The following is a 211907-nucleotide window of genomic DNA, read 5'->3' as shown; positions in this document are numbered from 1 at the left end:
GGAGCTAAAAATTCCAAGTTTTTTATTTTGGCTTGGTCTTTCCAATGACCAGTCCATATCCAGAAGCCACCCAGAGTTGTCTCCTTAGAACAAAAGACACTCCTATCACCAAGGAAATTACAAGGGTTTCAGGAGCCCGGTGCCAGGATCAAGGGTCACAGACCAAATATTAGAACAGGAGCAGCTCCTAGAGTTCTTATCATGTAGGAAAGTACCAGGATTTCAAGAGCTCTATGTCAGGAACTGGGGGCAGAGACCAATATATATTTTCTGTTATCTCATGCAAGTGATCAAATTCAGCTTTGCCAGTAATGGGACAAGCTGACAACACGTGCCTTCTGGTGCAATTCACTAGAATGAGATGGTATCATCTAAATAGCTTTTTTTTGCTCAAAAAATGTGTAACCCGATTGAATGAGGAGACATTTGACAAACTCAAATTGTAAAACATTTTATAAAACTGGCCTGGACCCTTCAAAAAAGCCAATGTTATAACAGACACACACACACACACACACAAAAAAAAAAAAAGTGGAGGAAATTTTTCCAGGTTAATGGAGGCTAAAGAGACATAAAAATTAAACGCTTCCTATACTGCTGGGTGAAAACTGAAAAGCTATAAAAAACATAATCAGGTCAATTGGATAAATTTAAACATGAAATGTTTTTAGGTATTATTGTATCAATCGTATATTTATTGAGTGTGACAATAACGTCATGATTGTGTAGAAAAGTATTCTTATTCTTAGGAGATATGTGCTAAAGATTTTAGCGGTAAATGGTTATCATAACAACTTTCAGATGCTTGAGGGGGAAAAGGTGTGTGTGTGTGGGGGGGGTGTATGTAGGGATAGTACACAGAGATAAAGCAACTCTGGCAAAATTAGCAAATCTAGATGAAGGAATATGGTTGCTTATTATACTATTCTTTCAACTTTTCTCATTATCTGAATTTCTTCAACATATAAAGCTGAGGAGAAAATGGAGGCAAAATAATATGTGTGGTACATAGTAGATGCTCAGTAAAATATAACTCATATTGGGAGATAACAGTTACCTAAGATCAAATGACTAAATCTTTGCAAAGCATCATTTATTATTCATTCAACAAACATATGATCAGCAGCACCTTGTATATGCAAGGTCTGTGCCAAGAGCTAGGGACAGAGGGAGGAGAAAGACACATTCTCTTCTTACTGGGAGCTCATAAGAAGAAGACATAGGAGCTGACAAATGCCAAAAAAGGGATAGTGAGACTTGGCAAAGGAGAGTGACTGATTGAATCAGGTTAAGACCAAGAACTTGGGGCCAGTTGTCCAAGTTCTGTTTGCAGTGGTACAGTAGCCAGCAGGTTGCACCTGAATTATTGGCTGCGCCAACAAAATCCCAGATACACCAGGTCACCTCAGAAGTACTGAGTTCCTGCTTCTAGAATGTCTGGACTGAAGCTGGGTGGACTCCTCTCTGGGACGCCAGAGCCAGAATTCCTGGAAATGCCCTGCCCATGCTCCAGTCACCCACCCTCCTTTGGTTTCTCCAGGTTTTACCCTGGTCCGTCTTGCTCAGGCCTTACCAGGGCTTCCCTCATCTGTGACCAAGGCTAATTGTCCTCATCCTTCAGATCCCTTCCTCAGAGGCCTTTCCAGAACATTCCCAAGGCTCCTGCTACACTCTGGGTTTCTTTTCCTCACAGCTCTCCTTCAATTGTAAATATTTTGTTGTTGCCAAATTATGTTCTCTATCCAAAGTCCGCATTAGACTGTAATTCCAGGAGGGCAGGGACTGCCTCATATTTACACTGGCCTCCCCAGCACCGGCAGGGTGCCCAGCATGCACAGGTACAAGATAATGTTGCTGAATGAATGAATTGGAGAGCCAAGGAAATCTCTGTGGATTCTCAGAGAAGGGACTGGGAAGGGAACACACTTTTTTTTTTTTTACTCTAATAAGTGGCTCTGTGCCAGGCAGTCTACATTCATCATCTTACCGATTCCTTAAAAATATTCTGAGATGGGCGTATCACTAGCCCCAGTTTACAAATGAGAAGCTAAGGATTTGAGCTGTTACATATCTTGTCAAAGGACTAATAACACCAGCAGTACCAGGATTCAAATCCTCAGTAGTTTCAAAACATGGGCTCTTCCTCTTCCAAGGAAAAGTGATTGACTGCCACCCTAACAGCACCCTTCACACCTGCACCTGTGTCTGGTGCTTGTCCACATACATTTTGGCTGCATCGCTGGCAATCGATCATAGAGGTCATGATGGTACCCACAACTACTGCGCGGACAGATCAAAAAGCCTTTGCACAAGCCCCATTCACAGGCATTATCTTTTTCAGTCCTATCATTGGTCTAACAGTTGGTGAATGCCAAGTAATTTCTGACATGTTTTTGTTGTTGGATCCTGGGTAAATTCTCCTGTGTCTTTCAAACTCATTTATAGTGTTTTGTTTTGTTTTTGCCATGTAGATATTTTAGCCAAATTTGTCAAATTTGTTAAACTTTTATGATTTGTTTTATAAATCACAGAACTAACTTACTCATGTAGTCCATTTATTTATTTTACTTTTTTTATTTTTATATTTAAGTGTTTGGCCCATTGGTGATGAGGTAGAAATTTCATTTTATTTTATTTTATTTTTGGAGGGGAAGTAGGCAATAGGTTTATCGAGGGGAAAAGGGGGAAGGGGATGGAGGGGAGAGGCAACTCCTGGGCCGACTCGAGGGCCTGTGGGAGCAAAGGGAACGGGGAGCATGGGCACAGGGACTCCTGGTCCTCCACACGGGCCCACAGGAGTCCCCTGTTTTATTATTTTTAAGTGACCTAGCTAGTTATATCAATCCCAATGACGGACACTTATTTCTGATTGGTCCCCAATCCCTCCACTGATATAATGAAAGCAACACTGGTAGTGGGGCTCAAGGAAAGACTGTTTACTTCGGAAAGAAATCAGAAATCCCTGACAAGAGTCCCAGATCTGCCCCTAACTCCCAGAATGGCCTTAGACAGACAGGTCCCTTCCCCACTGGGCACTTTGCTCTGAGTTTACAGCTCTACCCTGGGGGGCGAGAAGCAAAGTGACCTCTTGCACCTATAATTATCCTTCTAACAGAGTTCTGAAGAATTCTTGCGATAAAAAGAAATCTTTTTTTCACCTGAGCGACAAATATTAAAAAGATTGATATTACTCATTGTTGGCAAAGATGTAGGAAAATAAACTGTCCTAAGCTGTCTGTTGATGGGAGTATAAATTGATTCCACTTTTTGGAGGGCAGTTTGGTCACATCTATGTAAAGTGCGCACATTCTTGGGGCCAGCTATCCCACTTGGAGGAATTTAGAGAAGTGGAGATCGTTGTAAGGATATTCACTGAAATATTCATCATGGAAAAGAATTGGAAAGGACCCAAATGTCCATCAATTGAAAGAGGACACATAAACAAGGATACAAAGTAGCAGTTAGGGCTTTGAATTCTGGTTTCCCTACTTCCTAGCTATGTGACAATGGGCAAGTTATTTAACTTCTATGTATTTTTTCATCAGTAAAAATGGAATGATAATAGAAGCTACCTCACAGCCTTGTTGTGAGGATTAAGCAAGATAATATTGATCAGTTACTTACAACAGTACCTGACACACAGTAAGAAATTCCAAAGTATTAGCTATTAGAGCATATATACATTCAGGAGAAAAACTGTGTACGTTTATTGAGTGTCCTTTCAATGGAACATTGGGTGTTATCTTTGGGGGTTACATGATTCTGTAGGGGCCTGAATCTTTCACTGTCTTTCACTCAGCTATTTCACAATCCTGTAAACTATAGAAAAATGATAATAATGCAAATTATTGTTGCCCATAGAAATGCAAATTGAGTTTGTCCCATAAATGTACAATTTCAGAGATGATTCCAAGCATCAATTTACTGTGCTAAAGAGAATGATAAACTTTATGTGCATTAGAAAATTTATTCCTGCACATCTTGATTGTATGTATGTGTCTGTGTGTGTATGTTAGTCAGATTCTCCTTTGAACTGGTTTTAATATATTACTGGTTCCTTCTGCTAAAGACTAACTAGAACTTTAAGTAAGCAACAATCTTGCCAAAGGGTTTATGGGAGGGGCTAGAGCTTATGGAAGTTCTCACACTTTATGGAATGGGAATCTTGAGAACCCTCCAGGCTGGAACCCTTCAACCCAGAACTCTATAGGTCAGAACCCTACAGGAAGAACTCTATGTTTATAATAAAGCTCTATGATTCTAACTTTCTTCTCCTTTCTATAAATATCCCTACCATCTTGGCACACAGGCCCCGGTGTGCATATGGCTTGCCATGTCTTCACATACTGGGCTACAACCCTTTCTTTTTCTGGAATAAATCCTTTTTGGTGATAAAACACATAGTCGGTGTTATTTTTCAGTGGACAATTCATTAATTACTAAGTTAATAAAATCTTTGACAAGTGTTCATTTTATAGTTTCATGAGTAAGGATTTTACCTTTTAAAATTATAACAGTATTTCTAGTATGGTCTTATGTTCATTATCAAGATATGTGTCTTTGTACAGGGTGGGACAAACATTTACATTTTGTTCGTATTGTAGGAAAGAAGGAAGCTAGTGACTCTTGGACCAGGAGGAAATAATTAACATCTAAGACCAACTGTAATTGAATCATGAATCAGGGGTCCATCTCTGAGTCAACAGTAAAACAAAGAAAGAATGTAAGTATACAAGTCAGGAAATGACATTCCGCAGCTCATCACAAATGTCTCTAAGATCAAAGGGAGGAACATACTCATCACCAAACACAAGGAAATGGGAAATGTAGCTAGAGAACACAGCAAACAAGTTAGGGAATCTTCAAGGGAGAGCTAGAGACAGACCTATCACCCGATTACCCTTAGATAATGGCACTAGATTGTAACTCTGGAGTATCCGGTTAATGGAGAAACGGGGGAGAAGGGGTGGGGGGCTATTCGTATTAGGATAAAACCAGTTTGCTTTTTCCACTTCGGCGCACCTGCCTCTCTGGCTGGGGGCCTGTTTCTGCAGAATAGGGTATAAACGCTTCACTTTGCTACTGAAGTCCTGTGTCCCGGGGTTTTATTGTGAGCGTTTCTTACGGTATGGAAGATAATGCAATAATTAATAAATAATAATACAAGAGTAAACTTTGTCTTTCACATACTTGCAACTGTAAACGTACTTTTGCCCCACCCCGTATTTCTTAGAGAAAGCCTAGAAGGATGAATACAAAAATGTTTATGAAGGATCACTCAGTCAGGGGTAGGTAGATAATATTTTCAGTTGACTTGAATTCTTCTTCATACATTTCTATATCATCCAAATATTTGTTAGCTGAACATCTGTTTTATGACAAGTTAAGAAAAACAAACCTATTTTCCTTTTTAAAAGACAAAATAGAAAATTCTCCTGCTGGAACCAGTCATTTGGGATGGGAGCAGTGTTATGAGCGATCAGGTGTGAGCTGTTTCCTCCACCTGTAGGGCTTTGCGGTTGATTATTTACAGGAAAAGACAATTGGGAAGCCAGGAGGCCTGCTTAATTCTCAGCAGACCTGTTTTTCCTGACATAGGGCCCTCAGGCATAAAACAATCTGAAGTTGCAAAGCATCCAAGTCCTCTCGTGACAGTGCTGGGGGTGGCAAGTCTGAGAGCTGGACTCTGGCTCTTTCAGCCTTAGATCTTGGGCTGGTCAATTAATTCGCATTCAAGGCACAGCCCACAAAATAACAGTTCTGAAAAAGACACGCCTACACCAATCCTTTCTTCCTACTGACGGCTAAATGGCACCCACAGAGGCTACACCATAAATTAGGGGTCATTCTAGCACCAGAATCCTGACATCCAGAGTCCTGGCCCAATGTGCTCTTACCTCACCATATTGTGCAGATTATGAAGGGCCTCCAATGCCAAGCCAAAGATACTGGCCAAGAGAAACGGGCATGTTTGAACAGAACAAGTCAGGGTCGAGGTGGGGGGGGGGGGGCGGAGGGTTGTGGCTGGGCTGGAAAACAAGGCTACTTTTACAACCTCACTCCTAGCAGACCTTTGATGGGCTGCCTCTGCCAAGCTGCCCTCCACTTAATTGCATACGAGAGAAAAACTGGCTGTTCTTTTATTGTTTGAGGAAAAAGTATCAGGGGACTTTTGTTATGCAGAGAGATGGGAACCCTCCTTTAAATGGAGAATTTAGGACAGTAAGAGAGTGGAAAAGAAAGGCTGCTTTCCTGGTGGGTCTGGAGCGTTAGGACCTTAACTGGCTTTTCTTGAGGCTGGAGTTGGCTGGATCAAGGGGCCTCTCTGAGAGTCCCTGCCAGGAACCAAGGAGAGAGGTGGCCCCTCAGGACTAAACAGTAGATCCTGGCATCCCATCTTAAGTTCCTCATTATTATTCCCCATCCTTGAGTCCCCAAACCTCACAAGTTTTACCATTGTAATGAACTTACCATACTATTATTGACCTAATATTTTTCTGTAACCCTACTCACTTTTTAATAACTTAAATATATACTTTTTAAAGATTTTATTTATTTATTTTTAGAGAGAGAAGGTAGGGAGAAAGAGAGAAACATGAATGTGTAGTTGCCTTTTGGGCGCCCTCAACTGGGGACCTGGCCCGAAACCCAGGCATGTGCCCTGACTGGGAATTGAACTGGCAAACCTTTGGTTGCAGGCTGGTGCTCAGTCCATTGAACCACACCAGCCAGGGCTTAAATGCATTTTTATAGAGCATTTATATGGCTACCTCAACGGGAAACCAACATTGTTTCCATAAAAATCAATATAAGGAAAACAAAACAATGTCATTAAACTTAAGCTAGACACTGTTCCCTGCTCTTTGTTAGAAAGGAAGATGGGCACAGGTTAGAGAACTTTTCAAAGGCTATTAGAAACAACCCGAGGTTTTCTTTGATCGAATCAGAAGGAATGGAAGATAACTGAAAATAGAATACTATCTCACTCTGTGGTTCAGTTACTTTAATGCTTTTGTGTGAAACAGCTTAAAAGAGCTGCGCTCCACTGATACTAGCCAAATTTTGGGCCTTGCTCTCCCACCAGTTAGCTGAGTGACCTTGGAAAAGTTCCTCATCCTCTCTGAGCTTCTGAGTCCTCACGGAAAGAAAGGATTAAGTTGACAAAACCTACCCGCTAGGTTTCTCTGACAGGTAATAATGAGGATGCTAATGATGCTAATGTTGCTGGTAGAAATCAGGCTCTTCCAGAGGATTGGGAGGAAAGCATTCCAGGGACCCATGCACAGGAAACCGTGATGTGGCAAGTTTTATTTGAGTAGAAATCTGCCCCTGGGTTTCCAATTTCCCATCTCCCTCTGACCCGCCATGGCAGAAGTCCAACTGTGCCTTCAGCAAGGCCAAAGCCCAGAGTTTCTGCTTCATATTAAAGCTTAGTTCTATGGAGCCCACGCTGTCTGTGGTGAGCCCCAGTAGTTGCTAGATCCACCCACACAGTCTTGCGGTCCTGGGAGAGAGAGTGTGCAAATGAACGGGGCGAGTGCATCACCAGGTGGGGGGGAAGAGAGAAAGGAGAGCAAGCTTCTTTGTTCCTCAGGATTATATATCTCGGGCTTCGAAAAGACCAGCTTTTCAAAATTGCCAATCAATGTCCCAAGCTTTTGCAGGCTTTTGATAGGTCCAAACCCCCTAGAATGACAGACCTCTATGCTCAAGCACCTCCCCCCTTCCCTCCCCCTCCCCCTCCCAACCATCCAATAATGAAGGAGGGAAAGAAGGAGTATTAATCCCCTTGGCAGAGCAATGCTGTGATCTGGGGAGTAAAGCTGTAGCTTTCTGATGAAGAAAACTGGCTTATGCTCCCCAGTTTATTAAACTAAATGTCTATTTCCCTTTGCTCCCCCTTCTTATGAATAATTAGGTAACTGCCTATGGTAACACTATCAGGAAGGCTGTGGTAAAATCCCTTAAGCTGAACCTTCTGGTATTAGGTATTTTTTGGGGGAACTGAGAGGAGTCTGGCCCTTTGCTTGATCGAGTGAAGAGGAACAGAGAGAACAGCAGCAGACAGACCAGCAGAATTGCTACCTGGTCAACACATGTTAGCTTCCATCAGGATGGATTTGTGGAAAACAGAAGCATTCCCTAGATTCTCAGAAATATCAAAAGAGTGAAACTGAATAAAGCTATTGGACTTCCTGTTGACAATATTAGTTGAGTATTATAGAAAAGGGTGTTAAATAAAAGTTCAACTGGGTAAATTTAAAGTTGTACTTGACTTTATTCAGTGATTTATGAGTCGAACAGTATCCCATTTAGTAAATAGAAAGGAACTCCAAAGAGCTGCAGAAAAGGAAAGGTTTTTAAAGGCAGAAAGGGGGTGGGACAAGGAAGTCATAAATAAAAGAAAGGATTATTTCAGGCAAGGTTATTTCAGGGGTCTATCAGATGAATTGCCCCACTAGTGATGACCAGGAAATTCCAGACTGACCACTTAAAATTATATTCCTGGGGGAGACTGAAACTACAATTAGGTTAGGTATTAAGACTCAGTTTGGTGATGTGGACTTAGCACAGGTGACGCCATTTGGGCCTGTTGTCTCTTTTTCAACAAGGGTAACCTCTAAATGACAGACAATTTGAGGACTGGAAGAGATCAGTATATTAATTATTGTTCTTCATTTTACATACAAGAAAAATGAGACTCTATGATACTAGGTGACTGGTACAAAACTCATAGCCTTCATTCTTTTCAATATTTAAACAAATATTCTGAACATTCTTAGCCATACCTAAACTCTGGGTCTGAGCCGGGGGTGGGTAAACATACACTAAAAAAAAAAAAAAAAAAAAATGAGGATTTGCAAAACAGTATGGGCAATGTAAACTTATGTATGTAAAAGAAAAACCATCAAAGTTATGTCTTTATGCATGTGCTCCCTCATTTGCAAAGGCTTAGAAATAGATTTGGGGGCAGTATTAATAGCTGGGTGGAGTGGGTGGGGAAAAAGGGACTTTAGCTTTACCTGTATTGTTTGATGTAACAATAATAACAAACTTCTATATTATTTGGGTTATTAAAAAATTTTTAAGAGATGACTGTTATGGGTAAATTGTACCACTCCAAAATTCATATGTTGAATGAAGTCCTACTCCCAGTACCTCAGAATGTGACTGTATATGGAGGCAGGGTCTTTAAAGAGGTAATTCAGCTAAAATGAGGTCATTCGCATGGGCCCTACTCCAATATGACTGGTGTCCCTAGAGGAAGAGGAAATGTAGAAATGTAGGGCACACACCGAGAGGAGACCATGTGAAAACATCCATCTACAAGCCAAGGAGAGAGTCTTCGGAAGAAACCAAACCTGTGATACTTTGATCTCAGACTTCTAGACTACCGAATTATGAGAAAATAAGTTTCTGTTGTTTAAGCTACCCAGTCTGTGACATTTGTTATGGCAGCTCTTGAAGCCAAGCTGTATTGACTCCGTCTTTCCCTTGGACCCTTCAGCTGCGAAGAGAGGGGGGGTCTGCTGCATGGGCAACAGCAGACCCTCCATATCACCCTGCCCAGGCTCTGTAGCTTCAGCTTCACTGGAGAGGACACTCCAGCGTCATTGTAAGATGTCGATTCAACACAGGAGGAGACAGATACCGTGTCACTCCCGAGTCGGACTGCACAGCCATTCTCGGCGGTGCAGATAGACTCTTAAGAAGCTACACCATCGTCTCTCGAGACGGACGGCTGCCGACAACGACGATATATATATATATATATATATCAATGGCACTTGTTAAAGATAGTGAGGCAGACTTGATTCAGGACCAAAGTGACAGGTATAGAAACTGCAGCGGGATTTTACAATGGGGAAGAAAGATTGGGCACAACTCCAAACACAGCATGAGCAACTGGGAGTTTATAGAGTTTATAGCCAGGGAGCAGGAAGGGGTCAGAAGATGGAAAATTACTAAAAGGAAACATCAAGGCTAAGGGGGGGGGGGGCTCTTGCTAAATTGACCTAACAGGATTTTTGCTGAAGACAGACAGACATCACTTGAGAAATGGGAGAGGATGAAGAACCTGATTAGATATTGAGGGTGATCAGACATCAAGGGTCAGGGGTTTGGGTTAAACTGACTTAGGGTTCTTGTCAAAATAGTTTTTTCAAGGAAGTGCACAGATGTGCCTAGAAGAAGGTTTAAGAAGCTGACTGAAGTCTGCTCAAGCAAAGAATCGTTGTCCTAGCCCTGGCAAACGAATACAACGACCAAGGTAACGTTCCTGACTTCCAGGAGCTCCCAGCCTATGAGAGAAGCAGTGAATGGTATAGCCTCACACTGTGACTCCTGGAAAACCAGAAGTGTTGCAAAATGCAGACTCAGGGTACTGTGGAGCCCCTGGGTGGGAGACACTGTGACGTCTGGCAGGGTTCATAGAGGAAGTGGCTTTTGAGCTGGGCCTGGAGTGAGCAGCAGAGAAAATAAAGGGGTGAGCTGTTAGGGGTGGAGAGCGGGGGAGATGGGGACTGTTTCTGGAGAAGACACTTAAGCCTGGCAGTGAAGGTCTGTTTCGGGTGAGGGAAGCTACACCTGAGCAAGGTTCCAAAGGGGGGTGTGGGGGAGATGTAGCTAGAAGTGTTTTTTTGTCAGCTATTGCTGCCAGCTATGACCATCACGGAGGGAGCAACATTATCATCTTTGCTTTGTAGAGAGACAATCCTGACAGTCCATGAGGCCAGGGTTAAAAAGTGATGGCCTGAGTGCCTTTCAGATCCACAGAAATGTTTTTCCTTGACTCACCTTGTTATTTTTTTAAAATTAATTGAATGTTATAACATTCAATTATAAAATTAAATGATAATAAATTAAATATTAATTTTAAAAATTTGTTTAATAACTTATTAATAGAAGTAGAATTTGTATATTATTCATATTAACTTTATGTAATTAACAAAATAAATCAATATATAATTAATATACTTTATATGTAAATAAAATATTAATAAGTTGAAAAAGTCATTAAATTTAAAATTTTTTAAAAGGTTTTATTTATTTATTTTTAGAAAGAGGGGAAGGGAGGGAGAAAGAGAGGGAGAGAAGCATCGATGGATGTGTGAGAGAAACAACTGATTGCCTCTCGAACTCCCGCACTGGGGACCTGGCCCTCAACCCAGGCATGTGCTCTGATCCAGAATTGAACCAGCGATCTTTTGGTTTGCAGGCTGGCACTCAATCCACTGAGCCACAGCTGCCAGAGCCAGTTTTTTTCAAAAAACCTCTTAAGTGTTATGGGTTGACTTGAAATCCCCCCAACCCCCCAAGAAATGTTGAAGTCCTAACCCTTGGTACCTGTGAATTCAATCTTATTTGGAAATAGGGTCTTTGCAGAAGAAATTAGTATGTAAATTAAGATGAGGTCATACTGAGTAGGATAAACCCTTAATCCTATATCACTGATGCCCTGCCTTGGCTGGGTGGCTCAGTTGATTGGAGTGTTCGATCACAGTCAGGGTGCATGTGGGAGGCAACCAATAAATTAAATGTTTTGTCACATCGATGTTTCTCTCTCTCTCTCTCTATCTATCTCTCAAAAAAAATGAGCACAACCTTGGGTGAGGATTTAAAAAATTCTGTATCACCGATGTCCTTCTAAGAAGAGAAGGGTCACAGAGACACAGGGGAGAATGCCATGTGGCTGATGACAGAGGCAGAGACTGCAGTGATGAAGCTGTAAACCAAGGAATACGGATTAACATCCACTACCCGAAGCTAGAAGAGGCAAGGAAGGATCCTCCCCAAACTTAGAGGGCGCAGGGCTGCCCTGACACCTTGATTTCAGATTTCTAATTTCTAGAACCACAGGAGAATTTATTTCTGTTGTTTCGAGCTACCCGGTTTGTGACACTTTGTTACACAACAGCCGTTGGAAACTAATACAAGGAACCTATATGCCTTCCTACCAACAATTGGCTGGAGCCGAGCAATAGTGCCCCTTGGAGGTGAATCTCCAGCCAACATGGTATTGCTCATTCTGCCCAAGATGCAGACTCTGCAGCAATAAGTCCAGGGGAGAAAAGATGCGTAATCTCTACTGCAGTAGCGGGGGTGTGGGGAGTGGGGGGGTGGAGGTTGTGAAGAGCTTTGCTTTTAGAAAGTCATTCTTTACCTCATGGAAGGGGATAAAGTAACATTCATCATTTTATATTGTATTTTATATCATTACCGTAAGCACGGTTCTATGCTGAGGTTGTGCCATTTAATTCTTCTATAACAATATGTAAAATCCCCACTCTATAGACAAGAACACCGAGGCTCTTAAAGGTTATAGGACCTACATTACAAGAACTAATTTCTTCCTGGCCTCCTAGGTGCCAGGCACTGAGCTGAGCACCCTACGTATGAGCTCACTGAATCCTCACAACACCCTTTGAGGTAGGTACTGTTGTTACTCCCAATCCCCACCCCCACCCCCATTGAGATTAGGAAATTGAGGCACAAGAGGTCAAGTAACTTGCTCAAGTTAATCACTGCTAATCTGGATGACAAACACAGTAGTCTGTGCTTCTGTCTGGATGCAAAGTCCTTGCTCTAAGAGGAGGCACACGCTTGTTGGTTAAAGGATTCCTTTTCAGCTTTTCATTCACTCATTCACTGATGAATGCTGTTATGGTTTATGCATTTCTGAAGAAGGTAGCTGGGTGTAGCAGAGAGAGTACAGGCTCAAGTGCTCGGAGACTTGGGCTATGTGCTAGCCTGGGCTTCAGTGTCCTCACCTGTGAAATGTGGGGGCTCTACCGGACAATCTTGGAAGCCCCTTCCTGCGCTAAGAGTCTAGCATTCCATCATTCCCCTGCTTGAGGAGGAAGTTAACCAATTATTAATGCAACAGCTCAAAATGCTAACTCATATGCTAATGTCTCAGCAAATAACAGAGCCAGGATTTTGATCCAAGTCCATCTGACTCCAGAAGTGTCTCTACTTCCTCCCGGGTTGGGAAAAAAGAGAAACTAAAAAAGGAGACTGAGAAAATACTGCTGTGGAACCAGAGCTGCAGGAGCAACACGAGTGAGACCAATGACTGGAGGCCAGGCCTTCTGGCTGTGGAGGTGGCCAGGCGCGGGCCTGTTACACCCTCTTGTGGAGCATGTCTGAAGTGCTCTGTCTGCTCTTTTATTTTGATACCAGACTACAGGGAGGGATGGGGTGGGGGGTGGGGGGGACTGGGCAGTGTTGGGGGGGAGCAGGAACTGGTTTTCTCAATAGTTTTATAGTTTTGAAAACCATTGACCCCAGCTATTGTCAGTTCTCAGTGAAGCCCAGCTACCCAGTCTTCATTTATTGATGAAACACATTAATTTTTTCTTTGTTTTTACATGTTGTACCAGGTATAAAGCAGTGAACCCAACAGTAATGACAGCTCTTCCTCCTTAGCTCAGGGTGAGGGACGTCAGACATTAAACCTGTAAAACCCAGAATAAGTATAAAACAGGAAAGAATTCTCATTCTTTCACACTACCTTCATTCCTTAGCTTTCTCTTCAATATCTGGACAGGAAGAGGGTCTTTGGCAAGACCAAAGAATGAGTGATAAAGACTTTTAAGCATAATAATTTGTTAAAATTATGTCTATCCACGCTCAAAGGTTTCATTTGTCTTGCAGGTAGTGTGTTCTGGGGATTCTAAAATATTTAAATCCTCATCTGTACTGAGGCGCCCCTGAAGTGGAACAGTTTTGCCACCCCAAAATATGCCTTTTGGGGGATATTGATTATTTTAAGCTGGTTATTTTTAAGAAAGGAGACTCAGGAAAAACCTTTGACTTTTCCCTGATGGCCTAAAAGAATTTAGAAAGAGGACCTGCCCAAGGAGGGAATCCATCATCATAGAAAACTACAGTTTAATATGAATTAAGTGTGATAGACAGGGAGAAACCTAGTAAGGCCCCTTTAACAAAGTCCCCTGTGTGTCCCATCAATTACCAAACATTTGCTTTCATCTCCATGTGAATTGCCTTCCTCCCCCTTTGAAGTCCCAAACCACAATCCCTTTTCTCCTTAGCTCAAGATGGCATATAAGCCTCAACTGCCTAATTTGTCCTATATTCTAATGGAACCCCCCATAAGTACATAGGTCATTAAATTTGGTTATTTTACCCTGTGAAGCTGTCTCACATCAATTTGAGTATTAGACCACCCAGAAGAACCAGAAGGGGAAATTCTCCCCTTCCTCCCACCCCCCCTCCTCAGGCAAACCAGGAACAATGTTCAGAATCAACCAGGAAGGCTGCAGGGGCCTCCTCCAGGAGGTTGCTGACACCTGGCATGGAGGGCAGGGGGTGAAAATGAGGGGTGGGGGCTTCAGTGGAGAGGGAGGGTATACAGATTTCTAACCTTCACAACAATCCAATAAACTCAGGGCCACCAAACCTATTTTATAGATGAGGTGTCCATTGACCCTTCCTGTCTGCCAATATAAGAGCTTGAGAAGAAAAATAGGAACTAGGTACTAAGGGGCTCCAGTGAACAGGAGAGTGCTATGTGATTTTTTTTTTTTTTTGCGGGGAGAACATTGAAAGGAGGCTGAGGGGGAATGGAACCTCCCTGAACTTCCCTCGTGGACTCTGAGGCCCCTTCGTCTGAGAAACATTGGACTGGATTTGCTCTTCGAGATCATGTAACCTTTCCACATTACAGATCAGAAAAGTGAGACCCAGAGAGCAGAAGTGACCCAGCCAAGGTTACACAACTGATTTCAGCTGATTTAAGTCAAGCCCTCATTCTCAATTCAATGCATTATTTACTCCACTTCCATCCCTCTTCATCCTCAGTTAATCAGCAACCTTTTTACTTGGAAGCATTTATTAGAAATACCAGGCGACCAGAATGTCATCACCAATTTACACAGTGGCTAAAGTATCTATAGGCTGAGCCAAATCAATCAAGGTTTGAAGACACGGTAAGACTTTTTTTTTTTTTTTAACATTTACTAGCCTTCCTATTTTACTTAGATCATTGTTTTTAAATTAGCAGTTGCAACCTCAAAGCAGATGGCTCTGGGTTTGAGTCTGAACTCTGCCACTCTCTAGCTATGTGACCTTGAGCAAGCAAATTGACCTCTCAGGTCTCACATCTGTGAGATGGAATGAATAACATCCCCTACCTTGTAATGTAATTGTGAATACGAAGTGAAGTGCTGAACATGGCACTAGGTTATGTGCTAATAAGCTCAACAAATCCTTTCAGTGGGCAGAGAGAGAGAGAAGTACTCTATAAAAAGCTTTATCCTCTCTCCTCATGAAAGCATACTAGTCATGAGACCCCCTCATGAGTGTAGTATACTTCACAGTTTACATACCACATGCATACCTGTGGTCTCATCTGAATTCTTACCCTTTCTCTGTGAGGTTCCCAGGACAAGTACTGCCATCTCCATTTCACAGGGTATAAAGCTGAGGCTCAGAGAAGGCCCGGGGTCAGTCAGCTAATAAACAGCTCTCAGCGGCTGGCTGGCCCTCTGGAACTGAGCGTGTTTGGATGAAGAGGGAGTCCACTGTGGTAGGCTGGATTACTCTTCACCTCTGTTCACCTCCCCAGAGGAGAATTACGTACCCCAGCTCTGTCAGTGTGGGGCTGTAAGACTTGCTCTGGCCAATGAAATAGGAGTACAAGGGATGCATGTCATGTTAAAACAGAAGCTCAAAGATCCAGCATGTTGTTCACCATGTCTATTTTCCTTCTGCCACAAAACCTGGCAATTTTCCACAGAGAGAGAAAAAGTGCTCCTTCAGCCTGGGTCCTGGAGTAAAGATGATGCGGGATAGGGATGCAGTTGACCCACGATGGACATAGGGGTGAGCAAGAAGTAACCCTCTGTGGTTGTGAGCCACTGAGATTTTTGGATCATTTGTTATGCAGCAAAACCCAGCCTCTTCTAACTATCTATAAAGGCAATATCCTTTCCAGGAAAAGGGAGTTGTGATGTCAGACTCTGGGTAAATATTCGCTGGTCTCTGGTTGTGTGTGTGTGTGTGTGTGTGTGTGTTTGGGCATCACATTGGACACGGGACTGAATTCCAGCCAATCTTTCAAGCCAGCTAAGCCTGCATTTTTCCCCTCAGCTACTTCTCTCCCCAACTCTTTTTATTATTCTGCAGAAACCCTTCTGATCTCTGTTGAATTCCATGATAGCAAATAAAGGTACTTTTCTCTCTCTCTCCTTTTCCCGATTGATATGAAGAAACTGCTTCAGGAGCTATTGATTGGTCCTCAGAAATAATAATCACAGCTACTGTTTCCACAGGGCTTTGTTTACTATCAAGCACTCTGCTATGAGCTTTTCATGCTTTCCTCATTTTCTCTTCACAACTACCTGAGGAATTAGTACTGCCATTTCCTCGTTTTAGATGCAAGGAAATGAAGAATTAGAGAATTTACAGAACTTATCCAAAACCACACAATTACTAAGAAGCAAGGCTGGGACTCAAATCCAGTTATAATATTGGGTAATTTCTGACTTGGCAACTTGGGTCCTTCTTATATCTGTGGCCTGTATTATAGTTGTTTTCTCTGGTAGTTCTAAGCCTCACTCTTTGCTCACCATGGATGGAAGAGGGGAATCCCTTTTTCCTAGTTCTTGTTTCAATGAGGAAGTTCTTTTTTTTTTTTTTTCTGAGCACATTCTGGGTAGGGAAGGACTGATCTGTTGGGTAAATTTAAGAATACCTGGTCACGCTCAATGCAGCATGTCCTTCTTCTTAGTAAGAGGGAGCTGCCTCTGTGGCTCCATCTCCCACCCCCACCCCCACCCCCCAGGAGGGTGCCTGTCCTAGTCTTTGCAGCCTGGTTCTGGAATTCGCTATTAGCTACCATCTAAAAACCTCTTTCTCAACCTGGTTTATGTCAGCATTACAGGTGATCTTTTGGCCTCCCTTTGCTTCTTTTTGTGTTATTCCTCAACTTGTTCAGAACTCAGGTAAGGAAAATGGGATGCCAGTTACTGAGAGTCCCCAGAGAGCCCCAGATGGGCTTGTGAAGAAATTACACTGGTGGGAGAGCTTCATGGCCTACTGCTGGTTTCAGTCCTTGCTTTGGTGGCTTCAGAGTGTAACTTTAGCTTCCCTAGGCCTTTGAGCTCTAATGTCTGCCCACTCTTAAGCAAAGAAGGGTGGGGTGGCAGAAATGGCTAGTTGTTTTCTCAATATTTATTCTTTTCTTCCTCTATTAATAATAATGCTCCCCTGGATAAAGACTAAATTTCCCAGCCTCCCTTGCAGCTAGCTGTGATCACAACTCCTCCACTCCTCCACTAATTTTTCTTTCTTTCTTTTTAAAAGGTATGCTTAGTAATTTTAGAGAGGAGGGGTGAGAGAAGGGGTGAGAGAGATATCAATGAGAAAGAGAAACATTGATTGGTTGGCACCCACACATGCCCCAACCAGGGATTGAACTTGCAATCTACGTATATGTCCTGACTGGGAATCAAACCCCCAAGGTTTATGGGACGATACTCCAACCAACTGAGCCACACTGGCCAGGGCCACCCACTTCTTCTTCTTCTTCTTTCTGCTGGCTGGAATGGAACATAATGATGGTAGCTGGAGTATTTTCAACCATTAGATGGAAACTATATATTTGGTGGCAGTGCGAAAACAAAAAAATAGCTTAAAAACTGCCACCTTCAAGCTACCATGTCAGCTCTTGACTACCTATCCATACTTCTGTGTGAGAGCAATAAACTTCTAACTTGTGAGAGCCATTATCATTATCTTAGTTACAGCATCTGAACCCACATATCTTAACTAACTCAAGTAGGGACCCAAGAATTTGCTTTCCAGTTTGGGGGAGGGGTGTAGGGCTCTGGTAGAGGCCTAAGTGTGCACCTGATTGTATGAGGGAATCAGTGAATAGGGAAGAATAAAAGAATTAGGTGTTTGTTGATTGCTTAGACTCTTCCAGATATTGTGACTGAGTTTCCATTACACTTTCTCGGTTGATATAAACAACAGTTCTTTAGGGGTAGATCTATTATCCCATTATGTAGTTGAGGCGCAATAAACTAAGTGATTTGACTAAGGTCACATACCTAATAGAAAGGTATGCTGGAAATAGAGCTACGGTCTGTGTGCTCTCAAAACCATACTCTTTCCTCTATAGCAAACCACCCACTCATTATCCCCTCCCACCAAATATAATACTGTACAGCACAATAAACTCTTGTCCCTGTTGGGAGACAACCCTCCATGGGTCTCTTGTGTTTCTGCACATGTTGAGAGCAGAGGCTCTGACTGTCGCTTGTCCTAAACTATCTTTTCAATGATGTTTGTAGAACAAAAAGTCTTCAACGATAATTTCCCTCCAGAGCAAAGGACAGAAATGCTTACTCTTCACTATAAAAGATTTGGTTCCTCTAAGCACAGGATTCTTTTCCTGTAAAACACTGTGTGTTCAGATATCCAGGAACTGATGCCAATATGCTGATGCTTATGCTATATGCAGTGCTGTAAAAATGAAGTCCTTTCTCTGTGACGCAGGAAATCCCATGTCTTCTGCCTGTATCCTTGAAACTTCATTAGGCTAAGTTGTTAGCTTGCAAAACTAGGGTTAAGTTCTCAGTTCTTGATAGCATCTGCCATGTTAGTTACCATGGTGAGAGTCACCATGTTTACTACAGTGTGTCACATCACACATGCTTTTAATGTACATTATTTCAACTAAATGTACAAGGTCAACAAATCAATAGAGAAAATTTAAGTACTACCCTGTCCTCCTTTATTCTAAATAGGTGCATGCCTTAGTGACGAAAGAGTTGAATCTGCTATTTTTTTAGTGGATCTTAATTTTCATGTGGGTTTCATGACATGGTTATCTTGCCACGCTGAGTATGATTCTACAGTTCAAAGATGCGTATTTTTTTTCATGTAACATGGCCTCTAATATAACATGGCCTCTAAATCTAAACCACTTCTTCTAGTGGTCAAAGAGATGGCTATCAGATTAAACACCAAAGGGAAACTCAGAGAAAATAAATTAGTCTCCAGTGCCAAGCTCTCCTGAGAAATTTGCAAGTACACTTTTCAGCATATGTGAATTTTGTTGTTCCAGGTCAACTTTAGAAGGTAACACTCCCATTAGCTATGACTCCAGGGGATTACATTGGGGGAGTCAGTTAAGGTACATGGCTTTGGGGAGAGGTCATTTTAATGGTCACAAAGTTTCTTTTACAGTTGAAAATAGCATGCACGAAATATCCGGCCAAGATGGAGGCTTAGACAGACACGCTGCGTCTCCCTCCACAATTAAGAAGGAATACAACTACCTCAAAACTAGAGACAACCAGAAGTTCTAGAAAATCAAGCTGCATGGAAGTCCAGCAAACAAAGATATAAAGAAGAAATACTCATCCAGACAGGTAGGAGGGGCGGAGCCAGGGCAGAGAGGATTTGGTGCGGTGGCGGCAGCAGCGGCGGTGGCAGGTTGGTGGAAAACGCAGTCACACATTTTAAAAAGTGGAGAGGGACACCTGGGGAGCGTTCCCAGCTCCTCAGCAGACCACACGGCTCACAGTCCCAGCACTGGGGAAAATCAAACCTCATTGCCTCTGACTGTGCAAACCAGTGGGGGTTGGGGCGGAGGTAGAAACTGCCAGTCTCTCAGCAGAGTCCTCTTGTTTAAAGGGCCCCCACGGTCCTAGAACATCTGCAGACCCACTCACTCTGGGAACAAGGGCCAGAGCAACAGCTAGAGAGGTGCCAGTCCCATACTGAAATGGGAGAGGTGCCTGGAAAAAGGGCGAGTGATGAGCAGGCGGCATTGTTCGCTCTCAGACCCCCCCCCATAGCACCACAACGTAGTGAAATGGGTCGCCCTGTACTGACGAATACCTAAGGCTCCACCCCTTAAACGTAACAGGTGCGACAGCTCTACCTAAGACAGGCAAACAAACACAGGAACCTGTCAATATGAGGAGACAGAGGAATGGCTCAAAAGGGGGAACGTATCAAGGTTCCAGTGGGAGAACTAAGTGATGAGGAGATAGCCAGTTAACAGATAAGGAGATAGCCAACCTAACAGATGCAGAGTTCAAAACACTGGTGATAAAGATGCTCATGGGCTTGACAGATATGCTTAAGTATGGCAAATGCATAAGGGAAGAAGTGAAAGCTATGCTAAGTGAAACGAGGAAAAGTCACACAAAACCAATGGTGAAGGGAAGGCAACCAGGGTTCAAATCAATGATTTGGAACATAAGGAAGAAAAAAACAGTCAACCAGTACAGAATAAGGACACAAGAATTGAAAAAAAAAAAAAAAAAAAAAAAAAAACAAGGAGAGGCTTAGGAACCTCTGGGACAACTTTAAACATACCAACATCTGAATCATAGTGGTGCCAGAAGGAGAAGAGTAAGAGCAAGAAATTGAAAGCTTAAACGAAAAAATAATGAAGGGAAACTTCCCAAATTTGGCAAAGGAAATAGACATACAAGTCCAGGAAGCACAGAGAATCCCAAACAAGCTAGACCAAAGGAGGACCACACCAAGACACATCATCATTAAAATGCCAAAGGTGAAAGATAAAGAGAGAATCTTTAAAGAAGCAAGAGAGAAGCAGAGAGTTACCTACAAAGGGGTGCCTATAAGACTATCAGCTGATTTCTCAAAAGAAACTTTGCAGGCAAGAAGGGACTGGCAAGAAGTATTCAATGTGATGAAAAGCAAGGACTTAAAACCAAGATTACACTATCCAGCAATGCTATCATTTAGAATGGAAGGGCAGATGAAGTGCTTCCCAGACAAGGTGAAGCTAAAGAAGTTCATCATCACCAAGACCTTATTATATGAAATGTCAAAGGGACTTAAGAAAAAGAAGGTCAAAACTATAAACAGTAAAATGACAACAAATTCATAACTATCAACAACTTAATCTAAAAAATAAAAACAAAATACAACTACGCAAACCAGAATAGAAGCAAAATTATAGGTATGGGGTTGATTTGGAGGGTTATCAGCTGGGAGTGGGGAGGGGGAGAAATGGGGAAATGGTGCAGGAATTAAGAAGCATAATCGGTTGGTACAAAATAGACAGGGGCAAATTAAGAATAATATAGGAAAGGGTGAAGCCAAAGAACTTATATGCACAACCCATGGACATGAACTAAGGGGCATAGGATTGCTGAAGGGAAGCGGGGTATTGGCGGAGGGGAGCAAAGGGAAAAAAACTGGGACTACTGTAAAACATAATTAATAAAATATAATAAAAATGAAAAATAAATAGCATGCACATATCCTTACATTTATATATTACTTCTAAGGAATTTGAATCTAATCGTTTTTCATATCCAGAGATTAAAGAGTCCCATGCACTTGATTGTGACTTCTTGGTCAGTCTGCTAAATTTTGAAGTATATCAATAACCATTTATTTTTTTATTAAACCGGTGTTTTAAAATTATTTGTTTTTACTTAATTGAATTATGTATCACTGAAAGTCAATCAACTACATCTGATAATATTATAGTTTTTAAAAATTAGACAGCACATGCACATAATAATAAATTTCAGAATATAAACTGGTTCTGATATATTTTCAATATTATCACAAAAACTGGGAGAATGATATTTTAATATCTGATTTTAGATTGGTGGCAACTCCAAAAGCACTATACAAAAAGGGATAAGTATGTATATATATATGGGGGGGGGACCTACAATCCAAGATATGCCTCTGAACCAAAATTCTAAAACATATGAGAAAAAATTAACAAAATTAAGTCCATAAAACTGATAAGGAGATGAATTAACTTGGCTTAAATAAACATAATAGAGACATTTGAAAATGACTTAAATGTTTAGGCTCTGGAAAAAGAGAAAAAATAGAATAACATCTATTTTTACAGAAGAAATTACAAAAATATAAACAGGTAGAAAGGAAACAAGAACAGGTGGACATGACAAAGAATCGGTACCTGGAGTGATCTCATGCATCTCCCCTAGGAATGGGTGACCCCTCATACATTTGCTGCATCTTCCAGCTGACTTCCCGTTTGAACATCTCTTCGCTGTTCTCTAATCTAGGACCGGAAGTCAAGGTATATGTGAAGATACTGGGGGCAGTTTTACTCCCTCTCCATCTAGAGCCCTCCACCGTGCCATCCAAAGCCCCCTGCCATGGGGTCTCTCTCCATTTGTGCTTTCCTTAGGTATCAATGGGGCAGAGCAGACCAATAAGCTTACTGCCCAAATATGTATCAGGGCAGGGGGAGTTGCCCGTCTCTTCTTCTGCATGCACACCCAATGTTCATTAGTGATTCTCACGAAGGAACGAGGAAAAGATGGGCCTTTTTTTAGAACACTCATTTTCCCTAAGGCTGACTTCCGTCCCATCTCCTATTCTTTCTTTCCACTGTTTAGTGGACATGGTTTGTCTGTGGAGAGCGAGGTGGGAATGGTGAATAGGTTGGGAGAAGGGGTTGATGGAAGGGCTGGTAGAACAATAATGGTTCCCCCAATGCCCTGCTGGAATATAGCTGGTTCCAACCACTGGCAAGTCTTTGAATGCAGAATGTGGGCTCCTATGGACTTTTTTGTTCAGGTTTGGGCCTCGGCAGCAGTTTCAGGAAAACAGGAAAACAGGAAAAAATCCCTCTAAATGTCCAGTCACACAAGCACACAGCTAGTTCCTCCTCTTTTTAGTTAACCAATGTTGGCATACTATTTAGTTTTCTGCATCTTGTTTTTTTCACTTGAAGTATTTCTTAGAGATTGTTCCATATCAAGACAGACACATGTGCCTCATTCTCTTTAATTGCTGCACTGCATATATTCCACAATATATGTGTACTAAAATTTATTATAATAGTTCTCTAGTAATAGTTTGTCTCTAGGCTTTTCCTATTAAAAACAGTCCTGCAATGAATATTTTGAGTATACATGATTTATATAAACAGCTTTTTAAAAAACGTACCTAGAAACCCTGACAGATGCTTGGCATCCAATGGACAGTCCTTATTTATGATGAAATTGGTCACACACAGCCTCTCCTGACTTTAAAAGTTCTGTGACTTATGACAAGACTCGACAATTTCTACTCTAATTGCATTGCTTAGCATGTGACAGGTACTCTGTATTCACTACAGTGTTTCTCTTTAATGGTTCATCAAAGTGTAATGTCTCTGACATAAACTTAAGCAGCAATTAGGGATCTACATTTAAGCTGCTATGGTGCACATAAGGGATGAAGTATGGAGTGGTGCTAGGAATGGGAGCTCTGAAGTCACATATGCTTAAGTTCAAGTCCCAGTACTTCCAATTTTTACCTATATGACTTAGACTTGTATGACATTGTTTTCTCACTCATAAAATGGGGTAAAGACAGTACCAATTTCATGGTTGTGGGGATTAAATGAGAAACTAGGCATGATTCTTAGGACACTTCCTGGCACATAGTAAGTGCTCAATAAGCAATAGCTATGCATTAAGGTTTCAGTTTTGGTGACAACTGGATATACAGAAACTTTCAAGGCAGGCCAAGTTCATTGCTGTACAAGTAATGGCAATTGGTTCACAGCTTTCTCTTTTATTTATTTTAAAAATTTTATTTATTTTTAGAGAGAGGGGAAGGGAAGGAGAAAGAGAGGGAGAGAAACATCTATGTGTGGTTGCCTCGCATGTGCCCCCAACTGGGGACCTGGCCTGTGACCCAGGCATGTGCACTGACTGGGAATTGAACCAGTGAGCCTTTGGTTCACAGGCCAGCACTCAATCCACTGAGCCACACCAGCCAGGGCTCACAGCTTTCTCTTTTATTTGGCACAGGCAGATTTCTTGATTTTGGAGATGTCAAACTGTGACCACAAACGATTTATTAGAACTAAAGAGTACAGGAGTAAAAGCATAGACCAATAAGGGCTGGAAAGGATTTCAGTATTACCTTAGGTTAGATTATCTTGTAATAACTATTCCCATGTTAAATTCGTATTTGCCAAGCATTTTGCATATCTTATCTCACTTAATTTTACAAGGCCCCATGTGAGACAGATATCATCACCTTTATGTTGTAGAAAAGACTGAGGATCTGAGAAATCAATGACATGCCCAATGGCAACATGTCATTAGTTAGTTGCAAAACAGAGATATGCAGCCAGGTCCTTCTGAAAATAAGATCTGTAAATTGCCATACACTTCCAATGAAATCTCACTTACCCATGATAGAACCAGCTTATGAAAAATCTTGAATGCCAAGAGTGAGCTTGAACTCCATTTTGGACTGAGGCAGAGAGGTCTTATCCATTAGGCGCCCACAATACTTTTAGGGACCTACAAAAAAATGTTTTAACTTCTTTTGAAGTCAAGGGAAAAAAATGAACTTTTAAGTCAAAGAAAATGTTTTGCCGTATCTCATCGATACACCCATCTCTATACCAATGCATTTGTAAAATATGAATGACATATATTGATCCACAAGCACAAGGCCAAAGTGCCCAGGACCCACAAAAGTCTTAACAGGGTCTCGTGCTGGGTTGCGCCAAACTTTCTGAGAAGCTGAAAATAGCACACCAAATTGGAATATGGGAGGTGATGGGCAAATTGTGAAAAATGTAGTCACAATCTTTCTCCTCCTGTGTCAAAGGCACCCTCAAAAGGAAGTGAAAAGGGACAGAAGTGAAACGTTAACGGAGAAAGTGCCACTTCCTAGCTGCATGATCTTGGACAAATGACTTGATCCATCTGAGCCTGTCTCGCCATCGATAAAATGCAGATATGTACCTCGTGGGACTCTTGGACAGGGAACTAGTGTGCCCTGTTCACCGCTGCGTACAAGGGTGCGACAAATACATGTTGACGGAATGCAGTAATTGTGTGTTTAGCACAGTGGCTGGTGGGTGCTAAGCGTCCAGGGAGTGGCAGCTGCTGGCACTAAGAAGAGTAAAAGGTCCTCAGAGTGACAAGCCCAGTCTTGCTAGTCCCAAACGTACCTCACTCAGCAGCTTCTACGCGGACCTGCGCAGTAGTGCTTTTCCCCGCCCCCTCAAGCATGAGGGCCAGTGGGGCGGGCCTCCGCGGCGGCGCGTCCGGTCCAGAGCGGAGGGCTGGGGAAGGGGTGTGGTTTAGCAGGCCCGCCCCGCCACCCACTTCCGGGCTCCGCCAGCTGCGCGCGCATCCTCCTCCCCCTTCTTTTGTGGTCCGGCCCATTGCGAGGGTGACAGGAAACCCTGTGCAGGGAGCGTCGCCATCTTGGACCTGCCCGAGGAAGATCCTGAGGGAGCCGCGGGAGCTGTCGCCGCTACCCCCGCTACCGCCGCTACTGCCGCTAGCGCGTCTGCACCTCCTCGGCCAGCCCGCTACCTGCCGGGGCCTCGGCTGACCGCCCCCGCCCCTCTCCGGCTGCGCCCGCACTCCTCTTCCTCGTCCTGACGCCCTCCGTCCCGCCCGGAAAGCTGCCCAGCCACCAGCAGCCCCCCAGGTAACCCAGGCCTTCCGCAGGGTCCGTTCGGCCGAGGCCTCCTCTCCCGGCTCTCCGAGGGACTAGCGGGGAGACGACGGCGAGCAAGGGACCGCGGGCAGGCGGCGCCGCAGGGCAGGCCCTGTCAGGCCGCGGCGAGCCCGGGGTCGCGGTGGGCGCCGCGGGGTCGGGCCTGCCGGCACTCCCTTGCCCGGGCCAGGGTGTCCCCGCGCTGCGCCCGCCGAGCCCTCTGGTCCTCTCCGCCCGGCGGAGGGAGAGCTTCGAGGCGTGCAGGGAAGGGTGTGTTCGGGCTCGCCTTCCCCGCCACCGCGGCTGAACTGGGCCGACTGACTCCCGGCGGCTGCAGACCACCCCCGCGGTATTTAGCCGCGCGGGCCGCGCCGCCTTGCTGCCTGCGAGCCCCAGACGTGGCAGTCCCCGTCCCGTAGGCCACGTCTGGCCCCGAGTACAAAAGGCAGTCCGCCGGCATCTTGGACCAGCGCCGGTGTCCTTGTCGTTGTGGCTGCACCGCCTCTGGACTCGGGCTGGAGAGGGGAAGGGGTCGGGGGGGGGGTGGATCTCTGCTTGCGAGGTTCCGGTGTGGGGGAGTCCCTGCGAGGCCCGCGACATCCTATCAGGCCCCGAGCCCAGACAGCCTCCAGCAATGAAGACGACGACCAAAAGTTTTGGCATTTCTGGAGTTGAAAAGAAGGAACAGGCGTCGTTTCGATTATTTGCATTTTACTCTGTGCCAGGCACGGATTTACGCGTCTTCGCACAGGTTTGTCTTGCTTCACGTAGCTCTTGGTGACAAGACGAGTTACCCCCGTTTCCCGAGTGAGGAAACTGAGGCTGGAAGTTGTGATGTGGCCGGGCGAGGATGGCGCGCGCAGCCCGGGCTCTCCCTGCGCCCGGGTCGGGCCGGCTTACAGACCTGCCCGCGTAAGAGGTGGCCGCCGCCTCGTCCCTTTCTCCTTGCTTTTCCGTCAGAAGAAGCGGGTTGCCCCTTTATAACCCGAAGCCCGTCGCGTCAGCCACCGCACTGCCAAGCGTCACCCCCGCAACTCCGGAGGGCCGAGGGCAAGATTTCCGTTTTGTGTTTGCAGGAGAGACTGGGGTTCCCGGAGGCCAAGTGCTTTCCCGGTGGCTCCACAGCAAGTGTCAAGAGCGCAGATTTGAGCTCTTGCGAAGTGGATCGCTCATTTCACAACCGCCTCTTATTCCGATGTGGTTATTAAGGGCAAACTTAATGCGGCACTAATTTAGTTCTCACTCCTCCTTCCAAAACAACCTTGCCCTAGTCCTTCAGCTCCCATTCCCTCTTCCCCTTTCTGAAGTTCTTCCTCAGTATCCTGAGTGGGCGCTTGCTTACTTGGTCATGCCTTGAGGCATTTAATATGTAATGCATTTTTGCTTTGACTTCCTAGTTAAGTGACCATAAGCAAGTTACTGAACCTTTCAGACTCAGTGGTCTTATCTCTACTGGGGTTAATAGTACCTACATTTTTCAGTTGTCATGAGGCTTAAGTGGGATTAAAAACCCTTAGCACGTTGCTTGGCACATTGTGTCCCATTACCTGTAACAGTGCCAGGCATGTAGTGAGTGTGTAGTATTTATTGAATAAAGGAGAAGACCAGGGCTTTGGAGAGCTGTGGATTTAGACCTGGGCCTTAATCTTAGCTTCTCCTTTCGTGGTATGTATATGGTCGCAGATAGATCACTTCTCTGAGCTGGTTCCTTATCTGTAAAGTGAGTTTTTAGTATTAGAGATTACTTATCAAATAGCTGGCTATATATTAGGCACTCAGTAAATGGCAGCTATTTAAAAGATGTAAAACCTTAGATTCTAATAAGCTAAAATTCCTTGGAATTAGAGCTGCATTAAAAATTATTTTTGCTCTGTATTTTATGTTAAACTTTATAGCTGTTGTGTACTTCAATTATGCAACAGAATTTGGGGTGTTTTTACAACTGATTTTTATCACAGTATCAAATATCTTTGTATAATCCTAATAAGATATTGTGCTTGGATGAAACCCTTGGTTAAGACAAATAGAATATGTTAAAACAAGAGCAATTGAGAGGTGCTTCATACTTCATCAGTAGAACTTGAGACATTTTTATATGGTTAAATGCCAGGCATGGCTGGAGACAGCAATGTACCAATAGAGGTATCAAAGTTGTTCTACTTTACTTTTTAAATACTTTTATTCTAGACTATTTTAAACATACACAGTATAGGGTAGTTTGTTAAGCCTTCATACACTTGTCAGCCAGTGTCAACAATGATCAGCAATCGTGTTTCATCGAGGTGTACCTGTACCCTCTCCACCAAATTATTTTGATGCAAATCTCAGACATTCTGTCATCTCAGTAAAATTCTCACTATTACTAATCCTCTTTTTTAGAGCTAATCCTCTTTTAACTGGAGTAGTAAGGGCAAAGTTTTTATATTTGTTTTTCTTCTAAGTACTTCTGTGAACATAGGTACAGTATTGGAGTATTTTATTTCCTATTCATAGCATACCATGCTATTGACACATGAAGGAATTGTTTTTTTTCTTCCATTATTGATTTGTAGAAAGGTGTGTGACGTTAGCCTGTCAAAAGTGAAGTGTTGATTTTTATTGTTGTTTTTTAGGTGAGTTTTAGAAATGGCTGATTTTCAGAGGTTGAGCAAAGGAAATTGACACTCACTTTGATTAGATTATTAGGGTGGCCACGGAAGTTTCGTGTCTACTTGACTTAAAAATCAAGCAGCATTCTACTTTACTGGGCTAGAAGCAAATCAGAATGCTTCTGTTCTTGAAGTTTCTGAAGGCAGGGACAATGTTGTTTGGCTTTTTTTAAATCATTATTGTCAAACCTAGTGTAAGGCTTTATGCTTAGTAGATGCTTAACATATATTTTTATATTGGAATCACAACAGCAGTTTGTCTTGATTCTGGTGTTTTTATATCTTGCATGTAAAAAAAAAAAAATAACATGGTCAAAATTGAAATCACCTGAAATATTTAGCGGGTTGATTCCCCTCCTTCCCCCTGTATTGTCTTGAATCAGTTATGTAAAAATTGCACAGTAACATCATACGTTCTAAGAAGTAGAATAAAATAACTGTATAACAGTTGTGAAAGGATTAGTCAGAAAGGGAGCATAAGTTAAAGTAAGGAACCAAACTACAAAAAAAAAACAACCAAAAAAAAAAAAAAACTGGAAATACCCTTGCTTATTGGAGTATTTCTTTTTTTTTTTTTTAAGACTGATCATATGATTGACTTCATATAATGTTCCCCATATTATTAGTGAATGTGGAAGTAATGTTGGAAATACTATGAATGGGAGTTCTTTCGTTTTGGTTTATTTTTTGACTTGTTTTGTATCAGAATTGTATATAAATGCTTTAAGAATATTTAATAGTCCTTTATTTTTCCCACTTTGAATTTTAGTATAGCACATCCTTATTATACTGTCAGTGCAGGAATGGATAAAGAAGTTAATAAATTCTCTTTTCATTTTTCTGGTCTCGGTCCATATGTTTGTTTTTACAATTTGACATGTATCCTATGTTATGTGCTTATAGGATTGAAGTGTGTGTGTTTATGTTCAAAATGGGCTATGCTATCACATCCAACTCAGGCTGTTTTTCACTTAAAACCGTGGATATTATTTCCAGGTTAATAACATCTATCTTTAAATGGTTTTTAAACTAGGTGTATATTGTTTCATAGTACGCATGTATTGTACTTTAATTAGTCATTTCCCTGTTAAGAGTTTAGATTATTTCCAGTTCTGGGGTTTTTTTTGCTATAAAAATGCTGCATTTAATGCATTTGAACCTGTAACCTTGTGGGGTGAAACTTTTTTCTGTAGACTACTTTTTATTTTAAGTTTTTTTTTAAATTAAATCATTTTTATTGTTATTCTATTACAGTAGTCCCAATTTTTTCCCCTTTGCCCTCCTCTGCGCCTCCTCCCCATAGTCAGTTCCCACACTGTTGTCCATGTCCATGGCCATGGCCATGGGTCATTCATACATGTTCTTTGACTAGTCCCTTCCCCTTTTTTCTACCATTATCCCTCTCCCGCCTCCTCCCTCTCCTCTGGTCACTGTCAGTCTGTTCCACCTTTTCATGCCTGTGGTTCTATTTTGTTCGTTATTTTGTTCATTAGGTTCCTCTTTTGGGTGCGATCATATGATATTGTGTCCTGTAGACTACCTTTAAGTGGGTTTCTTGACCAAAGGGTGATTTGGATTTTTTTTTTAAGATTTTGAAATATATACTTGATTATGTCCAAAAAATCTTGTGGCAGTTCATACTCCCACAAGCAAATTGTATGAAAGTGCCTACCTTCACATCTCTAAACTGGTAATTTATATGTCTGGATAACTTTATTTGGAAAAACATCCATAATTTTGTTAAGTGGAAAAAAAAAGTATGTTGAAGTGTTTTGTGCAATAGCAAACTCCAGTTAAAAAATGTGTTTCTCACCTTAACTGTGGTATGTTTCATGTTAAAGAGATGAGGTTGCAAAATCCTGTTAAAGCACTGTTAAGCATAGTTAATATTTAAAACTGGCCACACAACAGTTATTAGTGATTATGCATTTAATAAACATTTCTCTTGACAGGAAGTTTTGAGCTGAATTTTACATGCACTGAGAGAGAAACTATTACCCTGATTTTTTAGTATAATCATCCTCCATCTTTCTCTAATTGAGTTTTTGCTTTTATTTTTATCAGTCCATATATTTATGTACCTTTCCTAAGCTATCTTAGAGAAAATTGGGTTCTTTGGAATTAGGCCTGGGTTCAAGTTCCAGCTCTGCCATTTACTAACTTTGTAATACTGGCCAAATGTGAATTTCTCTAAACTTCTATTTATTTAGTTTTTACATGGATATGATAATGATTTGGAAGAGTTGTAAGAATTATGTAAGGCAGTCAATACAGGGAAAAGTGCAGATCATCACATGGTTTGCCCTCAACAAATCTTATTTCTCTTCAGAAACTTCTTTTGTAAATAGATATAATATGAATTATTATTACTAGTATTATCATTTACTCATATCTGTAAGTCCTGATTACAGTGCATACTCTGAATGTAATTATTTAACACTGCTTATTCATAATATTAAATTAGAACCAGGTGAGTGAACTGAGAAAGATTTGTATCCCAGAGTAGCACTATAGGGTTTCATAGATGTGCTCACAGGCACATTTCATAACTGGAGGAGGGAGGATGGTGTAATGGTGAAGAGTGGGGTTCTTCACAGTCAGAACAGTCTTAAGTTTAATGTAGACTTGACCAGTTAGCTGTGTGACCTCAAGTTACTTGCCTGTTCAGTCTTTCCTCATCTGTAAAATGAGGGTAATAATCACTTTTATAATGGTAGTAGTAAGGAATTAAGTGAGATTGCATGCATGTAAAGTATTTAGCATATTCCTTGGCTTACATTAAGTGCCCAGTAAGTGCTAACCGTACAGTTGTGTTTGTTATTAGTTTTCATGTTGTTCATATATTTAATGATGCCTGTTGTCTGAATGTAGTGCTCTTTTTTCCTTAAAGAAATCGAAGGCATTAAAGGCGATCTTATGTACATATGAACTTGATTCAAATGCTTTTTATAAAACATGGAAGAAAGTGCATTTTAATCATACCAGTAGTTATGCACTAGTTACAGAATATTACCAAGATATTTTAATTAGTGGAGATTGTAGTGTTAAGAGGTCAGACTTATGTTTTCAGAGCATTTGATCTAGTTTAACATTTCTAATGCCTTTTTTCTTTTTTTAAGCAGAAACACCCCTTAAGTAATAGGGTAAAAACTTTTTTTCCTCTTCCAAAGCTAGTTGCTAAGTAAAAATATGTTTCTCATCTTATCATCTTAACAGTTGTATGTTTTGTGTTTAAGAAATGAGGTCGGGAAATCCTTGGTTAAAGCAATATTAAATAGTTAATATGCAATATATAGAAATGTACGCTTGAAACCTTTATGATCTTATCAACCAATGTCACCCAAATAAATCTAATAAAAGAAAAACAAAGAAAAGGTCACTTGACTATTGTTCTACTACAAATGCATAATTTTGAGTGAATGTTATCAATAACCTATAGGAGTATATTTAAACATAGCTTAGTATCTTACCTTAGAGTAAGAAAAGGAGGATCTGTTGTATTAGTAGCTACAGTGCTAGATATTTTCTGCTTTCCTTGTTACTGAAATTAGTACATTTGAGTAATTTTTTAAACTCTGCTGTTATGGTTTTTATTTGTAATTTTTAAGAAATATGAACTAGAAAATTGTGTGATTCAGTAGAGATAGGCATTGGTATTCTATCTGAAATGGTGATCATTCTCTTATTTGGAAATAGTTGATAGCAAGTAATGCTTGGTAATTTTTTAAAACATTTTCAAAATTATTCATCTTAGTAGATATTTAATTAATGAATTCTTGTTTGATAATTAGCAAGTACACAAATTAGTACAACTAGAACTGGGTTGTAATGTCATGATTAGCTTTTAGAGCATTTCAAGTAGAAATTGATATTGTTAGACTCCATAGTTTTAACATAAAATAGAAGGAAGCAAAGTCTGTACAGCTACAACTTTCAGTAAGAATGGGGAAAAGAAATAGGAAAATCAGAAGGAGAAGAACGTGAGAGAAATAGTAATTTAAAGGTTACTGAATTATTATTTTCCCCCAAGTTTGGGGGAAAAAAGAGCTATAAATTAACTAGAAGAAAAGAGTCTGGGAGGAGTACAAGTTAAGACATTATAACCTTTAAATATAATTTTTATTACAAGAGATTATTTTTTTCTTTGTGTTTGGGATCTGGTTCAGAGAGATCTTGTGAATAATTCAAACCGATTTTTCCTTCAGGACCATGTTCATTCTTAAACGTTTTGAGTCCCCAGTGTCTGGAAAAAGGGAATCAGGATGATGATCAAAATTGGAGTTAATCTTAACCAGAAAAATCCCTTTTCCTGAAAGAACTGGTTAAGTGAGGTTTCTTTGATGTTGAAGACTGATTATAAATGTGTTACAACAAGTCAAGCCGGAGTGGGTAACAGGGCATCCACTTTTGTTGAATGTAATTCATAGAGCTAAGAGAGGAGACTATATTGTGTGAAGTGACTGTCCAGTAATTTACAACTTCTCCTTCCTTAATAACAATAATTTACTTATTTTACATATATACTTTTTCTACAGGTTATATTTTATTATGTAGAAATTTTATTTGAAATGTTATATAAGAGGGTGTTAATTTCAGTAAATGAATTTCTCTAGTCATACCAAATATATTGCTTTTGTAATGTAATAGTTGTTCAGAATGGTAAAAAATTAATGAAAATCAAATTTTTAAAAATGATGGTTAAACCTTCATATATATATATATATATATATATATCTTTGCTTAAACTGAAAACTGATTTGAGGATAATTTTATTGGGAGTTATTTCCAGTATTGAAATTTACCTCTTCTCTAGCACCTAGCAGTGCCAAGGCATTCATTTGAATAAAGTGAAGATTTTTTTTTTAAGTTATTAAAAGTAGGAGAGAAATTAGAATTCTTCAGGATAAGTCAGTTGAGATTAAGAAATGGGCTGTGATCTTTTGAAGTACAGTATATTCTAATATGTAAACTTTCAAATTTTATAAACAAGTAGTATTTTATGCCATTATTTGATATATTAATCTTCAGATCCTACATTAGGTTGAACCATATGAAATTGCCAATGATTGACTTAAAAAAAAATCTACAAGGACAACAGTTTCATGTGGTTGTATCTAAATCTGTCCTTAATTTGGGTTGGAAATAATGTTTGCTCTTCCTTTGAATGCTACGCTAACCATTGATTTTGAGTAGAGTAAAAAAGTTTGTGTCTATAAGTTAGTGGTTAGTTTTTAAAAAACATTCTTTTGTAAAAGAATCAGAGAGTTCTGAACAAGTAGACCATCAGTAATTCACATGACCAGTTAATAGGGATGAGACCTTAAGGAGGGAGGAGGACTATTTATAATGATGCTTAAATCGAATTTTTAAAGATTTCCTAGAGTAACATTTGTTATTGGATATTTGCTAGTGTGAAATATTAGAATTGTTTTGATATAAATGTTTTATATTTTCATGAATAATACATGAGAATATTAAAGCAATGTTCATCCATAAAAATGTTTTTTTGATCAATTTAGGAAATGCAGTTTTACTCTGACTTCCTGTAACCAATATTTTGTTTATAATTAGTGTGCTTAATCCTATATATCTTTAAAGGATAGCAATTATCGGGTTGGGTATACTTTTCTACTGAAGTAACACAGTTTTCTTTGTTTTTAGTGCCACCATGGCAACTGCACCATACAACTACTCTTACATCTTTAAATATATTATTATTGGTAAGTTTATTTAACTTATACTTTTGTTCACCAAAGAAGGTTATAATATACAAAATACTTACATACTAATACTTAACATATCACTCCAGAAGTGGATGGTTTTCTCAGTGCAAAATTACAGCTCTTTTAAGAAGATTGATTTTTGCATAACCATGTATGCTTTTCGTGTGGCTCTGGATACTGGTGTAGTACAACGCTGGGTATCTTTGAAGTGACGTTGGTTGTTTGTGAGTGCTACCTGAAAGCGTGTTAATACTGGAATGAAAAATAATTTCTGAGTAGTGCTACTACATTCCAAAAATTTAATGAAAGCCCTCAGGTCCCCCTGGATTCCAAAAATTGATGAGAACATTGATTCAGAAAGTTTTAATGTTGAGCTTATGTGACTATATTGTCCTGCTTCCTTCTCCAAGGGTTAAATTACTGTAGTACAGAAGTGACACTGTTTTGTTACGACTTTCGTATAGTGTACATACTTCTCTTATGTGGAATTTATGCAAAAATATAATAAATATGAGATAAGATGGGATCTAGTGAATTGGGCTTTCAAAACTTATTTCTGCTTTTTATATTCTGCTGCCTAGTTGTCCTATGAGTCTTTTGCTTTTATGCATGATTAAGGGAGAGAACAATATAAAACTTTGAAACAGCTCAAAGTAAAAACACAATTACAGTTTCCCTTGTTAAAAAAACACTTTTAAGCTGGTGGCTATTAACATAATTTATAACTATATTCTACCACTGCTAAAAGTTGGGAATAGTGAATTTGTACATCATTGTGAAAACTGACTTGTAGGATTTTTTTCAACTCATTATAAATTAGCTTTTCTAAGTGTCCCAGAAATTTGTGATAATGTAAAGGGTATAGCAATCATTGTATATGAGTGTAAACTTGAGAATTGTAATTGCCACTTGAAATTTTTTTTTAAACAGGGGACATGGGAGTAGGAAAATCTTGCTTGCTTCATCAATTTACAGAAAAAAAATGTAAGTTTAATATGTAAGGTAAAACATTAGTAAATTATTGTTTTCTATCCTTTAAAGTGTCATGTTCAGTGTACTTTATGCTTTTAAACATAACCTTTTCCTTTATATGCACTTTTGTCTTTAGGGAGTGATTTTATTTTTAAATAGGTGCAGATAAAATGAAATATGCCAACATATATAGAGTGTTGATTTTTATATGCCATATATAATTTGATTCACTTCAACTTTTTGATGGTAAAACTTAATTTTTAAAAATGTATTCTGTAATGTCAAATTTAAATTTAAATCCTTTTATTCTCTGACTTTGCATCATAGAAATTATCTTATTAGGGGAAATTTTGTTGCATGTATCATTTGTTAACTAATAATAGGTTGGAAATACTTAAAGTGGAATTCTGTCTGTATTCATGACTTGATTAAGATTCAGAGTACAACTCTTTTGGGTGGTAGGGTAAGGGGCCATTTTATTTTATGTAACTGATAGGCTAAATATAGTTGAAAGTGTTTATATATAGTTGAAATTATTTGTCTTTTTTTTTTTTTTTTGCTTAATATAATATTTTATAAAGTATCTAGTGGTCTGTGTGTACTTGTACCAGAGAATAGAGGGTTTAGATTTCCAATGGCTTAATTATAAGTAAAGGACTAACAAGTTTGTCCTATTGGGTTAGACATATATAACTTGCTAAAATATAACTATAAATATATATTAAGTATGATTTCATTTGAGGTATTAATGATATTTTCCAGGATAAAAATTTGTTTGACTAATAACAGAGTTCTGAATCCACTGATTTTTTTTTGTTGTTGTTGTTACATGTGAGGATAGTAAGAAGGATAAATAATATAACTTTGATGGTAGGAAGAGTTTATCACAATCTTTATTTTTAATTAGCAGATTATTTTAGTTCAAGCGTCAGGAAACAAGAGTCTGTAGACCAAATTCAGTCACTGCCTGTTTTTGTAGTTTTATTGGAACACAAGTATGCCCATTTTATGCATCGCTTATGGCTGCTTTTGTGTTTCAGCAACAGAGTTGAATAGTTGTAACAGAGACCTTTTGGCCTTCAAATCTTAAAATATTTATTATTTGATTTTTTACAGAAGTTTGCTGACCCCTGTTCTAGTCCACTTTTGTGACTTATTATTCTGGGTTTTGCTGATTATTATTATTTTTTTTCATAGTGCTAGCCTTAGTCTGTCTGTTTATAGCCTGCAAGCATTACTGAGTCATTTGATTCATACAGTGGGTTTTCCCCCCACTGGTCTTAATATGAAGCTTTCTTGAAGTTGGAATGTTATATTAAATATTTTTTCCTCCCTAACAGTTATGGCTGATTGTCCTCACACAATTGGTGTTGAATTTGGTACAAGAATAATTGAAGTTAGTGGCCAAAAAATCAAACTGCAGATATGGGATACAGCAGGACAGGAGAGGTTTAGGGCTGTTACACGAAGCTACTACAGAGGAGCTGCGGGAGCGCTTATGGTGTATGATATCACTAGGTAAGAGATTAATAATTTTCAACCTTCATATGAGAAAAATCTTTAGGCAATGTGGTTTCTTTTTTATTGATTTAAGCATTCCTTAGTTGGTAATTGTGTGACTATAAATGTGCTTATTTTGGTTTTACGGTTTCTTCTCTAAATTGCTGTGTAAGATTTAACATAACATGTTGATTTCCTTTTCTGAAGAAAAACTCTAGGAGATGCTTGTGGAGCTGACAAAAGAATACTATTCTGAAAAGTAGCATCAGCTGACTTATTTGAGGTGAAATAATATTTTATACCAAACTTTGTTCTTTTCACTTCAGTAGAAAGCAAGGAAGTCTTGAGGAATTACTCTCTTCAGTCTCTAGTGTTAAAGTTTACACCTTTTCAAAATTAAGACCAAGCAAAGAATTAAGTAGTTTTGCTACTCCAACATGGTAGATTATACAAAGTTCTTATGCTTGCATCTGAACGTGTTTGAGTTTTTAATTAAATCCTTTTGTGTTCTAAAATGGGCTGAAGTAGTTTATAGTACTTCAGGCAGTGAGATTTGACTTCATTTCAACTTGGTTACTTCTGGAAACTCAAAGCACTTTATACAAAGTAACAAAACTGGACCAAAACTGACTTTGGAAAACATGGAAAATTATGCCACTTCATTAAACTCTGTTGTTTACTGTAAGTTAGAAAATGAACTGGATCATCTTTAATGTTAGTTCTGTGTCAATCTAAAGCATTGTGACTCTGACTTTCAGATGGTGGGGTAGGAATGAATGAGTGGGAGCAAGTGATAATTAGACTTTCAAGCATATTTCCCTTTGGGAAATGCTTTAAACTGTTTCCTAGATTTGGGTGTTTGCAGGGTTAAAACAGTGAAACAGCCTTAACACGTTAAGTGCTGAGCCTGTTTTGTCTTCCTTTCCGGAAAGTATAGTGTCAGTCTCCGGTGACTGACATGGCACTTAATGTGTTAATAATACTCTCTATATAGCCAGGCAGTGATCAATAGTTTTGTGGGAAGACTGTTGAAAAACCTGGCCATCTGCACAGGACATCTTTTTGAGTGGTGCATTCCCGAAGACTTCACATAATTAAAAACCCCATGAATTAATAAAATTTAAATATGGCAATGTGTGCTTGCAGTATATTAATATATAGAGTTAATGGTTTGTTTTGCTTTTTTGGTATTTGTCTTTTTCCAGATTTATTGAGATATAATTAACATGTAACATTGTGTAAGTTGAATTTATACAGTGTGATGATTTGATGTATGTTCTGCTTTTAAACATTTTTTAGCATAGTACTTCTGGTAAAATGTGTCTGTTCTAAGTTATAAAACATACTTCTTATACTTATCGCTGGAGCCCTCCCTGGTGTGGCTTAGTGGGTTGGGCATTGCCCTGCAAATTGAAAGGTTGACAGTTTGATTCCTGGTCAGGGCACATGCCTCGGTTGCGGGCTGGGGCCCCCGTTTGTGCTGTGCAAGAGGCAGGTGATCGGTGCTTCTCTCTCTCTCTTCCTCCCTCCCTTCCCCTCTCTCTAAAAATAAAACATTAAGAAAGAAAAAGTGTACTGCTGGGAAAAACCCAAATGTTCATCAACTCATGAATGGATGGATGTACAAATGTGGTATATGCATACAGTGAAGTAAAGTTCAACCATTAGGAGGAAAGAAACATTGATATATGCTCTACACAAAAGGCCACAGTTTAGGTGATTCCATTTATATGAAATATCCAGAGTAGGCCAATGGATAGAGACAAAGTGGATTGCCAGGGAATGGAGAGTGATTACTAATGTGTATGGGTTTCTTTTTTTGGTGATGAAAATACTTTAGAATTAGATAGCGATCATTGCACAGCTTTGTGAATATTCTTAAAACCACTATATTGTATATTTTAAAAGGTTGAACTTCTATAGGATGTTCATTATATCTCAATAAAACTGTTTACAGTCAAACCTCAGTTCTCGAATGTCTCCCATCTCAAACAATTTGGTTCTTGACGAAGTTTTTCATGGAAAAAAAAGTCTCGGTTGTCGAACAAAACTTTGATTTTTGACCTGACAACCCTTTCACACTGATGATTACCTGTATGATCAGTAATGGTATGATTCGGCTTTCAAACAATCTCTTCTCAAACAGCCTTCTGGAACAAATTAAGTTTGAGAACCAAAGTACCTTTAGGCTTTAGATAGCTGTTTTCTTGACTCACTGATACTTCATAGTGACAGTGATGTTGCAGCCATGTTACTGTTTTTTTTCCCCCATTTTTTCCTAGTAATCCTTGACATTTTGCAAACTTAAAAGTCCCTACTTAATAATACTTTTTATTCTTGGCATTAACATTTAATCATTAAGGGATACTTTTCCAAATTGACAGCATAGCTTATCATGGCAGTTTGTTTGACTCTATCAATTGTTTAATAATCTAACATCCATGACAGAGTTAGGGATATTTTAGCACTTTTTTTAAAAGCTCTTAATAGCACCACGCAATGAGTATTTGGATGATACTGTATTTATAGATTTGAAATTATGGTGGTAAATTTTAAATTAATGAAACAATTAGCAAAAGTTACGGTACATCTAAATAATACGGTTTTCATTATTTTGGTACCACTTAAAGGGATGTATGGATTTTCCCATTTACTAAGTGGTCCAATTTGCAATTCTTTCTTATTGGCAGCTTTGACATTTTTATATCCATCAAAATCAGTATAAATATATTTTGGGGCTGTATTTAAGGTTTTTTGCATGAAGTAAGATACATGTATGTAAAATAAGGTATGCTGATATTATAAATATTGAGCATTAATAAGGCTTGTGTTTTTTAAAAATGATTTAACTGTTTACTTAAACATTTTAAAACACTGGGAAAAGTTATTTTGATTTATGTGACTTTTTTACATTTAGGTGGTAATTTGTGTATGATGTGATACAGCACAGTAAAAAGAGAGTCTGAGTAAGGAGTTCTTTTCAGTTCCCACTAGGAAATAATTAAATGTTTGGAATACTAAATTTCACATAAGCACTGGCAACTGGGGATTATGGAATATACTATTCACAAGGCTAAACTTGAAACACTTTCAGGACCCATTGTGTATAAAGGTCCTAGGCCTGGCTCTGAAATCATTTAAATCTTTGTGGGCTTCTGTTTCCTCACCTGTTAAGTGAATAAGATGGATAAATGTTCTATGAATCTGTGTAAGTCAAAAACATTTTCAAACTTCAAAGTTTTTATTATTTTGACCCCTTTGATAATGTCTGATTAATATACTGTGTATAATATTATAAATTATTTGGATGTGTTTGCTCTTTCAGGTCCTTCTTGTCTAGTGCAAATGAGCCTATGAGTTTTTAAACTCTTGCTTGGAGAAAGTGGAAGAAATAGGGCAGTTTGAAACCCAAAATGATTTAGCTGTGATAACAAGTACAAAGTTAGGATAAGCTCACTCTGATATTTGGGGACTTTAATTTCCAGTCACCTGTATTCAATGCCCTTTAAAGCCAGTTTTTATGTTGTTATAAAATTAGCTTACTCTTTAAGGAAAGGTGGATTTAAATTCTTTAATAATTTTAAAAAATTTTCAATTAAAGTTGACATAGTATATTAGCTCCAGGTGTGCAACATAGTGATTAGACTTTCTATGTAATTTACAGAGTGATCAGCTCAGTACATCTAGTACCCACCTGAAACCATACCTTTATTACAATATAATTAACTATATTACCTGTGCTGTACTTTATATCCCTGTGACTTTTTATAGCTGACAATTTGTACATCTAACCCCTTCCCCTGGAAATGTGATTTTTATATCAGCATATCATATGTGGCATAACTGACTTGGTTTTTAATTTGAAAATTTAAAGATGAATACAAAAAAAAAAAAAAGAAATACATGTTTGCATTCCACAACTGTTATTCTTTAGGGTAAAATCTAGTCAAAGCAAAAATACTTTTTTAGGATCTGTTGATTAAAGTCTGTATTTTAAATATTTATTGAAGTTTATTTTTTTTCTGTTAAATGGCAATTTTACATGGCAGTCACAAATGTAAACTTTAATTTTTGCAGAAGAAGTACATATAACCACTTAAGCAGCTGGTTGACAGATGCAAGGAATCTCACCAATCCAAATACTGTAAGTTAAACATCTGTTATACAGAAAATTTAAGATCTAAGCTAACCCAAAAAAGGAAAGTCATTTGCTAGTGGGATTTTTGTATTTGGATACTAAGAATGAGGATCTTTATTTTATTATTGAATTAATTGAAGAAGACATTTTTTTCAGTGCTAATTACCCCAGGTGTCACAGTTTATAGTTAGTTTTTTTTTTCATGTTTGTGGTTAGAAAAAAAAATGAAAGTTATGAATGGGGTGGTGATCTCATGTCAAGTGGAGACTATGAAATATGAAACTATCACTTTAAAATGGATCTGCATTAGTTTCATAAAATATTACCATTGGCAAAAACTGGGAAAAGTGTATAAACTATCTCCCTGCATTATTTCTTACAACTGCATGTGAATCTGCAGTTCTCTCTTAAGATTTCAGTTAAAAATAGAGTTCTGCATGCTTTAAAAAATTAGCTTTTTAGCCAGACTGAGAAGACACTGAGATTTTTAAAGGCCAGCCACCATGCTACACTCTGCAGTATATGAAGATAAGTGGGGGTCCTTGGCCCACAGAAACTTACAGTCTAGCAGGGAGATTACCTGTGGGAATATAAATAGCTGTGCTGAAAAGTAGAGTGAAATATAAGTTAGAATAGAGTGACTAGGGTGCTGATGGGGTCCCAGAATGAGCAGTGCCATCTGGAGAAGCCAGCTTTATGGAGGAGGTAGGGTGTTTGAGCTGGGATTTCAAGGCTGAGTAAGATTTCAGTAGATGGTGTTGAGGGTATTCCAGGGACAAGGGAGGAAAGGCACTGAGCTGTGACTAACTCTGAGCTCCTGAAGAACAACGCCTATGTCTTACTTAATTTTGTACCCTAGCACCTAGCAGAGGCCTGGTTCAGTAATATGTAATCAGTGGTAACATTGGCTTTTATCAGGGAACAACAATTTAATCATATTGAGGGTCAGTTAACATGGTTTGCTTATTATGACCAGGACTGTGCCTAGGACTTTCATACCCATCATCACATTAAACCCATTCTAGGTGTATATATATATATATATATATATATATATATATATATATATATATATATTCACACACACACACACACACACACACACACACACACTAGGTATACACACACACACACACACACACACACCCATAGGTGAATGTTCATAGCAGCTTTATTTGTGACAGCCAAAAACTGGAAACAACCTAAATGGCACTGATAGGTGAATGGTTACATAATCTGGTACATCTATGCTATGGAATACTCAGCCATACAAAGGAATGAACTGTTGATGCATGCAGCGACTCAGATGGATCTCAGGGGCATTATAAGAATTGAAAAAGTCAGTCTCAAAAGATTATATTCTGTGTAACTCCATTTGTAAAAAGCATTCTGAAAAAGAAAATTGTGGATGGAGAACAGAGTCGTGGTTACCAGGGGTTGGCAATGAGGGTGTGGGGGTGTGAGTAGTGTGAGTTGACTATAAAGAGGGCAACACGAGGCAGTTCCTTTGCAGTGATGGAACATTTCTATATTCTGAATGTGATGATATAAATCTGTAGCTTCAATAAAATTGCATAGAACTACACACAAACACACGAGTGTGTGTAAAGCTGCTGAAATCTGAGTAAGGGCTATAGATTGTAGTTATAGTTTCCTGGTTTTGAGAGTATGCTGTAAATACGTAAGATGCTACTGTTGGGGAATCATAGTGAAGAGTATATAGGACCTCTCTACTCTTATAAACTTCGATGATTCTGTAGTTATTTCAGATAAACTGTTTGTAAAAACAAAAAGCCCTTACTGTAGAGGGTCCTCCGAGGAGTGTAATAAAAAACCAGCTATATCCTCCTGCCTTATTTATGCCTCTTGAAATCTTACCAGATCTTCCAAAAGAAAAAAATCTCTTCTTTAAGGTCCAGCTCAAACATTAACCTTTTCTGTAGTGTTGCCTTTGATTTCTTTGTGGAAATTACAGAAGTTCACCCTTACCTGCATAGGGTATGTTCCAAGACACCTCACTTGTTGCCTGAAGTAACAGATAGCACTGAACCTGATATTAAATACTGTTTTCTTCTTATACATACATACATACCTATGATAAAGTTTAATTTCTAAATTAGGCACAGTAGCCCTGGCTGGTGTGGCTCAGTGGATTGAGTGCTTGCCTGCAAACCAAAGGGTCACAGGTTCGATTCCCAGTCAGGGCACATGCCTGGGTTGCGGGCCAGGTCTCCAGGTCTCCATTTAGGGGTGTGTGAGAGGCAACCACACATTGATGTTTCTCTCCCTCTCTTTCTCCCTCCCTTCCCCTCTCTCTAAAAATAAATAAATATAATCTTTAAGAAAAAGTAAATAAATTAGGCACAGTAAGAGGCTAACAACATTAATAATAAAATAGAATAATTATAACTACACGGTAATAAGTTATGTGAATATGGTCTCTAAATAATTTTTATCATACTCTTATGATATTGGTGATCACAGGCAGCTGTAACTTTGGAAAGCAAAAAACTGTGGATAAGGGGACTCTTGTGTGTTTTGTTGGTGGTATATTTTATTCCTCTGTCTTATCAGTATGCCTTTCAGAATGATAGGAAGTACTGTGTAGAAATTCTTAAGGAATTGGGAGAAGAGGCAGTGTTTCTCTTCAGATTTCTTGTTTTGAGTATCTGTCTTATAATTGCCCTGTACTATGCTATTGCGATGTTAACAATCTTGGTATTTAGAAAAGAAATATTTCTCTTTGTTTTTTAAGTGTTATTATCTTAGTCTTCAAAAGACCAGTGGACTGTTTGTGAAAACTTCTTCCCTCCTCAGTGATCAGTTGTCCACACAGATTGAAGAATGCTCACTTCCGTTGTTCTGCTTACCTGTCCTTGCTCAGTGTTTACATTTCAGCTCAAAAGCTTATTGGATACCATTTTTTGGAATTGGGAGAGCCAAGGGTTGTACTTTCGCATTAAAAAAAAAGTTGATGGTAGAAATCCCTTTTAGTTGAAACCATTCATTCCTCAAGTATCCGTATCTAGATTAGCACATGTGTTTGGAAGGGGGAGGAAGGGTTTACCAGTTGGTGTTGGTGTCAAATAAACAGAGACAGTCTGTCTATAAATCTACCCCCCCCCCCCCAAAAAAAACCCTATTTCCCAAGGCTGCACACTTTTTTCTTAGAACTTTTCAGAGCTGCCTTTAATTTTGGCCTAACTAACTTCACTTGTATAAAAGGATTACAAAGTGGATGCCTTGGATTTGAACTCACTGCATATGTGTTTGCTACTGCCCCCCTACCCCCACCCTACCACACACAACATTTGTTACCAGTTGCTTCAAACTTAGTCCTGCCTGGGGATAGTGTCCTCCTCCTACAAACTCCCTACAATTCTTTTTGCCTAATTTGAACCTTAATTTCCTTACTGGTTGCCTGAAGCAATTGAATTAGTAGTTTTTAAACTTTTTGATGGTCTCAGAAACTTGAAAATCTGATGAAAGCCAAGAATTTTCTCTTCAGGGACTGTCCTTGTTTACAGCATTTTGTGTTTAACTTCAGTGCATTCACAGGTCCCCGGGAGCTTGTTCCTGGGCCCTTAATCATCTTCCTCAGATAAATCGTAGTCTGGCCTAGAGCAGGTGTGCCTCCTGGGCTGTTTTGTTTTTGACTGGCTTACAGAGATAGGAACTTTTTTACATTTTTAGAAGGTTGTTAAAGGAAAAAAGCATATACAAAAAGATCATAATATGGGGCTCGGGAACCTGAAATATATCTTCTCTGCCCTTTACAGAAAGTTTGTGAACCCCCTGGCCTAGAAGATTGCTGAGATCCCTCTTAATACTAATGGCTTCATGATTCTGTAGTCCTGGCTGGTGGAGAATTGCTAGTACTTGTTCTTCTTTTTAGATTAACATGTTTTTTTCTATTAAGATTTTTGGATTTTAGAATTTTTATGGTTGATTTAATGGTTGCTTTTGTTTTAAGATGTCTTTCTTTTGGTCACACATTAGGTAATAATTCTCATAGGAAATAAAGCAGATTTGGAGGCACAGAGAGATGTTACATATGAAGAAGCCAAACAGTTCGCTGAAGAAAATGGTAGGTTTATTTTAAGGCTTTTAATGGCTCTTAGGGAGATTAAATTCTCACACTTGGGAGAATTTCTAAGGATTTTGATCCTGCAGATTATTTGACAATTATTTTTTAATGCTAACTGCCCAGATTTCAAGGGTGGGGAAATAGCAACATGTATTTGAGCATTCATGGTAGAGGGTAGTACAGTTATTCCCTCCATCTCACACTTAATTCTTTCATAAAATATTGAAGGCTAATGGGAAACCTTTATCCAGATGTTGCTTAAGAGAATGTCCCTGTGAGGTTATTTGAAATGTCCTAATGTTAGTCTGAATTTTATTTTTAGGCTTATTGTTCCTTGAAGCAAGTGCAAAAACGTAAGTATGGCTAAAATGAAATCACTTTCAATTACATTCAAAATTTCTCAAAGTAGAATCATATATATAAAAGATGCCTAATATATTTATGTGTGTATGTACACACATACACACAGTTGGCCCTTGAACAATATGTGTGCGAACTACATGGGTCTAGTCATCCGAGGGTTTTTTTGAATTGATCTGCCTAGTTCAGTTGACCCACACAGTTGAAACCCACCTTGTTCGAGGGTCAACTCCATCTCTGGGGATTGGCATGTTTGGAGCAGATTTTTGACTGGGAGGAAGGTTGGTGCCTTTAATCAAGTGTTGTTCAAGGGTCATCTGTACATAAAATGTATAAATATGTAAATGCATAATGCTTATGGCTAAGGGAATGGTAAGGAACCCTTTGCTTCCTATTTGACATTTCACAATAATATTTTTGTTACTTAACCAAAAAGATTATACCTTGATAATGCCTGCTGGTAATCAGTGTTAATAAACGAAATCGTGTAAACATTGCAAAAATGTTGGACTTTCAACTGAGGTTGAGTTTGGCATCTTTGAATCAAGCTCAGTCAGCCTGTTTAATACTTCTGATCGTGGTAAGAAGCAGCATTAGTCAATGTTAAGAGTAATTAGAAGCATAATCAACATTTCTGATTGCTATCCCATGTCCATTATTGAATCCCAGGACTTCCATCTTAGTTCTTCATTTATTTAGGCAAAAATTCCTTGCATTCTAAGAAGCTAGCTCCCTTTCATTCAGCTGTACTGTTAGCTCTAAGAGAATTGAAATGTGAACACGGCTAAGCATACACATGTCACCATCACATGATAAAAAATTCATGCTTGGCTAATCAGACTCTACAAATCTTGGAATTGTGTTTGCATCTTTGGAGATTTCATTTCTGTTTTTAATACCCTCTATTATTATAGAAATGGCCTATCATAACTGTCATATATTAATATATGAACATTTTAATGATTTGAACACATAGTTACCCAAATAGGGTTTGTAGAAATAGCTCAGTGCTATGTTTATATGCTTTCCACAGAAAATATTTTCCCATGTTTTCTCTTAGCTCAGTCTTCTGGTAATCTCTTTATTAGATGACAGTGGCTAAGTTGAAGACATCATGGCAGTTGACTAAAGGTTAGCAAAAGGTCAGTGTATAATGTCTTACCTTTTGTAGAAAACTGTGGTTCTCGAATAAAGTTGTTATTGCCTCTTAGGGGAGAGAATGTAGAAGATGCTTTCCTTGAGGCTGCCAAGAAAATCTATCAGAACATTCAGGACGGAAGCCTGGATCTGAATGCTGCTGAGTCTGGTGTACAGCACAAACCTTCAGCCCCGCAGGGAGGCCGGCTAACCAGTGAACCCCAACCCCAGAGAGAAGGCTGTGGCTGCTAGTGACCTCTTTGTTGTGGCTCTCATTTGACCTTTCACCTCTGTCTGTTGGAAGCAGTACTTTTTACTGCCTCATTGTCTTCTGTACATCTTACTGGGTTTAATTCAAAAAGAAAAAAACAGCTCTGTTGTAAAAACAGTTTAACACAATACTAAACTGCTAAACAACTAGATGTAATCAGGTTATCAAAGGCAAGTAGAGTAATCTCTCCTGCATGGTAAATCTAGACTTTTTTTTCCCCTCCTTGATTGTCCTTGTGATAGGTATGTCACCAAAACATGATTTAAACTGAGCATTGATGCTGGACTTCATGATTTTACACACCCCCCACCCCCCTTTCTGGCAAGGCTTTGTCCCACTGTGCGGTTTAATTTGGTACCTCGCCTTTCTCCCCATCTTTAACTGTTCACGTGTGACTGTTGTAACCGAGTTTTATTGCTGTGAAATGGCTTCTGATGATAGAGAAGGGGTTCTGTAACTGCTCCTGTTTCGTTTTTGATGGATCAATTCCCTGTTGTGTGGGTGGCATTTTTCTTGAAGAAGTTTGCTTCTGTCTCAGCCTTGCACAGGGAAAATACCCATTTCTTTTCTCTTATGCTTAATTAATAGCTTTATCTTTTTTTGTACACCATTTTATCCTTTTCTCCTTAGCAGAAAGTAAATATGTATAAAATTTGAAGGAACTGAACTAACAATACATTCTGTGTATATTATTTTAATGAAGAAAATAAATTGATTACTGGCATTGGAACAGTATAAAATACCAGTTTGTACAGTATGACCTATATGTGACCATGTTACTCCCTTCCATTTCACACAAGGAAATAGACACAACTGCAGTTCACAAGTAATACTGGCTCCACCCTTTGGTGCTGGCAGTGTTTGGGGACATTATGCTGGAAAGAGCTAGCGTGAGTATTAACACTAGCAGATTCTGTTCCATCTTTGCACTGTGGCTTACCTGCTGATTTTCTTAACTGTTCTTGTGCAATCAACAATGTGCTAACCTGCTTTTCTCTTTTTGTAAACGTTTCGCATTACAGGCTGCATTTCTTGCCTTACTGTATAGAAAAAGAAAAAAGGCTGGGTTTATTATTGCACATTTTAAGCTTTTATACCTTTATCTTCTTGGAATGGTGAGATTCTGGACAGCCAGAACTACAGGTCTGCTGTTAAGGGATTTTAAATTGTGCATTTTTAACACTACAGTGAAATAATTTAAGATATCCCTTGTGTTCTTAGTGAGAGGCACTGTTTTTTGTCATGTTGGCATAAATTGTTTTGTAAAAGGGAAAGTGTATCTAACAGTGTTTCAATGTTTGTGCTGATACAAATTAAGTTATTACTTTGCACGAGATGGTTTGGCCACTGAAAGAATGCAGTATTGCAAGGGAAACAATCTTATTTCTTTAGACAACAAACTTATGTTTTACCCAGTTCTTTACTTCTGCTTCTGTTGATTTCTGAGTTTAAGGTTCAGGCTGGGAATTCAGAAGTTATTGAAGTGTAGGATGGGTAAACCTCCATATATTATATAAAATGCACTCAGCTCAACTGCTGTGTTTAAAATACACATTTTAAATCCCTCTTTACAGACACTAAAGTTAAAAAAAGATACACCTTTCTGGTTTATAAACAAGTGATAGTACCAGAGTATTGTATAGTCAATGTTAAATAAAAGCCAAAACTGGAATGTGCAGAAAATAGGATTTGGTTAATTTGTGGACTCATTTTTATTTTTGTCTTGAACTTTTTTATAAAGAAGATTCCTGGAGTAGATTGCTATATTCTGTTAAAGACTTACAGTGATCCATTTTGCTCACATTGTTGCATCACAAGGGACTCACCCAGGGACCATGACCTGCGGGTGTGTGTATATATTTACAAAGACAAAACAAACAAACCACCCATTGGGATATAAGGTAGCAGTCACAAACTAAAGACTACGGCTTGTTTAGGTGCAATACCCTGATTTCCAAAGTTAGTTACAGTGGGTCTTATTGTTTTTGTGACAGGATTTATTCAGACTGCTGTACTCTTCATTTGATGTAACAAAATGCTATTAATCTAAATATTTGTAAATAAAGTACCTGTATCTAGATTAAAATTGTTTGTATTATTTTCTGAACTATAATAGGATTTTATATTTTCTTCAGATAAAAAATTATTTAGCATAAGTTGTCAATTTTATTTGTCGATAGAGAAATGTGCATACATAGCATATAAATTCCCATCACTTGGTAACTGAGTTTTTATCCTTGTGTTTGGATCACACTTGCACTGTTTTCAGCCAGCCTTTGTCGCTGTGAGATCACATTTGTTGCCTGATGGTGTTCTCCCTTAACTGTACTTGGGGCCAGATTCTGTTATTTGCATGTGTAATTCCCTGTAATAAACTTGGGTGCTCAAAAATAGAGGAGCAAATTGTCATTGTAGCATTCATATGCCAGACACTGGGCAAGTGCACTTTGGAGAGAAGGTGAAATTCTTTTAAATTTTTAATCCATGAGAGCTTACTACTTGTGTGGTCACATGTTTCTCTGGGTTATTCATTGCCCTTGCACCTATGAGGAGAGGCCCTCCTGACTAGCAATTGGTGCTTAGTACTTTTTATGCATTAGACATTCCACAATGTTCAAGTATTTTCCATGGATAATAAAGTGTTTGATGCAGTAACCTTGATTTTTATTTTTTGTTGATGATGTTCACATAATACAAGTTAGAGGTAGTAGAGTTTCTTTGGAAAAAAGTCTTTTGGAATCAGGTAGCTGGCTTCATACACTAAGTCAGAAGACTTAAAAGTTTTAAGAACCTTCCCCCCCAAAATATCTATTGGTTTAAGTATGATTTTTGTGTGTGTGTGTGTGTGATTATATGGTTCAGTTCACTACCCTTAAACACAACACTTAATGATTACCTTCCATTCCTATTTATTTGGGAATATAAAGAGGGTTCCATGTGGGAGTTTAGAAAGGTGTTTTATCCTCACATTCAGCACATGGACAGAACAAGAAAATGTGTCCCTGAAGGATTTTGATAACTGAATAGGCCAGATTTTAAGCATTTTTGTAAGACTTGTGCAAATGAAACAATAATATAAGTACAAAATACACTACCAAATCAATTTTTGTTTTGGAATTAGATGCCTTCTAGAATTTACTACGTACTAGTAAATTATATGTCATTCTCATTGTCTTCCTTGTAACCATATCCCGTATCTTAACAGCCCAGTTGTAGCCAAAACAACTTTTTAGGAATATAAACCTCAGTAAATAGTAAGGGAATTCGTTGTCGTCGGCAGCCGTCCGTCTCGAGAGACGATGGTGTAGCTTCTTAAGAGTCTATCTGCACCGCCGAGAATGGCTGTGCAGTCCGACTCGGGAGTGACACGGTATCTGTCTCCTCCCGTGTTGAATCGACATCTTGCGATGACGCTGGAGTGTCCTCTCCAGTGAAGCTGAAGCTACAGAGCCTGGGCAGGGTGATATGGAGGGTCTGCTGTTGCCCATGCAGCAGACCCCCCCTCTCTTCGCAGCTGAAGGGCCCAAGGGAAAGACGGAGTCGATACAGCTTGGGTTCAGGTGCGCCGCAGGAGTTGCCGGTGTTGACTACAACGTCAAACCGCCTTAGGGACTCCGGCTCCGGATTTTCTGTCGGGGTTTACTCCCTTAGCCTTTCCCCTGAAGAGGTATGCCGCAAGGCAGCGGAGGTTTTTTGGAATCAGAGTTTTCCTTCTCTGATGTGCCCTGACTGGAAGATCGAACCAGCGATACTTAGCTCGCAGGCCGACGCTCAATCCACTGAGCCAAACCAGCCAGGGCGAAGTAAGGGAATTACTACACTGCTATTAGGTATTGTAGTTAACATGGCATACTATGCGTTATGGGTCAGAAGCTGCCTAAGGGCCTAGAAAAGAATCCTTGGGAATATATTAAAACCTAATCTATTGCATGTAATTTCATACGAGACCTGTCCCATGGGAATAATTCTATTGCCACACATTTGATTTTGACAGTAGTTGCTATTCGTGTTTTTAAGGAAATAATGTATTTACAGACCATGGAGTTGAGCCATTAATTACAGTAATGCAAAATTTTAAAAGTGAACATAATTTGAACTTAACCACTGGGTCAGGTTCTCTCAAGTACAAAATTATACTTTTCCACCAAAGAATAGTTTTGGTTGAGGAAAAGCACCTGAAATGTAATAGCTTTATAATAGATATTTCCAAAGATGAAATGGACAACATATTTCAACCACCAACCAAAAGATGGAAAATCATTTGAAAGATTGCCTTTTCTTAGAATTAAGGTAATATGATAGCTTTACTGTAGATCTGTGAAACGTAAAGTCAGACGATAGCCCCAAATTTATTTTACCTTTTATTTTCATATGAAAATAGATTTTAAGCAAAATCCAAAAATAACTTTTGACACTTATAAATGAAGAGGGACCTAGGTATCTTCTCTATAGAGTTCAATGGTTTATAGATTCAAATCTGCAATTACATTCATCATTGGTTTTATACAACACATTTCAAAGATAAAAGAAAAATGCTCAGCCATCTAAGACCCAGGTTTAAATGGTATACAACTATTCCCATATGTACAAGTGATTACAAAAACTCTGGCCTTAATGGTACAAGTGAGATAACCACAGTGGACTTCCAGCATCTGAATTTATTGGATCTTGATAAACCAAGTGGCATTCCAACTATGAAGTTGGTGAGGTAGTGGAGAAGGTCTTTCCTCGAATACATTTATGCAGGACTACTCATCTGGCTGAACCATTTATTTTTCCTATAGTGAGAAAGGATGAGTTCATCCAACAGTAAAAACAGGTCTTAAATTAACAGAACTAAATGGTAGCACGATGGCAATAGGTAAAATATATGTATAAGCAACTCTTTGGAAAAATGTTTTAAGATGAACCACTACAAAATTATCTGAGGAAAAAGTTAAAAGGTTACTTTTCTTAAGGCTATGATAAAACTAGAATTCAAAATCTTCCAACTGGAAGTGCTGGTTAAAACTTATTTGTAACGGGCGCCCCGTAAGCAAGAAGCTGGGAATGGCATCAGTGTCGGTAACTGTCTCGTGACTTTGATGGACCTTGTAGGACTTGTTGGAAGGAGCTCTGAAAAGAAGGGAAAAGTATTAGGTTCAGAAGCTAGCCCCCTAACTAATGTAGTATGGGCTTTTGTCTCTCGGAGTCTGACTCCAAAATAATGCTAACGACCTCAGCCCTGCCCATGGTGCCTCTAACCCTCCTTGGTTGGTCTCCTGAATTTAGAGCACCTGAACTCTTATGGCTGCCACCAGGAGCTGATTATTGAACCTGGCCCCCAACCCCCTAAGCACACCTCTCTCACTGGTGGGGGCGGTCTTATCTCCAAAGCCACCTGACACCCTCTTCCTTAAGCCATACCCTGAGGCCTGTGGTGGTTTGGGCTTGTGCCTGACTTGGGTCCTTCCATAGAGGGTTTTAAGGTAATCTTATGTAAATCTTGGCTCAGCTACTAATGAGCTTGTGCCAATTAAAGAGGCAACTGTCCTTGAATGTTCTTTGTGGCTCAACTATTCCATCTACTGCTCTGGTAAAGACAGATTAGCTCCTAAGTCCCGGTTTTATCTTTTGCTGTGACCTTGATACCATTTTTCATTTCATACAATTTCCTTATCTGTATAAAGGGATAATCCTACTTCCCAGGATGTAAGATTAAATGAGAAAATACATGTAAAGGGTTTAGTACATACACACAATAGGCACTCAAAAATGGTAGCTATTATCTGTCTCTGACAGTAGTACTACTACTATTTACCAATCCATGAGTATATTTCATGTTTCTCCTAAACGATTAACCATATCTAAGTCACTCAGAAAACCCTGTGAAATTCAGTGTTTTTTTTAATAGATTGGGTTAAGAGGTCTGTGTTCAAATTTGCTGAGGAGTAACAGTAGGTACAGTCAGTCATCTTTTCCCAGAATGCAGGGGGATGGACAGACTAGGACTCAAACTGGCCTCTCAGGTCTAAACTCTACGACCCAGCAGAGAAGAGGGGAATCAGTCATGGAGGACATTAACAGCAGAATTAGGGACGCCCCTGACAGGTCATCCAGTCTCCAGTTCTAGTCTGTTTCCTAAAACCTCAGTTTCTACATCTACCAACTGCTTGATTCCAGTTTTTCTAGGGACCATGAAAAAAACAAGTCTCTCCTAGGGCAAGTTTTCCAGAGATTTAAAGGTGGCATTTTACCCCTTCTGAATCTCCTCTAGATTATATACCCAAAAGCTTTCAGGTACCTTCCAAGTATAGATCAGACCCCTTGTGAAGGGCTTCCCTTTACCTGGCCAGGTCCAAGCTGACAGTCCTCTGTGATGGAAGAAGACTCCAGCTGAGACAGACTTGGGGACGATGCGGAATCTGCGGAGGTGCTGGTGACCAGCTCCCCTAACGCATCGACTTGTCTCCTCAAGCTGTGTAAAGTGCCCTCTGTCTGCTGCTTCCCCTTGATTAACACTTCTGCTTGCTTGGACATACAGCGTCGAAGTTGGGCCTGAAAGCGTGAGGGCAAAATTCAGGGTTTTATACAGGAGAAATGTACCAGAACTATTACTCAGTGGCTTCCTCATGTTTAACATTTGAAAGGTAAATCTCACTATCATAGTGGGAATGGCTGTTGAAAATGCTCTTGTCCCAAAACAAACAAATAAACAATACACCAACTCGAGAGGTGCACGCACACTGCTCTCAGGGAACATACCCTTGTACCATTCTGTGCTGTCAGTCTGTTCTCTCGCTGTAACGACGCTGAGGAATCCTACGTCCCCGACCTTCCCATTAAATTACTGCCTCCTTTCTCCCTTCCCTGCCCAGACTCAGGAGGTTGGTCTCCTGTCCTCGGTGTCTCTCCGTGTATTGACTCCTCAACCCGAAGCTACTTCCTGGCCTTCTCAGTGCTGCACCTTGGAGATGCTGCTCTCGAAGTCTCCAGCAGCACTAACAGAACATCCCGTGGTGAAGGGGCTGATCTCTCCCTGTGCTATGGAGAGCCTGAAATGTGCCAACTGAAGGACTGAACTTTTAACCTGACTTAAATATAACGAGTTTACATTTAAATAGACACATATGGCTGAAGGCTTTTGGAGGTCCAAGGCCTCCACTCATACGCAAACACTCCCTCTCAGCCCATGCGTGTGTATGTGCGCATGTATAGCTATACATGTACCTGTTCTCCAAAGAAGCATTCTGTCTCAACCGGTTCTACCTCACTCTCATTTTACAACTCTAAACCCCAGATCTCCACGTCAGCCCTGACCACTGAATCCCAGACTCCCATTTCCAGCTGTCTACAGACAGACAGGCTTCCCCGGATGAGTCTCAACACGCTCTGAGCCAACAACTTCGTATCTGACACCCGAGCGTCCTTCTCCAGTACCCCAATCTCTGCCCCAACCATGGGCCCGTGAGCTCCTTACTGTTTACCGTTCTCCCTTCCCCATCCCGAGTGCTTAGGGTCTGGCAGTTCTAGCGGAGGCACACGCAGCATCATGTGGGTTAGAGAGTGCTGGGCTCAGCGCCAGAGTTCACGGTTTCGAATACTGATCCTGCTGCTCACCGTGTGAGGCCACCTTCTCTGCGCTTCAACGGCAACCTATGCCACTGCTGTGGGTGCCGCGCGCAGCCCGTTCGACAGCAGTGCGCCCATGCCAGCCCTTCCCCCACGCCCCGCAGCACGCCAAGTGGCCCATGCTATATACGTATCCTGTGAAGGGCGACCTTGAGGCGGTCCTCGCGGTGACGCAGCTTCTCTCGCAGCGCCTCTCCCCGCCAGTGTTCATCCTTTTTCAGAGGGAAGGAAGACAGCAGTCACCGCACACCACTGTCAGTGCCCGACCGACCTTCCCCTCGCCCTCTCCTCCCCGCCCTCAAGTCTGTTTTTCAGCTAATCCAGGGGAGGTGGGAACCAAGTTATCCTACAACAGCGGTTCTCAATCTGTGGGTCGCGACCCCTTTGGGGGTCAAACGACCCTTTCACAGGGGTCACCTAAGACCATCGGAAAACACATATATAATTACATATTGTTTTTGTGATTAATAACTATGCTTTATGTTCAATGTGTAACAATGAAAATACATCCTGCATATCAGATATTTACAGTTCATAACAGTAGCAAAATTACAGTTATGAAGTAGCAACAAAAATAATTTTATGGTTGGGGGTCACCACAACATGAGGAACTGTGTTCAAGGGTTGCAGCATTAGGAAGGTTGAGAACCACTGCTCTACAATGTCCAGAGAATAGCAGGGTAAACCCTTACCATTATGAGACCCTGGGAGAAATTAGGTTTTTCTTCAAAAGCTGATGACCTCTCACTCAGGGCGAATGGGAAGTTCTCTTTCAAGCTTTCCAACCCTCTTCCTAGGTTTTCGTTCCTTTCTAAAACCGCTTCCAGATCTGGGGGAAGTTCTGGAAGAAACTGATTAAGGTTCTTCAGGCTGGTTCTGATTTCATCTTTCACCTCAGATTTCAGCGTCCTCATCGCTTCACTGATTTCCATCTGTCTCCTCTCCAAATCGGTCTGGTTTGCCATCTACAGAGTGAGAGCCAAAGACCACTGGTGAAGTTTGGGACTGACTTGGAAATAAACTGTTTAATGTGCCCTGTATTTAGAGATCTACGAATGCCTGAAGCTTGTGATTTTTCAACTCCTCAAGTATCTATAAGCTACCAAGTAAGCAATTTCACTGCCACTTGGAGTGGCGCAACCCCCACTTAGCAAAGCGTGGGCACAGAGCTCCTTGACCATGCAGCACCCTGCAGGAGGCGGTCTCTCTGAGGTGAGACAGAGCAGGATTTCAACCTCACTGCCAGCAAGCTTCACCAGAGGAGTTAGGGCAGGTTTGCTAACTTCTGAACCTGCTACCTTGTTTACACATTCAGATAACACCTTGCATTCCAGAATGTGAGAACCAGGGGAAAATGTATATGAAACATCTTAGTGGTACCCAATAAATGGCAACTAGGAGAAAAGGGGCAATTTGCTGAAACAAGTCGTAAGTGATCTAGGTTACAAGTGTTAATGTTGCAAGCGGCCTTAGAAATGATCTGGTCAAATGCTTTTGCTTTACAGGTGAAAAATCTGGTGGTTTGAGCAGTCTAGATCCCCAGGTGTTACAGGCTGTGTTTAACACTACCTGAGACTGCTCTGTGTGGCTCTCTACAGAAAAAGCTTAGTGAGGATAATATAGCCATACCCACTGCTAATTGCCATTCTAAGTTTGCAGAGGCTTGGGACCTTTAAAGAAAAAAAATTTTTTTCTTGAACCAAAGAGGGTGTCCCTAGGGGGTGGTTTGGAGACACAGATGAAACCACATGGCCACATGGGGTTGTCTGAAGGACAGACTGTGGCAGAGCACCTGAGTGGCCATGGCAGCCCAACAAGAGTTCTGGGAGGAGACTCCAGTCTAAGCGTGAACGACTCTGACACCCACAGCAGGACGGATGGTGAAGGTTCCCCTGGAGTCATGTTTTCTTGTCTGGCGTTTAGCTCTTACAGACTTTGTTTCTGACCTAAAATCTAACATTTCAATATACGTCTTTGGGCCATGATAAAATTTTATGCTAAAGAACATTTTTCTTTCAAAACTAACAAAAAGCTTGTTGAATTTAAGGGAATTTTAAAAGTATATTTTGAGCAAATACTTTTTTAAGACCAGAAAAACAAAATTGACTTAACAGACATTCTTATAGTCAGCTTTTCACAGTTTCCACAAAGAAATACTCCTCTTAAAGGGCCACTAGAGAAATGACCTCTGAGGCCCAGGGGAGCCCGCTCTGGCCGGGGCTGCCGGCGGGGCTGCCGGCGGAGCTCCTGGGCGCACCTGTTTCTTGAGCTCCGTGTACTCGTGCTGCATCTGGCTGAGCTCCTTCATTAGGCGCCTGGCCCGTTCGTGGTTGTCCTGGGCCACCTGTTCGATGGTTGCCATTTCCTTCTGCATGCAGCTGTTCTCCTGCTTTTGCTCCTAGCGCGGAAGGAGGAAAGTGACTCTGTGGTCCAGCATATGGAGCTGTCGTTGCTGGCTTAACACACTCACTAGCTCTGTAACTTCATTTCCCATCTGGGCCGCAGCCTCTCGAGCTGTAAAATGGGGCTAGTTCTACCCGCCTTCTTCAGCAGCTGTGGTCAAGCTGCGAGTACAGACTTGCTCAGTGTGTTAGTCCAAAGTCCGAATGCTAGATCTACAACATTACTTTTGATAGTAAGTTCCTCTCCCTTTCTGAGCCTCCATTAGTTACCTGCACTATGGGAACAATGATGCCCGTCATCATAGGGTCATTGCGAGGATTAAAATCTAGACATCTGCCCATTATCTTTACAATCATGTTGCCCTATCATTAGCTGTAAGGGTATCTGTCACCCTGTGGGAAACACACATGCTTTAAAGCTCCATTCACACCACAGGGCGTCATTCATTCCTCCAGACAGTGTTAGATAAACCTACCCCTGTGACAGTCCCTATTGCTGCCTGTCTGCCTCCCACCACCATAAACTGTTTGAATTCATCAGAATATTACCTCTCAAAATTTATTTCAGGAATAAAAGCACCCAAAGTTGGGCCTCCTGGTCTTAGGATAAAAACTAATTAACGCTAATGCTGACCGAAAAGGGTAGGCTGAGGAAACTGAGCACCGCCTGCAGCTGTGGGAATGTCTCAGAAGCCTTCCTTCCCCAGGCCCCTGCCCCCCTCCAGTGGAGGGGAGGCTGCGGCTTGCTAGCTGAGCGTGCTCGCTCCTTTGTGCTGACATTGTATGTTCACAGGGCTGTCTTTCCAGCCTAGACAGACAGGGCTCCTCTAGGCCTGCGGCCCAGATGCAGGCAAAATCTACCATCAGCTTCCAGAACACATTACGCATAAATACACCAAAAGCAACCACGGGGCTGACAGGTAATCTATGCTCTCTGCACTGACGCAGTGTTTCAGTTCAGACATTCGAATGCGTCATCTGCTCATCAGCGGCCAGGGCAGCAGGTACTCACCAGGAGGCTTTTCTCCAGCTGGCTCCGCTGGGTCTTCAGTGCTTCCCTCAGACTGAGAACCTGTTTCTCGGATTTCTTTCTTTCTGTCAGGAACTGGTTCCGCAAGAGGCTGAAGTCTGCCCTCATGGAATCTGCCTCCTTCTGGAGAGCCAGCAGCTCATTCGACTTCTCCATTAACTGCTGCTCCCGCTCTGAAAGCTGTTGCTCTGCAATGAGCATTTTTAGTGCTTCAGCCAGAGGTGCTGGGCTGGCGGCAGGCAGACGGCCTGCTGGCCCGCCACCCGCTCCTCCCCGCTCAGTGTTCGGAGTGCTCCCGGCTCCCCCAGTGGCCAGAATAAAGGCCCAGATAAGGGCGCCTCTTGACATAATTGGTCTCGGAGGGCCTGGCTCCAAAGCGATAGTTACAGCGTCCTTTTTGAGTCTTTGACTCAAAAACAGCACCAATCCTGGGGTCCAGGGAACATGGAACAAAGTGCTGGAGTGTTTTTTATACACCTTGATTTTACTAAAGGGAGGCACACCAGAACTTACATCTTCCTTCACAGGAGGGGGTGCAGTGCAAAGAACACAGGAATTGGGGTGGTGTGAGCCCTACTTTACAGTGGAGCCTATCTCCTGGTGTCCAGTGGGAATCATGTATGCAAATACCTAGTACATAGTGAGACTTAGTAAATAATGCTTATAAATAATATTGACAGCTAAAACTAATTTTTATGATCACCCTCTTTAGAGTAACACCCTATCCAGATTTCACTTTTTACACATCTGGCACTGTCATACTTTTTAAAAAGTTTTTTTTTTTTTGTTAAGTTTCATTTTCATAATGAAATGATTGGGTCTGATTCTACCGAGAATTCTCAGGGAAAAAGGAATAATAACCCTTTCAGATCCCCAAGTCCACTGAGTTTACTCAGAGGTGGGGAGAGCGGACAATATCAATAATTTATTAATGTTAGAATAATCATTTACCCTGGATTCCCATGTAAACTTCATTTACATATGGCTTAAGAGAGAAGAGACCCGAAGGCAAATACTTGTATTTTGGTATTTGTCAAATTTGACAGACATCTGTTACTGTCAAATTTGGACAGAAGTAGAACAGTTAATACTGTTCTTTTTCATGGTTGAGATGAAATGGGTCATTGTTCCCAAAGCTCATAAGTAATGTACTTCGTAGAGCACCTTTTGGCACTTCTTTGCTTTACTGTCCCACTTTCTGGGGATAGCATGCTCAATGTAGACAATATGGTAAAGCGGAAAGGCTTAACAGTCAGTCTCAAATACCAATAGATCAAAAGCCACCATCATAAAGACAAATTATTTCTTCCCCTCTCTTAGGGCAGGGCTTGGAGGATCCAATTTGGACATACTTCCTTTCGGGGCTATGTTTGGGGCCTGGGCTTCCTGCAGGCACTTTACAAGACACCAGAAGACGCCCCTCCCCCGCCAAATGTGAGGCTCCGGAACACATACGCTTTTGGGAGAGCGTCTCCTTCAGGGCCTCACTCCCCTGTTCCTCTTCCTGCAGCGTCCTGACACGCTCTTCTGCCACTGACAGCTGTGTGAGCACCTGGTCCAGTTTGCTTTGCTGGTCTGTTAATTCCTTTTCCAGCTGGTGCTGCTGCTCCTTCAGTGTCACTCTGCTGGCTTCTAATTTTTTTTCTTCACTTTCTCGCTCTTTCTGGAGTCTTTGAAACATCTTAATAAAGAACAACTTAGTCAGTCATCCAAGAACAAATAGTGTTCCAGACGAGGAAACCTGCATGGACACTAGATAGATTCCAGTTCAAAAGAGAGTAGGAAACAGCCCATGGTGACAGTGTGTTCCCTTTACAAAGGTGATCAAGCAGGGACCGTAAAAAAGATTTGGCCAGTATGTGAGACGGGGATTCAAGCAGAAAATGACATGTGGCCATCAAGATTCTTTAGAGCAGGGGTCCCCAACCTCCAGGCCAAAACTGGTCTGTGGCCTGTTAGGAACTGGGACGCACAGCAGGAAGTGAGCGAAGCTTCACCTGTATTTACAGCTGCTCCCCATCGCTCGCACTACGGCCTGAGCTCCACCTCCTATCAGATCAGCTGCATCATTAGATTCTCATAGGAGCGCGAACCCTACTGTGAACCGTGCATGGGAGGGATCCAGGTTGTACTCCCCTTATGAGAACCTGATACCTGCTGACCTGAGGGGGAGCTGAGGTGGTGATGCTAGCGCTGGGGAGTGGCTATGGATGCAGATTGTCATTAGCAGAGAGGTTTGACTGCACAGAGGCTGTTATAAATCAACTGCTTGCAGCCTCATATCAAAGCCCTCTAAGTGAGTGGCAAGTGACAATTCAGCTGCATATGGTGGCAGGATATAAAGCCACCCCCACAACCCCCAATCCGATCCATGGAAAAATTGTCTTCCATGAAACTAGCCCCTGGTGCCAAAAAGGATGGGGACCGCTGCTTTATAGGACCAATGTTCTAAGGCCTTAATACTAACACCAAGAGAGAGTTGGCTACAATATCCCCTGGTTACACAGGGCAGTTAAGGGAAGCTTGTCCCATGGGGGTACTTCTCAGCAGGTTTCTGCCAGGGGGAAGCAAAGCTCACAGAGTGACGAAGTGTTTCCTGTTAGGTAAAGTCACAAATGTGCAGTACCATTTCTTGTTGGGCTAGTTTGGCTTTGTTTTCTTCAGTCTCCTTCTGCAGCACTTGAAGCTGTTGCTGCTGCTTCTCCCCTTCTTTCTGGCAGTCTTCGAACCTCTCAGTCCACTCAGCGATGTCCTTCTGGAGCCTGGTCTGCTCACTGAGCAGTGCGTCCTTCAGCTTGGTGGTGTGGAGCAGGTCCTTTAGGTGAAAGAACACAGTGCAACCTCCTACAGCTGTCTTTACCAGAAGTGCTAGAGCCACTCCGGCATCTGCCAACTCTGACAAAATGAGACAAAACAGAAGTTCCCCTATCTTGTACTTTCTCAACAAATCTAGACAAAGGTATCCAGGACTCAGTTACTGACTTTCTTCTTTTTAGAACCTTAAAAGTAAGATGACAGAAGCTGTCATCATCTCAGCAGGAGATTCAGCTCTTCTGAGCTTCAGCTGCACTGTCACTGAGATGGGAATAGAAAGTACCCACCTCACAGGCTTTTCTGAACATTAAGAAAAACTGTCAGTAAGGTTAATTCTTATTGAAAATAAACCTAAGTCATGGTTTTGTTATCTTTTCAAATATACAGGTTAAAAAACTCAGAAAACAATACATCTTTCTTTAAATTAAGCATTTTTTATAAAAGTAACCATATTTCTAACAACACAAAAAACATTCATGAGAATCCAGGTAAGATTTTTAGGGACAGAATACTTTGATTTTACATTTTATACATCTTGGAAATACAGAATCCTAGAGGCAGAAGGAAGAGAATTTAGATGTCTAATCAAACCACTAATTTACATAGTGGAAACTGAGGCCCAGAACTTGCTTGAGGTTCTTTGAAACTCAAACTATAACCCCACTCTTCCCTGGCCAGGTGGCTCAGTTGGTTGGAGCATCATCCCGTACAGCAAAAAAAGAAAAAAAAAAAAAAAGCTGCAGGTTCGCTTCTCAGTCAGGGCACATACCTAGGTTGTGGGTTCAATCCCCTGTCAGAGACCATATGGGAGACAACCAATCAATGTTTCTCTCTCTCTGTTTCTCTCTGTCTTTCTTTCTCTCTCCCTTCCTCTCTCTCTAAAATCAATAACATATCCTTGGGTGAGGATTTAAAATACATATATATAAACAACACTATTTTCACAGGACAACACTGAATTACTTTTAAGTAGATCATCAGAGGTATAAGGGTCAAGAGTCTACTCTGCAGCTCAATGAGTGATCAAATCTAAGCCCAGTCTCTCCTCTGTGTCTCAGATAAGAGATGGTCCATCTGGTCCCTGAAGCCTCCACAGGGGCTGCGGAGGGGTTTCTGGTCTAGCTACCATCTCATTTATTTACTTTGAGTAAAATGTTGTTTGAATCAAGAGTTCTAGGGCTAAAGTAGATTAGAAAATCACTGCTCTATATCAAAATGTTTGTGTATAGTATGTTAGTGCTGTGTAAATGGCCCTATGGGACTTGCTGGTATAAAAAGGAACCAGCCTATTTGATTAATATTTCAACCAATTGTCTAACAGGTAAGACTACATGTTAGGCTTACCTGTCTTGTTAGGTTCAAATGGTCTTGAACATCAGCTAGTTCTTCCTGTAGTGAGTTCAGTGCCTCTTGCTTTTCTACAGAAACAACATTTACATGATATAGGAAATACATACGTATTCATTCTCCAGATTCCCATTAGTTCCCCCCAAAAGTAGGGGAAGTGAATTTAAATGTATTTCTGAAAATGTACAACTACGCCACACTATCTTTTTAAAGGCCAAATGAGAGAGGTACATGCACAACCCAGATCTGGGCTTGGAGCCTAGGATTCTTAAAGACTTCCATTTTCAAAACCTAACAAAAAATTTTTACAGATAATACCTAGTGTTGATGAGGTGCATGATTTATAACCAGGTACCTTTAACACTTCTGGTAGAAATGTAAATTTGGTACAACCTTTCAGGAAGACAATTTGGGAATAAATTTTATATCTATATGGTTTTGTCACCTACTGTGTGAACTTGAGCGAGTCATTTATCTTAAGCAAGTGCCAAGGAAACTAAAGTTCCCTTACTTATAAATGGATAAAATAAAAATGTTATAATGATTAAACGAGAAAATCTATATAAAGTACTTGCATCACGTCTAAGACATAGTAAATAATCAACAAGTATATTATCAGCTAGAATTACCTAGTAACTTCTCCTAAATAATCATAAATAATTATAAAGATTTGATAACAGATATATTATTTGCATTGTTATTCTTGTTTTTAAAACAATATAAACAAACACATATCCATAGGAAAAATTTGTAAGGATATTCACCAAATTGTTAATAGGAATTATTTTTGAGAGGTAAGGTCAATAGTAATTTTTATTTCATCTTCCTGCTGCTTTAAAATTATTCTTTAAGGAATAAAAATAAAACCTGTATATGAATAGGTTTGAGGTATTCATATACTCTGTATTTCACCCACTTACAGTATACAATTCAGTAGCTTTTACTATATTCACAGTTGTACGAACATCACCACAATCTAAATTTAGAACATTTCTGTCACTTCTAAAAGAAATCCCATGCCCACTAGCACGACTTATTTCTATAATAAGAAGATCAAACAATTAAAAAGAGGACGCCAACCGAGGGCAGCAGCTCCTGCCGGGCCGCCTCATACCTCGTAGCCGCAGCTGCACCGCTGCCACGTCTTTATGCAGGGAGAGCTTGTCTCGGTTTAATTGGTCTAGTTCCTGGTGCAGCTTTCTGACACCCAATTCCAGCTTTTCTAAGTTTGATTGCTCCATTTTGCTGTTTTCTTCAGCAGCTGCTAAAACCCTACCATCCAAGTAGAGAAGAGGCAGACTGTCAAATATAAAATGTTCAAGCACAGATAAGGGACAACTGAGGAACAGTGCTATGATTTCACAATGTAGTTATGGAGTCTGAGTGATTATAAATCTTAAAAAAATGTAAGGCTCTTCAATTCATTTTCAAAAGAAACCTTATTTTTGGCTTTCTAAATGGGAGATTTTTCAAAAAGGAACTCATTATATTGAAGTTTTATAAAAATCAGGAACAAAAACATAAAAACATGACTAGCAATAAGAATTCCAAAAATCTGAGGGATTAAAATGGATCTCTGATTTCTGATAAGTGTAAAAGCGAGAAACACAATTGTTTGTAAAACAGAATTTGTCCATAAACATACACGAGCATGCATTCTTTTATGTAACTGGAATCACACAGTGATGGACTTGTTTCTGTCTGGCTTTTTTCACCGAGAATAATTATTCTGAGATTCAGCCAGGTTGTTGAAGCAACGCAATCCCTTTGTATTGCTGAGTAAGTAGTCCATGGTATGGATATACTATAATTTGTTTCTCTGTTCGTCAGCTGATGGATATTTAGGTTGTTTCTAGTTTTTGGCTATTGCAGATAAAAGCTGCTATGAACATTAGTGTGTGGACTTTGTATGGAGATAGGCTTTCGTGTCTCATGAGTAAATACCTAGCAGTGGAAGTGCTAGATCTTCTGGTAGGTATGTGTTTGAATTTGTTTTGCTTTGTTTGAATTTTTAAGTAACTGCCCAACTATTTTCCAAAGTGGTTTTACTAATACTTTACATTCCCACCAGTCATATGGGGAAATTACTCACTAACATTTGGTTTGGTCAGTCTTCAGTTTTAGCCATTCTAATAGGTGTGTAATAATATCTCATATTGGTTTTAATTTGCATTTTCCTAATGGTCCATGATGCTGCGCATCTCTTTTAGGTGCTTATTTGCCACTCATGTATCTTCTGAAGTGAAGTGTCTGTTCAACTCTTTTGCCCATTGGAAAAATAAGATTGTTCATTTTCTTATTTGAGTTTTGAGCATTCCTTATATATACTCTGGGTACAAGTCCTTTATAAGATATGTGGTTGCAAAGATTTTTCTCCCATTCTCTTACATGTCTTCTCATTATCTTAAGTGTCTTTTGAGGAGCAGAAGTTCTAAATTTTAATGAAGTCCAGCCCTGGCTGGTGTGGCTCAGTGGATTGAGCACTGGACTGCGAACCAAAGGGTCACAGGTTTGATTCCCAGTCAGGGCACATGCCTGGGTTGTGGGCCAAGTCCCCAGAGGCAACCAATCAATGTATGTCTCACACACGGATGTTTCTCTCCCTTTCTTTCTCCCTCCCTTCCGCTCTCTCTAAAAATAAATAAATGAAATCTTAAAAAAAATTTTTTTGATGAAGTCCAATTTTATCAATTTATTCTTTTATGGGTCATGCTTTTGGTGTTAGATAAAAAATTTGCCTAACCCAAGGTCACAGAGGCTTTTTTCCTCAGAGTTTTATACCTAGGTTTTACATTTATGGCCCATTTTGAGTTAATTTTTATATATAGTGTGGGGTAGGGATTAAGGTTCTTGTTTTTTCTTTTTTGGTTTTGGATATGCAATTGTTTCATTTTTTGAATAGGCCAACTTTTCTCTGCTGAAGAAGATGTCTTTGCATCTCTGTCAAAATCAGCTGTCCGCATATTTGTGAGTTTACTTCTGGACTTTCTATTCTGTTCTACTGATGTATTTGTCTACCTTTATGCCAGTACTGTAGTGTTTTGCTTACCATGGCTATATTATAAGTCCTGAAACCCGGTAGTATTAGCCCTAAAATTTTGTTCTTTTTTAAAGCTGGTTTGGTGTCATAGCTAAAAAGTTTTAGATTTTATTCTAGGCCCTTAGCACTTCCATATGAATTCTAGAACCTGTTAATTTCTATGTAAAAAGCCTGTTGGGATTTTGATTGTGATTGTTTTGACTCTATAGATCAATTTGAGGAGAACTGAATTGTAACAATATTGTCTTCCTACCCACAAACAAGATATATTTCTCCATTTATCTCTACCTTCCAGCACACATCATTTTACTTAAAAACAGAAACAAAAACAGGTTGTTTAAGAAAATGCTTGGGGGAGAAACATAAAACAGAAATTCACTCAAAAATGCTACAGCAGAATTTTGTTGTGATACTGAATTTATGGACTGTTTTTTCCCTTCTTCTATTTTCCAATGTTTTTGTATAGTGTGTTTATAATGTTTTAGCTTTTAAGAAGTGATCTCCAAAGCTCTCACCGTTTGGTTTGTGCCACCTTCTTTTCCCAGCTGTCACATTCCTCTCTGAGATCCTGCTTTTCTTTGCACAAAGACTCCACACATGATTGTAGTGCTCGGCTCTCGGCGGTTATTCGCTCTATTTCCCGTCGATCCCTCTCGAGGAGCTGCTTCTGCCACTCTATTTCCCCTTTCTGTCGCAGGGCTGCCTGCTGCAAATTCTCTAACTCCAGTTTCTCCTAAGTCAGATAAAAGATAACTGAAACATGCTAAAAGCCAAAGAATGCAGTTTGGTTGGGTAAAAGGGCTTTGTTTATTACCTCTAGCACTTCAACATGAGTCTTCTCTAACTCAGACATTTTTTGGTCATGTTGTAACTTCAAGCCTTGTAGCTCATTGTTTTCAAGTTGCAACATGTCCAGAATATTCTTTAGTTCTAACGGAAACAAAACATGGTCCATGCTATTGAATGAACTTGGAAACATTTATAAAATGAAACAGAACATAATGCTTTTGACTGATACAAGAAACGATAATCAAAAAATATTTGTTGTGCTGAATTAATGGAGCTAAATAACTGTATTCTTAATGAAAAAATCCTTTAAAAATATTGCTACAGCATTAATTTTAACAAAACATTTTAACAGAAACAGTTAACAGAGATGTAGGTCTAAAAGCATTTATCCCACCCAAAGGAATTTTAATCAAAATAAGAAAGAAAAGCTTAAAAATATTTGTTAAGATTTACATAACAAATTTTTGTCCACTGAAACAGATTTTTTAAATAGTAAATCGCTTTTCTGATTATAAAAATATTTGCTAACTACAGAAAATCTGAAAAATAATATAAAAGGACAAAAACCCCATAATTACCCACCATCTACTACAATGGCATTTTGATGTGCTTCCAGAGTACATGGACACACACACACATATATTTTAAAATGAACTTGGACTAGACTGCATACAGTTTTTCATCTATTTTTTTCACTCTCACCAGCATTTTTTCATGTCATTCGATTTTTTAGAATACGGCTTTTAAATCAGTCATTTGTTTCCAAATTCTGTCATAAATTTTGTTTCAAGTAACCAACTCGGGAAGCTTAATTTGTGAGACAAGGAAATAAAAGCTTCTCTTTAAAAAAAAATAAAAAAAAATTCCTGTGATGTGCATCAATGTTGGCCTCTCTAGACAACCAGAAATGGGCTAAGGGTTTCAATAGATGTGGCCCTGGCTGGTGTAGCTCAGACGGTTGAGAGCCGGCCTGCCAAGTGAAAGGTTACTGGTTTGATTCCCAGTCAGGGCACGTGCCTGGGTTGCAGGCCGTGAAGGCACAGGAGAGGCAACTGATGGATGTTTCTCTCGCTTCCTTTCTCTAGAAATGAATAAATAAAATATTCCAGTGTGAATTTTACGCATCTTGCAGCACTGGGAGAGCGTTCCAATTTATACTTTGCTCCATAGCCTGTACGTAAGTGCTCTTCTTTCACCACTCCTTGGGTCGGCAATGAATATGATTATTTTGTTTTTAAATAAATGTTATCAATTTAAATGGCAGGAAATATCATATTTCTTTTATAATCTGCTTTTCTTTGCTTCTTAGTAGTAAGATTAAACTTTAAAATAAAAAAAAATTTATCTGACCATTTTTCTGTGACCTGGAATACAGACATTTCCAACCTGAGACTTCATATGACTATTTTCCTTTAAAACTTACCGGTTTTATGTTTAGACATCTGCCCTAAAACTACCTGAAGATTTTCTTCTTCTTTTTCAATTTCCTGCTTTATAAGAGTGAGCTGAGTTTTTTTTTCACTAATCTGGACATTCAGTTCTCCTTTTTGAAAACTCAGTTCTTCCAGAAGAGATTTTACTTCCTGTGCAAACATAAATAAATAAAAGTCACCCCCCCTTCACAAAATTATGAATGGGAATTACTTTAATATCGGTTCTACTATTAACTGTCTCATTTTATAGAAGAAATTCTAACTTGGAAACAAGCTCGCTTTTGCCTTTTATGTCAAGAACAGCATTGTATTTTACACTAACATATTTTTGTATAATAGAAATAAGAAAGGAACATACTATCTTCAAATAAAATGTATATGTAATATTTGCTATGCGCAAGACAATGTGTTGTAGAGAAAAAAGCTGATCCAGGTGTATCTCCTGCCCTCAAGGGGCTCGGTGCCTTGTGGGTAAGTAAGGCTGGGAACATAAACATCATCAGGAAAGGCTAGGATGCCCTAGGAAAGGTGCAGAGTGCTACTCGACTCTGAAGAGAGAGAAACTCCTTTCAGGTAAAGGAAAAGTATGGGAAGTCTTCTTAGTGGTATGAACCTGGACCAGGAAAAACGGGTAGGATCTGGACATTCTCAGAGAGGGAATCCCTGGAGAAGAAATTGTAACAGAAAGGCACAGAGGCAGAATACCTTGGGCATGTCCAGAAAACGTAATTGGGGCAGCTACACATAATGGCCACAGCATGGCTATTATAACACACGACCACACCTGATGTTACAGAGAAGTCAAGATGCAGGAATTTACTTATGCATTTGGGGTGGAACCAATGAAAATGTCTCAAAATAAACATATAGCACTATCCTAGGGCTCTTAAGAAAATCCACTAGAAAACATACCCTAATGTGATTGCACTTCTCAGCTACTTCAGTTTCTCCCAGTTGCAGCGCTTCCTGGAGGTCAGCTTTGGCCTGGATCATGCTTTCTTGGAGTAGATGCAACTCCTCCTTCTTATGCCCTGACTGCCGGTCTAAGATGGCCATCTCCTGCTGCTGAGCTGCCACCTGCACGAAAGAAAAGGGAAGCACACATAGCTTGACAAAGGCCACACAGACTTCAGTGCTGAGATGGAGACTATTTAGTCCACCTAATGGCTGTGGGGAGAAGTTAGGAGCTAGCCTGATTCTAATGATCCCAGCGGCAAGAGTCAGAAAGGCCAGGCTGGGGACACAGCCATGAAATGCCTAATAAAGACCTTGAGCTCACATATGTAACATCACTCAAATCATACCAAAAACAAAAAGAGGATAATAATGATCCCTCAGGTTATGGTTTTCATAAAACTTTCATATCTATACCTTATTCCACTTGATAACTACTTCGGCAACAGAAATTAGACAAGGGTTTTAAAAATTTATTCATTTTGTAAATTTAAAAATTACTTACAATTTTAAGAGTAACACATATTTATTTACAGAAAATGCAGACATGCAAAAGAGAAAATAGAAAATCTTCATAATCCTCCCTTCTCAGATGACCACTTTTGTACTTTGTTATACATTAAAAATACAAACATAAGTGTTCATAAACACATTTAACATAAATGATCTGAGTATATCCTGTTTTGAGACTCACTTCTTTTACTCAATAATATATATTTCATTGAGTTGGGATTAAAATTTGGGTTGGACTCTACTCTTAACCACTAGGATATATATTCATTTATGCTTTAAACTTTATTCTGTATTTTCCAGTGTTTTCAACAATCAGATATGTATCACTTTTATGCTCATCACATAAATATAGGTTTCAAAGCAACATCAACTGGTTTTCCAAGGCATCTGCTGCCATACCTGGCTTTTCAGCTTCTCCAGTTCTGCCCTCTTGGCCTGCAGGAGCGTCTCTGACTCTTTAAGGACCTGCAGGTGGTGATCCTCATTGCATTCTGCAGTCTCAATGTCTTTTTGCAGTTTCTGCAGCCTATGAAGCACACAGTAATACAGCAGATCCGAGTGGAGACTGAACCCCAACCCATCTTCCAACACAAGCCCCTCGAAGCCCTTCACAGGCCGCAATACTTACTCTTCAGTCAGTTTTTCCTTCTTCTTGTTTAAACACTGGAAGTCTGAGTCTTTTGTTGTAACAACTCGGTTTATTTCTTCCAAGATTTCTTCTTGCTCAATTTTGTGCTGCTCCAAATCCTTTGTGTCAGCCTGGATCAATCTAAAACATCGCTTTATTCTCCAGAGGGCCCTTAGACTTAATATGTTTTATTTATCATAAAGCAATTATTATCCTCTTGGAATTAAACTTTTCATTCACCTTACCGAACATATCAATAGCTGAGGGATCCCACCTACCTGAGCTGCTGGTTGGCTTTGACAAGGTTAATAGCAGTTTCCTGAGCTCTCCTTTCTAATTCCTCAGCATCTTTCTCAGTTTGCAATAAATTTCTCTTGGCATCGGTGAACTTTTCAACAGCATTTTTGGTCTACAAAAGAAACTGTCATTAAAAGCAATTCAGCTACAGTACTCTCTCACAGCTACTGGTAGGATAAATCGGTACAACTCCTGGAAAACCAGGCAATACCGAAATACTTTTAAAAATGTTCATGTGCTTTGATGCTCCAATTCTCAGAAAAGAATTCAGAAGAACTACCACCCAGAAATGCTCATTGTATATTGAAATAATATGAGGATAAATAACAGATTCAACAAGTGATAATGTATCCACACAGTGGAACACTGTGCAGTCTTTAAAACAGGATGACAGTGTGTAGAAACATGGAAAAATGTTAATGATATGATGTTGACTGAAAAAGATAAATTTTAAATGGTACAAGCACTACAGGAGCAAGCATGTAAAACTATGTCTGTGTCAACAAAGATAGAAAGGCTATGCAAAAACAAAAGTAATCATTTGAGGGTGGTGAGACTGGATAATCTTATTTAAGAAATAACCTGTAATATTATTACATGTTATTTTTTTCAATTAAAAATATCTAGCCAATTAAGTGGCAATGAAGTGACTTTACTAATATTCCCTCCGCATAGACAGTCTGGCTGTGCTCTGGCTATTATCATGTTAAGTAAAACTGCATTAATCTGAAGATGATTTAATTATGGCTGAGATACACAAATATTAATACTTTTGAAGTGTTTCAAAATATTCCTATACAAGATTTGGCAAAAGCAGTATTTTTTTTTTTAAATCAACTTGGTTTCTCTCTTGTTCTAAAATAAATGGCTTAAAACAATGTTGTCAAAGATCCAAAAATAGTTTGGTTTGTACAATACTGGGTTGAGCAGTGTGACTCACCGTCAGCCAAAAACCTCAAGTTTTGCAGTTGTACTAAATCAGGTATCCGTACGTTAAACTGGTCTATTAAACACCGCGTGAGCATGCAGCACGGACAGCAAGCTCCTGAAGAGCTACAGAAAGTTCACTGGACTTCTTTCCATTCCACATGGCCGGTTTCCGTCAGTTTCATCAGCAAAACGCTGGACGAAACTCACTACGCATTCCAGAATGCCACCTTTCCAAGTAGGGTTTTCTGTCTCCTTCTGTATCAGGTTTTAACGTGTCTGGCACATTCCTTACAAAATGTAGCACTTTCTCCCCTCCTTTTCCTCCTTAGCAAGCTGCTTCCCTGAGTCGTTTAGGGAGGATGAAGGGAAAGGAGCTTACTACTATCTATCTCTGCCTACAATTGGTATCATTAATTTTCTTTTACATACTAGTGATAAATTTTCCTCTAGTTCTGCTCATACCTATTTTCTCTCACTGTAATCTAACATGTGACAGAAGAAGGAACTGATCATCTGAAAAGAGATGAGGCTATTTTTCCATTCTTATAAAACCATCACTCAAAGAATTACTTTTACAGATCCTTCATTTTAGTTCTTGAGTAACAGATTTCTATTCTTTACATCAATCCGTGTTTAAGTAACAATAAAAATAGTAGTTCCTGAGGTTGCTCCATGTGGGCGTGGGGCTTTATCCTGGAATTCTCATAGAACTAAAAAAAGCTCTCTTGCTGTGACCCTGGGCCAGTTATCAGCCTTTCTGAGAAACATCTGTGAATTGCGCTTACAACCAGTTTCCAGGGTGGCCAGGAAGGTAAAATAAAGTGGCTTTTATAAAGCAGCCAATGTGTAGTAAAAGGTAGCTCCTTCTCCTCTCTGACTTCCTTCTGTGTCGTAGTCTCAAGAGTATTATCTCAGACCAAAAAATACTTGATTTTATATCCTTACCAACATAGAGAACAAAGTAAGACTAGGAGTCCTATAAGGTCCACTGTTGCTCTATAAGAATTTAAGATTGATCTATTTAATAAATACAGATATCAAAGCCCAAATAAAAAGACCCACATAAGATAAGGAAGTGGCTTGTGTTAGGAACTAATGACTTCAGGAGCTTTAAATATGTTACTTCATTTAATTAATTTAAACAGCCTAGGTATTCTTAGCCGGACCTTATGAGTGAGGAAAGCAAAGCCCAGCGGCTTAAGTGACTCGCCCAAGTTCTCACAGCTCCTTAACTAGCAGCGTCCAGCCGGAAACACAGCTGTTGGACTTGGACCACGATACTCTCAACACATTTTCTTTCTAATCCTTCACGCCGACGACAGAAAGCTGTCTCGCCCCAAACCACCACTGAACATACTTTCTCCTCCGTGCATGCAAGTTCACTCTCGGCTTCTGCCAGCAGTCGGTCAGCTTCCCGGAGCTCTGCTCGACGTTTCAGAAGGGTTTTCTCAATGCACTCAATTTCATCTACAATATCTTCATGGTGTTTGAACGATTTTTCCATTTCTAGTTCATTCATAAGACTCTCCACATTTCCATCAATGAAGTCTCTAAACAAATAAACATGTACATTAAGAGATTTTAAATATTAAGATATAGACATTTGTAGCCTAAACGATATTGACATTTCTATTCTTCTGTGGTATAAAAATAAAATAAGCCACGACTACAATAATGATCCACTACCTCAAAACTATCCTTCAAGACCCAGTTCACCCGCTGCCCCAGAGACTACCTCGTTTTGTTCTGCTAGACTAAAATTATGGTGACGCTTTCTGACAAATCAAAAAGCATGACACAGGGTTCAGGAACTCAAGCCTATCGTGTCAAAATTACTTGAAAACCAGACCATCTATGACAGAAAAACCTAAAAGTAAATTCATAAACATATTAACAGATTACCTTTAAATGAAGACATATAATGATTTTTACTGTTTCTTTTGAACATTTTTGTGTTACCAAATTCCCTAAAATGATCATATATATTACACCTTTATATCTGGGAAAAGAAGTGGTTATTCCACTGCCCTACCAGCCTCCTCAAACCCCCACCCCCACGCCACCTTGGCAGGTGTAGCTCAGTTGGCTGGAGCATGATCCCATAACCAAAAGGTTGTGGGTTCAATTCCCGGTCAGGGCACGTACAACACCCAGCCTGGGTGCGTACAATTCCCCATCTGGGTGCGTACGACCCCAGTCCAGGCGCACGTGAGAGACACACAATCGATGTTTCCTTCTCTTCCTTCTTTCCTTCCTCTCTTTGAAAGCAATGAAAAAAATGTCCTCGGGTGAGGATAAAAACAAAAAACCACCCTCCCACATATACCTACAAAAATAATCGATATAACCATCCCCTAAATCCTCAAACATCTAGTCCCAAGGCCCCTGCTTTTCCCTGAAAGGTCTACTGGAAGGCAGACACCATATTTAACTCACCTGCGTGTCCTCCACAGGTCTCCCCCAACCCTGGTGCTTGGGCCAGTCTGCCTTAAATGACAAAAACTGGGAAGTGTCATAGTTCATGGAGTACTGCAGAAGATGGGCTTCTACATGAGTGACCCACTGACCAGACATGCATTTGTCCACAGACCCTACACCATGTGCTACGGAACAGAGAGGGAGGCCCCACTACTGCCCTCCTGGGCTCCTTAAAACATGGTGTGAACAGCACCAACCCCAAGTTGTGAGAGCCTGAGATGAGAGAGACTTTGTGTAAGAGGGGATCCCTGCCTTGAAAGAGGCAGAGGAGTAAGGAAGCCATTTCAGGCAAAGGACAGTATGTGTAACAGAGGGGTGGCAGAAGAAAACGTAGTGCTTGGGGAAACCACAGCAAGTAAGAAGAGCAGGATAAAAAAGGCAGGCGGGGTGCAGATCTTGGGGGATGGGGTATATTCTGACAGAACCAAGAGTCACATAGGACAGCGGCACCGTGAGATTTGCAGCCAAGCTGATAGACAGGAGTTTAGACTAGATGCAGAAGGCCAGCGAGGAAGCTATTGCAATGACCTAAGCTGAGGCTATTAAAGGCCAGTAGAGTGGAGAGGAAAGAAGGGAACCGGTTTGAGAGCTCTTTGAGCAGAACCAGCAGAACTGGACTCGAGCCAGATGCCTGGGGGAGTGAGGGAAAGGGAGATGTTGGTGGCATGGTCTTAGGGTAACTGGGAGCAGGAACGGCTGTGCCATTCTCCACGAGGGACTACAGGAAGAGCTGATGTGGATTACTGGCTAAGAGAATTTAGGCTTACACTGTCCAATATAGATACAAATCAATTTACGTTAAAGTCTGTTCCTCAGTTCCATTAGCCACATTTCAGGTGCTCCACAGCCACATGTGGCTTGTGGCTAGTGCTTTGAACAGTTCAGATCTAGAACATTTTCAAGTTCACAGAAAGTTCTATTGGGCAACACTGATTTAGATGATCTAAATGAACAAATATTATATTCATCTGAATTATAAAAATGAAATGGCTAATAATTACTTTCGCTGTTGATGCTTCTGGATGGTTCTATGTAATTCTTCTACTTCATGCTCTAAGTCTTTCTTCTCTTGTAAAAGATCATCAATATTATGATGTAGTTCATCCATTTCTTTCTCAGACTGCTGCTTGGATACTCTCATCCACTGTTCCTGCTTCTTTGATTTTAAATGCTGCATTATGTCTTCTAATCTAGAAACTTCACTCTCCTGAACAAAGAAAAAAAATGCAATACTGAAACATCACATGACATTTTCCCTCCTTCCTGCCAAAAGCTGGAATTAACTACGGTTAAAGTGGCTCTGTTTGACCTGAAATTGGTGGCAGTTTTTAAGGCTTCAGTATTAAAAAAAAAAATTAAGTCAAGCCAATTTTTTCACACACCATAGATGAAATGGGTGGGTTAATAAAGCTTTTAACTTTTCCATCAGTCCAATTATGGTTGATAAATATTCAGCAAATAGCTCTTGTGGACAATTGCTGCCTCCAGAGTTCAGCACCTAGAAGAAGAGACGCACAAAGAGGTCTCTCCCTCCTCTGAGTACATGGAAGGGAAGCTTTGTTAGAAGGCTGGCCAGAGGAAGAGGGGTTTTGCCTGGGGTTTGAAGAATAATTGAAATGGGAAAAACCCAAGCTGAATAAATAACTGCGCAAGTACAGGGAGATACCACACTGTGCCAGAGTACCAACCAGTTTAAGAGATTCTCAAATGCTGAACCAACAGAAATGCTCTATTCAATGTGTACTGAAAAGCTGCAGGATAATGCGAATGACTGTCATTTTTAACCACCTAAATACGTACAGTCCCTCTGATGCTAGTCTGACTTATTAAAATGGAACTGGTGGCTGGCATCCAGGTGTCCTAGTTCTTTACCTTATCTGCTGAGAAGAAATGGGAAAAATAAAGAGCTCCATGTGTCTCGAGATAGAAGGAGGAGCTTGTAAATAACTATTTTTTTCTTTAGAACCAGAAAGTTATAAAGTTATCTAGTAATTTGGAAATGATAATTTCTCGGAATCTAAATTAAGAATATGAAATACAGTAAAAGTTTACACACAGTTAAGTCAATCATGGAGCCTACAAACAGGTGTTGTGCAGTCATACTATTTTAAAACATTTCTAAAACCATGGGAAATGCTTGTAACATTAAGTGGGAAAAAGATACAAAATTGTGTGTATAATAAAAACATAACTATGAAAAGACAGAAACAATAATCAAAGAATTTCACTACCCAGAGACAGTCTTCATCAAAGCCTCGCTGTGTGCTACACATACATGTGTGTACACACAAACACATACATGTTTATGCATATGTACATATGCATATGTACAAGTACAGGCACTAGTATACAGATATACTTATGCATACATATTAATATAGTACTCATCAATAGAAAAATATATATAAGCTTTCTAAAAATGGTTACTTTCTGGACTAAAAGCATTTTGTTATATAATGAGTTAAACCAGGTTTTTAGACTGGTCTGCTACCCTAACTCCTGTCTAGGACAGTATTTTAGTTAAGAGAGTGGTTGCTCAGTTCTAAACATTAGCCTTACACACATACTTTGGGGATATAATCCATGTATAAACAGGCTAACTCATTAAGTATATAACCACAACCAGTCTCCTGTGGAAGCCATGTGAAGAGGGTTTTGTCTTCCCACTTACTAAGCTATGGTGTTCCGGGACGTTGCAATGCAGCATGCCTACAGGGATGAGGGGGATGGAGAAGTTGGGGGGTGGAGGTCCACAAACGACGGCGACCCCAGCAGGAGGCGGGCCATAAACAACGGTGCCAGGGGTGAGAGGCTGGCTACTGTGGGGCAAAGGAGGAGGTGGTGCGTACAGGGCCATGCCCTGGGGCACAGGAGAACCATCGGGAAACACGGTGTACATCATGTATCCAGGAGGGGGCACAAATGGGCGGTCCTCTTGGTCATCCAGCTCGCTCTCTTCTGCGTTGTCTCCTTCACTGTCTGCATCTTGAAAGAAATACACAGAAGAATTTTATACCCGCCATGGCTTACTAGGTAAACAAATCTGGCAGAAAACAACAGCATTTAGGCCAGATACCAGAAATGTGAGAAAACTCTATATAAAAGGTTAAAAGCAGTTTTGAAAAGCAGATCAAAACAGGGATTCAAATAATTTTAAATAGCTGATACTTGAGTTCTTCTTATGCCTGTCTGTTGGGTTCTTTTCTTGTCTTCATTCATTGATTCAGCAATCATGTGGTGCCTGCTTCGTGCGACATTAAAAGACCGACAGTGGCGTGCTGTGGGGTCCCACGGCTCTCAGCATCACCCCCACACGCAGCACTCTTTAAGGTGCCAGTTTACTTATCTCCCCTACAGGCAGGAACTATGTTTGTCACTGATGACAGGGGACCTAGCACACAGTAGGCCCTCAATAAATAGGTTTTAATGAACAAATTCTCAGAAGGTGATATTCCCATTTTAAAGATCTACAGTTTCAGAGTAGCTCAATAATTTGCCTAGGATCACACAGTTATTTAGTGAAAGAGCTAGGATTTATCCCGGGTCTGACTGTTTCCCACAAAGCTTTAGAGGACAGCCCTCTAACACTTCATTTTAGTCAAGCAAATTAATGCCACGATTTAAGGACAGAAGCTGCCACACTCCAGCAGCACAGGCAAAGAAACGGCTCGGTCTGCCTGGGCAAGGCAGGGTGGAAGAAGGCTCATAAAAGGAGTTGTGACGAGGACGTGGATGACTATTGGGATAGGAAGAAAAAGGACATTCCAAACAGGGCTTAAAACATGGAGTTCTAAGGAGCATGACATGGTGTCTCTTAGGCAGCTGGCTATGGCTGACATGTGGGAACGTGATCGGAGGTGCGACGAAAGGACAAGGGGTCACTGGCCAAGGCCAAATCACACAGGGCATTGCAAAGTGAGCTAAGGAATTTGGACTGTGCCCTATGGATTTAAGGAACTGAACAGGTGAGAGAAATGCATCCACCTTATGTAACCCAACTTACCTTTCTTTGAAAACGATTTGTGTGACCCACTCCTGATGGGAGAATAAACCCAGTATCCCGAGGCAGGTGGCTTTCTCATGGGAGTTGAGGCTGTGCACTTTAGGCCAACACCAGAGTCCTTGGTGGCCTGGGAACTATGGCTGGAAACCTACAACAAATAACAGCAGAGCACACTATTACAAATGAGAAGGCTGATTTGGAGAAATGTCAAAGTCTAGAGCAAAACTGAGCAAAATGTCAAAGTCTAAAGCAAAGTGGAGAAAAAAACTTGTTTTCACAGATCATAATTCTCACAGACAGAAGTGAGACGTGATTATGTGGTCATGTAAAATGCGTGGGTGTCAGCCTGTTCCAGTACTAATCTTTCCTGGTGGTTTCTCTCTCTCTCTCTTTTCTTCTGCATTGTCCTTGCTGGCCCAGCAACTGAGGCAAAGGACGCCAGTGAACTTCCGAGGGAACCTGGGGATATGAGTCTCCTGCTGCCCTAGGAGTGTGGCATGGTGACACGGCTTTAAAGTGCTCCTCTCCCTCCCCTCCCCAGTCTTGGGTCTATCCTCCAGACGCTCACCTACACCGCTTCCCTCTCCAGCCCTGGTTGTGCCGAGGATGCTGGCTTCCTTTAGGTTTGTGGGAGAAGAACCTCAGGCTCTGCTCTTTGGGGCTCTGACCGAGTCCACACAGCCCTGGGATCCTAGCATGTCAGACTGCTTCTCCCTGGCTGTTGCTTATCAGCTGCATCTGGCAAGATGTCACCCAGTCCCTCTGCTTTGGATAGGTGCTCCTCCGGTCCTCCTCTCACTCCCCACACTCAGGCCTCAAGCCCTGACCATTCTTGTGAACATCCCTCAATGCCATCTCTTCTGCTCCCGCTCCACTGCTCTGGCTCTGGCTTCTTCTATCCTTCACCCAAATACGTTCAAACAGCCTCACACAGAGTTCAGCTGCCATAAGTCTAGCCTGCATACGCAGTGCAATTATTCTTCCTAAACTACAGTTCTGGTCATAATATTATATACAACCTTAGTGTCCCAAGGCCTACGTAATTAACTGCAAGGTTTTGAGGCCCTTTCAAAATAAGCATGACCCAAATCTACTTTTCCAGCTTCACCTTTCACTCCTCCCATCCAGCCCTCCAGCCCCATAGGCTACTGCCATGGCTAAACCAACTCTCTTGTCCCTTAAAAGATATGCCCTCCCTCCTAAAAGCCCATTCCTTGAGGGCTGCTAAGTGTTGACTTCATGATCCTGCTTATGAAGCCTTCCTTCCCGAACTCCCCCCAAAATAAATCCTCCTGTGCAACCAGAACACAGAGGTCAAGTCTGCTGCCACATGCAAGTCCCTGTTCTGTTAAGTACATTGTAATTATATGTAATGACATGCCTGCTCTGCCAGCCCATGAGCTCTTTGAGAGCAGGGGCTGGATCATTCATCATGGTACCCCACCACTGCCCAGCACCAGATTTCAGGAAGCATGGAACGGATGCTGGTGACAAAAAAGTGAAATGCAGGTGCCTCTTTTGCTGTCTGAGGGTCAGCACAATTCTATATCCCTTTTTCAACAGGCTTTCTGGGCTCAAGTCATCTTATCCCTTATAGTGGCCTCATTCAGGGACCCCAAAATATACCACCTAAGTATAAAAGGGCAATTGCCACATTCATTGGGAAAGTCCTATTTTCTTTTTTGGGGGGGTGGGGGGATGCAGGGGGTAAGCCCTATTTTCATCTCAAATCTTCACAACACTTAAGAACCTCAATGCATGGCTTAGCCCAGATATGTGTTCTCAACACCTGTTCACAAATTTGGGGAAGAAAACATTGTCACACTCCCTTCAAGAAAATTCAGTATATTCCCGCAGCACCACAGACTTCCTACCTTTGACGATGATGGTGGAGGCATAAAGTACCAATAGCCTCGTCTCTGGAAAGGATCTGCCATGCTGCTGATGTGATCATTCTGATAAGAAACTTCACGTCGAAGTTCAGCAATTTCTTCCAAAACGTTTTCAAAGCTTCCTTTGTTGTCTATAAAGGAAAGCTATAAAGTTGGCTACGAAATCATGTACTTCCTTTCTCTCTTGAAATACAAAGTGATCCCATGAGAGTCAATGACTTTTATCAATTCCTCAAAGCAAACTTTCAACCTGCCGTTTGGTAATGAGACTTTGCTAACACTTAAAGAAGTGTTCACTTATAAAGTGAGCCAGAGGGAGAAAAGAAACAGGTTTGTAAACATTATTTCTTCTGAAAATACAACTAATCTCTTGTCTCTTTGTAATCAAATCCCCTAATACTGTACTTACATAAAAGGTTTATTTCTTTGCTTTTATTAAGCTGTGTAAATCAAACATGGAACTGATCTGTAACAGTTAAATAAATTTGCTAAACGTCAAAAACGAACAAAATGTTTTGATTTTAGACCAACTACAATACCACTGCACAAATCAAAGCACAATGCTTTACCAGTGCCGGTGAGGTCTAGTAAATTCCGCAGCCTTGTGATCTCTGTCCTTTGTCTCTCCATGGTCTCATTCAGCTTCTCGATTTCCAGCACCTGTGAGTCTGCTCCTCCAGTTCCTTCATCTGCTTTCCCCATCTCAATGCGCAACTAGGGAGAAATCACATACACGGAGTTCCAAATGAATGTGCTCTCCCAGATGCACTTATCCTTGCTGCTTGATTGTAATTCTGTAAATTTTACTTATACTCTACTAATGAGGAAACGGCACTGCCCCGTATAATTAAACTGCACTGTCCCCGGCACACAGAAGAAAATGAAGCCCTGACTGACTAGTGATTGCACTCCAAAATTCTTTGAGATGTCACCGACAGTCATCCGTCGTTTAGGAACTGACAAGGACCCACTCAGGAGGAGGGCTCAGGGGCCAGCACTCACCTGCTCCTCTTTATCCCTGAGAAGATTCTGCAGGAGTTTGATCTCTGCTTCTGCTCGGGTCAGATCCCTGGCCGCCTGGGCTGCCTTCCTGCTGAACCTCTCCGCTTCCTGCAACTCCTGCCGGGACAGAGGTGTGAGAAAGGTTGTCTTCTTCTGTTTTTCCTTCCTCCCAGACTGATTCCTCTGCTTTTGTCACATTGCCTGCCTGGCTATCCCATGTACATGTGACACCAAGTCCCGCCTTGTCTCGTGCTGTTCCCATCACCTGGCAGCCTGCCCCACCCCTCTATGGGGCCAAGTGAGCAGGGTGCTGCATCAGGAGAAGCGAGGGCTAATTTTTTCTTCAGTGTTCTACAGTCTTCCGTGACTGGTGTCTCTCTGGACTCTCATCGTTAGAGTCTCTCCTATGATCTAGTGCATTAATCTCATTAGCATTTGCACCCTATAAAGACTGAAACAGACATGATCTCAGTCAGGAGTCATAACAACCCTATGAGGTAACATATTAGTCACCTGACTGCACAAGATGACAAGTTTGAGATTCAGAAGGATTGCATGGCAAGCCCTTAGGACCTCTGGGTGTATATTGGTAGCTCCCTTCCTAAGCAGATCCCTGCACTTGAAGGTAGGGACAGCATATTTCCTTTGATGGTTCCTTTCAGGACTCAAGAGTGCAGGACCCATGGCAGGGCAGTGGTGTGAGAAATAGTCTTCAGGTGTGAAGGGAGACAGACACCTTCACAGTGATTTATAAAACAGCCAAAGTCTATCAGAAGATCAGTAATACAAGTCGTTATGTTTTTGACAGCAGCAACACTGGTGGAAACTTGCTCTGTACACGTGGACTTACATCTGCTCGCTCCTGGTTAATTTTCGTAACCGTCCCATGAAGAGACTTCAGCTGGTCTTTGGCAATGATGAGCTCAGCTGTGGCCAGCTTATCAGAGGCAGCCACAGCTTTCTTTAGTTTCTTTAATTCTTTATCTAAACCAAGGCACTGTTCCTGAGATTTGGCATCTTCAAGCTTCTTCTAAAATAAAAGAAACATTAATTAAACATATAAGTCATCTGGTAGCAATGAATTAATACATAAGCTCTCATGAGGGCAGGGACTCTCTGTTCATGGCTACACGCTTCCATGCCTAGGACAATACCCGGTACACAGTGGGTGCTCCATAAATACTTGCTAGGTGAATGAATAAATAAAATCATCTCAAAGCTATATGATAAAACTTAGAATAAAACCAGTTTTCTTAGTCAAGAATCTTAGATCATAAATTCATTCATTCATTGGAAAAATATTTCTTGGCACCATGACCAAGTGATGGACTAGCCGCTTGGAATCACTGAGTTGGGCAGCAGGCATATGGTGGCAACCGAAACAGACCTGGCTGCTGCCCTCAAGGAGCTTAGGAGAGACAGATAGTACACAAATACACAGACAAATGTGTAACTAAAAGTGTGATTAGTGCTATCAAGGGGCAGAGTAGGTACTATCTGAGAGAACAGCAGGGGAGACTAAGGTTGGTCAGAAGGCATCAGTCAGGGAGAAGAGTGGAAGAACATGGCCCAGCAGAGGGAATGGCATGTCTTCCAGAAGGGAAGAGAGAACTTGGCGTTTGTGATGAACTGAAGGAAGGAGCATAGTGAGAAAAGGAGAGACTTAAACAAAGGCCATCATGCAGGGCCTCATAAGCTTAAGAATTTTGGTCTCTATACTAAAAACAACAAAAGCTTCTAGAGATGGGGGGAGATATGGATGGAAATGACAAGAGCCAACTCACATTTCTGAAAGAACATGTTGGCTGCCCTGAGGAGCAGGGTCATGAGTGGAAATGGGAGACCTGTCTGGTGGCCACAGCAGTTGCCCAGAAGAGATGATGGCTGGATGAGGGCGGTGGCACTGGAGAAGAACGAAGCACATATATTCCAGATATATCGTGGAGTTGGCCTCAGTAAGACTCGGGGACTGATGGGCTCTCAGTGAGGCACGAAGCACGCCATTCACTGAGGCTGGGAGACGGGAGAGGGCAGGTGTGGGAGTGAGATGGGAAACAACAGCGCACGGGAGAATGAGCTTACTAGAGAAAAGGGTCAGGCTTCCCGTTGGGGTCTGGTGACCAAGAGTTTATAGTGATACTTCCATGCCTGAAAGGGCGACTTTTTTCTCTCCAAGAATACTTAGCATGTCTGCAAGCCCAAAGAAAGCAAAGAGCCGCAGGTTTGTCAGAGAAGACCGAAGAAAAGGGCAAGAGATTTGAGGATATTTGCAGAAATGACTATCGCGGTGAACTATGGAATTTAAGTTGGACGAGGAGGAAAATAAAGACAGGAATGTTAACAAACAGAAAAGGTGGGGCTTATGTGCTGAAATTCTCAATAAGGTTGAAAAACTGTCAGCACGGAGGTGCTGGTAAGGTAAGAGGTTATGATCAGAGTGTGATGCTTCAGTTTGTGATTTAAAGGCAGTGGGTACATTTGGATAAGATCTGGGATCTGACAATGGGAGTAGATGGTTAGGCGGGATTGAGAAGTTCCCAAACAGGTCAGGGTGTTAGGAAGAAGGATGAATACTACTCGGCTGTAAAAGAAGAAAATTTTACCTTTTGCGACAGCACAGATGGACCTAGAGAACATTATGCTAAGTGAAATAAGCCAGTCAGAGAAAGACAAGTACCATGTGATGTCACTCATACGTGGAACCTAATGAACAAACTGAATTAACAAGGAAAACAGAGACAGACTCATAGCTAGAGAGCAGATGACAGCTATGGGGGGGGGGGTTAATGGGTGGAGGGATCAAGCAAAAAGGACTCATGGACGTGGACAACAGTGTGGTGATTGCAGGGGGAGGGGAGTATAAGGGGGATATATGGTAATGAAAAAATATGATTAAAAAAAGAAAAATAAAGAAAGACTAAGAGTTTAGACCTCAATTCCCACAGATGTGTCCTACTTGGCAAGGGGTTTTGAAGGAGGCAAACGCATTCCATCAACAGCATTTAAGTACCACCTGACCAGCTCTAAAGTCACTCCTTACTTTCCCAATTCTCTTGTTTGCATCTATGCTGGCACCCTTGTCTCAGGGCACTGATTCGATGACATGCGCCCCGGTTTCTCTTAGGTTAGGTTCACTGCTGGGCCAGCAATGCAGCCAGAGGTGACCGTGGACCACACCCCTTCTCAGCTGGCCTGATCGCTGGGGACAGGACCAGGCAGCAGGGACTCGTGGGTCTCTTTCTTCCTCTTCCCCACCTTTTTCTCTAACTCTTGGAGCTGGGCCAGAATTCTCTCTTTCTCTTCATCAGCTTCCTGAAGTTGGAGATCCGTAAGGCCTTGGATTTCCTCCATACTTTTTAGATTTTCTTGCAAATAGTGAATTTCATTCTCTAATTGCTGGATCCTTGCTTCATGTTGCCTCTTATCCAAATTAATCTGTGAAAAAATGAGAGCTTCAAAGCTGATTTTCAAGCAAAATAAAAACTTTTTGGAGAGTTATATTTCATTTTTTAAATGTGTGACAAAATTTTATATTCAGAGTTACTGGGGGTGGTTTTCTCTTGAATATTCTCCACGATCCATTTTAATGTTTGTCTCATTAAAAATTACACCAAAAAAATCCGATTCTGGCACCATGCTATACTTAGCAATGTGACATTCTTTACTTGCATATCAAGAAACAGACCTCCCTTGCTTCCAGGACAAGGAAAACACAGTGTAACAAAGAAGCCTGACTTTAAGGTCAATACCCATATTCGGGGTTGAATTTTTAGTCACACCCAGCCTGACATGTTATGAGTGAAAATAACAACATTTGTACTGTATTTATACAAGAAAGGGAGCATTGTAATTTGCAGAAAAATGTGAACATTTGCCCAACACTTCCCTCCAGCTGCCTCTTGCCCTTTCTTACTCTTGCTTCAAGGGCTCTCTCACAGGCCTGCCGGAACTCCTCTTGTCCACTCGCCAGTTTCTCTTGTTGCAGAGCCATTTCTTCATGGAGTTTTCTCTCTCTCACTTGTGCTTCCTCTCTTTCCCACTGGGAGCATGCGAGGATTTCACTGAACTGTTTCTGCAAATCAGCAAGACTTTTCCCTAAGACATCTGAAGGACTATGGATTCTGGTAAGGGAGAAAAAGATGGTTATAAACGTGACACTATATTTTGATGCTAGATGTCAGGTACAAGAATGCTGGTAACATCAGTGCAGGAATAAAAAGTCGTATGGAATGGGACTGGTGTCAACCCATAGCAACTTACTGAGCATCTCTGAGGTGCAAATGACTGTTTTATCAAATCACTCTTAGTCACTCTGAAAACACAGGCTAACAACGTTTGCTCAAAAAATAAATGCCCATTTCATATATTTAAATTAACTTTTGATGGTTGTTTTCTATTTAAAATGCATAATGTGTCCCTACTTCCTAACCATATATAATGAACTCTAGGGTTACTCTTAAAATCTTTGTTTTGAAAATTAAATAATACCAAAAATTCTAAGAGATTTAAAATGTAAAAAAAAAAAAAGATATCAGTGACTGACAATTTGAATTAAGCTTTCTGGTGTCTCAACCATGAAACTATGATAAAGGGAAACCTGACAAAAGAAATGAGTGATATTACAGTACTTGGAAAGGTGAGATTCATCACTGATCCTCACAGCTGGGCCCACTGTATACTTGGAGGTCCTGATTTTCCATTACCTCATTTCTCCTGCTCCTGATTTCAGATTTCTCTGTAGCTCATTCACACGAGCTGCTACTTCTTCTGGACGGATCAAGCCATCAGCCACATGGTTAAGGTGATTCTGGAAATCTTTAAGTTGCTGTTTCAACAGGTTATTATCATCCTATGAAGGGGAGTAAAATGAGGAGGTAAAGGTTAGCAAAACAGAAATAAAAATAGACCCACAGATACATATACAGTCTGTATTACTTGTCATATGACAGTTTTATTAAACATCCTTTACTAATTTTTTAAACCCTTTCCACTCAGGCTGACAATACCTGAATCTACTGCTGTTCAATCAAAATTCACAAAAGACACAACCAGGCATTATGATGTCTCCTGATGTGACGCCAAAAGAGGTTCCCATGTGCATGACCTCTGAATGTCTTCTTGCCAAAACCTAACTTGAATTTAAACAAGCCTCCATATGGGGACATAATCAATACTATGAGGATGCAAACAGCAAAACCTAGAATATGGACAACTCTACAGGGCAAAGACCTAGTTCTCCTTAACACAAAGCAAATTTACAAAAAGAGGAAATCTATAGACTACAAGAGACTTGAGAATCAAGTTAACCAAATGCAACGTGTGTACCTTCTTCGGATCCTGATTCCAACAAAACACTTAAAAATTTTATGAGATAATTTGAATACTGATGAAGTATTTGATGATAGATATTAGGGGATTATTATAATTTGGGGTGTAAATGGTATCCATGTTTATGCTTTTTCAAAGCCCTCATATTTTTGAGATACATGTAGTAGTATAGTATTTACAGATAAAATATATTTGGATTTACTTCAAAATAATTCCATGTTTGATAGGTGTGAGGGGCAGAATGTGGAGGGCATTATAAATGAAATGAGATTGGCCATGATTGTGAAGATCGGTGGTATATACATGAGGATTCATTTTATTAATAGTATTCTCTTTTTGTATATGCCTGAAAATGTCCATAATTCAAAGTTAAAAACACAAAAACAAAAACACTTTCCCATAGCACTGAGATCCATCTGTCAATCAACTGAAAAATAGAACACCTAATATTGAAGCTTCTCTAATAGCTTATAATTCTTTGAGAGATTATATCCCAGCATATTTTCACTACCAACAAACTAACAAATATATCTACACCTCAGAATTAAATTCAGACAATGGCCCTTTCAAGTAAAAAGAAACTGTTAATATTTCCCTAAATTGTAAAGAAAAATAATTCTATATCCTAAGTTACTAACTATATTCCCCTGAATAACTACCTGAGTAATTAATTTATTTCAAACTCAGTGTAACAGTATGAACTAAAATGGAGAATTTAGAATTGCAATGAAGGTGTTATGTGCCTGTCCTATCTAGAGTCCTCTTATCTGCAGAATGTCCTTGCCCAGTGGCCCTGAGGTGGCCATTTCTGTACTACTGTCTAATGCTGGCCGCAGGTAATCTGATCCAACGCCAGCCAATCCACTGAAAACAAGTTCTAACTCTCTCCAAAAACTGGGCCAAGAGTCAGTACAGCAAGTCTGCATAAGAGCTGGACCTATGAAGGCATGTCAGCTCAGGGCTGAGATCCATGTTGGACTAAACACAATGCCCAGAAAGACAGAGTAGGAGAAATAAGAGGGCTGTGAAGCCCCTGATAGGTTGACAGAACAGCTCTGGTTCCTGGCCAAGTTGTCTCCTTCCCTGAGGTAGTGTTAGTAGGTTTAGATTCACTGAAACTAAATGATTTCTGGCAAGACAAGTCAGGAGTTTAACTTGTACTCTGTAGTAGGTTAGTAGGCTAAATAACCAAAGGGCCAAGAATTCTGGAAAGCTGAGTTCAGTTTCTACTTCGGAGAAAGCCCCCAAAGAATATAGTTCAGTCCTGTTCTTTAAGAGATGTATATTACAGCATTTATGAGTGCAATAACGATGTATGAGATTTTCCTTAAAATATTCCAGAAAAAAAATGTGGACTAACTGAAACAGAATGGCAGAATGCTGAGGATTGTTAAAGCTGGTCAATAAAGATTATGACTATTCTATTTTTGTGATTATTTGAAATTTTCCTATAGTAAAAATAAAAATAACCCAATGAACACCCAACACACACAAAACTCACACAAAAATGGAAACATATACATCTTTTATATTTGCTTCAGAAGTTGAACTGAGAGCAGTAAAAATTAAATTCTAGGTTTTTAGATTTCTTTAAACTTTGAAGAAAAAATATTCAAGGCACTTCTGGGCAAGATGGAGGCGTAGGTAGACAAACTTCACCTCCTCATTCAACCAGATCTCAAAAACAAATAACAACCAGAACCATCAGAAAATCGAGCTGTATGGAAATCTGACAACCAAGGATTTAAAGAAGCCACATTCATCCAGATGGAGTCACGGGGCAGGGAGGTGATGTGGCTCAGACAAACAGCAGAGGCAGAACAGACAGTCCCACATTCACATGTGATAGATAAAAATCAGGAGGGATACCCTGGGAGCAAGTGATCCCAGTCCCAGGCCAGACTACACAGCCCAGGGTTCCAGCACCAGGAAGAGAAACCCCCATAAAGTCCCAGATTTTTGCTGCTTAAAGGGCTCACATGGTCTTAGAACATATGCAAACCCCAGGGCAGCAACTGGAAGGGTACAATCGCATACAGGAAGTGGGTGACATGATTGGAAATGGGGCGAGTGCTGCACAAACTGCCAGAAGCCAGGCAGCGGCACTGTCCCCTCTCTTAAGCCACAAACAGAGTCACAGAGTGGTGAAGTGGGTGGCACTGCCATGGCAATTACCCAAGGCTCTGCCCCACACAATTTACAGGTGGCTTTGCTACATAGGCCACGCTGCTAAGACATGGAGTAAAATCAGCTCTACATAATACACAGAAACAAACACAGGGAGGCTGCCAAATAGAGGAGGCAAAGAAGTATGGCCCAAATGAAAGAACAGAACAAAACCCCCAAAAAGAACTAAATGAAATGGAGACAGCCAAGCTATAATATGCAGAGTTCAAAACACTGGTGATAAGGATGCTCAGAGAACTTATAGAGCACGGCAAAAAAAAAAAATAAAATAATAATAATAAAGGAAGAAATGAAGGTTATTTAAAGTGAAATAAAGAAAAATATATAGGAAATCAACAGTGAAGGGCAGGAAGCTGGGATTCAAACCAACGATTTGGAACAAAAGGAAGAAATAAATATTCAACCAGAACAGAAAGAAGAAACAGGAATGCAAAAAAAAAAAAAAAAAAAGTGAAGAGAGTCTTAGGAACCTCTGGGACAACTTTAAACATGCCAACATTCGAATCATAGGAGTGCCATAAGAAGAAGAGGAAGAGCATGAAATTGAAAACTTAATGGAAGAAAACTTCCCTAATTTGGTGAAGGAAATAGACATGCAAGTCCAGGAAGCACAGAGAGTCCCAAGTAAGTTGGACCCAAAGAGGACCACACCAAGACACATCATAATTAAAATGCCAAAGGTTGAAGATAAAGAGAGAATCTTAAAAGCAGCAAGAGAAAAGCCGAGAGTTACCTACAAAGGGGCTCCTATAAGATTATGAGCTGATTTCTCAAAAGAAAAATTCTTTGCAGGCAAGAAGGGGCTGGCAAGAGGTATTCAAAGTGATGGGAAGCAAGGACCTACAACCTAGATTATTCTATCTGGCAAAGCTATCATTTAGAATGGAAGGGCAGATACAGTGCTTCCCAGACAAGGTAAAGCTAAAGGAGTTCATCATCACCATGCCATTATTACATGAAATGTTAAAGGGACTTATTTTAGAAAAAGAAGATCAAAACTATGAACAGTAAAATGACAACAAACTCACAACTATCAACAACTGAATCTAAAAAATAAAAACAAAATCCAACTAGGCAAACCAGAATAGGAATAGAATCATAGGTATGAAGATCATTTGAAGGGTTATCAGCTGGGAGGGGGGGAAATAGGAAATGGTGGAGGGATTAAGAAGCATAATTGGTTGGTACAAAATAGACAGGGGGACATTAAGAATAACACAGGAAAGGGAGACCCCAAAGAACTTACATGTACAACCCATGGACATGAACTAAGGGGTGTGGGGATTGCTGGAGGGAAAGGGGGCACTGGGAAGAAGGGGAAAAAGCGGTAAAATGGGGATACCTGTAACAGCATAATTAATAAAATATACTTAAAAATATTTAAGGCATTGGAGGAAGAGAGAGAATTTGGGTGAACTTAGTCTTATTTGTCACAAACTTCGCTGCTTGACTTTCTGGAGCTTTTCCCAAACCACAGCAACTCTGCCCCTTTACGTATGGGGAAGTGTAATAGCTGTCACCCCAGTCAGCCAAGCGGGCCCTGACCTCACAGATCTGGAAACTGAGTATTGATCCAGCTACTCGTTTGTTCAGACATCTGTCCTCTTTGAGAGAGTTTAATTATCTGGAAAATCCTGTCCCCCTGTTTCTCCTGCAGTTTGTTGGTCACAGTATTGTGACAATCGCTATAAAGATATTTGGCCAAAGAAAACTCCCCACCAATGTAAAATGACTGCATTTTTAATAGCATCCTTTCTGAGGGATTATAAAAACGGTTTAGAGTTAAGAAGTTCTACTGCAACCCACTGTAGTTAAGTTCCTGGCCAGACAGTTCAGTGGAAAAAGAAGGAACCAATCTGAAAACCTGAGCTCAGTCTGGTGACAAAGGTGCTGCCAGGAGAAAGGCAAGGTTGTGCTTTCGCCTGTGAGTTTACACAGAACTCTCTGTTTACAATTGATACTGTTCCCCTCTCTTTGCACCAACCTAACAACATTAATGATATGTGTGTGTGTGTGTGTGTGTGTGTGTGTATATATATTAATAATTTTAAAACAATGGGCTCACAAGGGAACAGAGGCTGTGGTACTGTCCCACTCAGAATGTTTTTTTTCCGCCTAATAATTCAAGTTGCTTATTACACGTTAGAGCAGGTGGTCAAGTTGCTGACTGAAGATGTCACTGTCTGTGAGTGTCCCATGTAAGAATATCTTCTGAACCAACAAGTCCCTACCTGCAGCTGTTCAAGTTGCATACGGAGCTCACTGTTTTCTTGGTCCTTTTCTTCTAAGAACTGGGCTTTTCCGAGGGCATTCTTGAGGGCTTCCTTTTCCTTCTCAAGTTCTGCTTGAAGGGCTAATTGTTCTAACTATTGCCACAGGAAGCAATAATATGAAACCATAAACACAAAAGAGCAATAATTAATGATCTCAAAAGGAAAAAAGAAATTTACAACATATGCTGTCCCTTGCTAGCTATGGTTTCTTAACAACTCAATTTTATGTCTGTACTCCCAAATTTAAAGGTTCATAGCAATTTTTTTCACTTGCCTCCTTAAACTATTAATACTTAAAGAAGAGTAAGTATCAAAATCAACTCAGTCCAGATAGATCAAATCAGAATCTCTGGGGGTGGTCCCCAGTATCTCCCTTCAAACGCTCTGTGGCTAATTTAACAATTACTGCTCTCCTTTCACTTAGACCAATATTTCTCAAATACCAGCATCAAAATCACTTGGTGTGCCTATTAAAAATGCGTAAGCCTAGACTCATCTCAGACTTGATGGACCAGAATATCTAGGGTGGGGCCCAGGAATATGCATTTACCAAGCTTCACAAGTGATTTCATATAACTAAAGTGTACCATTCTGAGACCTCTAGATATCACACTGTCAACAGGTGATCTGAAGACCAATCTTGGTACTCCTAATGCCAAGGAAGGGAGTGACCCCTTCAACACCAAGTGAATTTGTGAAAAGGCCAGGCTGTTTTGCACATATAAATATGTTTTATATATATAAAATATATCTTATATTAAGTATATATGTTGTATATTAAATGTATATTATATCTCATCGAGGGTATGTTTTATTGGTTTTTTAGAGAGGAAAGGAGCAAGAGAGGAGGAGGGAGGGAGAGAGAGAAACATCAATGTAAGAGAGAAACACTGATCTCCCATACACGCCCCAACCAGGGGTTGGACACACGACATAGGTATGTGCCTGACCGGGGATCAAACCCATGACCTTTTGGTGTATGGGACAATGCTCCAACCAACTGAGCCACGTAGCTAGGGCCAGGTAGTTGTATTGTTGTCAAGACTTATGAGAGATAAAAAAAAAAGACAATGGAAATACAAAGGACAGTGAATTTCAAGCTAAGGGCTGGCTTTAAAAAAAAGAAAAGGAACTGATTTGAAAGTACATACCATCTAGAAATTAGAAATCTTATTTACTATTATTTAAGAATATGTATTTACTGTTATTTTAGTTATTTTCCCCCAATCTCCTATTTTCTGCACTCTGGTCATATCATCTGCAGTTTTTTCCCCCCAAAGCTGTTATCAACTGTAGTTCTGTAAAATTTGGTAGTCTTAAAAAGTATAATCCTGGTAATTGGCAAGTGGTCTTTGACATGTGATAAGGAATAGAAAGTAATTACTATAATAAGCCAGACCTATTTTTATTTCCATTTCTAATCATCTGAATGCTATTCTATACAAATTCCTGGGATTCACACTACCTTATTTTATTTCACTTTCATCCATAAGAACATACTGACCCTCCCTCCTCATGTTCTAGCCCCTGAGGAAACAGAAACAGAAACAGACACATACACTTTGGGCATTGGCTATGCTGAGTCTGGCAGAAAAGATTGGCAATATAAACCTATGATCACCATACACATGATAAGATGCTTTGATTGAGCACAAGGTTATTGGAAAAGCAAAGCAGAGTCCTAAACCCAGACTTTTAGCAGGCAGATGGGGAAGGTCAGGGTGGACCTCCTGGAGGAACATGCAATCTCTTTGGCTAATAGCTAAACAAAACTGTATTTTTTTCTTTTTCTTTTATTTACCTTTTAGAGAGAGGAAGGTGTGGGGGACATCAACCCACTGTCCCACCCATCCATGCATTCACTGGTTAATTCTGGTATGTGCTCTGACCGGGGATCAAACCCGCAACCTTGGCTATCGGGACAACACTCTAACCAACTGAATTTTTAATTTGATAAAGAACATACTATAACTGGCCTTTGTCTGCCTCTCTGCTTGTGTCTTCCCTTCCCTCCTCCTCTCCTTGCTCCTGGGATACTGCAGGCATATGTACACTTTCAGCACTTCAATACACTCTGCTCTTTCTCCTCACCTCTCTGTCTACAATACTCACCCTTTTACCAGTTACCATTTTCACCCCACTCCCTGTGCATGGCCATTTCCTATTCATCCTTCAAGCCTTGGCTGAAACATCATTTCTGTAGGGTAGTCCTCCCTGAACATCCCGCCTCTAGCCACAGAACCTTATCCCTTTCTTTCTTCCACACCTGTTTCACCTACTGGACTCAGCTCCACAAGGACTGTGACCATGTCTGTGCTGTTTTCTGCAACACTCACATCTAGCCCTCAATGGATAATTAGTAAGTATTTACTGGATGAATAACTATTTCTCTAATTTACAGATATAATTTAAATGAGTGGATATTTCATCCGACCAAAATAAGAGGTAGCAAAATAAAATTTAACATCAACTTAAAGGAGGTCTCTTAAAGCTGTTTGAGAGACTAGAATTTACAGAATACCAACTACTAGATGCTTTCATGTCCATTATCTCCCTATCCTCATCATGAAGAGGCATTTGTCAGAAACTCAGAGCGATGAGTGATTTATAATTGTTTAAACAGGGGTAGTATTTGAACTCGGAATGTCTGACTCCAAAAATGTGCTCTTCCTATCACTCTACATACATTATATTAAAAAGTGTTTAATCTTACATTACATTAAAGACATATTAAGGCCACAAGTTACTTGGTTCCTAGATGGCTTTATGCTCTTACTTACCTGGCTGAGCCTTGTTAGTTTTTCCAAGTCTTCCTTGAGCTGGTTGGCTTCAGCATCCCGGACTTTCAGCTGAGCCTCCAGCTCAACCTCATAGGCACTGAGATCTCCCTGGGTCTGCTGCAGGGATGCATTCACTTCATGCTGCTCCTGGAGGGCACTTTCTAGCTCTGCGAGCTCCTGGAAGGGTTAAGGAAGGGTACGTTTAACTACAAAACCCTCACTGTGCTGCTGAAGCATCTGCAAATCGCTGTAAGAAACCTGAGCGCAATAAACCAAAAGCTGGCCAGCCTGGCACAGAAAGTGTTCATCAGCAGTGTCACGAAGCCACAGGCTGTGCATATCCAGGCTGGAAAGCAAAACCCTGACTAAATGTAATCAGAAAAATCAGTAAGCTCCCAATGTGTTTTTCAAAGTGTGATACTTTAAATGTGCCTGAACAGGTAAAAAGAGGAGAGTGGAATTTAAAACCTATTTTTCTATCAGATATTGGAATAAATGTTTTCACATTCATTATTTCATCGCATCTTCATAATTACTGCGTAAGAAAAGCTATAACTCCCATTTCACAGATGAGAAGAACGAACACCTAAGTAAATGGCATGTGGCTGTGTAGCTAAGAAAAGCTATAGTGAGAACATGAAGTGAGATCTCTGACTCTAAAGCCCACACTCTATAAAACCACAGTGGGTTCCCTTACCAAAAGAACAAAATGAGATGAGCACTCTCTAATAGTAAGGCTGACAGAACAACTTAAATGATTGCTAACAAGAACATAAGTACATACTGATTAGCATACCTCAGTTCTGAGTCATTTTAGTTCATCTATTTTTCATAACTAAACATTAAGGCCTGCATCTATTTATTTGGGACCTTAAAGAAGTAGATAAACTATTCTGGATTAAAGGGGGGGATTCTACAATGAGAGCTTCTATAGAAGAGTTTTTCAAGGGGTGGTCCCAAGGGCACGAGGCATCTGAATCATTTGGGTTGCAAGAAAAAACAAATCATTCATACCTTCCTCATATTTTCTGCATCTATGGCCACTATTTCCAGCTGGTCCCTCTCCTGCTCCACCTCGGTCAGTCTCTGCAGCAACGTCTCCTTCTCCCCCTGCAGCTTTCTGCACTCACTCTGAGCCTGGGTTGCCTGGCCTTTGATAGTCTGCAGGTATTCTTGCAGCCCATTGATGACACCTTCTAAATCTTTCTTCAGGGCTTCATTGGCTGCTATCTGGCCTAAGACGAAAAAAGGGAAAGTAATTTATATAAGAAAATGCTTTCAAGATACATGAGTAATACTGCTTTTAGTCTCCTTAGTTGTTAGCAGCTAAGAACGAAAGTCTAAGCTTTCAATTATTTCTTACTATCTTATTTTTATTTTTCAAGATATAATGATAATTTTGCCCCTGCTATTCATAGTAGAGGCGTAATAAGCAGGTATATGATAAAAATAGTATGTTTAGTGGACACTGCTTATAAAATACTTAATTCTTACTGTAAAAAACTTAAAGTAGTAATGTCCAAATAAAATGAAAAAATGTATGCAAAACTGAGTTCTTGCTGCTAGATACACAAAACAAAACCACTCAACACACAAAACTGGGAACATAAACATGAAACCTGAAGACAGAAAAAAAATCCAAACCGACCATATATTAGGCATCTACTATGTGCCAGGCACTTTATGAACCTTATCTTATTTCATCTTCCCAACAACTAATGATTGAAATGGAAATAATTTGTCCCGGGTCACACAGCTGATAATGGCAGAACAGGGACGGGGATCTTACACTGAGCGAAGGCTCTCACCATTCTATACTCACTTCTGCTCTTGTGACAATGTCACAACTTAAATCTGCATTGCAAAAATAGATTCTCAAGTTCTCTATACATTCTCCTTATAACTGGACACTGAATCCCTGATGGCGGTGGGCTCTTTGCTCCTGAAAGGATCTTATGCCTTAGAAGAGGGCAATCACATGCCAGAGTTAATCATGATCATGTAACTTGACTTCTTGCCTACCGACTGCAATGAACTGACTCACTAGGACATCAGCACAACAAAATTAAACTTAAAATTTTTAATTTTATCACACACTTTTGGGTATTGTGCTAATATTTCCCTACCAAATATGAGTACTAAGAGCTGAAGCATATTCCGTTATTATCCAGATTAATGCCCATCTGGATGTCATTTACTCTTAAATAAACTTAAATTCTCACCTTCAGTAAGCTGTTGTTCAAGGTCCTTAATCTCTTCAGTTTCTTTAGCAATTCTAGAAAGTATCTCATCCAAACGGCTTTCAAGTTGTTTGTACTGCTTGTTCATAATGCCAAGTTGTTGCTCTTTACCCCTTCTCTGAGCCTTCATATGGCACTGCATTGAAAAAAAAACCCTCTCTTAAAAATAATAATCCTTAACTTTTTAAAAGGAAAATTGGAAAATAAAATGTAATAATTGGCAGTATGTCAGGCCCTGTGTTGCTTTCACATGAGTAGTTTTCATTTAAACCTCAGGATGACTTGATGTGGGAACCATCTCCACTTTATAGATGAGCAAATTTAGGATAAAAGACGTTGAGTGATTTTTCTGAGGACACAGCTGGTAGGTAATGTAGCCAGGTTCCGAGTTCTTTGAACTGCATTAAAATATGTCTCTTTAAAAAGGTTTTCAAGGATTTCTGGTCAAGATGGCAGCATAGGCGAACATGGCTCACCTTTTTGCATAACCACATCAAAATAACAACTAAAATATAGAACAACTATTACTCAGAACTGTCCAAAATTGAGCTTAATGTACATTTGACAATAATGGAATTAAAAAATCACATCCATCCAGACCGGTAGTAGGGGCGCAGACATGGAATGGGCTGGTCCCTCACCTACATGTGGTAGATAAAAACTCAGGAGGGATATCTTGGGAGCAAGGAGTCCGAGACCCACACCAGGCCCCCCAGCCCAGGGTACCAGTGCCAGGAAGGTAAGTCCCCACAACTTCTGGCTGCAAAAACCAGCAGGGAAAACCGCTGGAGCCCCAAGTAGTTCACCTTAAAGAATCCACACATGGTCTCACCTACTGAGACTCACTCCCTCTGAGCTCCAGCACCAGGGTGGAAGCTTGATGGGCACCAGTGGCAAGCAGTGGGAGGTTGAGGTGTCTGGCATCAAGGTGAGCAGAAGCCATTGTCCCTTTTCTGGACCCTCTACCCACAGGGCTGGCAGGCTGGTGCGGTATCTGAGACTCCATCAACCTGGCTAACACTTTTTGACCTGCCTTGGATATCCCAAGACTCAGCTCCACCCAACTTATGGGAGCACCCAAGCTGCTCTTCTATATAAATGGCTGATCTCAGCTCCTGCTTCACAACTTCCTGAATCTTCTCAAATAAGCAACTGCTGGCCTCAGTGAGCCCAGGCCAAGCACTAGCAATAGCCAGCTTAGATTCACAGCTTGGCTTTGCCTGGGAATCTCCAAGCCTAGCACAAGTAGCAGCCATCTCAGATTGCTTTATAGCTCAGGCAGGATGGCCCTGGGCAAGACACAGGTGGGGGCTGACCTTGGCCTGCACCACCCAGAAAACCCCAGGCCAGCGCACCCAGTGGACAGCTACAGATGACACTGGAGCACCACCACCCTGCACAGCTGATCTTCCATGAAAGGTGGAAGGAGGTGATCAGTGGTCACAGTCAGTCCTTGCAGCTGACTGGCTTGGGTAAATCCCTCCCACTGATCTGCCAACAGCAACCAAGGCTCAATTACAAGCCTATATGAAGGGCGCACCTTGAGCACCCAGCTTGGGTGATAGGGAAGGCTGTGTCACTGGACCCTACAGGACACCTACTACATTAGGCCACACTACCAACACACAGAGTCAAAGCAGCTCTACTTAATACATAGAGACAAACACAGTAGGCTACCAAAATGAGGAGACAAAGAACACGGCCCAAACGAAAGAACATATCGAAACTCCAGAAAAAGAGCTAAACGAAATGGAGATAAACAATCTATCAGATGCAGAGTTCAAAATACTAGTTATAAGGATGCTCAAGAAACTTAGTGAGGACCTCAGCAGCATAAAAAAGACCCAGTCAGAAACAAAGGATACACTAATTGAAATAAACATCAATTTACAGGGAAACAACAATAGAGTGGGTGAAGCTGAGAATCAAATCAATGATTTGGAACATAAGGAAGCACAAAACAACCATTCAGAACACGAAGAAAAAAGAATTCAAAAAAAATAAGGACAGTGTAAGCAGCCTGTAGGGCAACTTCAAGAGGTCCAACATTCACATCATAGGGGTGCCAGAAGGAGAAGAGAAAGAGCAAGAAATTGGAAATCTATTTGAAAAAATTAATAAAAGAAAACTTCCCTAATTTGGTGAAAGGAATAGACATGCAAGTCCAGGAAGCACAGAGTCCCAAGCAATGGACACAAAGAGGCCCACTCCAAGACACATCATAATTCAAATGCCAAAGGTTAAAGAGACAATCTTAAAAGCAGCAACAGAAAGGAAGTGAGTTACCTACAGGGGAGTTTCCATAAGAGTGTCAGCTGATTTCTCAAAAGAAGCCGTGCAGGATATAAGGAATTGGCAAGAAATATTCAAAGTCATGAAAAGCAGGGACCTACAACCAAGATTGCTCTACTCGGCAAAGCTATCATTTAGTATCAAGGGCAGATAGAGTTTCCCAGACAAGAAAAAAACTAAAGGAGTTCATCATCACTAAACCATTATTATATGAAATGTTAAAGGAACTTATTTAAGAAAAAGATCAAAACTATGAATAATAAAATGGCAAAAATATCTACCAACAATTGAACCTAAAAAACTAAGCAAACAAGAACAGAGACAGAATCATGGTTGCCAGATGGGAAGGGGGTGTGGGGAAATGGGTGAAGAGGTGAGGGGATTAAGAAGCACAAACAGATAGTTACAGAATAGTTATGGGGATGTCAAGTACAGCATAGGGAATGGAATAGCCAAAGAACTCATACGCATGACCCATGGACATGAACAATGGTGGGGAGGTTGTCTGAGGGAGTGGCAGGTGCTGGGTGGAGAGGGGCAAAGAGGGGAAAATCAGGCCAACTATAATAGCATAATCAATAAAATATAATTTAAAAAAATTTAAAACTAAGTTTTTCAAAAAGTTAATTGATTTTGTCTACATATAGAAAAAGACTATATTCCAAGGATTATATCTTGGTGGAAGGATTACAGGAGATTTTTTTCTTTTTTGTATAAGTTTCTTATATTAAAAATATTATAATAAATGATACTTTTTTAATAAAAAACATCATATGTACTTTTAAAAAAGGTTTCTTATGGGATAATAGAGACATGAAATAAAAATGTACTTGAAATTCAAGTTCATTTTCAATTCCTTATACAACCAAACATTTAATTTCAATAAACTGGGAGCTCAGAGGGGCCTCAAACACCATGTAACCCAATGATTCTCAAGATGGAGGGCTGGCCCTGTAGAGGCACGCTCCTCTCTACTGCCTAAGTGACTGGTGGAAAACAGAGCTTCCACACAACCACACACCCTCTCACACCCTGACAGGCATGGATGGCCTCAGGGAGCTACAGGCAACTGAAGAGACTGGATTGTATTTCTCAGGTGTGCTGGGGAGGAAACTGACAACTAGGGAATAGTCTAACTCTTCCTTTTACACAAGAGAAAACTAAGTCTCAGATTCATTAAATGAGTTGCCCAGATCATTTGGAGACTGTTCATATGGGGACAAAATAATTCCCCAGAGAATCTCTGCCCTCTCACTCACACCCTCAGCAGCTCTAGTTTGCACCCTGACCCCCACCCCCACCCTCCATCAGAGGAACAGAACAATAAATCAATTATCAGGAGAAAGAACTACATTACAGTCCAAACAACAAACTCCAAGACCCAATTGTTACACAATAACATCTTTTTTTTCAATTTTAGAGGTCTGCTGCCTCCAAAGACAAGAACGAACAAATGAATGGCAGCTAAATCAGAAGGTTTTAAATTTACTCCTGGTAAATCTTGATGGGACTTTCAAAACACTTGTCTCTAGTTCCCAAAATATCCATCTGAAATCTTTCTGAAAAGGTAACTGCAGGCAATAGCTTAAATTCTAAGCAAATTTAAGGATTTTATGGCTCAAGAAAGAATTAAAAAACAAAAACAAAAAACTCCTGCATTCATATCTCTATCAATACATGTTTAAAATTCACCATTAAAATTTTCATTTAAATTTCTTTACATGCAGGACAAAAAATGGTTCACTATGCCCGTGATTTGCATTAAACACATGGGAGCAAAAGTAGATTCCACAATTTTCAGGACACTGGCGCTCACAAAAGAATTACTGTAAAAACAGGAACTTAACATCTCCTCCTCCTCCTCCTCCTCCTCCTCTTAAGCCCTTTGCAGAGAGAGAGAAAAAAAAAAAGATCCTACCTTAACTTAGAATTTGTTCTGTTAAAAATGAGCCGTTGAGAACAAGGAAATTGTGGGCGGAACGCTTTCTAATGTCTTCAAATTTATGTGCACTTTCCTCTCTGACAGCCACATTTTTGTAAGCGCCTCCAAACCTCGGCAACTTCCCAGCTCTTCAAACCACATTCCTGGCCGAGTGAGCGACAGGCGAGCCGGTCCAATCACGAGCAACCTCCGTCGGCCCCACAACACAGGAAGCTCCCGAGGGCCAATCACGCACCCCTTTTGCAAAAGATCACTACAGGCTAAATCTCAACAGGGAACAGTTGCCGCTTGCTTCTACAGGGCATGGCCATGCAGGGAAGAGCGATGTAAATCCTCCTTTATTATTTGCTTCTGTTACAGCTGTGCTCCTAGCTATGATCATTTTTATAACTAAAATGGGATCTGATTTTTAAATATCTTCTCCTTTTGAAACGTAGTTAAAATGTTTGTTTGTTGAGAACTTGACTTAGGCTCGGCTCTGAGCTAATTTTAAAAATAATTAATCTCTTTAGATCTTTAATTCCTTTGTGGGGAGAGGGTCATTGCAGCAGCATAAGCGTGGGCTCTACGTCTACCTAAAAGGGTGAGTGGGAAATCATTTAACCTTTTAAAATCGCATTCTCATCTTTTGCAAATTGAAAAAAAGTCACTAATTTCATAGGGAGATAAAAGTTCCCCTCACCAGTATGCAAACACCCAGGGCTATGCAAGCCATTGTTGACACAATATACTTCTTTCCATCATATCTTATCATATACTATTTTCTAATCTCTCAAGCTTTTACTTTTAAATTTTATTTGCAGTTCAGAAAGATACCTCATCTAATTACATTATAAAAGTTAACTGAATACAAGTCGATCTACAATCTGTTAAAAAATATGCAGGGGTCTCATTCTTGATTCTTTTCCTGTTGTTAAAATGTTCCTATTTGTAGCCTAAAACGGGGTGCCTAACAGTAGCCAATAGGGACTTTGTGCAAGTTAGATAAAGATGCTCCCTCCAGTGAACAAATTAAAAAGAGACGTTCCTATGGTGCTCAGACCAAGGCTGTAACATTATGAACTAACCTTTAGTAGTTTTTTGTTTTGTTTTTTTTAATCCTCATCCGAGGATATATATATCCATTGATTCCAGAGAGAGAGAGAGAGAGGAAAGGAGATAGCGAGCGAGAGGGGCTCGAACCTGCAACCTAAGCACGTGCTCCAAATGGGAATTGAACCCGCGACCTTTTGGTTTATGGGACAATGCTCCAACCAACTAACCCACACTGGCCAGGGCCTCTTTAGTAGTTTTCGCAATACCAAAAAGGAATCTTAAATCTGGTTTGTATGTTTCATTCCTACCAACACAGATGGAGTCTGGCTACCTTCAAAACTTGAATGCCATTCCTACTTCTCATTTAATCCTTCCAATATGGAATTCTTTGCATAAATACAGTGAGCATTAGACTGTGCCTGCCAGGAATATCACAGTCATTAGCTGAAAGCGAACATACAATCTAGGTTCTAACTAGACTCATAGATCACAGAACTGGAAGGGGCAGCAAAGGAGCTTCAGGTAGTGCCTAGAAGCTGGTTCCTTCCTACCTTCCTTGATGCTTGCATGCATAAACATAGGGCTGGCCCCTAGAGATACAGTTCCAGTCCTCAGGGGACTGCCTCACAAGGGGTGGCAGACTTCTGAACAAGTAAATGCAATAAAGATATTATTGACCATATTACACACATTACTTAAAATCTCAAATTTTTCATTTATCACAAATTATTTAAAATAAGATTACTCTCGGTTTCAATTTTAATAATAAGTCTTAGGTTTTGTTAGAAAAGACCTTAAATCTATGATGATAAGGTCACTCTTTGTCAAAATTAGCTGGTCTGCAAAAAAAATATCTACAATATTTTACTAAAATATTTAATGGAATAATTAAAAACTTGTCAAATACTTAAAGCAATATAATGCACTGTTCTTACCATGTTAAATTCTCTGATTTCTCTTGATCCAGAGAGCTTAAGTTCTTTTAAAAATCACCTTGTTATGCAAAGTACACCATTAAAATATGAAGAAGATATTTTCACTTGTGTTGTATAAATATTGGGTAAAATATAAGCCATTAGTAAGACTTCTCAGGGTACAGTCAGAAAGAGACAAGAACCTAGTTCCATCATCCAGCCACCTAACCACCTCGGGCCAAATTTTAGGAAGATATACTCTAGAGAAATGTTTCATTTTTAAGAGCAAAATGAAACAATATGAAACAACAAATAGCTTTAGTGAAATATTTGCATAAAGAATCAAAGAAGGGGTAGAAAAAGGACTCTAAACCCACTTCTGCTCTCCTATCCTACCACCTCGCTCTTAATAATGAAGAAAAAAAGGGGAAGACAGAGAAAGGGTAAGAGGTTTACAGAGCACCCTGAAGCAGGTTTCTCTTGATTTGAAATATAATGAAATTCAACCACTTAAGTATACTATGCATCCCTCATTCTACTGAAAGCTACTTTCTTCAAACACTAGATTGTTGTTTTAAACACATACACTCATATATATTATATATATTCACACATATGAATATATACAACACACATTATACACATACATATATAAATATGTAACTCAAATTTGTGCAATAAACTAAAAAGGAATTTCAAAAATGATTCTGAGGCTAAGAATGATAAAACGATATTCTAGTCCCCACAGAACAAGCCAAAATCTCTTCATTTACTTACATGTTTTGGGTCTTCAGAATCCAAGCTATCTAGGACTATTTGTAGGTCCTTGATCTCCTTCTGCTTTTCAGCAATGTCTTGCCTTTGCTTTTCCTTCTGCATTTCTAAATCCAGAGCTTCTTGGCGTAATTTATTTAGAAGTTGTATCTTACCACTCAACTGCTTGAAAAGAAGGTCTTTCTCTGCTTCTGAAACCTAACCCCCCACACCCCAACACACAATTAACGGGGGAATAGCAACACTGATTTACAAATTTAAAGAAAACGTTTACAATTTAAAGGTATGCTCTATGAGGTTTTTAGTAATAAAATGTAGGAGTTATGTAGGCATTTCATTCATATAATTTTATGCTTATTAGATGTAGAGAACCTTATTTTATAAAAGTTTAGGAAAGCTAATAATTTAATAGCAGGTAAAAATGAAGTTGTCACTCTAGTATAAGCAACTTGTAAGTTATTAATAACCATATTAATGGTAGCTGACTTTATATATAGCACTTACTTTATATTGTACTTACCCTTGTTATTAGCATGTCAAGCAAATTAATAGTGTAATAAAAAATTTAGATTTATATTTACTGATTTAGAATAACTACTTCTTCCAGGCACATTTTGTTTAAAAAGTCCATTATTTACATCAATCAATCTAGCTATATAAAATTTTGGCCAGTACTATTATGAAACATTCTTATTTAATTATTAAAATCATCTCCCACCTTCGAGCTACCTTTAAGAGTTATCAATCAGCTCTAGGGCCACATTTTACATAGAATCGGTCTGATTTCTCTCCACGCTCACCATCACCTTCCCACTCCAATGTATTATCATCTCGTCTGTACGAAAACAGCCTCCGAACAGATGCACAAATCTCCATTCTTTCCACCTCCCTCATTTCTCTCTCTTTCAGTAGCCAGAGTGCTCTTATAAAAATACAAATAAGGTTAGCCACTGTACTACCTGAAGTCCTTCAAAGGTTTCCCATTACATCAGAATAAAATTCAAACCCCTTAAAATGGCCTGTGAAGCCTGGCATGATCTTTAACCTTGTTTTCCACCATACTCTCGCTCACTGCAAAGGAATCTTTAGTTTGAAGGCCTTTGCACATATTGTCACCTTTGCCTGGAATACCTTTCTCTTAACTGCCTCACTGGCTCCCTCTCATCCTTTGGGTCTCAGTCTAAAAGCCACCTTCTCAGAGAGGTCTTCGGGTCCCCACATTTAAATTATATCCTTTTTATTGCCTCTTCTAATTTTCTATTTTTTTCTTACAACACTTAATATTGTTTAACTATACATTTGTTTTACTTTTTGCTTGTTTGTTTATTATCTATTTCCTGTCCATGAGGAAAAGAAACATCTGTTTTGTTCATTTACTCTGGGCCCAATAGGCGACTGCCATATAGTAAGCTTCCGAAAAAACTTGAATCAATTTCTAGTTACTATATAATCTGAAAGTAACAATATCTTTAAAAAGAATCTATAATTTGGATTTTACATTCTTGTTTTATCTACTATGGTATGAACGCAGTTATCCTCATAATTCTGAAATACTGATACTTAAAGTTGCATATAACCTTTTGCATACTTAAAAAGTAAAATGTCAAATACTCCCTTTTTTGAATTTTCTCCCTATGCTATTACATCATGGGTTTGAGCTACTTACTTCTTCATGACACACCTGGAAATTTCTGAAATTTGTACACCATATTTTATATCATTTACATTTCTGCTGCTTATTTGATAATGTTTATGTTGTAGTAGAGATGTCTTCTGACTCTTAATATAGATCCTAGGATCTCAGAAGTAGGGAGTGCTTAATTAAATTAGGAAATATATCAGAAACCAACTTCCCTGGGTAATGTAGGTGCTTTTCATAGTAAGAGTAGACCCAATACATCTTTTTACATAAATCGTAATTCATTTCTACACACTTTATAAAATGCTAATAGGATGCCATCATGATTGAAAGGAAAATGTAATTGGAAATGCTAAAGCCACATTTGATTCCAAAATTCATTATTCCATAATTAATTAAGCAGCATTGATTTAAAAAATTGTTTTACATGATTATGAAGGGAGAAAACATTTCATTTTTTGCATTTCCTCTTAGCATTGCTGCTTTGCTTTTACATACTTTTTTAAGCTGTATAGCGTCTTCCAGTTGTTTAATTTCTTGAGTAGCTCTTAAGATTTGTTGTTCTGCCTTTTCTATTTCATCATGTAGTTCTGAGAGCCGAGCTTGTGCTGCAAATTTAAAACCATGCACACACACACACACAAATTTTTAAATTTTAATTTCTACCAGATTTTTGCTTCACAATAACCTCTTCTCTCCAGTTAAATTATAGATTACAGGTTAAATTAAATTATAGATCACAGGAATAAAAAAGTAATTTCTTATGATGGTTTTCCTCTCAATCTCTAGAATAGTTTCATGATATACTATAGAACTATAATTTATCTTTTTATTGTATTTTTTCCACTACCATTTAGTCCCTTTTAATTGATCCTTCAATTTGTAAAATTCTTAACATAAAACGGGGTTTACTTGATAATCCCAACACTAAAGAACTCTTTTGAGAGAATAAGGATTTTATTGGTAAATATGTCACTAAGTTATGTAATTAGGCTCAAGCTATTTTTTAAAAAACCTGTGTTGAGGTAAATGCTTTTATAATGGGACTCAATATCAAGAAATTCACTAATAAACAGTCCTTTTCAACTAGAGCAATCTCAAACCAATTAGTTTCTACCTCAAATTTCTAATTTATTTTTCTCTCTCACTTCTTCCCTGCCTCCTATAAAATGATGAGCGCCTGAAGCGAGTCTGCCCAGATATCTGATTTACTTTTGCTTTCCCCCTCTGGAGCCTGGCATATAGTATACATGTAGACATGGACAGCTCAGCCAGTCAAGTTCTACTGGCCTTCCACGCTTTCCGTTCAGCTACTAACCGAGGGAAGATGAGCTGCTAATATGATTGGTGAGAGCCCCACCACGGGCCATGATTACTAGCAGGATGCACAAACTCAAGTCTGATTTCTCCTTCTTTCATATCCATGCAGCCAAGTGGGAAAGTGGATTCAAAATCTGTCATTGGTAGGGTCTCTAAGTGCCTTCTAGGATTGACTTCTTTGTGACTTACCAGGAGGCTGTAAGATCCCTTGAATTAGATGTTTTGGGGGTGGGGTGGGAGAGAAGGTTGAGGAGGTAGAGTGTGGGACAGGTTGGGAAGAGTCAAAGCCAGCCTCAGGCTCCAGCCTAAGGAGAGTGCACTGATCCAGCCTGTCCAAAGCACTGCTTTAGGTTTAAGCTACACGCATAGTAATAAAGCAGTACTTCACTGGCTTCAATTATTACTAATTATGCCTTTGAATGTATAGCTCCAATGGTGAGAAGGATCTGTTGGCAGGAGCAGATTTAAGCATTCTTGTAAGCCCTGGATATGTTGTCATTATATTACTGTCAAAAACTCCATTTTCTAACATAATAGAAATAACTAAAAAAAAACCCAAAAAACCCAAAAACCCGCCCAATGAATCACTACTTTTGTTTTAGACTTTTCATATAAACAATTTAATAAATGCCTTCAGCATGTTAAGTAAAAGAATTATAAAATACAATTTGCCTACATATTCAACATATTTATATCTTTAAAGAATTTAAAATAACTTCTTAAAACCTGCACTTATTTTTCCTTCTTTGTCTTCCAGTTGTGTGTCCAGTGGCGTAGAAGCTCTCAAGGTCTTCTGCCCATTTCTAGGATGGTCCCCTTCATCTGGCTCCATCTTCTTGATCTCTATTGGCTGGGCTTTATCGATAATGTAACTCTCTCTGGTAAACATATTTCTCTTGTATCTGGATCTGCCAATATATGGGCTTTCCTCTGGGGTTTTATCAATTTCAACATACTAAAAGCAAAATAAAATAACAGATGTATGGTTTAATAAGTAACTTATAAGCAGTCAAGTGACATTATTCATTTTATTAGTGAAGAACATATCACAGAACTGCCTAAATGTTACTCATACATGCTTAGAAGTCAGAAAATACATGTCATTCTTTTATTCTTATATCCCAGAAAAGAACTAGAACAAAAAATGGTCTCAAAATATTTCTCCTCCTATTCCTGAAGAATGAATTTGGATTTATTGATTAAAAAATTATCTACAGTTGTATGATTTTTAGCACTATTTAATCTTTCAAATCAGAAATTTAGGTATTTTACCTTGGTTTCCTGGCTAATATATAAGTAAAATATCAGTTTAATAAATTTTAATACTTGCATTTTTAACTAAATAATATGATATTGGTTACAATCACTGGATCTTAGACATTAAGTGGTTTCTCCTTTGCAGTAACATTAATGACATTTGTATAAATAATGGTTAACTAACACTGCACCCAGTGGTTACTGAACAAACACATACAGAGATGACTGGTCTATGAGTGCTGAAGCTGGCAGTGCACTTTTTCTGGAAGTTTAGATTTCAGGGAGATGATCAACCATATTCTTGAATGAGGTATCTAAGGCTTAGAAAGCTGCTTTGGGGTATGGATATGGCTGTAGTAAGAATCCTTCTGGGCTTCTTACCTCTTTTGGATACTGCTCTAACTTACAGAGCCAAATAATTCTCAGATTCAGCCAAAATACATTTACTCTTCCGATGCCCTCATAACAAGAAAGTGGAGTGGTTATAGATAAAATCCCTTGAAGGTCTCCACCACCTGCTCTCTCCTGTCCCACTAGAAGCTTGCTTTAACTGTGAATTATTAAAAAATTAAAATAACTCACCTCTGATGGATAATAATTTAGTGGCTCAAATTTAGCATCAATTTTATAAAAGGCCAATTCCTGTTCCAGCTCATACTGCTTCTGACATGCTCGCGTTAGTTCCATGGTCTTCTGTTTTAGCTATTGGCCCAATTTGATATGAGACAACATATAGCGTCAGTAAGTCAGTATAAAGGTACAATAGTATGAGGCAAGTTCTAATCGTAACTAATAATCAGATTGTTTTAAACCCCACAGCAAAGAGCACAACATTCAGAGTATCTTATCGTAATTCTAAAGAATGAAATACAAAATTACCGTAAGAGATCACATAAAAGACCTTTGAAGTTATACGCTATTTCAGGATACAATGAATGGAGATTAAAAAAAAACATTTAAATTTGCTTTATCCAACCATGAAAATAACTCTGTACCAATCAGTTTTAAGTAACTAGTCTACTAAGTACCTGCTTCCTGACTTCCCAATAATTAACAATAATTTATTTAACTTACTCTGTGATTTTAACAAATCATGGATGGAAATGATATTTAACATTAATTATAAAGGAATCGGGGAGGAATGAGAAGGATGAAAATACAAGTTTGGTTTTAACTGCTGTATTGTGGTTGCTGTAGTATTTTGGCTAATGGCATCTCCGTTTTAAATGTTCAGAATATTATTCTTAGTAATAGAGGATAAAGAATGTGAGTAAGATCAGTGGATCAGATCCAAATATGTAATATTAAATTTTTAATAAAGTAATTCTACTAAAATTACAACTTTTTATTTATTCTTAGAAATTTTTGGAGCTATAATAAAAGAAATAATCTAATCTAATTCTCTGAATTTACAAATTAAAAAAATTGAGTCCGAGATTAGTGAATTGACTTGTCAAAGTGACATATTAGATTAGTGGCAGAGGCGAAATATTTCATTAACTATCAGCACCAGCCCCCTTTCTATTATACCCACCCTTTGAGTTCATTTCAAAGGTCCACTAAGTGATTCCCCCCTTTTTTTGCCAGTGTCTGATAGTAGATTCTAGACAAAAAGTAAAACATGCAGAAAAACTCTATTAATATAAAAATGCAAGCTGAAGAGAATAAACATAAACAAACAAATATTTCATAAGACCCAGGAAATCAAAGTCATGCATGATTTAGCTTACAGTCACCTCCTGATTATCCATCAAAGGGAAGTAATGCTAACCTGGATAAGAGGTAATCTTGACTGAGTACCCACTGTGTGCCAGACACTACTAGGCATTTCACCTGTGCTATCTCACTGAATCTTCACAACTACCTATGAGACAACAAAAGATACAGACAGAGGTTAAATAACTTGCCCACTTGCACAGCTCACTGTGGAAGAGGCCAGGTTCAATTCCAAGTCTCCTGATTTCAAATCTAACACTGTTATACTACACTGCCTTCGATGTCCTGCTGCAGGGTGTCCAGCACATACCCACACTGATGCTCTTTCAGTGAATGTTCCTAAGTCGCCAAGTCTCAAGAACGCAACCCACAACCAACGTTGTCAGCTAATCTTGGGCTTCTCTCCCAAAGATCATTGGCAGTAGGGACAAAAGCAAATATGCCTGGAATTATAGAGAAGGCATGAACTGGTCTCTGCAGGCAAACAATAATAAATACCCCATGCATCTTAAAGCACGTGTGTGTCTTTTATAGCACTAGGTTTAGCATACGGTAAGCACTCAGTAAATGTCCTTTGAGGGCATGCATAAATGCGAGCAATCAAGAGTCAAAGGACCTGGGAAGTCGGCAAGTTACAGTATAGCTATGGATAATCAAGAGCTGACTGCAGTTAGCATATTTATCAATAGGAAAAATGATACAAATTCTTTCCCCCGACATTCAAATTCACTCTCCTATACACACAAACACTAAAAAAATTATACAAACATACACAAGCACATTTCTTGGGAAGGCAAGCCAGTTTCAAAACTTAAAATGTACATAAGCATATTAATACAACTTATCATGCAAACCATGAAAAACATAGTGTGCAATTCAGTCCTGAAGGAGCTACCTTGAAGGAAGAATAAAGAATCGGCAGAAAAAGATCTGCAAGAAACCAAGACAAGGGCTAAAAGGAGAAAGAAGCAAACAGAAACCATCACCTGTAGAACTCTAGAGAATGAGGCCGTATAATATAAGTTGCTCTTTACTGACAAATTACCTAGAAAAGTAATTATTATCAGTACTTGCATTGTTCTTATATGAACACATTTTATCATCATTCTATGAGTTATAGATCTACCACCTTCCATTACTTAGCTTTATTCATTTCAAATTATTTTCATATTCATTATGTCATTAAGTCCTCACAGCTCTGAGACTGGCAGGACAGGTAAATCATCCTCATTTGAAAAATGAAGAAACTAAAGAACAGAAGTTAAGTGACTTTCAAAAAGATAAAGAGCAATATTAATATCATGGATAATCGAAGTTAATATTTGTTGGTGGCAGGAGAGGGAGGACTACTATAATTTAATGGCCACCAGCAGTTCTACTTCGATGTTACTACCTTTCTTTTATAGGTTGACCTATTACATGAGGAATTATTTATGAAACTAGAAAGCATTATATAAGTGTAAATGGTATTATTACAAGATATTTTGCATAAGAGAATGGAAAATGTTTTTCCAATGCAGGCTCTCAGAATAAAACCCAGAATTCTTTTTTTAAAAAATAGAATAGTCCTTTAGAATAATAAAAGGACAGAACAAACTTAAAGAAAAACCTTAAAGAATACAAAATAGCTAATAAATACATATGCAATATACTCAACTCTCGAACAACTAAAGGAACGTGAAATTTAAGCAAGGAGATTCCATTTTCTTTCTATTTACAAGTTCAAGATAATGCAGTGATTTATACTAAGGAATTACTAGTGTGAGTGCATAAGATACATATATATTTATATATATAAGTAAAGATTTTCTCTGTAATCTTGTTTTTAATAACAACAAAGTGGAAGCAACCTAAATAGTCATCAGTAATAGGATCCAGATAATGGAACATAATATAAACTCTGAAAAGAATAAGAAAGATTTATGGGTGGTCTGTAGATATGTGTATGTGCGCACATAAGTGTGTATTCTTTATAAACTTGGGAAGTTGTCCATGACATACTGTTTTGTAAAAATTAAGATGCAGAATTTATATACATATATAGAGTACAATTTTTTAAATCACAAAAATATTCAAAGGTATATATTGTATTTAATTACATATACATTATGTAATTACATGCATATTATATAAGGATAGAAAACAAAAAGGAAATATATTAGGGTCCAGGCAATGGGGTAGGGAAAGAGACCTTCATTTTCTACTGTATACATCTGTGTTATCAGAATTTGTTACAGTGAACTTACTAACTTAGCATATACATGTGTTTTTAAATGGTTAAATATGAAAATAACATGACACAAAGAAGAACACAGTTTATCTTCTAACCAAAAATAGTTACAGAAAAAACAAAACAGCAAAAACCATCGACAATTTACAAAACATTTATCCACAGCACAAACATATCAACAACATTATAAACAAATAAGAGAGGAAACTAGACAACTATAATAATCCATAATTTGGGGATAGCGCAAAGTTATAAAATACAAGATTTTGCCAAGGTTTTCAATGGATGAATTCACATGCACCAGGGAGCCAGTATACAGAAATTATAAGTTCTTTTATCTTAATAAAGGATGGATTCTATATTACAAAAAAGACTGATAACTCAGGAAAAATGTTTGTTTTTTTAAAAAAGATTTTATTATTTATTTATTTTGAGAGAGAGAGGGAAAGGGAGGGAGAAAATACGGAGAGAAACATCAATGTATTGTTGCCTCTCGCCCGGCCCCAACTGGGGACCTGGCCCAGAACCCAGGCCTGTGCCCTGACTGGGAATCAAACCAGCAACCCTTTGGTTTGCAGGCCGGCGCTCAATCTGCTGAGCCACACCAGACAGGGAAGGAAAATGTTAAATGCTCACAAATATGAAGTGATACTACAGTAAGTACTGGGTGGGCATTTTTTTGTTTGTTTTTGTTTTTTGAATTTTAAATACAAATGTTAAGTGATGGCTTAAAGAGTTCACTGCTAAAATAAAACTGATTGTCACGTAAGTTTCCAATGATTAAATTGCTCATCAATCCACTTTATGATGGAATGGAGAGCAACAGAAGAATGTGTAATATAAAACCACTGACAGCCACCAAATTGTTAACATCATATATAACATGTCTTCAGAATACAGCTGACATATTTGAAAACTACTTTCAAATAAGAGGCATGTGAAGGAACCCACATACGCTCTGAATATTTGACTAACAGAGGTAGGGAAGCTGCCCTTTCATCATGTGCCCTGGTATAAATTACCTTTTTTCTCAGGCAAAGAAGAGCCCAGGAAGGAGGCAGTTACATATTTGGATTTTATGTAATTATTTCCCTCTCTACACAGAGGAGGGAACACTTTTTTCTTGCTAAAAGATTTAAGTGCTTAAGCAGAATTCTTGTCAACAAATAAGTGATTAAGCTAGAATGCCAATCTTGAAAGGGAAATGCAAAAAATATATATAACTGTATCTAAAATTTTATAGTTATATGAGGTATACTTCTCTAAGTTATGCATAGATCAGAAAATGAACTGTCAAAAGAAAAGTACCAACAGTTATTTTTTCCTTCAAGGACAGATAGTAGACTAATAATTTTACAGGATCGGATTCTCTGAGTAGAAAAGGCCTTTAAAGATCATTTAGTCCATCTCTCTAATGTTTTTATCTTTTCCCCTAACCCTGAGCATATCCCTGTTTCAGTGATAGCAAACATATTCCAGAGTAATCACATTTTATCTCAGGACAATTGTTAGAAATTTCTTCTTTATTACTAAATGAACATTGTTTTCTTATATTTTCTATTTGCTACTTCTTAATTTTACCTGTGGGACTTCAGTCAATAAGTCTAAGTCCCTCTTCTTTGAAACGGTCCTTTAACTATCTGAAGGCAATCATCATAGCTCGCTGGGTCTCTCATCTAGTCAGAACACCCCTGGTGGCTTTGGCCATTCCTCATAGGATATGGTCTCATGACCTTTCAACAGTTTCACAACTCTGCGCCAGGTACCTTCTGATCATACATTATCTAGTCTATTTAAATCTCTTTTAAAATATTATTTTTCTTTCAACCATAAAGCCAGACTGTATAAAATCTATATAGTACAGATATGTATAAATGGCAATTTGAAAGTCTGTAATTCCATTCCTCAGAATAACTACTGTCAAGAGTTTGGTACATTCTAACATTTTTCCCTACACATACTGACACTATTTTACATAGGATCATCCTTGATATACTCTTTTATAGCTTGCTTTTTTCACATAGCAGTATGTGTCAGACATCCTTCCATATCAGGACATACAGCTATACCTCATTTTAATATTTAACAAGATTATTCTACCACATAGATATCCACTGGTGGACAATTTAGTTATTCTCAATATTTTGCTAATATAAATAGTATTTTAGGGAATGTCCTTGTATATATACATATATATATGCATTTTATACATATATATACATATATACACACACACACATACATAATCTTGCTACCAATTCTCCAGAATACTATTGGAAATATAGATTATATATTATAACACTTATATAAAAATAAATAAATATAATAACATAAACACTAAATATAATATTTACAACATATACGACATATGGTATATCCATTTAAATTTGGATAATTTTGCCAAATTGCTTTCTAAAAGTTTTTACCAATGTACAGTCTCACTAACAATGCTATTAAAAAAACAATACACACATCTATGGGTAGTCTAACCAGCTCCTCATACTGTGGGGCCTCACCTCCCTCTTTTGTTCTAGGTACTGTACTTCACATAATGTAGCCCAAAACAGCATTTGTCTTTTGGGCAACAGTACGACATAGTGCCTAGTCAACTACAGCTTGTAAAATCTTTAGCACGTGGTTCCATTAAACCACATCTTCCCCATTCTATGGTCAGGAAGTTGTGTTTTTTGACCCAAGGACAAAGAATGCTCTATTTAAGAGAATATAGTTAAAACAATGTAACGTATAAACTTACCAATTCATTTTTTGTGTTTAGGTTACTCTCTAGATCCTCACAGCTCTGTTTTTGTAACATGGACTCCTCTTTTAATGACTTGTTCAATTTATCTTGATTTTTAATTTCTTCCAGGAACTTTGTTTGTTTACTCTTAAGATCTTCAATTTCCATTATCTTTTTTTCCAGGTCTCTTTCTAGTCTTTCTACTTCTTCTGCCAATACAAGTTTAATAGTTTATTGAACATTTCCCAGTTGAAGAAAGGTAAGAGTATTTCGTAACTAATAGCAAAAGAACTCTCAGAATAATATACATACAATTCTACTTTTAAAATTGTTTGCTATGAGTAACTTTTCGGGGAAAAAATAAAGACTGTTCTGAACTAGAAAGTGATGTATATTAACAGGTAAGAAGTCATTATTTGGATAACAATTTTAGAAGATAACATTTTTCTTTCAAATGTTGAATTCAATTAGTGTGTTGATAAATGAGGCTTCTTTCCAGGTTTTCTATAAAAACATGCAATATTTTATTTGATATTTGTAATCAAACATTAAAGGATGCTGAAAGCATGTTTCTAAAATACTATGCTATCTCAAAATCCTTCAGAGGCTTCCCACAATGATAAGGACAGGATCCAAAAGCCTCCATGAAGAATTGACAGGGCTTTCCATGATTTGGTCTCAAACTCCTTTTCCAGCGTCATTTTCAAGCACACCTCACCGCAGCCTTTCTGAAATGATTCCCGTTCTTCAGATTTGCGATGCCTCTTCTCACCTGCAGGCTTTTATTCACTTTCTGATTGGAACTGTCTTCCTCTATCTATTACTGGCCTGTTTTGCATCCTCCAGGTCTTAGTTTTAAGCATGTTTTGAAAAGTCCGCCCTGACTCTATTCTCTCCCCAGGTTCGATGCTTCTCAGGGATGCTCTTACACCACCTTGCACCATGGCTGCGGCCCTCGTCACATAGGGAATTGTCGAATGTGATTGAATAGCTTGGTTGTCTGCCTCCCCACTTAAGCTTTGTGAAAGCAGAAACTGCATCTACCCAGCTCACCACTGGATGCCAAGAGTTCAGCATATTGAAGGCTCCTAATTAATATTCAAAGTCATAAATACATCATAAGTAACTGAAACATTTTCCCCAATAGTACATTTATATGATGACTTTCCTTTGTATTATTTATATTTTTAAGGATTCTAAAACAGAAACTTCAGGGTAATAGATGAGTAAGGGGGATCCCAACCCAATTAACAAACATTATAAGACCATCATTTTTGTAAGTCAAAGTAGACTAACATTAATTTCAAATGGCTGAACATAGAGGCTCATTTCCTAACATTCTAAAATGGGTATTTCAGACCTTCCTCTTTCTCTACACCCCCACCCCGTACTCCCTTCTATTTTCTTTCTCAGTCGATGACCTCATGTCTCATGAGAACACAGATCCCACCAGGGGAACTTCCTCATTTTCCCACCACCAAAGCAACAAAACTACCCACACCTACACACATATCCCTTCTGATGGAGAAAGTGTCCTATCCCTTTTATTAAGAGACAGCCTTTCTTGATTTTCTCTCATCTAATCTTCTTGTCTTCTCAGGGACCAAAAGAATTGAGCCATGATTTGTCTCTCCACTCTGCCCTTGAATATCCTCTTTGCTTCTTTGATTACTAGCTTTGAGGTTTTACCACTTTGGCTTCTGCCCATTTCCTGGTCTGGAAGTTACCGGTGAACTTTTTTTTTTTTTTTTCTTCAAACTCACTAGGTATTAGGGGGGTGAAATTCTGGGAGGAAATTTCAAATCTTCACTGTAGCGTCTCTCTCCCAATCGCTCTTCCATCTATAACCTAGCATTTGTCCTCACCATGCCTTAACTGCTCTTGTCAAGAGCATCCTCATATACTGCCAATCTCATGCATTGCTCTGTGCTCATCTTACCTCTTCATGTCTCAGCAGAGCTGACCACTTCCTCTCTTGAAAAGTTCTTCTCTGGGCTTTTGCAACCCGCTGTTTCTTGGTTTTCTCCTACCTTGCTGGCTTCTCTGAGTTTCCTTAGCTCACTCCCCTTCTTGCTCATCCCAAACCCTGCCTGAGTGAGCTAGTTGATTCTGGTGGAATTAAATGATCATTTTATGCTGATGATTCCCAAATTTATATGTCTAGTATAGATCTTTTTGAACTCCAGACTCACATTTCCAACTCCTCTTGGTTTTCCACAGACATTCAAACTCAGCATTCTAAGCTCTCCCATTTTTATATAAAATATCACCATCCAAGCACTTACTCATGCCAGAAGTCTGGGAATTTCCAATTCATTAAAAAGTGCTGCTAAACCTCCAAAACTGACCCATTGATATACCAAACCCACCATCTAAATACAGGCCATCAACATTTCTAGCCTAGATTTCTGCAGCAGCTTCCTGACATGTCCCTTTAACTCCATTTTGCTCTGCTCCGAATCATCCACCATCTTGTATAAAAAATAACCCTAATATATAAACTGACTCAGTCCCACTCACGGTTAAAAATTGTCAATGGCTTTCTTCTGCACCTGGAATAAAATCCAAACCCCAAGGACCTGTGCTATTTTATCCCTCGCCCGCCTCCATCTCCCCAAATGTCTTTTGAGCTGTCCCTCCAGTCATATTGATCTTCTTTCAGTTCCCTAACTCACCAGGGTCTACCCAACCTCAAAGTATAAGCTGCTCCCTCTCCATGAATGCCTTTGTTCACATGGCTAATCCATTCTCACCTTTGTCTTCAGCTTAGTCACTTCCTCATAGAGGGTTCCTTCACTCCACACTTACTGAGAAAGTGTGGTCTCCTCTGCTACTTTATCAGGGCTTCCTTGCTTTTTTGTCTGTCTTCTCCACTAAAACGCAAGCTGCGCAAAGGCCAGTACCATGTGTCTTCCTCATCATTGTATCCTTAGTGCCAGATACAGTGCCTGGCACACAATACATGTTCAAAGACTATTTGTTGGATTAATAGATTTATGGTGCATCTTACCATGAAAATTTTAACAGCATTATAATGTTCATAATATAATGTATTTTTATGGATAACTTCTGAATTATTCTTATCCCACCCAAATTTAGTTAAAAAAAAAAAATGTTGCTTTACCCAAACTGAATCTCTCAAAAGCTTCCTGTCTGTCCTGAGTGGTTACTGGCTGACCTTCCAAACTTTCCAGTGAACGGAGGTGAAAAATGGTAAACTGGAAGTAATGAGGAAGGGCCACAACTGGATTTTCCACTAGGATCAGAGAGGTCAGGTCTTGAAGTGGTTTCAGCTTGCTTACATCTTGAAGCTGAAATGACATATAACATTATTGGTAGAGTTTAAACATCATAAACATACCGAAAGAAGTAATAAATACAGGAAATTGCTATTAACATGACAAGGAACCTGTTCATGAAACCCATTATCAAAAAGTAGTATGTGAGGGGAGGAATAAGACAGGAGTATCTGAGTATCTATAGTACATCAGGGCAATATTAGGCATTTCCATATACCATTTCATTTGTGACTTCTCACAACCACCTACGATATAAGAATCATCTTAATTTTACACATGAAGAAACTGAGGCTCAAAGAAGTTATGTAACTTGCCCAAAGCTCAGAGGTTATAAGTGAATGAAACTGGATTTGAATTTAAACCTGTGTACCTCTACACCTGCTGTCATTTCATTACACTGATTGAACACATTGAAAAAAAAAATGTGCTAAATCTTCAGATAATGGCTATAATTAATAGTTAAAAGAAATAAGGATATGTGGAGATACTCAGTTTTGAAGTGAGATGTTTATGTTTATCCAAAAAGGGATTTTAAAAGGTTGAGAAACTACTATTAATAGTTAGCACAAATAAATTCTACCCAAGTGAACGTGTATCACTCTTATTGATGCCAATGTCAAATGTGAACTGGGATGAAAGGTGATACCAAATTAGAAATAATCATAAATAAATATTTGTGGGAAATTTTAGACTCATAGCCACCCCATCACCCCGTAAGCCCTAGGAGTTCCAAGGTGACGTGCAACACGGCGTGGGTCCTGGGCTCGGAGGCTCTGGGGCCATCACAGTGAAATGGCAGAGTCACCATATCAGATCTTTATAAAGATGAAATAAGAAAGCACAGACATGGTTCACTGCACAGCATTACACACTGTTGTTTATTACTACTGCTTCCACTGGTGAAGGTTTAAGGAATGCAACCGAAGAGCTATTGTTTTTAAATTTTTAGAGTATTTTCACATCTATCATTTCATCTTAGCCCATAAAGCTCCTGTAAAGGAGGCAGGGTAGAGATTGTTTTCTCCAACTTAAGCAGTGGGGTTCAGAGAGATGAAGAGTTTCTTCAAGGTGAGAGAAGACAAATCTAGACACATACTAGAAGGCACATCTTTTATTTTCTATTTTAAGACTGATGTTCTTTAAATTATAGCATGATTGTTCCAGTTCTAATACAGATTTAAATATATTAATGATTTTACTTAGTAATATTAAAAGTCTAATTATGAATATCAAAGAAAATCATAAATTACACTCCAGAGAAAAATATACATCATTATCAGATTATGTGAACCACAATAAAGTTGCCCTACTATAAACGACTAGTGATTAACCTCCCAAAACACCTAATACAATAATCGAGATTAATTCATAAATTGGAAAAAAAGAAATCTGTTCCAGACATTCAGTGACCTGAATTCTGATACAAAGTAAGTGACTTTAAGTAAGAGATTTAACCTCTGCGAGACTATACTTAAAAATGGGAGTAAAACTGTGGTACCTAACTCACAGTGCTTTGTTTACTTATTGTATTTTATTGTTTATGCTATTATAGTTGTTCCTTTTTCTCCCTTTGCCCACCACCACCCAGCGCCGTAACCCCCCATAGTATTTCTAAAATAATCCCTGCACTGTCTTCTTAACAAGAGTGCTCTGAGACTCAAATGAAATAACTGATGTGAAAATGCTAAGAAGTCAACTCTCAGTTACATGGAACCATGTAAAACTAGGACTGATTATATTTAATTACCCTAGAGAATCCCAGGTTATGTCTAAATTTAATGTTCCATCAAAGGACCACTGATCTTAAAAGAAGAGACCCCACTTTTTTAAAACTTAGATTTTAATCTTTTTTTCAACAAGTCTAAAAATTTGAAAAACATTCTTGCTACTCTGGATAACTTACCGATGATATCTTGTTGCCTTTCAGATTGAGGATTCGCAAAGATTTTAACTTCTTCCCTAACCATGCTGGAACATGTTCAATTTCATTTCCTGCAAGGTTTAGCTTTTGCAGATTATACATATGTTCTATGCCTTCAATTTTGCTGGAAATCAAAGGGTAAAATCAAACTTAGTAAGTACCATGATAGAGTCCCTCTGCTGTATTTTTAGAATTAACAACTTTGGTTTTCTGTGAGGTTACTTTTCACAATCATAATTTATCAACCCTTTTCATAGATGAGAACCAAAAAATAAAAAATAAAAAAATGCAGCTAAAAACAAATTCAGCACAACAGCTTTGGTAACATCTTCATCACTGAGGCCAGAAATCCTACCTCTCTTACTATCAAACTTTATGATCCCACAACACAGAAGGAAGAGTCTGTCTGTGGCATTCTCACTAACCACTGTGAAGAGTACTAGCGTTGGACAGCCAGGGGAGAGCTGGAAAACCCAGTGCTATGGGTTACAGCCCCGCAGATGCCCGTAACCATTACTTTCAATCATTACTGAAAGATTTGCTAAGCAAGCAGGATAAGGCTGCCATTTTGAGCTCGTGGACCCCCAGAATAATACTGTATTTATAAACACAAATATTTTAATGAGAATATTTAAGTTAATAAAGCATCACCCATACTGATGAATTTTCACTGACGAAATATTTTCCCAAGTTAATTCCAATGTAATTGTCAATTTAATTACTTGGTCAGGAGAACAGTATACCAGGCAAATATTTCCAAGTTTCTTTATTTTTATTTTCATTTTGTTGAAATTATTTTTGTTAGGATCAATTATTTTTTATACAAACTCTATATTAAGGATTTGATTCATTAATCAGTTATTTTCCCATTTATTTTTGCCATATAAGAGTTTCTGCCACTGTTAGTTGTTCTTTGGCCCTTATATATACCAAGTCTAAAGTGGGGGGAAAGTATACAGATACAAAGATTTTCAAGATTTGATAGTTATATCATTTGTCTATAATAAGGCTTCTAAGTGCAGTTTTAGCTAGTCAATTTTATGTTTATCTCTCCAAGTAATACATATTATGAAATGGAAACAATATGGAGAGTATATTTCTTACATCATTGAGCAAAGAACATCAGGATAAACACACAGGATAAAATGAATTGAAATATCTTTAGGATCAAAATTACAGGGTTAATACTGCTTCATGTCAGCTTTCTTCATGTAACAGGCAGTGAATCAAAGACTCTATCTGGGAAAACTTACTGCTAAAATGGAATTAAGATAAAATTTGGTACTCAAAAAACCTATCTCCTTCTTTGATAATGCTAGATAGATATTACTCTGTACTTTAATAGTGCCGAATCATGAAGGCAGTATTCATCTGGGAAGGGCCAGACATGCAATGAATAAAGGATCAAAGTGCCTGCTGTTTCAAAGGTTTCTTTCAGTAACACGGGCAGCATCAGTCTACCTCTTTAACAAAGACAATGATCCTGCGGCGCTACCTAAAGAAGTACATACTTACCATATCTTGTTATAGGATAAGTTGAGTTCACGTAATTTTGACAGCTTATCCAACTTCTCAATCTTCTCTATTAGATTATGGCTGAGATTCAGCACTTCAAGTTTAACACATTTTTCCAAATTTTCGATATACTAGTTGAAAACAAATGAATTAATATTTTACACAATAGACGCCCTGACATAAGCACAACATGTAAATACGTGATCAGTCATAGAGAACAATAAACCCTCACTGTTTTCCTAGACAATCCCTGGTGAGGCTCTCCTTGACCAAGAGATCAGCTCTAGCCAAGCTGCCAAACTCTCCAAGATTACATTTCTTATATACTAAGAGGTGCAAGACTATCCAACAAGAATTCCCCCACCTCATCTTTTCCTCTGCCTTAACTTTTTCATGCTTCTCCCTCCCTCCTCTCCTTCTTCCTTCAAAGTTCAACAATGTACTTAGACTCCTGCATAACCTTACCCATCTCCTCTCCCCATACACTTGCATCTTTAATCTTTCTCCTAGGTCTTCCCCTCAAGTTTAAAAACAGTCATTACGTAACAGATATTCATTACACGCTTATTACACACTGGGTGTAGCACCAGGCTATGGAGATATAACAGTGAATTAGACAAGTGCCCTGCTGCAGAAGCCTATGTTCAACATGCTCACTCTCTCCTACATAAATCACGTCACACCAAATTTGTCTTCCTAGCAAGCCCTCACTTTATCTTTCTTGTTTGCCACCATGTTCCCACAAGAATTAGGTACATTTCCTCACTCTTACTCTATTCGTAAGGCAATATATCTCTGCCCTTGCTATGTATTCAAACAGCTGTCTCTCCAAGATCACCATTCACTCATCCCTCCCACAAATATTTATATTTATTTGCTAGGAGCTGTTCAGGTACTGGAAATATGGTCGTGAATAAGGAAAACAGGTTCTTGTTTTCATTCACAGAGGAAGTCAATAAACAAATGAAAACATAAACAAAATTTTCAGACAATGAAGCATACTAACAAGAAAATAAAGATGACATGATGTGACAGAATACAAGGCACTAAGAGGACAGATTTTGTGTGCTGTGTTTACTGCTACAGCATAACGCCTGGTACATAATGGGTACTACACAAATATTTATTGACTGAAAGAATAAGAGAGTACTGAGGAGAAGGTGGCTAACTGTGATTGGGTCATGTGACAGAAGGCCTCCCAGAAGACGTACACTGAGTTCGGACCTTGATAAGAAGCCAGCTGTGTGCACATCTGGGGGCAGAGATTACCAGGCAAAGAAAAGAAAATGCAAAGGCCCTGAAAGAATGAACTTGGTGAATTTGAGAAACAGATGAAAGGGCTTTAAAAAATCTTTTTTATTTTTACTTTTTATTTTAGAGAGGGGAAGGGAGTGAGAGAGAGAAGGACAGAAACATCCATGTGAGAGAAACATCCATCGTTGCCTCTCACAAGCCCCCAGCTGGGGGCTCAGTCTGCAATCCTGACATGTGCACTGACTGGGGATCAAATAGGTGGCCGTTAGGTTTGCAGGCCAGTGCTCAACCCACTGAGCGATACCAACCAGAGCAGAAGGGGCTTTTTAATTGCCAAATCCAACTGACCTCTTCTAAGTTTTCATCCTGTTTGACTGTCCTGTGACATTTCATATCATCCTTCCTGCCTTAAGTTCTCCCTCCTTTGGCCTCAATTCATCATACTCTCGGATTTTGTCCTGTCCCAATAGCTCCTTCAGGCTTCTTTGAAGGGTGTGCCCCTCCCATGCTCTGGTTCTCCTCCACTATTTCTCCTCTTAATCCTAAGGCAGTCTTCACACTGAACTCTAAGTTCCCAGAGATCAGAAACTAAGCTTATTTACCTTTCTCCCTACTCGCACAGCCTGACATAATAACCATAAAATAAATAACCATTAGTAAATCATACTAATTTGATATTCATTTTTCAACTTTTAAACTCCAGCATTGCTCCTTTTTCCTTTTTAATTATATGACATAAATATATTCTAATACAAATTTTAGACAAAGCAAAAAAGCTCTCTTTGTTGGGTTCCCAGGACCCTGTAAAAAAATCACACTGTTCAAAGGTAACCACTGTTAAGAGGCTGGGGTATATTAATTTATATCCAGATATACACATGTAGAAGAAAATAGATTTTTTAAAAATATTTTGAGACATTACTATACAAAATGTTTTAGAATTCATTTTATTAAATATGCTGTGGACATAGTCCCACACTAATACATAGAGCTCTAACTTACTTTTAAAGACACCTGATAGTATTTCATAGTCCATTATCGCACCATAATATATCTAACCAATCCCCTATTGACAGACATTTGGCTATTTCCAATTTTCCTATCTTAAATAATGCTTAATAAACATAAATATATAAACATTTTTTGGATACATGGGGAAATAATGTCAGTTGAATAGGCACTGAGGAATAGAATTCCTGGGTTGGTGAGTACAAACTCAGTAAGTTTAAACTTAATTGCTGAGTTTTACTTCACATTTCTTTGATATTAATGAAGTTGAACACATTTTCATGTTAATATTAGCCACTTTTAATACTTATGTGAATGGTCTGTTCATATCCTTTGGACACCTTCCATTGAGTTGTCTGCCTTAGTGAATTGTAGAAGCTCTTTATAGTATGTGGATACTCTCCATAAGTTGAAATAACGACCTGTCAGTTTGTTGTTTTTCTTTTAACTTTTTAAACAATATCTTTCATTAAACACAACTTTTCAATCATTATGTAAGCTAAATCTGTCAATATTTTTCTTTGTGGTGGCAGGGGTGGTGTTTGCTTAGCAGGGCCTTCCCAACTTAACATTTAAAAATACATTCTCCTATATTCTTCCCTAGTACTTTCATAGCATTTTTATTGGTTGACCTTTGTTTTGTTTTGTTTTGATTGAGATCTTCAACGTTCTGGAATTCATTTTTGTGACGAATGTAGTAGTTATCTAAGTTAATATTTTTGTAATTAAAAAATTACGTTGACTATTACAATATGTTCATGTTGTACAGTTTATGAATTAAAGTAGTAAACACTCTAGAGAAGAGATCAGCAAACTTTTTCTGCAAAAATCCAGATAGTTAACTTTTTTGGCTTGTGGGCCACATAGTCACTGTGACAACTACTTATAGTACCTCTGCTATTGTAATGCAAAAGCAGCCACAGACAAATGAGTGTGGCTATAAAATTTTATTTATAAAAATAGGAAGCAAGCCTGATTTGGCCGGCAGACTACTATATAGACCCTTTCTCTAGAGTCAATAATGAAAAAAAAATAATAGCTATTCATGAATTTGAAGATGTCATATACTTCTGCTATAGAACTTTCACTGGAAACAATAAAAGTCTGCTGCAAATTAGGTCACATTAGTATGAGATGTTACTGTAAATATATTATCTTGTTTTTTTTTCCAGTTTTAAAGCACAGAAATATCAAAAACAATGCCTATATCCAGAAATGTCAGTAACTTACCCTAAATTTCTTGCCACCATCTCTAGAAAGTGAAAGGTTCAGAGATTTCACCAAGGCCAAGTTGTCATGTTTAGTAAGTTTTTTAATAAGGGCCTCTGTAATATATCGGACTCCTGCATGTGAATCAGCTTCTGAAAGGAAGACATGAATGCTCTGAAAACAAATTGTTTTGATGTTATAAAATAAAAAATGCTTAATTATGCAAATATAAAGACAGCTTTAATAATATTATTTTACTTTATATAGCATTTCATAATAATGACAATAACAGTTTATAAATAGAGAGTGGGGCAAAGTAGGCTTATATTTATTCGTATGGCAAGTAATAAAATAATTAATAAATAATAATACACGAATAAACCTTGTTTCATGTACTCACCACTGTAAACCTACTTTTGCGCCACTCTCTGTTAGCTGTGTGCCAAGCTTTGTGCTAAATACTGTACATTTAAAAAATTTAATTTATACAACAAATCTCTGAGATAGAAATTCATATTGCCATTTATTTAAAAAATTATAATAATTTGCTCAAAATCTTGCAGTTAGTAATGTACGAATCCAGGCAAATGAATACCAAACATACTTTTAATCCAATACAGCACTGAAATTTTTAGCAATTAAAAAAATAACTTGCGTTTTGTATTTTTAGTTTTTTTAATTCCAATTTAAAGTTCAAAAATGCTTAAATTCTTAAAAATCCTCTTTTCCTATATTTTTTAATGGTGAGAAACTCAAATTTGTTGCTCTTCTCAATAAAGAAGACCGCATCATATTTTATAAAGTACTAAGCTGATGGATAGCACCCATTGCACCCTTTCCTAAGACCTTTCTGATATTGCCATCAGAGTTTATTCAAGCCATGGTAGTATTAAAAGGCAGCCATGAAAAGAAGAGGAGTGATCCTGGGTTTAGATCCACGCTCTGGGCCAGAGACTGCCTATGATTATTTATAATGAGTTAATATTATATTTATTTTGGTTCAAAATAAGTTTTTTTTTCTTTAATTTGGGCTGCTCTAGGAGAGAAAATGATTAATATTCTAAAATATCAATCAAGTTAAAATAACAGTGTACCAACTGACAGAAATGCTGTAATGCTTATTTATAAAAAACTGATCACATATTCAGGTAAATAGAGCTTGACAGCTCTGATTTAGTGACTCTGAAAAAAAAATTACATAGTTTTCTTTTACATTTCATCACATTAAACATATTCTTAGAAAAAAAAAGAAAAAGAATCTATTTTTTAAAACAGATTCCCAGACTCATGGAATGCTTCTAAGAAAAAAATAAAAACCTTGGTGGAATATACGTATGTCCTTATGTGGAAATCAGTCCCTTCCCAGATAAGCAGTTTGCCAATAAGCAACTGAAGTAGCCCAAGGGTAGATAATATTTTTATACTCAGTTAAGGCACTCCGTTCTGAAGCGAACAGATTTGCCCTCCCCCAAACCAAGGACGATGATAAATTTGGTGGACGAGCTATAAGGCACTCTCCCAACACAGGAAATAAAGCGTCCTAGCTTCCTCTTTGTGAAAACTCCCTTCTCCTAACCCTTTCAGACATCTTCACCCTCCCCCAGAAGCCTCCGTCCTCCACTGTCCTTACACAGCGTCTGTCAATAAAAACAACAGGTCAAGTTAGTACCAGGTTATATGTTACATTTGGACCAAAAACGTTAAGTCCAGTATTTTCCATTTCTACTTAAGAACCTGTGGTCGGATTGTTAGATTAGAAAGCAATACCTCGATGGTCCTGGTAGTTCGGAAGTATAGTGCTTTCATCTGCAGTCCTGACTTGCTTACTCCACTGTCCTCCAGAATGAAGAGGCAGAGTCTTGGGTCCTCCTAACGGTGAAAGTGACCTAGATCTCATATTGGACAGAGATGATGATGGCATCTTTGGGTTGGAATATTTTTGCTGAGAGCCTTTCCTCATTGCAAGAAAAAAGCCAAGTGTCCACCAAAACCTGTAAGAATTTGCAGTGTATTTAACAAGGTTAATTTTTTAGACTATCAAAACAATTAATCTATTTCCAGAATTTTCAAGACTACAAAGTTATCCACTCAGAGGCTACAGATGCTAGGCCCCACACTACTCCAAGCTGGCAAGAGCAGACACTATTTCAAACACTGCCCATCACCTAGCCAGAGAGAAAAAGAGACCTCCAGAGGGTCTTGTATTGGCACATGCCCCAGCCTTAAGTCTTACCAGTCATTTCTGTTTTCAATTTATTGGCTGGAACTAGTCACAATGCCCTTTCCACCCACAAGGCATCCTAGAATGCAGGAAGCTGAAAATATTTGTCAACCATCAATACTAATAGTGAGGAGCACTCTCTCCCTGAAACAGTATCGTCCTCCGGCTTCTGGGATTCCACCCTACCCTGCTATCATCCTGCGTCCCTGGCTGCTCTCCGCCTCCTCTGCTGGCTTGCACTCCTCTATTCAATCTTTAAAGGTCAGAGTCCTCAAGTCTCGTCTAGCCTCTCTCTAACCACATTTTCAACAATCTAATGCAAGTCCATGGATCCCAATGCCACCTCCTTACTGATATTTATATCTTCAATCCAACTTTTCTAACTTCCAGACTCCTATTCCCAGCTGCCTACTTGACACCTCACTGGCATCCTAAATTCAACCCCTCTGAAATGAATTGATCATTTCCCCCATTTCTTCCTCATTTTCCTCCCATCCTGTTCCTCCCCCAGGGTTCCCTAAATGCGAACAATACTCATGGGAATAAGCCAGAAAATTTAATACAATAGCATCGCTGAACTCATGATCTAGTTTCTTAAGGTGACTAGTTTGAAGAGAGTAAAATCCTGCTCTATTTGTTTTTTAAAAGGACTATTATTTCACAGTTATATAGTACATTATGGCCACCTGCCTTGTCCCAGTGGTCCAGTCCACTTTAAACTGGAAACTTCTACGTGTCTTCACTATTTTTTTCCATGTTAAACCATCCATAGCAGACCCTCCATATCACCCTGCCCAGGCTCCGTAGCTTCAGCTCCACTGGAGAGGACACTCCAGCGTCATCGCAAGATGTCGATTCAACACGGGAGGAGACAGATACCGTGTCACTCCCGAGTCGGACTGCACAGCCATTCTCGGTGGTGCAGATAGACTCTTAAGAAGCTACACCATCGTCTCTCGAGACGGACGGCTGCCGACGACGAAACCATCCATATAGGTCAGAAAAGCTTCCCACTAATTCACATAACTGCTATTTATGCCATAGCCACAGTGTTTTGGGTCTTGATCGCACAAGTGTGGTAAACAATTTTTTTTTTTTGGTCTTATACCATTCTACGACAGAAAAAAGTCTCAGTAATATTAATGATTCAATGCTAAGCTGTACTGGCAGTCTCTTTCCAAATAAGAATAATATACTCAAACTTGAGAAGAGCTAAGAGGCATGTGTTTTAAAAGTAAAACTTTATTTATTCCTAAATTAAATGTAGTTTTCATAAGGGCTACAGATTAAAAAATAGAAGAGTGGAGGGACAAGGCACAGTTCCCACTTCTATATACTTTTTCTATCCAATGGCATCATAGAAAAATTTTAAATTAAAATAATCACCTGTGCTACATGCTAAAAAATATGCTTTATATTTTTTGAGTTTCTTGGTTAAAAAAAAACACATACATATTTTTGTACAATGCACTTATTTTGAATACTGCATCTTAATATTCTCTCTTCTTTTTAGAACTCTATTTTATTGATTATGCTATTATAGTTGTCCCATTTTTTCCTCCTTTACTGCATCTTAATATTCTCTCTTCTTGTTATAAGGATATTTTATTGATTATGCTATTATATTGTCCCACTTTTTCCTCCTTTGCCCCTCTCTGCCTGGTAGCCCCCTTCCCTCCAGCAATACCCCCTTAGTTCATGTCCATAGGTTGTGCTTGTAAGTTCTCCAGCTTCTCCATTTCCTATATTATACTTAACATCCCCTTGCCTATTTTATTCCTACCCATTATGCTCCTTAATCCCTGCATTCTCCCCACTCCCCCTCTCAGCTGATAACCCTCCAAATGATCTCCATATCTATGCATCTGTTCCTGCTCTGGTTGTTTGCTTAGTTTTTTTGTTTGTTTCTTTTAGATTCAGTTGTTGATAGTTATGAGTTTGTTGTCATTATAATGTTCACAGTTTTTATCTTATTCTTTTTCTTAAATAAGTCCCTTTAACATTTCATGTAATAATGACTTAGTGATGAAGAACTCCTTTAGCTTTACCTTGTCTGGAAGCACTTTATCTGCCCTTCCATTCTAAAGGATAACTTTGCCAGATAGAGTAATCTTGGTTGTAGGTCCTTGCTTTTTATCACTTTGAATACTTCTTCCCAGTCCCTTCTTGCCTGCAACACTTCTTTTGAGAAATAAAATGATAGTCTTATGGGAACTCCTTTGTAGGTTACTTCCTGCCTTTCTTTTACTGCTTTTAAGATTTGCTCTTTATTTTTAACCTTTGGCATTTTAATTATGATGTGTCTTGGTGTGGTCCTCTTTGGGTCTAGCTTGTTTGGGACTCTCTGTGCTTCTAGGACTTACATATGTTTCCTTTGCCAAGTTAGGGAAGTTTTCTTTCCTTTTTTTTTTTTTTCCAAATAAGTTTTCAATTTCTTGCTCTTCCTCTTCTCCTTCTGGCACCCCTATGATTCAGATGTTTGCACTTTTGGAGATGTCCAGAGTCTTTTATTCTCTCGTTATTTTGCATTCTTGTTTCTTTTCTGTTTTGGTTGAATGTTTATTTCTTCCTTATGTTCCAAATTGTTGATTTGAATTCCAGCTTCCTTCCCTTCACTGTTGGTTCCCTCTGGATTTATCTTTATTATCCTTAGTGTAACCTTCATTTCTTTCCTTATGTTTTTGCCATACTCAGTGAGTTCTCTCAGCATCTTTATCACCAGCGTTTTGAACTCTACATCCGATAGGTTGGCTATCTCCATTTTGTTTAGTCCCCCCCCCCACCCCCGTGGTTTTGTTCTGTTCTTTCATTTGGGCTATGTTTCTTTGTCTCTTCAATTTGGCAGCCTCCCTGTGTTTGTTTTTGTGTATTAGGTAGAGCTGCTTTGACTCCCTGTCTTAGCACACCTGTTAAGTTGTATGGGATGGAGCCTTAGGTATTTGCCAGGGGAGGGCAACCTGCTTCATTGCTCTGTGGCTCTGTGTGATGGGAGGGGTCAGAGAGGGGACAATGCCACTGCCTGGCTTCTGGAAGTTTGCCTGGCATGCAACCCATTTCTCGTCACTTCGCCCACTTCCCATATGCGACGAGTGCCCTTCTAGCTATTGTCCTGGGGGTGATTCCCAGAGTGGGTGGGTTTGCGTACATTTTAAGTCTGTGCAGGGCCTTTTAGCGGACTCTCCTGAGAAACCAGTAGTTTCTTCCACCACCCCAAACCCTCCTGGATTTTACAGTCAGAAGCTATGAGCTTTTATCTTCCCAGCGCTGGACTCTTGGGCTGTGCAGTCTGATTGGGGTAGGAATCACTCGCTCCCACAGTAACCCTCCCAATTATTATCCACCACTTATGAATGTGGGACTGACCATTCTGATACCAACGTCACCACCGCCTCTCTGCACCACACCATGTTCTCTCTGGCCCGACTGCATGACTCTGTCCCTCCTGTCCATCTGTATGAATATGGTTTCTTTAAATCCTAAGTTGTTGGACTTCCATAGAGTTTGATTTTCTGGCATTCTGGGTGTTTTTTGTTTGTTTTTGTTTTTTTTGAGCTTAGTTGTAATTCTTGTGGTTGCATGAGGAGGTGAAGAGTGTCTACCTATGCCTCCATCTTAACCATAAGTTTTTTAATTCTTAAAATTCTGAACCATACTGAATTCTTCTCATAACATCCTAAAGACTAAGACACTTAGGCCTCACTAAACTATCATGAAGTCCTTTATATCTCTCCTGATAAGAAAACCCTATCTTACTCACTTAGAGTTAAGAAAAATACATGTTAGATAAAATTCCAGAAATATAGATCAATTCCTTCCTTTTATGAATTCTAACATGAAGATTAAGTGACGGTTGCTGTGTCACAGTGCATTCCCAGGTTCCCTCCCTGGGTCGTCATACCTCCTGTAAAGCCTGGACATTGAAACAATAGATATGTATTACAATCTCCTAGCATAGCTAACTTCCTGAACTGGGCTTAGGAATTTACTGTGTTTGAATGGCTAGCATTATTACAGAAGCAACCACATGGAGATAGTAAATTCCAAACTACAATTTTAAGGGAAAGATGAGGATGTTGTTTGACCCTAGGATGTCGTTAGCAATGACATAAACAAGGACCGAGCAATAGTAAAGAGAAGACAGAGCTGAAAAGCAGGGATAGAGTACGTAAACAGTAAGGACAAAAAGAAAATAAAACCAAACAAATTCCAGAACTAGAGACACATATTAAAGGCCCACAAGGTGGTCTGCAGAGCAAGAGAAAGCCACTGGAATAATGTGATAATCAGAATAATGTGATAATCAGAATCATATGACAAGGCACCAAAACTCCACCCATCCTGCACTCTGAGACTTAGATACCTGCCCTGATCTAACAATCCCAAGCATCACAGCTTGGCAGAGAGCACACCTCTACTTCTCTCCAGCATTTCCTAGCTTTCCATTTTCTTCTATGATCTTCTCTAAACAAAGCAGACCTCAATAATCCCCAAACTTTCCATTTCTTCCCAGTCCACTACAATATGCAGATATTCATCCCCCTTTCTTGACCACCAAATCCCTCCCCATTACATCCCTTGGCCCTTTAATCACACCTGTGTACTTTCCCTATAATTCTACTTTATTCCATACCCTTGGACCCATTTAAATACTTGCGGTTTAACTTTCTCAAGTCCTGATTCCCATTCCTCTCCAAAGTCTCTAATCCAGCCGCTCTTCTTTCCAAATACAATTGCCAAGCTCTGCCTCCTATCCTTCATCCCATTCTGAATACCTAATTTTCCGATGAATTCTGTCCCAGTTCTCTAAGACTATATTAGTCTCCTCCATTTCTCTACCCTGCTTCAGATTGTAATATCCATTCTGATTTCCAAACTGCTCATCCCGGGAAATAGTCTGACACCTTAATCTATTACAATACTCCGACTTCCAATTATTTCCCTCCTCAAAGAAAATACTCAAACCACCTATTCCTCTTTATCCCAAAATAATTACCTAGCTGCTCGCTTTTCCCTTTTAACATCCTGACATTTATGTCCTTCTCTGTCCATCAACACCCTGAATTCTCATCTCACATCTCTCCATTCTACTCAAGAACTCTAACACCCAAGCTTCCCACACCTTTCCATTATTTATTTATTCAGTCATCAGGTTTACTGAGCAACTTTTTTGCTCCAAGGACTCGTCGTCGGCAGCCGTCCGTCTCGAGAGACGATGGTGTAGCTTCCCAAGAGTCTATCTGCACCGCCGAGAATGGCTGTGCAGTCCGACTCGGGAGTGACACGGTATCTGTCTCCTCCCGTGTTGAATCGACATCTTACGATGACGCTGGAGTGTCCTCTCCAGTGAAGCTGAAGCTACAGAGCCTGGGCAGGGTGATATGGAGGGTCTGCTGTTGCCCATGCAGCAGACCCCCCCTCTCTTTGCAGCTGAAGGATCCAAGGGAAAGACGGAGTCAATACAGCTTGGCTTCAGGTGCGCCGCAGGAGTTGCCGGTGTTGACTACAACGTCAAACCGCCTTAGGGACTCCGGCTCCGGATTTTCTGTCGGAGTTTACTCCCTTAGCCTTTCCCCTGAAGAGGTATGCCGCAAGGCAGCGGAGGTTTTTTGGAGTCAGAGTTTTCCTTCTCTGATGTGCCCTGACTGGAAGATCGAACCAGCGACACTTAGCTCGCAGGCCGACGCTCAATCCACTGAGCCAAACCAGCCAGGGTTCCAAGGACTGTACTAGGCTCTAAAAATACAGAGCTGAGAAGGGAGGGCTTCTACACTCAAGATGCACAGCTGGATTATATCTCCTATTATAAATGGTCTCTGCACAAAGTGGTCTCCTTTACAACTTGATTACTTCTTGTTTCTTCTAGAGTTTCAGCTACAAGACAGCAGGGACTCTATTTGTCTGTTTGGTTCACAATAAATATTTGTTGAATGAATGAAGAAAGGACTATTCTAAGGACTTTAAGACACTACCAAATTTAAATTCTTGCAAATACTGTAAGATCAGACTTGTTAACCTCATGTATAAGTAGCAGTGTATCATTAAGGATTAAGAATGTGGATTCTGGAACTAAACACCCTGAGTTCAAATTCTGATCTTCCTCACTGTGTGACATTAGGTAAATTACATGACCTCTCTGATTCTCAGTTGCATTCTTAAAATGGGGACGGTAATCTCACACACGTTATTTTAAATTCTAAATTAGTTAATACATGCAAATGATTTAGACCTGAATCTGACATATATTACACACTCAAAAGTCATTAGCAATTATTTTAACAAATGAGAAACCACATGCTCAGGAAGATTAAGGAACACGCCCAAAGTCACAGAGCCAGTTAAGTAACACACAAGCTGGAAAATATCAAGACTTAAAAGCAAATTTTTACATCAAAATTCACCCCTCCTTTAACACTTCTTCCCAATATCCCAATTCTCATCTTTTTCCACGTACTGTATTCTGCCCGATACCATGACACCCGTCAGGATAACCGAACCGTCCGTTATCCCTGTCACCTGGCACCCACCAGCCCCACCGTCCTCTTCTGAGCGCCGTATCCTCGCGTCCTCTATCCCCAACCTCCCTGCATCTCCCGGCTCCTCACCTCCACCGCCCTCTCTTCAAACCTCCCCACGCCCGTTCCGGGACCTCCCCTCCTTCGCATCCAATCCCAATTCCCAAGCACACGCCCCCGCCCCGAATGCATCCCGAGCTGGTCAGGCCTTCCCGCCTTTGCCGCAGGCCGCCCCCGTTCCGTCTCAGGATGCCGGAAAACACCTACCACCAGACCTGGCACTCAGTGCGGAGAAGCCGAGCCCAGCGGGCCGTGGTACGCGGCAGGGCGGAGACGCGCCCGTAGTTCCCTTCAGGTGCCCAGCGGCGCGGCGGCCATTTTGTTGTGTTGTGCCGGTTGCCTTGGGGCAGCGCGCGCGCCCCGTGGGCGGTGCCTGCCGCGGCCCCGCCCCTCCCGGTACCATAAGGGGTGGGGCAGGACTTCCCGCCCTTTGTTCCGACGGAGCCGCTGGCGCGCGAAGGCGCGGGGAACCCTTGCGCACGAGGTTTCTCCGGTCTTCGAAGCCTGAGGGAGGCCGGGTTTCCTACAGCAGCCGCCGGCGAGCCCGCCTCCTGCCGCTGAGGCGAAGCTGCAAATGCCTCACGCTGGGGCGCGGACTCGCTCCTTGGCGCCTGGGCCAGAGGACGGCCTTGGGGACGGCCGTCGAGCGGTCGCCAAGCTCCCACACTTCGATGCCGGCGGTCTGGCCTAGAACTTGCGTGCCTGGCTGCACCTTTTCTGAGGCGAATTCTCGTGCAAGGGACAACAGGCCAGAAGTTGATGAGCCGCCGAGCGAATGCAGCTTTCACTGCAGCTCCTCCCCGCGGTTAAGGGAGCGAGACCCGCCTGGGAGTCCGGCAGCGAATGTTCTGTGGGCCGTGTTGAATATTCTTCTGCTGGGTGACAGGGAAGCAAAAGCAAGAAGCCTTTGCGGAAGCTTTGGCTGGGGCCTGCCTGAAAGGGCTGCATTTCACCGTATACCCAAGAGACAGTTTAAGACATTTTAGCAAATACTGTGCTGGGTGCCAGGGGAATAGTGATTTATTTTGTAACGTTATCGCCAAAGACACCTGCCTTCAGTCCAGGCTCCCATTTTTAAGGTTGTATCCTGGACCATGTCACCCTCAGAGGCTGCACCGTCTCCAGAAATCTGCAATGCAGTCCCTTTCTATTTTTCTCTCTTTTCTCATAATCCTCAAATTTTAACAGCTTGCTTGCCAAAAAGATCCCTGTCCCGGCACAGTTCTTAACTGGTTCTTACCATTTTCTCACAATTGCTTCTTTCTTCCTTATAGAGTTCAAGGTCCATCTTTGTAATACTATTTTAGAAATTCCCTCTCTCTGTACCTCAGTTTCCTCATCTGTGAAGTGGGATAATCATACCTACTTTCCTCAGTTTCCCTGGTAATTAAAGATCAACACACTTGAAAAACTTTAGAACAGTGCCTGCCGCATGGAAAGTTCTTGGTATGTTTTAGTTATTTTATTATTAGGCAAAGGTTTTTCAGATGTGACGCCTCATCCTCAGGCCCGAAAGAGGAAAAGAATTGTCAGGAGCAGGGGCGTGGGGAAGTATTTGCTTGGCAAAGGGAACGGCTTCTGCAAAGCCCAGGAGGACCGGGGAGAAAAGAGCCTGGCAATGAGGTGGACATAAAGTTCATCAGTATGGCAACCAAGAACCTGGAGTGAGGAAGCTAAAGGTGGAAGAGGAGCCTTACTTATGAACGTATTAGGCACTTGTAACTTTTCCTAAAGGCAGAGATGCATTTGGGAATGGGACATTCAGATGACTTCCAGTAGGGGCATCATTCCCATTCACACGTATGTGAAAGATGCTCCCTTCTCCCCCAATATTCATGTAACACAGAAGGAAGCCTGTGGAATTGTAGAAACGCCAAAATTTCTGAAAAGTTCCACCCTTTAAATTAAAAGGAAGATATGTGCATTAAAAAAAATAATTTATTTATTTGTTTATTTATTTATTTTTAGAAAAAGCGGGAAGGAGAAAGAGAGGGAGGTAAACATCACTGTGTGGTTGCCTCTCACTTGCACCCCCAACTGGGCACCTGACGTGCAACCTAGTCATGTGCCCTGAGTGGGAATTGAAAGATACGTGCATTTTTAAATTGAGGTTCAGATGATATTTATTAGTTTGGCATATGTACATTGTTAACTTCCATTTCCATTATTTTCATTTGTTTTGACACTCATTTCTTTTTCTCTTTTCCACCAGAGAATCGGATTTATTGTGTAACCTCACTACTACGCCCCTCCAAGTCTGTCGTGATACTCAGGTGGGCTCCATTATCAAATCGTGGTATGCTGGTGTCATCCATTATCAATCTCATAAGTAGCCATCAAAAATATACACAAAATCCAGGGGATGGTGCAAAACTCTTCATTTTCCCTTGGGGAGTCTCCCAGTCCTTATCCGGTTAAGCTGGGTGGGTACTCTCCAGTTCCTTCTTTGTCAGTTTTCCTCTTTCATCCAGACACAGTACCATCCATTGGCATCTAGCATGGCGAAGGCCTCGGGTAGGCCTCAGGCCTTGGAGAGGTCAGAGGGGAAACCTGTAGCTAATTTGAATATCAGCTGCCTCTCTTAGCATGCTAAAAGGGTGAGGATAGGGAAGTCATGAAGGCAACTCTTTCATTTCCCAGGAACTGGTACTTATCCAGTAACAGGACGACGTTGTTACTCTTGTGAGTTGCATTTACAATATAAATATTAGCCACGGCAGAGTGACTTAGCTCTCCTTCAGTTCTTTTTACCAAATGATCACAAAGCTATTCTGTTTGTTTTAACTTGCCTCTTGTTTCTCAATCCAGTTTAATCATTTTGCGGATTTACTTCATAGGAGAATCAGACTAGGTTGTAGGTCGGGATGACAGCTTCCATTAATACCATTTCTGTTGTGTCTTGCTAGTGTGACTTTAAAAATTAACCGAGTGACAGATGTATTTTTAAATAAATGTTTAATTTTTTAATCTTGTAGAGTAAGATATAATTTGCAATACATAAGTCAATCATGTACGATGTCTAAACACAAATTCTACACTAGACATCTATGAATACTGATATGTGAAAACCTGACTCTGTATGACAATATAGGATAACTTACCACTGTCTGAGAAACACCACATTTTGGTCTTGGCTTCCAATGCCCTTGATAATCTTTCCTAAATGTACTGAGTTTGTTTTCTGTTTTTGTTGCTGTTCTTGTTCATCTCTCCTTGCTCTTCTCTTTACTTGTTGTGTCTATATATACTAAAAGCTTATTAAGTCCCAGGCCTGTGGGAATGAAATGGTGAATGAGATAGACACAGTTTCTGCCCTCGAAGATATTGCAGACTAGTGGGAAATACAGACAATTTTGGGCACTGTGACAATGGCATAGAATTAGAGATTTGATATTGTTCTTTGTGAGCCATATATGGGTTTGGGTTCAGAACGGGAGGGACCTGCAATGTCCAGTGATTAATAGCAACCCTACTTAGGTTAACCTTGGACTGTTCTCAGTGCCATGGTTTGTGGAGACTCTGTGACTTAAGGAATTTGGTGCCTGTTTTCTTTTTTTTGTTTTTTAATATATATTTTATTGATTATGTTGTTACAGTAGTCCAAATTTTTTTACCCTTTGCTCCCCTCTGCGTAGTACCTCCCTTCCCTTTAGCAATCCCACCCCCCATAGTTCGTGTCCATGGGTCATATATAAGTTCTTTGGCTTTACCCTTTCCTATATTATTCTTAACTTCCCTCTTGTCTATTTTGTACCAACCAATTATGCTTCTTAATCCCTGCAACATTTCCCCATTTCTCCCCCTTCCCCCTCCCAGCTAGTAACCCTCCAAATGATCCCCATACCTATGACTCTGTTCCTATTCTGGTTTGCTTAGTTGGATTTTGTTTTTATCTTTTAGATTCTATTGTTGATAGTTGTGAATTTGTTGTCATTTTATTGTTCATAGTTTTGATCTTCTTTTTCTTAAATAAGTCCCTTTAACATTTCATATAATAATGGCTTGGTGATAATGAACTCTTTTAGCTTTACCTTGTCTGGGAAGCACTTCATCTGCCCTTCCATTGTAAATGATAGCTTTGCTGGACAGAATAATCTTGGTTGTAGGTCCTTGCTTTTCATCACATTGAATACTTCTTGCCAGCCCCTTCTTGCCTGCAAAGTTTCTTTTGAGAAATCAGCTGATAGTCTTATAGGCACCCCTTTGTATGTAACTCTGCTTTTCTCTTGCTTTTAAGATTCTCTCTTTATCTTTCACCTTTGGCCTTTTAATTATGATGTGTCTTGGTGTAGTCCTTTTTGGGTCTAGTTTGTTTAGGATTCTCTGTGATTCCTGGACTTGTATGTCTCTTTCCTTCGCCAAATTTGGAAAGTTCTCCTTCATTATTTTTTCACATAAGGTTTCAATTTCTTGCTCTTCCTCTTTACTTTCTGCTCCCCTATGATTCGGTTGTTGGCGTGTTTAAAGTTGTCCCAGAGGTTTCTAAGCCTCTCCTCATTTTTTTCAATTGTTGTTTCCTCATTCTGTACTGGCTGACTGTTTTTTCTTACTTATGTTCCAACTCATTGATGAGAACCCCGGTTTCCTTCCCTTCACCATTGGTTTCATGTGGATATTCCTTCGTTTCACTTAGCATAGCCTTCACTTCTTCTGTTATGTGTCTGCCATACTCAAGCATATCTGTCAAGCCTGTGAGCATCTTTATCACCAGTGTTTTGAATTATGCTTCTGTTAGGTTGGCTATGTCCTCATCTCTTAGTTCTCCAACTGGACCCTTGATCCGTTTCCCTATTTTGGGCCATAATTCTCTGTCTCCTTATCTTGACAGGCTCCTGTGTTTGTTTGCCTCTGTGTCTTAGGTATAGCTCTCACTCCTGTTACATTGTAAGGGGCGGAGCCTTAGGTATTCATCAGTACAGGGCGACCTGTTTCACCACGTTGTGGCACTGTAGGTGGGGGAGGGGTCTCAGAGGGAAAAATGCCACTTGCTCAGCAGTAACCTCTTTTCCAGGTACTTTCCCCACTTTCGTATGCGACTGGCACCTCTCTAGCTGTTGCCCTGGCCATCTTTCCCAGAGTGGGTGGGTCTGTGGACATTCTAGGACTGTGGGGCCCTTTAAACAGGTGCACTCTGCTGAGAGACCAGCAGTTTCTTCCTCCACCCCAACCCCCACTGGTCTGCACAGTTAGAAGCAATGAGGCTTGATTTTTTTTCGGCACTGGGACCATGATCTGCGCAGTCTGGTCAGGGGCTGGAAACGCTCCCCTTGTGTCCTCCCTACTTCTTAAAACGCGTGACTGTGCTTTCTACCGGCCTGCCACTGCCGCCGCCACTGCCACCACCACCACCACCAGATTGTGTTCTCTCCGCCCCTCCTACCTGTCTGGATGAGTATTTCTTCTTTATGTCTTTGTTTGTTGGACTTCAATGAGCTTTTTTTCTGGAACTTCTTGTTGTCTCTGGTTTTGAGGTAGTTGTATTCCTTCTTAGTTGTGGAGGAAGACCCAGTGTGTCTGTCTAGGCCTACATCTTGGCTAAAAGTCAGTGCCTGGTTTTTGAATTCAAATCTATTCTTAAGAGAGCTAGGGAAATCCTAGGTGCTGAGGTCCAAACCAGATCGTCGGCGGCGGCGGCGGCAGCCGTCCGTCTCGAGAGACGATGGTGTAGCTTCTCAAGAGTCTATCTGCATCGCCGAGAATGGCTGTGCAGTCCGACTCGGGAGTGACATGGTATCTGTCTCCTCCCGTGTTGAATCGACATCTTGCGATGACGCTGAAGCTACAGAGCCTGGGCAGGGTAATATGGAGGGTCTGCTGTTGCCCATGCAGCAGACCCCCCCCTCTCTTCGCAGCTGAAGGATCCAAGGGAAAGACGGAGTCAATACAGCTTGGCTTCAGGTGCGCCGCAGGAGTTGCCGGTGTTGACTACAACGTCAAACCGCCTTAGGGACTCCGGCTCCGGATTTTCTGTCGGGGTTTACTCCCTTAGCCTTTCCCCTGAAGAGGTATGCCGCAAGGCAGCGGAGGTTTTTTGGAGTCAGAGTTTTCCTTCTCTGATGTACCCTGACTGGAAGATCGAACCAGCGACACTTAGCTCGCAGGCCGACGCGCAATCCACTGAGCTAAACCAACCAAACCAGATACACTTAGGCAAACCCTGAACTCCTCTGTCTCTAAACTATGCCACCTGAATCCAAACTCTCTTTTATCATTCCCCTCTTTAAGGCCAGAGTGGCTCTCCCATGTGACCACAGAATATTTAAGACCAGAACAGCCTCCAAATGTGATTTGCTTTTGTCCAGCATTAAAATATTTTAAGCTCTAAATTCCAATAACTTCTTTCCTAATTTTAAAGCCCTTATAAGTTAACATTTGGAATTTCTACAAAGGAAAGGCTGTTCTGTTCAGGAGTTTCTGCTAATATAGATCAAATGACCTAATTAGGAAATCACTATTTTACAACCCCCAATATATTTGATTTAGACAAGGATCATCAATAGATATTAAAACTATTTCATGAAATAGTGTTTGTAAATAAGATGTACCCTTGCTCTCAAAATATCACCCCGCATATTACTTGTTAATTAACATAGGAAAAGCCCCTTTACAAAGGGAACTAAGAGAAGGAGAACTAAATCACTCTTATTTTTTGACACCTTTCCCAAATCCCATTGTAATGATAGAAAAGCTACCAAATGGGAATAAATTGAGAATAGCGTCATAAGGGGAAGTGAACAAGAGACAAATTTCTAGAAGAAAGAAAGATGAATTTGTATTCACCAGTAAATCAGAGATGAGGAAGGTGCTGTCTGCAGCTGGAGATAGCCACGATGGAAGTGGGACACAGAAAAGCCTCCTATCCACCTGCCTGCTTGATATCACCACCTGAGCATCTGAGAGGCAACTCAAAGTCAACATGTCCAAGCTAAGCTTATCTCTGTCCCTCCCATCAAAGAAAACTACTCTTTCTCCTCTAATATAACCCAACTTAGCAAATAGTATCTCATACCATTAATTACTGAAGCCAGAGACCAGGGAGTCATCCTTGACTCTTCCTCTTCACAGCCATTCACCAAGTCCCACCCCTCAAATAGAACCACTATTGTCAATTCCCACATTTCTGTCTTCTTTAATTGTGAGTTATAGCCCCCTCCACCAAACTCTTTTCTAGAGCTGAAACCAAGTGTAGAACCGATGGATTTGACTGTCCTGTCCTTACCAGATAAGTGCTCACAAGAGTGAAACTGAGAAGGCGCAGAAGCAGAGTGAATGTGAATGCTTTGCATTTATTCTATTCACATTAGTTGAGTGCCTGCTATCTCCCAGGCATGGTTCTAAGCATCTTTGCGCCATTTAAAAAGCACATCTATTACCTGGCTTCTGTGGCTCAGTGGATTGAGCGTCGACCTGTGAGCCAATTGTCGCTGGTTCGATACCCAGTCAGGGCACATTACTAGGTTGCACATCAGGTCCCCAGTCAGGGGTGCAAGTGAGAGGCAACCACACAATGATGTTTCTCTCCCTCTCTTTCTCCTTTCCCCCTCTCTAAAAATAAAATAAACAAATAAATGAATCATTAAAAAAATGCACGTCTATTAAACTATAATTTAAATAACCATACACTTCTCCAGTTTTAAGTGTATAGCAATTCAATATTTGTTTAAGTAAATTTAGAGATGTACAACTATCACCATAATCAACTCCCTCATGCCCTTTTGCATGTAATCCCTATTGCCAGCTCCAGCTCTAGTCAATCACTATCTATTCTCTGTTTCTATAGTTTTTGAGATTGAGAGAAAGAAACATCGATGTGAGAGAGAAACATCAATCGGATGCCTTCTGTGTGCAGCCAAACCCACAACCTAGGTATGTACCTTGACCTGGGATCAAACCACAACCTTTTGGTATACAGTACAATGCTCCAAACAACTCAGCAAGCTGGCCGGGGTAAGATCTTTCTTCCTTTTTGCTATAGGTGTTTATAGCTACAAAATTTCCTCTAAGTACTGCTTTAGCTGTATCTGATATGTTTTGGTATGTTGTGTCTTCATTTTCTTTCACTTCAAAGTATTTTCTAATTTCTCTTGTGATTCCTTTCTTTGACACATTGGTTACTTAATTTCCCAAGAGTTGTGAATTACCCAAATTTCTTTCAGTATTAATGTCTAGTTTCACTCCATTGTAAAGTTCATTTACACAGTGGAATACTACTCTTCTGTAAAGAAAGAAGGTAACCTTCCCTTTTGCAACAGCATGGATGGGCCTGGAGATTAACATACTAAGTGAAGTAATCCAGTCAAAAAAAGACAAATAGTCACTTATATGTGGAATGTATTGAACCAAATAAACTGACGAACAAAATAGGAACAGAGGCATGGATACATGGAACAGACTGACAGCTGTCAGATGGGAAGGTAGTTAGGGAGCTGGATGAAAGAAGGTGTATATAACTCATAGACACAGACAGTAGTTTGGTGATAGAAGGAAAAAGGGCAAGAGTACCTGGAGCTGGGCCAAGGGGAGATTAAATGGTAATGGAAAGAGACTTGCTTTGGGCGATGGACATATGATGCAGTGTGCAGATGATGTTTTTTGTTGAATTGTGCACTTGAAACCTATGTGGTTTGGTGAACCAATGTCACCCCAATAAAATCAGTAATAAAAAAGAAAAAGAAGGAACATATTCTGTATTATTTCAATCCTTTTAAATTTATTGAGACGTGTGTTATAGTCTAGCATATGGTCTACCTAGAAAATGTGTCATGTGCGCTCGAAAAAAATGTATATTTTGCTGATGTTGGTTAGAGTGTTCTATGGATGTCTTTTATGGCTAGTTGATATATGGTGTTGTTCAGGTCTTCCTGTTCCTTGTTTATCTTCTGCATAGTTGTTCTACCCACAATTGAAACTATTATTATTGAATTATCTACCTCTTCTTTTAATTTCTATTGCTCTTTCACTCTTGTCAGTTTTTTTGCTTATCATTATTTTGGAGCTCTTTTTGTAGGTACATGTATGTTTATAATAATTAGGTCCTCCTAAAGGATTGACCCTTCTATTAGTATAAAATCCCTCTTTACCTCTAGTAACTTTTTTTTTGTTTTAAAGTTTGTTTTGTCTGATAGCCATTCCATTTTTTATTACTGTTTGCATGATAGGCTTTTCTTTACTTTCAACCTAATTGTATCTTTTAATAAAAATGTGTATTCTCTAGACAGCATATAGTTGGACCTTGTTTTTTCTTTTTATCCAGGCTGACAGTCTCTGCCTTTTGATTATATAATGTAATCTATTCACATATAATGTTATTATTGATATACCTGGGCTTACATCTGCCATTTTATTATTTTGTTTTCTATATGCCCCATGTATTTTCTCTATTTCTCCCTTACAGCTTTTTTTATTTTTTACATTAAATGAATTTTTTCTAGTGTTAGCATTTTAATTCACTATATTTTTAAAAGTTATATTCTTAATTCTTGCTCTATGGCTTACCATATACATCTTATACAAATCTACCCTATATTTATACTAACCTAATTCCAGTGAGAAATAGAAATTTTACTCATAGAAATAGCTTTATTTTCACTTTTCCATTTTTGTGCTATTATCACTATACTCATTAGCAGTGTATATGTTTCAAACAGACCAATACTTTGTTAAAATGCTTTGCATAAGTTAAATTTATTAAAGAAGATGAGGAAAGAAAGCAGAGCAAGTAAATATTTGTAGAGTATGTTATATTAACTGTCCAATATATACTAAGGTATACTAGAGGATGAGTCACTAACATAAAAATAAGTTTAAGTGTGTTTAAACTCTTCCTAAAATGCATATTTTTGTTTATAATTTTAAAGCAATCTTCAAATCTGGTATATGAATTAGGTGGTGCATAAATCTGAGGCTTCCGTCAGGCTCATCTAAGCATGGAGTTGTGGTCAAGGGTTTTGGAGCCTGAATAACCAAGTTTCAATCCTAGCTCCACTACCTACTTGCTGTGTGTCCCTGGGCAAGTTACTTCACCTCTCTGGGCCTCATTTTTCTGATGACACAATGGAATAGTAATATAATTTATTCCATTGTAATTTCAAAGGATTGAATCGGTTAAATATAATACATATAAAGCACTTATATGTATATAAGTGCTTATATGGCTTGGCCAATACTAAGTGCTCATTTGAATATTACCTACAGTCATCAGATGAATTAAAGAGAGATTATTTGATGATACCTAAAGTTTTAAATGTGTTGCTTTCACAAATATGGTTTATGGACAATTAAAGCTAAGTACACTTGGGTGGTGGGGGCAAAAAAAAAAAAAGCTAAGTACAAAGAGGACTTCACAACAGGAACTGCATATTCTGAGATTAAAAATCATCGTCATTTCTCATAAATTACTGAAATTTCAAATGTACCTTTCTGAAAATTGTTCTCAATAATTTTATAGACTAAAAACTCATTAAAGAATAAATATTGGGCAGTGAGGAGTGATAAACAGAAGTTGCCTGGGAGACAGAAGGCCAAGCACCTGGAGCTCTTGGTCTGGCTCATGTCAGTTCAGGCATGTATCTCTCTGGGCTTTGCTTTCTCATCATAATTCCACAGAGGGGCAAATCCTGTAGGAGCATTGGATTAGACAATATCCTTACAAGATTCATGGTTTTCTGCTACTGTTAGGGATCATCTAGTCTGATCCCCTTGTCTAAAGACAAGGCCAAGAGAGGAGGGTCAGATCCAGAGAAATGGAGAGACTGGTCTGGGTTCTCACAACTATTTTGTCCAGGCTGAGAACAAGAATGCTAACTCTGAACCCCAAAACAGTGCTCCTTCCCAGCAACCCTAAAAACTAATGCTGTGTTTGGAAAAGTACAATGTTTAGAAAAACGTAGTATACTTATTTTGGCAATGTTCATATTAATAGTCCTAATAGTTTACTTAACATATAGCTCCTTCTCTTCACTTCTCATAGGAGCTTGCTAGAATATTAATTTGTATGCTTTTCTGTAAATCTGTTACTGCACTATTGAAACCATGATTTCTGCCCAAAAAGTTCAGGATGATGCAGAAGTATTTATAATTAGGAGAGGAGAGCAAATACATGTAAAAATTTGAAACATGGTAAATCCACAGCAACAGAAAACCTTCTGAAGCAATTAAACTCAACTTTGGGATTGTTTATTAACTCTTTTGTACTCTGTTCATTGTTCCAAAGTCCTTGCTCTGTCTTTTCTCCAGTACACAGGAGGTCATTTTTCTCTGACACCAATGAGACAGATCAATGAGACACTTGCTTTGCCCTTCTATAGCTGGTCCCTCACTACCTGCCTGGGTTACTCTGGAGCCAAGTCTCACTTCTCTCTGAAGGGCATCCTTCTCCCATTATGGATGGGACAATATAAAGATGAATTAAGCAGCCTGCAGAGCAGTGCATGATAAATAGGATTGTGAGACCTAGCATCCCTTTTTAAATGGGTACAAAGACAAGACATAGTCCTGTCAGCTGTCAAGAAAGTATTATTTGCAAATTACAGCCTCAAAGAGATGGAAGTCTAAAACTTCCCTTTGATTTAATTTTAATTTTTGTGAGGCAGTTATTTTCTATAGCTAATAACTAGAAAATGGGTTTCCTAGATGAAAGTTTGTGATTTATACTCATAATTTGGACACTCAGTGAAAAAGAAGGGCTAAACACAAGAGAGATGCTAAACAAGCAAGAAATTTCCAACGTAATGAACACTGATTGACACTGTATGAAAGGTGCTGGGGGTGAGGGAGAGGTTTGCACAGATAAACAAGACCAAGACTTGTTCTTATGGAGCTCATACTTTGATAGTAACACATACGCTTTAATAAGGGCATCATTGCAGGAGCAGAAAGATGAGATTGATCCCTGATCAGAGGAAAAAGAGGCTTCCCAGCAAGTTGATAATTGTCATCATGAGGGGAAGAATATCTGTGTTACTGATGTTGTACCAACAAGTTTCTACATGTTATTTTTTTGGCTTAGGTTTGGGACCTTTTGGTGCTCCTTTGCTCCCTAAGAATGTCCGGCTCTCAGGATAGAGCTATTAGATGGACTTTGAAGAGGTCAGTCATCTAATCCCAGACTTTCAATTGACAATAAACAAACAGAGAAACAAACAAAAGAAGTGGAAGCTGAGCGACTAATCCCAGCCACCCAGGAAGCTGGGAGGGCTGGGCCCACACCCTGACCTTACTCCCTCTCCATCCTCCCACTTACCCCAAATGACAAACCAATCAGCACCATCATCTCCCCTCTGACAACCCTCATTCTTCTAGAGAACCATGTTATTCCCTTACCTCCAGAGTGAATGTTTTCCGGTCCTACCCCAATCAAAAAGCACAATCTATCCCCCTCCTTCTCCTCATGGAGTATGTTAGCCCACCAGGTATCCCCTTGCCACCACACCTGGGAGATCACTGGAACCTGCACCAAGCAAGGATCAAGGGACCAGGTGAGAGGTTGTGATCACAAGTGATGACTGGGTCTAGGGCTGACCTAGGACTGGGATTGCAGCAGCCATGTTATCCCACAAGCAGTGGGTTGGGCATCGGAGTTTCGTTCCTTTGCTTTTAGGAGTGCAATATCACAGAGTTGAGAGGGACTTTTGTCTCCTGATTCATGTGATTTTCCAGGCTGTTGCATCTAGGACCTACCTCGGCCTTAAACTTTTATTTCTACTCAGTGCAGAAGCCCCAGCAGGTTGGGGGTGGGGGTGGCTGCTCCCCGCCCAGCCCTGAGCCCAGCTCCACTATTATAAGGAAACTCCACCAGAAATTCAACTGGTTTTTCAAAAAAAGAGAAGAAGAGATGAAGAAGGAGAAAAAGAAAAAAGAAGGAAGAGGAAGCAAAATTCTGCTGAGATCTATAATAAAGACGTTCTTCCATCCTGAGGGCCATGAGATTGTCGTTGTCATGTTCTGCCTGGCTGCAACCAGGAGGGTAGAACTGTATTAAATACCAATTGCTACAATTCTGTGCACATATTAAAAATACAGAGTAGACAATTATGAATATGTCTTAAACCAGTAATAATAATAGTGAACATTTTCAGGTTCATGTTATTTCAGGTTCAAGTTCAGGGCCAAGGACTTTATGCATGTTTCATTTTATTCTCCCATTGGCTCTATGAGGCATCTTATTTGATTTCACAGATGACAAAAGTGAGGTTCCAAGATTTCATTAAGTTGTCCAAGAATACTTAGCAAATCAGAAAGAGCCACAATTTCAATTCAAGCTTGCCTCACTCCAAACCATAGTTTTTAAAAAGAGAAATATTTCAAACTTTTAGAAAAGTAGAGACTGACCTATCAAATACCAGTATAACTACCACAAACTTTACTCAATTATTTGTGAGATGGTGCTGTACTCACTTCAAATGCTCCTTCAAAATAAAATGTAATGGAGAGAGTGGAAGCACTCTGTGTACCTCTTCCTACCTCCCAATTCGCCTTCCCTTCCCAGACAAAACTATCCTGATTAGGATTTACGTTTCACGACCATGTTTTTATGTTATTCCTACCAATGTAAATGTCTATAGACAATAACATTGCTCTGCATGTTTTTAAAACTTATATAAATGTTATCATGCCCTTTGTGTCATTCTGCAAGCCGGTTTTATCAGCCAGCATTGCATTCCATTGTATTCATATAGAATAATGTATTTGTCATTTTTCTGTCGTGTTAGTTTACTACCAAACTTTTGCTATTAACAAATAATGCTACAAAGAGCATTTCAATACTGGTCTTTTTAGTCACATGTGTAAAAGTTTTTCTGGAGTACATACCTGGAGTTTTCACGTTTCCATTATCCTCTACCAGGCCTCTTGCGGTCTGTGTGAATTCCTGATGTGATATTGGGATACCAGGGTCTTAGATGTGAGAAAAGGTACAGGATTGTAAACAAACAAGGGGTTTTTCGAAAGCTTGGTGTTGATGGCTCAAGCCACTTGGAAGAGGAATTTTAATTTGCAACTAAAGCAGTGGATCTTGGGCACAAAGGGAAAAGAGATTGGTTTCTCCTTTGGGCCTGATCAACTGACAAACTAATTTCAACCTGGACTTGGGGTTATTGGTAGAGGGAAGAACCAAGAATGGTCCCAGAGCAACAAGAACACTTGGAAGATGTTGTTTGGTGCTGTAAGCCAATGCTTTTTAAGCCATGTGTCCAGGGACCTCAGGTTTCCCAGTGAGCTGCTGGGGATGCGTGTCAGGGAGACAGGCAAACAGCAGGGCCACCCCACACTGAAGCCCCTTTACTTTGTTTTATACATTGGACTTTGGTGTAAGACTTTGTTCAATGAATCTTTTGTAGCTCAATGTCTTTTACAATTCATAGAAATATATAGGAAGACAAGTGATTAATGAGAGATATGTACTTCTAAGGTTCCCCAACTGGACATAGTTTGTGCCCCAAATTCCCTTTCACTCAGTGTATGGTCAACACTGTGAGTGCACTGTGTTCAGCAGTGCTGATAGCAATAACCCATAATTAAACCATGTTTCTGATAACACCAAATTAAGGATATAAATAGGTTAATAGTAGTAATAGCATTTGATTTACTGGTTATTATCCCCATAAAAGAGCACCTCTATAGAGTGGTGACTTCAGAGGATAATAACAAGTAATTCAGCTTCCTGCCTGCAGTGAAGAATGGGAACACTGAAACTGGAGAATCAAGTGGGACCCAGATCAGGAAGTGGCCTTGTAAACTAAGTGAAACCATTTGGCTCAATCCTGAGGGTAGAATTGAGGTCGCATTAGCAGGAAGGTCAGGTGACCACCAAAGTTCCTGTCAGACCTGGCTTCTTCTCTAAATTTTAGAGATGCAGATTTGTATAAAAGCCAAAGACTCCCCAAAGGAACATTTTAAAATGTAAAGAAGAATCCATCTCTGAGCCATGCTTAAAAGGCAGATAAAAACCTTAGTTAAACACCATTGAAAATCTGGAAATTGTTGAACATCAGTTCTATTGAGGACCTTTGAGATCCATCATTATTTTTTAAGTTTTATACCGGAGAAACCAATATCATGTACCAATATTGACTTTATTACACAAGCAGATGAACTTGAGCTTAACATACAATTATCGTCTATGATGATTTGACTGTTCTCATGTTCCCCTAATATCTTTTCCCGAAAATGATGGCAAGAGTACTTCGTTTGTTTTAGCTTGACCCATCTTTCACAACCCAGTTTAATCATTTTACAGGGTTTTTGAAACAAATGGGCTAGATGGTCTGGCAATGGTGGCATATTGTTACCATTTTAATAACATATGCAAGAGATACCTTTATTAAAATTTGTATACTAAATTTCCTTTGTGTGCCTTTTTTTCCTAATGAATTCAGTACTAAAGTATTGGTAAAATGAAAACTTATAAATTCAAAGCAAGGAGTGCCAATGTGACCATTAAACATCTGAATTTTAGAATAATAGTTAGAGAAGTCTGTTTTATTATTGTAAAATAGAGTACTTATTATTACTAAGGTAGAAATGAGTGCTAATAAAAGAAAGATAGTGAATAAAAAGTTTTCTAGTAGATATAAACATCATAAAATCTTAAAGATAAGATGGTATTTTATTCTAAATTGATTACTAGACACATTTGTTATAGAATACTTTGATTCTCTCGAGCTCTTATAAGATCCTTACTGAAAGGTATAACATGAGCTTATTTTTTAACAAAGAAAGATATTCTGTGTCTGAATGGATATAAATTTTCTATCTGTGGTGTATAAATTAATAGATATTGGAAAATATCCATTCCTTACTAAATATTAAAGTATTTGACTGGTTACTTATTTCCTAAAGAATGAGGTTGGCATGCTCAACATGGCATTTTCATTGCCTGTCACAAACTTTCCTCTGCCTAGTGTTCAGCTTCTTCTCTAGACTGGGATAGACCAAGGGACTATTCCATAGACCTTTTTTGCAGACTCAGCTTATCCTTAGGCCATTGCCAGTGCCAACAACCCCTATTGCCCAGGACTTGTCTAGAAAGAACATCTAGTGAGTCCTGTCTAAACCAAACAAATGCTCACAGGCAATATAAGTTCAAAGTAGTTGCCCGGTCAAAAGAGGGAAGGCCAAAGGCAATGAGACTTACTGGTTTCTAGCTTTAAGCCACTCATTGTAGTGTCAAACACGCATGTGAGAACCCTTTATTATATTAATTAGAACAAATTCTCTAGGTATAAATCCCTATAAAACATCTCCTGCCTTTATACCTGGGCATTAAATGTTGTTTCAGTTCCAATTTTATTTTTCCTGCTTAGGAGTCCCTCTTTCTGACAATAATTAACCAGAAAACTAATTTACTCAAATCCTTTAAACTGGGTTTATTTAAAAGGCAGGTAACTTCAGAAGGATTATACCCATGGTTTACTGCTGTCTCCAGCCATGGACCTTTGGGGCATACTTTGTTTTTTAATCTTCCTGGGGAGAAGTTGGGGACAGCAACAAACGTAAGTAAAAGATCCCAATTTCTTTTTCCAAAGCATCTTAGTTGTAATGAGTGAAAAGTAAATTCAATTTTTTGTGTTCCTTTGAAAATTACCTTCTACTTTCTCATCTCTGAAGAAAAAAGTCATGGAAGTATTTTGATTTGATGAATAGCTAACAACATGACAGCTTTTATGGGATTGCTATTTTTTGTAAATTACATCAGTGATTATTCAAATTCCTCTTCGAAAAAGCACAAAAATAAACTCTAGATAATAAACTTTCTTGTCATTATCGCTTATTTATATTTAGTGCACAGTTTCCTTTGTGTTTCCTATATGCTGTGCATAGTGAAGCAAGAGTTACTTGGGGTTAATCCTAATATAGTGATTTTTAAAGCTATCGTGATTACTTTCATATTTATGAGCTCATTCTTCACAATGTTTAGTGTTATTATTAAAATACTGTACATTTTAAATTGTGTCTTAAAATAGTGATTTTCTCTCTGGAATAACATTGTTACTGGATAGGCACCAGCCTGGAGCAGGTCTGCCTCAGGCCGGCCTATAGTGTGTGGGTTCTTGACTTTTGAGTAGGAAAGATGTCACAGCACAAGTCCAGGTGATTTTGAGAATACATTTACTAAGGCTGGGTACAGTGAAACGAAGGGAAAACTTAAAGGAAAGACTTAGCATAGAAGAAGTAGCAGGAGAGGGTCTGGGCAGTATTCTGCTGTTTCTCTAGAAAAGTTACAGGAAGGGAATAAGCCAGGGTCGCATTCTGCTGTTAGCGCACCTGGGAAGCAAAGGTTACAGGGACAGAGGACTTAGGGTAGAAGAAGTAATAGATGAGAGCATGGGCGGTACAGTAGTTCCTCTCTATATCGCAGTTCACTTATCTCGGCATTTTAAAAAATAGTGTATTTAATTATTTATCACGGATTTTTAGCTATATTGCAGGATTTTGCGGTACTGTATAAGTACGTTGTTAAAGTTACGTAGGTTTAAGAGTGTAGAATAAATGTAAGGTTCGTACTTCGTGGCGGGGTCTAGAACATAATACCCGCGATAAGTGAGGGAACACTATATTCTGCTGGTTCCCTAGAAAGGTTTTAGGAAAGGAATGAGGCAAAGCAGTATTCTGTTGTTAACTCCCCTGGAAGTCAGAAAAAGGGGGCCCTGGAGACACAATCAGGGGGTAAGCCTGGGTTGAGCTGTCACTGCCCACTGCTCCCCTGGCTGAAAGTCTCCTTAGTACCCTTAGAATTTAGGAGGAAATAAAACGTTTATGCCTGGGAATGGGCCTGGGTGTGCGCTAGGATAAGCCTGCACTGCGTCTTCATTTTGAAGGCTTTTTATCTTTTTTCTGCAGTTAGAATCTTAGGGGAGGAGTTAGCAGAATATTTATTAGTTTTCCAGTTCCATTTTTTTGAATATGCTGATGCATCATAATGAGCACACAGAGGGTTGAGAATATGTTTTGTTCCGTTATATGGTTTTACTTTTATCTTGGGTCTGTCTGGCTTTTAATGGTGTTTTTGTTATTTGTTTCCCTGACTTCATTTGTCCTTGGCACAAATGACATTACCTGATTCTTTGTTCTTTATTGCCCAGGGTCGGAAGTTTTAAGCTATGTAATGTTTGGTTAGGAAGAAGAGGTAATAGCCATTCACTCTCAAGTGTCCTTCAGTCAGGGAGATAAGTTCTTGCTGGCTGTTAAGTTGCTCAAACTGTTTGGCCCTGTGTGATTTTCTTGTCTCAGTTTCCTCATTCCACTTGCCCAGGAATTTTCTCTCTTGCCTCAACATTATTGAAAAGGAACTGAAGAGTGTCTAATTGATCCTACACATTTCACATATGAGGATAAGAGCAGACAGGGGAGGTGACTTGCCAAAGATCATACTGCTAAAGAGAGACAGAAGCAGGACTAGTATTGAGGATTTCTCTTTACCATTTTTTTCCAGTTTGTCATAAATGTATACATATGTACACTATGTTATGAATATAAATGTGTAGTTAGGATGTCACTGATTTTATTACATTGCTAAAAACACCCCGGTATCTTAAGTAGTTTTTATTTACTCCTTTTTGAAAGACAAGTGGCTGAAGTTCAAAGAGATTGAGAGTAAGTGGTAGAACTAGGACTAGGACTAGAACCTAGGTCCCCTGGTTCTGAATTTTTTCTACTAAACTTGTACTTGCTCTTAATTAGCATTGCCTCTCTTTCTCTTAAAAAAAAGTGAGAGTATATCACTTACATGTCATCAGTCAATTAAATTAATAAATTTAATAATTGATCGATTCATTAAAAACTTATCGTGCACCTACCATGTGATAGGATATAGTAGATGGTATAGAGCTTCCATCTAGTGGGAGAAGCAAATAAGAGTAAATGAATGAACCAATGAAGGATGAACTGATGAATGAATGAATAAGGTCAGATAGTTTTTAATGCTATGAAGAAAAAAGTAAAGGAGAGTAATAGAATAAAGAAATAATGGGGAACTATTTGAAAATGTGGACAGATAAGGTTTTTGAAGGCACTCATACAGAGCTTAAAGGAAGTAAGGGAGCAAGCCTTGCAAGTATCTGGGGAAACAACATTTGAGGTAGAGACCAAAGTGACATTTTTGTCCCCCTGCAAGCTCAGTGGCCTGTTGCTCTGCAACTATTGAAAGAAAATAAGAAAAGTATGAAATTCTTTAGATTAGATTGTGCTACTGATACATCCATAAGGACCAAAGTCTGTATGAAGAATCATTCCAAAGCTATCTTCTAGGAACTTGGAAACTAAATATTTTGTTTCACTACCACAGTGACAATTTAAAATTAAAACAATACTAAACCAAAAAATATAAAACTTCTAAGAATACTAAAATTAAAATACTCCCCCACACCCCCAGATTTGTAAAACTCTTGATAAATTCAGTGTAGTACAGCAATTCCAAGTGTTAATTCAGGAAACAGGATGCTAGGGATCAGCTCCTAATTCTATGATTTATTAGCTCTGTGACCTTGGGTGAGTTAGTTCTCTGTTTTCTCATCTGTAAAATGGGGTAATAATAAGACCTTCCCCACAGAGTGGTTGTAGCAACATGGTGGGTTTACATATGCAGAAAGTACATAAAATGATGCTGAGCACATGGCAAGGTTTCTGCAAACGTGCCTTATTATCATCAAAGCTACAGTTTTCTCATTGTCTGCTCTTCCTGGGTAAGCACATGGGGAAATCAGATGATGGTTGGAAGTCTGGAGATCCTCTCCTCTCTGTCACTATTTGACTCTAAATGTTTCCAGATTAGGTGTCATGTAGAACTGCCAGATGCTTTAAATGATTTAATTGCTCCTGAAGTAATTTCAGTGTTACTAAAGACTTACTGATTTGAAAAGACTTACTAAATGTCAAAATGTTGACAGGAGCCTGCAATAATTCTGCCAGTTGGAATGATGGGCTGGCTGTTTGGCCTCTTGAATCAGTCAATCATGATGACCTTTTGGGTTGAAACACTTTTTTTTCTATGTAATAGCATAAGTACAATAGCTCTCCCTATTCAAATGATATACTTTGTGACATATAATTAATAACCTAGTTTATATTTGTAGGTTTTCTTTTAATAAACAATGAAAAAATCACACATTTAACATTTTTATTTCAAAAGCATATTAATTTTCATTGTTGTATAAATCACATGGAAAATAAAACCCAGGGAACAGCCTGTGGTTGTGAACAAAGCTTGTAGCTTTGACCTCAGTTTAACACAAAACAACTAGAAGAGAAGTGAATATAAAGTCCTTCCTCATTCTCTGATAAGCCAGGTGGCCTTCCTCAAATATACCTCTTCTCACTTGTACAATAAGAAAACAATAGTGTCTACTCATTAGCCTGTTGTAAAGATTAAAAGAAGTGTAGATAAGGGGCTGCTACAGACTCTCATATATGATAAGCACTCAGTGATTGCTATTACCATTATTATCGTATGATTGTGATGATTTGCTCTCTAAGGACTCTTAAGTACTTCCATTTTCAAATGCATTCCCCCAAGATTGCTTTTATTCTATCCTTTTTAAAAATCGAGTCACTAGGATAACAGCAATACTTCTAAGATTATTTCCTTTCAAATAATTCAGTGGAATTAATGAATCTTAACATTTACTGAGTACTAAGCATACTAAATGCTTTCATATACATAATCTCATTTCATCCTTTGCTCAGCCTGGTAAAGAAGGTGATATTTTCAGTTAATTTAGTCTCTTGAGAGGGGAAGTGATTTATTACAGTTACTCAGCCAGTAGATGGCAGACCTGCAGTTCAATCACTGGTAACTATGTTGTTTTTCCTTCATTGGGCAAAAATAGTGACTCTATGTACTTGTTCTAGTCAACATCATTAAGTCTTCCTTTGCTGCAGTAGCTCAGAGCATGTACTATTACTGCCTTTCTAAATGGTAACTAAATCTCCAGTGTTATTTTTTTGAGTCCTGATTTCAAGCTATTAATTCTTGTAAACTATGCTGAAATTACCATAGATCACAAATAAATTTTAATTAAAAAAAATCATTCTTAAGTTGAGAAAAGGGGCCTATTTTAAATTGAATATATCAAGTGAGATTAAAAAAATCAGAAGTATAACAAAATATTTTATATAGAGATACTGATTCTTTTCTTTTCCTGTTTCAACAGGTATGTCATATCAGCACCAAGAGTACTTCGTGTTGGAGCATCCGAAAACGTTGTCATTCAAGTTTATGGATACACTGAAGCATTTGATGCAATAATCTCCATTAAAAGTTATCCTGATAAAAAATTTAGTTTTGCTTCAAAATCTGTTAGTTTATCCGCAGACAATAAATTCCAAAACTCTGCAATCTTAACAGTATGTATTTATCCTTTATTTTCTTTATATATACAGAATATTCTCAATAAAATGTGTACAGAATTTAAAATGTGATATCATAGAGATTTGGTCATTTATACCATTATACAATACTTCTGTGGAATTGTTAGCTGATGTATGTCTGTCACTAATGATATTATGAAGGAAACAGAAAATTCTAAGAAGGACAATTGTGTCTGTGTTTTGAGCAACACATGTAAATTATAACGTTCTTATTAGAAAATAAAATTGTACTAATGTGTAAGTATTTGAAAATGAATTGAAAATGCTTATTTTCTGTGAAGATTATCCTTACAAAGAAATAGAGAAATATGAGTATGCATGTTGATCTGTAATGTATTGCCTACAGAAAGCCATCAATGCTATTGAATGTTTGTTTAAATTCCAATACTCTACAATTACAGTTTCTAAAACGAATAAATTATTGATTACTGAAGTGAATAGCTCTCACTGACCACCTGTAGTTGATAGGAAAAGCAACCTTGATCAAATAAATTTTTCTTCTATTAAGATATGATACAGCTTGGTTAGAAAAGTGCTTGCAACTCATTAAAAAATTCTGATAACTAAAAATAATTTTCCATACTTAGTATTTATTCACGAATAAATATAACCAAAATATTATTTTAAGGTCCAATTAAAACTTAAAAATCAGGAACCAGAAAAATCAAATATTACCAGACCTGGAAGGGGTTCTGGGGTTCATTTATACCAATGTTTCTTAAAAGTGAGTTCTTAAAAAAAAAATTAAATTTGAAATTTTATAGAGTTTAAAATTATAATTATATTGATTTTTAGCATTTTGAATTTATTTTGTAAATGTATTTTGATTTTATAATTATATAAAAGTCATAGACATAAGAGTATACCTAGTTTTAGGATTGTACATATTTTAGTAATATTGCAGTAAAAATAATAAAGGTTAAAAGGAAGACCTTTTATCCTTTAAAAGAGATATGTATACACGTGTTACTCAGGTTTGAGAAATTGATCTAAATAAATTCAACCAAATGTAGGAATTCTTTTATTAGTGTTTTTGGTGGCAAGTGCTCTAGTCTCTTAACAAATATTTACACTTATTAGGGCTTCTTAAGAATTAAAATTCATCTCCCAAAAGTGTTATTTTCATCAGACACTCTTATCTTATGAGACTCAAGGTAGCCACTAGCCGCATGCAGCTGTTACATTTAAGTTAAAATCAATCAGATTTAACGAAAACAAAAAATTTAGTTCCTCAGTCACATCAGCCACATATCAAGTGCTCAAATACCCACATGTGACTGGTGGCTGCTATATTGGGCTGCAGAGAAAATAAAACATTTCCATCATCACAAAGTTCTATTTGAACAGTGCTAACTTCGATGGTTAATTGGAAAGAAGAATAAGGTGGAGAAATCATAAAAATTGATGCATATTTTTAGCATTTAATTTTATCTTAACATTGTAATGCATCTTTATTTGTTAATTGTTTGATATTGTGCCAAGGTCTTTTCTTTAAGTGCAGGCCCACCGATTGGAATATCAAATCTTATTTATTGTGCGCCATACCTTTAACAAATGATCTTTGTTCTACAGTTTATGTTTCTTTAAAGTGAAGAAAGAACTTAGAGACACTTGCAAAGAATCTGAGTGCAGAATCTTTATAGAGTTTTACTGTTTTCCCAACTTTTACAGCAGTTGATTTTAGGGATTAATTTTTATCCTGTGCCCAAATCCCAAGTTTTCACAAAAGCACTTATCTTTCTTTTATTACTTTTTATGTATTAAATTTGCATACTGTGCATGTGAAGTAGATAATTACAATGACTTACAAGTGTTGGAAAGTGTACAGCTCAACTGGTGGGAGCAGAAGGATGTAGCTATAATACACAATGTCCTGGTATCAGTCAGGATGTTGAATGTAGGGAACGGAGACCTGGGCTAATCCACCAAGCTGATAAAAGTTCATTAAGAGAGCTTCTGTAGCTTAAATAGTTTTACTAAATGCATGTAACAATTAGGAAACACTTTTAATTGCTTAAAGCTAAATTTTGGTTAAGGTATTTAATACTGAAGGGCTTTGGGCAAAATTTATTTGCTATGCTGGCTCCCCTACTGCTTTTTAAATGATTAAATACACATACTTACTTTTCCTTCTAATGAGATTACAATGGTATTTAGAAAGTCAACATGTTTTATAACCTTAACATTAACATACTCTTTTTCATCAATATTTTCTGTTACAGATACAACCCAAACAATTGTCTGGAGGACAAAACTTAGGTTCACATGTGTATTTGGATGTTGTATCAAAGCATTTTTCAAAATCAAAAAAAATGCCAATAACCACTGACAATGGATTCCTCTTCATTCAAACAGACAAACCTATTTATACTCCGGAACAGTCAGGTAGAGTACAAGATGCTTCTTTCCCTGGGAAGGACAATTGACACTATACTGTAGAGCTTTTTAACACTTGCAATTAACTGGAGACAGGTTTCCAATTTGTTTAAAAGAGTCTCAATTCCCAGTGACTTTTATACTTACAAATACCATGTATATGGTAATTACTGAATGAACAATTAAATAAAAATTTGATTTTAAATATAAATTTTAAATGCATATAAATTGCAAAATCAATAATTACATAATCTGCCCTATCAGTTATTTCCATGTAGAAAAAGCTTTTTAAAAACTGTGAATTGTTGTGTTGTATTTTGTTTATTAAACAAGCATAAGATGTAATTGTCAATACTATAATTTTTGCAATGGGAAAATAATTTACTATAGAGGCACATTCATTTAAAAAGTTCTACTACTTTGGAGCTAATCCTCAAATTCAGAAAACAACTCCAACCCTAGAAGATATAATATTTCAGCAAAGAATAAACTAGATCATAGAAATATATGAATATTATTTTTATTAGGGGACTCTACCTTAAAAAGTTCCTATTAGAACATTATTTCATATTTATGGTTCTTCTGTTAGAGAGGGAAAGGGTAGGATAGCCTGTCAAAACTCTGTGATTGAGGAAGAACTGGACTTATTCCTAAAGAACCAAAAGTAAAACCCAGAAAAGTGTGAATGGTGCCCAAATATAAGTGTCTGCAAGTCTTTGATTCCCCCATAGCTCCCTCTCATCATCAATGACTTTGGAGTACAGTAAATATGGAATTATGAGAGAGGTATATATGGGATGGGAAGATTATGGGGCTTTCTTTGATAATGATATTGTTGGTGAAGAACTGGAGAAGGGAGGGAGGATTAGCCAGCTTTGTTGAAAAACTTTTCATACAGTGCACATTTGCTAAACTTTGGGTGATGGTGATGATGACGACAGTGGGATAGAACAGGCCGACACCATTACCATTTCAGCAGAAGCACCTGTTATGTTCAGTTCAGGAAGGAAAGGCCTAGAGAGGGTGGAATATTGCTCATGGTTTGGGCAGAATAACATTGCCGAAACAGTACCATCTTTTCGCTCAAACAAGATGACTCGGTATACAGGGAGGTAGTCTCTGCCTATAAAGCTTGGGCCCTTTTGAACATAATTATATCCGGAAACAAATATATCCTTGCCTTATCCTCCTTCTATATTAGAAGATGCTTCATTAATTGGGGCTTATTAACACTTCGTACCACTTAGGGTCCCCAGTCTTTGTCCAGTAAGTAGTCTGATACCCAAAGCCCCGGGACCTTTCTTAGCTGTCAAGGCTTCCCTTAAGAACAGACTCATATATTATTTCTCTATCAGGGCTTTACTCTAAGAAGACTTGGTACCTTCATCTGTTCCAATCATAGAGGAAAACCAGAGAACTTTCCTCTAATTTTCACTAAGCAGACTCTAGAGCCACATTGTCTGGGTTCACATCCTAGCTCAGGCTGTGATTAGCTCCGTGACCCTGCATGAGTTACTCAGGCTCTTTGAGCCTCATTTTCCTCATTTGCAAAATGAAAATCATAATAGAACTTACCTCATAAAGTTGTGAGAATTAAGTGAATTCTTATGTGGAAAGCACTTTTAAAAAGTGTCTAGCGCAGAGTCAGCACCAGGAAAGCATTTTCATTATTATTTAGTCTGTGGAGTAAGACAAAATGTATGTACACAGAAGAAAAATAATTACTTAAAAGTAATTCTTTTAAAATTGATTGAATCTTGCTATTTATAGCTCGAATGTCCTGATGCACACATTTAATCTGAAGAGCCTTGAGGGATTTTTAGTGTAAGCATCTTTAAGATAAAGGCTTAAGTCTTCAAGGCTTTATAGGATAAAGGACTCCAGAACAGGGACCCAAATCCTTCAGTTCCATATGCCTGTGTCCTGCCTTCCCTCTAGCTGCATCATCCAGCACACTCCCCCTCGTCTAGACACCAGCCAGGTTGACCCCTTTTCAGGTGCTTGCTCACCCCATTGTCCCATCCAGATTAAGGCCTGTGTACCTCTGCCCGCTACAGTCACGCCCCCTCCATTGCCTTATGACCTCCTACTCAACCCTTACACGTCATCTCACAGAGGGCAGCCCTGACAACACTCCTAGGAAGCCAGGAAGTGTCCTTGCAGCACCTCTCATCTCCGGATTCGTACATCTGCTTGTGTGACCCGGTGTCTGCCTTTCTCCTCCGCTCTGTTAGAAGGTTTCCATGTCTGATTCGTTTCACCACATAGCTCTGTGCCTAGCATAGTGCCTGCACGGAGAAGGCACTTAATACCTTTTTTAAAACTCAAAAAGTCATATCTTTGGCACAAAAATTTATCGATCTTGCCTCCAATACACAATTGCTCTGAAGACATGATTAAATTTCTAACCTCAGCGCAAATTTGTTAGAAAGTAGAGAAGTAGGAGCCATAGAAATAAGAAACATTCATTGATTAGTTATTAGGTGCCAGGTTGTGCAAAAGCTTTGTCGCATTTAGTCCTCATGACACTATGAAGCAAACATTAGCTGCCCTGTTCTGCAGGTAAGAGAAGTAAGACTTAGAGGGATTATTACGCTTAGGAGCACACTTGTGGCAGAAGCAGGAGTGAAACCTAAGTTTTGAACTCCAGGGCCTGAGCTTCTGCAGCATACTGCCTACGGTAAGCATCCCAGGGATGCGCAGGCCTGGACCACGTGCGTTCCTTAGGCAGAAGGGAGAATTCGGGGTTGGAGACAGGGGTGAGGGAAAGGGGATAGCAGAGTTGTGGGTGGGGGGGATTTACTGAATATTCTTATGGTCTTAATGAAACCAGTTTTAGAGATATTAATTGGCTTCTTATGTAGAGCTTTGCATAATACTCTTTTAAAAAGTTTATGGTGCCAGTTAAGTTTTATTTTGTGGGAGGAGTTTTGGCCATGAAATGATTGGAGCATCAGTAAAAGCCTAGAGGAGTAACAATTACATCATTGGAACTAGGTAAGCATATCCCAAGCAGCTACGAGTTAAAGCTGAGCAGATGCATTTGTTTAAAAGGTGGGGGATCTACTAACTGACAAAAAGGAATGGAAGAGAACTAATTGTTATTGAGCCACTGACATTATTATTTTAACAATGAGAGAACAATTGTATGATCTGGCTCAATAAATACAACAACACCATACAATTCTAAGGTTCCTTTAGCAACAGTAAGAGATCATTAGGGGTCTTTTTATAAGACTATATAATGTGAATCAAACTACCTAATTTTCCATTAAAATCTTCAACTCTAATATGAGACAATGTATTATATTCCTATATAAGCATATGGTAGACAGTACTATTTTGCTACTGTGAAATTCTTGATCAACAATGGCCTAATTACAGAAAAGGTTGTATGTAAATATATTTTAACAAATGAACTGTATTTAAATTCACTAGAATTAGTAATTTACATATCTGCAAACTTTTTCTTTCCTTTAAAAATGGATTTTGGTGTATTGACCACATATTGATTCATTTTAATGAGACATCTCTTTTAAAGATGATTATTGTTAAAAACCAAAATACCCTGTGTTTAATAGAGTTTTTGATCCTATCAATTATTCTTACAGTAAAGGTTAGAGTTTATTCACTGAATGATGACTTGAAGCCAGCCAAAAGAGAAACTGTCTTAACTTTCACAGTAAGTAATTATTTATCTAAATAATTTAACTCACCTTTAGAATAGGATATGTTATTTCATAGCTCCTCCCTAATACCGTACTGGCTCATTCAATGTTCAGTAAATGAAGACTGAACACTTGCTGTGAGTATAACATTGTAGGTCTCTAGCTCTCAAATAGGCATGTGTAAAGAGTTCTTGAAAATTAAATCCCAACAACTTAAGATTTTAGACGGAATCACTTAAATACATCCTTCATGATGTACTTTTTCAAGAACATCAATCAATCACTAAGAATTAATTGAATACCTACAAGAGATTTTAAAATTTGTATACTTCAAGATAAAGAATTACAGTCAATGGTACTTACACTTAAGGAACTTAGAGTTTAGTAACTAACATACTAACACATGTGAAAAATAGTGCTAAACCATTAGATAAAGATTAGCAGTTATCAACCTTTTATCAGCCATGACACACATAATTGATGATATGTACATGTGCAATAAACTCCCGTGGTCTTACCCAGTTTGTGCCACAATCCCTTAAGATTTCTGCAGAGAAATACTAACTGCTTACCTATTAACAGTAGGTATATTAGTAATGGTCCTTCATTATAGGCTACAGCACCTTTTCTCCTACTGAAAAACAAAAGACAAAACCTTACCAAAACACAAGTGAAAAAGAATAATGTATAGGAAAACTTTGAATCCTTTATAAATCACAAAAATCATAAACCGTTACAAACTTTAACATCTGACTATTATTAATGAATTACTTGTGAAATATCAACGTGTTTAAAGATTGTGCTTGACAGCTATTGATAACATGTAATTCAAAGAGATCAGGGAGGCCAAGGGACACTTCAAGAAAGAGCCAAAATTGGAACTAGGCCTGGAACAACGAGCAGAATTTAGATATGTGGAGAAGCAGCATGGGTCTGCATGGGCTGGATTATCTTAAAGCAGGGGTCCGGTAGCTGTGAGCTTTTTCCTTGGAAACCCGAGATTTGAGCTTAGGAGAATAGGTGTACATATATGGATAGATACCACAGAACACTAGTATAAACCAAACAAATTGTACAGTAGGACACATGACGTATGAGCTCAGAGGGAATAAATATTTGGGATGAGATTAAAGGATGATGTAATCCTTTTCTGGAAAAGCATAGACAAAGAAACCTTGAGCTGGGTCTTAATGAAAAGGATAGCCATAGGTGTAAAAAAAAATAATGAAGAATCTCCCATGTACTATATAGCATGAGTGAGCCATGCCAGCAGGAAGAAGTAAGAAATGAGGCTAGTACGTACACTGGCTGACTGACGTTGGAACTCTGGAAGAGGATAAAGGAGAGGCAGCATCCACTCGAATGCCCTTTTTCTGTTGGAAAATCCTAGAGCCTGTAGACAGATGCTATTTATCCCACCTCCTGCGCCCCTCTGTGGTGGAGCTTCAGTGATGCAGAAACCTAACACTACACCGGGAAGAGTGGGTGCCAGTTGTCGTTAAAAGAGCTGCTCCAGGAAGGCAGGATTGAGGATCCGATCCCAGAGCAGTGGGGCATCCACGTGCCGAAAGTGGACTGAAAACAGCGCTCGAGAAACATCATCTGAGAAACACCGTGCGCGAGGAGACACAGGGATAAAGGACAGCTCAGAAGATACTTGGCTTCGACTGTAATTCTTTTTCAAAATGGACCTTTGCAACAAAAAACAAAAACAAAAACAAAAAACAAACAAACAAAAAAACCCTTACAATCCCAACCATGGCCCTGGCCTGGTAGCTCAGTTGCTTGGAGCATCGTCCTGTACCTCAAAATGTTGTGAGTTTGATTCCCGGTCAGGGTACATACCTAGGTTGTGGTTTTGACCCCCAGTATGGGCGGCACCTGATCGATGTTTCCCTCTCTTTCTCCCTTTCCTCTATCTCTAAAATTAATAAGCATATCCTCGGGTGAGGATTAAAAAAAATCTCAACCATGAATTTCTCAGTCATGACATATGGCGATAAATTTCTGGCTTAAGACCAAAATGGACTTCTACATGTGGTCCACAGAAAGTAAGAAACCTTGTTTCAATAATTTTCAAACCCACACACAAAAGGAAGCTTATGGGGAAGCTTTATGAAAATTTAAAGTGTGTTTCACTCTTTTCAATGTTTTATCAAGCTCAAGATGACCATACAGCAGTTATAAAGTGTCTAACTAATAAATGTATTTTATAGTATATTCACTTTAAGAAATTTCAAATGAACAGATAAGAAATTTAAATTCTGGTATCTATAAATCCTATGAGTTCACATTTGATTGATCATAACCTCACATATTGTACACTCTATTTTTAGTTATACAACAGAGAGTTGGGTCTAATCTAGGTACCTGAGACTAAGCTACCTGGGTGCTGATTCATACCTTTGTGGGGGGAGGGGGTTGACGGGAGGGGGGTAGGGCAGGAGATGGAGGAGAGGTCCCAAAAGAGAGGGAAGTGGCTTAAATGAACCTTATTTGTCTTCAGTACATTTAAATAATCTTTTTCCTTCATATTTAATTTGAAGATGTGGGTATTTGTTAGTAAATACTTCTGTAGATCAAAGATAGTATAATCAGGCTGGTGTGGCTCAGTGGATTGAGCGCCGGCCTGTGAACCAAGGGGTTGCTGGTTCAATTCCCAGTCAGGGCACACATCTGGGTTTCGGGCCGGGTCCCTGGCTGAGGGTGCATAAGAGGGAAGCACACATTGATGTTTCTCTCCCTCTCTTCTCTCCCTTCCTCTCTCTCTAAAAACAAATAAATAGAATCTTAAAAAAATAAAAATGAAAAATAAAACCTTCAAGAAAAAGGACCTAGCCTGTGTGTCCCTCTCAGGAGCATTCTTCCACTTAAAAAAAAAAAAAAATATATATATATATATATATATATATGTATATGTATATAATCAGTTAATTTTTTAATGTGGTTTATGTGCTTTGATGTTGTTTGTTTTTATTCAAAGGATCCTGATGGATCAGGAGTTGATATTGTGGAAGAAAATGATTATACTGGAATTATCTCTTTTCCTGACTTCAAGATTCCATCTAATCCTAAGTATTTTATTTTATTTTATTTTATTGTTCTAATACAGTTGTCCAAATTTTCCCGCCATTGCTCTCCACTGCCCCGCCCACCCCCTCCCCGACAGTCAGTTCCCACCCTGCTGTCCGTGTCCATGGGTCATTTATACCTGTTCCGTACTAGACCCTTCCCCTTCTTTCCCCCTTTATTCCCCTTCCCCCTCCCCTCTGGTCACTGTTCCCTGTTTAATCCTAAGAATTTAAAAATATGTGTTAATAAAGTTTTCTCTAAAAAGCACACCTGGAACTTTAGATGAGGCAGATCACCAGTCAAATGAAGCCACCTACTGTTAACAAGGGGTGTCAGTGTGAAAGAAATGAGGATGTGCAAAATCTTTTAAAGAGTAATGAGAAGCGAGACTCAGTTTTTTTTGCGGAGGGTGGGGGATTTTTTAAATTTCTTATCAATCTGCTTTACACACAGAAATTAAAATTTGGAAGAGGGAAAAATAGGCCTCAGGCTTTTTTTCCCTCTCAAAACCATCAACCCTTCACCCTTTCAGAAAATTTAGGAGACTATCAGTCTAAAAGGCTGGTGTGGTCCTATGCCTTGCTATGAGGGCTATAAAGGTATTACTCTTCTGTAGTCTTTTCTGCGTAGACTATCATATTTCAAGAAGGGGGGTTGTTCTCAGAGCCCTTTCTCTCATTTGACCTCGTGTTAAAGGATTTAAGAATATGCTTAAGCAGAACCCAATGTAATAAATGTTTAGTGAACACATTCCTGGTATGTGCAAAGTGCAACGGGAATGAGAGATGTGAAATATAAATGAAGACTCCACAGTCCCTGCCTGCAACGAGGATAGAGTAGAACTAATAAGACAGGTGCGCCTATCAATGACTACATTATTACTTTAAAGCAAAATCTTTTTATGGTCATTTTTGCTTTGCCCTCTCGAAGGGGATTTGCAGTTAATTTATTATACTGAAGATTATCGAGGAATTTGGATTAAATTGGTGGACTTAAATATACTGGATAATTTTTAAATTATATACTTTCTTGAAAATATTATATGCTTTGTAACACAAAATTTAACCTATTTTATAACTGTTATCATTTCTCCAACTGTTGTCATTTTTTCATCTTGGGCCATTTGCTCTGTCACAGATTATGTGTCAGCCATGGTAGCCTCGCACAGCCAGTACTTTCCTGCCCCAGTACCTTTGCATATGTTGTCCCCTCTGCTTAGAATGTGCTTCACCTTATTCTTCATAAGACTTGATTCTTCCTATTTTGTGGGACCCAGGGTAAATGCTCCCTTTTCAAAGAGGTTATCCCTGGACACATGATCTAACGTAGTCCCTCTCTTTCTTTTACTCTCTTGTTTATTTTCTTAGTGGCACTTACTTCCATATTGCAATTATTTGTTTAGTTATTTACAATACTTTTCCTTTTGTTCCCCAGTAGACTGTAAACTTCCTGAGGACAGGGGTCATGTGTGTATTGCTCACTGTTATAGCTCTAGCACTTCAACATAACAGGCACATTGAGTTAATGATGATGATAATATGAAATTTATTCATGCATCACCAATATGCAAAGTAGATATTCTCTTTCTCATTTCACAAACGAGGTTAAGCAACTTCCAAAGTCTAGTCTGTTGGTAAATGGAAAAGTAAGAAATTTGAACTCCCATAAACTATTAAGTCTATGAAGACAGGGACTCGTTTTCTTGTTTACTTTTAATCTCCAGTGTTTAATCCAGGGCTCAGTAAGTATTTTCTACTGAAAGTTTTTAATTACACCCAGATCATTTTTCTCTTTAGACAAACCATACTTTGTCTCCCGCTCTAGTTTCTTTTGCATGAGGTGTGCATTTTATCACCTAAATGGGCTTGACCTGTATTATATGTTTCCAGAGACATTATTATGAATTTCCTACTGTAGTGTAGATTTTAATATTATGTTAGTATAATTAAGCTCCAGGATCAAGTAAATTCTCAAGTATCATAAGCTCTTCAGTTCAAAGCTGTTGATGATATTAAGATATATACATTAAAAAATAACATAATGTATGAAAAACTAATTGCTAAACAGTTTCTATTATCCTGAAAACACTCAATTATTTCAGTTTATTGCAAATAAAGTGTAATATTTAGGCTATATACACCTTTACTTCCTTCTCCCTCCTTAAAACAGGAATTGATTAGCTTTCCTCTAGGTAAATTAAAATAATTTAAATGAGTTATGTAATTTTAAATATTTTGCTTTCACAGATATGGTATGTGGAAAATTCAAGCTAAATATAAAGAGGACTTTTCAACAACTGGGACTACATATTTTGAAGTTAAAGAATATGGTAATTTCTGACAATTTAAAGTTTACCTATAAAGAGTTAGTGCTTTTGCAATAATTTTCATTAATGAACTTAATGTAGAATCACTCCCTGAGGATGAAACAGCCCACTGGTAAGGTCAGAGGTACTGGTGGAGGGAGTGGGGGTGCAAATGATTGTCCCAGTGCCTAGGCTCTAGTTCCAGCGTGCTCATCTTAACCTTGAATTAGCACACCTGTGTTCCTCATCATAGAACCTGAAGAGAACTAGCCCCTGGAGGAGCTTGAATAGCTCAGGTCTTTTTCCAGAATTATGATTTTAGGAGAAACTTAATTAGAGATGAGATCAATGGAACCCAGAAAGACTAACAGATGATTTACTAAAGTCATTACAATCGATTAGTGACAGAACGGGGACAACAACTGGATTTCCTTACCTCTAGTCCAGTGCTGTTTTCCTTCTGTTTCATGAATCCCTAACATATTTATTTGGAAATAAAAGATATTCTTGTTTTGAAATTGCAGATATTCTTATTTTGAAATCAATCATATTAATGGACTAATATTTCACCTATAAATAGCTTAATCTTTCCATTTTAATAGTTGTTTATTAGATAATTTGTGTGCTCTGATATCAAATTTAACTTTCTTTTTCTTCAAGTCATTTTTTAATCGTTAGGAGACTCTGAATATGGAAAATAAATACACAAATTTTAACAATTAACACACAAAACAGTAACAACAAATTTGTTACAATGAAGCTCCACTTTTAAAGACTACAACCGACCTCCCTCACTGCAAGTGTTTTTGCTGCTTCCTGTATGTATCTAGAATTCACCCACCTCTTATTACCTGTGGCCGCCCTCATGGTTCATCACCAGGCTCTCTCCTGGATTACTGCAAAAGCCTTTTAATTGCTATCTCTGTTTTCCAACTCTTCTCACTAAGCATTAGCCAAAATAATCTTGAAATCATTTATTATATAATGAAAGTCAAGATCATTATTTTTATCTGAGCATTCCCCTCTACAGCCTTGTTTTATAGCACTCTTTCCCTCACTTCCCTCCTGCACTGGTGACTTTGTGCATGATGTCCCATCTGCCTAGAGCACTTCCCCCTCCCTCATTGCCTCACCAATTCCTACTCATCTTTCAAGTCTCAATGGAAATACCACTTATTCAGAGAAGCTTTCCCTACATTCTCTTTCCGGAGTAGGATTCTCTGTACTTCTTCATATCAGTTTTCATAACTGTAGTTTAAGTGTTTATCTGTGCAATATTTGTTGCTTATGCCTGTCTCCCCTGCTTGACTGTGAGTGCATTAATGATAGGGTTTGTGTCTGTCGTGTTCACGGGTATATCCGTTGACAGGAATGTTCCTACTACAAGACAAGTGGGTATTAGATGAAAGAGTAGAATATTTCCTTGTGCTTTATATCCTGGGGAGAGCACACCTGCCTGGATCTATGATAACACAGGAATGCTGCCTAGAGCAACAAAGTACATTGTCCTTTTACTTCTAGCCTTCACCATCTAGAAGACACATAAGCCATATCTGAGAAGTCAGCTATCTCACTTAAACCTGTGTGCCAGTCTTTGTCCACAGTATCAGGGTCACTCAATCACCCAATTTTCTATTAACCGTTGTGTGGGTTAATAGAATTAGAATCCATAGGCCCTGGTACACAGTCAAGTTAGTATAAAGAGGAGACAATGACATTTAAACAGGTGATATTGTTTTCTCTTGGGCAGTCAAGATACCAAAAAATAGAAAGATAACTCCTTTCTGCTCTTGATTTTTAATCTTACATGGATGTTATTTCTTATAGTTAATTATAACCTCTCTCTTCTTGACCAAAGTCAGAGTATTGTGCTGGAGTTTAGGAACCGGGTGGATTTTATCTATTGGACAAAAAATGGGAAATATTAAATAAGCAAGAATTTTTGATTTTCAATTTAATAAACATTTGTTAAACATTTTCTATGTTTAAGGCTTACAAGAAGGGTGAGAGGGGAGATACACAAGGGTAAACAGACAACAGTCTATTTTCAAGGAGCCCGCACTGTAGTCAAGAAAATAAGCAATTGCTTATAATAAATGCTATAATCTAAGTATAAACAAAGTGCTTCTGGTACATAGAGCTGGATCCACCTCTGGTTGGTGGAGTGGGAGGCTTCCCAGTGCTGTTGTCATTGTTATTGTCGATAATGAGACTGATGACAGGTGGGTGCTGTGTTGATGTTACATCAATTATACCTGAAAGAAAACTGCTCTACTTAAAGTGGTAAATGGCCCTTTTCTTTTTCTTTTCAGTGTTACCACATATTTCTATCTCAATAGAACCAGAAAATAGTTTCATAAGCTATAAGAACTTCAATAAATTTGAAATTACTATAATAGCAAGGTAAGAAAGTTGTTTATTTTTCATGTTGTCCAGCTACATTATCTAGCTGTTGGTGATAGTTGCCCAAAGTGAATCTATGATTTTCCCCAGCTTTATTGATATGTAATTGACATGGAACTTTGTGAAAGCTAAGGTGCACGATGTATTGCTGAGATCTGTAACTTAATGGCAATGTCTGCCTTGACTTTGGGACTGACTGACCAGACATCTTGCCTATAGTTTATTTGCTCATTCTGATGTGAGCTGGTTCTGATTTTAGCTTTGTTAGTTATTTACCTGCAAAAATAAAAAATAAAAAATTCTAAAGGATCATTGTGTTGTTTTTGGAAGTAGCCTGACTTGGGATATTGGGATTGAGATATGAAGCCGCCTCTCCTGTCATTATTTAATGGCTCAACCAACTAGTGATGCACTAACTATACTTCAAGACTCAGTGTCTTAAATTCATAACTGCTTATAAGTTAGCTGGGCATTTCTGCTGATCTGGACTAAGCTCTCCTCAGCTGGGCCACCCAAGGGCCTGCAATCATTTGGCTCGTCAGCTGGAGGCTAGGGGGTCTAAGTGGGTCTTATTCACACGTGTGGTGGTTGGCTGGCAGTTAACTGAAGCTACAAGGATGATTGGACCATGTGTATCTCTTATCATCTAGCAGGCTAGCCTGTAGCAACAAAATGCTCAGAGACAGAATATGGAAGCATAAAAGCTCCCTACAGGCCTAAGAGACTGGGACACCACCACTTCCACCACATTCTTTTGTCCAAAGCAAGTTGTAAGACCAGCCCAGAGGAAATAGACTCCCTTCACACCTTTGGTACATAAGGAGCTGCAAAGATGGTGGATATATGGGGAAGTGGGAAATTGGGGTTATTTTACAAGCAATGTACCACAAAAGTTTAGGTCATTTAAAAATGACAATATCATGTAGTTATTAATAGTAATAACCAATTTTTATAACTATATGTGTCAGATTCTTTTGAAACCATCTGTACATATTAGTTCATCTAATCTTTACAAAAACTCTGTGAGGTAGATATTATACTATCCCCATTTTACAAACAACAACAACAACAAAAAAAAACACAGAGACACATACATGTTCAGTACTTTGCCCAAGATTGCACAGCTAATAAGTCACACGGTTTGTCTGTTTCCAGAGTCCATGCCCTCAGATGCTACCCTATACTGACTCTCTTACCAGCATTTATGCCTAAAATAGAGTGTTTGTTACTTAGCCTAGACCACAAAGAAGGCTCACCTGACATGGCCCTATAGAAATTAATTTCTTTTAATGGAGACACTTTATTGCTTCAAGCTCTGAATAAGGAAAATTAGTTCTTGCTATAGTATTATTTTCTGTGCAGAAAGTTTCCTTTATTCTTACTTCAGTTTTGAACTAAAAGGCAATATGCAGTTAGGATTAAAGTAAAATTTATCTCATGTAAAAGTAAGATAGGACATGCTGCTTTTAAAGATGTAAAAGGGGAGAGAACGCAGCTCCCCGCTGACATCAAAATCACGTAGTGTGTTCTGTAGGAAGGAGGTCCGGACCTGAGTCTTGTGATCTCCTCAGGTACATAGTAATAAAATCTGCACTTTGGCTTTATTATTGTAGTTTGATGAGGATGAAATGTAGTCGTGGGTGGGAGATAATGTGAAGTGTATCAAGTGCTCTATGTTATTTCAAATTGTGAGTTTATTTGAATTTTATTTTTGTAAACTTCTTATCAAAACAGTCTAATGGTATTATTGTCTGACAGATATTTTTATAACAAAGTTGTCAGTGAGGCTGAAGTGTTTATCTCTTTTGGAATAAAAGACGACTTACACGATGATAATAAAGAAATGATGCATAAAGCACGGCAGAGAACAACGGTAAGATATAAAGACAGTCACTTGTTCCTGAAGAGACATCATCAATGCTAGAGATGGAAAATTACTTCAAAATTATCTAGTCCGATCCCTCATTTTATGTAGCTATGGGAAACGGAAGCTGAAAAATCTCATTGGCTTCTCGTTATCCATTCTCCATGACATCAGCCTCCGCTACCCCACCTGTCTCGTGCCATTTCCCCCTTTCCTCTCTCTTACACTACTCTCTCTTGCTTCCAGGTCCTTGCATAGCTGCTCCTGCTTGGTTGAATGCTCTTGCCCCTTGTCCCCTGCTGCCTCTTCTTTGCCTGGCTAATTCCTCCTTCGTCTTTGACTCTCAATCGTGACACCTTTTCTCTGGGAAGTCTCCCTGATTCCTCTTGACTAGATTAACGCCTCTGCCAGGTACTCCCTTAGTCCTTGAGCCTCACTTAGCAGAGTATGTTTGACAACTTATTGCAGTGGTTCTCAACCAGGTACTATTTTTACCCCTAAGGGGACATTTGGCATTGTCCACAGACATTGGTGGTTGTCATTATGGGGAAGGGGATGCTACTGGCACTTAGTGGGCAGAGGCCAGGGATGCTGCTGAACTCTTAAAATGCACAGAGCAGCACCCACAACAGTTACCCTTCCAAAATGTCAGTAGTGCTGAGGTTGAGAATCCTTCTTTACTGAAATGATTTATTGACTTCTCTGTCATTTTTTACACGAAACTCCATGGTTCCTGTCAAAGAGTAGGTACTACTCTATACATATTTGTGAGTGAATGAATCCAGTGGGAAGTTACTTGTCCATGGTTAAGGGCCAGTGGAAGCTGGGATCGAATTAGAGTCCTGGTGCCCTTTTCCCTCGTTCATTGTTTTTTATGTTAAACCACAGGCGATAAGGACTCATGTCATTCTACTCACTGTTGCATATTCACACAGTTTGCCTCATCAATTATTTAGCCTTTGGCCTCCTTAAAAGACCGATTTATTTGCTCAGGATATAAATTAGATGCCTCTCTTTAAAGCAAGATGTCATACTAGACACTGAAATTTAAAGCTAACTCATACGAAAATCCCTGGTTTCAAGTTATTTAATTTTAGAAGAAAAAATAAGGCAAACTCTATTTTACTATTGTGCTAAATATTAAATGATATAACTTAACCTCATATCCCTTTATCCATTGTATTTTTTTAAATTAGTGTTTCAGTATGTGAGCAGCAAAGCACAAATTAAGTATAAATCCCAACAAAGAAGCAAAAGCACGCTGAGAGGCCTAGGAGGGTGGGGAGGATGGGTAATGACTCAGGGACTGCAAGAAGATATTTTTGTCAGTTAATAACAAAAAAGACCTGTTGAACCAAATGTTTAAGACTCCTCACGTCTATAATTCTATAACATAGACTAGAACATAACCTCCTTGGCTTAATTATGGACCAAGTCATTTACTTTACTGGTGATAATAAACCATTCTTTTGACATTGGCTTTCTCTTGAGAGGCTAGTAAAAGCAGATTTTGTTAGATTTTTCTTATAAGTTTTTCTCTAAAATAACACTCATTTTTTTCCCTTTGAAAAGTTGATAAATGGAATTGCTAAAGTCACACTTAACTCTGAAACAGCAGTTAAGGAACTGTCCTACGGCAGTCTGGAAGAGTTAAACAATAAGTTCCTTTATATTGGTGTAACAGTCATAGAGTCTGCAGGTAAGTTTCTCTCTTTTCTTCTTGTTTTTACTTCATCTTGGGAATGTTTAGACAGTATATTAAAGGTATAAGTAATTTCTACAGGTCTTTCATATTTTATTTTTTGATTGTTAAATTTTACTTTTTATATTATTAAAAGTTGGGATTAGAATATAGTCCTGCCACTCTCTAGTCATTGGGTTCCATTGCCTCAAGTGCAGGATGTACTCGCCCAGTTGATATCCTGAGTGGCTCTGCAGACACCTGGCTTGAACATTTAACACCCCAGTGTTCTCAACTGGTGAGGAACAAAATCAAAATAAAATTACATATGTAAAAATGTTTGATAAACTACTGTGCAAATGGAAGTTATTATTATCATCATCGTTATTTTAGTCTCTTTATCTGTGCAATGACAAAGTTGAACCAAATGCATCCTAAAGCCTTTTCCAGCTGTAACGTTCAGAAATTCTATCTAAACTTGGAGGCAGTGATGTTTCTAAAATGGGTACAATAATAGTACACACGTCATAAGGTTGTGGTGAGGATCAAAGAGTCAATATATCCAAAGCACTTAAAACAGTACCTATGACATAATGACCATGTAAGTGTTGATCATCCTCCTCTCTTCCTCCTTCTCTTCCTCCTCTTCCTTCTTGGGTATACTACTACTTTCTTAGCATCCTTAATATCCTGTATAGTGCTCTCAATTCCACTCCAATGATTTTTTAACAGTTAGTAATTATTATTCCAAGTTGAGTCAAATTGTCTTACTTCTGGTATGTCTTGATTACTAATGTTCTTTATATTTTTAGGTTTATATTGAACCCCCCACTAACCTTGTACAAATAATTTAACCACACTGAGTCTGTTTTTTTCTGTAAATTAAAGTTAAACCCGATGATCCCCTAAGGACTTCTCTGCCTCTTTAAATTTTTCCATCTAAGATAGCAAAATGCAGAATAGAGGTAGTTATTCAGTTACTAAGCACCTTGCTTATGTCAGATGCTCAACAGATGTGGGAGAATGATGATGACTTTATCCTCCTTGTCCTGGCTGGCTGTTGGTTTTGACATGATTTTAATTATGTTTTCTTCTTACTTTTATTTTCCTCATTTTATTTCAAATAAGTTCAGTTTAATAAATATTTATGAAGTAGTCAGAGAGTGTTGCTAAACATGCAGTCTTTCAAATATGAATGATGTATCATCCCAGCATGCAAGTGGCTTAGATACTAGCATCGGCTATTACACAGGTAAGCAAAGGATTGTGTAACAAGTAGGAATTTCATGTGCGGTGTTAGCAAAATAGTGTTATTGACCTTCGGAGGAAGGCGGCATCCTACACAGTGATTGAGCAACCAAGAACAGTGTCCTGAAGATGATCAGGCTTGCAGGATAAGCAGGGTTCTGAGCAGGGCTGGTAGACAGTGAAGCGGGGCACCCTCTGTAGAGGGACATACCAAGGGTGGAAAGTGAATCTTGATGTTCGAGAATAACAGATTATCCTGTTAGTTGAAGTATAGGTGGTATAAGGGGTGTCATATTGACAAGGAGTTTGGGGACACCAGAGCTTTGTACATTATTCCTAACAGTTTAGCTGTAGTTTTAGCTGGAGGGTGACAATACTGGGCTCCTGCCAGTGGACACTCAGGGCTCTCTCTACCTCAAGCATGCTTTTCTGACCTCCTCTACATGTCTCTCCATATTTCTGCACTCTGATGCCCAGGCTCCCGTAGGCTCAGTCTCTGGCCTACCCTTTCCTTCTCTCCTTAATCCTTTGTACATTCTCAGCTGAAGCTCAGAGCACTGACGAAAAGGGGTGTCCCTTCTTCACTTTCTTCTTCAGTCCATTCCTATAACTCTAGTTCTATGTGGGGTGGCTCCACATACAAGCCTTGTACGAGGCTTTGAAAGCTCCTGAGATTTAAACTCTTCTTTGCACTGCCCTTCTGAACCAAGACCCATGTCCTACTTACTACTGGTAAGTGAACGAGTGCAGGAATGGAGTAGGTGAAGGGACAAGTCTGTGGAGACATATCAGGATAAAACAGATCCCCATACAGATGCTCCTTAAAATGGTCAGCATTATCTTCGTCATTTTTTTAGGTGGATTTTCTGAAGAGGCAGAATTTTCTGGCGTCAAGTACATCCTCTCTCCCTACAAACTGAATTTGGTTGCTACACCTCTTTTTGTGAAGCCTGGAATTCCATATTCTATCAAGGTAGATGAAGGGGGATGATGGGAAAACTGCTGAATATAATTGTCTTTTTCTGTTTACAGAAAACATGGGGGATGGCAAACAGGGGAAGAATGCTAGAGAGGCAAATCACGGAGGGAACATTCTGTAAAAGCTGCCCCTCCTGTGGATGCGGACGGGGTGGGAAACGGCGGGTCAGCTTCAGTCTTAGGGCCAATGTCGGTATTTAATAAGATAGCCTGTGTCAGGCAGTCCCTAAATAAGCGTTGCTTTAAGTTATATGTAAATAAAACTCTACAAGTCTATAGTTAAAAAGCACTAACATTTAAAACTATTTGGTGGCATGTTCCTAAAAAGCCTTAAGATGGAGATGTCATTGCTTGAAAAGAAACCCCATTTTTTACATCCTGTGTGTCTCTGAGTTTGCAACTCTGTGCTTTTCATTCCGCATTTTCCTTGTGCGTAACTCTGACTGATCTCATCTGTTAGTGTTCTCCAGCCTTTCCATCGCGATGTGTCCTGTTCCTCTCATTCCTCTTTTTTGCTTCCTTCTTCCTATTTAATGTCTCTTCTCCTTCCTCCATTTTTCCCTTTTAAAAAGCAATACTACGGAATTAAAATACTCATTTGAACTTTAAGTTGTATTTTATTATATTTAGTATGTATTTGATTATATAATGTATTCTATTATTAAAGTAGAAATTTTTGTTCCCTGCCCTTGGTTTTGAAAGCCAGAGCGAAATAGTTTTTTATTCTTTGAAAATATGCTGCTTTTAAAAACCAACTTTAGTATAATTTAAATGTTTTATGTAATACATACTGTTGGTGACTGGCCTTTAATATCACATATAAAAAGAATATAAAGTATATCTTCATGGAAATTATATATGCTTGTATGTATGGCACTGAAAGGTAGAGGTTAAGAGAAAAAAAGGATGCATTTATTGTTCCTCATATTCAAAAGAATGATTCCCAGAAGTGACTGTCTCATTTTTCTCTTTTTCTCAGTCCTAAACCAACTGAAGAAACACAGAAGTTAGATAGCAGAATACCTCATCACATTTATTTGACACAGTTTAAAAAATGATATTTATCTTCTGAGTCTGCTTGATATACAGGAGAATCTATTCAAAAGTGATTTAACTAAAAAGAATTAAATTGTTTTATAAGCTGGGAACCTATTTCTCTTTACTGACAAACATAAATAATTTATACTTTGGTAGAGGGGGAGGAAAATTATTTCGGAACTCTTATGCTTTAAAACAAGTGCTGAGCTGTTAAATTGAATGTTGACTGTTCTGACAAACAGGTGCAAGTTAAGGATTCACTTGATGAGTTAATCGGAGGGGTGCCGGTGACCGTGAGTGCGCAAACAGTTGGTGAAAACCAAGAGACGAATGACTTGGAGTCAAAGAAAAGCGTAACAGGTTCCAACGATGGAGTAGCTTTATTTGTGATTAATCTCCCATCTGGAGTGACGGCTCTACAGTTTAATGTGAGCTGAATTCTGCTAAATTTTCTAGGACATTGTGTACTTTTGACTGCGTGCTTTGGCCAGTGTACAGAACCGATGCAGCAGATTTTATACTTGAGTCCAGTGAACAGTTCCACAATTTTGCATCCAAAAATAAAGAAATAAAATTACTACCATTGGAAGATAAATCTATCACCTTTTCATTTGGGAATTTATTATTTTCTCTTACATCTGTAAGACTATATTAGAACCTAGAAGCTTCAGAATAGGTATAGCAATGGAAGTCAGTGGTAAGAGTATTCTCTCCCACTACCCTCAACTTTTAGCTCTTTTTCATGGCCATAAAAGGGTTAAATGTGTGAGCTCCCTTTTTTTTTCTAGCTGCATGAACCACTCTCCCAGCAAATAATGTTTAAGTTTCCAATTCTGAGTAAGACGTGACTAAGTGAATAATGCATGTAAATGACTGCAGCATGCATACATTCCCTGCCATCAGCTGAGCATTTTGCTAAGAGCTACGTAATCAGCTCTGTGGGTTAGAGAATATTATCTTTGCCACTTTGTATCTGAGGAAACAGTGGCTTCAAGCTTCCCTTAAATGACTTATCCAGAGTTAATAAGTGGCGGCACTGGGAGGCAAATCAATGCATATTAGACTTCAGAGCATGAACTACTAATCCCTTCGCTGTCAAAGGTGGATATTGCTGCCATTACAGCATTTTTGCCCTACCACCCTGCTGTGTTTTTAAGCACTCTTTTGTGCCACTACTTCACAATGAAATGGGGCCAGAGAAACTCTGTGATGTCCATTCAGAACTCCTGTCCCCAAGTCCTCACGACCTCCCCACCACTACCCCAAATTTCTGCCACTCCAGCCCATAAGAAGAGGAATCCCCAGCTGCCATTAAACTTCAGGAAGAGTGCCAGTATTTCTCTCTTCACTCCACCAGACTTGCCCACCACAGCCCACAATCCCATATGATCCTAATTATTGTCTGTGGTCTTTGTAAACTTAACTGAATACCGCAGCAGTATAAATAAGGGTCAGAGAAGGAAAACTCTGACTCCAAAAAACCTCCGCTGCCTTGCGGCATACCTCTTCAGGGGAAAGGCTAAGGGAGTAAACCCCGACAGAAAATCCGGAGCCGGAGTCCCTAAGGCGGTTTGACGTTGTAGTCAACACCGGCAACTCCTGCGGCGCACCTGAAGCCAAGCTGTATTGACTCCGTCTTTCCCTTGGACCCTTCAGCTGCGAAGAGAGGGGGGGTCTGCTGCTTGGGCAACAGCAGACCCTCCATATCACCCTGCCCAGGCTCTGTAGCTTCAGCTTCACTGGAGAGGACACTCCAGCGTCATCACAAGATGTCGATTCAACACGGGAGGAGACAGATACCGTGTCACTCCCGAGTCGGACTGCACAGCCATTCTCAGCGGTGCAGATAGACTCTTAAGAAGCTACACCATCGTCTCTCGAGACGGACGGCTGCCGACGACGATAAATATGGGAGTGGTGGAGGTTTTCCTTTCTTCAGCATTTGCTGGTATGAAATTGAGAAATTTATAACACAAAGGAATTTAAAAGGTATATCTCACAGAAAACATTTCATCATAGTCCACATATCTTCTCTGAAATGTTCCTTTTTAGGTCAGGACTGATGACCCAGACCTTCCAGAAGAAAATCAGGCCAGCAAAGATTACACAGCAATAGCATATTCATCTTTCAGTCAAAGTTACCTTTATATTGACTGGACTGGAACCTATAAACCTTTGCTTGTGGGAGAACATCTGACTGTTACTGTTACCCCCCGAAGTCCATATATTGACAAAATAACTCACTATAATTACTTGGTAAGTACTAAAATTATAGATTTACATCTATTTATTCCTCCACCTGGAACATTTTTCATTACTTATAGAAAAACAGTAGAATGATTCCTTATATTTATTTATAACAAAGCATTTCAGCAACATCGTCTAATTTGATAACTAGTGTTTCAAAAACCTTTGAGATTGGGTAAGATTTTCATGACCACTTCATAAATGAAGAAAACAGAGAGAGGTTATGACTTGCCATGGTCACTCAGCTCAGAAGAGGAAGATTTTGATATGAACTGGGAACCTCAGACTTCTTGTCTGGTCTGCTTTCACCAAAAAATGCTGACTACTCCTCAGAGGCAGCCTGATTAAATTCTCACATTGCCTCTGCCCTATATCATGGCCAAAGATTACATGCCTAGATCTATTTAAACTCCATGCATTTCACTGGCCTAAAAGGAGGACCCAAATACTGTCCTTAACTGTTGGGTCATATCATACCTGCTCCAATTCTACAGCTCCATAACATCCCTTATTACATCACTGATGTTAGTAGAGGTGGTCCATGAAGCCCGTTGGTGAAACCTAGGGAAGAATGTGGGAAAATGTTAAGGGCTTCCTGGCAATTATCAAGGAAATGGAACGAATTATTCCAATGGGTGGGCCAAACAGGTGATAATGGATTTTTCAACATTTTTTAATAAAAATTTTAAAAAAGAAATGAGGACAAAAGATCATATTGACTGATGAAGAATTAGGGGACCTATTTAGGGACTGTGTTACCAAAACTTGCTGTCTACTGTATGCGGTGCTGCGAAGGACAACTTAGAAATCTTTGAGGATATTTTGGCTTCATGTAATTTGTAATTTAAAAAATCCTAACTTATGCCTCCAATTTAGAACCTAATCTCTGCCTTTAAAAGTTAATTGCCTAGTAAGAGATACTCTGCTTACTCACCTGTTTTTTTTAATCAGTAAAACAAAGAGATATTAATGACAGTTATGACTTTAAACAGATTTACGGTCAAATTTAGTTCTGTTTTTCTTACTATGTGATTTTAAACTAAAATCAGTATGACATTGTGTTAATTCCTGAGCCTCAGTCCCTTCATTTGCACAATGAAAATAATACTTCTGTCCTACTGGTTATATGAGAATTAAAATAATTAAAGGAAATATAAAAGTTCCTGGCACATAGTAGGCTCACACATGTTAACTTCCTTTTTCTTTAGCATAATTTCTATTCCAGCTCCAAGCTCCATCCTGAAGCAAAGGTTTGGTTTTGGTAGTTAATGTTACTGCCACTCTTTATTTCAGATGGTATCCAAGGGCAAAATCGTTGACTTTGGCACAAGTGAGAAACTTCCAGATTCCTCTTACCAAAATATAAGTGTTCCAGTGACACAGAACATGGTTCCTTCAGCCCGTCTCCTGGTCTATTACATTGTCACAGGAGAGAACACAGCAGAATTAGTGTCTGACTCGGTCTGGTTAAATACTGAAGAAAAATGTGGCAACCCGCTCCAGGTAAGCCACAGATTATGTCACAATTGAATTTTCTTCTGACTAAAAGAAACTGTGAGCACAGCAACCTATAAAGTTTTGTCTCATAAAAATGACCTTTTTTTTCTTTCTTTTTCAAATGACCCTTAGGTTTCTCTGGATCCAGGTGCAGATGCATATTCTCCAGGTGAACGTGTAACTCTTAATATGGTAACTCGCTCAGATTCCTGGGTGGCTTTAACGGCAGTGGACAGTGCTATAAATGGAGTCCAAAGGAAGGCCAAGAAGCCTCTAGAAAAAGTTAAGTAGTGCGTAGCACTGGTTCCCGTTGCGTGGGTGGCTCTGTGCAGTACGTCACAAAGTGTGGCCCGCAGGGTAGGTTGTGAGAGAAGAATTAAGGGAAGATGGGACCTGCTTTTCCATAATCAAAATCTGTAACAGCGGTTCTTAGGAAGGTAGGCCGTTGTCATGTTACTCCCTAAAGCACGAGCCCATCCTTTCTTGTTCTAACAAGGGTAGAGGTAAGCCTGTTAAAAACATACAACCGCTATAGCAATTACATTCAGGGAACAAAAGTGCCATCAGTTGGGAGGGTTTGGGTTTGGGGCGGGGCAGGCCGGGGAAGGGAGCATTATAGTAGCAGCACAAGAGAAGACTGGATAGGTGGACCTCTAGGTTTGTTTGTTTGTTTTTGTTTTTCTACTTTCATAAAAGCCTATGGCACAGAAGAATTTGGGAGTGATCCAATTTCCCTAAGTTCCCATTTATCTCCACCATGCTCTGCCACTGTTTTCTAGGGTTCGATTTCTTTAAACAAGGAAGAAAGAACTATGAAACTCAACTTAAAAACATTCAGGAAGAAAATCATTTCAGATCAAAACTAAAACTAGAATAAGCACCCCAAACAAGGTCTCACCCACTAAGAACCTAGAGCTTCTTCCCCAAACACAAAAGGTTGTACTCTTTTTCTGGTTTGTTTTAAGCAACTTAAAAATTAATTTGTTTTCTAATTCACTCATTGAGGCCTTCACCCATTTATTTTTCTTTTGTTTGAGGGAAGATATGATATTGATGGTGTTAAGAGCAGAGTTAGACCTCGGTTCTTGAGTTTGGCTAAGAAGGATTTCGGAGCCAAGAACTCTGATGGTGCAAGTTTATTTAGAAAGTTATAGAGGGTAAAAGAAGTGAGCCAGCTGCATGGATTCAGGAAACAGTTTACACAGGCAATGGAAGGGTCCTTGGAGATCAGGAAAAAGACAGCAAGGATCATTCATGTGCATGAAGAAAGAAGGGTAAAAGTGCAGGCTTGCTACAGAGAGAGCACCTGAGGAAACAAAAGGGGAGAGAAAGGCTCTGGTGTACTAGAGAGAGAGAGAGAGAGAGAGAGAGAGAGAGAGAGAGAGAGAGAGAGAGAGAGAGAGAGAGAGAGAGAGAGAGAGAGAGAGAGAGAGAGAGAGAGAGAGAGAGAGGAGAGAGAGAGAGAGAGAGAGAGAGAGACGGAGAGCACTGGATCCATTGTCTTAAGGGATTTTATGGGGTTTTCAAAGGCAGGGATTTTAGGGGAGGTCTCAGGGGAGGATCTCAATATCTCAATAGAATATTCATCAGCTTTCCAGGTGTGTCCTTTCAGGGTCATGGTCTCTACTGATTGGTGGGCACTAGAGGAGAGGTCATTAGTCAATGCATCTGGTCCTGATGTCTGCCATGGTGTCATTTTATCTGGTTTTGCTTCTTTTTTGGACGTGGAGCTGAAACAAAACTGAGCCCTAGTTGCTATCTGTTGTTTGACCAGAACTCTGTCTCTTTGATCCGCAGACTTGAGTCTTTGTTCCTGAGTTCACTTTTGTAGGGCAGAACCTCATTGTCCTAAGGGCTTAAGGCTAAGGGAGTGGCCATTGCAAGGGCTTCTATGGGAGTCCTTTGAGTCCATTCTTCATCCTCCTTGTTCCTCCTCTAAGGGGGTCAAAACCACATGACTACTGACATCCTAGAGGAGGAAAGGTCAGGGGGTCTAAACCACATGACCAGGGATATGAAAGTTCATGGGTCTAAATGGCATGAGTAGGCAGCAAGCTAGGGGTGGAAAGGTCACCCTGGGGGGTAAAGTCCTAGCCTGCAATACTTGTTTTCCCAGTTTTGCCCATGGCTAGGCACCCGAGACTTTATGCCCTGGTGACATTCCATACCTAGCCTATTGTTCCCAATTTGTTCATGCCTGTTTAACTACCTACTGTATCAATTGAAACATGTGTTCTAAGTACAAAATACCATAGGTCAGTTTCTACGAACATCGTCACCAAAGCTTAAAATGTAGTTCTTGATTTAATTTTGAATAGGTATATATTTATAAATACAAAAAGACAAACTAAAGGAATAAAGTTGGCCAGTTTGGACTTTGGCCATTTGAACCATGAGTGGCCTGTGCATTTCACAGGTTTGTTATAACCATGAAATAACTCATACCTTTAGTTCTTTAGATGAATGATTTCTACTATCTGGGCAGGTATTTCACGCTTTAGAGAAGAGTGACCTGGGCTGTGGGGCAGGTGGTGGCCGCAACAATGCAGATGTATTCCACCTGGCTGGACTCACCTTCCTCACCAATGCGAATGCAGATGACACCCCAGAAAATGGTAAAACGCTCAGCAGTTTTTGTTGCTTTTTCAAATTGATACTGAAATTTACATCAATCATTTGCCTCCCAGGTCTCATTTTCGTTTGTCCTCCAGGATATTCTCTACACTGATCTTAGCATGACATCACTATATAATGCCCTTGTAGAGTACTTTTCATTAGCCTTTAAGATAAAGTACACTTTTTTAGTGTAGTACTCAACGCCTCCCATGATCTCCCCATCTCTCTCCAACTATTTCTCGTCCTGCTCTACCTTCCCTTCCCTTCCCTTCTGTTTAAGCTACATAGAACCAAGAGTGGATCTTGGGTCGCACTATGCTGTTTTACAGCGTTGGGGCTTTCCTCATGAGAACTGCTTTCCCTTTTATTGGCCTGGAGAAGCTAGTGGAAGAGTCATCTCCTCTATGAGGCTTCTCCCTTCAGTCTGCCCTTTGCCCCCTCCACCCCCAAATTGATTATTCCCTTCTCCTTTCATAGAATATTGTAGAGACTAGCTCTGTTTATAAGTAGTACAATAGCAGTGCATCATTGCACATTCTTATACTGAATTATCCATCTTTGCTCAGTCACTACACTGTGAACTCCCTAAGGGTAGTTACGGTTTTAAAATTGTTCACAAGTATATTTAATACTATAATTTGTAATAATACAGCAGAAGAAACAAATAATACAAATAGAATATCTATCAAAAACTTTGCCCACTCTAGATACTTAGCTATTTCTCTGGAAACAGTGGATCAAAAAGGTTGCAGGATTGAAAACCAAACTGAGATCAAACAAGTCAAACTATATAATGCTAGATCCCGCGCTCCCCTAAGATAAAACAAGTCATAGTAAGACATGTAGTGTGCAATGCCTTATTGAGAGCAGGTTCTCAGTATTTTTGAAAGAATGATTTGTGACTATTTTAAGTACTTATGGAATTTTATGGAATTTTGTTTTTTGAGATTTCAATCTCCTTTCTTCTTCCATCTTTGTCTTTATCATTTTTAAAAAAGCAGGTGAACCTTGTAAAGAAATTCTCAGGCCAAGAAGAATGCTGCAAATGAAAATAGATGAACAAGGTATGCTACAAGTTTCATATTATGGTCATATCATTCAAAAGCTGGAGAAAATTAAACACTATCTAATGTCCCCTAACTCAGATAGAATGGATAAAAATGAAGATATGTACAGACATGTAATTCATCTCTCTTAAAAAAGATTAATCCAAATAAATACAATAGTGCATTTGCCATAACTTTAATCTGAGGGAAATAAGTATTATTTCTATTTCTAAAATCTATAAGATTAATTTATTTTCATCACAAATATTTCCTCTCTATTTAATCTAGCAATTCAAATCATATTCTTTTATTCTGAAAAATCCATAATTTGATTAACTTTGGGGTATACCTACCTAGAAATCTCTATTTTCTATTTCTTATGTTAACAGTTCATAGTATTTTGGATTACTCTTTGGGAAACAAGTCTAATAGAAATTATTGAAAACAATTATTTAAATGCTACATTAGAAAGAATATTGAACTGGAGTCAGTGACTTGAGTTCAACTAATAACCATGCTTACAACATAATAATTCCTTCCATTTGTATATGAATTATTTTAATTCTAATTTTCATTCTAAGTTTTCATGATATGAAAAGAGACACATTGATTTGAGTACTTACAATGAAGAGTGATGCCACCAGTGAAGGTCCACAAACCATATCACATAAGAAATGTTTGAAAAAAAAATAGGATATTTATCTTGAAGAAGGAAATACTTATATAGTGATGACAATTATCTTGAAATAATACTAGAGGGCTTCTCAGATAGTTAAGCTGTTTTAGTCAAAGGTGCTGAACCCAAGGTGCCAGTTTCAATACAGTATTTAGCTTAGCTGCAGGAAGCTCTTCAACCATTTCATATGAATCAGAGTGGACTGCCTACCTCATGAGGCCACATTCTCCCCATTCCAAGGGGAGGCTGATCAGCCAATTAGCCATGACTGCTGTGGGGAGGAGGGTCTTAAGGCAGGAGAAACCAAGTATCTCTTCAGATCCCTTCTAAGCCTGAGATGTATGACTTGTTGTATCACCAAGAGCGCTGTGTTATTACCATTTCAGTTGCTAAGTACAAACATCCAACAGTGAAGAGATGTTGTATTGATGGAGCCCATCGTAATGACGATGAAAGCTGTGAACAGCGAGCTGCCCGGATTAAGCTAGGTCCAAGGTGCGTCGCGGCTTTTAATGATTGTTGCGCATTGGCAAAGAAGCTCCGTGCCGAAGAGACTCATAAAACTTTTACATTGGGAAGCTCAGGTAAGTTTGACATTTTCTGTCAGAATTCTGTTCAATATGAGGAATTTTGTGTAATTCTATGCTGCTAAGAAAGGCAATTTTCATGCTCTGTTTAAAATTGGAAGTAGAAAAGATAATTTGTAAATGCCCATAGAAAAAAACCTGTTCATCATTTCTGGGAATCCAAAGAGGCATCTATATATATAATATGGAAGAGTACAGTAGTCCATAGTCAAGACCCAGGGCAAGTTTAAAGCTGACTCATTCTATAAACTTGAATGATTCTTTATCTTCTCAGAGCCTCAGCCTCCTCATTTTTGAAGCAAGAAGATTAGGCCAGATGATCTCCAATATGCCTCTGAGCTCTAAAATTCTATGGTTCTGTGACATTATGTGAGAAACGCTCACAATAAAAACTGGGACACAGGACTTAAGCAGTAAAGCGAGGCCTTTATTCACGAGTCTGCAGAGCTGGGCGCACCCTCACAGCCAGGAGAATGTGCGCGCCAAGTAGACAAAGGAAACTGGTTTTATAGTCTCAGCTCCCCCACCCTGAAATTGCCACCCTAAAGTGATTATCTTCCTTTCCCTAAAGGGAGAACAATTAGCTTCCCTGCCCTAACACAATTAGCTCCCCCTCCCCTCTCCTCCTTCCCCGTTTCTCCATTACTGGTTACTCCGGAGTGACAATCTAACACAGTTATCTCAATGCCCCTTCTGTGGTTTGTAGATATGCCAGTGCTGTCAGCTCCCCTCTCAGAGACCCTCTAATTACATTTTCCCTTAAGAGCCTTTAATTACATTTGCCCTTTGTTACTAATGACTTTCTATTGGTTTAGGAGTCACTATGTCCTTGTTTCTAACAATTACAATCATTAAAAATTCTGTTTATACCTATATGACCAAATATAGCAAAAGATTTCTAAGTCTAGCATAAGCTTAAGTGTACTTATGTAGAAGTTGAAATCTTACTTCAGTTTCAAGCACAATATATGCAAATATTTTCTGACTTTCTAGACCTCTCATTAATATGTTTTCAGAACTTGCAGGACTTTTGTTTCATTTATATTTAGTCAAAAGAAAACAGACAAAAGCAGAATGACAGCTACTGTTTTATAATCTGATTGTTTTTGCTTAATAGTGTGTCTTAAACATTGTCTATTTGAATGGATATATTTCTACAAACAAATTTTTGTGACTACTTACTGTCAGAGCATGGAGGCAGGTAGAATGCACACCTGGACCTTTGATATATGCTAATCAGCCTGGCCCTGGCCTGGCTCCCAGAGGATACCTGGATGGACCCAGCCTGATCCCAGAGGATATGGGGGTGGGGGAAGCAATGAGATGCAAATGACCTACTGAATATGTTGATAAGCAAGGTGACAAGTATAAAAAAGGCACCTGCAGAAGTACAGGTGGGACTCCTATGGGCCCGTGTGGAGGACCAGGAGTCCCCATTCCCTTGTTCCCCCATTCCCCTTGCTCCTAGGAGCCCTTGAGTCAGTCTTGGAGTTGCCTCTCCGCTCCCTGCTCCCCCCTTTTCCCTCAATAAACCCATTGCCTGCTCCCATGGTGGTCTTCCAGTGATTTCTCAGAAAAAGGCTGCTCTGACACCAAAACCATGTTATTAGATATATTTAGGTTGTTTTTGGACTTTTTGCTTATTACAAGCAGCATTTTCATGAACAGTCTAGTATGTATATTTTTCATTGTCCACTTTTTCAACTATAATTGTCTGGTTTGGCTTCAGCTACATGGAACTCAGTCTCTGGAACTTCTCTTTGGTAGTTTGCTACTCATTCTAGACAGCTTGACTTCCCCAAACTCCAATGTGTGTTGCTGCAACTCTGCAAGAGTCTGTGTGGGCTCCTCTCCCTGCCCTGCAGCCTGCAAACTCTTCAAACAAAAAACCCTAGACAACTTTAGGGTTAACCTAACCTTCTCCCTTCCCACAGGGATCATTTCTGTTCTGGTGTCTGAAAACTGTTTTATATGTTGTGTCTGGTATTGATTTTTTCAAGACAAAAAGATACTCCCAGTCCCTATTAGTTTATTTCAGACAGGAACAGAAGTTCTACTTATTTTGAGTAAAGGGAATATATTATGAATAAATTTCTAAGCTAAGGCAGAGAATCACATAAACAGAATTATTGCAATTATAAGAATGCAAATAACTTTATAGACTGATTAGTATCTTGTATAATCAATCTCAGGAACACTGAACATTTAACAGTTTACAAAATAAATAATTAAAGATATTTTTATGCTCTGTTGGGTCAATGCTATTAAAGGAGAAATCCTAATAGTTCCATTTTGAAATCATTAAACAATGTTCCATTGATGTTTCAGAAAATGCTTGTTTTAGATTAATGCCCATATTTTAAAATTTGACGATAAGTAGAATTTATGTTGTTTTTGTATAGTAGAATATACCTTTTCCCCCAGATATACGGGCTGTGACATCAGTAACCAAACCAGAAATAAGGAGCTATTTTCCAGAAAGCTGGTTATGGGAAGTTCATCAGGTCTCAAGAAGGTCTTTGAGAACTGCAGCAATTCCCCACTTTGATCCCAGCTTTTGGCCTCGACGATCACTTGAAGCAAGGTAGTTTAATTTACTTCCAATACGTAAAGCACAATGGATTCATATCCAAAGTTCTGTCTGCAAATGGAAGGCTGAGCCATTGCTTATATACACTGTGTGGTCAATTACATGTTGGTTTCTTCTTTGCAGTTGGCTACACTTATCAGTTGGGTTTCTGTCAAGCCTATCCTATTTAGAGCTGGTCTGCAAAATACTGTGCTACATTTTAACATTCAGCAAGAATAGCATTTAATAAGAATGGCTCAGACCTTGACACCCCTGTCCTAGCTAACAAAGGTATTATACTTCATTGACATTCCTTTGAAATATGTGAGAATTTGCAAATATAAAGGCCACAAGTCTGAAGACTACTCATTTCCCAATAGTTTAAGTGTTAAAATAATACTACCTTTTGTCCAAATGTTTTATGCTTCACTTTTTTTTTTTTTCCTTAAAAGTGTGCTTTGCTCTAGGAATTTATTCCGAGGCAGAATTAATTCTTGAGGAAAAGAGTTCTATTCCTTTAATTTCATTTCTCTTCAGTAAGCATTAACTGCTATACACTAGTAAACAGCACTTCTCATCCTGAAATACCTGTGCTATAAAACAAATGTTAATAAAGAAGAACAATTTTTTTTTCTCATTAAATTCCTTTATTCAACACATTTTTATGGAATGCCTACTCGGTGCTGGGCACTGAAATCAGTGATGAATCCTGCCAATTCCCTACCACCACCCTTCCTTGGGGGGCTCAAAGCACTGACTTTCCAAGGACCAGTCAAAGCGCTGAGTCCTGTGCCTGGCATCAGTTTTCTAATGGGTCTCCTTGCCTCTACCTTGTCACCTCTAATCCTTCCTCCACAGTGTTGTCATTTCAGCTGACACTGCCCCTTGGCTAGCACTTCTCTGGTAAGCCTCCCCATTACTGTTCCCTACCCTACCAGTGATTGGTTAAATTAGTTTTCCTGGTTAATCTTGTTGCATGCATCACAGTATTAAAATGGCCTATTTACCTGCCCATCTTCCGCATTAAACTGTGATTACCTCCAGGGCAAGGACTAAATTCAGATTTCTGTTTTATATCTAGGACCTGGCATAGAGTCTGCCTGGCTTGTAGAGGCACTAAAATAAATGTGTTGAATAAATGCACACTGCCTCTGAATTTTTTGATGCTTTATTGGTACAGTTATTACAGAGCATTGCAATTTGTTTGCTTCACTATTTTTTTGTACTAGACTGTAAACTACTTGAGAGCAGGACTATATCTCTAAGTGCTGTACACTCAGCATTATGGCTGACACAAAATTGGCAGACAATAGCTGTTTGTTGAATGAAATAAATCTATAAACTTAATCAGAAATTGTTATGTCAACTTTGTTATAAGCACTATTAAGATACATTACTTTGCTTCCCTATTTTAGAACATGTTATGCAATGAACATAGTTTTTCTTTCTTTTGTATGTTTCAAATTTGCAATGTTTCAAAGACATCCTTCTGAATTTGAATTCTCATCATACAAGTGAAAAATCTAAAAACATAAAACAAGTAGGAGATTTGTGGAATATATTTTTGCTTATTTTTCTTTAATACCTGATGTGATTTTATTTTGCTGTGATTTTTTTCTTCTTCGAAGGTAGTGTGTAGCAAAAATTCTGCTAATGAATGCTGTCCAGTTGGGTTAATCAATGTTTCACTATATTTGAACATTAACATTTTAACTTTCAGTAAGGAGTTGCAGTTTGTGCTACCCGATTCTCTAACTACCTGGGAAATTCAAGGTGTTGGCATTTCAGATAGTGGTAAGCAAGTTTAAGTTATATACTCATTGAAGGAGTGATTTGATTATCAAAATGTAGTTTGATGATTTGTTTAATGATATTTTTAAAAATGCTGTATTTTTTCCATCATTAAAAAATGTGTAGTTATTTAGTTATTGTCTATTTAGTTTACCCAGGACTTAAGTGGTGACATTTTTAAAAGTATTCTTTTTAACATACTACGAAGAGGCTTATATATGCCCCATTTTTGACCCTATCAGTTTCCTCTTTTTCCCTTCTCTCAGCCATCATTTCATAAGTGCTGATGTCAAGCCCCTATTTTCTTCATTTTTCTTAGTGACTGGGAGCTTGAGTAGAGTTAGAAATAACTATATGACTGCTCCTCTGAGCTGATGCCCTTGTATGGTGACTTAGTGCAGATACTTTATAAATAACTTCAGGATTGGTTTTGTTTGTTTGTTTGCTGTTTTTTGTTTTTACAAAATATTGGTTTCCACAATCAAAATTTTATATCTCCTAAATGGAGCCAACGAAAACTATTTAAGAAGAAATTTTGTGCTTCAGTTGAAAAACTCATGCCTTAAATATAATTCAATATTTGGTGGACAAATAAAATTTTTTGTTAATACCAATAATTAATGAAATAAAGATCAATGAATAGAAAATTCAAAAACAGGGGATAACAATGGTAAAAAAAATGATCTAATTGTTTTCTTGAAGCAAGCAAATATAAGACTTTTTAGTACTAATAAGGTCTTATAGGAATTCCCTAATATGCTTCTACTTTGCTTTTACTTTGTGCTGAAGGTATATGCGTTTCTGATACTGTCAAGGCAAAGATGTTCAAAGATGTCTTCCTGGAAATGAATATACCATATTCTGTTGTACGAGGGGAGCAGATCCAATTGAAAGGAACTGTTTACAACCACAGACAGTCTAGAATAGAGGTAAGTAGGTATTTATGTTATGTTCAAGTAAATGAAAAGAAAATCTCTTTCTGAGAATTCTGTTAATGGCATTATCAGAGACACAAAAAATAAAATCAATGCAGCTCAACAACATAAACCAATATGACCCAATAGGTTTCTTTAATTCATGCCCCACCTGCACTGGTTGTTTGCGTTTCTGAAGAGGGAGAAGGCACTTTTCATTTTTTAGAAATTCCTCAACATTAGTTGTTGAATACTGACTTTCTTCTTTGTTTCCCTACTTACTCTTGTTATTATAGATTTATTCTTTCAGGTACAGTTCTCAATTCTGTTAGTTCACTGGCTTTTGGAGTGGATGAAAAATATCCACTATTTGAGCCAGAAGTTAATAGCTACTATTATTATCCCCACTACAAATATGGGAAAATGAAGAGGGAAGAAATCGTACAACCTGCTCTCATCACCCAGTAAGAGAGACAGAGACCAGATTTGAACCTAGGTCTTTCTGGATACAGAGTATGGTTTTAAAATCAGATACAAGTGGGAAGTTAAGAGGTTAAGATTGGGGACACATTGGGCAGGGTCTTGAATGCCAAGAGATGGGGTTTTCAGTCTTTCATAAAACCATTTGTTGACTACCAAAGACTGAGCTAAAAGATACCAAGATGAATTAGATAAAGTGCCTGAGCTTGGGGTTCCCACTGTCAAAAAAAGAGACAGTGTAACAAATGCTGTCACAACATGAACAAAGAACTTCAGTAGCTTTGCCTCTGACTTAGTGGGTAACAGTGTAAGGAAGATGAGATATTTCTGAGCAGTGTTGAGCTTTCTAGACATCCCTTCACATTGCTAAGGTACAGCAACTCATGTGTGTGTTTTGGAAAATCTGAAATGAACTTTCTCCTCTGCCTTAGACTCTAAGGGATTATTTAGCACTCTAGAAGTATCAGGGAAGAGTTTGTGTCCAGATGAACATGGTCAGGGCAAACTTTCCTTATCGAAAATTACATCCTTTTGATGTAATTGTTCTTTGGTGATATTTCAGTTCTGTGTTACAATGGAGGGAATCTGTTCATCAGGAAGTCCAGTCATCGACCCTCAGGGGAGAAAGACCTCCAAATGTCTGCGCCAGACAGTAGAGGGCTACTCCAGTCACTTGGTGACCTTTACCGTGCTTCCTCTGGAAATTGGCCTCCATAACATCAGCTTTTCACTGGACTCTACGCTGGGAAAAGAAATATTAGTAAAAACATTACGAGTAGTGGTAAGAAAAACACGTTTTGCCTGATTCTTTTAAAATCACTTTTTTCATTCTGAGAAAAAAAAGTTATCAGCAGCATATGCTTAATAACTCAGGAAGAGACACAGAAAATGGTAATGTCCATGTAACAGAATGTTAACATTTGGGGAAATCTGGGTGGAGGTTATCTCGGATCTTTTTTGTACTGTTCTTGGAACTTTTCTTTAACTCTAAAACTTTATTTTTTAAATTTAAATAGGATAACACTTGCTTATTGTAGAAAATATAGAATACTGAAAACACATAAAGAAAATGAAAGTCACTGATAAACCCCACACCCGCAGATAAACAATTTTAACCATTTGGTATAGAGTCTTCCAGGTTTTTTCCCTCAAGGCATTTAGAAAGTGTGTTCTTTAAATCTATACATGTGCCAGACATTATACTAGCCACTAGAGATGTAAATAAGACATGCCCATGCATTTATAGTTTAGAATTTACAGTCTAGAAAACTTTCCATTTTATAAATGAGTAAGTAAACAGGCCAAAAAAGGAAGAAAACTATCATTTTTTAAGTACTGTTTATCCATACAGTATGTTACGTGTCTTAAGATTCTTGCTCAGAGTCACACTGCTTGTTAATGACAGAGCTGTGTCTTCCATGAACTGCAATTTGGGGTACAGGAAAGAAACTTTTTTCAGTACAGAACAGCTCATTGTGATATAGCACAGCTAAACAACAGCACAGCCATGAGGCAGCCCTAGGACCAGCTGGCCCTGGGGCCAGGCCCCTCTCCAGCCAGAAAGCTGTGCTCTGCTCCTTGGTATTTTGGTGTATCCTGTGTTGGTCTGTTCTCCTGTAATTTGGTCTCCTCCCTTTTTTGCCAGTCTGCTCTGTCCTGCATTGGTCTGCTCTGCTCCTGCCTCCCAGAAACATCTTCAGTGCTTCAGCTCAGCCAGGAAAGCCCAGCCTGCAGTCTTCCCAAAAGGGAAAGTACACTCAGAGCCAGAGGGCAGCTGGCTTATATGGACAGCAATCCTTGTCCCTTATCCCTGATTGGTCTGTCCTCATGCAAATAAGGACTCCAAATCATCACAGTTTGGTCCAAAAGGCACTGTCCTGGTTGGTCAGAATAGAGCCACTGTGGTTGGAGTTGTGCAGCTTCAGTTGGATGGGGACAGCCTCAGTCCTATTGGTTGAAATAAGATTCCAGGAACTGCTTTCTAAGGGCTGGCTCAGATGGCAGAAACACAGTGCAGGCGGGCAGAGGCAGGCAGTTCAGCACTGGCTTCTCCCTGAAGTGCAGTTTGCGTGACGGGCCCGGGTACAATGGCTGCTAGGTCTTTTTGTCTTTGAGCCCAGCTCGCCACCAGGATCCCTTCTTAGTAGGTGTTTTCTTTCTCAGGGTTCAGTCTTCATTCTCTGAATTCACTTCAGTAAACATATATGGACTTATGTTGTGCAAGGCTTGTTCTATGCATACTTGCACGGTTGTTCCATACACAGGCTCTGGAGCCAGGTTCCCTGGGTTTGAATCCTGCCTCCACCACTTCCTAGCAGTGTGTCATTGGATAAGTTTCTTGATCTCTCTGTGTGTCAGTTTCCTCATTTGTCAAATGGGAGTAAGAGCACCTACTTTGTAGAGTATTTTTGAGGTTAAAGGAGTTGATGCATACAAAGCAGTCAGGTCAGTTGCCTGGCATATAATAAATTCTAAGTGTTTGCTCTGATTACTATGCAAATTGCCAGAAAATCTCATTTCTGCATGTATGCATTCAAGTATTTAAACATACTTTGCCTTCTCTCCCTGAAAAATAATTTTTTAATGGGAACAGTAGTCTAAGAATTTATGTCATATGATATAATTATGTCCTTAACTCAATGTTTTCTGTCTTTATTTTAGCCAGAAGGTGTCAAAAAGGAAAGTTATGCTGGTATTACTCTGGACCCGAAGGGTATTTATGGTAAGCAAAATAATTTTGTATTTTTAAATATTTTTTAAAGATTTTATTTATTTAGTTTTAGAGAGAGCGGAAGGGAGGGAGAAAGAGTGGAAGAGAAACGTCAGTGTGTTGCATCGATTAGTTGCCTCTCACAGGCCCCCAGCTGGGGACCCGGCCCACAGCCCAGGCTTGTGCCCTGAGTGGGAGTCAAACCAGCGACCTTTCAGTTCACAGGCTGGCGCTCAGTCCACTGACCCACACCAGCCAGGGCTTAGTTTTGTAGTTTATGTGTCACCTTTTGCTCTAGAAATTATGGTGTTACGTAACTTGAAACTGTTTTTCAAAATGTTACTTGTCTAGAATCAGGAATGCCCACTTCTTAGTTCATTGCCATGCTTGATAGCATGCATTGTACTGTAACCTGGATGGGTTTAGAACAAAGAAAAATAATTCCATTATTTTAAATGCAAAACATTGAAATAGTAATAATTGCATGACTTCTCTTAGATATTAATCATTTTCTATCCAACACAATAATAATTTTAGTATTTCTATTGAGCCATCAGTCCAAAAAACACATAAGAAAAAATTCATTTACATACTTACTTAACGTGCATTATTTGAAAATACAATAATGCTGATTAATCACTTTACAAACCGTTCCTAGTTGTTCTTGCTTCCCTTTTTTCCTTTAATTAAGATATTCTGAATCTTCTCAAAGTTAGAATTTTTGCAAAGATTTGAGCACTTAATCAAGGCCTAAATTTATTATCTATTTATGAGGTTTATGACGTGCTCAGTTAACAATTCTTTTCAAGAAAAAGACAAACTCCTGTAGCTCTTATTTAATGGTTGAAGTTTGCCTTATTGTTGCATTGAATCATTTTTTTTTCTTTTAGTGATATAGCAATGAGGATTTTTTAAAAGTTTACTTTAGAGTACCATGCCCTTTGGGAAAGCAAAGAATTAAGACCTTAACAATTTAAACTAACTGAGTATCATAAACTGAATAAGGACTTCAATAGAGTAACAAAAGAAAAATCCGTCCTGTATTCATGAATCCATACACTAGCATTTTTCTCTGATTTTATCTACACACCATGCTCCTCGCAGCTTGCCTGCCCATGTGTGGGATCTGTGGGAAGAGATATCACAAGGTCTGAGGTTTTAGCCTCCCGCAGTCACATCATGACTCCAAGCCACTGCATCCTTTGGTTTTTCCTCCTTTTTACACTTGTGCCTCCTATACTAACATAATTGCAAACAGCTTTCCAAAATGGCCCTGTCTTACCCATCCTAGGTGTGAACATCAGGGTCACAAGATGGGAATGAATGATCTTTTATTTGGGAATTAATTTCTCCATCAAAAATCTTTATTAAAAAAAAATTCTATGCCTCTTTCCAATCTTGTCCTATGACCTTTTCCCTTTATCATTCTGAGCCTTGATTCTGCCTTTTATAAAATAAAAATATCTATTTTGTGAAATTACTGTGAAGATTGACTGAAATAATATTCATGGTATAAATAGTCAGTTTTTACTGATCTCTGTAACTTAGGCATCTTTGTTACTTTCTAGAATGCTAAATAGGGTAAAGATGGCAATCAATTCTGTCCAGTTTATTTCAGAGATTCTACTAAATACCTCCAATACTTATCTATTGGAATTGCTATACAGAATAAGACTTTATAGAGTTCTTTGTTGTTGTTTTTTCCTTAATCCTCAACCAAGGATATGATTATTATTTTTAGAGATAGGGGTAGGGAGAGAGAGAGAGGAAGAGAAGGAGGGAGAGAGGGAGAGAGTGAGAGAGAAACATCAATCGGTTGCCTCCCATACATGCCCCAACCAGGGATCAAACCTGCAACCTTTTGGGGTACGGGATGATGTTCCAACCAACTGAGCCGCACAGCCAGATCTAGAGTTTGGTATTTTTAAAAGCTACGATGTATTTGGAAAAGTGCATGGGCAGTAACATCAAAAGAAATCTGAAAAATGTATCAGTGAGGGAGTATAATGTATCAGAACAAATTATAAATTAATAGTAATTAAAATTGTGGGACAACAGCTTAAAAGAGACTAAGCACAAAGACTTTGTATCCAGGAGAGGGACTGCTGGGTCAAAGGGCATACATGTATTCAATGCCATATACTTCTGTCATATTTCTCTTCATAATGGTTGTAGTATTTACACTTCCAGAAGCACTGCATGAGGGTTTTCGTCTCTCCGCATCCTCACCAACACTGGTATTCTTTGCCTCTCTAAAATATGCTGCTTTTGAGGGGTAGAAAGTGATATTTTTTTATTGCTTTAATTTGGATTCTTCTGATTACTAGTGATTCTAAACACTTCTTCACCTAGGTGTTGGCCACTTGGGCTTTCCCATCTATAAGTTGCTTATTTCTATCTTACACTGTTTTCTATTTTCCATTTGGGTTTTCTTGTTGATTTTATTTCTGTTTTACTTTGTGCAATAATGAACCATAGTGTGTTTTGAACAGGAGTCCTTTATTCTGACATAAATTCCTTATAATTTCATTTTATTATTTTATATTTGGGGGGGGTAATTTTTAGGAACCTCTCCATGCCTTTAGTTCACAAAGGTATTGCTGTATATTTTATCTTACTGGTCTTACAGATTTAATTTTTAAATGTTTTACTCTCTCTGGCATCTACCTTTATATAGGATACCTTGATGAGTCTTTTACCATGATCTCTGACAAGGGAGTAAAATTTACTTCTTTTAGTTTTAGCTTTCTCTTTTGTACCTTTTGCATCTGATAGCAGAGTTGATAGTGAGAGCTGAAATAGTCAAGAGCAGGTATTGATGGGAAAAATGGTGGCAGATCAAATTAAGATAATTTCAAACAGTCTACTGTCATTGAGTACCATATATAATACGTGAACTGTCTGCCAGATTTGGGGATTATATTATTTTTTCTTCACAAAACCCTTTTGAGTAAAACACTATCACCTCTACTTAAATGATGAGCAGACCAAGGTGGAGAAAGATTAACTGTGTTGCCTGGTGTCACATATAGAGTAAGCTCTTTTCGATGACACTATAAACCTCTTAAATGTCTCCACTGAGTTTATTTTCATATTATATCCTCAGCATTTATGAGAGGTTAATGAAGAAAGAAGCTACCTGAGGAACATTCCTGTCTCTTCTGCAAAGCCATGTGGCTTGTCCATTAAATTGCAAAATGTCACTTGATTTTTTAAGCATCTGCCATGGGCTAGGGACTGTATCAAGTGTTGGGACTACAGAATTCAATACGGGGTGGTTTCGGCCCTTACAGAGCTTCCTTAGCAGGACAATGGGAGGTAGATCTCTTTGTGGTGACTACTATGGGCTATGCAGTAAAACGTCTGCAGTTCAGATCGCCGATCCATCTGCAGTAGCTCTGCGGCCTTGAGCAATTTGCTTTCTAAGCCTCAGTTTCCTCGTCTATAAAGTAAAAATAATAATAGACTTAGCATACAGGGATGTTGTGAGGATCCAGTGTAACGATGCATTTAAAGAGCTTAGCAGTGGTCCCAGAAGCCGATGCGGCAGCCTGAGCCAGGAGCTGCTTTTGCTTGAACTACACGTGTGCGAGCTGCTGTGATGGATTCAAACAAACAAACAAAAAAAAAAATCACAGGAAAAGGTACAAAGACATCCCAAGGAAAAAAAAAAGATTTTATAAAAGCAATGATTCTGTTTGTTCAAGGACATTTCCAAGAAAAGCTGTTAAGGACGGTGGACCTAAAATCTCATCTAAGAACTTTCAGAAAAGTGCCAAAAAAAAAAAAAAACAGACCAAAAAGGTATGAAGCAGTTCAAAAATAAGCAGCAAGGAGATAAAATACCAAAGAACAAATTCCAGCAGGCAAATAAATGCAACAAGAAGAGAAAATTCCAGCCGGACTGTAAAAGTAATGAGTCAGCTGCCAAGAAACCCAAATGGGATAATTTCAAAAAGAAGAAGAAAGAGCTGAAGCAGAGCAGACAACTCAGTGACAGAACCAACTATGACACTGTTGTTCAAGCAAAGCAGATTTGGGAGACTGTGAGAAGAAAACGCTGTGACAAAGAAAAAAGAATGAAGTTGATAAGTGATTTGCAGAAGTTGATTCAAGGAAAAATTAAAACTATTGCATTTGCTCATGATTCAACTCGTGTGATCCAGTTTTACATTCAGTATGGCAATGAAGAACAGAGAAAACAGGCTTTTGAAGAACTGCGAGATGATTTGGTCCAATTAAGTAAAGCTAAATATTCCAGAAATGTTGTTAAAAAATTTCTCATGTATGGGAGTAAACTACAGATTGCGGAGATAATAATAAGTTTTTTAAGGCCACGTGAGGACGATGCTCCAGCACGCGGAAGCCTCCGCCATCGTGGGGTACGCATACAACAACAAGGCCGTTTTGGAGCAGAGGAACATGTTGACAGAGGAGCTGTACGGGAACACATTTCAGCTTTACAAGTCAGCAGATCACCCAACTCTGGACAAAGTATTAGAGGTACAGCCAGAAAAACTAGAGCGTTATCATGGATGAAATGAAACAGATTCTAACTCCAATGGCCCAAAAAGAAGCTGTGATTAAACACTCACTGGTGCATAAAGTATTCTTGGACTTTTTTTTACCTATGCACCCCCAAAGCTAAGATCAGAAATGATCGAAGCCATCCATAAGGCGGTGGTCTAACTGGCGCACACACATGATGGTGCCAGAGTGGCCATGCACTGCCTGTGGCATGGCACGCCCAAGGACAGGAAAGTGATTGTGAAACAGTGAAGACTTATGTTGAACAGGTGGCTAATGGCCAATACTCCCATTTAGTTTTATTGGCAGTGTTTGATTGTATTGATGATACTAGGCTTGTGAAGCAGATAATCATATCAGAAATTATTAGTTCCTTGCCTAACATAGTAAATGACAAATATGGAAGGAAGGTCCTGTTGTACCTACTAAGCCCTAGAGATCCTGCACATACAGTATGAGAAATCACTGAACTTCTGCAGAAAGGAGATGGAAATGCACACAGTAAGAAAGATCCAGAGATCTGACGCTGAGAGCTCCTAGAATCCATTTCTCCAGCTTTGTTAAGCTACCTGCAGGGTCACACTCAAGAAGTGGTGCTAGATAAGTCTGCGTGTGTGTTGGTGTCTGACATTCTGGGAGCTGCCCTTGGAGACGTTCAGCCTGCCATGAATGCCGTCGCCAGCTTGGCAGCAGCAGAACTGCATCCTGGTGGCAAAGATGGTGAGCTTCGCATTGCAGAACATCCTGCAGGACATCTTGTTCTGAAGTGGTTAATAGAGCAAGATAAAAAGATGAAAGAAAATGCAAGAGAAGGTTGTCTGGCAAAAATCCTCGTAGAGCATGTTGGTATAAAGAACCTGAAGTCCTGGGCTAGTGTGAATCGAGGAGCCATTCTTCTTTCTAGCCTTCTCCAGAGTTCTGATGAAGAAATTGCAAACAAAGTCAAAGCTGGACTGAAAAGCCTGATTTCCACATTGGGAAAAAACAAAAACACCAGCAAAGGAATAGAAATGCTACTTGAAAAACTGTCAGTATAGATGGAAACAATTAACAAGGTGGAATCATTTTTTCTCTTCTGATCTGTTTTCCCATTGTGGAAAAGAGCTGGGGGTCTACCTTACTGGTAATTTGTGTGCTCTGTATGTGTGTTCTTTGCATAAGAATTTATTTATAAAATGCTTTCTAACAATGTTCTTTAAAAAAAACCACAAAAACAAAAACAAAAAACAAAAAAAAAACCTTGTCAAATACTTAAAAGCAATTATAATGCACTGTCCTTACCATGTTAAATTCTATTATTTCTCTTGATCTGGAGAGCTTAAGTTCTTTTAAAAATCACCTTGTTATGCAAAGTATACCATTAAAATATGAAGAAAATATTTTCACTTGTGTTGTACAAATATTGGCAAAAACATAAGCCGTTAGTAAGCCTTCTTAGGATACAGTCAGAAAGAGACAAGAACCCAGTTCCATCATCCAGCCACCTAACACCACCTCGGGCCAAATTTTAGGAAGATATTCTCGAGAGAAATGTTTCCTTTTAAACAACAAAACAAAACAATATGAAACAACAAATAGCTTTAGTGAAATATTTGCATAAAGAATCAAAGAAGGGGTAGAAAAAGGACTCTAAACCCACTTCTGCTCTCCTATCCTACCACCCTGCTCTTAATAATGAAGAAAAAAAAGGGGAAGACAGAGAAAGGGTAAGAGGTTTAGAGAGCACCCTGAAGCAGGTTTCTCTTGGTTTGAAATATATAGTCCCTTTCTATATCGCGGTTCACTTATTGCAGCCTCACTGTATCGCGGGATTTTAAAAATATTATATTTAATTATTTATCGCCAATTTTTTACTATATCGCGGGATGTTGCGGTATTGTATATGTATGTTGTTAAAGTTATGTAGGTTTCAGAGTGTAGAATTAATGTAAGGTTCCTACTTCACAGGGGGGGTCTGGAATGTAATACCCACGATAAGTGAGGGAATAGTATAATGAAATTCAACCACTTAAGTATACTATGCATCCCTCATTCTACTGAAAGCTATTTTCTTCAAACTCTAGGTTGTTGTGTTTTAAACACATACACTCATATACATTTTAAAACTATATATATGCATACATGCATACTCATGTATACATATGAATATATATAACATACATTATACACATACATATATAAATATGTGCAATAAACTAAAGAATTTCAAAAATGATTCTGAGGCTAAGAATGATAAAACGATATTCTAGTCCCCACAGAACAAGCCAAAATCTCTTCATTTACTTACATGTTTTGGGTCTTCAGAATCCAAGCTATCTAGGACTATTTGCGGGTCCTTGATGTCCTTCTGCTTTTCAGCAATGTCTTGCCTTTGCTTTTCCTTTTGCATTTCTAGATCCAGAGCTTCTTGGCGTAATTTATTTAGAAGTTGTATCCTACCACTCAACTGCTTGAAAAGAAGGTCTTTCTCTGCTTCTGAAACTTAACCCCCCACACCCCAACACACAATTAACAGAGGATAGCAACACTGATTTACAAATTTAAAGAAAACAACGTTTACAGTTTAAAGGTATGCTCTATGAGGTTTTTAGTAACAATACAATGTAGGCATTATCTAGGCATTTCATTCATATAATTTTATGCTTATTAGATGTAGAAAATCTTACTTTATAAAAGTTTAGGAAAGCTAATAATTTAATAGCAGGTAAAAATGAAGCTGGCTCTCTAGTATAAGCAACTTGTAAGTTATTAATAACCATATTAATGATAGCTGACTTTATATAGTACTTACTTTATATTGTACTTACCCTTGTTATTAGCATGTCAAGCAAATTAATAGTGTAATAAAAAATTTAGATTCATATTTACTGATTTAGAATAACTATTTTTTCCAGGCACATTTTGTTTAAAAAGTCCATTATTTACATCTATCAATCTAGCTATATAAAATTTTGGCCAGTACTATTATGAAACATTCTTATTTAATTATTAAAATCATCTCCCACCTTCGAGCTACCTTTAAGAGTTATCAATCAGCTCTAGGGCCAAATTTTACACAGAATCGGTCTGATTTCTCTCCACGCTCACCATCACCTTCCCACTCCAATGTATTATCATCTCGTCTGTACTAAACAGCCTCCTAACAGATGCACAAATCTCCATTCTTTCCACCTCCCTCATTTCTCTCTCTTGCAGCAGCCAGCGGGCTCTTATAAAAATACAAATAAGGTTAGCCACTGTACTACCTAAAGTCCTTCAAAACAATCTTTAGTTTGAAGGTCTTTGCATGTATTGTCACCTTTGCCTGGAATACCTTTCTCTTAACTGCTTCACTGGCTCCCTCTCCTTTGGGTCTCAGTCTAAATGTCACCTTCTCAGAGAGGCCTTTGGGTCCCCACAATTTAAATTATATCCTTTTTATTGTCTCTCCTAATTTTCTATTTTTTCTTACAACACTTAATGTTGTTTAACTATACATTTCTTTTATACTTTTTTGTTGTTGTTGTTCGTTTATTGTCTATTTCCTGTCTATGAGGAAAAGAAACATCTGTTTTGTTCATTTACTCTGGGCCCAATAGGCGACTGCCATATAGTAAGCTTCCAAAAAAACTTGAATCACTTTCTAGTTACTGTATAATCTGAAAGTAACAATATCTTTAAAAAGAATCTATAATTTGGATTTTACATTCTTGTTTTATCTGCTATGGTATGAATGCAGTTATCCTCATAATTCTGAAATACTGATACTTAAAGTTGCATATAACTAGAACCTTTTGCACACTTAAAAAGTAAAATGTCAGATACTCCCTTATTTGAATTTTCTCCCTATGCTATTACATCATGGGTTTGAGCTACTTACTTCTTCATGACACACCTGGAAGTTTCTGAAATTTGTACACCATATTTTATATCATTTACATTTCTTCTGCTTATTTGATAATGTTTATGTTGTAGTAGAGATGTCTTCTGACTCTTAATCTAGATCCCAGGATCTTAGAAGTAGGGAGTGCTTAATTAAATTAGGAAATATATCAGAAACCAATTTCCCAAGCCCTGGCTGCTGTAGCTCAGTGGACTGAGCATCGGCCTGCGAGCCAAGTGTCGCTGGTTCAATTCCCAGTGAGGGCACATGACTAGGTTGCACGTCAGGTCCCCAGTTGGGGGCGCGAGTGAGAGGCAACCACATAGTGATGTTTCTCTCCCTCTCTTTCTCCTTTCCCCTCTCTCTAAGAGATAAAATAAATAAACAAATAATTAAAAAAAAAAATACACCAACTTACCTGGGTAATGTAGGTGCTTTTCATAGTAAGAGTAGACCCAATACATCTTTTTATATAAATTGTAATTAATTTATTTCTACACACCTTATAAAATGCTAATAGGATATCACCATGATTGAAAGGAAAATGTAACTGGAAATGCTAAAGCCGCATTTGACTCTGAAATTCATTATTCCATAATTAATTAAGCAGCACTGATTTAAAAATTGTTTTACATGATTATGAAGGGAGAAAACATTTCATTTTTTGCATTTCCTCTTAGCATTGCTGCTTTGCTTTTACATACTTTTTAAAGCTGTATAGTGTCTTCCAGTTGTTTAAATTCTTGAATAGCTCTTAAGATTTGTTGTTCTGCCTTTTCTATTTCATCATGCAGTTCTGAGAGCCGAGCTTGTGCTGCAAATTTAAAACCATGCACACACACACACACACACAAATCTTTAAATTTTAATTTCTACCAGATTTTTTCTTCACAATAACCTCTTCCCTCCAGTTAAATTATAGATTACAGATTAAATTATAGATCACAGGAATAAAAAAGTAATTTCTTATGATGGTTTTCCTCTCAATCTCTAGAATAGTTTCATGATATACTATAGAACTATAATTTATCTTTATTGTATTTTTCCATTACCATTTAGTCCCTTTTAATCGATCCTTTAATTTGTAAAATTCTTAACATAAAACGGGGTTTACTTGACAATCCCAACACCAAAGAACTCTTTTGAGATAACAAGGATTTTATTGGTAAATATGTCACTAAGTTATATAATTAGGCTCAAGCTATTTTTAAAAAACCTGTGTTGAGGTAAATGCTTTTATAATGGGACTCAATATCAAGAAATTCACTAATAAACAGTCCTTTTCAACTAGAGCAATCTCAAATCAATCAGTTTCTACCTCAAATTTCTAATTTCTTTTTCTTCCTCACTTCTTCCCTGCCTCCTATAAAATGATGAGCGCCTGAAGTGAGTCTGCCCAGATGTCTGATTTACTTTTGCTTTCCCCCTCTGGAGCCTGGCATATAGTATACATGTAGACATGGACAGCTCAGTCAGTCAAGTTCTACTGGCCTCCCATGCTTTCCGTTCAGCTACTAACCGAGGGAAGATGAGCTGCTAATATGATTGGTGAGAGCCCCACCACGGGCCATGATTACTAGCAGGATGCACAAACTCAAGTCTGATTTCTCCTTCTTTCATATCCATGCAGCCAAGTGGGAAAGTGGATTCAAAATCTGTCATTGGTAGGGTCTCTAAGTGCCTTCTAGGATTGACTTCTTTGTGACTTGCCAGGAGGCGGTAAGATCCCTTGAATTAGATGTTTTGGGGGTGGGGTGGGAGAGAAGGTTGAGGAGGTAGAGTGTGGGACAGGTTGGGAAGAGTCAAAGCCAGCCTCAGGCTCCAGCCTAAGGAGAGTGCACTGATCCAGCCTGTCCAAAGCACTGCTTTAGGTTTAAGCTACACGCATAGTAATAAAGCAGTACTTCACTGGCTTCAATTATTACTAATTATGCCTTTGAATGTATAGCTCCAATGGTGAGAAGGATCTGTTGGCAGGAGCAGATTTAGCATTCTTGTAACCCCTGGATATGTTGTCATTATATTACTGTCCAAAACCCCATTTTTTAACATAATAGAAATAACTAGAAAAACAAAAACAAAAAAACAAAACTGCCAAATAAATCACTATTTTTGTTTTAGATTTTTCATGTAAACAATTTAATAAATGGCTTCAGCATGTTAGGTAAAATAATTATAAAACACAATTTGCCTACATATTCAACATTTTTATATTTTTAAAGAACTTAAAATAACTTTTTAAAACCTGCACTTATTTTTCCTTCTTTGTCTTCCAGTTCTGTGTCCAGTGGCGTAGAAGCTCTCAAGGTCTTCTGCCCATTTCTAGGTTGGTCCCCTTCATCTGTCTCCATCTTCTTGATCCCTATTGGCTGGGCTTTGTCGATAATGCAACTCTCTCTGGTAAACATATTTCTCTTGTATCTGGATTTGCCAATATATGGGCTTTCCTCTGGGGTTTTATCAATTTCAACATACTAAAAGCAAAATAAAGTAACAGATGTATGGTTTAATAAGTAACTTATAAGCAGTCAAGTGACATTATTCATTTTATTAGTGATATATCACAAAGCTGCCTAAATTTTACTCCTACATGCTTAAAAGTCAGAAAATACATGTCATTCTTTTATTCTTATATCCCAGAAAAGAACTAGAACAAAAAATGGTCTCAAAGTATTTCTCTTCCTATTCCTAAAGAATGAATTTGGATTTATGTTTTAAAAAACTGTCTACAGTTATGTGTATTTTTAGCACTGTTTAATCTTTCAAATCAGAAATTTAGATATTTTATCTTGGTTTCCTGTCTAATATATAAGTAAAATATCAGTTTAATAAATTTTAATAATTGCATTTCTAACTAAATTATATGATATTGGTTGCAATCACTGGATCTTAAGACATTGAGTGGTTTCTTTTTTGCAGTAATATTTATGGCATTTGTATAAATAATGGTTAAGTAACAGAGCACCCAGTGATTACTGAACAAACAACATACAGAGATGACTTGTCTATGAGTGCTGAAGCTGGCAGTGCACTTTTTCTGGAAGTTTAGATTTCAGGGAGATGATCAACCATATTCTTGAATGAGGTATCTAAGGGTTAGAAAGCTGCTTTGGGTTATGGATATGGCTGTAGTAAGAATCCTTCTGGGCTTCTTACCTCTTTTGGATACTGCTCTAACTTACAGAGCCAAATAATTCTCAGATTCAGCCAAAATACATTTACTCTTCCGATGCCCTCATAACAGGAAAGTGGAGTGGTTATAGATAAAATCCCTTGAAGGTCCCCACCATCTGCCCTCCCCTGCCCCACTAGAAGCTTGTTTTAACTGTGAATTATTAAAAAATTAAAATAACTCACCTCTGATGGATAATAATTTAGTGGCTCAAATTGAGCATCAATTTTATAAAAGGCCAATTCCTGTTCCAGCTCATACTGCTTCTGACATGCTTGCGTTAGTTCCATGGTCTTCTGTTTTAGCTATTGGCCCAATTTGATATGAGACAACATATAGTGTCAGTAAGTCAGTATAACAGTACAACAGTATGAGGCAACTTCTAATCGTAACTAATAATCAGATTGTTTTAAACCCCACAGCAAAGAGCACAACATTCAGAGTATCTTATCATAACTCTAAAGAATGAAATACAAAATTACCGTAAGAGATCACATAAAAGACCTTTGAAGTTATATGCTATTTCAGGATACAATAGATGAAGAATTAAAAAAAACATTTAAATTTGCTTTATCCAACCATGAAAATAACTCTGAAGCCCTGGCTGCTGTGGCTCAGTGGATTGAGTGTTGGCCTGCGAACCAAGTGTCGCTGGTTCAATTCCCAGTCAGGGCACATTACTAGGTTGCACGTCGGGTCCCCAGTTGGGGGCGGGAGTGAGAGACAACCACACAGTAGAAAAAAAAAATAACTCTGTACCAATTAGTTTTAAGTAACTAGTCTACTAAGTACCTGCTTCCTGACACCTCAATAATTAACAATAATTTATTTAACTTACTCTGTGATTTTAGTAGTAACTACAAATCATGGATGGAAATGATATTTAACATTAATTATAAAGGAATTGGGGAGGAATGAGAAGAATGAAAATACAAGTTTAGTTTTAACTGCTGTATTGTGGTTGCTGTGGTATTTTGGCTAATGGCATGTCCGTTTTAAGTGTTCAGAATATTATTCTTTGTAATAGAGGGCAAAGAATGTAAGATCAGTAGATCAGATCCAAATATATAATATTAAATTTTTAATAAAGTAATTCATGAAAATTACAACACTTTAGTTATTCTTAGAAATTTTTGGAGCTACAATAAGAGAAATAATCTAATTCTCTGAATTTACAAATTAAAAAATTGAGTCCGAGATTAATGGATTGACTTGTCAAAGTGACATATTAGATTAGTGGCGGAGGCTAAATATTTCATTAACTATCAGCACCAGCCCCCTTTCTATTATACCCACCCTTTGAGTTCATTTTAAAGGTCCCCTAAGTGATTCCCCCCCCCTTTTTTGCCAGTGTCTGATAGTAGATACTAGACAAAAAGTAAAACATGCAGAAAAACTCTATTAATATAAAAATGCAAGCTGAAGAGAATAAACATAAACAAACATAAATATTTCATAAGACCCAGGAAATCAAAGTCATGCATCATTTAGCTTACAGTCACCTCCTGATTATCCATCAAAGGGAAGTAATGCTAACCTGGATAAGAGGTAATCTTGACTGAGTACCCACTGTGTGCCAGACACTACTAGGCATTTCACCTGTGCTAACTCACTGAATCTTCACAACTACCTATGAGATGACAAGATACACAGAGAGGTTAAATAACTTGCCCACTTGCACAGCTGGTCGTGGAACAGGCCAAGTTCAATTCCAAGTCTCCTGATTTAAAATCTAACACTGTTATACTACACTGCCTTCGATGTCCTGCTGCAGGGTGTCCAGCACATACCCACACTGATGCTCTTTCAGTGAATGCTCCTAAGTCGCCAAGTCTCAAGAAAGCAACTCACAACCAATGTTGTCGGCTAATCTTGGGCTTCTCTCCCAAAGATCATTGGCAGTAGGGACAAAGGCAAATATGCCTGGAATCATAGAGAATGCATGAACTGGTCTCTGCAGGCAAACAATAATAAATACCCCATGCATCTTAAAGCACGTCTGTGTCTTTTATAGCACTAGGTGTAGCATACAGTAAGCACTCAGTAAATGTCCATTGAGGGCATGCATAAATGAGAGCAATCAAGAGTCAAAGGACCTGGGAAGTCGGCAAGTTACAGTATAGCTATGGATAATCAAGAGCTGACTGCAGTTAGCATATTTATCAATAGGAAAAATGATACAAATTCTTTCCCCCGACATTCAAATTCACTCTCCTATACACACATCCACTAAAAAAATTACACAAATATACACAAGCACATTTCTTGGGAAGGCAAGCCAGTTTCAAAACTTAAAATGTACATAAGCATATTAATACAAGTTATCATGCAAACCATGAAAAACACAGTGTGCAATTGAGTCCTGAAGGAGCTACCTTGAAGGAAGAATAAAGAATCGGCAGAAAAAGATCTGCAAGAAACCAAGACAAGGGCTAAAAGGAGAAAGAAGCAAACAGAAACCATCACCTGTAGAACTCTAGAGAATGAGGCTGTATAACATAAGTTGTTCTTTACTGACAAATTACCTAAAACAGTAATTATTATCAGTACTTACATTGTTCTTATATGAATACATTTTATCATCATTCTATGAGTTACAGACCTACCACCTTCCATTACTTAGCTTTATTCATTTCAAATTATTTTCATATTCATTATGTCATTAAGTCCTCACAGCTCTGAGACTGGCAGGACAGGTAAGCCATCCTCATTTGAAAAATGAAGAAACTAAAGAACAGAAGTTAAGTGACGTTACTTTCAAAAAGATAAAGAGCAATATTAATATTATGGATAATCAAAGTTAATATTTGTTGGTGGCAGGAGAGGGAGGAGTACTATAGTTTAATGGCCACCAGCAGTTCTACTTCGATGTTACTACCGTTCTTTTATAGGCTGACCTATTACATGAGGAATTATTTATGAAACTAGAAAGCATTATATAAGTGTAAATGGTATTATTACAAGATATTTTGCATAAGAGAATGGAAAATGTTTTTCTAATACAAAATAGCTAATACATATGCAATATACTCAACTCTCCAACAACTAAAGAAACGTGAAATTAAAGCCAGCAGATTCCATTTTCTTTCTATTTATAAGTTCAAAGATAATGTAGTGATTTATACTAAGGAATTACTAGTGTGAGTGCATAAGATACATATATATTCACATATATAAATAAAGATTTTTTCTGTAATCTTGTTCTTAATAACAACAAAGTGGAAGCAACCTAAATATTCATCAATAATAGGTTCCATATAATGGAACATAATGTAAACTCTGAAAAGAATAAAAAAGATTTATGGGTGGTGTATAGATATGTGTATGTGCGCACGTAAGTGTGTATTCTTTATAAACTTGGGAAGTTGTTCATGACATACTGTTTTGTAAAAAATAAGATGCAGAATTTATATACATAGAGTACAATTTTTTAAATCACAAAAATATTCAAAGGTATATATTTTATTTAATTACATATACATTATGTAATTACATGTATATTATATAAGGATAGAAAACAAAAAGGATATATATTAGGGTCCAGGCAATGGGGTAGGGAAAGAGACCTTCATTTTCTACTGTATACATCTGTGTTATCAGAATTTGCTACAGTAAACTTACTAACTTACCATATACATGTGTTTTTAAATGGTTAAATATGAAAATAACGTGACACAAAGAAGAATACAGTTCATTTCTGGGCTCTCTATTCTGTTCCATTGATCTATATGTCTGTCTTATGCCAGTACCAGTCTGTTTTGATTTCAGTGGCCTTGTAATATAGTTTGATACCAGGTATTGTGAGTCCTCCTATTGCATTCTTCTGTCTCAAGATTGCTGTGGCTATTCGGGCTCTTTTTCGGTTCCATATAAATTTTTGAAGTACTTGTTCTAGGTTTGTGAAATATGTTGCTGGTATTTTAATAGGGATGGCATTGAATCTATAAATTGCTTTGGGTAGTATGGACATTTTAATGATGTTGATTCTTCCCATCCATGAACATGGTATATGCTTCCATTTATTTGTATCTTCCTTAATTTCTTTCTTCAGGGTTATATAGTTTTCTGAGTACAGGTCTTTTACCTCTTTGGTTAAATTTATTCCTAGGTACTTTATTTTTCTTGTTGCTATAGTAAATGGGATTTTTTCCTACTTTCTATCTCTGATATTTTATTGTTGGTGTATAGAAATGCTTTTGAGTTCTGAATATTGACTTTGTACCCTGCTATTTTGCCAAATTCACTTATTACATCAAGTAGTTTTTGGGGGGAGTCTTATAGAGTTTTCTATGTATACTAGTATGTCATCTGCAAAAAGTGACAGTTTTACTTCTTTTCCAATTTGGATGCCTTTTATTTCTTTTTCTTATCTGATTGCTGTGGCTAGAACTTCCAATACTATGTTGAATAGGAGTGAAGAGAATGGACATCCTTGTCTTGTTCCTGATCTCAGGGGGAATGCTTTCAGTTTTTGTCCATTGAGTTTGATGTTGGCTTTGGGTTTCTCATATATGGCCTTTATTATATTGAGGTATGCTCCCTCTCAGTTTGCTGAGTGTTTTCATCATAAGTGGGTGCTGTACTTTATCAAATGCATTTCAGCATCTATTGATATGATCATGTGGTTTTTGTCTTTCATTTTGTTTATGTGGTATATTACATTTATTGATTTGCAAATATAAAACCATCCTTGCATCCCTGGGATGAATCCCACTTGATCATAATGTATGATCTTTTTAATGTGTTGCTGGATCCAGTTTGTCAATATTCTGTTGAGGATTTTAGCATCTATGTTCATCAGTGATATTGGCCTGTAGTTTTCTTTCTTTGTTGTGTCTTGACCTTGTTTTGGAATTAGGCCTCTGTGGTCAACTAATATTTAACAAAGGGAGAAGCAACATAAAATGGAATGAGAAGAGCCTCTTCAACAAATGGTGCTGGGAGAACTGGACAGGGATGTGCAAAAAAATGAAACTAGACCACCAACTTACGCCACACACTAGAATAAACTCAAGATGGATCAAAGACTTAAGTGTAAGATGTGACACCATAAAAATCCTAGAGGAAAACATAGGCATGAAAATTTCAGATATCTCATGTAACAATATTTTCACTGATACATCTCCTAAGGCAAGGGAAATAAAGGAAAGAATAAACAAATGGGACTACATCAAACTAAAGAGTTTCTGCTCAACAATAGAAAACATCAGCAAGATGAAAAGGAAACCAACCATATGGGAAAACATATTTGCCAATGATACATCAGATAAGGGTTTGATCTCCAAAATATATAAAGAACTTACACATCTCAACACAAAGAAGACAGACAGCCCAATTAAAAAATGGGCCAAGGACCTGAACAAATACTACTCCAAGGATATACATAGGGTCCAGAGGCATATGAAAAAATGCTCAACATCGCTGGCCATCAGAGAGATGCAAATAAAAACCACAATGAGATATCACCTCACACCAGTCAGAATGGCCATCATCAACAAATCAACAAACAAGAGCTGGCGAGGATGTGGAGAAACGGGAACCCTACTGCACTGTTGGTGGGAATGCAGACTGGTGCAGCCACTGTGGAAAACAGTATGGAATTTCCTCACAAAACTAAAAGTGAAACTGCCTTTTGAACCAGTGATTCCACTACTAGGATTATACCAAAAGAATCCTGAAACCCTAATTCAAAAGAACTTATGCACCCCTATGTTCATAGCAGCACTGTTTACAATAGCCAAGTGCTGGAAACAACCCAAGTGCCCATCTGTAGATGAGTGGATTAAAAAACTGGTACATTTGCACAATGGAATACTATGTAGCAGAAAGAAAGAAGGAACTCCTGCCATTTGCGACAACATGGATGGAACTAGAGAGAATTAAACTTAGCGAAATAAGCCAGGCAATGAAAGCAAAATACCATATGCTATCACCCAATACAGGAGACTAATGAACAACACAAATAAATGAACAAAATTGAACAAGAAACAGAGTAAGAGTTATCAGGGGGAGGGGGAGGGGTGGGAAGGGGGTAAGTAGGGGAAGGGTTTAGCAAAGGAACTAATATAAATAACCCATGAACATGGACAATGGAGTCGGGATGGACTGTGGGAGAAGGGGTGGGCTGGGTGTGGGGTAGCAATGAGGGAAGAAGTGGGACAATTGTAACAGGAAAACAATAAAAATAACATTTAAAAAAAAAGAAGAAGAAAACAGTTTATCTTCTAACCAAAAATAGTTACAGAAAAAACAAAACAGCAAAAACCATCGACAATTTACAAAACATTTATCCACAGCACAAACATATCAACAAGATAATAAACAAATGAGAGGAAACTAGACAACTATAATAATCCATAATTTGGGGATAGCACAAAGTTATAAAATACAAGATTTTGCCAAGGTTTTCAATGGATGAACTCACATGCACCAGGGAGCCAGTATACAGAAATTATAAGTTCTTTTATCTTAATAAAGCATGGATTCTATATTACAAAAATGACTGATAACTCAGGAAAAATGTTTTTTTTAAAAAAGATTTTATTATTTATTTATTTTGAGAGAGGGAAAAAGAGGGAGAAAATACGGAGAGAAACATCAATGTATTGTTGCCTCTCGCCCGGCCCCATCTGGGGACCTGGCCCAGAACCCAGGCCTGTGCCCTGACTGGGAATCAAACCAGCAACCCTTTGGTTTGCAGGCCGGCGCTCAATCCGCTGAGCCACACCAGACAGGGAAGGAAAATGTTAAATGCTCACAAATATGAAGTGATACTACAGTAAGTACTGGATGGGTGTTTTTTTGTTTGTTTTTGTTTTTTGTATTTTAAATACCAATGTTAAGTGATGGCTTAAAGAGTTCACTGCTAAAATAAAACATTGTCACATAAGTTTCCAGTGATTAAATTGCTCATCAATCCACTTTATGATGGAGTGGAGAGCAACAGAAGAATGTGTAATATAAAACCACTGATAGCCACCAAATTGTTAACATCATATATAACATGCCTTCAGAATACAGCTGACATATTTGAAAACTACTTTCAAATAAGAGGCATGTGAAGGAACCCACATATGCTCTGAATATTTGACTAACAGAGCTAGGGAAGCTTCCCTCTCATCATGTCCCCTGCTATAAATTACCTTTTTTCTCAGGCAAAGAAGAGCTCAGGAAAGAGGTACTTAAGTATTTGAATTTTATGTAACTATTCCCCTCTCTACATGGAGGAGGGAACACTTTTTTCTTGCTAAAAGATTTAAGTGCTTAAGCAGAATTTTTTTTTTAAACTTTCATTTTTTCTGTTTTTTTTTTGTTGTTATTTTTATTATATTTATCTGTTTTTAGAGAGAGGGGGAAGGAGAAAGAGAGAGAGAGAAACATCACTGTGGTTGCCTCTCACGCACCCCAAACTGGGGACCTGGTGTGCAACCTAGTCATGTGCCCTGACTGGGAATCGAACCAGCGACCCTTGGTTCGCAGGCCGACGCTCAATCCACTGAGCCACAGCAGCCAGGGTTCATTCACTCTTATTCTATTGGTAAGGTAATATATCTCTGCCCTTCCTATGTATTCAAACAGTTCTCTCCAAGATCACCATTCACTCATCTCTTCCACAAATATTTATGAATATTTATTTTCTATGAGTTGTTCAGGTACTGGAAATATGGTCATGAATAAGGAAAACAGGTTCTTGTTTTCATTCACAGAGAAAGCCCGTAAACAAATGAAAATATTAACAAAATTTTCAGACAATGAAGCATACTAACAAGAAAATAAAGATGACATGTGACAGAATACAAGGCACTAAGAGGACAGATTTTGTGTGCTGTGTTTACTGCTACAGCATAACACCTGGCACATAATGGGTACTACACAAATATTTATTGACTGAAAGAATAAGAGAGAGTACTGAGGAGAAGGTGGCTAACTGTGATTGGGTCATGTGACAGAAGGCCTCCCAGAAGACGTACACTGAGTTGAGATCTTGATAAGAAGCCAGCTGTGTGCACATGTGGGGGCAGAGATTACCAGGCAAAGAAAAAAAAATGCAAAGGTCCTGAAAGAATGAACTTGGTGAATTTGAGAAATAGACGAAGGGCTTTAAAAAAACTTTTTTATTTTTACTTTTTATTTTAGAGAGAGGGCAAGGGAGTGAGAGAGAGAAGGATAGAACATCCATGTGAGAGAGAAACATCCATCCATTGCCTCTCACAAGTCCCCAGCTCGGGGCTCAGTCTGCAATCCTGACCTGTGCCCTGACTGGAGATCAAACAGGTGACCTTTAGGTTTGCAGGCCAGTGCTCAACCCACCGAGCGATACCAACCAGAGCAGAAGGGGTTTTTATTGCCAGATCCAATTGACCTCTTCTAAGTTTTCATCCTATTTGACTGTCCTGTGACATTTCATATCATCCTTTTCTGCCTTAAGTTCTCTCTCCTTTGGCCTCAATTCATCATACTCTCAGATTTTCTCCTGTCCCAATAGCTCCTTCAGGCTTCTTTGATGGGTGTGCCCCTCCCATGCTCTGGTTCTCCTTCACTATTTCTCCTCTTAATCCTAAGGCAGTCTTCACACTAAGCTCTAAGTTCCCAGAGATCAGAAACTAAGCTTATTTACCTTTCTCCCTACTCCCACAGCCTGACATAATAACCATACAGTAAATAACCATTAGTAAATCATACTAATTTGATATTCATTTTTGCAAGTTTTAAACTCTAGCATTGTTCCTTTTTTCTTTTTAATTATATAAGACATAAATATATTCTAATACAAATTTTAGACAAAGCAAAAGAGCTCTCTTCATTGGGTTCCCAGGGTCCTGTAAAAAAAATCACACTGTTCAAAGGTAACCACTGTTAAGAGGCTGGGGTATATTAATTTATATCCACATATACACATATAGAAGAAAATAGATTTTTTAAAATATTTTGAGACATTACTATACAAAATGTTTTAGAATTCATTTTATTAAATATGCTGTGGACATAGTCCCACACTAATACATAGAGCTCTAACTTACTTTTAAAGACACTTGATAGTATTTCATAGTCTATTATTGCACTATAATATATCTAACCAATCCCCTATTGACAGACATTTGGCTACTTCCAATTTTCCTATCTTAAATAATGCTTAATAAACATAAATATATAAACACTTTTAGGATACATGGGGAAATAATGTCAGTTGAATAGGCACTGAGGAATAGAATTCCTGGGTTGGTGAGTACAAACTCAGTAAGTTTAAACTTAATTGCTGAGTTTTACTTCACATTTCTTTGATATTAATGAAGTTGAACACATTTTCATGTTAATATTAGCCACTTTTAATACTTATGTGAATGGTCTGTTCATATCCTTTGGACACCTTCCATTGAGTTGTCTGCCTTAGTGAATTGTAGAAGCTCTTTATAGTATGTGGATACTCTCCATAAGTTGAAATCACAACCTGTCAGTTTGTTGTTTTTCTTTTAACTTTTTAAACAATATCTTTCATTAAACACAACTTTTCAATCATTATGTAAGCTAAATCTGTCAATATTTTTCTTTGTGGTGGCAGGGGTGGTGTTTGCTTAGCAGGGCCTTCCCAACTTAACATTTAAAAATACATTCTCCTATATTCTTCCCTAGTACTTTCATAGCATTTTTGTTGGTTGACTTTTGTTTTGTTTTAAGATCTTCAGCGTTCTGGAATTCATTTTTGTGACGAATGTAGTAGTTATCTAAGTTAATATTCTTGTAATTAAAAAATTAAGTTGACTATTACAATATGTTCATGTTGTACAGTTTATGAATTAAAGTAGTAAACACTAGAGAAGAGATCAGCAAACTTTTTCTGCAAAAATCCAGATAGTTAACTTTTTTGGCTTGTGGGCCACATAGTCACTGTGACAACTACTTATAGTACCTCTGCTATTGTAATGCAAAAGCAGCCACAGACAAATGAGTGTGGCTATAAGATTTTATTTATAAAAATAGGAAGCAAGCCTGATTTGGCCTGCAGACTGTAGTATATTGACCCTTTCTCTAGTCAATAATGAAAAAATAATAATAGCTGTTCATGAATTTGAAGATGTCATATTCTTCTGATA

The 211907-nt window shown here is 38.9% G+C and overlaps 4 protein-coding genes, 2 long non-coding RNA genes and 1 pseudogene across 6 annotated transcripts; 6 read left to right on the top strand and 1 right to left on the bottom strand.

Annotated features, from left to right (window-relative positions):
• The first annotated feature begins 25168 nt into the window (after window positions 1-25168).
• RAB14 (RAB14, member RAS oncogene family) lies at window positions 25169-48952 on the top strand. The gene is made up of 8 exons (XM_090274655.1): window positions 25169-25452; window positions 33771-33829; window positions 34763-34816; window positions 36145-36322; window positions 40382-40448; window positions 44442-44529; window positions 44852-44882; window positions 46101-48952. The coding sequence occupies exons 2-8, from the start codon at window positions 33778-33780 to the stop codon at window positions 46276-46278; spliced, it is 648 nt and encodes a 215-aa protein (XP_090130781.1). The 5' UTR covers window positions 25169-25452; window positions 33771-33777; the 3' UTR covers window positions 46279-48952.
• Window positions 48953-50154: 1202 nt separating this feature from the next.
• CNTRL (centriolin) lies at window positions 50155-131462 on the bottom strand. The gene is made up of 44 exons (XM_090274653.1): window positions 131334-131462; window positions 124101-124324; window positions 122355-122485; window positions 118863-118993; window positions 117330-117471; window positions 115252-115438; window positions 112143-112336; window positions 108053-108109; window positions 106024-106143; window positions 104911-105139; window positions 103363-103472; window positions 101229-101423; window positions 94251-94404; window positions 93043-93263; window positions 92029-92205; window positions 89207-89341; window positions 84164-84309; window positions 83374-83581; window positions 82716-82895; window positions 80311-80490; window positions 79461-79577; window positions 78998-79172; window positions 78441-78589; window positions 76567-76714; window positions 75235-75548; window positions 73565-73770; window positions 71443-71635; window positions 69137-69267; window positions 68859-68999; window positions 68630-68756; window positions 67676-67840; window positions 66754-66913; window positions 65356-65471; window positions 65057-65274; window positions 62616-62773; window positions 61499-61572; window positions 59967-60155; window positions 58796-59021; window positions 57323-57528; window positions 56166-56306; window positions 54601-54873; window positions 54058-54120; window positions 52625-52834; window positions 50155-51412 (listed from the first exon to the last, which is right to left on the bottom strand). Exons 2-44 carry the CDS (start codon window positions 124291-124293, stop codon window positions 51353-51355), a joined length of 7050 nt encoding a protein of 2349 aa, XP_090130779.1. The 5' UTR covers window positions 124294-124324; window positions 131334-131462; the 3' UTR covers window positions 50155-51352.
• LOC150013634 (uncharacterized) lies at window positions 98765-105177 on the top strand. Its single transcript, XR_016510578.1, has 3 exons — window positions 98765-98828; window positions 99015-99085; window positions 104942-105177. It is a non-coding gene; the product is annotated as an uncharacterized LOC150013634 (long non-coding RNA).
• Window positions 131463-147499: 16037 nt separating the features above from the next.
• LOC150013632 (complement C5-like) lies at window positions 147500-183357 on the top strand. Its single transcript, XM_090275254.1, has 18 exons — window positions 147500-147616; window positions 152273-152465; window positions 154712-154874; window positions 158477-158547; window positions 161517-161608; window positions 163852-163934; window positions 166223-166313; window positions 168072-168186; window positions 169750-169876; window positions 171964-172079; window positions 173365-173550; window positions 175175-175378; window positions 176663-176872; window positions 176999-177148; window positions 179352-179481; window positions 180484-180546; window positions 181591-181788; window positions 183260-183357. The coding sequence occupies exons 1-18, from the start codon at window positions 147552-147554 to the stop codon at window positions 183355-183357; spliced, it is 2355 nt and encodes a 784-aa protein (XP_090131380.1). The 5' UTR covers window positions 147500-147551.
• An 861-nt stretch (window positions 183358-184218) lies between these two features.
• LOC150013631 (uncharacterized) lies at window positions 184219-187075 on the top strand. Its single transcript, XR_016510577.1, has 3 exons — window positions 184219-184375; window positions 186081-186154; window positions 186941-187075. It is a non-coding gene; the product is annotated as an uncharacterized LOC150013631 (long non-coding RNA).
• A 1039-nt stretch (window positions 187076-188114) lies between these two features.
• LOC150013629 (complement C5-like) lies at window positions 188115-201161 on the top strand. Its single transcript, XM_090274652.1, has 3 exons — window positions 188115-188326; window positions 190207-190267; window positions 200921-201161. Exons 1-3 carry the CDS (start codon window positions 188120-188122, stop codon window positions 200938-200940), a joined length of 288 nt encoding a protein of 95 aa, XP_090130778.1. The 5' UTR covers window positions 188115-188119; the 3' UTR covers window positions 200941-201161.
• On the top strand, window positions 193857-195856 carry LOC150013630 (pumilio homolog 3 pseudogene; annotated as a pseudogene).
• Window positions 201162-211907: the final 10746 nt, after the last annotated feature.

This window comes from Furipterus horrens, unplaced genomic scaffold (genome assembly GCF_987537825.1).
Source record: "Furipterus horrens unplaced genomic scaffold, mFurHor1.1.pri manual_scaffold_4, whole genome shotgun sequence".
Classification (NCBI taxonomy): Eukaryota; Metazoa; Chordata; class Mammalia; order Chiroptera; family Furipteridae; genus Furipterus; species Furipterus horrens.
The sequence above is the reverse complement of the archived record's forward strand: the minus strand, read 5'-3'. Positions and strand labels throughout refer to the sequence as shown.

What these genes read in the sequence shown, in the direction of transcription:
- LOC150013629 (XM_090274652.1), top strand. Translation starts at nt 188,120, where the DNA reads ATGGAGGGAATCTGTTCATCAGGAAGTCCAGTCATCGACCCTCAGGGG. An exon ending in TAAAAACATTACGAGTAGTG is followed by an intron (nt 188,327 to 190,206) that starts GTAAGAAAAACA and finishes TCTTTATTTTAG; the next exon opens with CCAGAAGGTGTCAAAAAGGA. An exon ending in GGACCCGAAGGGTATTTATG is followed by an intron (nt 190,268 to 200,920) that starts GTAAGCAAAATA and finishes TTTGTCTTCCAG; the next exon opens with TTCTGTGTCCAGTGGCGTAG.
- LOC150013632 (XM_090275254.1), top strand. Translation starts at nt 147,552, where the DNA reads ATGGACCTTTGGGGCATACTTTGTTTTTTAATCTTCCTGGGGAGAAGT. An exon ending in AAAACTCTGCAATCTTAACA is followed by an intron (nt 152,466 to 154,711) that starts GTATGTATTTAT and finishes TTTCTGTTACAG; the next exon opens with ATACAACCCAAACAATTGTC. An exon ending in CCAAGAAGCCTCTAGAAAAA is followed by an intron (nt 177,149 to 179,351) that starts GTTAAGTAGTGC and finishes CTATCTGGGCAG; the next exon opens with GTATTTCACGCTTTAGAGAA.
- CNTRL (XM_090274653.1), bottom strand. Translation starts at nt 124,293, where the DNA reads ATGAGGAAAGGCTCTCAGCAAAAATATTCCAACCCAAAGATGCCATCA. An exon ending in TAAATTATTATCCATCAGAG is followed by an intron (nt 105,140 to 106,023) that starts GTGAGTTATTTT and finishes TTTTGCTTTTAG; the next exon opens with TATGTTGAAATTGATAAAAC. An exon ending in ATTTGAACCTAACAAGACAG is followed by an intron (nt 60,156 to 61,498) that starts GTAAGCCTAACA and finishes TTTCACCTAAAG; the next exon opens with GACCTGCTCCACACCACCAA.
- RAB14 (XM_090274655.1), top strand. Translation starts at nt 33,778, where the DNA reads ATGGCAACTGCACCATACAACTACTCTTACATCTTTAAATATATTATT. An exon ending in CTTTAAATATATTATTATTG is followed by an intron (nt 33,830 to 34,762) that starts GTAAGTTTATTT and finishes TTTTTTAAACAG; the next exon opens with GGGACATGGGAGTAGGAAAA. An exon ending in CTTGAAGCAAGTGCAAAAAC is followed by an intron (nt 44,883 to 46,100) that starts GTAAGTATGGCT and finishes ATTGCCTCTTAG; the next exon opens with GGGAGAGAATGTAGAAGATG.